Source organism: Mobula birostris, chromosome 3, assembly GCF_030028105.1.
Source record: "Mobula birostris isolate sMobBir1 chromosome 3, sMobBir1.hap1, whole genome shotgun sequence".
Lineage (NCBI taxonomy): Eukaryota > Metazoa > Chordata > Chondrichthyes > Myliobatiformes > Myliobatidae > Mobula > Mobula birostris.
This window is the reverse complement of record NC_092372.1, coordinates 36,846,984-37,135,341: the sequence shown is the minus strand read 5'-3', so window position 1 is coordinate 37,135,341 and position 288,358 is coordinate 36,846,984. Positions and strand designations below refer to the sequence as shown.

Here is a 288,358-nt window from a genome sequence, read left to right as displayed (position 1 = left end):
TCATTAAGCCCATCATTGAACTGACAATGCTCAGACAGTCTCTTCAATTCAGTCAAGTTCACTGAAATGGATTCCCGTTCCTTTTGATTCCACTTATGAAGCCTAAAATGTTCTGCAATCAACAGTGGTTTTGGTTCTAAATGTTCCTGCATTAATTTTATAACATGAACAAAGCACATTCTGGTTGGTTTGGTTGGAGCAATTTGCACGTCTTTAAATCCAATGCACTCAGCAAACCTGTTACTTGCTTCTCATTTGTTATTTCATTTGCTTCAAAATACTGCTCAATTTACTCAGTATACATGAGCCAGTTGTGTGTTATGCAATCAAATATGTCTACCTTTCCAATGTAGCCAACCATTTCTGCTCTCTTATTTTATTTATGATTATTATCAGCCATTACTTACTGCTTATGAACCCATTAACTCGATCATCTTTCCTTTTGATGATCAAATTAAAAAACAGAAGAATTCATGGGCTCTATGAAAACATGCTGCTCCGTAGAGAAAAAAAAATACTGTGATTCTTTTTGAGCTTTCTCTAAAACCGGAACATCTCAGGGTACTTCAACAGGTAGGTAGTGGTCCTGGGTTTGTTTAAAACTTCCTTGTCGCCTCTTTTTTTTAAAACACCAAAACATAAAAACTAATTGAAAGGATGTCCAGGGAACTGGGAGATCACTGATGTCTACTATAAGCCTACTGACTCTCACAGCTATCTGGACTATTCCTCTTCTCACCCTGTCTCTTGCAAAAATGCCATCCCCTTCTCGCAATTCCTCCGTCTCCGCCGCAACTGCTCTCAGGATGAGGCTTTTCATTCCAGAACGAGGGAGATGTCTTCCTTTTTTAAAGAAAGGGGCTTCCCTTCCTCCACCATCAACTCTGCTCTCAAATGCATCTCCCCCACTTCACACACATCTGCTCTCATTCCATCCTCCCACCACCCCACTAGGAATACGGTTCCCCTGGTCCTCACCTACCACCCCACCAGCCTCCGGGTACAACGTATTATTCTCCGTAACTTCCGCCACCTCCAAAAGGATCCCACCACTAAGCACATCTTTCCCTCACCCCCTCTCTTTGCTTTCAGCAAGGATCGCTCCCTACGCAACTCCCTTGTCCATTCGTCCCCCCCATCCCTCCCCACTGATCTCCCTCCCGGCACTTATCCTTGTAAGCGGAACAAGTGCTACACATGCCCTTACACTTCCACCCTTACCACCATTCAGGGCCCCAGACAGTCCTTCCAGGTGAGGCAACACTTCACCTCTGAGTCGGCTGGGGTGATACACTGCATCCGGTGCTCCCGATGTGGCCTTCTATATATTGGCGAGACCCAACGCAGACTGGGAGATCGCTTTGCTGAACACCTACACTCTGTCCGCCAGAGAAAGCAGGATCTCCCAGTGGCCACACATTTTAATTCCACATCCCATTTCCACTCTGACATGTCTATCCACGGCCTCCTCTACTGTAAAGATGAAGCCACACTCAGGTTGAAGGAACAACACCTTATATCCCGTCTGGGTAGCCTCCAACCTGATGGCATGAACATCGATTTCTCTAACTTCCGCTAATGCCCCACCTCCCCCTCGTACCCCATCCGTTATTTATTTTTATACACACATTCTTTCTCTCACTCTCCTTTTTCTCCCTTTGTCCCTCTGACTATACCCCTTGCCTATCCTCTGGTTCACCCCCACCCCCGTCTTTCTCCCCGGACCTCCTGTCCCATGATCCTCTCATATCCCTTTTGCCTATCACCTGTCCAGCTCTTGGCTCCATCCCTCCCCCTCCTGTCTTCTCCTATCATTTTGGATCTCCCCTCCCCCTCCCACTTTCAATCTCTTACTAACTCTTCCTTCAGTTAGTCCTGACGAAGGGTCTCGACCTGAAACGTCAACTGTACCTCTTCCTAGAGATGCTGCCTGGCCTGCTGCGTTCACCAGCAACTTTGATGTGTGTTGCTTGAATTTCCAGCATCTGCAGAATTCCTGTTGATTACTCATGTATGATTGTTTAAAAAAAGTGAAGCACACACATATGACGTGGTGGAGTTATGATGTCTGTCATTCATGTACTTTGTATATATAACCATAACAAATTATTAAACAAGGAAGAATCTTTAAGCAAACAATATTATCACAATATTACTCAAATATTACTAATATATTAAATGCACAACAGAGAGGAACACCACAATCAAGCCTGAAGATGACAATTCACTTGTAACAATACTGACTAATGAATGATTTTCATTTTCTTAGCTGATGGTTATGTAAACCATTGCCACCTGAGTTGTAAAGGAACCAGTCAACATAAGAGTAAATCTGAGACTTTTTGACCTTCATAACTTAAAGTATTTTTACCAACTGAAATCAAAGTCAAATCAGAGAGATAAGAATAGCAAACAATCAAAGAGTCAAATTATCCATGATAGCTACAGAAAGGTTAATAAATTTCCAGGAGGAATGGTTTGTGTGAAAATAACATACCTCCTTGCCTAAAACCCATTTTAAAATATCTTTTATTATGTTACTGGATTTAAAACACCTCAACAGGACATGCAATCTAGAAAGAAAAGCATTTTATACAGTACATCACCATGTCTTGAGGATGTTCAATGTACGTATATTCAATAAAAAAATTTAAGCGGGTACAGTTTACCATATCCTGACAAAACCAAATCAAGGGAATTTCTTCCAAAATACCTGTTCCAACTTTAACACAAAGGGACCTATTCATTAAATCACATTGTAATGCCTCAAAATCACTTGTGAAAACAGAAGTGTGGTTGTTCACTTTCAACAAGCCTGATTAACTAGTGTTTTATCTTCCCATGATATGGACATTACTGGAAAGCCCAGCATTTAATGTCTATCACTAAATGAAGTTGAGTTGCCATCTTAAACTACAGCAATTCATGTGTTGATCAGACTCCCACATGTTGTTATTTTGGAAGTTCCAGGGTTTTGACCCAACAGTTATGAAGGTTTACTGATATTCTTACAGGTCTGAATGGTGTCTGATTTACAGGTGAACTTCCAGGTGATGATGCTCACGTTCTGCTTTTCTAGGTGATAAAGGTCAAGTGCTGTTAAATAATCTGTGGTAACTTGTTGCAATTTATTTTCTAGGTGGTACACATTGCAATCATGATGAATTAATGGTGGAGGAAGAGATCGTCTAATATGATGAATGAAGTTCCAGTTGAAGGTCTGCTTTCTCCTATTAATCTTTGTGATGTTTTGAAGGTATACGCAACAATTTGAAGTTTCCTTCACACAACATGCCCTCTTCCCTTTACTACCGTCAGGAAGAAGGTAGCGGAATCTGAAGACCCACATTCAACATTTTAAGAACAGGTTCTTCTCCCCTGTCATCAGAATTCTGAACGGTCCATGAACTCATGAACATCACCTCATTATTCCCCTTTCACACTATTTATTTATTCTATTTCAATTGAAACTTACAGCATGTTAATATTTTATGCTTAGCACACATAAAACATTTCAGGTCAGGTCAGGGCCTTGTCTTGCTACTGGTACCACGTAGCCCAGCACTACCTGTCTCTGGTCGGGTTGTCGGCGACTCATCCGGCACACCCCCTGGTGCACTCCGGTTAACTAGGGAGGAGGGTGTGTAGGCACCCAGCAGGACTAAAAGCAAAACCTGTCAAAGCGTGGATTAACTCTTTGTGAGTCAACGGCCACTTACTGTCTGTGTGAGGAGTGGTGTGCCACACAGTCTTCGTTTCGCGCCTTGTAAGGCATTATGATGACAGACAACCCAACAAACCCTATACTTCCAGAGCCAGGAGTGCTCAGGAACTCTGTGGAATGCGAGCAAACTGCGCCTCTTTTGCACTGTAAGGTAAAAACGATCATCTCAACCTTCAACACAAACACCATCCACCTCTTGCCTTGATGCACAGAGTTGGCATCACAGGCAAGCAGCGATGAGATCTCCATCCTGGGGATCCAAGAACACCATCATGTACACCCTGACGAAGAGATAAGGTTCACAGAGGTAGAGGGGATGCACCTCATCACCTCGTCCGCATGGAGAGAGCCGACGATGATGTCAACACAAGGTGGAGTAGGCACTGAGGTGTAGTCTCAGTCAGTGACAGAATCCTTACTGCGGAATTCGATGGAAACCCGGCGACCTCTGTCATCATCTGTTACTCCCCGCACAACTGCAGCGAGGAGAAGGAAGTGGAGGCCTTCTACAGTAAACTTCACGAAGCTGTCACTTCAATACTGGCACATAACTTCCTGGCTGTGCTCAGCGATTTTAATGCCCAGGTCGGACTGGAAGATGTTCCATACTCATACCAAGACTTTACCAACAGAAATGGACAATATCTAGTTGATTTCATCTAGGAACACAATCTCACTGCCGCCCACACACAATTCAAGAAGCAAGCTGGTAAACTGTGGACATATGAAAACAGAGCCTCCATCTATAGGAAACAGCTCTATAACATCCTCATAAGAACAAAATGGCATAATTATGTGATCAACACAGAAGCCTACAGCACATTTAACTTGGTCAGTTCTGACCACAGAGTAGTGTCAAAGCAAGTGAGACTGAGCCTGTGGCAACCCAAAGCCACAGGTCCCGAGGAGAAGGTAGACTGGAAGGCATTCTCCTCACAACCTATTCTTCAAGCCCAGTACACAGTGGAGGTGAGAAATCGCTTCGGCCCACTGGAAAGGGAGGAGGAAGAGACTGCCACCGACAGCTATCAGTGGCTCAATGACGTACACACAGTTGCAACAAAGAGTTTGCCTACTGTGAAGCGAATCAAGAAGAGCAGGATCTCGAAACATCCTGACGTCATTGCAGCAAGAAGTGTGGTCAATGCTTCTCATGCCAAACTGAGAAAGAGCGAAACAGAAGAGCTAAGAGACAAGTTCAAGACAGCAAAGAAGAATCTCTTTACCACCTACGACCGACTGAAGGAAGAGGTACTAGCTGAGAGGATTAGAGAGGTAGAGGCTGCTAATGAAGACAAGCAGCATGGAGAAGCATGACGCCTAGTCAACGAGATCAGTAGACGGAAGAAGTCCCCATCAGGTCAAATAAGTGGTAAAACAGCAGAAGACCGTGTCCAGACATGGTTTACCCACTTTAAGAACCTGCTGGAGAGCCATCCAATGATTACAGAAGAAGAAGAGGACCATGATACTAACGCAAGTCGACATCGATGACGGCCCATTCACCATCGAGGAATTGAAGAAGGACAAATATGCACTCAAACAGGGCAAGAGCACTGGACCAGATGGGATACCACCAGATGTCCTGAAGAACTGAGACCTGGACAACATCTTGCTGGACATATGTAATACGGTACTGATGAAAGGCGACAAACCAGAACAGTGGTCACTTTCAAACATAATCCCAGTCCCCAAGTCTGGATCCCTCAACAAAGACAGATAACTACCGCAGTATCAGCTTGACCTGCATCTTAGCAAAGCTGTACAATCGAATGATCAGGATTCGCACTGCTATTGACACTAAGCTAAGATTCAATCAGGATGGTTTTCGGCAGAAGTTCACAACAGTAATGCAAATACTCGCTCTCCGTCGAATCATCGAGGAAGTCAAGAAAAAAAACCTACCAGCCGTGCTTACTTACATTGATCTTCGCAAAGCTTTTGACTCCGTTCACCAAGGTAAAATGCTGAAGATCCTGAAAGCTTACGGAGTGCTTACTGAGCTTACTGAGAGCAATAGAGTCCAGCTATACCAAATCCATGGCGAAAGTTGTATCACCAGACAGAGAAACTGCAGTGTTCGAGCTCCTAGCTGGTGTGCTGCAAGGAGACACTCTGGCATCCTACATCTTTATAATTGTCCTTGATTATGCTCTGCGTCAAGCTACCAAAGATCATGACAAGCTTAGTTTTACCATAAAACCAGGGCGAACCAAAAGGGTCAGACCAGTTACGGTCACAGATCTCGATTTTGCAGATGATATAGTCCTGCTCTCTGACCAGATGGAGGAAGCACAGCAGCTACTGACAAAAGTAGCATCTGGAGTGCTATAAAGTTGGACTTCACCTAGATGCTAAAAAGACAGAGTACATGGCGTTTAACTGTGACGAAGGTACTCTCAAGACCGTAAGGAATGATACCATTAAGACAGTCTTTGACTACAAGTACCTCTGGTCAAGAATGATGAGTTTGGAGAAGGACATAAAGATATGGAAGGTGCTGGCGTGGAGGGCTATGAACGGCATGAAGGAAATCTGGAAGTCGAACCTGACCAGGGGGCTTAAAAAGAGGATTTTCATAGCAGTCATAGAGTCCATTCTCACGCACGGATGCGAGATGTGGACACTCACCAAGACTGTGCAAAAGTCTCTAGATGGTTGCTATACACTAATGCTCCGGGTGGCTCTTGACGTGAGTTGGCAACAGCACATGACGAACGTCGAGCTCTATGACAACCTACCGATGCTCTCCACTAAAATCGAGGCGAGAAGACTGAAACTAGTGGGGCACTGTCTACGCCACCCTGAGCTACCTGTCAGCCTAGTCATCATATGGGAGCCCAAGCACGGGAGGATGAACCCTGGGAGCCCTCCCCAGACCATGGTCAACACGCTTCCAGAAGACAGCGGCGCAGCTAATGTAGATGAACTGAACACACTGATGAGGGAGAGGGAGAAGTGGAGAGTCCGTCATCGTGCCCGACGCTGGCCCCCTAGGCCTGAGTCGACGTAGTAGTAGTACGCATAAAACAATAAATTTCACAACATATGTCAGTGATAATAAATCTGGTTCTGACTCGGACTTGTTTGGCCTTATTGAGGCATCAGGATATCATTTGCTGCAGTCCCCCAGACCTACCATGCCCTTGGCGACACAGTAGTGATATAGCATAAATAGAACACAGAAACAGATATTTAACCCACTCAATTCATTTGTACTCCACTTGAGCTTCCTCTCATCTTTCCTTATCTAAGTCAATCAGCATTATTCTGTTCTCCTACATTGCTTGTTCTGCCTCCCTTTATATGCTTTTATATTACAACTCCTCCCCATGCCTGCAGTGTGAGTTCCATATTTTCACTATACATTTGGTGAAATAAATCTTTTAAATTCCCTATGTGATTATCTAGTTCAAGTTCTGGGAGATCTCCCAAGATAATAGATGATAATGCCATTGAATGGAACAGGAAAGTTGGACACTCCCGTTCCTGGCACTCGGGTGTGATTGATATTAGTATGTATTAAGCAACTCAAGTCAGAATCATCTCAAATATAAGCATTAAAACACTGGTAATATTCATCAGGTTTGGCAGTATCTAAGGAGAGAGGGCAGAGTTAACATTTCAGGCCAATGGCCTTTCATTGGAACTAAAATACTTAGCAATAAATAAGTTTTATGACATCGTTCAAATAGTTAAGAGAGGAAAGAGCAGAAGAGAAAACATGATGAAAGGCTGGAGAGAAATAATGACCAAAGCCAAGGCAAAGATGAATGATAACATGAAAATAAAGAAACAAAACATGGATCAAAAGGCGTAGCTGAATTCTTATCTGAAGTTTTTGAACATTGTTGAGTGAATATATGATTTCTTTTTTGAACTTACTTTCAGCTGTATTGGAATGGTACGGAAAACAGAGGACTGAGTGATCAGAATGAGGGTGTGACAAAGAATTAAATTGTGCTGGTGAGTAAATGTTCAGAGGTCATGTATGCAAATTAGACAGCTTTCTGCAAAGATTAATGTGTTAATATTATGCAGGCACACACCATGCATAGAATTCCATCCGGGTTATCATCAGTAGCAGAGAAACAATTGGTTGCATGGCCTCTTCATTGCAAATTTTCACAAATGCCACGAGGAAAACCGTACTTCCATTGTGTAATACAGTTTATTACCGCCACAGCTAATGTTTACAGCAACATGCAACTCAAATCACGAACTTGTTAAAGAGCAGTTTTATGCTGTAGTCCATTTTTCTTGATTGTACAGATACTGAGATGATCATGGTTACTTATTTTCATGTGTTGTAGGTTTTATCCTTCTATCTGGTTCCAGTTACTGACAAGAAAAATAAACATCCCTGTTCTTTTTCTTACAGTACCCAAGTTAGTGTGCTGAAATTTTTGTCTCCTTCATTTGTAGCAGTTTGTCAGAATGAGTGGTAATGCCACATTAATCCATTTGATAAGAGGAAGGTGAAGTGCTAGTCTGTGCTCTTTAATCTGCCAAAGTTTATTTGCTTTCCCTTTTGACACTTTCCAGTATCACAGAGTAAGCTGTTCTTGGATCTCAGCCTGGATGTCCAAATGAAAATAATTATGCCTCATCCCAAATATAAGGTATGAAGCACAGTAAATGGTACATTAGAGCAAATTATTTTATCTTGAGATCAATCATCAGATCTGGTCTTAGAGGTATGATTTACCCTAAGTATTACTGTTGAGATTCCTGTGCTAATCTCTGATTCTAGGAATTTGACAGGTTACGTTTTACCTCTGATGAAGCCAACATAATGTAATATTTAATGTGGCATATCACTAGGAAAATTATTTACTGGTTTTGGCATTATTGGATGAGCATTAGCTAGTCAGTAAATCTTAATGCTTAAGTTGACATATGATGCAAAACCATGTCCTTGCTTTTGTCCACCAGCCTTTCGGAAGCAAAAACAATTCAGATATTCCACGATCACTTAGGGAGGAATAAAATCTGGAGAATTCCTTTCAATCCATGAAATGAATCATATAAACTGTCAGTGCACCATCTACTTTTACACTGTTTTGTCAGCTACAACAAGAAATTGCACTGTCTCCTTTCAAGAGCTCACAGTAACTTCATATGTGAGCCGGCAACTTGTCCCACCAGTGAAAGTGAAAATTTCCTAACGTCCAAGCTGCGGATTTGTTAACAGTGCCCTGAATGTATATTTCCTGCCGCTTTTTAACTGAGCACTTTGTTGTCATCTCTTCTGCTGTTTCCCCCCACCACTCATGTTTTAGTGGTAGGGTTAATGACTTCTGTTGCCTTCTGATGTCTTTTTTTAAAAAAAAGTATCAACTGCTTAATAACACCAATAATAACAAGTTGTTGAGTAAGATTTTATGTTACTGACCGGTAAGTTTTACCATTTAGTGCCATAAATTCTCATTCTCATACACTGTTCCTGAACGTATACTTTACTTCAGTTACCAGTATCTTAAGTATTCTGATGAAGGGTTTCAGCACAAAATGTTGACGGTTTATTCCTCTCCATTGATGCTGCCTGACCTGCTGAGTTCCTCCAGCATTCTGTGTGAGTTGTTCTTATATGCAGATAACCCTGGGCCACCAGAGAAAACCACACCAGAGTTGCTTTTGAGTGCAGCTATGAGGAAAGCTTACTGTAGCCAGTAGATTGATTTCACTAAGAGATCATGGCATCAAACTTTTCCAAGCTCCAGAATTTCACAACTACATATGAACAATGCCAATAGGCTATAGAAAAGCTGGTAGGTTACAGTATTCCAGTGCATAGTAACAAGGTACAAAATTGATCTACGAGGGGTGATTGATAAGTTCGTGGCCTAAGGTAGAAGGAGTCAATTTTAGAAAATCTAGCACATTTATTTTTCAACTTAGTCCCCTCCTACATTTATGCACTTAGTCCAGCGATTGTGGAGCATACGGATCTTGGACCTCCAGAAAGTGCCCACAGCATGGGTGAGTGATAAGTTCGTAGCCTAAGGTAGAAGGAGATGAGTTATTAACTTCTGCCTTCTACCTTAGGCCACAAACTTATCAATCATTACTAAGTGTGTAAATGTAGGAGGGGACTATGTTGAAAAATAAATGTGCTAGGTTTTCTAAAATTGACTCCTTCTACCTTAGGCCACGAACTTATCAATCACCCCTCGTATTTGAATGAATCAGTAGTTATTTTTGAATCTGTTGAGAGCTCATCCAGAAATTTCCCTTTGATTCCTATTGGTTACAGGCTTACCAGAACTCCTTCGTGCCACATTTGGTCAAATGTCATGGGCACTCAGTCTCACCTTATTTCAGAAATTTGGTCTGAGGGTGTACTGAAATGATCCAAGTGGAACCCAGGATGAGAACTAGAAATCTTGTGTTGATGAGCAACAGCCGGCTGGTAGTGTTTGAAGCGTTGGAACCACTTGCACACACAAACAGATTAAGGCAGGAGATATTCTTAAACACAAGACAATCTGCAGATGCTGGAAATCCAAAGCAATACACACAAAATGTAGAGGAACCCAGCAGATCATGCAGCATCTATGGAAAAAAAGTAAACAAGAGATGTTTCCAGTCAACACCCTTCTTCACAAATATTCTTCCCAAAGAACATCAATGATCAGAACCTAGTCTTGGTGGGGAAATTCAACCATTAAGAGCGACCTGATAGCTTGAACTGTGTAATCCTCCAGATCAAAGAAGTGAGCAAAATTCTGCAGGAAGGATCTGCATGAATTATGTATATAATGCACATTATTTCTTTCAGCTGGGTCTAGTTTTAGCATACCCTGTGCCCAATGGAGGAATTACAATGGGATGTTCTTCTGCAAATGCCATTTAATACTAGCAGTGAATCTCAATCCTATAAAAGTTTTTCCTAACTCCAACAGTGAAAATTAATATTACAGTATCTATTTGTTTATTTATCAGTGTTTCTTGGTCAAGTTTAATTTCCTATATGTCTTCTTCAAGTTTTGAAATATGCTTGAAATACCCAAAGGCCTTTTATTGGATGAGGGTGAATTGGAAAAATAGGTGGTAGCTAGCAGAATTGTCACCTCCCATCAACTAAATAACATCTTGTTAATTAAGTCTTGATAACCCAGGGGTTAATATAACGAACCCAATGTAACGAGTAGATTTAATTCACTCTTCTGCCAAATCAGGAAAGCTAGTTCAACTTTCTATTTTGAGGTCAGTTGCATGAACCGCCAGTTGTTTATTTATTTATTTTTCCAAACTTTTAAATGGGACAAATTTACAAATGCATCTGATGTTATCAGTATCCTAAAAAATGTAAGAAAATTGTTCACAACAACAATTATTTACAAAGGAATATAATTAACTTACCCCGGAGAAATGGTAGTCCAAACTGCTTTCTCACCACTGAATTTTACATCGTCCATTAGACTGTAATTTATGCACTTTTCCAATATTAATCTGCCAACATAACTTAATTATGATGTAAAACTGAAGGAGATACTATATGTAACTAAAGATAATCCAGAAGTCCAAATTGCAACAAGTATTTTGGAAGTTGTTCTAAGATATGGAATTCTATCAGGTTAAAGAGCAAGGGTCCAAAGATAAGCGCAATAAAGAGTTGGTCATTGGAGGCAGAGGAGTGGTTATGGGATTGCTTCAAATTGGTGGACTGGGTCCTGTTCAAGGACTCATCAGAGAATCTGAATGAGCACAGCACAGTTATCACAGACTTTAGAAAAACAATCGTAGACTAATATGTCCCACAAAACCATTCAGAGTCTTCCCCAACCAGAAGCCTTCGATGAACCATAAGATCATAATCTGCCGAGGGCCAGATCAGTTGCATTCAACTCGGGGGACCAAATAAGTTCCAAGGGGGTTCCATGGTGGTACAACGGTTAATGCAATGCTATTACAACTTGTGCGTCAGAGTTCAGAGTTCAAATGCAGCATTGCCTGTAAGGAATCTCTGTACATCATCCCTGTGGAATGTGCAGGTTTCCTCCGGGTGCTCTAGTTTCTTCCCACAGCCTAAAGATGTACTGGATAGGCTAACTGGTCATTGTAAGTTGTTCCATGATTAGGTTAGGGTTAAATCGGGATTGTTGTGGGTTGCTAAGGCTGTACGACTCAAAGAGACCGAAGTGCTTAGTCTGCATTGTATCACTAATTAATTAATTAATTAATTAATAGGCCCAAGAAAGCCATCTCACATGCGAATGGCAAACTTGAATCACTGAAGGATGCTTGTCAGCTGTGGAAGGGCTCGGGTGCTATTACCATAATACTCATACAAAGTGAAACCAAGTGACATTGGTAAGAACAAGGCTTCACTCCCAGATGAGTTCAATGCCTTTTATACTCACTTCAATCACTAAAACATGGAGTAACCTTTACGAACATTCACAGCCCCCAATGACCACATGATTTCAGTCTCTGAGATCGACATGAGAATTTATTTCAGGAGGGTGAACCCACAGAAAGCATCTGGCCCATATGGGGTACCTGACTGAGTACTAAAGACCTGTGCTAATCGTCTGGCTGGAGTGCTCATCAATATCTTTAGCCTCTTGCTTCGGCAGTCTGAGGTGTCCATCTGCTTCAAGCAGGTTTTAATTATATCGACGCTCAAGAAGAATGTGGTACCTGCCACAATGACTATTGTCCAGTAACACTCATATCTACTGTGATGAAGTGCTTTGAGGCTGGTGATGAAACACACATCTAAGTGGACTTAGATCCACTCCAATTTGCCTACTGGTACAACAGGTCCACAGCAGATTTGCCATTTCACTGGCACTTCACTCAACCGTGGAACACTAAACTCTGGACTGCAATGATGCATACATTAGGATGCTCTTTATTGACTACAGCTCAACACTCAATATGATCATCCCCTCAAAGCTAATCAATAAGCTTCAAGCCCTTGGCCTCAATAGCTCCTTGTGCAATTGGATCCTTGATTTCCTCACTTGCAGACCCAGTCAGTTTGGATAGGCAACAACATCTCTTCCATGATATCCATCAGCATAGGTGCACCTGTAGGCTGTGTGCTTAGCCCTCTGCTCTACTTGCTTTATACTTATGGCAGTGAGTCTAAGTGCAGCTCAAGTGCCATACAGGTTTGCTGACAACACCACTGTCATTGGCCAAATCAAAGGTGATGATGAATCAATATATAGGAGGGAGATTGAAAATCTGGCTGAGTGGTGCCACAGCAATAACCTTTCACGCAATGTCAGCAAGACCAAGGAGCTGATTATTGACTTCAACAGGGGATCACAGTGGAGAAAGTTCACAACTTCAAAGTCTCTGGCATTATCATTTCAGAGGATTCATCCTTAACCCAGCGTGTAAGTACCATTATGAAGAAAGCATGGCAGTTATTCTACTTCCCTTAGAAGTTTGTGAAGATTTGGCATGACATCTGAAACTTTGACAAACTTCTATAGATATGTGGTGAAGAGTATATTGACTAGTTGCATCACAGCCCTGGTATGGAAACACCAATGCCCTTGAGCAGAAAATGCTACAGAAAGACGACCACCACCGAGGTCACGCTCTCTTCTCGCTGCTGGCATCAGAGAGAAGGTACAGGAGCCTCAGGACTCACCCCACATTGTCTAGGAACCATTATTACGCCTCAACCAGCTGTGATAGCTTCACTCAACTTCAGTTGCCCCATCATTGAACTGTTCCCACAACGTATGGACGCACTTTCAAGGACTCCTCATCTCATGTTCTTAATATTTAATGCTTATTTATTTGTTATTATTATTTCCTTTTTTTCTTTTGTATTTGCAGTTTGTTGTCTTTTCTATATTAGTTGTCTGTTCTGTGTGTGCAGTCTTTCATTGATTATATTGTTTCTCGGACTGACTGTGTATGCCCACAAGAAAACTAATCACATGATGACATATATGTAATTTGATAAAACATTTACTTAGAACTTTAATAAGTAATGCCTGCCTAACAAAATAATTAAACACAACTGTTGCAACAATTTGTAGCAAGTATATTCTAGGAAGCCTGCATGTGTGGTCCTTTTCTGATAAACATACAATGTTAAGAAATTCCTAAATGAATTTATAGCCCATGTTACTACATGCTTTTTATTTGCACATTGTTTCCTGCATGCTGTAACATTACTGAGAGTGAAGCCAACAATTTGAGGAAATTTTTTACCAAGTTAATGAGGACAAAGCACACCTTATGAGATAATAACTCACAATTTTGGGTAGATAACAAGCTTTAAAGTAAATTACACCATCATGAAACTTGCATTGAAAGTGATAGAAGGTCTGAAAATCAGAAACTTTGTCAGACTTTGAGAACCAGACATTGATGGAAATGGGAGTTACAAGTATGGACGCTAAAGGAGGCACCAATCCTCCTGGCCAGCAGGAGAATGAGGCCTAGGATATTTCAACACTTGCAAGGCCATCAGTGGTTCCCATTCTAGGCCAGAGATGAATTAGCTGTGTATCAGGATTCCACTGGCGCTCACTGAAACAGTCTCAGGGAAAGTAAGCAACACACATCAAAGTTGCTGGTGAATGCAACAGGCCAGGCAGCATCTGTAGGAAGAGGTGCAGTCGACGTTTCAGGCCGAGACCCTTCAAGGTTAAGACTGTTAAGATTATTAAACTGATATAATACAATTGAGTGGTGCCTTCAATAAGGGAATTCATAAGTGCTCAGTGCTCTTCTTGTCAATTAGGAGCAATGAAAAATATTGGATTCTGTACCACTCCAAAGCAAGTAGCAAGATGACATCCACAGTATTATGGTCTTATAATAAATAAACAATTATTATGAAAGATCATAACTAATTTCTAAAATGGTTTCTGATAGCATATACATCTTATGAATGCTAGATTAGATTTATTCTTTCTGACTACTGGTTGTTTTACTATAATGTATTTCCATAATGCAAATTGGTTATAATATGATTGTTAGATTAAGAAACACTACTTGCATTATCTAGACTGCATCAGATAAAGTGGAATTCTGATTATGATAATTGTTTAAATCTGTACTTTGAAGACAACTACAATGTGTTCTGCGATAGTACAAATTCCTATAATGCAAGGTTTCTTAGGAATAGAACTATCATGTTACAGTAGAACTACCTGTTCATATTAATTTTTTAACAATACAGAGGTCTGTAATATACATCTCTGGTGCAGACAGAAAATATTCTCCACAATAACTGTGTAATTTGCTGCATTACTTTCAGCATTTTCAGATTATTTGGAAAGAGAAAGTCATTTCCCAGAAAGAAGAGCTAGAAAATTGACCTGTATAACAGCGCACAGAAGCACAGTCAGTAGATCTGCCGTCTCATAGCTCCAGTGACCTAGGTTTGATCCCGACCTCTGCAGTTTTCTGTGAGAGCAAGGCCTTTATATTTATGTTCCACTTCTTTTCCACATCTCAACGACAAACAGGTTGATAGGTCAATACTCCTCGTGTGTAGGTGTGTGATAGAATCTGAGGCATATGAGACTATAAGATACAGGAGCAAAACTAGGCCATTTGGCCCATCGTGTCTGCTCCTCTATTTCATCATGGCTGATCCAATTTTCCTCTCAGCTCCAAGCTTCTGCCATCTCTCCATATCCCTCCATGCCCTGACTATTCAAGAATCTATCAACTTCTGTCTTAAATATACATGAAGACTTGGCCTCCACAGCTGCCTGTGGCAAAGGATTCCACAGATTCACCACTCTCTGGCTAAAGAATTTCCTTCTCATCTCTGTTCTAAAAGTTGCCCCTCTATTCTGAGGCTATGTCCTCTGTTCTTAGACTCTCCCACCGTATGAAACATCCTCTCCACATCCACTCTATCAAGGCTTTTCACCATTCGATTGGTTTCAATGAGGTCACCCCTCATACTCCTGAATTCTAGTGAATACAGGCCCAGAGCTCTTCATATGACAAGACATTCAATCCTAGAATATTTTTTTCATGAACTTCCTTTGAACCCTCTCCAATTTCAACACATCCTTACTGAGATAAGGGGCCCAGAATTGCTCAAAATACTCAAAGTGAGGCCTCACCAGTACTTTATAAAGCCTCAACATTACATCCTTATTTTTATATTCTAGTGCTCTTGAAGTGAATGTAACATTGCGTTTGCCTTCCTCACCACTGATTCAATGTGCAAATTAACCTTTAGGGAATTCTGCACAAGGACTCCCAACTGCAATTCAGTTTTTTTGTATTTTCTCTTCATTTAGAAAATAGTCAACCTTTTCATTTCTTCTACCAAAGTGCATGGCCATACACTTCCTACACCGTATTTCACCTGCTATTTCTTTGCCCATTCTCCTAATCCGTCTTAAGTCCTTCTGTAGCCTCTCTACTTCCTCTAAACGATGTGTCCCTCCTCCTATCTTCATATTATCTGCAAACATCGCAACAAAGCCATCAATTTCATCATTCAAATCATTGACATATAACATAAATGAATTGGTCCCAACACAGACTCTAGCGGAACACCACTAGTCACTGGCAGCCAACCAGAGAAGACTCCCTTTATTCCCATTCTTTGTCTCCTGCCAATCAGCCACTGCTTTATCCATGTTAGAATCTTTCCTGTAATACCATGGAATGAGAGCTTGTTAAGCAGCTTCGTGTGTTGCACCTTGTCAAAAGCCTTCTGAAAATCCAAGTACACATCAACTACACATCTATCCTGTTTGCTATTTCTTCAAAGAATTCTAACAGATTTGTCAAGCAAGATTTCCCCCGAGGAAACCATGCTGACTGCAGCCTATTTTATCATGTGCCTCCGAGGACCCTGAGACCTCATCATTAAAAATCCACTCCAACATTTTCTCAACCAATGAGGTCAGACTAACTGGTCTATAGTTTCCTTTCTTCTGTCTCTCTCCCTTCTTGAAGAGTGGAACAACATTTGCAATATTCCAGTCTTCCGGAACCATTCCAGAATCTAGTGATTCTTGGAAGATCATTACTAATGCCTCCACAATCTCTTCAGCCACCTCATTCAGGACACTGGGGTATATACCATCTGCTCCAAGTGAATTATTTATCTTCATCTGTTTCAGTTTCCCAAGAACCTTCTGTCTGGTTATGGTAACTTCACACATTTCATACCCACTGACATCTGTAACTTATCACATATTGCTTGTGTCAATCACAGTGAGGACTGTGGCAAAATACTTATTCAGTTCATCCGCCATTTTTCTCTCTCTAGCATCATTTTCCAGCAGTCCGAAATCTACTCTCTCCTCTCTTTTACACTTTGTGTATACGAAGAAACTTTTGGTATCCTTATTAATATTAATGGATAGCTTAGTTTCATATTCCATCTTTACCTTCTTAATAAATTTTTTAGTTGCCATCTGTTGGTTTTTAAAAGCTTCCCAATCCTCTAATTTCCCACTAATTTTTGCTCTATTATATTTCCACTCTTTGGCTTTTAAGTTGGTATTGACTTCTCTTATTAGCCATGTTTATGTCATCTTTCCTTTGGGTGTACAAATCTTGTGTTTATATTCTTGCTTCCATAAATTCCAGTCATTGCTGCTCTGATGTCATCCCTACCAGTCTTCTTTTCCAATCAGTTCTGGCCAACTCCTCTCTCATGCTTCTGTAATTCCCTTTACTCCACTGTATTGCTAATACATCTGATGTTAGCTTCTCCTTCTCAAGTTTCAAAGTGAATTTGATCATATTATGATCACTTGCTCATAACGGTTCTTCTACCTTAACCTCTCTAATCAATTCTGGTTCGCAGCACAACATCCAATCCAAAATAGCTGATCTTCTGGTGGGCTCAATGACGAGTTGCTCTAAAAAGACAATTCATAGGACTCTAGAAATTCCCCCTCCTGCAATCCAGCACCAACCTGATTTTCCCAATCTACCTGCAAATTGAAGCCCCTCCCCATGAATACTGTAACATTGCCCTTTTTGCACGTATTTTCTATCTCCTATTGTAAATTGCAGGCCGCATCCTTACTTTATACAACTCCCATCAGAGTCCTAACATCTACCTAACATCTACCTCCACTAACTATTCTGGCACTCTGGTTCCCATCTCCCTGCAACTCTAGTTTAAATCCCACCATGCATCATTAATAAACCTTCCGCTAGGATTTTAGTTCCCCTCCAGTTTAAATGCAAAGTATCCCTTCTGTACAAGTCCTACCTTCCCTGGAAGAGAGCCTAATGATCCAAAAATCTTATGCTCTCCCTCCTATACCAACTCATCAACCATGTATTAATCTATATAATCTTCCTAGTTCTAGCCTCACTAGCACATGGCACAAGTAGCAATTTTGAGACCACAACCCTGGAAGTCCTGTCCTTTAAACCTACCATCTAAATCCCTGAACTCCCTATGCAGAACATCGTCACTCGTCCAACCCACGTACATGGGCCACGACTTCTGGCTGTACACCCTCCCACTTAAGAATGCTGAGGACACGATCCAAGATATTGTGAACCCTGGCACTCTGGACAGAGTATAAGATCCAGGAAACTCGTTCGCACCCAGAGAAACTCCTGTCCATTCCCCTAACTAATGAATCCCCGGCCACCTATTCCTTCTTTCCTTCTGAGTCACAGAGGCAGACGCAGTGCCAAAGACCCAACCACTGTGACTTTCCTCTTTAAGGTCATTCCACCCGCACCCCCCCAACAGTATCCAAAGTGATATACCTGATTTTGAGAGGGATGGCCACTAGGGTAATCTGCAGTGTCTCCTTGACCCCTTTCCTCCTCCTGACTGACACCCAGTTTCCTGTGTCCTGCACCTTGGGTGTAACTATCTCTATATGTCCTATCTATCACCCCTCAGACAGTAACCCATTTTCCTGTGTCCTGCATTTTGGGTGTAACTACCTCTCTATATGTCCTATCTATCAACCCTCAGACAGTCACCCAGTTTCCTGTGTCCTGCACCTTGGGTGTAACTATCTCTCTATGTCCTATCTATCACCCCTCAGACAGTCACCCAGTTTTCTGTGTCCTGCACCTTGGGTGTAACTACTTCTCTATATGTCCTATCTATCAACCCTCAGACAGTCACCCAGTTTCCTGTGTCCTGCACCTTTGGTGTAACTATCTCTATATGTCCTATCTATCACCCCTCAGACAGTCACCCAGTTTCCTGTGTCCTGCATTTTGGGTGTAACTACCTCTCTATATGTCCTATCTATCACCCCTCAGACAGTCACCCAGTTTCCTGTGTCCTGCACCTTGGGTGTAACTACTTCTCTATAAGTCCTATCTATCACCCCTCAGACAGTCACCCAGTTTTCTGTGTCCTGCACCTTGGGTGTAACTACCTCTCTATATGTCCTATCTATCAACCCTCAGCCTCCCAAATCACCTGGAGTTCATCCAGTTCCAGCTCCAAATTCTTAACACAGTTTGTTAGAAGCTGCAGGTATACTGGAGGTCTCCCTGCCTTCCCACATCTTGCAAGAGGAGCATTGCACTATCCTGCCTGCTATCTCTACTGTCCTAGCTGAGCAGCTATAAAGAGAAGGAAAAAGCTTTAAAACATGAGCCTTCCTTCCCTTTGCATTCTCTAAGGGAAGTGTCACTTCACTGAAGCTTTAATGAGCTGAGGCCTTAAGATCACCACTCCAACTATATCCACTCAGACGATGGCCACTGTGTTTATCCCTGCCTTCCTTTAATATAGTCCTACTAATTAATCCTGAACACTGATTGGCCACTATTATGCTGCCACGAGCTACTGCTGCCTTTTATCCTCAAGCTGTGGACCTGATTGAGTCCCCTCCACTCCAAACTTCTGACGTCTGGATTGGCTACTGGTCAATGCCTATTACACTGCCGCGACCTGCTGCTACCTCTTACCCTCGGGCAGTGGACCTGATTGAAGTCCCCTCCTCTCCAAACTTCCGATGTCCTGATTGGCTACTGGTCAAAGCTCTATTGATGGGAATATGGGGAAAAGAAAGTGCTATTCATCTAGAATTAGTAACATTGCATATTTTAAAGGTTAGTGTAAACTCGGTGAGCTGTAGCACTTGTTTCCATGCTGAATGATTTTATGAATCTTTCACTCTAATTTTAAGGTCAAACATGAAAGTTGTGCTTATTGAGTATTCTGCAGTGTTTCCACTTGGTCCAATATCTCCTGTTCTTTATTTACATAAATAGAAGTTATACATGTCTATAAGAAGTTAAGGTTCCTTAAGGTTGTTAAGCAGAGTTTGGTAGTGGGGATAACCTTCCACTGCCTATTAAATGCTCCTATTAGGATGCATCTCAGATAGCTTCTGACAAACAAGTCCAGCTCTGAGCTTTCACTTGTGCCTTAGGTACTAAGCAGGTGGGGAGGAGAAGGTGGCGACGCGACGCTGCGCGCGCAGCCACTCTGAAATGATATCGTATTTGTTAAGTAGCTACTGTGCACAGTCCTGATTTGATGGAGACAAACATGAGAAGCACGGAGGAACACCTGGAGAAACTTCTGAAATGCCCGCTTTGCTGCCGCTGCTACTGTGCAATCGAGAATCTCCGGAGGGGAAGGCCCCAGATCCTTGGCTTTGCCTATTGCCTGTTGCCGGGGGCGGGGTCGAAGCGCTCGACAGAGATGGTGCTTGGAGCTCGATGTCGGAGGGCTGGTTGGAGGCTCGGAGTTTTGGGACGGACTCAAGTGTCGGCTGTGGTCGGGTGCTTCCAGGGTGCTGCATCGGCAAGTTTGCGGCACAGGAAGCTCATGGCAGGGAGAGATTTCTTCCTTCTACCATCTGCGTGAGATGATGGGACATTCGAGAGACTTTGAGACTTTTTTTTTTACCATGCCCATGGTCTGTTCTTTATCAAATTATGGTATTGCTTTGCACTGTTGTAACTATATGTTATAATTATGTGCTTTTTGTCAGTTTTTTTTATTCTTGGTTTGTCTTGTGTTTCTGTGATATTATTCTGGAGGAACATTGTATCATTTCTTAATGCATGCATTACTAAATGACAATAAAAGAGGACTGTGTGTCCTCATGATCTAATCTAATCTAAGCCCGAAAGAACTGTTTCTACTGACAGGAGACAGGGCAGAGAGGGGTTACAAGTGCCTTTAAAACAGTTGCTTCGGGCAGATTGGGCTCGTCAGCCGTGGTTGGCAGCTCATCTAGGAGAAGGAAAACTTGCACTGCCTTGCAGTTATACTCACTCATCGGGGAGGCTTCAGGAATAAACTCCGAGGAAAACTCCAGAGCTGGAGTTACTGAGGCATTCCAATGTTGAGCTCAATGCTGACTGGCAACTCCTGCAAAGCTGCTAGTGTCAAACTGTATCGGTCAAGCAGAGTGGAGAAGCGGGTCCTGCTACATGGGCAACAGCTTGCTCTCCATACTGTACTGCCCTGGCTGGGACGCAACATCCATGGTTGATCCTGACCAAGGAGGGCCTCAGAAGCTATATCAGCATTTACACAGTCTTGTACGCTGATTTAACTGGTGCCAACATATGCTCAAATCTCCATAGATGAAATAGATCACAACCTGTAAACAAATAACTCAACAATCATATCTGATACAAGCTTTCATTGCCGAGAATTGAAATTAAACAATGGTCTCCTGTAAACTGTACTGGGTGTGTGGAGTTTGAGTTGGTGAGAATGCGAAATAATAGCACAGCAGAAAGCAAGTGTAATTTGGGACCAGGACACATCCTGGCAATTCAGCATTAAACTCGTGTAAATCAATCTCATCCAAGATTTCTCAGAGAAAATGTAACTATGGCAAAATGTTTAATGTAATCATGGGTTTTTACTTCATTAGGAAACATAGTTAGTGAGAAGATTGGGATGGTCTAAGGTAGTAGTCAGCAACTACAGAAGCAAACAAACTTTTATCAATGCCAGTATTTATTGATCTTTGGAAGCACTTTAGTTGAGACTGCAACTTCAAATGATTTTATTTGAAGAAGTCACAAATGAGGATACTGACTGATTTTTTGTGAATGTTTATTGAAGAACAACAGATTACAAATTCACTTGATCATTCTGTGGTGATTCATAGGGCTTCAAACCAAAGTCCTCTGCTTTAACAAAGTAGTTAAAAACAGTCTGATCAATAATCTCAGCAGACCTTGGAAACCTCTGAGTTGATTAAAGCAGATTTATGTCACATGATCCCATTAATGCCTAATTTACCATAGCATTAAGAAAAGCAAGAATGTCAATTACAGCTGATGGTAACCATGATGTAACAAAACTATAAAGCAATTTCATACAAAGTATACAAAGGAGCAAAATTAACTGATTTTCTTAAATGAGCAAAAGCTGCTGATTATAATTTTTGCTGTTTTATTTTCCGAGGCATTTTTTAATATCTTTGTAATCAAAGTATTGTTTTCACGTTTGATCCAAAGAATATACAAGTCAGAGATTGTACAATATGTTTAGTTTTGAAATTTTTACTGATGGCCAAAGGATCCCTTATTACAGACTACCATTTTCTGGCTTAAATTTCTATTAGAACACAAGAGTAATTCAGTCATTTTGATGAAAACTTACATCACTGCCAATACCATATGATTTAGCCAGGTTAATAGTCATTTGGAATAAGGAAGTCACACATAAATGACTTTAAGAAGATTTGTTCTTCCATATAAGTCACCCATTAATATGAGGTTAAGAGATATGAACTAGGGTGAACGGAATAAAATTAAGTGTAACAATAACCAACTGCAGAGAAGATGATACGAGCCTGGTGAATATGTTTTAGCAGTTCATTACATCTGTCTTGTTCAGTGCCAGAGATGAAACCGTCTGTTTCTTGTCAACCAACAATAGGAAGTGAAGTAGGATTTAGGGGCTGCTGATTTAGGGGGTAAAGGAAAAGGCCATATCACTGACAATTCTTGTCAAGTCTGTTATGTGATCTAGGCTACCTTATCCCTGGGATCTGGTAAATAAACACGCTTGGTGCTCTTTTGTATCAGATGGTGCCTGGTGGCTCAGGGGACTTAAGCATAACATTTTTAGTGACTATAAGATATAGGAAATGTCCATTCTTCTCTGTACATTGACCTTTCTAGCTGTCAGGTAACTCACTAAAGGTTAATGATAATGATACATGATCTCTTTGTTCGCACATGTGCGTTATTACGGCTGATATGGCCCTGGCAACAGTAAATTACTTTACTATTCATACTCAGTGCAAAAATTACATGTTTATATAAAGATATCACACAAATACCACATCCTTGGCTGATTTTGGCTTACTTTGACTTGACACCTATTGTTGTGGAAAATACTATAAAAAGATATTTAGTTCTCCATTGGAAGTAATCATTTACAAAAAAATAAATAGAATGCTTTTTTCTACAAGTTTCAACAAAGTATTATGATATCACTGTTAACATTGTAGTACATTTAAATTAATCGAATATTCCAAATAGCAAATTGATTATTTCACTGAGGATATGCATTCTGTATTTTTGCCAGGATATGTTTTATTCTTTTTTTATTCTTTTTACCTCAACACAGTGCTTTATTTTGAAAACTATCCTTGAAATAGTTTTCATGCACTGAATAACTTGGAGGTGGTGTGGGAGAGTACAGTGGCATGGAGGGTGCACTGTAATCTGTGCTGGGCTGAGTGTAGATCCTTGCAGGTTGGCTTTCTGTCAGTGCTGTTCTCTAGCGTTTGCTCCCCAGAACACAAGCCTGATTGAGTTAATCTGGAGGAGACAAGGAACCGTTGTACGCTTGTTCTTGCAGAAACGTACATCCAGAACAACACCCCATGACCCATCAATCTTCAGGCCATGCCAATCAGGGCCATGTGCTGAATTATTTTTTTGCAACTGTATGTACTACTAAAACTCTATGTACTATGTGCCTTGTCTGTCCATATGTTCTACGTTTTGTGACTTGGCCCCAGAGAAATGCTGTTTCCTTTAGCTGTATACATGTGTATAATTGAATGCCAATTAAACTTGAACTTTTACATATGTAACTGATGAAAAGAGAAGGGGACTTGCAATCATATAGTGCTTTTTGTGTTCCATTATCAACAATAGTGATACAATAAAGATGGAATAATTGGTCAAAAATCTCAGCCTGAATCCTTGGTTTTCCCACTGCCCATACTGACCTCCAGGTGATCCATTCACCTGGAGCTTCCTGAATCTAGAATCAGGTTGTGGGATGGATTGCTAAGACTCCTCCCCCTCCCCCCAACTACCCTCGAAATGGCTTGGCAGCCTTTGGCAAGAGCAGTGGCTGGGAGCTGAGCCTCACCTAATGTCAACTATGAAATAAATGGGAATCCTAATCCTGCACCATGTTTGACTCCACATGGGAGCCTGCAACATGTCAGAGAGACAAATACACCAGCAGGCAATTTCCTGTGGAATTGCCAGCCACGGTCAGTCTGATTCAGCCCAATCTGTTTTGTTAATAATGTGGAATAAAGGATAAATATTGTCCAGAACAGAAATACAAGGCTTGCAAGATGATGCTTCCCATAAAAATTACAAACTATGTTGTGTGCCGATTGGCATATTAATTTGGATCTTTCCAATGTTAACATTTCAAACTGCTCGAATATCACAGGCATCTCACTGGTTGAATTTCAATCATACTTTAGATTTTAGACCAGGAAAATTGGTAAATTTTATCTGTAGTATCTTCTATTCATATGATGGAATGATCAGCCTACACAAAAGCAACCACAGGTTGAATTCTGGCACAATAATATCTTATTTATTGTAGCCTCAATTGATGGAAATAGCGAACAAGTGTTACTGCCTTCATTGATGGCAAAAATTATATCCAATGATATTTTTATGGTATAAGAAATAATAAAGAATCAGATATTTTCAAGAAGAAAAATCACAGTTAAAATATCAGAAAGACCAGCAAGGCTATTTTTTAATGTTCATTCCTAGGTGCCTTCGAAAGGGCAGCATTGTCTCCACCTCATGTCTACTTGCTTCCAAGCTACTTTAAAATTGAACAATTACACATAAAGATAATGATACAGATAAAGATTAGTCTTATTTGTCATATGTACATTGAAACATATGTTGAATTGCGTTGTTTGTATCAAATCAAATCAACAGGGAATGTGTTGGGCAGCGCACAAGTGTCGCCACACTTCTGACAGCACCATAGCACGCCCACAACTCACTAATCCTAACTCCTTGGAGTGTGGTAGGAAACTGGAGCACCCAGAGGAAACCCACGTATCCTGAGGAGAATGTACAAACTCCTTATAGGCAGCAGTGGTTTGTGGTTAAAAAATTCATTTTAGCATTTTGGTGATATATTTCCAAATCAAATAGCGTGTGAGTTGGAAGGGAACTTGGAAGTGATGATGCTCCCATCACCTACTTACCTGCTGCCTTGGTCCCTTAAGGTGGTGGTGCCATCAAGAAAGCTTTGGCCTGTTGTCCAACACTTCTTGTAGACACTGTGTTATGCAGCCAAAGGAAACTATTGGTGATGTTGTCTGATGGTCACAAATGGTTGACTACTTGAGTATTCCTGGAGCTCCACCCATTTTAGATGTGAAGAATATTGACTATTAAATATTGGCTTGTTGCTTGTAGAATGTGAAAAGGCTACAGGGGTTAGTACTTGAGATATTTACTGCAGAATATCTAACTAGAAGACATGATTAAGGTCTAAGCATGCAAACCCAGGGGACCAGTAGCATGATCAATTGCAAGCTGCCCAAAAAACAGAAATTTGAAAATAGGTATTGAAAATCTGAATTATAAGTAAAAGCTTTTGGAAATGCTTGTCAGGTCTGTGGAGAGAAAAGTAGAATGCACATATTTGGGTCAATTACTTTCATCACAACTGTTTAATGATGTCAACACATTATGAATGGGTTTCATTACAAATGGCAGCTAAACACACACTGTAGTACCGCGAATTCTTGGAATTCCTGGGAGTTCACATCACAGATAACCTCACCTTGACCCTTAGTATCACCTCCATGAAGATGAAGGCAGAGCAGAGCCTCCACTTCCTGAGGAGATTGAGGTAAGCAAGGCTCCAACTCCCCATCTTAAGTGAATTTTATGCGAGCACCATAGAGAGTATCCTGACAAATTGCATCTCAGTCTGGTATGGGAGCAGCCAAGCATCAGACTGGAAGTCCCTACAAAGGACTGTGAGAATGGCTGAGAGGATCTTAGGGGTCTCCCTACTATCCATCTGGGACATTTATCAGAAGGGCTGTGTATGCACGGCCCTTAGTATTATCAGGGATCCCACCCACCCATCCGGCATCTTCTTTGACTTTCTGCCATCAGGCAGGAGACTCTGATACATAAAAACAAGATCAGTCAGGAAGGGAAACAATTTCTACCCTCAGGCCATTAGACTTTTGAACTTCATGTCACATTGCATTCGAAGTGTTACCGGTTAATCTGTCCTGTACCTTAAAAATATTTTATTTATGCACTTTACTTTGTTTATTTATGCATAATTCATCTTAGCTTTTATTCATTTTATCCAAAATGACTGTGTTTTATGTGTAATACTGTGCTTTACACCCTGGTTCGGAGAAACAAGGTCTTGTTTAACGGTATGCATGTACGTACATAGTTAAATGACGATAAACTTGACTTGACTTGACTTGTACATATTGGTAGCTTCACTGACCTTGCATCTGGGGTAACTTCATCTCGTACCTTCTCTGCTGCTAAACAGCTCTTGGGGCCTATGTAATTCAAACATACTTTGCTTTCTCTAACCCAGCAACACATCAATGATTGCAAACAGATCCTTGGAGTTAGTTGCCTGTTACCTAATTTGTTGCAAATGCATTTTGGTTGGATGTTCAGTTCTTTAAACTATGAACAATTTATAAATCCTACCTCTTGATCTGAACAGAAAAAAATTCCAACCAGTGCCTTTCCTGATAGCTGAGGGCTCAAGTTGATTTTTAATGCAGGCCAGTTTTAACATGGAATAACCAATTGGTAATTAGGTTAATGGTCACTGAGTAGCATAGTGGTGGAGCTGGTAAAGTTCTGCAGACTGGATTGATCCTGACCTCAGCTGCTGTCTGTATTGAGTCTGCATGTTCTCACTATGACTTCTTGGGTTTGCTCTGTGGGCTCCTGTTTCTCCCCACATTCTAAAGGCATGCAGCATGTTAGGTTATTTGGCCATTGTATACTGGCCTTGGTTTTCCATGTAGGTAGTATAATTGAAGGGAGCTTATGGAAATATACTGTAAGACAACAGGCTGAATGGAAAATTGCTTTGCAATTCAGTATGAATTTACGAAATCTTCAAAGTTCAAAGTAAATTTATTATCAAAGTGGTACGTGTCACCGTATACTACCCTGATATTCATTTTCTTGTTGACTTTACGGTAGGACAATGAAATACAATAAAATCAATGAAATACTACATTCAAGTAAAGATGGATTAAAAACTATGTGCAAGTAATAAAAAATAAATCAGTAAATAAATGATGAGTTGGGCATCAGAAAGACATGATCTATCCACTGGAGTTGGTGTTGCTTTATCGTGGTGGAAACACTGCTCATGTTGGCCTCCTCCAGTATGCTAGTCTTAGTGTGTCTGTTTTTTCAGCTGCTCCTCAGAATCTCTCACAAGGTTCTTTGGTGGTATTGTTCCAGGGCTTTCAGGTGTCTACTGTAGGTGGTCCATGATTCAGCTTCATACAGTAATGTAGGAAGGAGGACTGCTCTATAGACCAAATGATTTGTTTGAACCTGTATGTTGCAGTCTTCAAAGACACTTTTCCTCTACTATCCCTACTCAAGTGTTGGTTGATCACCATCTGCTTTTGAGGACAGAATGCTGCCAAGGTAGGGAAAGTGGTCCACATTTTCAAGGGCAATATCACCATCTTTTATAGAGGTCTGATTAAGTGTTCATTGATATAGGACCTGTGTCTTTTTTATATTCAAAACATGTCTCAGGGCTCTATCATTCAGGGTACCCTGGAGGTTTTCTTCTGAGTGTGGTGCGATGGCATTGTCATCTGTATACTGAAGCTCCTTGATAGTGGTGTTGCTGCTCATATTCTTCACTTCAACTTAGTGAGGTTGAAAAGCCAATTGTCTACTGTAACAAATGCCTTTGTCAAATCTATGAAAACCAAGTATAAGAGTTGCCTTTGTTCACAGGATTTTTTTCTGTAATTGATGTGGTGTGAAGATCATGTCTGCAGTACCTCTAGATGGCGGAAACCACACAGTGATTCGGGACGTACTTCTTCAGATAGTGGAAGGAGTTTGTTGACAAGGATACGTACAAGCACTTTGCTTGTTGTTGACAGGAGGGAGATGTCTCTGTAATTGTCACAATCTGCCTTGTCTGACTTCTTGAATATAGTCCCTATAAAGAGTATCCCTGAACTCTGAGGGTCGTTTTTCCGTTCCCCAGATCTTCAGGAGAAAGGCATGTACTACATTTTGTTAAGGATCTCTGCTGGAACTCCATCAGGACTACTAGCTTTGATTATTTTCAGGCTCCTAATGGCATCATGGGCCTCTTTCATACTGGGAGGTTCCCCCAAATCTTTTCTCACAAGTCTCTTGAGGATTTAGTTAGTAACCTCTGGGTCAGCAGTGCTGTTGCAGTTAAGAAATTCTTGAAAGTGCTCCCTATATCAATCATTGATATCCTTCCAGACCTATAGCAAGATTTCTCATCCTTTGAGGGCAGGGTGGCGGGGGGGCAAGGGAGGAATCCAAAGTAACTTGGACCATAGACACATTCATTCCATAGGTTGTGGAATCAGTTCAGAGTTGAGGTGAGTGAAGTTATCCATGCTGATTCAGGAGCCGAATGATTGAAGGGTAATAATTATTCATGAACATGAGAAAATCTACAGATGCTGGAAATCCAAAGCACCGCACACAAAATGCTGAAGGGACTCAGCAGGCCAGGCAGCTTCTATGGAAAAGTGTAAATAGCCAATGTTTTGGGCTAAGACCCTTCATCAGGACTGCTCCTGAACTTGGTGATGTGGGACCTAAAGCTCTATACATCATAAGTAAATATGAATTTTGCAGCCTAGGGAAAAGTATGCACTCAGAACAACAAATACTTTTTCAAGTTTTAATTCCTTTATCTGTTTTAGATGTTTAAGTACCAGAAGAGGGTCGCAAAACCGGTTGTTACCATTACAATCTCAGTTTAACTTTCGATCCACACCCTCGTGTATGGACAGAATTGCATATGCATTATAAAAAATACCAGAACTAATACGGTAGTAGCAATTCTGAAGGAAAACAATACAAAAAACATTAGAATCACACCCACCCTGCAGCTTATACATAATAGTGAAAAATGTAAGTGAATACATCTAATCTAAGATGTACACACGTGTTGAACTTCCGAACAGAGACTAAACATTCACGTTATGTGGTTACATGCACAATCAGTCCTGATACAATAAAGTTAGCCGAAAGGTACACTTTGGCACAACTTTTACAAGGTATTGCCTGGTAGTTAAATTACAGGAAGATTGACCTACTTGGAGGGTGAGGAACTTTGCATAAGCCACACAATCCAGCGTAGGTGCCTTCACTCGTGAAAATCTAAAGCATCCACATGTAAAATATGTCAAATTACCGATATTCTCGATTCGCCAACAAGCATAAATTAATTCACATGGATGTCGTCAATTAATGCTCACCTTTCCTCTCCATGCCCAATCTCGGGGAGGAACTCAATTCCCACGCCCCTCCAGCGTCTTCAGCAGAAAACAAAATGGTCCCCCTACTATCCCGCGCATGCGTAATGACATCACCGTCTCCCTTAAAGGCACAGACAACTATTCTAGCATTACCCGGCTGGATGCCTAAGTACACTTTTAATGATACTGAATAAGATCCGACGGTCACCCAGTTACATGAATATAAATCCCATCCTGCATTCGACAAAGATGAAACTGATATAGTATATTCTACTTAATCTTGGATTTCAGTTAAATTGAAGTCTTGAATTATCTATATCAATTAAAGTCCTTTCCCAAGATTGTTCCCAATTGCACCTGCATGTTCAAAGCACTTTATTGAGCATTCACAAATAAAAAGCTAAAGTTAGAAATACAGAAACAATGGAACAAATGGTATGATCTTTGACATTTGTAATTCTGCTGCTCATAATACATACATTTTTGGGACTGATTATTAAAACTACTGATAAATCTTTAATTCTACTCATTTTAATTCCACAACCAATAAGCAATTGTGATGTTTCTGCTTCTGCAGTTTTCTTAAGCTGTTTAAGTTTTGAACAACAAAGCTACAACCTGTTCTGTATGCTTATAAAATTACTCAAGATGCCAAAAGCCAATTCTATTTCACTGATTTCTGTACAATTATTTATGATTATCTAGTTTGTTGCTAATTATATTGGAGCATTACCAAGAGACCATTTAAGCTGCACCACATCTGTTATCTGTGACCTTTATCCCTTGGAAACAGGACATCAAGCTCCTTTCAGAAATCATTCTGCATTGCTGGTTTTAAAGAAGGAAGTGCAAAATCAAAGGAGACATGCCATCATCAGCGAGGACATGTCCTTTCATCTGCCACATTTACAAACTCCAGGTGTTCCAATTGGGATATGTGGAATGAAATCTGAATGATGAAACTACTATTCTCCAGGGATACTATCAATAAACTTGACACATTCTCAAAGTCAAACAGTGCAAGTTAGTTCAATGATTGAGACAACTCCAATGGCTGCAGACAAAAGGAACACAGACTTTATTCTGTGGTATACATTTTCTTCTCAGTTATCTCTCAAGTCGCTGTTTGCATTGAAAAGAGTGCATCATGAAGTCACAGATACTTTGTCTTTCAATTCATCAGCTTCCCTGTGGAAAACAAATACTGACATGAGTGACTACAATGCTTCCATCATCTGGAAGCATAGTGGTCACTCATTGCAACCTGGCTGGAATTCCAAATATTGCTGGCATTCCTGAGGCCATACAGGCCCTTATTCTCAATGCCACCAATTTTATGACTAATAAAGATGTCATCAAATGTACCAAAGAGCATATATTGTCACTTACTAGCTTAATGGTTGACATTATTTATTTTATAGCAATCCTTGATCCCACTATTACTTAAAAAGCCAAGAAAATTGGATTTCACAACAGTGAGGTATGCATTGCTTTTATCCCTTTGAAGGAACTATGGACACTATAATCTCTACAGTGGGATTAATTAGATAAATTGCCAGAGTTGAAGTCACTAAACTGATAGATTGTACTAACAGTGCAAAAAGAGATGCTAGTGCCACTTACTTATTCAGCTCCATACAAAAATCAGTCACACCATCCACTCATGTCTACTTATGCTAGAACATAGTGCACAGTTAATACACTTTGCCTCTGAAGGTTGTGGGCTCCAGTCCCACTCAGATACAAAAAAAATAGACTGCCACTTTAATGGATCAATGAGAGAGTGCGGCATTGTAGGAGATGCTGCCTTTCAGGTGTGAGTTGAACCTGACGCTCCAGCTGTTCAATCAGGCAGACATGAAAGATGTCAGAATGGTGTTATTCTGAACAGGAATGGGGATGTTCATGAACAGGTTTGGTGGAAGGTCCTGGTCCCACACTGTATATTGTTCAGTGTACCTATAGTGTTCAGACCATCATTTATCCCTCATTCTGCATTAATAGGTTTTCAGTTGATCATTAACATAGTCATTTGGCATGCTTCCTGTACAAATTGTCATCACATTTCCTACATTAAATCAGTGCCTACGCTCCAAAATCTTTCAGTAAACCGTTGTCCGTGCGGTACTTCTTAATTTTATCATGAAACAAGGTTAGGCAAATAATCTAATTCTAGAATTACTAAACCTTATTTGTTTGCTTGTATTATAAAGTTCTCAATTTTCTGTTCTGATGATATTACAGTGACATATTACAGCTAATCTTAAGTCAGCACACATACTGTATAAGCAGTAAATCTACTTCTTTCTCCACATGGATGTTGCTTGACTCATTGAGTTCTTGCAGCAAATTTGTTGTTGCACCAGATTCCTGCAACTGCAGTCTGTTGTCTCAAATAGATGTCCAATACTTCTCTATGAGTCTCCAGTCTCAACAGAATCTGAAGAAGCAAAGCATTGCACATCAATTGAAAAACAGGTCAATAAAACAAGGAACAGAGCAAAGTGAACTCATTTCTCATACAAATGCACAACTATCTTTTGCGATCCCGTCTTGTGTGCCTTCAGGCTTCTGTACCTCCTACCTGATGGTAACAGTAAGAAGAGGGCATGCCCTAGGTGCTGGAGGTCCTTAATAATGGACACTGCCTTTCTGAGGCACCACTCCTTAAAGATGTCCTGTCCTGTGTACTTTGTAGACCTGTATTCAAGATGGAACTGACTAAATTTACAACCCTCTGCAGCTTCTTTTGGTCCTGTGTAGTAGCCACCCCATACCAGACAGTGATGCAGCCAGTCAGAATGCCCTTCACGGTACATCTATAGAAGTTTTTAAGTGTTTTGTTGACATGCCAAATCTCTTCAAACTTCAAAATCAAATTTGGTTTATTACACAACAACTAATCCAGAATTATCTTTCCGCTGGTGGGCTCAACCACAATCTGCTCTAAAAAGCCATCTCGTAGGTATTCCACAAATTCCCTCTCCTGGGTTCCAGCAACAACCTGTTCTTTCTAAACTATCTGCATATTGAAATCCCACGTGACTATAGTAACATTGGCATTATTACATGACTTTTCTATCCCCATTGTAATCTATATCTCATATCCTGGCTATTGTTTGGAGGCTTGTATATAACTCCCATCAGGGTCTTTTTACCCTTGCAGCTTATTAACTGCACAAGGATTCTACACCTTCTGATCCTATGTCACCTCTTTCTAAGGATTTAATGTGTATCCTTGGATGTTAAGCTCCCAACTATCTTTTTTCAACCATGACTCAGAGATGCCAAGAACATCCTACCAACCATTCTCAACCGTGCTACAAGATCATCTACCTTATTCCATATATTGCATACATTCAAAATATACCACATTCAGTCCTGTATTCACCTCTTTTTTTGGTTTTGCCACCATGTTACACTTCAGCTCAACCCACTAACTGCAATTTTGTCCTAGCATCTGCCTGTCCTTCCCCACAGTCTCACAACACGATGCATCAACTTATATATCAACTGCCTCATCCTCAGCCCTATCACTCTAGTTCTCATCTGCTTTCCAAATTAGTCTAAACCCTCCCCAATAACTCTAGCAAACTTGCCCACTGGATATTGGTTTACCTCTATTTCAGGTGTAAGCCAACCTTTTTATACAGGTTATACCTTCCCCAGAAGAGATCAGATTGATCAAGAAATCTGAAATCCTGCCCCTTAAGCTCATTCATCTGTACCATCATCCTATTACTGCCCAGACTAGCACATGATATTGGGAGTAATATATGAGATCACTGCTCATTAACTTCTTTCCTATCTCCCTAAATTCAGTAAACCGGACCTCTTCCCCCTTTCTACATATGTCAAGAGCAATGTGCACTATGACCTCTGGCTTCTCACCCTTCCTCTTGAGCATCTTCTGCTGCCGCTCTAAAACATCCTGGTCCCTAGCACCTGGGAGGCAACACAGAATCTCCTGTTGTCTCTTTTGCGGCCACTGAATCTCTTTATACTTCGGAAGTAGGAACCCAAGGACCAGCAACCCAGGAATTATATCTAATAAACCAGGTCCTTTCAATCATCTGGGACTGAACTCAAATCCACATTGTTCTGGAGTTCATGTGTGTTACTGGATAGGAGCAGGTGGGGACACAGGTCTCTCACTGACACTGTGCACAATTTCAAAGAGTTCTTTTTAAAACCTGCTCCAGGCACAATTTTTTTGTAAAATTCCTTGAATATCTATCACAGCCTTGGACAAACATGCATACCTGAACTTAAACTACAGTGGTGTTGAGAGTGCACGGAGATTAAGTGTATCGAACTTCCTGAACTATTGGAGTGGGAGCCGTTTGTAGTCAAGTGTGAATAGCTGAATTCATTTTTAAAAGGCAGAGCTAACTTTTATGTACTTTCTGAATGGCTGGAACAAAATATAATTCCTGTGAGTGGCTTTCAGACATGGTCTGGATTAGAATTTTGTTAGGATTTTGACACCACAGAAGCCTTCCATACTGCTGCATTGTAACCAGGTCAATTTCTCCTGTCCAGGGTGGGACAAGGTTCCTCCAGCCGGGCCCCTGTAGTGGTAGTAGCTCCTCATGTTGCTAGTTTGCATCTTATCGCATCACACTAAATTTTCAGATCTATTGTCTGCAAACTTCTTTAAAAATTCAAAATCAATCTTTCAACTAATATCTTTCCAAAGAAAGCCACTGGACAGTAAAAGTTCTATCAAATAATACAGTGGGGTGTGGGTCAGTTACAGATATGGGCAGAGAAGAGGCAGATGGACTGTTATCAAGGGAAGTGTAAGATGTTGAACTTTAGGAGATCAAATGAATGGGAGAAAGCATAGAGTTAATGGTAAACTCTGAGCACTGAAGTACAGAAAGATCTTGAGCTTCATGTCCATAGTTCACTCAAAGTGGCGATACAAGTGGATAAGCTGGTAAAGAAGGTGGCATGTTTGCCTTCATTGGTAGGGCTATTAAGTGTAAGAGTAAGGAAACCATGCTGCATGTATAATAAAAATTTCTGTTGAACCATATTTGGAGTATTACAGGTTCTGGTCACACTATTATAGAAAGTGAAGACGATGCAGAAGAGGTTTAGAAGGATGCTGCCTGGATGTGAGGGTATGAACAATAAGTAAAGGCTGCACACACTAGGGCTGTTCTCCTGAGAGTGCCAGAGGCTAAGGTGAGACCTGATAGGGATTTTATCAAAGTTCTGATAAAAGGTTCTGGCCTGAAATGCTAACTGTTCATTTTCCTCCATTGATGCTGCCTGACTGCTGAGTGCCTCCACGGGATTGGGGAATGGGAGATGTATAAAGGCGACATGAGGGGCAACTGTTTTTCCGCAGAGTGGCAGGTGCCTGGAACACGTCACTGCGGGTATTAATGGAATCAAGCAGATTAGCGGAGTTTAAGAGGTTTTTAGATAGACACGTGAATATGAAGGGAGTGGAGGGAGATGGGTGCTGTACAGGAGGATGAATTTAGTATAAATTGTCATCAAGATCAGCACAGCATTTGGGGCTGAATGGTTTGTCCAGCGCTGTATCATCATTATATAAAAGAGAGGCTAGAGAAAAAGAAAGCATTGGATAAACAAAAACAACTAGGCAGGTAGAGGTAATGTGCTCAAAATAACACTTTCAGTCCCAATTCAGTCTCCGTTTCACAGAAGTTTTCCTGAAATAAAACATAGCATGGAAATGGATTTTAAGACTCTCCCTGGTTTGAGCAGGAAAGTCTATGCTTCACTTGCGTTGTGTACTCCCTGACAATTCTGCTCCGCCAGCCCTTGCCCCTTGCTCACCTAATACACACAGGACAGCCCAGCCCAACAGGACTTTTCTGGTTACAAGGTGGCCGTCAGAAATATCAGTTTCCTGCTCTTCCTAGACATAATGCTGAGAAGTCTGCTGGCGGCATTCATTTGAAGCTCAGGAGCAAATCGTCTGGGCATCGTATTTTTGTTGACACTAAATTTATCTGCTGAAACCAACCTTATAGTAAATTCAAAGTTGTTATTTTTAAAATAATAATTTGCCAGTTGTGTATGTTCTGCATTCTGGGAATGGTTTTAATTATTTCTAGAAGTATACTAGAAAAAAAATAAAACCAGTTCAAGTAATTTGATTGAGATTTATCCCTGACCCATCAATAAAATTGATGGGTCAGGGATAAATTAGAATTAGTTATGCTTTAAAAAAGAACATTTGCTTCTCTGGAAATCCGAAAAGAAAGCAAAATGTACACAACTGCCAAATTATTATTTTTAATTGCTTCTCTTGCTCATTTTAAAATGTGTTTCATGAGATTTTCAGTTGTAAACTAGAGTTGAATACTAAACTGGCATGACTTCCTCCAGGTGCACTTTAAAAGAGTCAAACAATTGTTTTGAAGTACTTACTTTCTTGGGGCTGGTAAATCAAACCTACTATTGTGGTCTTCATAGAGAACCGTGATTGTTTCAGCTGCTCAGCCCCTCTGCATTGTCTGAAAAGGCAGAGCGCCTTTAACTTCTGGTGACTAGCCAATACATGTTCAGATTGCTGTTCACCATTTCTGATGATATCAGCTGTCTCTGACAGTACAAGCACTGCTTTGATTGAATCCCTTCTGATTTTGGAATTGCAATTAGCAGTATACCAGCTATGCGGTAATATCAGTCATATCACCTTGCAGAGTATCTTAACCACATTAATGCATGGGTAAAAACTTGCTCACATCTTCAATTGTACAAGCTCTGTGACAGGCTATGTTGTGGTGCATTAGAAGAATATACTAGTCAATATTAGAGAGCGAGGAGGTCTGTGTGGGAGATGAAGGAAGTAATTAAAATTCCCATGCATTTTCCAGAAAGCCATTCAGACATAAAATGAGACACGACTGGGAGAACATAGAACAGTGCAGCACAGGAACAGACACTTTGGTCTATGGCTGTGCCAAGGATGATGTCAAATTGAACCAATCTCTTCTGCCTGCACATGATCCATACCTCTCCATCGCTGCACATTCATATGCCCGTCTAAAAGCCGCCCAAACGCTATTCTTATATCTGCTTCTACTACCATCCCTGCCAGTGTGTTCCTGGCACTACTTCCTGTGCAAAATAACTTGCCCCATACATCTGCTTTATATTTTTCCCCTCTACCCTTCATATTATTACCCTGCAAAAAATGCTTCTGACTCTTTACCCATATCTATTTCTCACATAAACATCTATCAAGTCTTTCCTTAGCTTCCAAAGCTCCTGAGAAAGCAATCCAATTTGTCCAACTTCCTCTTGAAGTAAATTCCCTCAAATTCAGGCAGAATCCTGGTAAACCCCTTCTGCATCCATTCCAAATCCTCCACATATTTCCTATAATGGAAAGGCTGCATACAATACTCCATTTGCAGTCTAAGTTTTATATAAATGTGTCATGAACTGCCTGCATTTGATACCTCACCTTGGTCACCTCCTCAAAGAACTTGTCAAGGTTGTAAGACATAAACAAAAGTCCAAACAAAGTCAATACTGATAGGGAAATCCCAAGGACAATGGTCAGTTTTGCATCACACTTAATATTCCTTAAGTACATTTGTGTCACAACCACAGACTCTGCTGTGGAGGTGGAGCTGAAAAGGTTGGGTAATCACCCTCATGAAAGTATGCATTCCATCCAATTAGGGTTTCTCGGTTGCTGGATTTAATTCTCTTCCTTTATTTTCAGTTTTGTTGAGGCTAGACTGAAGTAAAGTGACAGCAATGATCTCTGCTTATCTTAGTCCATGTTCTGGGAAAGAAGATTACAATTTAGATTGACACTGTAAAGGAGTGGTATTCATTTAGTATTAAGTTACTGGTTCTGAGCTGCAGTGACAGTTTTGGATCTTTTGTTAGAGAGTTTTAGTTGGCAGCCCTGTTGGACAACTGTTCATTATTTTCCTCTTGTTCAGCACAGTTCGTCTTTAAACTTAGTGAACTGTTCATTCTGCTTCTGTGTCTCTCCCTCTGCACTTGGACCTTCACCGAATGTCGTGTCAGCAAGACTCAACCATCAAAATGAACCCAGCGGAAAGAAAACAGCAGACCTTGGCCCTGGGTTCTGTTAGGAGAGAAGTCAAGATCAGTGGAGGCTGGGTTGGCTGAAGTGGCTCATGCAGTGCGACAACTGTTCTCAGAGCCCAAACCGAAGTTTGTTAGTCAGACGGAGGAGAGATTAAAGTAAATGGAGACTGGGTCGCCAGAAATGGTTCACACAACTACTTTCAGCGTGGCAGCTCGTAACAGACAGTCAAATTCAGGTGGTAGCTATTACCGCTCTCGCTGCCACTATTCTGTAACCTTCTGCCAGGACAGTCCCACTCCCAGCATCAGCATCTCCCACATCCTCTTCAGCCTTGGCCTCAGCCTCTAGTGCAACAACTCTCTTGAAAACGTTCAGATCTGAACTGAGCTCCCCTCCTCCAGACAGAAACTCCAGTCACCCCATTGACTGCTGGAACTTTATTACCCAGTGTGAGCTGACTTTCCAAGCCTAGCCAGGTCGGTTCAGCGATGAAACACAAAAACTGGCCTCCATCGTGAAACTGTCAGCCAGACCCCCACTCAGCCTGCTCAAGGCCCCAGGAGAACAAGATTCCCCTGCAGCCTAGTCTTTCCGGCAATTTGTAGTCAAGCTCAAGAGTGTGTTTGATCTTCCAGCACAGGGTCAGATTGCTGCCCGCCAACTCTTGGACCTATGCAAAGGGAAAAGGATAGTGAGGGACTACACAGCAAAGCTCTGCTCACTTGCAGTTGAGACAGTGTGGAACACGGGATCACAGTGCGTAATGAAAGGACAGCCTGGTTGACCTGATAAATCCGGCCATTTCAATAAACGGGAGGGCAGCTGAGTGGTGCAGAGAGAGAATGTCTGAGTCTCCTGTCTTTAGATCATTCTCTGTCTTCAATCTCTCTCTCTCACCACCCAGAACACAGACTGCAGAGGAGCCTATGCAGACTGGAGACACGCATCTACCTCAGGAGGAATAAGATCAGAGCCCCTCCTTCCTCATGCATAGCTGCCTCTTCAACTTTAACCTTGGCCTCTAATGCCCCAATTCCCTTGAGGATTCCTGTGCCTGAACTGAGCATTACTCCACCAGACAGATACTCCAGTGACCCAAATGGCTGCTGGAATGTAATTATCCTATGTGAACCGACTTTCCAAGCCTAGCCAGGTCAATTCAGTGATGATGCACAAAAGCTGGTTTCTGTGGTGAATCTATTAGATTCCCCACTCAGCCTGTTCGATGCCCTACGAGATAAATGTTCCCCTGCTGTCCACTCTCTAAAGAGTGATTTGGGGAATACGAACTGAAATGAAGGCCGTCCAAAGTCAGATCCAAGCCCAGGTGGGGGGCCTCCTGACTGAAAGTTTGTCCCCGTCACTGTGAACCACGGAGTGTTGGAGTGGGGTCACTCTTCCTGTCCGCATGGCCATGCATAAATTCAACAGACTCTGGAATTTATAAAGAGACAATTTTGGTGGTTGTCTATGTCCCAAGAGATCCACAACTTCATCTCTGCGTGTTCCACTTGTGCCGAGAATAAGACAACAGGTCAGAACCCTGTCCACTGCCTGCACCTCACCGCTCCTGGTCCCACCAAGTGGTGGCTTCATCACTGGGTTGCCTCCATCGGAGGGGAACCCTGTCATTCTGGTAGTTGTGGACCGTTTCTCCAATGCAACCCATTTGATTGTTCTCCTGAGTCTCCACTCAGCTTGCAAAACTGCCGCCCTCACGGCTCAGCACGTGCTCAGGCTGCGTGGCTTCCCTCAGGACATAGTGTCTGATTGAGGACCAGAGTTCATGAAAGACTTTCTGTCCTCTCTCAGGAGCCACAGCCAGCCTCTCATCAGGCTTTCATCCCAAATCTAACAGCCAGACTGAGAGAGTGGATCAGGAGCTGGAGACAGCCCTGTGCTGCCTTGTCTCTTCCAACCCCACAAGCTGGAGCTCCCAGCTGATTTGGGCAGAGATTGCTCACACTAACCTCCTGTGATCCTCCAATGGCATGTCCCCCTTTAAATGCCAAGAGAGATTCCAGCCAGCCCTCTTCCCTAACCAAGAGAACAACGTGGGAGCTCTTGCTGTTGAACACTACATGGAGATGAACTAGGGCTTCCCTGCTGTGCACTCCGAAACAGTATGCCCAGCAAATTGATTAGCTCCACTGACAGGTCAGACCTCACAAAGCAGGTCGGAAAGTTCTTCCTTTGAGAGTAGAGAGCCAAAACTTGGTCCCATGCTATGTGGGACAACTCGTAGTGGAGAAGGCTATTAACAGGCCCTTCTGTAGACAGTGCCTTCCATCATCTATGAAGTTTCACCCTGTGCTTCCCAGCTCAAGTCAATGACTTCCTTTCCCCTTTCTCCGGTCACACCCTTTCCCCACACACCACCCCTCACCCCTCGTTTGGTAGATGGGATCCTGGTCTATTCTGTGTAGTGTTTCCTGGCCTTTTTCCAGATGCAGGCAGGGGTATGGCCCAGAGGAACATTCTTGAGTTCCAGTTCACGACATCCTGGACGTCTCTCATCCAGGACTTCCAGTGAGCTTAGTTCCCTAGCACTTCAGGAGCTGTGCTTGGGGGGGGGGGCGGTACCTGTCACAAACACGGACTCCGTGCCCTTGTATACAGACAGCCAAAAGGAGTCAGAAATCACACTCAAGGAAGGACACATTCCAGCCATTTAGGATTTCTTGATGCTTGTATCTAACTCCTTTCCTTTCATTTCAGTCTTATCAAATCTTGACCGAAGCTTGGTGAAAGCAATGCTCTTTAGTCACATTCCGGGAAAGAAGATTACAATTGAGATTGATACTGTAAAGCAGTGGTATTAATTTAGTAACAAACAGGAGAAAATCTGCAGGTGCTAGAAATTCAAACACACACAAAATGCTGGAGGAACTCAGCAGGCCAGGAAGCATCTATGGAAAAAAAATACAATCGATGTTTTGGGCCAAAACCCTTTGGCTGGACTGGAGAAAAAAGGCTGAGGAGTAGATTTGAAAGATGGGGAGGCGAGAGAGAAACACAAGGTGATCAGTCAAACCTGAAGGGGGATGGGTGAAGTAAAGAGCTGGGAAGCTGATTGCTGAAAGATGCAGAAGGCCATGGAAGAAAGAAAAAGGGGGAAAAGCAAGGGGGAGGTGATGACCGGGCAAGGAGATAAGGTGAGGGAGGGAAAAGGGGATGGGAAATGGTGAAGGAGTGCAAGGTGGGGGCATTACTAGAAGATTGAGAAATCGATCTTTGTGCCATTAGGCTGGAGGCTACCCAAATGGAATATAAGGTGTTGTTCCTCCAACCTAAGCGTGGCCTCAGCACGACAGTGGAGGAGGCCAGGGATGGACATATTGAAATAGGAATGGGAAGTGGAATTAAAATGGGTGGCAACTGGGAGATCCTGCTTGTCCGGGCAGGTGAAGCATAGATGCTCAGCGAAGCAGTCTCTCAATCTAGGTCGGGTCTCACTGATATACAGGAGGCCACGCCAGGAGCACCGATCACAGGAAGTGACCCCAACAGACTCACAGGTGAAGTGTTACCCCACCTGGACTGAATGGCAGTGAGGGAGGAGGTGTAGCACTTGTTCTGCTTGCAAGGTTAAGTGCCAGGAGGGAGATCAGTGTGGAGGGACAAACGGACAAGGGAGTAGCGTAGGGAGCGATCCTTGTGAAAAACAGAAAGTCAGGAGGAGGGAAAGATGTGCTTTGTGGTGGGATCCCGTTAGAGGTGGCAGGAGTTTCAGAGAATTATGTGCTGGATGCAGAGGCTGGTGGGTTGATAGGTGAGGACGAGGAACCCTATCCCTGGTAGGGTGGTGGGAGATGGGGTAAGAGCAGATGTGCGCAAAATGGAAGAGGTGCAATTGAGGGCAGCAGTTAACTTAGTGTTAATTTACCGTTCTGAGCCATAGTAACAGCGTTAGATTTTAATTTGAGAGAGTTAGTTAGCAGATCTGCTTGCCTTGCATTTATTTTCCTTTTGTTCTGTACAGTTCTTATTAAAGCTCAGTGTGTTGTTCATTTTGCTTCTGTGTCTCTCCCGCTGCACTTGGGCCATCGTTGAACATCATGTCAATACGTATGTTTGATATCATAAATTCCTCTCTCCCATCAGCATCACACACTGCTCCATGCAATATTCTCCCAGTACCCACTAAACTTCCTATAGTTGTGACTTGTCTCCAATAAAGATCTACTTAATTATTTTGTGGTTGGTAACATCACTAGGAGAGATCTGTTCATGCTCGAGGAACTAACAGTAGAAACCGGATCCAAGGGCTGAAGGTAACTTTGTCTGAAACTGGCTCCAGGTGACTCAAATATATAAGGACATGCCATCTCCCAAAGTTTGACCATTAGAACTTAGAAACATAGAAACTGAGAAAACCAACAGCGCAATACAGGCCATTCGGCCCACAAAGCTGTGCCGAACATGTCCTTACCCTAGAAATTACCTAGAGTTACCCATAGCCCTCTATTTTTCTAAGCTCCATGTACCTATCCAGGAGTCTCTTAAAAGACCCTAAGTATCCTCCTCCACCACCGTCACCGGCAGCCCATTCCACACACTCACCACTCTGTGTAAAAAACTTACCCCTGACATCTCCTCTGTATCTACCTCCAAGCACCTTAAAACTGTGCCCTCTCATGCTAGACGTTTCAGCCCTGGGAAAAAGCCTCTGACTATCAACACGATCAATGCCTCTCTTCATCTTGTACACTTCTATCAGGTCTCCTCTCATCCTCCGTCACTCAAGGTCGAGTTCACTCAACCTATTCTCATAACTTCATGTGTCTTTTCTCAGATCAGTTTAACATAGAGGGGTTGGAGTAGAAATCTGCTTTAAATGGAGGCAATATAAGGTAGAGCCAACCGACACCTCATCAACAAAGCCTGCAGTTCGCCAAGACTCATAAAAATTCTGCATAATATGATCTAACATTGTTATTGGCCCATTTAAGTAGTTCTGGCATCATATCATAGGGGCTCAAGTTTGCTGGCACTAATTACTTATTTTGCATCTTTTCATTATGACACACACATTAAAATGCTGACCTTGGTGAATACCTTAATTGGCATTAAAATGTACAGGAATGACTTGCACATGAGATCAGAAGCAAATAACTCTTGCGACTATGATATAACAGCTTCAGGATCAGAAGTCAAACTATTTGTTTTGTAGTATTATTTATTTATTTAACAGAATCGAAATTCCCAAACAGCCACAATGAAATCTGAACTTGAATTCTTAATTTATTAGCAATACCACTGCAGAAATTGGGAAGAAGTTAAGGAAAGATACAGAGAAGTGCCATTATTGGAAAAGAAAGACTGCTGCTCTTTTGTGAGGAATGAATAGTTTGTCTTACAGGAGTAAAACCATAGCCTGAGGAATAATAATTCTGTTGACCAAAGAAAGAAAATGGAGAAACATATTACACTGTAGGTTTAAAATGATGAATCACAAGTGAAATAGAAATTTGATCACCCAGCCACTTCTTTCAGTATCATGCAACCAAAAATGATTTTTTCTCAGGATGAAATTTGATAATGATTATTTCCAAGTTATTTTGTGTCATTCTGAAATTTTGGCATGGTAGTTCAGGAGGAGAGTCATCCTTCTATCCCTCTCATGATGTTCATATCAGTCACATGTGCGTGATCATCCTAATGCTCATACAGGGAAGTTGTTGCCAATACCTTCCTTCCCAATTGTGCCTTTCCAGGAGTCACTGTCCCTGCCAACTCTAGCACTGAAGTCCCCAAGAAGAAGGACCTTATCTTCCTTGGGAATATTTGATAGTATGCGGTCTAGGCCGGCATGGAATGTCTCTTTAACATCGTCTGGTGAGTCTAAGGTTGGAGCGTAGACACTCACACTATAGCCATTTGGTTGTCAGCGAGCTTAAGGTGCATGGTCATGAGGCATTCATTGATGCCATCTGGCAATTTGGAGAGGTGACTGATGATGCTGTTCTTAATGGTGAATCCAGCTCCGTAGATTCTGTATTCGTCTGTTGGTTTCCCCTTCCAGTAAAAGGTGCATCCACCCTTCTCCTCCTTCAATTGTCCTTCCTCAGCCAATCACGTTTCAGAGAATGCGGCAAGGTCAATTTGGAGTCTTCTCAGCTCTCTTGAGATGATGGCAGGACATCTTTCAGGATGATTGTTGGTTTCACTGTCCATAAGTGTCTGCACATTTCAGGCTCCAAAATTCATATGCTTTTGTTTCAGACCACAGTTTGATGATCCCACTGGATGCGGTAATCCAGTTGACAGTGAAGAAGCAGCCCCTTTCCTCACCCCTTCCCCATATGGGGTGAGCAGAGCAGATCCTGAATAGGGCTGCTCAGTCATGGGTGCAGCTGCCGATGAGCTCTATCTACCTCAGTCCCAGAGAAAGATGACTGTATTTAACACCCACTGCTTATGTGCCAGGTTGTGGCTGGGAGCTCCCAGACTTCATTGTCCTGGTCCTGTCACCACTTCCCGATTGCCACATGGCTTTGTTCAAGTTGGCCGATCGGATTACCGAACTAGGAGAAATGTCTGTGCTTGAGGTTTTTTAACGTGGGGAGGCTGATGCACAAGCAGCTGTCACACAGTCCTGGACAGAGAACTGGCCAGAATTCAAAGGCATGGGGACCAAGATGGTTGGGGGCCCTCTTCTGCTGCAGACGTCCTCCACCTTCACAGTTGTTGTGGTGATCCTCATAGTTCTGAGATTCCGGAGACTATAATTTACTACCATCTTCTGCATGCTCCGCCATTGACGTCTTGGTTGCTAACAAGCTTAAACAACTCTTGTAAATTCAACGCAAGGATACAAAGTGCACTCCTGGGGGGCAGAAAAAGCAGTTCAAGGACAAAATCAAGATCCACCTGAAGAAGAACTGCATCAACCTGAATGGACGGGAGGAATTAGCACAGGATAGGAAAAGCTGGAGAAGGACTGTCAATGAGGGGACTGCACAGTTTGAAGAATATCTCCACCATGTCACTTCGACTAAATGGCTTCAACGTAAAGAGAGACTGGGAAAGGCACAACCAGCTATATCCACCACCACTTCAATTACCTACACCTGCCAACACTGCAATAGGACTTGTGACTCATGGATCAGCCTCTCAAGACCCACAAGTGACCAGATCAACCACGAGGAGAAGAACCATACTTGACTACAAATGATCACTGATGATGATGATGATGACAGGGAAGAACTTAGCAGAAATGTTAGAGAATCAAGCCTCTAGCAAGAATGAGGAACTGAGGAATCTAAATGTTGCAAAAAGAAGAATACTAGGGAAGTTGATGAGCTTGAAAGCTAATACACTCCAAGGACCTGATGATCATCATACCAGAGTGTTGAAAGAGATATCTGTAGAGATTGTGAATGTTCTAGTTATCATTTTCCACATTTCAATGGATTGATGGATTGTCAGGTAGCAAATGTGACCCAATTATTTAAGAGAAGGAGAGATAAAAAAGAGTACTGCTGAACTGAAAGCCTAATATCAATAATCGGATAATGCTGGGCTAGTAATGAAAGAACACCTTGAAGAGACAAATAGGATTGATAGAGTCATCATATGTTTATGAAACAAAAATTATGCTTGACAAATCTGCCGGAATTCTTTGAGAATGTGACTCATACAAAGGGGGGAACCAGTGGATGTGGTGTTTTTTGATATTTGAAAGTGTTCACTGAGGTCCCAAACAGGAGGTAATTCAGCAAGATTCAAACATATGAAATGGAAAAGAGGAGAAATAGATCTGTAGAGCTACTAGGACTTGATGTTTCAATCCCTATGGTAAGTTGGCACTCTCGATGTTGGCAGTGGGTTTGGAGTAGTGACAAGGAGGGAGGGTAGGTACGTCATCGGGGTCATCAGGTGGGCATGCTCCTTCTTTGACATTTCGTTGATAAGCTCACAAAGTCTCCAGAGGGCTCAACGGTGCTACCTGGCGTCCCAGATACTCCCCACGCTCCTGTCATCATCTTGCAGCCCAGTTGTTGTCTTTCCTTTTAATCCAAATCCAATTGCTGCTCTCTTCTGCTGCACTTGACAAGGACTTGATTTCTTGTTGGAGGGAGTGACCCTTCACCCCCATCCTCTTCAATAGACTGGTCATAGATGTAGCAACGAATCCCCTGCATCCCACTTCTACAGGGAGTATCTTGGTCTTCCGGCCATTCTGGGCAGCTTCAGTTGCCAGTTCAGAGTACTTGGTCTTTTTCCTCTCATAAGCTTCTTCGACACCATCTTCCCATGGTACTGTCAATTCCACAACATATGCCAGCTTGGCTGTTGTTGTCCACAGGACCATGTCTGGCCAGAGTGTTGTAGCCGCAATGTCTGGGGGAAACACAAGCTTTTTTTCTAAGTCCACGTCCATTTTTCAATCCCGAGCAACCTGTAGAATGCTTACATCTTTTGATGTTATATGGTGTTCTGGAGGTTGGCCTGCTGGTACAAATCGTGTGATGTGGACATTTCCTGCTGATGTTTGTGGGACAGCATTTGTGGTGATTTGCCTCTGTTCCAAGATTGATGCCAGCTGTCTGAGAACTTGGTTATGCCGCCAAGTGTACCGCCCCTGGGTGAGGCTCGCAGTGTATCCTGATAAAATGTGTCTTAAGATCCAGGTGCTTGGCGAAGAAAGCAAACGGGGTCTTCTCCCCACCACTGGTTCGGGTTCTGGGCTGTGGGTAGGAGGTCATAAGTGGTTCCGTGGTAATATAGTGACATTTAACTGAGAGTTTGTTATGGAACAGAAAACACAATGGGAATAAGTGGATCACTATGACTAGTGGGGATTACTTTTTGGGTTTCAGCTTTTCAAAAGCTATGCCAATTATGTGGCAGAGTTGACAACCACATTTCCAGGTTTTCTTATAATACTAAAATAGGTGAGATTGTGAGTTCAGAGAAAGATTTATATCTTTCTCTTATAAATATAAAGATTTAGATGAATCAACTCTTCTCGGGCTCCCAGCTGGGTACAGGTATTGACTTTAACTGAGGTTTCGATGACAAACTCTGCCATGTTCATCAGGGATGATGCCTGAGCATATCTAGCCCGGTGGTATTTATACCCCCATCATCCATCCCTCCTGATAGGTTAGTCCTCATCCAATCAGGTTTCCACTGTCCCCCACCTTGTTTACAACCAAATTCCAGTTCTTACTTAGACCAAGACCTTTGTCTTTGTTAAAATTCTTTTCTTCTAGATTTATTTCAATGGTTTCCTTCACCAGCTAGTCCCAAAACATATTGGCGTGGCACAGTAGTTCTGTGTCATCAAAGTCATTCCTCTGGTTGCATCAAGGAGCACAGGAGGTGGAAAAATCGGCGGTTGCTAAACATTGCATTTGCAATGGCCATATAATTGACTTTGACGGCACAAAACTACTGTGCCACACTAGTGGGTTTTGGGACCATTTGGTGAAGGAAGCCATTGAAATAAAATGAGAGGAAAGTAATTTTAACAAGACTAAGGTCTCATTTTAAGTAAGAACTGGTTCAATTGTAAACAAGGTGAGATAGCAGAAACCTAATCGGATGAGGACTAACCAATCAGGAGAGACAAAAGGCAGGGTATAAATACCACTGGACTAGACATGCCCAGGCATCATCCCTGATGAAAATGGCAGAGTTTGTCATCAAAACATCAATTAAAATCGGTACCTGCACCCGTCTGGAAGCCCAAGAAGAGATTTTTTGTCATATACGCTGGGAAAGCACCAGATCCTTTTTTAAAGATTTAAATCTTTAGAGGTTGTCAGGGTATTTTATTTTATAGAAATGTACATTCATAATGTATACAGTGAAAAGAATCAGAACAAATTTTTCACTTCATTTATTGTGCTATTAACTCAATATATTCTCTTACAATGGGTGAACATAACTCATATTTCCTTTTCAAAAAATGTATCCGCAATGTTTTTGGGAGACTGTTACACAGGACCTCGTCCCATGGAGGAGGGACCAAATTTCACTGCTTCCCTCAGCATGTGCTGCAGTAATACTCACTTACACACATCTCTTTATGGTGGAAGACCTTCAAGTGTTGGACAGACCAAAGTGCATCTTTCACCAAGTTGATGATGATCTTTCAGCCATAATGGACATTTGTCTTGCTATACATCCTTGGTTCCTTAAGATTGTTGTAGCCGGGGGTGGTAATGGAGACAAGCTCCCACTACCTATTAAATGCTCCCAATGGTGTGCGCTTCAAGTAGCCTCTGACAACCAAGTCCAGATCCTGGCCTACACGTGTGGCTTGGCTACTAAGCATGGCAGAACCGTTTCTACTGACAGGAGAAGACGCAAAGGCAGCTTACTGGCACCCAAAAAACAGTTGCTTTGGGCAGATGGGGCTCATCAGCCGTGGTTGGCAGCTCATCTAGGAGAAGAAAAACTCTGATCTCAAACCTTTGCTGACTTGCGACTATATCCACTCATGGGAAAGGCTTCAGGAGTAAACCCCAAGGAAAAAATCTGGAGCGGGAGTCCCTACATATTGTGTCAAGAAATCTTCCTGAACACACCTGAACACACCTCACAAACTCCACCCCATCTAAACCCCTCACTCTAGGGAGATGCCAATCAATATTTGGGAAATTAAAATCTCCCACCACGACAACCCTGTTATTATTACACCTTTTCAGAATCTGTTTCCCTATTTGCTCCTCGATGTCCCTGTTACTATTGGGTGGTCTATAAAAAACACCCAGTAGATTTATTGATCCCTTCCTATTCCTAACTTCCACCCACAGAGACTCCGTAGACAATCCCTCCATGACTTCCTCCTTATCTGCAGCCGTGATACTATCTCTGATCTACAGTGCCACGCTCCCACCTCTTTTGCCTCCCTCCCTGTCTTTTCTGAAACACCTAAAGCCTGGCAGTTGAAGTAGCCATTCCTGCCCCTGAGCCATCCAAGTCTCTGTAATGGCCACGACATCATAGGTTCAAGTGCTGATCCACACTCTAAGCTCATCCGCTTTATTCATAATACTCCTCGTATTAAAATAGACACATCTCAAACTATCGGTCTGAACGTGTCCCTTCTCTATCACCTGCCTATCCTCCGTTCCGCACTGCCTCCAAGCTTTCTCCACTTGTGAGCCAACCTCCCTTTCCTCTGTCACTGCAGTTCGGTTCCCACCCCCAGCAATTCTCATTTAAACTCTCCCCAATAGCCTTAGCAAACCTTCCCGCCTTTAAGGCATCTTTGTAATGTTGGCAACTAGCATTATCAGTGAACACAACAAATGGGACATAATTGAAACCTCCCTCCAGTGTACTTGAACTAAGAATAGCTGCTGAGACATTTTCCCAGCTTCAACTGTCGCCATTGTTCAGCCTTTCAGTCATTAATCCAGACAGCCTGGGACGAATTCAGACCAGAGCCGAAAATGTTACTGTCTGTATGGTCAAGAGGTTTATAGACTGGATCAGATTCTAACTCACACTCCAAAGCTAAAAGTAAAGTTGCATTAATCTTGTGGCTAACATTCTTATTTTTGTTTTGTCTTCTTGTTTGTATATTTAAATAGTTCCTGTTTCTTATTCTTGAAAATATCTGTGGTACAGAATCATAAACCATTGGAATTAATCATTGGCTGGGCATGAATTAGTGAACTATATTTAGACAATATATACTGTATATCTGCACACATATATACAGACTGTTGCAAGAAACATTGTTATTATAGTAGGTGATTTTAGCTTTCCACACATCGACTGGGTCAATACTGCAAAAGGACTAGGTGGGATAGAGTTTGTCAAATGTGTTCAGGAGAGTTTTCTTTATCAGTACATAGGAGTCCCAATGAGAGAGCATGCAATACTGGATCTGCTATTGAGAATTGAGACAAGGCAGGGGACAGAAGTTTGTGTCGGGGAGCGCTTTGTAAATGTCGGCCCAGGTCAGAGTTGGGCCGACATTTACATGCCGGGCAGCACCTAATTAATTAGCTTGTTTACTTCGGCTTTTTTCTTAAAGATGTGCTGGGTGCGTTCTGACTACCGCTGCACCCCTGCATTCTTCGCGGCAATGTATCGGTCCGCGGCCCAGAGGTTGGGGACCACTGCTCTGGAAGACAAAAATGATAATTCACGTGTGGAGCCAAAACAGATGGGGGAGCTCTTAAATGAATTCTTTGCATCTGTAATTAATCAGGAGACGGACAGAGTCTATAGAACTGAGGCAAATCGGCAACAACTTCATGGACCCTGTACAGATTACAGAGGAGGAGTTGTTTGCTACCCTGAGGCATATCAGGGTGGATAAATCTCCAGGGTGTGACCAGGTGTTCCCCCAGTCCCTATGGAGGCGAGTGCAGAAATGGTCAGGACCCTAGCTGAGATAGTTAAATCATCCTTAGCATGAGGGGATGTACCAGAGGATTGGATGATAGCCAATGTTGTTCCATTGTTTAAAAAAAGCTCTAAACATAAACCAGGAAATTATGGACCACTGAGTCTGACATCAGTTGTGGGAAAGTTATTGAAGGTATTTTTAGGGACCGGATAGATAAGCATTTGGATAGACATGACTGATTAAGGATAGTCAGCATTGCTTTGTGAGTGATAGGTCATGTCTACCAATATTGTAGAGTTTTTTGAGGAAATTACCAGGAAAGTGGATGCAGGCAGGGCTCTAGATGTTGTCCATATTGACGTTAGTAAGGCATTGACAAGGTCCCACATGGGAAGATTGTAAAGAAAGTTTAGTTGCTCAACATTTAGGATGCAGTAGTAAAATATATTAGACATTAACTTTGTGGGAGAAGCCTAAGAGTGGTAGCAGATGGTTGCCTCTCTGACTGAAGACAACCTGTGCAACAGGGATTGGTGCTGGGTCTTTTGTTGTTTGTCAACTATATCAATAATCTGGATGATAATGTGGTTAACTGGATCAGCAAATATGCAGATGACACCAAGTTTGGAGTGTTGTGGACTGTGAGGAAGGCTTGCAGTGGGATCTGGATGAGCTGGAGAAATGGGCTGAAAAATGACAGATGGAATTTAATGCAGACAAGTGTGAGGTTTTGCACTTTGGTAGGACCAACAAGTGTAGGTCTAATACAGTGAATGGTAGGGCACTGAGGAGTGTGGTAGAACAGAGGGGGTGGTGTCACAGGTAGATAGGGCCGTAAAGAAAGATTTTGGCACATTGGCCTTCATAAATCAAAATATTGAGCACAGGAGATGGGATTTTATTTTGTGGTTGTATAAGACTCTGGTGAGGCCTAATTTGGAGTATTGTGTGCAGTTTTGGTCACCTACCTTCAGGAAAGATATAAATAAGCTAGAAAAAGTACAGAGAAAATTTACAAGGATGTTGCAGGGACTGAAGGTCCTGAGTTATAAGGAAAGATCAAATTGGTTTGGACCGTATGCTTTAGAACATAAAAGGTTGATTTGATAGAGGTATACAGACAGCGTAAATCCAAGCAGGATTTTTCCACTGAGGTTGTGTGGAAATACAACCAGAGGTCATGGGTTAAGGATGAAAGTTGAGAAGTTTAACAGGAAGCTGAGGGGAAATTTCTTACGTCAGAGGGTCGTGAGAGTGTGGAATGAGTTGCCAGTTCAAGTGGTAAATGAAAGCTTGATTTCAACAGAGAAGTTTGGATAGGTATATGGATAGTAGGGGTATAGAGGACTATGGTCCCGGTGCAGGTCAATGAGAGTAGCCAGTGTAAGTAGTTTTGACATGGACTAAATGCTACTTTGCTATAACTTTATAAACATATATATAGCCCTCCCACTTTCATTGCCCTCCAAACTATGCAGAAAATTTCACTTTATCAGTTATAATATATTCCAAAACTGTTGAAGCAGCTATATTTGTGACCTTTATGCCAATTTTGTTGTATGGTTTGATCATATTTCAGTGGCCTATGCATCAAATTTCCAAAACTTTGAAGAATAAACTCAAAACACAATTGTACATGGAAGGTGACTATTTGGCTGAATTTGGACCTTCCTGTTTGTTGGTTTAGCCTGTGGATGCAGGTTACTGTTGGAATTCAGAATTGAAACTGAGAATCTATCAGCCAGACTTTACAGGCATAATCTCGCATCACCATCAGAACCCTTTCTGGAGTCTGCTGCTCACTTCATTATAATTACAGTGCGGACAGGGCTCAGGTTTTTGATTTATTGAGAAGACCTCAGAAATGTTCTGGGTTCATGTGATGTTGGGGTGTGATGTAGGTAGAGAGACTTAGAGTCATGACGAGATGTTTATGAACCCATCAAAACTACCCATTATTTTTGCACGCTTTTTGCACTACATTAAATCTCAAAACTCATTAAATTTAAAATGTGCACATCTTTATTAAAAAATCATTAAACCTTTTCCAACAACATTCTGCAAATAACAATCATGTACACTTAGTGGCCACTTTAATAGGTGCACCTGTACACCTGCTCACTAATGCAAATATCCGATCAGCCAATCATGTAGCAGCAACTCAATGTATAAGAGCACGCAGACATGGTCAAGAGGTTCAGTTGCTGTTCAGACCAAACATCAGAATCGGGAAGAAACATGAGCTAAGCGCATCTTACCATGAAATAATTGTTTGCGCCAGGCATGGTGTTTTGAGTTTCTCAGAAACTGCTGATCTCCTAGGATTTTTATGCATAACATTCTCTAGAGTTTAGTAAGAATGGTGCATGAAAAAATCCAGTGAGTCACAGTTCTATGGGAGAAAACGCCTCATTAATGAGAGAGGTCAGAGAAGAATGGTCAGACTGGTTCAAGCTAACAGGAAGGTGGCAGTAACTCAAATAACCAAATGTTATAACAGTGGTGAGCAGGGACACAAATTAAGTCTCCTACGTAACTTTTACAATATCATTTCATTTTTATTGACTTATTTTTCTACAATATAATTCTATTTTTAACATGTTTGCAAACATTTTTGGCCAGATTAACCAGGAATAGCTCACTACCTAGAATCACTGATTTTGGTCTCTGTGTACCTACACCTACTTGGGCCAAGTGTCTGACAACACAGTCTCTCCTCGTGTGTGCTGGTCTGAGAATTACTTCAGTTTGACTGGCTGAACACTGAACATTCTGTTCACAGCCACAGGCACAGCCCTTATGATCTCGATTTTGATATCCTTTGCCACATTTTTTTTTAACCAAATGCTCTCCATCCACCCAACTAAGGAGACCATTACTCATCCTTACATATCTCTTTTTTCAATTCTTTCAGAAGAGATCACTGAAAACCTAAGTATTCCTGGTAGTAGGTGGCAACTTGTTTGAGGTTTTCAATATATTAGTATTAAATAGAAATTGATAGAAATATGGCCAGTGAAATGGGAATCTACAATCAAGCACCATGCTCTAAAAACTAGAAAGGGACTTTCAGGAATGAAATTAGGCAACTTTTCTGTTCATGGGTGGAGAGGTTTGGAATTCTGTTTCTCAAATACTATTTTGATTTAAGATTAATTGTTAAATTTACTACATATTTTACATCACCAAGGACATGCTCTGTTCTCATTGCTGCTATCAGGAAGGAGGTAGAGAAACCTGAAGGGACACACTCAACAATTCAGGAACAGCTTTTTCCCCTTCCGCCCTCCAATTTCTCAATGGACATTGAACCCATGAACACTACCTCACTACTCTTAGCAATTTTTCACTGCTTATTTAATTTAACTACTTAATAGACATATACCTACTGTAATTCACATTTTTTCTCTATTATTGTGTATTGCATTGTATTACTGCTGCAAAGACAACAAATTTCACAACATATGCTGGCAATATTGAATCAGGTGCTGATTCTGATTCTGATTTTGCTCTTTATGGTGATTTTAACTTTGTGGTTGATAAATTTCTGTAAACCAAATGAATTAATGGCAATGGGACAAATGTTCAAACGTTTATGTCATGTAGACATTAAATCGGCCATGATCTCGTCAATGGCTGGGTAAACTCATGGACCAAATGACTAAGTACTATTCCCATGTTCGTATGCCAGGAAAAGCTTCAGAGTGCTGGCAATTAGATAACTTGTTGGCTGGCAATAAGAGGCAATTAAGATAAAATCCTGTTTATTTTAACAAATATAAAATTCATCTGCTCAGTGTAATTCTACCTTAAAACAAGTTTTATTGAAATTAGTCTGTAATTTATGTCTAGCATTCTGTAGAAGCAGCTTACTCACTACCATTAATGAAGGTTGATCACAAACTACAAGTCTTGATCCAGTCATTTATCAGTCAACCCTAACAGCTCAATTTCGTCTCGAATTTGTAAAGATTAATCCCTTCAGAATTTAGCTCCAGGGTCATTTGCAATGTGGCCTGGTTTTCATTTACAGTAAAAGATCAGAATTACTTACAGTATAAACCGGCCTTACAGAGAAAGCAAACTATGTACAGATACTCATTTATTAAGTAAGCGAGGGACTTAATAGATGCTTCCGACCTGCTGATTTCTTCCAGTGTTTTATATGTGGGTGATATAAATCCTTGACCAGGTTTCATTATTTTGTCAAACCTTATCCCCTTCATCCAAGTAAATCATGTAAAATTATGAGGCAATCTCCTTGATTATAATTCATAACCAGGTCAAAATAAAGAAATGGTAAGTAATCAGCATAAAGGCAATATTGCAGTTCCACAAAATTAAAAACATTAATGTCTGCCAAGATATTGGTAAAAATGCCAATAGCTGACTTTGCATTTCTCCATATCCTTTCAGTATCTCTGGTGCCAAATGTTATTGGCACCAGTCAACTTTAAAATCACTATTTTCTCTGCCAAACTTTGCATTACTAATTACATATATAGCAATTCTAAAAAAGAAATGAAGAAAGAGCTTAAAATTAAGAATTAAGAATTATAAAGCAAAGCTTTAATAACGTGTTTATTTTACTTATTTTCAGATGCTATATTTTCAAGTCACCTCTTTTTTATATTCCTCAGATACCAAAATAAAAATAATTCAAATGAAAAAAAAAGACAATGTTATTTTGAGAGAAGCTTAATTAGTAATGCATATAAAGCACAACCTAAGCAGAGAATAGTTTGTTTTGTTTTTTTTTCCCTCCATCTACACACCTTTATCTTTAATAAATATACCACTTCAAAAAGCATTGTGTATTTCCAGGCATTTTTTAGACCCTAATATTACATACTGTATGTTTACAGTTTAATTCTTTATTGCCATACAGAGGAGATGATCTGTGATTTCGTAACATATATTGCTGAGGGACTGCGTTGTTCAATAAACTGCAATTTGCATCTATTCTCAATATACCCTCGGGTTCACTATTCCTGTAACAAGTTGAATTTGAATTTCGACAAATTAGTATGATTCTGATGCTGTTCCAACACTTTAACATCTTGTATTACACTACACCATGCCAAAAAAATAAACATACATTGAGTGAGCTTGGCACATGTGTGTGCAGTAATGAACGTGATCAAAAACAGATGCCTTATGCTACCTCTTTGTTGGTGGAAGAGATATCATGCTTCTCATTTATTTTGCATTGACATGTATTAAACGTATTAAATGTGAAATTCAGAATGTGATGTTTGACCTTTTCCCATCCATTACAGCGGGAAACAGCTGTAATTTTATTCCCCAGCGTAGCCACAGGTTGTTTCCAGTACTGAAGATTGTTTTATTTGCTAAGCTTATGGCACACAATTTCAAAATTCTTCACAAGATCTGCTTCTTATTTGTTTTTGTTTTTGTTAAAATTGTCAATATGAAGAATTCCATTCCTGGAATGATTGTTAAACTGGATATTTGAAGAACTGTTCTGAATGAAATGTTAGCACGAATTGTGACTGCAGTAAATTGAAGGATTATCGTCAAGCAAGGTAAGAAAGCAAACCATTCTGAAAAATATGAAGCAATTGTCTTCAATTAACTAACTGCTGTTTATGGATAGTTATCTTATTGAAATACATTTATTCACTCACCTCATTAGGTACATCTGTACGCTTGCTTGTTAATGCAAATATCTAATCGGTCGATCACATGGCAGCACCTTAATGCATAAAAGCATGCAGACATGGTCAAGAGATTCAGTTGTTATTCAGACCAAACATCAGAATGGGGCAGAAAGGTAATCTAAGTGTATTTGCCCGTAGAATGATTGTTAGTGCCAGTTGGGGTAGTTTGAGAATCTCAGACCCTGCTGATCTCCTTGTGGTCTCGAGTGTTTACAGACAATGGTGCAAAAAAAAAATCCAGTGAGCGGCAGTTCTGTGAGGGAAAATGCCTTGTTAATGAAAGAGGTCAGAGTAAGTTGCCCAGACTGGTTCAAAGTACAATGCATAACAAGCCTTTCCAGTCCAATCAGCCACACTAACCAGCAACCCAGCACCAATTAACCTATTAACTAGTACGCCATTGGACTCTGGTAGGAAACCGGAGCACCTGACAGAAACCCACATGGTTGACGGGAGAATATACAAACAATGCCCGAATTGAACTTCGAACATCGGAAAGCCCCGAGCTCTGATAGCATTGCCGTAAACACTGTGCTACCATGACGACAAGTTATTTTCATTAACTCAAAATGAGCAAAGTTTTGTGACATGCTTAGATGCCATTTTCATTACTTCAGGAATGTTATCTTAAGTCCAAATGTAGGATTTGTGCTTGAGGGTGGTGTATCTTTGGAAGTTTGTACTATGGAGGGCTGTGGAAGTTTACTCAGTAAGTTAGAAACATAGAAGATAGAAAACCTGCAGCACAATACAGTTTGTTCAGCCCACAATGCTGTGCCGAACACGTCCTTACCTGCTCTTATTAATTATCATTACCCATAGCCCTCTATTTTCCTAAGCTTCGTGTGCCTATCCAGGAGTCTCTTAAAAGACCCTATAGTATCCGCCTCCACCACTGTCACCAGCAGCCCATTCCATGCACTCACCACTTTCTGCATAAAAAAATTACCCCTGACAGTTCCTCTGTACCTACTTCTAAGCACCTTAAAACTGTGCCCTCTCGTGCTAGCCATTTCAGCCCTGAGAAAAAGCCTCTGACTATCCAATGCCCCTCAATGCCTCTCATCATCTTATACACCTCTATCAGGTCACCTGTCATCCTCCGTCGCTCCAAGGAAAAAAGGCCGAGTTCATTTAACCTATTCTCATAAGGAATGCTCCCCAATCCAGGCAACATCCTTGTAAATCTCCTCTGCTCCCTTTCTATGCTTTCCACATCCTTCCTGTAGTGAGATGACCAGAATTGAGCACAGTACTCCACGTGGAGTCTGACCAGGGTCTTGTATAGCTGCAACATTACCTCTCGGCTCCTAACTCAATACCACGATTGATGAAGGCCAATACACCGTATGCTTTCTTAACCACTGGGTCAACCTGCGCAGCAGCTTTGAGTGTCCTATGGACTCAAACCCCAAGATCCCTCTGATCCTCCATACTGCCAAGAGTCTTTCCATTAATACTATATTCTGCCATCATATTTGACCTACCAAAATGAACAACTTCACACTTATCTGGGTTGAACTCCACCTGCCACTTCTCAGCCCAGTTTTGTATCCTATCAATGTTCCGCTGTAACCTCTGAAAGCCCATCCACACTATCCACAATACCCCCAACCTTTGTGTCATCAGCAAATCTACTAACCCATCCCTCTACTTCCTCGTCCACGTCATTTATAAAAATCACAAAGAGTAGGGGTCCCAGAACAGTTCCCTGAGGCCCACCACTGGTCACCAACCTCCAGGCAGAATATGACCCATCTACAACCACTCTTTGCCTTCTGTGGGCAAGCCAGTTCGGGATCCACAAAGCAATGTTGCCTTGGATCCCATGCTTTCTCAATAAGTCTTGCATGGGGTACTTTGTCAAATGCCTTGCTGAAATCTGCATACATTACTAAATTAATTTTTTCCCTTATTATTAAGATCAAGAAAAATGGGAACCATACAGGAAAATTGCATTGAATAGTCCAGCTGTGATCTTGTGAGTGTTAAATCAGGCTCAGAGGGGTGAAATATCTTATCTTGTTTCTAAATTTCATGTTCTTATTTTTCTATGGTATGTTAGGACCATTGACAGCAAGATTCCATTCCAACGGTCAAAGAAAAGCACCACAACGTATCAGTAATACTTCAGCTTTGTCTAATGCTTATCAATTGAGAATCAGTGACCTACAGTTTTTCTGAAGAGTGACCCGAGATCGCATCCTCATTGCTAATTTCCATTACTGCGCATTATCAAAAGAGATTATTATTTATCTGCAAGTCAGGAATTCTAAAGGATGACTCCTTACACTCCTGCTACAGACTGTGCTTTCCAGCCAGTATCATTGCTACAAAACAGGCACAACATATGTCACTTTAACAGTCATAATATATTCAGAGTTTTTTTTACCAACATATATACATATATAGTACTAGGTTCATAATGATAAAGATATTTATTAATCTCTTTTTAACCAAGGAGACACAAGAAACTGCAGTTTCTAGAATCTGGAGCAATAGTCTTCTTCTTCAATCTCTGCCCTTGTGAAAATAGATGTAGTACCAAAACTTAAACCTGAAATTAGTCTTAAGGTCATGGAGTCAGAACAGCTCACTCTTTCCCATTGAGTTTCTCCCACAAAACAAGAGATTCTGGATTCTGAAGCAAGAGACGAACTACTGGAGAAACTCAGTGGGTTGAGCAGCACCAGTGAAGCCAAAAGGATGGCCGTAAGATATCTATATTGTTTGATGAAGCATTCTGGTTCATGTAAATAATCCATCGCTGGTTATATGTAAAAATACGTTAATTGCATATGTCATGGTGCTACCGCGTGATATGTGAGTGAGTACCTTGCTTAAAGTAAACTTGAAGTTAAACCTGCCTTTCCAGACTCCCGTGTTTTCTCTGAATTTGAATGAATCTTGAAGAAAGGTCTCGGCCCAAAAATCACCTGTTTACTCTTGTCCATTGATGCGGCCTGACCCGCTGATTTCCTCCAGTTTTTTGGATTTCCAATATCTGCAGACTCTCTCATGTTTGTGAATTAGCTTAATGTTTTGAAGTTACAAAGCAGCAGAGTGCGTGGTTAGGTGTTAGTTTAGGTCTTAGGGTAAGGGATGAGGCAGAAGTCAGAGACCGTAAATGAAGAGTCAGGGCAGGAGCCTGTGTTCAGAATCCAAGTCAGAACGCTCCATGTTTGAAGGTCAGTGATCCCAGAGTTTGGGTTGGTAGGCACTGAGAGGACTAGTGATCCTCAGGTAGATGACTCCTGGGCTGCAGCACCATATGGGTGGGAGCGATGAGGGCTGATGACCCCAAAGGTCAAGAGGGCTGGAGGTCCATGCAAGTCTGGAGGTCAAGGACCAAAGGTCAAATCCTTGATCATGAGGTTGAGGGCCAAAGGTCAAACCCATAATTGGTGAGATCTGGGGTCGATAACCAGAGGTCTGTGAAGTCTGGAGAGCAAAGCTGAAGAGTGAAGCCCAGCACTCAGTAAGACCAAAGGCCTAAGCTGCTGAGTCAGCTTCATGAAGGTCAGAAGCCTGATATCCGTCAGACCGGGAGAGGAACGAAGTTGGAGGCCTGATATCTGAGATCCAAGGACTGGAGGTCTGGAAGCAGGCTATCTTGTGGTTTGAGGTGTGCGTGTGTGCGTGTGTGTGTGTGTGTGTGTGTGTGTGTGTGTGTGTGTGTGTGTGAGAGAGAGAGAGAGAGAGAGAGAGAACGCGAGAGAGGGAGAGAGAGAGAAAGCGAGAGAGGGAGAGAGAGAGAAAGTTTGAAAGTGTGAGGTGGGAAAGGCCTTGCTTTGCTTTTGTTGTTGCTGCTGAACATTGTGGGCCTGCTACATTGATGCCAGAATGTGTGGCAACACTTATGGTGTGGCCCCAGCACATCCTTTGAAGTGCTGGCTGTTAATGTAAATGATTCATTTCACTGTCTGTTTTGATGTACGTGAATCTGAATCTGTTGTGACCCACTCAGTTTTGGAAGTTTAAATAAAGCCAACATTTTGTTTTCACCTATTCAGTTCCTTCTCAACTTATCTTTTCAAAATTGTGACTCCACCTTCCAAAAATGTAACATCCCCAGACCCAGCAGATAGACGACCACACCGCCCTACCTCAGTGACCTCAATTTACGAAGCTACATTGGTAACAGGCTTGGCACACAGCTTGGTACACAGCTTGGCACACAGCTTGGTACACTGCAGCTTGCCAGTGCAGTCTCAGCCAAACCACTCCATTTCACCACTGAATCCCCTGCCATTCTGAGTTCGTTTCCATCCTGTCTGAGGTACATGCCTGTTTGCAAAGTTCAAAATTCTGTTACTCTAGATTTCCAATTCATAACCGCAGTTGATAGAAACTAGGTCTCTAATTTGTGCTTACATAGCCTTCAGTGTTTTCCTATTGCACAATCTCCAAGTTCTTGCTTTCCTTACAAAATATATTACCACATACTCAATCGCCTGAAGTTTTTAAGTTTTCACAAGTGAGCTGATTCCAAAAACATGTCGACATCTCCCTGAAGCCTTTCCACTAACTAATTGGCACAAGTACACAATAAAGGCAGTCGTGGTTTCAAAAATGATTGTTAGTGTATACCACAATCATCTCCAGCCTGAACAACAGCTGTTCGCCAAGTCTTTGTTTTCTGTTTATTTGCCAATGTTTCTCCCATTTCCTCCTTTGTCTTAGGCAGTCTCTTAGCTCAAGGGGTGACTTGCATCCTCTCAGCTCTCTGGGTTCTCTGGTGACTGGTTAGGCTGGAATGGAACTGACAACTTCTATGACAAATGGGTCAGGAGATGCCTGAGGTCACGGGTAGGTAGGTGGAGCACGTCAGGGCTTTTTGTGTTCCTGATGCTGTGATTCACATATTCAATACCATCCTGGAATTTCCCTTCTTCACTTTGAGTGATCAGTAACCACGTGTGTAAAAGTTGCACCTCGGGATTATTTTAAATTTTTTCCCTTCTCGCCATAAATCTACACCTTTTTGTTTTAGATTCCCCTATCCCAGGAATAAAGATGGTGTCCATCTCTCTTATTATGTGTGTCCATAATAAAGAACTGCAGTTCCCAGTGTGCAATGCGGATGGTTCATCCGGAACTGGAAGTGATGTTGATGACACGCTCCTGGCAGGCTGAAGTTCCCGAGTAAAGAGGCTATAAGATACAGGAGCAGAGTCAGGCCATTTGGCCCATTGAGTCTGCACCACCATTTCTCATGGCTGATACATCCCCAATCTCCTGCCTGCTCTCCATATCCCTTCATGCCCTAACTAATCAAGAACCTATCAACCTCTGCCTTAAACATACCCAATGACTTGGCCTCCACAGCCACCTGTGGCAAAAAGATTCCACAGATTCACCACTCGCTGGCAAAAGAAATTCCTCCTCATCTCTATTCTAAAAGGATATCCCTCTATTCTGAGGCTATGTTGTCAGGTTTTAGATTCCGCCACCATAGGAAACAACCTCTCCATATCCACTCTGTTGAGGCCTTTTAATATTCAATAGGTTTCAATGAGATCACACTTCACTCTTCAGAATTCAATCATTCTTCATATGAGAAGATACACCTCCTGTACCTAATCCTAGTCGAGCAGAAGCCATTCTCTAAATCTATAAACATCCATGCAAGTTTTTCCTTTATCAAGAACAAACATAACACCATTCAATTTAATTATTTCCCTCATGAGTTTGCAAACATCCATAAGGTCACCCCTCAACCTCCTAAGCTCTAGGGAAAATAAAGTCCCAATCCACTGAGTCTCTCCGAGCAGTCCGGGCAACATTCTTGTGAATCTTTTTCATACCTTCTCTACTTAACGACATCCGTCCTATAGCTGAGCAACCAGGACTGCACACAAATCTGGCCTCATCTGGGATTAAATTCTTAGATAATCTTTCAAAGATTCTAGCCATGGATTTCAGTTAATCAAAGCTCTGCGAATACAGCACCACTGAACTCTTAGACAAAATCACATTTAATTCGCCAGCAGCAGAGTTAAAAGCGGCTCTCAACAGTCTAAGGAATCTATGGACACCAGGCCCAGTGACAGCAACCTGGCCTGGACAGCTCAGCCGAGGAAGCCGCAGAGACAGGTGGTGCAAGAGGAAGCAGAGATGCGGCAAGATCCAGGGCTGTGGCTAGGAGGAGAGTTCATCCAACCAAGCCAGTGGTACCATCATTTTTCCTGGCAAATGTCTGCTCGCTAGAAAATAAAATATGCTCACTGAGCATGAGAATGAACATACAAAAAGAAATAAGAAACTGCTGCATTCTGGTTGTCACCAAAACATGGCTAAACAACAACGTGCCCGACTCACCATTTTAACTTGATGGGATGACTCTATACTGCGTGGATAGGAACTTCCTACTGGGGAACTCCAAAAGAGGTGGACTCTGTGTGTACATTAATAAAGGTCGGTGCACAAACTCACTTGTAGTTGTCAGTCACTGTTCTGTAGCAATTGAACATCTGACAATTAAATGTTGGCCACATTACCTGCTCAGGGAGTTTACAGTTGTGTTCACCACTGTTGCTACACCACCCCTCCCCCCAGCACAAGCACAGCACAAATGCCAAGGACACACTGAAAGAGATTTACAGAATCATCAGACATAAATTTGCTGAAGACATGACTATTGCTTGCAGAATTTCAAATGGACATGTGGAGGAGTACGAGAGTGAGATAAATCAGCTAGTTGAGTGGTGTTGCAACAGCAAACTTGCACTCAGTGTCAGTAAGACCAAGGAATTGATTGTGGACTTCAGGAAGGGGAAGTTGAGGGAACAGTCACCAGTCCTTGTCGAGGAATCAGTGGTGGAAAGGGTGAGCAGTTTCAAGTTCCTGGTTGTCAACATTTCTGAAGATTTATCCTGGGACAAAAGTACTGATGCAATTACAGCGTGGTTATATTTCATTAGGAGTTTCAGGAGACTTGGCACGTCATGCATGATACTCACAAATTTCTACAGATATACCATGGAGAGCATTCTAACTGGTTACATTACCACCTAGTGTGGAGGGGCCACTGCACAGGATCAGGAAAAGCTGCAGAAGGTTCTAAGCTCAGCTAGCTCAATCACCAGCCTCCCCAGCACCGAGGACACCTTCAAAAGGCAATGCTTCAAAAATAGGCGCCATCCATCACTAAGGATGTTAATGACCTGTGGCATGTCTTTTTCTCTTTGCTACCATAAAGGAGAAGGTACAGGAGCATGAAGACACACTTTCGGGAACAGCTTCTTCCCCTCCAGCATCAGATTTCAGAATGGACAATGAACCCCATGAACAGAACAGCAAATTTCACGACATACGCCAGTGATATTAAACCTGATTCTGATTCTGAGATCAGAACCGGAATCAGAATCAGAATCAGAATCCGATTTATTACCACCGTAATGTGTTATAAAATTTGTTAACTTAGTAGCAGCAGTTCAATGCAATACTTAACACAGAAGAAGAAAAAAACCTACAATAAATAAATAATTACAGTATACATATATTGTATAGATCAAAAATTGCACAAAAACATAAATAATATATTTTATAAAAGTGAGTTAGTGTTCATGAGTTCAACGTCTATTTAGGAATTGAATGACAGAGGGGAAGAATGTTCTTGAATCGCTGAGTGTGTGTCTTCAGGCTCTTTACCTCCTACCTGATGGTAACAGTGAGAAAGGGGCATGCCCTTCGTGCTGGGTGTCCTTAATAATTGACACTGCTGTTCTGAGACACAGCTCCTTGAAGATGTCCTAGGTGTTTTGTAGGCTAGTATCCAAGATGGAGCTGACTAGACTTACGACCCTCTGCAGCTTCTTTCGGTCCTGTGTAGCAATCCCTCCATACCAGACTGTGATGTAGTCTGCCAGGACACTCTCCACTACACATCTTTAGAAGTTTGAGTGTATTTGTTGATATGCCAAATCTCTTCAAACTCCTAGTGAAGAATAGACACTGTCTTGCCTTTTACATAGCTGCATTGATATGTTGGGACCAGGTTTGATCCTCAGAGATCTTGACACCCAGGAACTTTAAACTACTCACTTTCTCCACTTCTGATCCCTCTATGAGGATTGGTATGTGTTCCTTCGTCTTACCCTTCCTGAAGTCCACAATCAGCTCTTTCGTCTTACTGACATAGAGTATCAGGTTGTTGCTGCAGCACCACTCCACTAGTTGGCATATCTCACTCCTGTACGCTCTCTCATCACCATCTGAGATTCTACCAACAATGGTAGTATCATCAGCAAGTTTATAGATGGTATTTGACCTATACATAACCACACAGTCATGGGTAGAGAGAGAGTAGAGCAATGGGCTAAGCACACACCCCTGAGGTCGTCAGTGAGGAGGAGATGTTATCACCAATTTGCACAGATCTGTACAAAACAAGCATGTGATGGTCTCTTCATAATTGCAAAAGTCTTTAATCATATTAACCTGCAGGACATTTTATCCAAATTTCACCAATTCATCACCATGACCACTAGGGGTACAAAACAGACTGAACCATGTTTATACAGTTAGACATGGTACTTACAAATCTACGCCGTGTCCTTATCTTGGCTCTTGGGCCACATTTCTATAATGTTAATCCCAGTATACAGACCACAGCTGAAAATGGTGAAACCATTTTAGAGGACCATCACTGTGAGGCAATCTCAGGATTGCTTTGAATATACTAACCGGCAGATGTTCAAGGAGGCTGCCACAAACGGAGAAGGCATAGACTTCAAGGAATATACCTCGTCCGTCACCAGCTACATAAGTAAGTGTGTAGATAATGTCAGTATCTCAAGAACTATCATTTAATGGCCTAACGAGGTGCCCTGGTTGAATGCAGAGGTGCACTCCTACCAATAGCCCAGCACACCTACTTCGAGTCTGGAGGCTGAACAGTTCTCAGAACAGTCAGGAGAAGCTTTACCTTAGGTATCAAGGGGGCAAAGATCGCCAACGCCAAAAAATTCAGGTACACCCATCCAATAATGTTCTTAGCGTTTGTAGCTGGGCATCAAGGGCAATACTGCCTACGCAAGGGAAAACAGCACAAGGAAGAACAACAGTGATTCCTCCCTCACTATCACCCTAAACGACTATTATGCACACTTTGAACCATTCAACAGAACACCTGCCGCAAAAGCTACCCCAGTTCCAGGTGAGCAGCCATTGTCTGCAACATCAACTGATGTGAGAAAGTGAGAAAGACTCAGCAGAGAGTCATCACCCATAAGGATGCTGGGTCAGACAACATCCAAGAATGAGCACTCAGGGTGTGTGCACACCTGTTCACCGATGTCTTCACGGACACCTTCAACACGCTACTCATCCAGGCTGCTCTCCCCACATGCTTCAAATCAGCCACCATCACCCCTGCACCAAGGAGCTCTAAACCTTCAGAACTAAACAACTACTGCGCGGTGGAACTGATGCCAAACATCATGAAGTGCTTTGAATGACTGTTAATGGCACATATCAAAAATTCCATTCCTGCCTTACTAGACACTCACTAAGATGCTTACCACAGAACCACTCTACGTCAGATGCCATTGCATCTGTCATGGACCTGACCCCGTGACACACCAAGAAAGTGACATTTATGTGAGAATGCAAACACGAGGAATTCTGCAGATGCTGGAAATTCAAGCAACACACATCAAAGTTGCTGGTGAACGCAGCAGGCCAGGCAGCATCTCTAGGAAGAGGTACAGTCGACGTTTCAGGTTGAGACCCTTCTTCAGGACTAACTGAAGGAAGAGCTAGTAAGAGATTTGAAAGTGGGAGGGGGAGGGGGAGATCCGAAATGATAGGAGAAGACAGGAGGGGGAGGGATGGAGCCAAGAGCTGGACAGGTGATTGGCAAAAGGGATATGAGAGGATCATGGGATAGGAGGCCCAGGGAGAAGGAAAAGGGGGAGGGGGGAGAAAACCCAGAGGATGGGCAAGGGGTATAGTCAGAGGGACAGAGGGAGAAAAAGGAGAGAGAGAGAAAGAATGTGTGTATATAAATAAATAACGGATGGGGTACGAGGGGGAGGTGGGGCATTAGCGATTAGGCCACACATTTTAATTCCACATCCCATTCCCATTCTGATATGTCTATCTACGGCCTCCTCTACTGTAAAGATGAGGCCACATTCAGGTTGGAGGAACAACACCTTATATTCCGTCTGGGTAGCCTCCAACCTGATGGCATGAACATTGACTTCTCTAACTTCCGCTAATGCCCCACCTCCCCCTCATGCCCCATCCATTATTTATTTATATACACACATTCTTCCTCTCTCTCTCCTTTTTCTCCCTCTGTCCCTCTGACTATACCCCTTGCCCATCCTCTGGGTTTTTCCCCCCCTCCCCCTTTTCCTTCTCCTTGGGCCTCCTGTCCCATGATCCTCTCATATCCCTTTTGCCAATCACCTGTCCAGCTCTTGGCTCCATCCCTCCCCCTCCTGTCTTCTCCTATCATTTTGGATCTCAAACCTCCCCCTCCTACTTTCAGATCTCTTACTAGCTCTTCCTTCAGTTAGTCCTGATGAAGGGTCTCGGCCTGAAACGTCGACTGTACCTCTTCCCAGAGATGCTGCCTGACTTTATGTGAGAATATTGTTGCCAGATTTCAGTTTTGCATTCAACTCTATTGTCTCACAGACCTTAGTGATCAAACTCCTACTCCCCAGTCTAAATACATCACCATGCAAATGTGTTCGACTTTCTAATAAACAGATCTCGGATAGTCAGGATGCACAATCACTTCTCCCCTCCCATCAGCCTTTACACAGGTGCTCCCTAGGGCTGTGTGCTGGGCCCACTGCTGTTCGCTCTGCTCACACATGACCGCATGGCCAAACCCCCGAGTAATCACATTGTTGCTTGCCAATGACATGACAGAGGTGGGGCTCATCACCATAAACAACGAGACGACCTACAGGAGGAAGTGGAAGAGTTTGAGACTTGGTGCCAGGCAAAAAACCTTCTTCCTCAGTGTCAACAGGACCAAAGATATACGTATCAACTTCCAGGAGAACTCTCACCACTCACATCCCTCCTTCAAACTCCTGAGAGCGCGCATTTCGAACAAATTTTCATAGTCACAGAACACATCCTACATAAACAAGAAAGTTCACCAACAACTCCACCTTCTGAGGAGGCTGAAGAGAGCTGGACTATGCACATCAGCACTCAGCACCTTTTAAAGATACGCAGCAGAGTGCATCCTAACAAGCTGCATCACCGTATGCACAGTGGCAGAACAGGAAGCTCTACAATAGATAGTTAAAACTGCCCAAAGCATTACTAGCACCAGGCTGCCCACCAACAACATCATTTATACCATACAGAAAGACACTGGACAAAGGCTAGCAATATCATGAAGGATCCCACCCACCCTGCTCATGGATATCAGTGAGGAGGCTACAGAGCATCCACACCAGAACCACCAGACTTTAAAACAGTTACTTTTCTCAAATAATAAAGTTGATCAACACCCTCACCCTCTAACCCACCTCACCACCACTACTTTATCAGTTCCTGTCAGAGTCACCTTACATACTGACACTCCCGTACCTAGCATCACTTTATGGATATGCAATTAATCTATGTATATAAGCAATCTTATGTATTTATATTTATTGTCTTTGTTTTTTCATTATGTTCACTTTTATCTTATTCTGTATTTTTCTGTGCTGCATCAGATCCAGAGTAACAATTATTTGTTCTCCTTTACACATGTGTACAGGAAATGACATTTAAACAATCTTGAATCAACAATTTGTCCAGTTGTAACTTGATATTCCAACTCCTGTATTCAATGCTTTGATCGTTGACACCAAGAGCACCACCAGCCTTCTTTTTCAACCTGTGTGCTTATGTAACATGCACAAAATGCTGGAGGAACTCAGCAGGCCAGGCAGCACCTACGGAAAAATGTACCGTCCACGTTTCGGGTGGAAACCCTTTGGCAGGACTGAAGAAGTGGGCCAGTCCTGCCAAAGGGCTTTGGCCCAAAACGTTGACTGTACTTTCTTCCATAGATGCTGCCTGGCTTGCTGAGTTCCTTTGGCATTTTCTGTGCGTTGCTCGGAATTTCAGCATCTGCAGACTTTTTTCTTGTTTGTGTGTCTATGTCTTCATTTTCAGAGAAGTATGTACCCATACCCCTACATCTCACTATCTTGTAACATTCTCCAGCATCTTACCATTTATGCACAAGTCCAGCCCTGTTTCAATGGAACAAAATATGGCACCTCACACTTGTCTAAGTTAAATTACATCTGCTGTTCCTTGGCCTACTTCCTCAGTTCATCTCATTCTTGTTGTAATCTTAGATAATCTTCTTTACGGTTCACTGCACCACCAACTTTGGTGTCCTCTGCAAACTTACTAACCATGCAAACAACATTTCCATCCAAATAATTAATATAGATGACAAACAGCAGTGGACTCAACACTGGAGTTTGTGGCACACCAGTGGTACAGGTCTCCAATCTGATTAACAACCGTCCACTACCACTGTGTTCTTCCAAAAAGGCAATTTTATATCCAATTGGCAGTAGGAGTGCTCTATTTCTTGAAGGAGATCCTTGAGAACATCCATGAATCTTTTCCACTCTCTGGTAATTTCTTCCAAAAACAGAGTTCGGTATAAGGTGTCTGTTTCAGGACATTAGTGTAGTGATGCAGACTGCCCAAAATAAACCATGAGAAGAATTTGATTTTGCAAAACTGGAGATGTGATATTATTAAATTTACATTGTGTGGATATGTGGGATAAAGAAAAACACCAAGGATAGTAATGATAGCAGTTTCATGGAAAATTTAATAAATTCAACAATTTTCTTAACTTCATTAAAGTAGCAGAGGAACCTCATGAAAACTTCTAAGGCTACACATAACAACACCTTACCTAATTGATCGGCACATCACCGCCCCTCCTGGCACCTTCCAGTGCATTAGAACCTACTATTGCAGACAGTAGATCAATCTTCCGGAAAGTGAACCCATGAGGGCATCTGGCCCGGATGGTATCTCTTCCCTGTACTGTCCTCAAATCTACACAGATCAGCTGGTGAGGTATTTCCAGATATTTTTAGCATCTCCCTGCTTCAATCTGATATTCCCACCTGCTTTAAGTAGACCACTACCATCCGGTACCAAAGGAAAACAAAATAACATGCGTTATTGACTACCATCCAACAGACCATAATCAGTATGGGTAAGCAGCAGAACCTCTGCCATGATTATCCTCAACATTGGTGCCCCACAGGGTTGTGCCCTCTGCCCTCTACTGTACTTCCTGTACATTCAAAGCCATGTGACCATGTTCTGCTCTGGTTCCAGTTACATTGCAGATGATACCACGGAGTAGGCCACCTCTCAAATAATATGAGAGGGCATAATTTTAGGGTGATTAGAGGAAAGTACAGGGGAATGCCAGAGGAGGCCATGGACTGACATGCCAGAATGGGAATGGGAAGTAGAATTGAAATGGGTGGCCACCAGGAGATCCCGCTTTTTCTGGCAGTCCGAGCGTAGGTGCTCAGCAAAGCGGTCTTTCAATCTGCGTTGGGTCTCACCGATATACAGGAGGCCACACCGGGAGCACTGGATACAGTAGATGACCCCAACAGACTCATAGGTGAAGTGTCACCTCACCTGGAAGGGCTGTTTCGGGCCCTGAATGGTAGGAGGGAGGAGGTGTAGGGACAGGCATGGCACTTGTTCTGCCTGCAAGGATGAGTGCCAGGAGGGAGATCGGTGGGGAGGGATGAGTGAACAAGAGAGTCACATAGGGTGCAGTCCCTGTGGAAAATGGAAAGTGGGTGGGGGGAGAGGGAAAGGTGTGCTTGCTGGTTGGATCCTGTTGGAGATGGCAGAAGTTATGGAGAATTATGTGCTGGAGTAGTGGGGGTGTAGGTGAGGACAAAGGGAACCCTGTCCTGGGTGGGGTGGCAGAAGGATGGAGTGAGGCAGATATGCGGAAAATGGAAGAGATATGGTTGAGGACAGCGTTGATGAGGGAGGAAGGAAAGCCCCTTTCTTTGAAGAAGGAGGATGTCTCATTAGTTCTGGAATGAAAAGCCTCATCCTGAGAGCACATGCAGAGGAGACAGGGGAACTGAGAGGATAGGATGGTATAGTCCAGGTAGCTGTGAGAATCAGTGGGTTTATAAAAGCTATCAGTAGATAACCTGCCTCTAGAGATAGAGACAGAAAGATCAAGAAAGGGGAGTGGGTTTCAGAAATGGTCCAGAGATAGAGACGGAGATTCTCCATAGTTATCCGTAACTTCCGACTTCTCCATGACTCCCCTGTCCATTCGTCCCTCTCCACCTATTTCCCTCCTGGTACTTATCCTTGCAAATGTAACAAGTGCCACACCCACCCTTACATTTCTTTCATCACTACCTTTCAGGGCCCCAGACAGTCCTTCCAGGTGAGGTGACACTTCACCTGTGAGTCCTTTGGGGTCATCTACCATACCTGGTGCTCCCAGTGTAGCCTCCTGTACATTGGTGAGACCCAACATAGATTGGGAGACCATTTCGCTGAGCACCTACACTCCTTCTGTCAGAAAAAGCATGATCTCCCAGTGACCACCAATTTCAATTCCACTTCCCATTCTGACATGTCAGTCCATGTTCTCCTCTGCTGCGATGAAGCCACTCTCAGGTTGGAGGATGAACACCTTATATTCTGTCTGGGTAGCCTCTAATCTAATGGCATAAACATCGATTTCTCGAACTTCCGGTAATTGCCTCTACCCCACTTCACCATTCTCCCATTCCCATTTCCTTTTCTCAACTTATCTTCTTACCTTCCCATCACCTCCCTCTGGTGCTCCTCCCCCTCTCCTTTCTTCCATGGTCTTCTACCTTCCCCTGTCAGATTCCCCCTTCTCTAGCCCTTCTTTCACCAATCAACTTTCCAGCTCTTTACATCACCCCTCCCCCTCTTTCAGTTTCACCAATCACCTGCCACCTTGTACTTTTTCCTCCCCTCCCCCTTCTTCATGCTTTTTTTCCAGTCCTGTTGAAGGGTCTGGATCTAAAACTGTTTACTCTTTTCCATAGATGCTGCTAGGTCTGCTGAGTTCCTTCAACATATTTTTTCTGACTGCTGCTGGTAATGTAAAGGGATGACTACTACAAGAGTTCTTTATCGTGCTTCAGTGGCAATGATGTATTTCTATAATGGAAACCCTATCAACATGTATATACCATTTTTTGGACTCAACATCGGCAGGAATTGTCAGAGGGGAGTAGAGAACAACAGTAGAAATTAGCCCCAAAGCATATTTCTGATGTGAACTTCCTTCAAGCCTATGACTTTGCATGTAGACATGATAAAAATTAATCTGTCAATTAATTTAACACTGACGTTTCAAATTATAAATAAACTTCACCACATTGTAAATCTTCACACGTTTAAAAACAAAGCTGAAGAATGAAATTTTAATAGTTTCCTAATGCATCTAAGTTACTACTATCTGAAAAGAGATTAAGGATATAATCTGAAATTAGGATGGCTGGTATATTGCCAAAACAATGTAAAATGTTTCTTTGTGTTTGTTTAAGGTTATATTTTGCCTAATAGGGTAGATTATTTTCTGGTTTGCACCATTGATGAAAAAGATATTGACAGAAGAAACCTGCTACATCATTAATTAGATCTGAAATCAGCTTTACATTAGCTTGCTTAGACCATGCTTTGTGAGACATTACAACTGCCGTTCCATTCAGTAGTTCTAATTTCAGACTTATATTATGGTAAATAACAAGTAGATGTGATGAAATGATGTGATATTTCCTGAATACGGTACTTTATAAAGACAGTCAGTTGAGGTCAGTTGAGGTGCACAATTAAGGAAATCATTGTGGGTGCAATGCAAGTTCATAAAAGTCATTGCTGGACACCACAGAGAACATTGCAAAGCACTAAACAAAAACAAAACTGGAAACATCTGTATTTAAAATGTTTAGGTTCGGTTGGGAGGAGGGTTAAGTTACAATAAAACACATAATAAATATTGAACTCCTACTCTGGATAGATAAAAACCATCTATAAATTTGCAAACGATACAACCATTGTTGGTAGAATCTCAGGTGGTGACGAGAGGGCGTACAGGAGTGAGATATGCCAACTAGTGGAATGCTGCCGCAGCAACAACCTGGCACTCAACGTCAGTAAGAGAAAAGTGCTGATTGTGGAGTTCAGGAAGGATAAGACGAAGGAACACGTACCAATCCTCATAGAGGGATCAGAAGTTGAGAGAGTGAGCAGTTTCAAGTTCCTGGGTGTCAAGATCTCTGAGGATTAAACTTGGTCCCAACATGTCGATGTGAATATATAAAAGGCAAGACAGCAGCTATACTTCATTAGGAGTTTGAAGAGATTTGGCATATCAACAAATACACTCAAAAGCTTCTAAAGATGTATCGTGGAGAGTATCCTGACAGACTACATCACTGTCTGGAATGGAAAGGCTACTGCACAGGACCAAAAGAAGCTGCAGAAGGTTGTAAATCTAGTCAGCTCCATCTTGGGCACTAGCCTACAAAGTACCCAGGACATCATTAGGGAGCGGTGTCTCAGAAAGGCAGCATCCATTATTAAGGATCCCCAGCACCCAGGACATACCCTTTTCTCACTGTTACCATCAGGTAGGAGATACAGAAGCCTGAAGGCACACACTCAGCGATTCAGGAACAGCTTCTTCCCCTCTGCCATCCGATTCTTGAATGGACTTTGAAGCTTTGGACACTACCACACTTTTTTAAAAAAATATACAGTATTTCTGTTTTTGCACTTTTTTTAATCTATTCAATATATGTAATTTATTTATTTATATATTTTTTCTCTTTCTCTGCTAGATTATATATTGCATTGAACTGCTGCTGCTAAGTTAGAAAATTTCATGTCACATGCCAGTGATAATAAACCTGATTCTGATTCTCTGATGTCTACTTGCAAATGTAATCATCGTTCACAGTGCAATCCAACCCTGGAAGGCAGAAGGAGATGTACCAACTATCAAGTGAACACACAATTGGAGAGTTCCCTTTACACTTTGACTCTTCAAAACAGGGGAAAAAAGCTTCGCTACAAAGAATTTGTCAGTGAGCTCATATTAATTTGCTAATCCCATTGAAATGATAAACCCTGAAAAGAATCATACAGGTGAATCAAGTCAAATATAAATGTGCTCTTTGATGCTGGTATTTGGTTACCCATTCAGCTTTTTCTAAAGCACTTGAAGTACACTAGATTTTCAAGTGAGCTGCCACCCTATGAAAATGGAGATTCAATGTGAATGCAGGATTAGCAAGAGCTCTAGAATTTTTGTTTTTATCATTTTCTATACCTGTTGTCTAGGGCTAATGAATAAATCTACCTGCAGGATAAATTCTATCTTGTACAAAATGTAACAAAATAAAGGAGAACATGATAGAAAGTCATTTTAACTATTGGTTGCTTTTAAGAGGTTCAGTGACATTAATAGTTGAGGGATTAAATGGAAAATAAAACGTAAAAATGTGCATTTGTTAACGACTCACGCTTGGAAAGTATTTTCAATTACATGTAGAGAAACGTGTTTTCACTAGATAATCAGAAACACAAAATTTAAAATATAATTAATAATACCAATAAGGATTCTGTAAGGATAATATACCAGGAACTTATGAACATACTAAGCAAAAAATTTGCTGGAGGAATTCAAAGTGTCAGACAGTATCTGTGGAGGGAAATAGACAACTAACGTTTCAGGTCAAAACCCTTCATTTGGACTGTTTGCTTTTGCTCCAGATTCCAGCATCGAGCAGATGGGGCTCGTCAGCCATGTTTGACAGCTCATCTAGGGGAATGAAAATTCTGATCTCAAATTTCCACTGCCTTGCAGCTATACACACTCATGAGGAAGGCTTTGGCAGTAAAGCCTGAGAAAGTATCTGGAGCAGCAGACCTACATTCAACACTGACTGGCAACTTCTGTGATGTCGCTGGTGCCGAACTATATCAGTCCCTACTGATCCTTAAGATCCATCAGCTGTGTGGAGAGAAGAGTCCTGCTACAGGCCTGTTATGATCAGAGATTAAGGGAGCTAGGGCTTTACTCTTTGGAGAGAAGGAGAATGAGAGGAGACATGATAGAGGTGTACAAGATAGTAAGAGGAATAGATAGAGTGGATAGCCAGCACCTCTTCCCCAGGGCACCTTTGCTCAATACAAGAGGACATGGCTTTAAGGTAAAGGGTGGGAAGTTCAAGGGGGATATTAGAGGAAGGTTGTTCACTCAGAGAGTGGTTGGTGCGTGGAATGCACTGCCTGAGTCAGTGGTGGAGGCAGATACACTAGTGAAGTTTAAGAGACTAATAGACAGGTATATGGAGGAACTTAAGGTGGGGGCTTATTTGGGAGGCAGGGTTTGAGTGTCAGCACAACATTGTGGGCTGAAGGGCCTGTACTGTGCTGTACTATTCTATGTTCTACGTTCAGTGTACATGGGCAACAGCTTGCTCCCCATATCATACTGCCCTGGCTTGTGTGTCCCGTAGACAGCCAGAACACAAGATCCAAGGTGGACGATAGTGACCTGTATTCCAAGTGGATATCGAGGAAGGAAACAAATTGGATACAATTAAAAAGCTGTTTCAAACAAACTGATTTTAGAGGTATAAAAAGGCATGGAAATTATAAAATCTGCAAACATTTAGGAATGAGAAGATACAGAAGACAAAATGATTCATTTTAACATGTAAATTGAATTTATTTCCAAAGTGCCAGAGAATGTAAAAAATAAGATCTGTTTGACTCAATAGCAATATTATGAAGAGGAGTAGGGAGTGAGAGTAATATTTTTTGCTAATGTTCATGAAAGGAAGAAAATAAGTAGATCTCTAAAGCTAGGGTTGACGATCGCCAAGTCACTATTAAAAGCTGTAAAGAAGGATCAGGAAGCAAGCACCTGAAAACTTCAGTGATGCTTTTTTCAAGTATGCCAAAGATATATAACAGCTGCAGAGAAGAATTCTCCCACACACAATAAAAAACAAGAATTGGAAACTAAAATCTTTTTAGGAGTGTTCATAAGGAAAATAATCAGAGAAATGTCAGCCCTGGGGTTATATAATGAGGTGAGTGTAGACTGGAAATATTAAAGTTGCAGAAAAAACATTTGCAGAGGAGTTGAAGCTTAGTAACTTTTTTTTCTGGCTTCACTTTTCCAAAAGGATTGGCACAAACATTTGTGAGTCTTGCGAGTATTCTTCCATGTTTCTGGCCAGCTCTCATGGATTACCAAATATTACTTATTTTGCAGTTCAGATGTGATGTTTCTCTCAGGTTAGGTAACGTCACCCTGTGGCAGCTAAGTTTGTGTGGTGTCTGTTTGCATCCCATGTTGCCAAATAATGTGGAAATTTGTGCCCATAAATGCCTAACTAATATTATTTAGGCAGTGTAAAGGAGGTAAAAATAAACACAAATATTGCTCAAGTATCTGTTTGACGTAAATTGAATTTACTCCAAAATAATTGTTCTTTGGATTTATTTTTGATAAAGGTCCTTTTCCATAATGTCATTTGGTGTTAGGAAAATAAACAAATGAGAGTATCCTAGTAAATATACAGAATCAACTGTGTGATAGTTACCATACTTCATATATTTACACAATGTTGCCCATCTATTGCAAACGGTTCTAAATGATTATAATCAGCTTTTAGGTGCTTTGCCAACCAAATAGAGTTTTGGTCTCATTTAACTTAATTCCAGTTCCTGTAAATCTTGTGCAGAACAGATCTTGCCTTTTCCTATAACTTTCGGTGGAAAGGGAGATCATGACAGGATCTTGGCCTTCACCAGGAACTGTTTTATTTTATTAACTTCGTGATCAGAAGCCACCGCTCCCCAACCTATGCTGTGCATCATCAGAGAAGGTTAATTTATGGTGGCAGGTTGTTACCTGACTGTACAAGGTTAAGATGAAGCCTTAGATCCCAGCAGAATACTGAAATTTTGTTATCAAGTATATTCTAAGTTATCTTCTTACCAAGGAAGACAAGGGTGTAGATTCAAGTTTATTTGTCATATGTGCATTGAAATATACCATGAAATGCGTAGTTTGCATGAAAAACCAACACACCCAAGTGTGTGCTTGGGGCAGTCCACAAGTATTGCCACACATTCCAGTGTCAATGTAGTATGGCCACATTGCTCAGCAGAACATCAGAGAACACACAAAGCAATAAAATCACAACAGTAAAACAAGCCCCATTCCTCCCTCCCACACACACATACGCGTACACAAACCTTTAACACCAGAACAGTCTTCCAGCCCCAGCCTGAGAAGACTCAGACCTGGGCCTGCAGGCATTAGGCCTTGACCTCCCCAGTGGACTTCCAGAGATCTGCAGCCTCAGTTCTAGCCAGCTGCAACATACCCTGAGCGAAGGGAAGTACTGACATCCTGTACACTTTACACTTTCAAGACTTTCAACAAGGTAGGTTAGTGTCATAATTTCAGTAGTAAATTATCAAGAGAAGATGAATAAAAGATTGAAGATAAGATGCATTCAATACCTATTTCTCTTTTGCTGTGGAACAATACAGTTTGGGATGGAGGAGTTGTGAATATCAGATCAGGGTGGATCTAGTCCTGCTCCTGTTTTGTAAGCTCTTAGGTCATGTCAATCAACAAACTGCATCTTTAAGACCACAGGATATAGGGGCAGTATTAGGCCATTTGATCCATCGAGCCTGCACACCATTTCATCATGGCTGATCTATTTTCCTCCTCAGACCCAATTTCCTGCCCTGACCAATCATGAATCTATCAACCTATGCCTTAACTATACATAAAGATTTGGCCTGCACAACCACCTGTGGCAATGAATTCCACAGATTCACCACTCTCTGGCTCAAGAAATTCTTCCTCATCTCCATTCCAAAAAGGATGCCCCTCTATTCTGAAGCTGTGTCCTCCAGTCCTAGACTCTTCACATCCAGTTTAACAAGGCCTTCAACATTTGATAAGTTTCAATGAGGTCACCCCTCATTCTTCTGAATTCTAGTGAATACTGGCCCAGATCCATCAAATGCTCTTCATATGACAAGCTATTTAATCCTGGAATCATTTTCTTGAACCTCCTTTGAACCCCACTCCAGTGACAGCACACTGTTTCTAAGATAAGGGGCTCAAAACTGCTCACAATACTCCAAGTAAGGCTTCACTAGTGCTTTTTAAAGTCTCAACATTATGTTCTTGATTTTACATTCTAGTCCTCTTGAAATGAATGCTAACATCACATTTGCCTTCCTCACCGCAGACTCAACCTGCAAATTAACATTTACGAAATCATGCACCTGGACTTCAAAGTCCATTTCTGCCTCAGATTTTTTAATTATCTCTCCATTTAGAAAGTATTCTCCTCTTTCATTTATCTTCCAAAGTGCATAACCTTACACTTCCCAACTATATAAATTCTAAGACCATAAGACATAGGAGCAGAATTAGGCCATGTCTCATGGTCTTACAGCATAATACAGTGCTGGGAAGTGTATGGTCATGAACTTTAGTAGAGTTTGGGGGATTCTATCTACCATTTTCATACCCATTCTCCTAATCTGTCAAAGTCCTTCTGTAGCTTCTCTACTTCATGAAAACTGCCAGCCCCTCCACCTCTCTTCGTATCGTCCCCAAACTTTGCAACAAAGCCACCAACTTCATCAACCAAGACATTGACATATAACGTAAAAAGAAGTGGCCCCAAAACAGAAACCTGTGGAACACCACTAGTCACAAGAAACCCACCAGAAAAGGCTCTTTTTATTCACACTCTGCTTCCTGCCAATCAGCCACTGCTTTATCCTGTAATACCACGTGCTTGTAACTTGTTAAGACCATAAGACATAGGAGTAGAATTAGGCCATTTGGCCCATCAATTCTGCTCTGTCATTCCATTATGGCTGATTCAATTTTCTTTTCAGCCCCAATCTCCTGCCTTCTACCCATATCCATTCATACCCTGAACGATCAAAAATATATGAATCTGTACCTTAAATATACTGTACATAAAGATTGACCTCCACAGTAGATCGTCTTTACAAAACGGTCGTTTTGCTGAACATCTATGCTCTGTCCGCCAGAGAAAGCAGGATCTCCCAGTGGCCACACATTTTAATTCCACATCCCATTCCCATTCTGATATGTCTCTCTACGGTCTCCTCTACTGCAAAGATGAAGCCACACTCAGGTTGGAGGAACAACACCTTATGTTCCGTCTGGTTAGCCTCCAACCTGATGGCATGAACATTGACTTCTCTAACTTCCACTAATGCCCCACCTCCCCCTTGTACCCCATCCGTTATTTATTTATATACACACATTCTTTCTCTCTCTCTCCTTTTTCTCCCTCTGTCCCTCTGACTATACCCCTTGCCCAACCTCTGGGTTCCCCCCCCCTTTTCCTTTTCCCTAGGCCTCCTGTCCCATGATCCTGTCATATCCCTTTTGCCAATCACCTGTCCAGCTCTTGGCTCCATCCCTCCCACTCCTGTCTTCTCCCATCATTTTGGATCTCCCCCTCCCCCTCCCACTTTCTAATCTCTCAATAGCTCTTCCTTCAGTTAGTCCTGACGAAGGGTCTCTGCCGGAAACGTTGACTGTACCTCTTCCTAGAGATGCTGCCTGGCCTGCTGCGTTCACCAGCAACTTTGATGTGTGTGGCCTATAATTTTCTTTCTTCTGCCTCCCTCCCTTCTTGTAGAGTGGAGTGGCATTTGCAACCTTCCACTCTTCGAGAACCATTGCAGAATCTAGTGATTCTTTAAAGATCATTACGAATACCCCCATGATCTCATCACCCACCCCTTTCAGAACCCTGGGGTGTACAGCATCTGGTACAAGTGATTTAATTCCTTCAGACTTTTTAGGTTCCCAAGAATGTTCTGCTTGTAATGATACATTTCATGGCCCCTGACACCAGGATATTCCACCATATTTCTAGTGTCTCCCACAGTGAAGACTGACGCAAAATATTTATTCAGTTTATCTGCCATTTCCTTGTCCCCCATTATTATCTCTCCAGCATCGTTTTCCAGTGGTCTGATCTCCACTCTCACTTCTCATTTACACTTCATGTATCTGAAGAAACTTTTGGTATTGTCTTTAATATTATTGGCTAGCTTACATTTGTTTTCCATCTTTACCTTCTTAATGACTTTTTTAGATGCTTTCTGGTGGCTTTTCAAAGCTTTCCAAACCTCTAATTTCCCACTAATTTTTGCTGTATTACATGCCCTCTCTTTGACTTTTATATTACTATTTAACTATTTATTCTATTACTATTTATTATTTCTATGACTATTACTATTTACTAATAGTAATATTACTATTACTATTTCTATTACTATTTATTATTTATGGTGCAACTGTAACGAAAACCAATTTTCCCGGGGATCAATAAAGTATGACTATGACTATGACTATGATATTGGCTTTGACTTCTTTTGCGAGCTACAGTTGTGTCATCTTTCCTTTAGAATACTTCTTCCTCTTTAGGATGTATATTTTCTGTGCCTTCAGAATTGACTCCGGAAATTCCAGCCATTGCTACTGTGCCGTCATCCCTGCCAGTGTTCTTTTCCAATCAATTCCGGCCAACTCTTCTGTCATGCCTCTGTAATTTTCTTTATTCTACTTTAATACTGATACACATGACTTTAACTTTTCCCTCTCAAATTTTAGTGTGAATTCAATTATATTATGATTACTTGCCCCCTAGTCATCATTTACCTTAAGCTGTCTAATCAATTCTGGTTCATTGCACAACTCCCAATCCAGAATATGTGATCCTCCTAGTGCGCTCAACCATGAGCTCCTCTAAAATATCATCTCATAAGTACTCTAGAAATTCACCCTCCTGGAATCCAACACTAACCTGATTATCCCAATCTACCTGTATATTGAAGTCCCCCATTACTATTGTATCATTGCCCTTTTGGTGTGAATTTTTTATTTCTCTTTGTAAATTGTTGGCCACATTCTTACTGCTGTTTGGGGATCTGTTTCCAACTCCCATTAGGATTTATTTCCGTAGTCTTATGCAGTTAAGCAGATTCATATGTGGCACTTCTTCGAAGACCTTCTGAAAAACCAAGTTCACAACATCCACCAATTCTCCTTTGTCCATCCTGCTTGGTATGTATGTATGTACGTATGCATTTATATTTATGTATGTGTGTATTTATTTTTTATTTATTTATTGAATTACAGAACAGTATAGGCCTTTCCGGCCCTTCAAGCTACAACACACCAATTTAATCCTAGCCTAATCATGGAGCATGATTACAATGACCAATTAAACCACCAAGCAGTACATTTTTGGACTGTGGGAGAACACCAGAGCACCCGAAGGAAACCCACGAGGTCACATTTGTCAGGCAAGATTTTCCCTTGAGGGAATTATTCTGACTACAGCCTATTTCACCTTGTGCCTCCAAGTACCCCAATAGTATGTCCTCAACAATCGAGGTCAAACTAACTGGCCAAAATTTTCTTTCTCCTGCCTCTCTCCCTTCTTGAAGAGTGGAGTGACATTCGCAATTTTCCACTCTTCCAGAACTACTCCAGAATCTAGTGATTCCTGAAAGATCATTACTAGTACCTCCATAATCTCAGAACCTTGGTGTGCACACTGACTGGTCCAGGTGACTTATCTACCTTCAGACCTTTCAGGGAGACTAGGGAGAACCATCTCCCTCGTAATCTATCTTCTGATTTTCATGTACCAAAACGAGTTGTAATGTAGCATGAAATACTATTCTACTTAAGGATTTAGTTGATAGTCCCTTGTAAATCTTTGCAATTTTGCCTATCTAAACTAGACAATAGCTGTTATTATACAGTGCTATTGTTTTGGTCACTTTTACCCAGTGTGTTCTCACAATATATCGTCTCTCAAGGCGATATTCATGTTCCAGATAGTCAACTCTCCAGGATAGTACCCAATAAATGTATCAGAAATAAGAGTTGATTTTTTAAACAAAAAGATATACTGCTAGTAGCTCCTCAAAACATTTTATAAAATGGACAATTATACTTGCTTACTCGCTGTGACCCATTTTTGGAACCCAGTAAAATCAATCTTTTCATTGCTCAAGCACTTACTTTATCTTGTCATCTCATGTAACTCAGGACATTATGAAGGCACTAGTCTCTTGGTGAAATGCCATCGTGAGTCTCCAACACAATGCAGAGTGATATCTGGTCGCCAATCAAGGGTGTGTTTTTTTAAGCTATTAAATATTCAAGACTTAAATTGCCCCAATTGAAAGTTAGTAGTTAAAGAGAATGCTGATTCATTATAGATCTCTTAAATTTGATTATACTGAAAGTTACCAATCTCAAAAATTACATCTTCAGAAAACTGTAAGGAGAAGACTTCATAAAATTGATTTCAACTGTACTACTTGTCTGTTGGACTGATGGTTTATACACAGTGATCCCATTGTTTTGGGCACCTCTACACTCTATGATGCCATGTAACTTAATATTATACTGTTCCTCTCTACCTTTATTAGCCTTTGATATTAGTATGCTTGCTACTTGATCTTAAGAAATGTCCTTATTAAAGTTGTGATGGATCTTGCTAATTATTGGCAGTGATTTCAATTGAAGGTATTGGTATTTAGTCTCTCAAGCTGAAATAAATCCCAGACTTCCATGATTGAACTGTTAAATATAGAGACCCACATCTTGCTGACAAATATGCAAGGACAAATCTGTCAGGATATAATCATGTCAACTCACATGGGGGTTAGCTCTTACATCCTGCAGCAGCTCAGACTTAATGCAGTATTTGAAGATTCAAAGTACATTTATTATCAAACGGGCAAGAACCTGGTCATCAGGTGTGAGGTGCTCTCAGGGCTGCTGTACTTGGCGCAGGTCTGGCCCGTCCCCCGCTCCTACAGCTCGGAAATCACCCGGGCTGTCTTCAGATTCGTCTGGGGATCCAAGATGGAGCGGGGGAGACGGACCGCCATGCACAAGTCCCTGGACAATGGGGGCAAGAACGTCCCCAATGTCGCCCTCACCCTGATGGCCAGCTTCGTGTGTGGCTGCATCAGGTTGTGCGTGGATCCCAGATACGTGGGCACAAAGTACTACTATGTGCCCAGGTTCTACCTGTCGCCCTGGCTACGAAGGATGGGTCTGGCCCCACTCCCACGCAACGCCCCCGTCAGCTGGTCGTTGCCCCCTTACCTGTCCTTCGTAGAAAAATTCTTCAAGACCAACGCATTTGACCACAGGGCCATCAGGCAGTGGTCGGCACGTAGTGTCCTGCAGGCACTGCAGGAGAAGGACGTGATGGACACAGTGGCGTGGTTCCCTGAGCAGACCGTCCAGTTCATCTGGCAAAATACCTCATCGCCAGATCTCACCAACAGGCACAAAGACCTCGCCTGGCTGGCGGTGAGAGGGGCCCTCCCAGTCAGATCCCTCCTGTACGCCCGGAACAGTTCCTCCACACCCCACTGCCCACGGGAGGACTGTAATGGGGTGGAGTCGGTGGCTCACCTCTTTGCACACTGTGGGTTCGCAAAGAAGGTGTGGAAGAGAATGGAAGGGACAGTACTAAGATTCATGCCCAGCAGCTGCGTTACCGAGGACTCTGTGATCTATGGGCTGTTCCCGGGGACGCACACGGAGACCAACATCCGGTGCTGCTGGCAGATCATCAATTCGGTGAAAGACGCTCTTTGGTCGGCCCGAAACTTGATGGTCTGCCAGCTGACGGAGATGTCCGTGACTGAATGCTGCCGACTGGCACACTCTCGTCTGCAGGAGTACGTTCTGAGGGATGCACTCAAACTTGGTGCAGCCACCGCGAAGGCCCGGTGGGGAAGGACCACAGTTTAACGTTCATCACCCGTCGGAGGGGGAGAGGTTGGGTGGGGAGGAGACCTACCCTCATCAGCGGTGTGGACAGATAATCAACATGGTGCCCAAGGAGTGGGTGCAATTGTTAATTTGGGAAAGAATTAGAGCCATTGCCTGCCTTTATTGTTGAAAATTTTGATTGTTAATAAGTCTTAACACTTGACCAAGAGTTGAGAGTAAACGAATGATTTGCTGTAAACATCTTTCATTTGTAAATGAACAGAGTCAACACAAAATTTTATTGTTAATAACTGTATTGAATAAGGACTCACAGTCAACGAATGGTTTTCTTTTTCTGTATGTAATTATTTTTATTTTGTAATATTTCTGAATAAAGTATTTTTGGAAAAAAAAAAATGTATGGAGAATACAACTCTGAGATTTGTCCTTCCACAGGCAGCCATGAAACATCATGGAACCTGTTCAGGAAAACATCAAATGCCCAATGCGCGAGAAAAGGACAGCACATAGAGTATCAAACTAGAAGTGCAGTAGTATTGAGTGTAGTTCAGTTCAATGCTGCACCGCTAGCCCACTGCAGGCTGAAGCACTCCAGTCCACATTGATCAAACCATTCAAAAACAGCAAGAAAAGAGGAATCAGAATCCGGAAACACGTGCAACGTGAACTTCAAATCCCCCCAAAATGAGTCCACAGCCTCTCCAATCAATCCTTGCAACATGGAATCCAAAACCTCTGCACTTTCCTCAGAAAGCAGCTAGCAACAGGGAGAGGAAGACAGGTCAAACTCATTGATTCGAGTTATCATTAATTTTAGTGGAATGGATTAAGAGACAAAGAACATTCAAGTTTCTTTCTTTAACTAATTTGTTTAATAGTAAATGCTGGGGAATCTCAGCATGAATCAGATCCATCACTCGACTCTATGAGGAGTCTTATGGCAGAACCAAAGTGTTCACCAGCAAGAACTTGGCCTTAAGGTTTCAGTTTGATGCGTTATGAATGTCATTCAATGTCATTCTACAAACATCACTAAACAAGTGGCAATTATCCAATGAAGGTGCAGCCTCCTGGGGGATGAACTGATGCATTATTCAGTGGTGTCTTTCATTTCATTGTGATAATCCTTCAGTTACTTGGGTAAGACTGAAAGCATAAACAACATTGAGACACAGTTACTATTGTTTCTATTGCCCATCATAAAGAGAAAAATAGTGCCCCTGTTTTGAACTTAGAACAAACATAAAACAGTACAGTATACGAGCAGGCTCTTTGGCCCATAATGTCTGCACCAAACATAATGCAATATTAAACAAAATATTTTCTTCCTGTGCATGCTTTCATATCCTTTTATTCCCTGAATATTCATGTGTTCACATATCTATCTAACTATTTAACAGCTTCATAAATGCTTCTATCATATCTGCTCCCACCACCATCAATCAAGGCACCTACCACTCCTGTAAAAATAAACTTGCTTACATATTTCTGTTAATCTCAGCATTCCCCGTCACCTTAAGTGCATGTCCTCAACACTGGGGGGGGGGAACAAAGAATCAATTGTCTACTTGTATCGCTTAGAATTTCGTAAACTTCTATCTGTCCTCCCCTCGCATCCAACATTCCAGAGAAAGCAACCAAAGTTTTCAAACCTGTCCTTATTGCACCTACTTTTTAATCCAAGCAGCATATTGGAAAACCACTTCTTCACTTTTCAAATCCCTTACATCCTTCCTGTAGTGGGGTGATCAGAAATACATTCTAAGTCTTGCCTCACCAAAGCTTTTTATATAACTGCAATATGACATCCTTACTCTTATATTCAATGTTGTGACTAATGAAGACAAGCATGCCATACACTTTATTTACCACCCTATCATGTTCTCAACATTTATTGCTTATTTATCGATTATTATTATTGTTTATTCTTTTTGTATTTGTGCAGCTTGTTGCCTTCTGCACCCTGGGTGAACATTCTCGTTGGACAGCCTTTCATTGATTCTGTTATAGTTATTATTCTGTAGATTTGTTGAGTATACCCAGATGAAAATGAACCTCAGGGCTGTATATGGTGACACATAAGTACTTTAATCATAAATTTACTTTGAACTATCTATCTTTTTGGCCAATTTTTGTAGTGTTATGGACTTGAATCCCAAGATCTTTTTGTGCATCAACGCTGTTAAGATTCCTGCCATTTACTGCATACCTTACCATTACATTTGACCTCGCACAGTGCAACACCTCACACTTGCTCATATTGAACCCCATTTGCCATTTCTCCTCCCACAAACCACGTGAGGCAACTCGTCAAGAGGAAGAAGGAAGCATATGTTAGATATAAGAAGCAGGAAGCAGGAGGGACTCATGAGAAATATAGGGTAGCCAGGAAGGAGCTTAAGAAAGGACTTAAGAGAGCTCGGAGGGGGCATGAGAAGGCCCTGGCATATAGGATTAAGGAGAACCCCAAGGCTCTGTATGCATATGTGAAGAACAGAAGGATGAAAAGAATGAAGGTGGGGCTGCTAAAGGTTAAAGAAGGTAACATGTGCCTGGAGGCGGAGGAGGTTGGGGAGGTCCTAAATGAATACTTTGCTTCAGTATTCACAAGTGAAAAGGACCTCAATCAGGGTGAGGTCGAAATAGAACAGGCCTGTGTGCTGGACGATGTGGAGATTAAAGAAGAAGAAGTGTTGGATGATCTTAAAAACATCAAGATTGATAAGTCTCCAGGGCCGGACGTGATACACCCTAGGTTGCTGTGGGAAGTGAGAGAAGAGATCGCTGGAGCAGTAGCTATGATCTTTGAATCCTCTTTGGCTGCAGGGGAGGTGCCAGAGGACTGGAGAACGGCAAATGTAGTTCCCTTGTTTAAAAAAGGTAATAGGGGGAATCCTGGGAACTATAGACCAGTGAGTCTTACGTCGATGGTCTGCAAATTATTGGAAAGGATTCTTAAGGATAGGATCTATGAGCATTTGGAGAAGTACAGTCCACTCAAGGATAGTCAACATGGCTTTGTGAAGGGAAGGTCGTGCCTCAAGAGCCTAACTGAGTTTCTTGAAGAGGTAACAAAAGAAATTAATGAGGTAGATGTGATCTACATGGATTTTAGCAAGGCACTTGACAAGGTCCCCCACGAGAGACTCATCCAGAAATTCACGAGGCATGGGATCAGTGGTACCTTGGCTGTTTGGATAAAAAATTGGCTTACAGGAAGAAAGCAGAGGGTAGTAGTGGAAGGAAAGTATTCTGCCTGGAGGTTAGTGACCAGTGGAGTGCCACAAGGATCTTTCCTGGGACCCCTGCTCTTTGTGATTTTTATAAACGACCTGGATGAAGAGGCGGAAGGATGGGTGAGTAAATTTGTGGATGACACGAAGATTGGAGGACTTATGGATGGAGCTGTAGGTTGTTGAAGGTTACAAGAGGATATAGACAGGATGCAGAGTTGGGCAGAAAAGTGGCAGTTGGAGTTCAATCCAGATAAGTGTGAGATGGTGCATTTTGGAAGGACAAACCAGAAGGCTGAGTACTGGGTTAATGGTTGGTTACTTAAGAGTGTGGATGAACAGAGGGACATTGGGGTTCAAATCTATATATCCCTCAAGGTTACTGCACAGGTTGATAGGATAGTTAAAAAGGCCTATGGGATGCTAGGCTTCATTAATAAGGGGATTGAGTTCAAGAGTAGAGAGGTCATGTTGCAACTCTATAAATTTCTGATGAGACCACACTTAGAGTATTGTTCTGGTTCTGGTCACCTCATTATAGGAGGGATGTGGAAGCTATGGAGACGGTGTACCTCTCATCCTCCTTTGCTCCAGTGAAAAAAGCACATTTCCATTTAACCTTCCCTCATGAAGCATGCTGTCTAATGTGGGCAGCATCCTTTCCTCCCATAGAGGCTGCTTGACCCACTCTGTTCCTCCATCAGAGTGTTTCAGACTCCAGTACCTGATGTCTCTTCAGCCTACATCCTACATCCCCCCGCTGCTTCCCTGACTGTACAGCAGCTGCAGGCATCTGTTGCGGGGAAGCAGATACGCGGATTCGGTAAGTGGGATACGGTAAGTGGGATAGAAGACACCAATTGCAAGTAAGCACATTAACTATTTATTTACAACACAAAGAGTGAAACACTTAACCAAGCATTTAAGTTAAGCAAGCACTTATCTAAGCCCCCTGAGTTGCAAGGCTACAATACTAAACGCTCAATAACCCTTCAAGCTAAATTCGGATACAGATACTTATCCAAACTGAGTGCCCAAAGTATCAGATCAAAACAGACACCGATCATACACACAGCAGCAATGACATACCTAAAGTGTGCTTCTCCAATTCCCAGATCTTGCTTCACGTAACTTCTCCCACATACTCCAATCCTTTGAACAATTGAATCACTGCATTTACAGTGCCCCCAAATGCCCATGGATCAGAGGAACCACAGGCCAAAGACACCCCCCCACCCCCCATGCCAGGTATGGGACTCTGTAGTAATCATTCTGACCTGTACTATCTCAAGTGGATGGGAGATGGACGATCACCTTGAGAAAGTACCATAAGAGTCTGCTCTACTTTCTCTTCCTTCATCCTCATCATCCAGCCAGTTATCCCCATTCCCATCCAAACGTTGGGATCATCTTCTCGCAGCATCAAGCTTTGAACTTTAATGAGATCCTGTTGCCAATTAATCCGTCAGGCAGCGTCTAAGCACTGCACCTTCTCTGGTCAACAGGCTATATCTGTACCATAGCTCTTTGGCCCAGGTCTGTGCTGACTGAGCAGCACCTCCACCTCATTCTCAAACCTTATTACCTCATGCTTTCTCTGTGCAATTGTCTTGTACTGATACTTTACAATGGCTGCCAGCAGACAGAAATCATCTTTCCGACAAGATATTCCCTAGGACCTTGAGAGAAGTTAGTGTAGAAATAGCAGGGGCTCTGACAGAAATATTTCAAATGTCATTAGAAACGGGGATGGTGCCAGAGGATTGGCGTATTGCTCATGTGGTTCCATTGTTTAAAAAGGGTTCTAAGAGTAAACCTGGCAATTATCGGCCTGGCAGTTTGACATCAGTAGTGGGTAAATTGATGGAAAGTATTTTCAGAGATGGTATACATAATTATCTGGATAGACAGGGTCTGATTAGGAACAGTCAACATGGATTTGTGCGTGGAAGGTCATGTTTGACAAACCTTATTGAATTTTTTGATGAGGTTACTAAGAAAGTTGATGAGGGTAAAGCGGTGGATGTTGTCTATGTGGACTTCAGTAAGGCCTTTGACAAGGTTCCACACGGAAGGTTAGTTAGGAAGGTTCAATTGTTAGGCATTAATATGGAAGTAGTAAAATGGATTCAGCAGTGGCTAGATGGGAGATGCCAGAGAGTAGTGGTAGATAACTGTGTGTCAGATTGGAGGACGGTGTGTAGTGCTGTGCCTCAGGGATCTGTACTGGGTCCAATGTTGCTTGTCATATATATTAATGATCTGGATGATGGGGTGGTAAATTGGATTAGTAAATATGCAGATGATACTAAGATAGGTGGTTTGTGGATGATGAGATAGGTTTTCAAAGCTTGCAGAGAGATTTAGGACGGTTAGAAGAGTGGGCTGAAAGATGGCAGATGGAGTTTAATGCTGAAAAATGTGAGGAGCTACATTTTGGTAGGACTACTCAAAATAGGACATACATGGTAAATGGTAGGGCATTGAAGAATGCAGTAGAACAAAGGGATCTAGGAATAACGGTGCATAGTTCCCTGAAGGTGGAGCCTCATGTGGGTAGGTTGGTGAAGAAAGCTTTTGGTGTGCTGGCCTTTATTAATCAGAGCATTGAGTATAGGAATTGTGATGTAATGTTGAAATTGTATAAGGCATTGGTAAGGCCAAATTTGGAGTATTGTGTACAGTTCTGGTCACCGAATTATAGGAAAGATATCAATAAAATTGAGAGAGTACAGAGGAGTTTTACTAAAATGTTGCCTGGGTTTCATCTCCTAATTACAGAGAAAGGTTGAACTAGTTAGGTCTTTATTCTTTGGAGCGTAGAAGGTTGAGGGGGAATTTGATAGAGGTGTTTAAAATTATGAGGGGGATTGATAGAGTTGACATGGATAGGCTTTTTCCATTGAGAGTGGGGAAGATTCAAACAAGAGGACATGAGTTGAGAGTTAAAAGACAAAAGTTTAGGGGTAACATGAGAGGGAACTTCTTTACTCAGAGAGTGGTAGCTGTGTGGAATGAACTTCCAGCAGAAGTGGTTGAGGCAGGTACGATGTTGTCGTTTAAAGTTAAATTGGATAGATATATGGACAGGAAAGGAATGGAGGGTTATGGGCTGAGTGCAGGTCGGTGGGACTAGGTGAGAGTAAGAGTTTGGCACCGACTAGAAGGGTCGAGATGGCCTGTTTCCATGCTGTAATTGTTATATGGTTATCTCCCTTTTCACCTGGGAGATCCTGCCTTATTAAGTATGGACACAATGTGGAGTCCAATTTTTCACCCCGCAGGAGTCTAATTTGTCTGACCAATCTACGGGCATCCTATGGACCACCAGTAGGTTGGTGAGGCTCCCAAATCATGCATTGTTGTTGATCTACACAGGGACACAACACTAGTCATACAGGGAGGTTCTGTCTCATATTTTACCTTCTAAAGATACTCATCTTCTGTTCAATCGCTGAATCCTGCTGACTACACCAAATCTTACGGAGAAGCAGATTCATGGATTCGGTACATGGAACAGAAGACACTGATTACAAGTATGGATGTTAACTATATCTTTTCAAGACAAACAGTGAAACACTGAATCAAACATCTAACCAAACAAGTACTTATCCTAGCCCCCTAAATTACAAGACTATGTCACTACATCAGAATAAACTCAGCTAAAGATACTTAACCAAACTGAGCACCTGGTGGCAAGACAAAACAGACACTAAACATACAGACAGTGAGTACTTACCTCAAGTGTGTGCATGGGTCTTCTGCGCTACAGCATAACCCCACTGTTTACCATTTCCACAACACCCTTGTCTACCTGGTCCACAGCAGGGCGAATGGAAAAGAGACTGCATGGTTTCCTGTGGGTTAGGTATAAACACTACTAGCGCCATGACATCATCAGCTGAATGGAAGCAAGTGAGAAGCTAACACTCCTTCCATGGGCTATTCCCACTTCCCACAGGTGAATGGCTTTGGATGTGCAGATAAGTTAAGATACTTAATGCAACAGCGCCTCCACTTCAAGCTGCTGCTACTCGTGTGCAGCTCTTGGCTCAAAGACTCAACACCACCAGTACAAAAACAATCTCTTGCCATATTTAAACTGATCTAAATCACGGGCACCACAGTAGCATAATAGTCAGCGCAATGCTATTACAGCTCGGAGCGTTGGACTTCAGAGTTCAGTTCCAATGTCCTCTGTAAGCAAGTTTGTACATTCCTTCCTGTGAGCACCTGTGATTCCTCCGGGTGCTCCAAAGACATAACAGTTAGTAGGTTGTTTGGTCATTAATGTAAATTGTCTCATGATTTGACTATGTTTAAATTGATGAGTTACCAGGAGGCGCAGTTCGAAGGGCCAGAAGGGTCAGTTTGTATCTCTGAATAAATAAATAAATTAACCAGTTAATGAAACAAAATCAGTAAACATGCAGGAAGATTTGCCATTGAACTATATTTCCCTTGGTTAGAATCAAGTCTTATTCATCATATGATGAAGTCGCATTTTACGTACTATGGGTAGATTTGGTACCCATACCTAAGCAAGAATATACTGTATCTTATATACCTTGGAGTCAATGCAGTCAAAATTCATGAGATGTATTATTACGATGAAAGATTTACCTTTTGAAAAGAGATTGAAGGACATTAGTTGAGACACAATGGAATTTAGATACATAGATAATCTATTTTAAATATCCATATTATCAGAGGAATTTACAGGTACATTTTAAGAGACCTTGTAATCTTAGAATTAAGGTGTCTGAAAAAGAGGCCAACCATTTACAGCTGAGATGAAGAGACATTTCTATATTCAGAGTACTGTAAATGTTTGGACATCCCTGTTGTGTTGAATGCTAGATTTATTGAATATAACCAAGAAAAATCAGTATTTATTTACCACTGAGGGATGCAAGAGTTATGGGTCTGGAGTTTGAGTGGAGTACACCTTGTCTCAGCAATGTGGCTGTGTGACATACACCTCTTTCTATTTTTTTTTCCTTTTTAAGCTCTTTCAGTGGTAAAAAAAAACAGCTGTCAGTACCAGATTTTGAATAATCTTTAATGCTGTTCAGTTCTTACCTTGGTTTCAATGGAAAACTGCAGGAAAACAGGGATCTGACATCAAACATGAATGCTGATTATATCAATCACAGAAATTTACTGGAACAGGTTTTATACATACAGCAAAGTTTAGTCTGAGAATCAAGCATAAAAATTAATTATCACCAACTTTAATCCTCTGTGCATACCTTCATTTGGGTTAACATTTACCCTTAAAACTGACATACCAATGCATATAACCCACACAGGAAACATGGACAATATCTGGAATAAAAACAAAAAAAGTTATGAAGGATTAAAAAACACAAGAAGATGGAGTATTAGAAAATTACTTGTTTCATAATTTAAAGCATTGCAACTAAATGGTTATAACTTTGTAAAATTCCTTTTTAACCAAACTTTTTCTATATTCAGCAGAAGATAGGGAGAATATAAAGCTTCCATTATAGTAAATAACTTTTACTTATATATTTAAGCAGAGGAGTTGACACAGTATCACAGTGGGTAGGCTTATCCAGATAAGCTTGTTAAAGTTACAAACGTGAACAAAAAACATTAGTGGCCTACTTCTGAAACAGTGGTATAATTCTGTTTCATTCGTCATATTTTGTATTCTCCAAATTTAAAATAGCAAATTTGGATTACATTTTCCAAACTAAGATGATTTCTGTTGAAAATTATAAATGTCTTGAAAATTATGCCTAAGGTTTGTTTCCAGAGTGATAGGGAGGATATCAGGAATACAGTGGACAGTGGGCTGACCGATGGGAAAGTACATTGGGTCCTCCTCACCAGGTTGTTTCACAACGGGGTCAGGGTGGAGCGGTCTTGGGTTTCTAGCATTTGGAGCTGGGTGAGAGGGTCCTTCAGGGGATGGCAGACATGTCATATTGTACACTCATAAAATAATAGAATGGTTGGCAACTCTCACTTCTACACCGAGCAGTTTCCCTGCCATCTTGCATATTTTTCTCTTCCATACCAGACCATAACATGATAACAGTATAAGATATAGAAGCAGAATTAGGCCATTTGGCCCACTGAGTCTGCTCTGCATTTCATCATGGCTGATCCAATTTTCCTCTCTGCCCCAATCTCCTGCCTTCTCCCCATATCCATTCATGCCCTGACCAATCATGAACCTATCAAACTCTGCCTTAAATATACATAAATACTTGGCCTCCACAGTTGCCTGTGGCAAAGAATTCCACAGATTCACCACTCTCTGGCTAAAGTAATTCTTCCTCATTCCATTCTAAAAATATACACCACTATTCTGAGGCTGTGGCCTCTGGACTTTGGAAACAAACTCTCCACATCCACTCTATCAAGGCTTTTCACAAGTTGATAGGTTTCAAACAGGTCATCCCTCATTCTACTGAGTTCTATGGAATATAAGCCTGGAGGCATCAAGCAATCTTCATATAACAAGCCATTCATTCCTGGAATCATTTTCGTGAACCTCCAGTTTCAGTACATCCTTTCTAATATAAGGGGCCCAAAACTGCTCACAATACTCCAAGTGAGGCCTCACCAGTGCTTTATAAAATCTCAACATTACATAATTGCCTCTATATTCTAGTCCACTTGAAATGAATGATAACACTGCATTTGTCTTCCTCACCACAGACTCAGCATTCAAACTAACCTATAGGAAATCCTGCACAAGGACTCCCAAGTTGCCTTGCACCTCAGTTTTTTGAATTTTCTCTCCATTTTGAAAATAGTCAACCCTTTCATTCCTTCTACTAAAGTACAAGACCACAGACTTCCTGAGTGTATACCATCTGCCACTCCTTTGTCCATTCTCCTAATCTGTCTAATTCCTTCTGTAGCCTCTCTACTTCCCAGAAACTACCTACCCCTCCACCTATCTTTATATCGCCTGCAAATGTTTCAACAAAGTCATCAATTCCATCATCCAAATTTTGACATGTAACGTAAAAAGAATCGGCCCCAACACAGACCCCTGTGGAACACCATTAGTTACCTGCAGCCAAATAGAAAAGGCTCCTTTTATTCCCAATCTTTGCTTCCTGCCAATTAACAACAGCTTTATTCATGCTAGAACCTTTCCTGTAATATAATGGGCTCATAGCTTGTTAAGGAGCCTCATGTGCGACACTTTGTCAAAGGCTTTCTGAAAATCCAAGACCACAACATCAACTGATTCTCCTTTGTCTACCCTGCTTGTTATTTCTTCAAAGAGTTCCAGATGATTTGTCAGGCAAGGTTTCCCTTGAGGAAACCATGCTGACTACAGCCTATTTTATCATGTGTCTCCAAGTACCCTGAGACGTCATCCTTAATAATCGATTCCAACATCTTCCCAAACACTGAGGTCAGACTAACTGGCCTATAGTTTCCTTTCTTCTGGCTTTCTTGAAAAGTGGAATGACATTTTCAAATTTCCAGTCTTCTGGAACCATCCAGAATCACGCGATTCTTGAAAAATCATTAATAATACCCCCACCATGTCTTGAACTACCTCTTTCAGAACACTGGGGTGTATGCCATCTGATCCAGGTGACAGACCTTTCAATTTCTCAAAAACCTTCTTTCTAGTAATAGTAGTTTCACGCACTTCATGATACCTGGAACTTCCACCATACTGCTCATGCTTTCCACAGTGAGGACTGATGCAAAATAATTATTCAGTTCGTCCACTATTTCATTGCTCCCCACCCCCCATGACTAGCTCTCCAGCATCATTTTTCAGCGGTCCGATGTCCTCTGTCGCCTCTCTTACACTTCATGTATCTGAAGAATTTTCAGGTATCCTCTTTAATATTATGGCCAACTTACTTTTGTGTTCCATCTTTACCTTCTTAATTTTTTTTTTTGTTGCCTTCTGGTGGCTTTTAAAAGTTTCCTAATGCTCTACCTTCCTATTAATTTTTGCTCTATGATATGCCCACTCTTTGTCTTTTATGTTGGCTTTGACTTCTCTTCTTAGCCACAGTTGTGTCATCTTGCCTGTAGAATACTTCTTCCTCTTTGGGATGTGCCTTCCGAGTTGCTCCCAGAAATTCCAGCCATTGCTGCTCTACCATCCTCCCTGCCAGTGTTCTTTTCAAATCAATTCTGGTCAACTCCTCTCTCATGCCTCTGTAATTCCCTTTCCTCTACTGTAATACTGATAAATCTGACTTTAGCTTCTCCTTCCCAAATTTCAGGGTGAATTTGAGCATATTATAATCACTCATGTCTGTGTGTTATTTTACTTTTAGATCTCTAATCAATTCCTGTTCATTGCACAGCACCCAATCCAGAACAGCTGATCCCCTGGTGGGCTCAAATGTGAGATTTATGCAAAGCCATCTCACAGGTATTCTAGAAACTCCCTTCTCGGAATCTAGCACCAAACTGATCTTCCAAATATACCTGCATATTGAAATCCCCCACGACTATTGTAACATCGTCCTTCTGCAAGCATTTTCTATCTTCTATTGTAATTTGTAGACCACCTCCTTACTACAGTTTGAGGGTCTGTATATAGCTCCCATCAGGGTCTTTTTAACCTTGCAGTTCCTTAGCTCTATCCACATCGATTCAACACTTTCCAACCCTATGTCACCTCTTTCTAATGATTTGATTTCAATTTTTTAACCAACAGATCTACAGCACCCCCTCTGCCTACCTGCCTGTCCTTTCGATACAATGTGTAACCTTAGACTTTAAGCTCCCAGATATAATCCTCTTTCAGCTATGATTCAGTGATGCCTGCAACATCATACCTGTCAATCTGCAACCATGCTGCAAGTTCATCTACCTTATTCCACATACTGCGCGCATTCAAATATAACACCTTCAGTCTTGTATTCACCCTATTTCGATTTTGTCTGCCTTTTGCACTGCACCTCATTCTGTTGACTGCAATTTTGTCCTGTCAACAGCTTCTCCTCACTAAACATTTCCTTTCTTTGGAAACTAGCTACCCCATCTTCATCCGCCTTTCCTACGATACTTCTTGCATTGAAATATATGCAGCTCGGGAAACTTGTTGCACTGTGCTCAACCTTTTGATTCCTGACTTTGTCTGAGGTCTTACTAACATATGCCTCGCAATCACTCCACTAACTGTTCTGGCACTCTGGTTCCTATCCCCCTGCAATTCAAGTTTAAACCTCAGTGTGCAGCATTAACAAAATCCGCAGTCTGTTCCTTTAACTAACAAATTTTCTATCACTAGAGTGTGCCTCTTCACTCTCCTTTTCTTCTGAGTCACAGAGCCAGGCTCAGTGCCAGAAGCCTGACCACTATTAGGTTAATCACCCCCCTCAACAGTATCGAAAGTGATACACTGTACCTGTTGTGAGGAGGATAGCCACAGGGGTACTCTGCACTGGCTCCTTAACTCTTTTCCCCTTCCTGACTGTCAACCAGTTTCCTGTGTTCTGCGTCTTAGCGCAACTATCTCTCGATATACCCTATTACCCTTTCAGCCTCTCAAATAATCTGGAGTTCATCCAGTTCCAGGTTGAATTCCTCAATGTGTATTGTTAGAAGCTGCAGCTGGATGCACTTCTCACAGTTGTAGTCATCAGGAGCACTAGCCATCTCCCTGCCTTCCCACAGCCCACAAGAAGAGCATTCTACTATCATGCCTGGCATCTCGACTGTCCAAGTTGAACAGATATAAAGAAGGGAAGCAGATAAAAAATTAACTTTGAGGTTTTCTTTCTTTGCTTTCTCTGACTGAAGCTTCCCTTCACTGAAGCCTCAACGAGCTAAAGCCTTATCACCATTCTGACTCCATCCACTCAGATGATGGCAACTATTTATCTAATTCCCTCTTGAAGTCACAGTGGACCCACCTCCGCTATATCTGCAGGCAGTGCATTCCAGTCTCCAAGCATATGCTGCATTATAAAGCTTCTCCTCACATCACCCTGAATTCTCCTGCTGTATATTGCTTCCATAACCTCTAATCCTCAATCGCCCCCACCAAAGCAAACAGTCTCCCACTAACCACTCCATCCATACCCTTCATATTTCATATAGACTATTAAATCACCTCTCAAATTTCTCTGAGGAAAATAATCCCAGCCACTGCGATCCGTACTTGTAACTGTATATCTTCATCTCAGGAAACATTCTCATAGACCTTTCATGAACCCCCTTGAATGTCTTCGCACTCTTTATATAATATGGCAATTAGACTTAATCACAATACTTAAGCAGAGGCCAAAACAGATGTTCAGCAAATTTCCTTGCTTTTATACTCTACATTATGCCTTTCTGGATAAAGCCAATTTTTCTGGATGTTTATTCACTACTTAATCCATCTGCCTTACCTCTTGAATTAATGCACAGATATATTCAGCATTCTCTGTCCTCTACACCTTTCAGATGCATATATTTTGTTCTATATTAACCCTTTTCACCAAACTGCATCACATTGTATTTCTGCATAGTAAACCAGCCTGTTTATATCTTGCTGCAATATATCACTATCCTTTTCTCAGTTTACAAAACTCCCAAATTTTATGTCATTTACAGAATTAGTTGTGGCCTGTACGACCCTAACTCCCACAGCTCCTGTCCACATCATTCATTAATAAAATAAAGTAATGGCCCTGAAACTCTGATCATTGGAAAACAGCTACCCTCAAATTAAATTTTTAAAAACACTTCTTTCCTGAAATTAAACCACTTACCACTTCTAATTCAGCTAGTTAGCCTAATTTAATGTCTATTCTGCTAAGTGTTTCAACTTTGCTGATGTCATCTGAAAGTGCAAACAAAAGAGCTGGTCATCAACTTCAAGAAGCAGTATGGAGCATGTTCCTGTATGTATCAATGGTGCTGAGGTGGAGAAGGTTGAGACCTTCAGATTCTGGAGGTGTAAACATCATCGTACCACCTAGATAGCATGGCCAAGAAAGCACACCAGTGCCACTACTTCCTCTTAAAGCTAAGGAAATTTGGCACATCCCCATTGACCCTCACCATTAAAAGCATCGTAACTAGACAATAGACAATAGGTGCAGGAGTAGGCCATTCAGCCCTTCGAGCCAGCACCACCATTCACTGTGATCATGGCTGATCATCTGCAATCAGTGCCCTTTTCCTTTCTCCTCCCCACATCCCTTCACTCCGCTATCTTTAAGAGCTTTATCTAACTCTTTTTTGAAAGAATCCAGAGAATTGGCCTCCATTGCCTTCTGAGGCAGAGCATTCCACAGAACCACAACCCTCTGTGTGAAAAAGATGCATCATAGTTTGGCAATTGTTTTACTCAACACAACAAGAAATTGAAGAGATTTGTTGTCACAGCTTAGTCCATCATGAAAATCAGCCAGCTCTGTCTACAATTCTCGCTGCCTCAGAAAAGCATCATCTATCATCCGGGTATTCTCTATCCTGCCTCTTTCTGTCATTCGGAGATACAAAAGCTTCAAATCAAGCACCACAAGGCTCAAGAACAGCTTCTAACATGCTGTTATAAGACTCCAGTTAAAGATGAGCTCAACCTCACAATCTTCCTCAGTATGGCCCTTCCACTCATTGTCTACCTGCACTGCACTTCTGCTGTAACTATAATTGTGAACCTATCTTCTGCATTGTTTCTCTTTTTGTACTACTTTGATGTACTTATGTTTTGAAATTATATGTATGGATGGAGTACAAAACTATGTTTTTTTTACTGTATCTGAGTACATGTTGTAAGTATGAACTATTTCCATTTTTCATTCTCAACCATACAATCTGAAGTAGCCCCTCAACCTCACCTGTTAACTCATCAAAAAATTCTATCAAATCTGAAGCAACATGCATAAAAGTTGCTGGTGAACGCAGCAGACCAGGCAGCAACGTCGACTGTACCTCTTCCTAGAGACTTCCCTTCATGAACCCATTTGCGTCATCAATGTTTCTAAGAATTTTCCCACCACTATGATTAAACTGAATGATTTGAAGTTGCTGGTCTTATCCTTATTCCCTTTTTGAATAATGGAGTAACATTACCTGCCCTCCAAGCCTCTGGCAGCACATACATATCTGAAGAGCTGTGGAAGATTTTGGTCAGTGCCTCTGAGATTTTCTCCCATACTTCCCTTAAAATTTTGGAATGCAACTCATCCAGTCCTCATAAGCTAACTACTTTGAGTACAAAATCTTTTTTTTTAAATGTACTTCCTTGTTATTAATTTTTGATGTAGCCTGTGTCTCAACTATCCCCTCCTTTATGTTGGGAGCACTCACTTCCTGGAGAAGACAGATGCAAACTATTCATTTCATAACTTCAACACTGACCACAGCACCCACAAATGTTCTAATTTTTATGCTGACTGGGCCCCACTCCTGCATGAGATTGCTCCTTTCCAATTTACATGCCTATGCAAAACTTCTGGATACCCATTTATGTTTGGAGATAAACTTTTCTCACACGTTGTCTTTCTTATTTTAATTTTCACTTAACCTTTGATGCTTCTGTTACCAGCCTGATTCTGCTATTCACATCATTTGTCATTAGCAGCCTTTTTTTGGTCAACTTTTTCTGTTTTTTTCTGTCAAGGAGCTATGATTTGCTTATTCTTCTCTTGACCCACATGAGAAAGTGGCTGAATTGCAGCCGAACCATCCCATCTTTGAAAGGTAGAACATTCCTACATATCAGTTTTCATTGTCAAATATTAGCTCTAGTTTACTTGGCCAGACCACTCTCATTCCACAGAAATTGGTTTTACTCAAATTAATTATTTTTGTCTTGGATTGATCCTTCTATATTTCTTAGCTAATACTGTTTCTTCTACATTGGCAAGAGCAAGTATAGACTAGGTGACCATTTTGCTGAGCACCTGTGCTCTGGCCACACTCGCAAAAACTGAGAAACGCTAAGGAAGTGGCAAAAATTGCCACCCTTTGCGCCATAAGGTGCAAAAAGGAACAACGACAACAGCTCCATTGTGTAACATTCTGAAGAATGGAGTGAGTCTCGAAGAAGGATCTCAGCCCAAAACGTCAACTGTTTACTCTTCCACTGCCTGACTTACTGAGCTCCTCCAGCATTTTCTGTGTGCTGCTCTGGATTTCCAGCATCTGCAGATTTTCTTGTGTTTGTAACTTTTTCTTCACTGTTTTGTAACTCCAGTCTATAAGACCAAAAAACAATTTCTGTCTTTAACTGCTCTATAACCTCCTCACTTTCTAGCACTATTAATTAATAATGCTACTCACCTCTCCTATCTTTCCTGTGGTAGCCAGGTGTGTTAAGTGCAGTCCTGTACACGCCGAGCTAAGTTTCTGTTATTGACAACACACCCTATTTCCACATGCCAATCTGTAGCTGTAAATAATCAGTATTTATCACACTCCACACATTCACATTCATGCAGAGTTAACCAAATTTTGTTTTATTTTGTTTCCTTTTTCCCTGATGTCAGTAAAATACTTGAACTGACCTTATCTAGCCTGAACTCACTTTACCACTTCTCTAACATGAGAAAATCTGCAGATGCTGGAAATCCAAAGTCCTGATGAAGGGTCTCGGTCCAAAAAGTTGACTGCTTACTCTTTCCCATAGATGCTGCCTGGCCTGTTGAGTTCCTCCAGCATTTTGTATGTGTATGTGTGTTGCTCACCACCTCCCTGACCAGGTCTTCCTTCAATTTTGTTTCAGCATTTTTTCCTTTTATGTGACTGCCTACTGGTTACTCTTTTGAGTCTAGTCCTGTCTCAATACACTCCAATCGACAACTTCAAAGACTGCAGATAGGTTCGGGAGAATGAGGAAGGATAAATTCTATTGATCCAATGTCACAGGATGCTTTCAGAGTGCCACATCATGAAGAGGCGGCTGGTAAAGGTAGCAGTGAGACACACTGCTGCAGCTAATCTCAGTTAAATGAAGCTTCTGCTAACAAGTAAAATCTGAAGGAATTGTAATATCAGAATTGTGATGGTAATGGGACAACCGGCAATCAGTAACATTTATATCATCACTTTAAGTGTATTTAGACTGAAAGGACAATACCCAACTTACTGTGATGAGTATAGTTCCTAATTACCCTGTAGCAATTTCACAGCATTCAGCACATTTCAATCATAGGCCAATCAACAAATTAATGCTCGCATGAAGTTAAAAGTGGAGTGGTGCACAGCAGAATGTATGAGTTCAACTGAGAGTCTGTCCCAACTCAAAAATTGCCATTCATAATTATCAGTATGCACTGCTGGTCATACTGCTATTTTCATAGCAAGCTATTATAATCTCCATATCTGCAATAGTTGTCAGGCAGTGCAGGTAATTAAAATGGTTGCAACTAAAAAAGAAACCTCCTAAGTTTCCAAAATTCTGAACTGAATAATAGGAATTTGCTTGCTCAATTTAATAGGTATCAACTTTATACCATCTGTCAGCATTATAATTTATTTGAAGATTAATTTCATTTTTTTAGCCTACCTGTAAAGTAACATCACAGCACAGTTCAAAGGACTGCATTTTGCCCTACGGCAATTGCATTTGGCTCTCATATTAGGATTTCTTCTGCTCCCTCAGCTGATTATGTAATGGGTGTAGAGCTCCAGTGCTAAGACAGTCAAATATGGTTCAAATACCAAGAGAAAATAAAGGCAGGAGCTAAACTGCAGCAACAGCAGCAGAATGTCTCATCTCTGTACTGAGCTGACAAGTTGACATATCTTATGCTTCAGTTAAGAGGGCAGGTTGGAAAGTCTTGGAGGAGGAGCATCAATTTCACCCGCACCCCGCCCCCACCTTCCACCACAAATGAAATACTGTAATACTAGAGTCAATTTAAAGACTTCAGCTGAACAATGGTTGCTGTACTAACACCGATCTTTTTATTACAATTTCTGCAGTAAGGCACTCTCAAGCTATGGTCCGATTACTTAACTGTAGCAAGCTGGTGGGGCGCAGTTCACTGAGGTTGTTAACTGTGGAGACACCAACCTGCTGCCAAGAAGGATTTGCTGTTCTGTGATACTAATGAGTTCCAGATTGAGAGGCTCGACTGCTGTGATATCCCTTAACTACTACACTGCAGGGTGAGTATGTATCTGCTTTTATCTTAAAACGATTTCGAAAATATTTAAAAATGTCAAGATATTAACAGACTTATTCCAAGATTAGTTAAATCTTATGACATATATAAATTATATCTTGGAAAAATTTAGCTAGATTTTTCTTTCTGCTTTGCATCAAAAATAGTTGTGATGATTAAGTATAACTGGATGAAGTTATCGAAAGTAATTAAAGTGCAAGATTACATAGAAAGCAGCTAACAATAAAATTGACACTCATTCCAGATTAGTTAATCTCCTGACAGATCTGTTAAATCTTTTGCAGTATTTAAGAGTGTCTTCAAAGAATCTGCGTAGATTCTGCCAAGTTGATGACAGCCACTTTTCTTGGGCAAGCTTAGAAAAGAAACGTGGAATAAAAAGTTTGAAACCATTTGCTGTATTACATGATACATGTGGCATTTCCTAAATTGATACATTTTACTTTTTAGAAGAAATTGCTTTGTTTTTTCAAGATACCACTTCATATTAAATAACATAGATTAACTGTGTGAAAGGTTCATTTGCACACCTGACAGTAATGGTATTAAAGGAGTTCTTAGCCCATATTGCCTCACGTATTATCCTCAATTGTATTTTTTTTTGTGCTGTCTATGGGTACGCAAACCACATGAGACATAGTAAAGCCCTTTGGAATTCCATTCATTATTGTCACAAGGCATAGCTTTCATCTGATTTAATGTTCCATCAAACATGATTGTTCAATAAGTGAACACTTTCAATGGAAGAGAAAGTTAATGGTTTTATGGTTTCAGAGAGCTCTTCTGTTAGTTGGAAAGAAAATAAAATGCTACTAATTGAAGTACCAGATTAGAGTTATTATTACTGTCCATTCCTCTAGGCAAGTAGAATAGCATTTGCAATCTTCAGACTTGCATTCACCATATTAACAGCAAATGGATTTTGCTGAATATACCAAGCTGTTTAATGCATATTCATGCTTCAGTGTTATGAAAGGGAAAATTGCTGCATGAATAAAATACAACCAAAATTTCCAATCCTTTAAATTCTTTCCAAATGGCTTTAGATCTGTGAAGCATGGCAAATTACTTACTTCACTTTCGAAGCATTGACTCAAAATAAGTCAGTACTTTAGCTCATGTACCTGCTTTCCAAAAGATTTGGATCATTGTTTTTGGTGAAGTGACATTATTAATAATTGAAAGTATTTTGCTTTGCAGTGTATGGACATTGACATTAAATTGTTTAAAGCTATGCCAATTTAGAAATCATTTCAAACTACAGCTGGTTAAACTGACGCATGGTAACTTAGCACCTCTGTTATTATTATATGGGAAAAGGGAGTGAGATAGAAGGGGTGTGTGTGTGTGTGTGTGTGTGTCTGTTGTCTGTGTGTGTGTGTGTGTGTGTGTGTGTGTCTGTGAGTGGGGGGGGGGGCTTTAATTATCCATGCATGGCATCCGTTTATTTAATTCTACTGTTTGGCTGTTAAATAGTTACTTGGTGCAGGCAAAAGAAAAGGTAGTCATGCACTAAATACCTTTCCGTCAATCTATATTAAAATACCTTTGATGTAATACAAGTAAAATTGATTTAATTGATAAATGTTTTGCACCATGATCATTCTTTCTAACAAGTATTAAAACTTGAGTCAAACATTCATATTAAATAACACTATATAATGATAGGTCTTGATTATAAATTATCCCCATGCTTTATTTGATCACGTTTGTTTTCCACAAAGTACAGGTATCAGCAAACACCTTCAGAATTTTTAAATTTTTGTTTAGTATCAATAAGTAATTAGATAAGATGATCTGATAAAATAAACTCTTTGACTTGAGTTTCTCCCTTTTGTTTATAATCATCACATAATAGATCTTCAATAAAGAACTAAATGAACTATTAAAAACAGATTTGGCATTTTGTGGCATATGCATAGATTTATAAACCTTTAATAATGTTATCCAGTTATAATGAAGGTTCATGTGCATGGCACAGTCCACATTATCTCCAATAATGTGAAATGTCAGAATTAATTGTTGGTTCAATAATTTTACTAGTTGAATCCATGATGTTGAGATTACAGGGAATTTATTCAATTCTCAGGCAAATTGTTGAAGCTTTATTCAGAAATGAAATACTTGTCAGCAGTTATGTGCACTGCCTAACTAGATCGCTGAGTCAAACACCCAAAGAGATCACAATTTTGATCCCTGTTCTAAATTGGCTGATACTACTATCCTAGTACTTGCAAATGCAGCCATGGCTCCCACATCTTTTCATTGTCCAGTGACATTTGTTGTAAAAATTGTATATATGAACTTTTGTTAAGAACAGTGAAGAGCTTAGCTGCGTCTCATTGTGATATCACTTTTTTTTCAATAGTTAATGGCCACAAGAATCAATTTGGACACAGATATAGAAACATTTTTTCCTGTTGGTCAAGAATCATACTAATGTCACAGGTAACTATGTCTCAGGTTGATCTATTCCACCAAGTTTGAAGTTGAAGTGAGAAGAAATATACAAAGACAAATAAGATTTTCACATTCCTCAACAGGAAGAGCATATTAAATGTGAGCTAAATATAGGTTTCTTTTTCTGACTTAATTTTTTTCAAATATTAACATATAGGAACTTCACCCATTTAATGTTTAGGGCATTGGCTTTCACTGCAAACATTTCTTCACTGAAGCTCAGGCAACATTAAATATTCTCTGAAAATTTACTAATTCTGTTATAAATTGAAAGGAAAGACAATTCTATTTTATTCCTAAATATTGAACTTGAACACTGGTTTGCAAAATCACGCTTTGGTTTGAACAGCAGAGCTGTCTTGCTTGAGGTAGGATTGTGTCTAGTGGGGACTGTATGTATATCAGAACAAGCAGCAAACCCAATATATATATATACATATAGGAGCCAAATTAGGCCATCTGGCCCATCGAGTCTGCTCCGCCATTTCATCATGGCTGATCCATTTTTCCTCTCAGCCCCAATCTCCTGCCTTCTCCCTGCATGCCCTGACTAATCAAGAATCTGTCAGCCTCTGCCTTAAATACACGTAAAGACTTGTGGCAATGGATTCCACAGATTCACCACAAAATTCGCCACAAGCGCCAAGACAGGCCCTTTGGCGCTTCGACACCATCAAACACTCCTTTATCTCACTCTATTCTTTCCAACTTCCCATCAAGTGACCCCCACCACCGCCACCCGCAGTTTCTATCACTCACCAACACACCAGGAGCAACTTATCAACTGACGGGGGAGTGGGGAAACAGCATCGGAGATCGGGATGGAACCCCGGTCCCTATACTCATGAGGCAGCACCATCCGTAGGACAGTTCAACACAGGGAACAGGCCGGCCCTTCAATCAGTCATCAAATGGTACACTCAACTGATCCATTCTGCCAGCCACCATGTCCATATCCTCCCATTTCCCTCCCATTCATGAGCCGACCTAAACGTCCCTTAGAAGTCCCTCATGTATCTGCACCCTAGACAGCACCTCCCCCACCCACCCACCGCTCTTTGTGTAAAAAAAACTTGCCCCTCACACCGCCTTTGAATTTACCACCTCCACCTTAAATGGTATTATACGTTACTGTCTGTCTACTCTATCAGTCCCTCTCACAATCTTATAAACCTCTACCAGCTCTCCCCCCAGACTCTGAGCAGAGAGAACATCCCATGTTTGTCCACCCTCTCCTTATAGCACAAGCCCTCTAAACCCCAGTAAACCGCTTCCGCACCCCCTCCAAAGCCTCATCTTCCCTCCTGTAATGGAGATACCACAATTGCATTCTGATCTCCTTCGTACTGCCTCAGCGTGCGGAATGATCAGCCTGGACGGCAAGCAGACGAAGGCTAATCACTGTGACAAGTGACAAACCCATTCCAAAACGGATGGTGGCCAGAATGAATTGGGTACTGAAAGGGTCAATTGACACCAAGGGCAGCCTGACTGGTTGAGGGATGATGGAAAGGGCAGAGAGGACAGAGTAGAGGACGCATTTCCACTATTCAACAGGCTTTCAGCTGCTGCAGTATCTCCTAGTAAGATAGGAGGAGGCCATTTGGCCCACCTAACACTTGCTGTCCCAGAGATTAGATTATGAGAACACTCAGTCCTCTTTTATTGTCATTTAGAAATGCATACATGCATTAAGAACTGATACAATGTTTCTCCGGAGTGATATCACAGAAAACAGGACAAACCAAAGACTAACACTGACAGAACCACATAATTATAACATATAGTTACAGCAGTGCAAAACAACACCGTAATTTGATGAAGAACAAACCATGGGCACGGTAAAAAAAGTCTCAAAACCCCCGAGTCCCCGGATAGCAGGCAGCAAAAGGGAGAAACCCCCTGCCATAAACCTCCAGGCACCGTCAACTTGCCGATGCCTTGGAAGCACCCGACCACAGCCGACACTGAGTCCATCCATCCATGAAGACCTTTCAATCCTTCAATTTGATATAAGATACCAATTATATCCTACCTTTATAGCCCTTAATGATTCTTTCATAACAAGCTGTTTAGCTACCTTTTGAATTTTCTGACTCTAACCACCTTCTCTATCTTCAGGGATAGCTAGATTGATATAGTAACGATCTGTTTAAAATAGTTATTTCTGAATTCTTTTTTACTTCCACTTACCTGAAATTAAAGAACGGTGTAAGTTAAAGCAACACACATAAAAATTGCTGGTGAACACAACAAGCCAGGCAGCATCTATAGGAAGAGGTACAGTTGACGTTACCAGCCGAGATCCTTCGTCAGGACTAAGGGTCTCGGCCCAAAAACATCGACTGTACCTCTTCCTATAGATGCTGCCTGGACTGTTGTATTCAGCAGCAATTTTTACATGTGTTGCTTGAAATTCCAGCACCTGCAGACTTCCTCGTGATGGTGCAAGTTAATTCAATTTGTCGTCCCTGCTTCTTGCATAATTAATGAAGACCAACATTACATTAGGTGACTCAGTTTTTGAAAGGGAATAGCAGGGTAATGTTTCTGAAGTTCTAGCATCTAAAATATAATTCCTCAACCAAAAGGTTAGCTTGTTTTTTTTCCCTTTTCAGGTGCTGATTAACTAGTATATATTTCCAGGATTTTTCAGAAGGTATTTCACTTTGTAATTCTACCCTTCAATTTTACACCTGTGTTGTGAGCTTTAAGGACATCTCTAATTAATCAATCATTGAACTTTGAATTTGTTAAACAAAGACACTTTACATCATCAGGAGTTTCTGTACTTCACCCCTCAACCCAGTGCTGGTTTTCAATGTTATTGCACCCAGCTCTTCATCTACCTTCAAAGTCTGTTTACCAGCACCTCCCAAAGTCTGAGTTGTATTACATATATTAGATCTTTAATCAGGGAGAAGTACTTTGAGGCTCATATCATGTAATGAAAGCATGCTTGAGAATGTGCAGACCATGTGTCTGGCCAACCCTCTGGAACAGTGCTACTAATTGGATGTTGTGGAACAGGAGTGAGGCAGCAAACAATCGTGACTCTTACTTTAGATCTTACAAAGAATATTCTGATGTTGAAATGCATCGATTAAAATATGTGTCTTTAATAAAATGGACAGCAGGGAATGGACTGGGGTTCATTCATTTTCTGACAGTAGAGTGGTTTAAATTATGGAGGAAAATAGGGTCTTGATTTATATTTGATTTCGAGCTTCAAATATTATATTTGCCTTCAAGGAAAGAAGCAGATGGCAATTGTATATTGCAAGAAGGTTGCAACAAGGTAGCATATTTTTAAATTACATGTTGTGTAAGAATCTTGAGAACCAATTGGGCTCTTAAAATTTAATAATTATGAGGAGGAAGCTACAAAATAAGGAAAAACAAAAATGGAGTATAGTCAGAATCTTTTCCCAGGATAAAATGTTGCACACTAGAGGACACTAGAGGAAATTTAAAGATGATATGAGGGAGAAGGTTTTATGTACAGAATTATATATACTTGAATTGGGTACCAGGAGTCGTAGTAGAAGCAAGTAAGTTGGTGGGGTTTAAGAGGCAGTTAGACATATGAATATGAATGGAATGGAGGGATATGGATGATAGAGAAGAATATAAATTGGCATCAAGATTGGTTCAATATAATGGGCCAAATGACTTGTCCAGGTTTGTATTCTTCAGTATTGCATGTTATAGCCCCCCAAAATGCATTGAAATACATGCAACTAAGCACCATAAGCCCAAACACTAGTTTGCTCTAAGCCAAAAAGAACTTAAATTATAAAGTTAGATACGCACAACAATCACATTTTCAAGTATTGTGTCCTGCTCTAAGATCTCTGAGCTTTATATCTGCACCCAAAGGAATGATGATACCACCATAAGACCAATCTCTAGATTTGTCGATCTTTTTTTCTTTCCTAGAAATGTAATGCCAGTATTTGGACTTTAACCAAACTAAAATACTTGAGGTTCATAAACATCAATTAAAAGTATGTCCAATAATATGCAAAGTGTATGTTCTTGCCACCCTCTGAAACAAAACTATCAAAGATTGTGGAGCATGACATCCATCCCTGCTGGTGCCTTTGATCTTTCCTTGTGTTTCTTCTTCCTCCCTTTTCTATTTTCTTCTCAGACACCTCATTTTGATCATAGTTCTGTGACTCTACAGTGACACAGTTCAGAGGCCTATAGTCCCAACCTGATGTCTACAATAAATTCCTGACTATTTAACTGAAAACTAGCACAAGCTAAACTCAGAGTAGTTTTAAAAGAATATTTCACTCTCATTTGTGCTATTCTTCAGATTAATTAAACCAAATTCATATTTGCCCTCTCAATTGGGGAAAACTCCTCAGAGCTTTGTCCAATATTTCTCCCTCAGTAAATCTATTTCTATTTTCTAGCTCCAACATAATGAATGATTTCACCTGATATTAAACCTTTATTGTAACTTTGTAGTCCTTGTCAAGATACCATTAGAGAGTAGTCATTCCATTTCTTAAATAATAAACTCTGTATTCTGATCATGATCATATCATATATAGTGCTGATTAAAAAATGATTCAATAACATGTTGCACACTTCAGTTTGAATTTAGATAGGGCATTAAACAGAGCAAGTGGCAGAGTTTTTAAGAGATTGAATAAGTTTGATGTTTCAAGAGCATAAAATATAATTTAATAGCAAAAATATGTCACAACCTTACAAGAAAATCAGAAATTTTTGTTCAAGTCAGGCTAAATCTGCAGAGAAACTATTAGAATTAATATTTCAGGTCAATGGCATTTCATTAGAATTTTGAGATGATAGAGGGTAATCATTCTTAATTATAATAAGGGTGATATCATCTACAGTCAGGAATGGTAATCTCAATTTATCAGGAAACTTCCAATGAATATTGTGAAATTGCTGGTGTTTAAACAGTTCATGCACAAGTAAGTTAATCTGGTGAACTGATAACCAAAATGAATGAGTATTTGATTCTCAAAAATAGGAAAGCAGTTGGGCCTCTGTTGGTTACCTTGTTTGGTGATTTTCATCAACCACAATTTTGCAGAAACAGTGTGTTCCGTCTCAAAGAAACGAACTTCTGCTCTCGACGTTTTGCTGCTCTTGATTTACACTTCTGCTGCTGGCTGTTTTTGCAAAGGCATTAATGGAAAATTGTGGACATATTTTCATATGAAGTACAATGTTCCATCATTCTGTCAAAGGAAACAAAAATTAAAACTGCAGTTATTGGAAAACTGAAAATCTTGGAAAATCTTAGTAAGTCAGGCAATTTCTGTGGAAAGAGAAAATATATAATGCTTCTGGTCCAGGATCCTTCATCAAAACTGATTTATGTTATCTGTTTCTCTTTCCACAGAAGAGTAATAATTGGAGATTCCGTAGTTAGAGGAGCAGACTGGAGATTCTCTGGGCGTGAAAAAGACACCCAGAGAGTATGTTGCTTACCAGGTGCTGGGGTCAGAGATGGCTCAGAGTGAGTTCGCAGCATTCCGAAAGAGGGAGAGTGAGTCGCTGGAAGTCGTGGTACATATGGGTACCAACGGCATAGGTTAAGAAAACAGAAGAGGTTCTGAAGACAGAATATAGGAAGTTAGGTAGAAAGCTGAAAATTTGGACCTCCAGGGTAGTAATCTCTGGATTGCTGCCTGATTGTACAAGTAACTGTGAGAATAAGATGACCTTGTAAATGAATAGAGTATGTGGGCCGAGAAATTGGTGCGGGGGCCAGGGTGTCAGATCTCTGCATCATTGGGCTCTCTTCTGGGGTAGATATGACCTGCACAAAAAGGATGAGCTACAATTGAACCCAAAGGGAACCAATTGTGGGCAGATATGCTAGAGCTGTTGTGAATGGTTGAAATTAATTTGGCAGGGGCATGGGAATGGGATTGATAGGACTGAGGATGTGACATTGGTATACAAGTAGATGTAGTCTGTAGTGAGACTGTGAGGAAGGACAGGTACATAATAGGGGAAAATTACAGCCAGTGGGATGAGTTGAAGTATAACATGGGGGCAAAATCAAAAACTGTAATGAATACAGGACTGAAGGTGTTATATTTGAATGTATGTAGTATATGAAGTAAGGTAGATTATTTTATAGTGCAGTTATTGGAAGGTGTGAGGTCATGGTGAAAGTCAAAGTAAAATTTATTATCAGAGTACATACATGTCATCACATACAACCCTGAGATTCTTTTTCCTGCTGGCATACTTAGCAAACCTATAAAACAGTAACTGACTGAAAGAATATTATAGCAATGGGCTAAACGTCCAATGATATATATTGTATCGACAGGGTAGGCAGGTAAGCAAAGGGGACAGGCGGATCTGTTGGTTAAAAATTGAAATCGAATTCTTAGAAAGAGGTGACATAGAATCAGGTGGTGTAGAATCCTTGTGGGTAGAGTTAAGAAACTGCAAGAGTAAAAAGAGTGTGATGGGAGTTATATACAGGCCTCCAAATAGGAGCCAAGATATGGGATACGAATTACAATGGGAAATTTTAAAAATACATGTAAAAATGGCAATATGCCAGAAATTCTAGAGTGTCAAGGGGCAGAAGTGAGTGTAGTTCCTATTACTAAAGAGAAAGTGCTTAGAAGCTGAACAATATGAAGTCACTGGGACCAGATGGACTAGACCCCAGGGTTCTGAACAAGGTATCTGAAGACATTGTGGTGACATTAGTAATGATCTTTCAAGAATCAATAGATTCTGGAGTGGTTCGGGAGGACTGGAAAATTGCAAATATCACTCCATTTTTTAAGGAGGGAAGGAAGCAGAAGAAAGGAGATTATAGGTCAGTTAGACTGACTTCTGTGGTTGGGGAAATGTTGGAGTCCACTATTAAGATGCGGTTTCAGGGTACCTGAAGGCATGCAATAAAACAGGCCAAAGTCAGCATATTTTCCTTAAGGGGAAATCTTTGCAGACAAATCTGTTGGAATATTTTTAAGGAAATAACAGGCACAATAGATAAAGGAGAGTCAGTGGATGTTGTTTACTTGGATTTTCAGAAGGCCTTTGATAAAGTGTCATCTATAAAATATGAGCCTATGGTATTACAAGAAAGATACTAGCATTGATAGAGCATTGGCTGATTGGCAGGAGGCAAAGAATGGGAATAAAAGGTCCTTTTCTGTTTAGCTGCCAGTGACTGGTGGTTATCCACAGGCAATGTTGTTTGAACCACTTCTTTTCACGTTATATGTCAATGATTTGGATGACAGAATTGATGGCTTTGTGGCTAAATTTGCAGATAATACAAAGATATGTGGAGGGGCAGGTAGTGTTGAGGAAGTAACGAGTCGGCAGAAGGACAGACAGATTGGATGAAGAAGTGGCAGATGGAATATAGTGTAGGGAAGTGTATAGTCATGCACATTGGTAGAAGGAATAAAGGTGTGGACTATTTTCTAAACAGGGAGAAGTTTCAAATATCAGAGGTGCAAAGGTACTTGAGAGTCCCCATGCTGGATTCCCTAAAGGTTACCTACTGGAGGCAAATGCAATGTTAGCATTCATTCTGAGAGGGCTAGAATGTAAAAGCAAGGATTTAATGCTGAGGAAGGATGTACTGACATTGGAGTGAGTCCAGAGGAAGTTCATGAGAATGATTATTGGAATGAAAGGGTTAATGTCTGAGGCGTGTTTGATGACTCTGGGACCGTACTACCTGGAAGTTAGAAGAATAAGGGGAGAAGCTCATTAAAGCTGATTGAATATTGATTTTTCCTTTTGTGAAGGAGTCTATCATCTGAGGACACAGCCTCAGAATAGAGAGGACCATTTAGAACAGAGATGAGGAGAATTTCTCTTGCCAGAGGGTAGAACATCTGTAGAATTCATTGCCATAGGTAACTGGGTCTCAAGTCATTGGGTATATTTAAAGTGGAGTATGTAGGTTGTTGATTAGTGAAGGTGTCAAAGGTTATGGGGAGAAGGTGGGAGAATGGGTTTGAGATGGATAATAAATCATCCATGATGGTATGATGGAGCAGACTCAATGGAGCGAATTATCGGACTCTGCTCCTGAATCTTATGGTCTAATTAATGAATTAATTGTAAGTAGAGTAATAACAAAAAGTAAGCAACAATCATAAAGTTCCCAGATCATAGAAAAGATTGAATTAATTTTAGTTTTCTTGTTCTGATAGATATGAAAATAGGCCTGATAATTTAAATAGGCGCATGAAGATTTCAGGGATGCTGTATGTTGCCTTACAGTTCGGAATACTGCCTTAAACATGCATTTGAAAGGGCTTTTGGGGTAAAACTAGGAGAGATTAAAACCAGAATATGCTGGTGCCAGTTAACATATGTTTGCCTTCATGAGATTGAATGCAAATTTTTAGTAATTTTATTTTAATACAGTTTTAATTTCCTCTTCTTTTCTCCTTTGCCTGGTATATTTCATTTTTGGTTATAATGTTCTGAGAGGAATAGCAATAAGTGAGACGGTAAATGTTCAAACAAAAGTAAAATTCTAATTAGCAATAAAGAACTATGAACCTCAGTTGAAAAATGGTAGTTAATAGGAAACCACAGGGCAATCATAGGAAAACATTACTTCCATTCATTGATTGTTGTTTTCCAGAGGTTTATGTCTGGTTGCTGTTTTGTTATTAAAATTGCAACATTTCCCAGCATTGTTGAAATGCAAATTAACTATCTGGTGATTCATTTCCAGACCTTAGGGACTGTGGTTGTGGATGTCTCAGCATCTCTTTTATGCATTACATGAGCTATTATAAATCATTGGTCATTTAACTATCAACTTTATTCATAACATATTTCATTGATCCAGTTGTCATCTTTGCAGTTGCTTTCTTTATATGGCCACCCTTAGCAACTCCCTGTACACAAATGCTTTTGAAATAGTATAAGCTTAGTTATATAAAGCAATCTTTAAGAGAGTGACAACACTACACAAGCCTTTTTGTCCAAGTATCAAAATCAAACATGTTACATTTTCAAATAATGAATCCAGAAAGAGATAGAAACAAAATATCTAAATAAACTCTGTAGTCTTTTTGTGCATTATTTTAGCACAGGATCCCCAAGATACCTGTATTGATAGACTGCCCTTCCTGATCTGGTCCTAACTGATTGAAGCTCTCCAATAAGCTGTGAGGCAATGGTGCTTTTATTTGGGAAGGTTACTGGTGAATCCTCCACATCTCCATTTCTGCTTCAGTCAAACAAAACTCATGAGTGTTCTTTTCACGACAGTGCCTATTTCTCTAATATAGGATATCTTTCTCCCCATGGCTTCACTATCTGGAGTAATTTGAGTCATCAGCCCCCATGTGGCACTGTTCTGAAATGAACTTCATCCTCACTGTTCCTCTGGTCTTTTTCAGTGACAGATCATTTCTATCTGTGTATGGTGGTGTGCCTGTCTTCTTTTGCTGGCTTCAATTGTTCCAAATTAACTTTCTTTAGCCTATTCAATTATGGTTCTACCAGGTGTTCTGTTGCTGGGAGTGGACTTCCAGTTCACTATTTATAAATCTCTGCCCAGGTCTGCTCACCATCGCTTGAACTGAAGGATTGCATCAGAAGTCTAACTCTGATGATTTAAACTTTTGTTATAAGTCTCTTGGCAAGCTACATAGTGTTCTTTGCCTTTCTGTTACCCAGTAGATTAAGAAACACAATAAAACAAAAAATTCGACTTCTTTCTATGATCAAATTACCTGCCTGGAAATCCAAAGCCTTGAGCTGCCTTATTTATTCCACCAAATATTTTCTTATTACATCACACAGCTCATTTGGTACATATCTTCATGTTATCTCAAATGGAATAAACCTGAGGATTTAATGTTCTCAATCTACAATAACACCTAAATTTCAATATTTTGCCAATTGGACTTCTGGAGTCACGTTTCAACTTGAGAGGTTGGCTGTGGCATGGATGGCAACTCAGAAACATACAGCACACTTTGCCATGATCTACCGTTTAAAGAAAAAAGTGAAAGAGTTGTTCCTTCTCGTACTGCACAGCAGTGTTACACAGAGCAACACACATCAAATGCGGGAGGAAACCAGTTGCTCAGGCATCCTCTATGGAAATGAACAAACAATTGACATTTTGGACTGAAACCCTTCATCACGGACTGAAAAAGAAGGAGGAAGATGCCAGAATAAATCCTGGCTTCTCTCCCTTTCCTTCCCAGTCCTGAAGAAGGGTCTCAGCCGGAAACATCAACTGTTTATTCATTTCCACTGATGTTACATGGCATGATGAATTCCTCCAGCATTCTGTGTGTGTTGCTCAGGATTTTCAGCATCAGCAAAGTCTCTTGAGTTAATGTTACACAGAGAATGACTTGTACCTTCAGTCCTGTATCACAGTGTTATGCAGTGAGAAACTTGTACCACCAGTACTATCCACAATGGTTTACAGTGAGCAACCTCTGACTTCTAATACGTTATTGATATTAGATCTAATGCAAAGTTTGCAGTGACTATGAAGCAGACCTCAAATAACTCCTCACTGTATTGCAACAGAGGGAGTTGAAAATGACTGTATATCATTTTAATACCTGTTATCAGTTTTCTTTCACATTTATATTTACTTCAGTGGTGTGAAGTGGACTGTGATGTTTAGCCAAAAGTCCTTTTCTAGTTTTCTAATTCCTGTTTATTGACTGCACTAGTGTTAAAAGTGTCAGTTCAAAATCCTTAAGGCAAAGCACCAGTTCAGTCCAAAAAGGCATACAATATGCATCAATGTTAAAGCTTTACCACTTTCTAACTAGATAGTTGACTGTCAAAATTTGGGACTTCCTAGTGGCATTTTCAGTTTCGTGGAAAAATTTCTATAAAAAGTAAAACTGATGAAACCTTGAATACATTTTATAAGACTAAATTCATGCTTTTTCTGAAGTTAGGAAGGCAACTCTTTCAACTACTTACAAAGTTTCTTACACTTTTCAACAAAAGATATTGTTCATGTCCTCTTTATAAATACCAGTTTCTCATTATTCTGGTAATTTCCTCTGTATGTTCTTGTAAGTAAAACAGCATTAAAGCCAGAATAATAATTAAAATTTAAATTGTAAAAACTTTTTTTGTCATACTATTTCATGCTTCAATAAAGTTTTCACCAGCAAAGGCAATTTGTTTGCAAGCTTGCTCCTTCTGGAAGGGCAGGTATTTGTTTGAAAACATGCAATGCCCCACAATATGAACAAATCATTATAGCCCGTAGCCTCGTGATCTCAGATCATAACAGGAACGTTTCACAATACCAAAGGGGAGAAACCTATACACCAAATGGGGATAACTCATGAAATTCAATATCTAACTTCTAAACGGGTACTGTATAGCTCCGTGCAGGAGGCAGCATGATAGCAGAGCAGTTAACACGTCATTCTGCAGCGATCACAGATTGGGGTTCAGTTCCCACCACTGTCTGTAATAATATGTTCTCCCCAGAATTGTATGGGTATCCTCCAGGTACTCAGGTTTCCTCCCACATTCCAAAGACAAACAAGTTAGGGTTAGTGAGTTGTGGGCATGCTATGTTGCTACTGGAAACGTGGCAGCACTCGTGGGCTGCCCAGCACAATCCCCACTTATTTGAATTGAAGCAAACAATGCATTTCACTGTATATTTTGATGTTTTGATATCCTGCACATGAGACAAATAAAGCTAATCTTTTTTACACTGTCACAGTAGCAGAATGAGTTCACAACGGTCTTATTCTTGGTTTCCACAATGCCACTAATTATTAATTTGACATCTAGGCACAGCTAATGAACTTTGATTTTCTTCTAGCACCTAATAGCTTCCAAACTCCCATCATAGATTGAAAAAATAATGGAGTCAGTTTCCTCATTAGCACACTGAATTTCCTCATCTTCCATGGCAACATTGAACCTTTGTCTTCTAGAACATCTGATAAGGTTAACAGTATCTGATGAATTCATACTTAAAGAAAGCCATAATTGATTAGTGTTTAGCTCTCAGAAAGAGAGTAAAATACAGTCAGACTTCCGTAGTTTTATATGAGACATCAGAAGGAGCTAAAGCCTTAGTAAGAGAGCTGCTATGGTTTTCATTATTGCTTAAAGTTAATCAAAAACACTTTCACCTCCGGCTGCCAACCAAACACCACAAGACACCTTGTACACTAAGCTTCATGTATTCAGTGACTCAGAGAGGTCGGCATCCCCAACTCGAATACTGCTTTACAACCGGATGTCTGTTGGATTGAACACGGATTGCATATCTATTTCTTCTGCTTGCTATGTCCAGAATAAGGTTAGTCCTGACAGCTTTAAGTCTGTCTCCACAAAATGCTATCGGTTTATTGGAGAACTGACATCCTGGAATAGGTCTCGTACATCTTCATTTCACAAACTTGTTGATCTGTTGATAGGGAGCTCACAGCAAATTTATTTTAAGGAATAAAATGTCCCTGAAAGTAACTATCAGGGTAGAATAAATTCAATTTTGAAAAAAGAGACAGCAGTTGCCCTTCACTGGGTGGGTAACACTTGACAAGATGACTTGTGGAGTGTTATCTTTCTTTCTTTTTCCAATATTTTTATTAAGTTTCATATACATAAATACATAATTCATAAGGATACTTTTTATAAATCAAGATAAGGTAGCACAAAATGCACTATATATAAATCACACTGATACAATCACAGTGTCCATATTCATGATCAATCAAATAAAATAAATTGAATTATGAAATAAAATAATATGGTTAATTATATTATTTTTAAAAATCTACACCCACTACCAAGACAAAGCTAGGTGGTAAAAAAATCAAAAGTAAAAAAAAAAGAGTACTTTACCATATAGTGTTTTATAATAATAGCCCAGATCTATATTTTAATAACAATAACAATTCAAAGATTTTCAAAATAGTTCAGAAAGGGTCCCCATAACATTTGAAAATCTTGCTTAGAATCAGAAATCAAACAACGAATCTTCTCTAAATTTAAACATGACATAACATCGCATAACCATTGAGCATGTGTGTGGGAGGGGGCAACCTCCCTCCATTTAAGTAAGATCACCCTCCTAGCCATAGGAAAAATAAAAGCCCGTACCCGCAAATAAGGTGGGTCCAAAATTCTAGCTCTTTCCTCAACAATACCAAATAAGGCAGTCAAAGGATTGGGCTTAAAATTAACTTTAAGAAGTACAGAAAAAGTTTGGAATACATCTTTCCAATATTTTTCAAGTCTTGAACATGACCAAAACGTATGAATTAATGAAGCCTCTCCATTATTACATCTGCCACAATAAGGAGATATATCTGCAAAAAAACGAGAGAGCTTATCTTTAGACATATGAGCCCTATGTACCACTTTAAATTGTAGGAGGGAATGATGAACACAGTGATGAAGAATAAACCATTTTGAAAATAGTCCTCCAGGGCTCATCAGATAATGAAGTCTGTAAATCCCTTTCCCAATCTTTTTTAATTTTGTCTAAAGGAGCCATTCTCAGTCCCAACCACAGACCATAAATTTAAGATATTGAGCCATTATCAAAAGGCTTCAAATTAAAAATTACATCTATTATGTTCTTATCCAGGCTGGTAGGAAATATATGTAGTTTGGATCTTAAAAAATCTCTAATCTGTAGATATCGAGAAAAGTGGGTATTTGATAAGTTATGTTTCACTGAGAGCTGCTCAAAAGAAGAAAGAAACCCTCCAACAAACATATCCTGAAATCGTTTAATGCCTAATCTATCCCATTCTCTATAAAAACAGATCGGTCGTAGATGGTTTAAAAAAATTAGAAAAAATAGGACTAGAAAGAGAAAATCTCAATAAACTGAAATGTTTTCTAAACGGTAGCCAGATCCTCAAAGTGTGTTTAACCACCAAACTGTCAGTTAATTTATTTAAAGATAAAGGAAGAGAGGATCCGAGAAGAGAAATAATAGAAAATTTCGTAACAGAGTTGACTTCCAAAAAGACCCATATTGGACAATCCTCATGATTAATATAATATAACCAGAACATAAGATTTCGTATGTTAATTGCCCAATAATATAACCTAAAATTGGGTAGAGCAAGGCCTCCATGCTTTTCAATTTTTTGAAGGTGGTCTTTATTTTATCAGGGTTTTCTGTTCTTCCATATATAGGAAGAAAGAATCGAATCGAAAGAATCAAAAAAAGACTTAGGAATAAAAACAGGTACGCCTTGAAAAAGGTATATAAATTTAGGTAAAATATTCATTTTACTAGAATTAATTTGACCAATCAATGATAAAGAGAGAGGCAACCAATTAGAAAGTGTCTTTTTCACACAATTCATTAAGGTTAGAAAATTTTATTTGAATAGATTTTTATAATTCTTAGTGATTGTTACTCCTACATATGTAAATTGTTTTCTTACAATTTTAAAAGGAAGGTTAATATCGGATGGTATCAAATTATTTAAAAGAAACAATTCACTTTTATGTAAATTCAATTTATATCCCGAAAACTGACTAAAATTAGTCAGTAAAAGAAACGTAGAAGGTAAAGAATTTGTAACATTACATACAAAAAGCAATAGGTCATCAGCATCACTGTTTAGTATGGTGGGGGGGGCTACTGCACAGGACTGATAGAGGCTGCAGAGGCTCCATCTTGGGTACAAGCCTACAAAGTACCCAGGACATTCTCAGCCCAGTTTTGCTTCCTATCAATGTCCCGCTGTAACCTCTGACAGCCCTCCACACTATCTACAACACCCCCAACCTTTGTGTCATCAGCAAATTTACTAACTCATCCCCCCACTTCCTCATCCAGGTCATTTATAAAAATCACTAAGAGAAGGGGTCCCAGAACAGAACCCTGAGGCACACCACTGGTGACTGACCTCCATGCAGAATATGACCTGTCTACAGCCACTTTTTGCCTTGTGTGTAAGCCAGTTTTGGATCCACAGAGCAATGTCCCCTGGGATCCCATGCCTTCTTACTTTCTCAATAAGCCTTGCATGTGGTACTTTATGAAATACTTAGCTGAAATCCATATACACTGCAACTACTGCTCTACCTTCATCAATGTGTTTAGTCACATCCTCAAACATCAAAATGTTTAATCACATCCTCAAAAAATTCAGTCAGGTTAGTAAGGCACGACCTGCCTTTGACAAAGCCATACTGACTATTCCTAATCATATTATACCTCTCCAAATGTTCATAAATCCTGCTTCTCAGGATCTTCTCCATCAACTTACCAACCACTGCAGTAAGACTCACTGATCTATAATTTCCTGGGCTATCTTTACCCTGCTTCTTGAACAAGGGAACAACATCTGCCATGCTCACATCCTCCAGAACCTCTCCTGTCCCCATTGTGTCATAAGGGGGGTGTTGGAGGCAGACCTAAATGCAAGACACAGACACTGAAGTATTAGGAATAGGACTAGGTGTGTCAAGCAAGCAAGGGAAGTGGGGAAGAAACACCACTGGACAAGACACAGGCCCTGAACGAGGCTAGGATACAGGGCCTGGGCTAGGACTAGACTAGGAAAGCAGGACCTGGATGAGGAACTAGGAACTTGGAACCTGGACAAGGACTCCAAGCCAGAGACTGGACAGGGACCCGGAACCTGGGAATTGACTCAGGCTCAGACCCCGGATCTAGGTTAGGACAAGACATGGCTGCAGGACAAGGAGTGGCAACAGGACTGGACGTGAGACTCCTGGGCAGGACGAGGGAACCCCAACACAGGATGAGGGAACCCCAGCACCGGGTTGGGCGAGGCACATTAATAGGACGAGAACACAAAGCCTTAACTTGGTTGTGAGAGAACAGGATCGCAGAGCCTTGGTTGTGAGAGAACAGGAACGCAGAGCCTTGGTCATGAGAGAACAGGAACATGGAACACAGTGGAGCAGGATGTAGGGCCAGGACTCATACACAGAACACTGAGAGCCAGATCTCCACTCAAGGTAGCGGCAAACGGCTGGACCCACCCAGCGGAGGCGAAGGCACAAAGAGACGGTTCCTAATACAAGGTAGTGGCAAATGGCCAGACCTACCTAGCGAAGACGTGGACACAGAGACAGATCTCAATTCAAGGTACCGGCAAACGGCCAGACCTACCTCGCGAAGGCATGGACACAGAGACAGTTCCCAACTCATGGTAGCGGCAAATGGCCAGACATACATAGCGAAGGCGAGGACACAAAGAGACAGTTCCAAACAAAGAAAGAGAGTTCCTTATCTAGACACAGCAAGGACCCGATCTTGCCCAGGTGGTTGAAACTGACGGCGTTACAGGCGAGGCCGCAGGTGAAGGTAGCAGGCGAGGCTTCGAAAGGAAGGGGAAAGGGAAGGAACAGTCCAGAAACTGAAGCTGAACCCAGGAGCTGTTTACGTAGCCAGCCCAAAATGAGAATCACGTGCCTCAATTCAGGCACACAACAGGACAAGGGAAAACCAGAAAACCTGGAATACGGATCGATGGACTGTACTGTAAACTGGAATGCGGACTTCACGGACCAGACCATGACACATTGATGAAGCAAAGATCATTGCCAGAGGCTCAGCAATCTCCTCCCTCACCTCCCACAGTAGCCTGGGTTATATCTCTTCCGGTCCTGGTGACTTATCCAACTTGGATCTTTCCAAAAGCTCCAGCACGTCCTCTTTCTTAATGTCTATATGCTCATGCTTTTCAGTCCACTGTAAGTCATCCCTACAATCACCAAAATCCTTTTCTGTAGTGAATACTGAAGCAAAGTATTCATTAAGTACCTCCACTACCTCCTCGTGTTCCATACACACTTTTCTACTGTCACACTTGATTGGTCCTATTCTCTCACGTCTTATATTCTTGCTCTTCACATACTTGTAGAATGCCTTGGGGTTTTCCTTAATCCTGTTCACCAGGGCCTTCTCATGGCCCCTTCTGGCTCTCCTAATTTCATTCTTAAGCTCCTTCCTGCCAGCCTTATAATTTTCTGGATCTCTATCATTACCTAGTTTTTGAACTTTTCATAAGTATTTATTTTCTCCTTGCCTAGATTTTCAAAAGCCTTTGTACACCACAGTTCCTGTACCCTACCATCCTTTCCCTGTTTCATTGGAACATACCTGTGCAGAATGCCATGCAAATATCCCCTGAACATTTGCCACATTTCTGCCGTACATTTCCCTGAGAACATCTGTTCCCAATTTATGCTTCCAAGTTCCTGCCTGATAGTTTCATATTTCCCCTTACTCCAATTAAACGCATCCCTAATTTGTCTGTTCCTATACCTCTCCAATGCTATGGTAAAGGAGATAGAATTATGATCACTATCTCCAAAATGCTCTCCCACTGAGAGACCTGACACCTGACCAGGTTCATTTCCCAATACCAGATCAAGTACAGCCTTTCCTCTTGTAAGCTTATCTACATACTGTGTCAGGAAACCTTCCTGAATGCACCTAACAAACTCCACCCCATCTAAACCCCTTGCACTAGGGGGATGCCAATTAATATTGGGGAAATTAAAATCCCCCATCTTGACAACCCTGTTATTACTGCACCGTTCCAGAATCTGTCTCCCTTTCTGCTCCTTGATGTTCCTGTTACTATTGGGTGGTCTATAAAAAACACCCAGTAGAGTTATTGACCCCTTCTTGTTTCGAGCTTCCACCCACAGAGACTCAGTAGACATTCCCTCCATGATTTACTCATTTTCTGCAGCAATGACACTATCTCTGACCCGCAGTGCCACACCCCCACCTCCTTTGCCTCCTTCCCTGTCCTTTCTGAAACATCTAAAGCCTGGCATTCTAAGCAGCCATTCCTGCCCCTGAGCCATCCAAGTCTCTGTAATGGCCACAACATTATAGCTCCAAGTACTGATCCATGCTTTAAGCTCATCCGCTTTGTTCATGATGCTTCTTACATTAAAATAGAGACATCTCAAACCATCGGTCTGAGTGCATCCCTTCTCTATCACCTGTCTATCCTCCCTCTCACACTGCCTACAAGCTTTCTCTATTTGTGAGCCAACTGCCCCTTCCTCCATCTCTTCAGTTCGGTTCCCAACCCCAGCGATTCTAGTTTAACTCTCCCCAATAGCCTTAGCAAACCTCCCTGCCAGAATTTTGGTTTCCTTTGGATTCAAGTGCAACCCATCCTTTCTGTACAGGTCATGCCTGCCCAAAAGAGGTCCCAGTGTTCCAGAAATCTGAATCCCTGCCCCCTGCTCCAATCCCTCAGTGACACATTTATCCTCCACCTCATTCAAGCCTGAAGGCACATTCTCAGAAATTCAGGAACATCTTCTTCCTCTCTGCCATCTGATTCCTAAATGAACATTGAACCCGTGAGCACTACCTTACTTCTTTAATATATATCATTGCTGTTTTTTGCATGATTTTTAATCTATTCAATACACGTATACTGTAATTTATTTATTTGTTTATTTATTTATTTTTCTTCTTCTTCTTCTTCTTCTATATTATGCATTGCATTGAGCTGCTGCTGCTAAGTTAACAAATTTCACGACACCTGCCGGTGATAATAAACTTGATTCCGATTCTGATTTTGAATAGTAAAATTAAAAATAGTGCATAAACAAAAATAATAAAACTGAGGTGGTGTTCACGGGTTCAATGACCATGTAGGAATCGGATGTCAGCGGGGAAGATGCTTGGGTAAATAAGATCCAAGGCGATCATGGCCTGTTTTCTAACTGTATGACTATAGACAATCGTGCTACACAAGGATCAGTATTGGAACCATTGTTATTTTTACCATATATGTAAATAATGTGAATGAGAATATAAGTAGTTTGCTTATTAAATTTGCTGATGACACAATAATTGTTAGAGTTGTAGACAGCGAAGAAGGCTGTGAAAAAATACCAAGGTGCATAGATCAGTTGGAATGCTGGGTGGAACAGTGGTATTTAATCCAGCAAGAGTGAGGTCATGCATTTTGAAACATCACACTCTAACAGGATGTCTACAGTAAATGGCAGGAACCTCAGGAATGTTGATATATAGAGGGACTTTGGGATGCAAATTCATAACTCCCTGAAAAGGGCAACATAGCTGGATAATATAGTGGAAAAAAGGCATTAAGTACTGTATTAAGTACTTCATAGACTGAGACATTGAGTTTAGTAATTAGCAAATAAGAACATAGTATAAGGAATAGGAGTAGGAGTAGGCAAGCTGGCCCGTCAAGCCTGCTTCTCCATTCAACAAGATCATGGCTGATCTGGCTGTGAACTCAGATGCACCTACCTGCCTTTTCCCCATGACCTTTAATTCTCCTACAATGTAAAATTTTATGTAACTGTATCTTAAGTATATTTAACTACTTCCCTGACCAGAGAATTCCACAGATTCACCACCTCTGGGTAAAGCAGTTTCTCCTCATCTCTGTGCTAAATCTTTCCCCCCAAATCTTGAGGCTATGTCCCTTAATTCTAGCCTCACACACCAATACGAATAACTTCCCTGCCTCTATTTTATCTATCCCTTTCATAATTTTATGTGTTTTTATAAGATCACTTTTTGCTCTTCTGAATTCCAGCAAGGAAAGTTCCAGACAACTCTCCTCATAGGCTAATCCCCTCATTTCCGGAATCAACCTGGTGAACCTTCCCTGCACCACCTCCAAAGCCAGTATATCCTTCCTCAAGTAAGGAGATACAAACTGTATGCAGTAGTCCAGGTGCAGCCTCATGAGTACCCTGTACAGTTGTAGGATAACCTCCCTGTTCTTAAATTCAGTACCCCCAGAATTGAAGGCCAATATTCCATTTGCCTTCTTGATATTCTGTAATATCTGAAAATCAACCTTCTGTGATTCATGCGCAACTATTTCTGAGTCCCTCTACACAACATCATGCTGCAGTCTTTCATCATTTAAATAAAAATCTTATCTAATTTTCCCTTACAAAGTGAATGATCTTGCATTTACCAATGTGGTACTCCGCCTGCCAGACCCTTGCCCATTCACTTAACCTATCTATATCTCTCTGCAAACTCTCTGCATCCTATGCACAATTTGCTTTTCTTCTCAATTTAGTGTAATCAGAAACTTACATATGCTACACCTGGTCCCCTCTTCCACATTATTAATGTACAATAATTATATTATGATATAATTATCATAAACAATTGTAGGCTCGGTACTGATCCCTATGGCACTCTGCTGACCATTAACTGCCAACTCATTTATATCAACTGTCTGCCTTTTATTGGTTAACATCCTCTCTCCGTGCTATTATATTATCCCCAACTCTATGCATCCTTATCTTAGGGATAAGCCTTTTTTATGCCACACTATCAAACATCTTTTGGAAATCCAAGTTATACAATATACACCTGATTTCCTCTATTCAATGAGCTCATTACATTCTCAAATAATTCCAGTAAGTTTGTCAAACAGGACCTGCCCTTTATGAACCTATGCTGTGTCTGCCTGATGAACCACTTCCAACCAAATGTTTTGCTGTTTCATCCTTAATCATAGCTTCATGCATTTTCCCCATCTACAGATGCTAAGCTAAGTGACCTATAATTACCTATCTTTTACCTACATCCATTTTTAAACAGTGGCATGACATTTGCTGTCTTCCAATCACTAGGTCCAGCCTAGATTCCAGGGAATTTTGGTAAATTATCACAAATCCGTTTACAATAACTGAACAACAGGAATTCTGCGGATGCTGGAAATTCAAGCAACACACATCAAAGTTGCTGGTGAACGCAGCAGGCCGGGCAGCATCTCTAGGAAGAGGTACAGTCGACGTTTCAGGCCTGCTGCGTTCAGCAGCAACTTTGATGTGTGTTGCTACAATAACTGAAGCCATTTTCTTTCAGTACTCTGGGATGAAACCAATCAGGATCAAGGGACTTGTCTCCCTTTCGGCCTAGTAGCTTGCATATCACTAACCTTTTAGGGACGGCAATTGTGTTGAGGTCCTTGCCACCCGTCACATCCATAACACTCTCTTTGGCATGTTGCATGTTGCAGAAAAGATTCACTAGGATAATGCCCAGAATGGAGTGTTTTCCTTTCAAAGAGACATTGGATGGGGTGGGTTTATACTCATTGGAAATGTAAGGGACTGAGAGGCACCCCAGTCAGTACAGATGAAACAAACTGTGCTTTGCAACTCTGCGATTCTATGACTCCATCAGAAAGCTGAAAAACACCGACCCTACAATACCAACTGAGCTCAGGAATCCTACCTAACATGTCTCCAAGCAGGAGACCAATACCACGTTCACACAGCTACATGGGGAAGAGAATTTTTAAGCATTTGACTCCCATTGCATTATTTGTATATCGAAGATCCTGCACATTTACAATGATATGCACGAACCAAAACTCAAAAAACAAATCTTCAGATGCTGGAAATCTAAAATAAGAATGGAAAATTCTGGAAATACTCAGCATGACTGACTGCATCTGAGTGAAGAAAACAGAGTCAATATTTCATGTCAAAGACCCTTCATAAGAAATGCAAAGGAGACAAAAGAAGTTTGTTAAGCTGGAGGGAGCGACAAACAATCTCAATGAGTCAAAGAGCATCTGTGGGAGGAGAGGAATTTTCAATGTTTCGGATCAAATCTTTGCATCAGAAGTTTAGATGTCTGAGAGTCACAAGGAGAGGGCAATGTCTGTAATAGGATAAAACTGGGGTGACCATACACTGTAAAGTGGGGATACGCTGTAAACAAGGTTATCTGGTCAATGAGTAAATCGGAGAAAATGTCAAGTCAAGTCAAGTCAAGTCAAATTTATTTATAAAGCACATTTAGAAACAACCCATGTTGACCAAAATGCTGTACAAACCATAACAGGTAGCTAAAATCACAATACAAAAAACACAGATATAAACAACAAGGCACACACCTTATAGGCACAAAATAAACAACACATGAACCTAGGCACATGCCAAAAACCAGCCACATCGGGAAGATTCAAACGCTAGTGAATAAAGGTAAGTTTTGAGCCTGGAATTAAAAGGGTCAATGGATGGGGCAGATCTGATAGGGAGGGGAATGCTGTTCCACAGTCTAGGGGCTACAACAGCAAAGGCATGGTCACCCCCGAACTTAAATTTAGATCGCGGGACAGCCAGGAGCCTCAAGTCAGCCAAGCTGAGGACAAAAGAACATAGACAGAAGAATGTGACAGTTGCGAATGACATACTGGGTGTGCCTTACTGGGTGAGAGGGGTGGGATCTCATTGAAACATGGTGAATATTGAAAGGTTTAAATAGAAGTGATGTGGAGCACATGTTTCCATTAGCGGAGAGTCTAAGAACAAAGGGCGAAGCATCATAAAGGAAGGATATCCTTTTAAAATTGAGATGAGAATTTTTTTTCAGTCAGAGGATCTGTGAATCTGTGGAATTCATTGACACAGATGTCTGTAGAGGCCATGACATTTGATATATCAAAGCAGAAGTTGATATGTTCTTGATTAATAAAGGCACAAAAGATTACTGGGAGAAAGTAGAAGAATGGGGTTGTGTGGAAAAATAAATCAGCCATGATCAAATGATGGAGAAGACTAGATGGGCTGAATACCCTAATTCTACTTATATATTTTATTGCCTTAAGGTCTGTACAACTGATGAAGTAATTAAACTACAGTTTTAATAAGTAAGAATATAAGGCTGATAAGATCTTTGGTTTCAATTTCATTTTCCTGCAAAATCCTCAAATACTTAGATTCATCTGTGGTCCAAAAATCTATCCGTTGCAACTTTGCATATGCATAAATCAGCAGCCATTGCACTCTAGGCAGAGGATTCCATAGCTTGCTAAGAGAAGAAATGCCTTCCATCACCATTACTAGCCTGAGCATTAATCCCCCACCAAGAGAATTATCATCCCAGCAAATAATCTAGCAAAACAGCTCAGATTTTTATATATATTTGAAGAGATTACTTCTCATTCTTTTCAGTTCCTGAGAGCGTAGGTACATCAAGCTCAAAGCTTTTTCAGAGAACAAGTCCTCTCTCCTGGGAATAAATAGGCGTACACTGGCTCTGATGGAAGTGTGTATATCCTTCCTTAAATAAGGAGACTCAAACAACACTCCATTCTCCACATATGGTCTCAAAAATGCTGTGTCTAGCTATAGCAAACCTTCCTGGCCTTGTACTGTATCTCCCTTGCAATACTGACCAACATTCCATTTACCCTTACTGCTTGCATCTGCCTCATGCTAACTTTCGATGTTTCAGACCTCTCGGAATATCAGCATAGAATATTCTAACAGCATTCAACTAATACCAAACACTTCTTTACTTTCTTTGCTTCTTTACTTCTTATATTTTTGCACTAGGGTAATTAAGAGTTATGGGGAAAAAGCAGGTTGGTGGAGATGAGTCCGTGGCCAGATCAGCCATGATCTTATTGAGTGGCAGAACAGGGTTGATGGCCTACTCCCACTTCTATTTCTCATGTTCTTCCAAAATACACAATCTCACATTTTCCTCTTTATTTTATTCCGTCAGCTAATATTTGCCCACTCACTTAACCTGTAGAACTTTTGTATCCTTTAGCCTATTACTGTAGTAGCAGCAGAGTTGCCAAACCATTCCTGGCCCCTTTATCTGTCATTAATAAAGATTGTAAAAAAAAAATTGTCAACACCTCAATGGTCCCTGAGGCCTCCCACATGGTATTGTTTCATTGAACTGGTTTATCCCTCCTTCTCGCTATTAAACTTGCTTATATTTTCCATAGCCCCATAAGCCCTTACTTAAACTCTATAAAATCCATAGAATACAGGAATCAAGAAAAACATTTGAATACAAAAACAGAAAACAATCTTACTTTAGTTGAGGTTTAATTCCGAAGATGATATATTGCATTATTTATTTGAATACTGGTAATTAATCTATCTAATATTAATTGATCTGTGTAAATATAATCCCACCAGGGTGTCTGAATTTCATAGCTTCTGTCTTAAGTTAGCCAATGTCACCAAAGACTGAGGATCTAGGCATGGCCTCGGCCAGAGTTTACACTCATGATCGTATGATTGATGTTGAGAGAAAAGTGGGCTGAGATAAGCCATGATGTTCCCACAGACAGGTGTTACACCAGTGCTCATTGTTCACGCTAAAGCATGGTTACAGTAGCAAAGGGCCAGAGAGTAAACAGCATACAAGCATTCTCTTTAGGAAGTGGAAGGGGGAAATGAAGTAATCTCATCAAATGTTCAGTATAATTTCAGCTAGCAATAATAATTGATAGCTTCAATTAATGTTTATTAATGTTTTAATTTTTTAATAATAAGTGCAACAGCAGTAATTTAAGTTTTATACATCATCATCGCTCTCTGGTCTTCTTGCCACTTCCAAGGGTTATTCATTCCTGTCTTGATTTTGGGAGGAAATTATTGCTTATAAGTGATGCAGATTCTTGCTTCCATCAATCTACCATTTCCCCCACCCTTTCAGATGTACCTGCGTACGTTTCATGAAAATTTTGTACTCATTGCTCCCTTCCCTTTACACGAGGTAGCTGCAGGCAGACAGATATAGAGGACAAGCCTTTTATTTGGGCAATGAAACTAAGTTACCTTTTTGTTTCTCATTCAGACATCTGCTATGTCAGCTGTTTTGATCACTGAAGCAGATGAAAGCACCTAGCTAGAATTTTAAAACCCAAGAAGTGAGTCATTCTTCACAGGATGAAATCCAAATCCTGTTTTATTATGTTGTCAATACACTGCAGAGATTCACTTCAGCCTGTTAACATGATAGCAGACAGATGAGGTGAAATAAAAAGTACTAGCCTGTGAAAGCAGTGAAGGGAAATTGAACAGAACTCTCAAGTTACTCAGATAAGTCTCAAACCACAACTGGAGAACCAACCAATGGCTAAAGTGATGCAAGTTCCATTTGGCTTAACCGAACACTTTGACATGGTATCCAACTGTCTGCACAAAAGGGTAGATTTGCAGTTTCTTTTGTGAGCTCTCAATACAATGAACAAAGACTGCTTAAAAAGAGAGGGAGAGAGCAAAGGTGCACTGCAAAAAATGAAGAAAGTATTCAGCAGTTAAAGCATAAAGCCTTTAGAAGGCATAAATCATTCTATCAGAAATCCTTCAGGTTTCTGAACAGACAATGAACCAGTCCATGAACACTACCTCGTTATTTTTGCTCTTTTTTGCACTACTCATTTAATTTAATTATACTGTGAATATATAATTGCAGCTGTAGTATTTAATATTAATTACACTGTACTACTGCTGAAAACAACAAATTTCATAACATATGTCAGTGATATTAAACCCTGACTCTGATTCTGAACTGTAGTACTTGTCATCATCTAGTACTCATACTCCTCTAGTAGCTGTAAATAGATGACAAGTACTATGGTTTAGGATTAAATTAAATACCAGACAGGCATTCTTAGACATTTCTGGTTTTCTGATACGTAGCTTCTTTTTATTATATTTAGTCATGAGCACTTGAGTCTTCAATTCAACTTGTCAAACGGGCTATGCTCCCTGGAGTTTCGTATGCAGAGGAAAATTTCATTCTGTGATTAGTTTCAGTAGAGCACTAGGAAATCTCATTTTATGTTCCATCAGAAAATTTCAATATTTTTTGAAGTCATGTGTTTTGCATGTTGGTGACAGAACTATTTAACCTAAGAAAGTCACAAAAGGCAGAATTTGAATAAGAACGGATTTAACCCTTTATCATCCTCCCTCATTCAACACCTACTGATAAAGCAATCACTCTCCTCTCTTAGTTAAGGCCCAAGATATTTTGTGAAACTGTATGACAGATGCATAAAATATTTTTTCTATTTAATTTTAAATAAATGGACAGTTTTCTGCATGGAATTGGTCACTTTATGCAGCTATATTTTATCATTTCACATGAAATAGAATGGATAAGAGATTCATATTTAAAGTTTTTGAATAAAAACAGTTTCTAAGAATTAAAAATTATTCTGTTGGCAGAATTTTTCAACAATTAAAATATTCATAAATATCCCGATACTTGATGCATCTGTATATCAATTGTGCACTTTCCAGATATGGAAGCTTTGAAGAGAGAGCACAATAACACATCAAACACAAGGAAATAGGAGTAGTGGCCCATCTGGTCCCTCAAGCCATTCAATACATTCATAGCTGATCTTCCGGAGGACTTAACTTTTCTCCTGTGCCAGTTCCACACAGCCCTCAATTCCCTGAAAAGCTTGAGTTTGGAAGTCCTCACTTCTGGATTTGCCTTCTCTAACCTTCAAGACATTTGGTGGCTCTAACTCAACCAGTCTATACACTGAAGGCAGAGACATGCAGCATCACATTAGTATAGTGCAGATCATGAATATTCTCTTAAAATCCACATTAACTTGCTTTGAATTTTGTCACAGTTTGAGCTCCATTTGGATTATTTATAGTCCTTTCATTGACTGGAACCCTGCATCCACCATGATACATCGACCCTCACGTTCATCAAGAGAACAAGTATCATAGAAACACCTTGCAGAAATAAACTTGCAATTAAATACTGCAAATAAAAGTTAATCCTTTACCGATGTGACCTCAGATTAAGGGCCATAAATATACACTAATCACCAATAAGGTCAGTAAAATTTTTATAAGAATTATTTTCAGTCAGAGAGTGTGAGAACGAGTAATTCATTGCCACATTAAGTTTTTAAGGGGGATCTGTACTAATTATTGAGAGACAAAGAATTAAACAGATATGTCGAATAAACTGAAATGAAGTAGACAGAATGTGGATATAGGGTGACAGATGGTATTCCATCAAATGGCCTCTACCATATATTCTACCTGCCCTAAATCATATACAATTCGCTTTCCTTTTATTATTCTATATATAGTTGGAATTGTCTGAAGAATTACTACTCTGAAAGCTGGTGAAAATAATTAAATTATCAGCAGTGAAAGGTAAAAACTAAGTTCAAAGTTCAATATAAATTTATTATCAAAGAATGTAAATGTTACTATATACATACTTAATTTTCTTGCAGTTATTTGTAGGAAAAAATAAATACAGTAAAATTTATGGAAAAACTATACATAAAGAAAAAAGACTGATAATCAATTAATGAGCAGAAGAAAATGCATTGTGCAAATGGAAAAGAAACTGAGACGATGAGTTGCAAAGAGTTTGTGAAAGTGAATCTGTAGGTCAAAGGCTCAGTGATGATTTAAGTTATCCACACCAGTACAAGACCCTGAAGGTTGTAGGATAATAACTGTTCCTGAACCTGATGGCGTGGGACCGAAAGCTTCATTTCTAGGCCCCACATCTAAGTGAGGATGGGAAGCTATTTTTCATGGAGCTGAGAGGTCCAGATGCTTAACTTCTGTCAGAGTTAAAAATGAAAGAAATATTCAAGTCAAAAACACAATAATAAATGCCAGAATTGATGTAATTTTTTTCCTTCATTTTTGAGTACAATTTTGTACAGTGTTTTTCATGGCTTTACCTGTGAACAGAATAAATGAGAATTTGATAGGTGGAACACTTTCATTTTTCCATATTCTTCTTGATAAATCCTTGAAGACAGAGGAAACTGCAGAATTTTCCACAATGGGGCAAGAGATGTTCGATGGTCAGTTTTTCAAGAATGCACCCCTTATGCCATTTATTCGGAGATTCTGTGTGCTCTTGATTCAAAAATCATATCATCCCAAATGCTCTTTCTCCATTTCAGCTGTCATGGACAACGGATTCCTGGGAGTCAGAGGAGAGATTTCAATTTTTTTCTGATGGGCTTTTTTCTTCTGTTGGCCTGGAAATCCCAGTGACAGGGTGACCGAGTTCAGAATGGAATGTCTACTCCCAGTGTGTTTGGTGTGTATGTGTGTGACTTGTCACGCAGGGTGGAGTAGACAGAGTGTAATTCAGCCTTCAGTGCTTTGAGATGCCAGGCTGAGAGAGGACACTGTTATTGGTTCACTTATCCATCCAATGAATTTTCAGAATTTTGTTGTGATAGCATTGCTGATATGTTTCTAATACCCTAAGGTGCCTACTGTAGGTGGTCCATGTCTCAAGAGTCAGAGTCATACAGACCTCTGGCCCACTGTAAGAGAGCAGGGATCACTATTGCCCAAAAATAATCACGTATTTTCATCCAAGTCTTTGACCTCAAGGCTGTGCTGTTGCATTGAAGGAGATCAAGAGGAGCATACAAGCTCATATTCATTTTACTGGCTCTATGTTATGACAAACAGAATCACTACTTTATCCTAACTTAATCTATTTGCCATTGAAGAAGGGACAAAATACTGTTGTTACTGGTTTCCTATTTCAGTGTTTAGCTATAAAGCCTGACACGGATAGAGTCTGTAAGAAAGAGGGTCTGATTTTACATCTTGTTCTTTCTGGCACTGCAAGTTAAGTGAAATTAAAATTTAAGACAGCTCTTCTGTTTTTCCTTTAAATATACATCTGTGACCTTACTTTCAGTGGGCTCCCAAATTCTTTATCCACCACTGCTCAGCAATGAAGTTTATTCAAATGATAAAAATACTGTATAAGCATTCATTATTGTTGCTCACACAGGATGAATCAGGTGCACAGCCTACAATCAAACCACAAGTTTATCTTCAGCTCCATATCTGTCTGACTCCTCAAATCACTTGCTTCACTCCAGGAACACTAAATCACCTGACAAAGCCTTCAACCATACCATTACTTGCCATTGCTATCCCCAACTCTGAATCAGCTCATTTCCAGTACAAATACTTATATCCTTTCCAAAACAATATCCCACAGTCTATTTTTCCTTACTGAAGTCTATATATTTTTTGTCAGCATGTACATCAGTGTTAAAATGTTCATCGTGTAGTGCAGTTGGAGATTGGTAGGTATGAGGTTGTGGGCATCAGAGTCATGGCTGAAAGAAGATCATAGTTGGGAACTTAACATCCAAGGATACATATTAAAAGGGCAGGAAGGTTGGCAGAGAGGGTGGGGTGGCTCTGTTGGTAAAAAATAAAATGAAATCAAATCCTTACAACGAGGTGGCAGGATTGGAAGATGTTGAATCCTTGTGGCGCAGGTAAGAAACTGCAAGGGTGAAAATATTCTAATGGGAGTTATATATTGGCCTCTGAACAGCAGCCAGGATGTAGGATGCAAATTACAATGGGAGATAGAAAAGGCATGTAAAAAGAGCAATGTTACGATAGTCATCAGGGGTTTAAGTATGCAGGTAGACAGGGAAAATCAGGTTTTTCTGAATCCCAAGAGAGGGAATTTGTAGAATGTCTGTGAGATGACTTTTTAGAGCAACTTGTGATTTAGCCCATAAGGGAAAAGGCAATTCTGGGTTGGGTGTTGAGTAATTTACCTTAAAGTGCTTAAGGTAAAGGAACTTTTAGGAAACAGTGATCATATTACAATAAAATTTACCCTGTAGTTTGAGAGGGAGAAGCTAAAGTCAGATGTATCAGAAAACTACAGATCACTACAGTGGAGTAAAGGGAATTACAGAGAGATGAGAATGGAGTTGGCTAAAGTTGATTGGAAAGGGACACTAGCAGAGATGACAGCAGAAGAGCAACTAAGAATGCCATAAGGAGAGAAAATAATGAAATATGAAACTAAGCTAGCCATTAATATAAAAGAGGATACCAAACGTTTTTTTTTGGATCTATAAAGAGTAAAAGTGAGACGTGAGTGGATATTGGACCACTGGAAAATTATGCTGGAGAGGTAAAGACAGGGGACAAAGAAATGGCAGACAATAAATAGTTTGCATCATTTTTCACTGTGGAAGACACCAGCAGTATGACAGAAATTCGAGTGTCATGGAACAGAAGTAAGTATAGTTGCTATTATTAAAGGGGAGGTGCTTGGGAAGCTGAAAAGTCTGAGGGCAGATAAGTCATCTGAAACAGATGGACTACACCCTAGGGTTCTGAAGGAGGTAGCTGAAGAGATTGTGGAGGCATTAGTAATGATCTTACAAGAATCAATAGATTCTGGAATGGTTCCAGAAGACTGCAAAATTACAGATGTCACTCTACTCTTGAAGAGAGGAGGGAGGCAGAAGAAAGGAAATTATAGGCCAGTTAGCTTGACTTCAGTAGTTGGAGTCCATTTTCAAGGATAAATTTTTGGGGTACTTGGAGACACATGATAAAATAAGCCAAAGTCAGCTTGTTTTTTTAAGGGGAAATCTTGCGTGACAAAGCCGTTGTAATTCATTGAGGAAATAACAAGCAGGATAGACAAAAAAGAGTCAGTGGATGTTGCCTACTTGGTTTTTCAGAAGGCCTGACTAGGTGCCATATATAAGGCTGTTTAACAAGATAAGAGCCCATGGTATTACAATGGCCAAGTTTATGGATGATATGAAGATAGGTGGAGGGGCAGGTAGTGTTGATGAAGCAAGGAGTTTGCAGAAGGACTTAAACAGATTAGCAGAAATGGTAAAGAAGTGACAGATAGAATACAGTGTCGGGAAGTGTATAGTCATACACTTTGGTAGAAGAAATAAAGGGTAGACTATTTTCTAAACAGGAGAAAATACAGAAATCAGAGGTGCAGAGGAACTTGGGAGTCACTGTGGAGGATTCCCTTAAAGTTAACTTGCAGATTGAGTCGGTGGTAAGGAAGGTAAATGCAATGTTAGCATTCATTTTGAGCAGGGTAGAATATAAAAGCAAGGATGTAGTGCTGAGGATTTATGGAGCATTAGTCAGACTGCACTTGGAGTAGTGTGAGCAGTTTTGGGCCCCATATCTAAGAAAAGGTGTGCTGACATTGGAGAAGTTCCAGAGGATGTGCATAAGAATGATCCCAGGAATGAAAGGGTTAACATATGGGTAGCTTTTGATGGTTCTGGGCCTATATTGACTGGAGTTTAGAAGAATGAGGGGGAATCATATTGAAACCTATCATATGTTGAAAGGCCTAGAGAGAGTGGATACGGAGAGGATATTTACTATAGTGGGTGAGTCAAGGATGTGAGGTCACAACCTTAGAACTGAGGGGCATCCATTTAGAATAGAGATGAGGAAAAATTTCTTTAGCTAGAGGGAGGAAAAGAGGTGCTGCCATTGGAGAAGGTCCAGAGGAAGATGAAAAAATTATTCCAGGAAAGAAAGAATTAGCTTTGGAGGAGTGTTAGATGGCTCGAGCCCTGAATTCACTGGAGTTAGAAGAATGAGAGTAGATTTCATTGAAGCCTATCAAATATTGAAAGCCCTATGTAAAAGTGGATGTGGAGTGAACGTTTCCTATAGTGGAGAAGACTAGGATCAGAGGGCACAGAATAGAATAGAGGGACGTTCATTTAGAACAGAGATGAGGAGGAATTTCTTTAGCCAAAGGTAGTGACTCTGTGGAGGCCAAGTCATTGGATATATTTGAAATGGTGGATGATGGATTCTTGATTTAGTCAGGGAATAACAAGATTTGAGGAGATGGCAGGAGAATAGGTTTGAGAGGGATAATAAATCAGCCATAATGAAATGGTGGAACAAACTCAATGGGCCAAATGGCCCAATTCTGCTCCAGTGTCGGATGGTCTTAAAAGCTCTCCATGTCCTACGTACAACACAGTAGAGGAGGGTATTTATCTCAGGTCCACTGCCGGAGTGGAAGAGCCAGCGGTGGGCCACTACAATGAAAAAGAGCTTTGACCTGTGACCAGTTGGCACTTGGGATTGATTAGCAAGAGCAAATTAAAGGAAGGCAGGGGCAAGCGGAGCAGCCATTGCCACAGCGGCAATTGTAGGTGTGGACAGAGTCAGAGCAGTGATCAAGCCACAGAAAGCAAAGGAAAGAAAAACTCAAGGGTAAGTTTTTTTCCCCTTCCCTTCTTTATATCTGTTCAGCTAGGACAGTAGAAATGCCAGGCAGGAGAATGGAATACTCCTCTAGAGGGATGTGGGAAGGCAGGGAGACCTCCAGTGTCCCTGATAGCGACAAATGAGAGAAGTGCATCCAGCTGCAGCTTTAGCAATCCGCTTGAAGGAGTTGGAGCTGGAAGTGGGTGAACTCTGGATCATTTTGGAGGCTGAGGGCGTGATAGATAGGACATTTTGGAGGAGGAGGGAGAGCAGCTAGATATATTGGTACCAATGACATAGGAAGGAAAAGCAAAGAGAGAATTTAGAGAGTAAAGTAGAAAGCTGAGAAGCAGGAACTCCAGGGTACTAACTTATGGATTGCTACCTGTGTCACACACTAGAGATGGTAGAAACAGGATGATTTGGCAGATTAATGTGTGGCTGAGAAGGTGGTGCAGGGGGCAGGGCTTCAGGTTCTTGGATCATTGGGTCTCTTCTGGGGGAGGTATGACCTGCCAAAAAGGGATGGGTTGCACTTGAACCTGAGGGGGACCAATATTCTCATGGAAAAGTTTGTTAGAGCTGTTGGGGAGGGATTAAACTAATTTGGCACAGGGATGGGAACTGAAGTGAAGGGGATCAGGATATGATGGATGGTAAAAAAGCAAAGACAGCGTGCAGTCAGAGTGGCAGGAAGAGCAAAAGTTAATAGGACAAAATTGCAGCCAGCTGGATAAGGATCAGTGCATTAGGGATGCGGAATCAAAAAGCATAGCAAATACAGTACTCATAGTGTTATATCTCAGTGCATGGAGTATAACAAGTAAGGTGGATGATCTTGTTGCACTTTTACAGATTGTTGAGTATGATGTTGCGGGCATCACTGAATTGTGGCTGAAGGATGGTTCTAGTGGGCACTGAATATCCAAGATTACACATTATATCATAGGGATAGGAAGGTAGACAGAAGGGGTGGCATGGCTCTGGTGGTTAAGGATGGCATCAAATCAGTAGAAAGTTGTGACATAGGATCAGAAGATGTTGAATCCTTGTGAGTTGAGTTAAGAAACTGCAAGGGTAAAAGGAGCCTGTTGGCAATTATATACAGGCCTCCAAACAGTAACTAGGATAAGGACCACAGATTACAACGGAAAATAGAAAAGGTGAGTCAAAACGGCAATGTTATGGTAGCTATGGGAGATAAATGCAGGTAGATTGGGAAAATCAGGTTGGTAATAGATCTTGAGAGAGTGAATTTATTGAATGCCTACGAGATGGTTTATTAGAGCAGATTGTCATTGAGCCTGCTAGGGGATCAGCTATACTGGATTGGGTGTTATGTAATGAACCAGAGGAGATTAAGGAGCTTAAGGTAAAGGAACCCTTAGGAGGCAGTGATCACAATATGATCGAGTTCACTTGAAATTTTAATAATAAAGTCTGATGTAGCAGTATCTCAGTGGAGTAAAGGAAATTAACAATGGTTTGAGAAAGACATTGGCCAAAGTAATTTGGAAGGAGACGCTGGTGGGGATAACATCAGAGCAGCAATAGTTTGAGTTTCTGGTAAAATGTGGAAGGTGCAGGACAGATGCGTTCCAAAAAACAAATAAATACTCAAATGGCAAAATAGTACAACCATGGCTGACAAGAGAAGTCAAAGCCAACTTAAAAACAAAAGAGAGGGCATACAACAAAGCAAAAACTAGTGGGAAGACAGAGTGTTGTGAAGCTTTTGGAGCAACTAAAATAATCATGAGGAGGGAAAAATTGAAATATGAAAGCAAGCTAGCAAACAATACCAACGTGGATAGAAAAAGCTCTTTCAAGTATATAAAAAATAAACCAGAGATGAGAATGGATATAGGGCCATTAGAAAATGAGGCTGGAGAAATAATACTGGGGGACAAGGAGATAGCAGATGAACTAAATGAGTATTTTGCATTAGTCTTCACCATGGAAGACACTTGCAATGTTACCAGCTGTTGAAAGGTGTGAGGGATGAGATGTGAGTGCAGTTACAATTACAAGGGAGAAGGTGCTCAAAAAACTGAAAGACCTAAAGGTGCATAAGTCACCTGAACCAAATCAACTGCACACTGGGGTTCTGAAAGAGATAGCGGTAAGAAATTGTGGAGGCATTAGGAATGATCTTCCAAGAATCATTGGACTCTGGTATGGTTTGAAAATGTCAATCCACTCTTTAAGAAAGGAGGGAGACAGCAGAAAGAAATTTCTGGACTAGCTAGCCTGACCTCAATGGTTGGGAAGATGTTAGAGTCAATTGTTAAGGTTAAGGAGTACTTGGTGACTCAGGACAAGATAGGGCAAAGTCAGCATGCCTTCCTTAAAGAAAACTCTTTCTTGAGGAATCTGTTGGAATTCTTTGAGGCGATTACAAGTGGAATAGATAAAGGTGATGCAGTGGATGTTGTATATTTCGACTTTCAGAAGGCCTTTGACAAGGTGACACACATGAGGCTGCTTACCAAGTTTAGAGTCCACAGTATTACAGGAAAATTACTAGCATGGTTAGAGCATTGGCTGATTGGTAGGAGACAGCAAATGGGAATAAAAGGATCTGTTTCTTGTTGGCTGCCAGTGACTAGTGGTGCTCCACTAGGGGTCGGTATTGAGACCACTTCTTTTTATGTTGTATATCAATGATTTTTATGATGGAATAAATGGCTTTTTGCCAAATTCACAGGTGATACAAAGACTAGAGGAGGGGCAGGTAGTGTTGTGGAAACAAGAAGGCTGCAGAAGGATCTAGACAGATTTAGAGAATGGGTAAGAAAGTGGCAAGTGAAATACAATCTTAGAAAATGCATGCAACACACATCAAAGTTGCTGGTGAATGCAGCAGGCCAGGCAGCATCTCTAGGAAGAAAATGCATGGTCATGCACTTTGGTAGAAGAAATAAATGTGCAGACTATTTTCTAACTGGGGAGAAAATCCAAAAATTTGAGATGCAGAGGGACTTGGGAGTCCTTGTGCAGACCACCCTAAAGGTTAACTTGCAGGTTGACTCAGTGGTAAGGAAGGCAAAGGCAATGTTAGCAGTCATTTCAAGAGGTCTAGAATACAAGAGCAAGGATGTGATGCTGAGGCTTTATAAGGCACTGGTGAAACCTCACCTTGAGTATTGTGAACAGTTTTAAGCTCCTCATCTAAGAAAAGATGAGCTGACATTGGAGAGGGTTCAGAGGAGGTTCACAAGAATGATTTTGGGAATGAAAGGGTTATCATATGAGGAACGCTTGATAGCTCTGGGCCTGTACTTGCTGGAATTTATAATGATGAGGGGGGGATCTCTTTGAAACCTTTTGAATGTTGAAAGGCCTAGACAGAGTACATATGGAAAGGATGTTTCCCATGATGGGGGAGTCTGGGACAAGAGGGCACAGGCTAGACAGAGTAGATGTGGAAAGATTGTGGTTGGAGGGTCATCCATTTAAAAGAGAGATGTAGAGAAATTTCTTTAGCTAGAGTATGATGAATTTATGGAATTTGTTACCACAGACATCTCTGGAGGCCAGGTCATTGGGTTTATTTAAGGCAGAGATTAATAGGTTCTTGACTGTCCATGGCATCAAAGGTTATGGGGGGAATGTTGGGGAGTGGGGTATAGGAGGGGAAGAAATGATCAGCCATGATTGACTGGTGCAGACTCTGTGTTACAAATGGCCTAATTCTGCTCCAATGTCTTACGCTCTTCTGTAGGGAGATAGTTATACCTAAGATGCAGGATACAGGGCAATGGATGACAGTCAGAAATGGGAAACAAGTTAAGGAGCCAGTGCCCAGTACCCCTGTGGCCATTCCCCTCAACAACAGGCATATCATTTTAGATACTGTCAGGGGTATGACCTAGAGAGAAAAGTCACAGAGGTTAGGTCTCTGGCACTGAATCTGACTCTGCAACTTAAAAGGGAAGGGGGAAGAAGAGGCACGCTGTGGTGACAAGGGATTCATTAGCTAGGAGGGCAGACAGGAGGTTTTGCGGGTGAGAATAAGATTCCTGGATGGTACGTTGCCTTCCGGCTGCTAGGCTGCAGAATATCTTGGATCGAGTCCACAGCATTCTTAAGTTGCAGGGTGAATAACCAGAAGTCATGGTCCATGTAGGTACCCATGACATGAGTAGGTTCTGCATAGGGAGTTCACGAAGTTAGGTGTTAAGTTAAAGGGCAGGACCTCCAGGGCTGTGATCTCAGGATTGTTACCTGTGTCATGTACTAGTGATGCCAGAATGAGGAAGATTATACAGTTTAATAAGTGGCTAAGGAATTGATGTAGGAGGAAGGGCAGAAGATATTGAGATCATTGGGCTCTCTTCCAGGAAAGGTGGGATCTGTACAGAAGGGATTGTTTGCTCCTGAACTGGAGGGGGGGTGGGGGGTGGCTAATACCTGAGTAGGAAAGTTTGTTAATGCTGCACGGTGGGGAGTAAGCTAGAATTGCAGGGGGATGAGAACCAGAGTACCAGAACAGTTAATAGAAAGGTTGTGGAGGCAGATTTTGGTAAAACCTCAGACAAAGTTATATTCAGCAGGTTGATTGTGGTGTGACTAGTCTACTGAGTTGCGTATATTTCATTGCAAGTAGTATCATAGGAAATGCAAATGATAATGCTGAAGATGAGGTAGCTGGTTTACAAACAGAGACAATGTGTAGTGAGGAGAGGCTGTTGATAGGGCCAAATCACAGTCAACAGCATGAGTTAAAATGTAAAAGGTGGACAAAATCGAAAAGGGTGACTAGAGGACTGAAACTTATATTTGAATGTGCGCTGTAGCAGGAGAGGTACCTCTCTAGTATTCTAAAGGCAAGATGACAGACACATAGCTAACAAGAGAAGTCACAACCAACATAAAAGCCAAAGAGAGGGCATATAATAGAGCAAACATTAGTGGGAAGTTAGAAGATTGGGAACCAACAAAAGAAAATTAAAGAAGTCATTAAGAAGGTGAAGATGGAATACAAAAGTAAGCTAGTCAGTAATAATAAAAAGAATACCGAAAGTTTCTTCAGATACATCAAGTGGAAAAGAACGGCAAGAGTGAGATGCTGGAAAATGATGCTGGGGAGGTAGTAATGGGGAGAAAGGAAATGGCGGACAACCTGAATAAGTATTATGCATCAGTCTTCACTGTGAAAGACACTAGCAGTATGATGGAAGTTACAAGTATCAGCGGTGTCAAGTGTCACCATTAATAAAGAGGATGTTCTTGGGAAACTGAAAGGTCTGAAGGTAGATAAGTCACCTGGACCAGATGGTGTACATCTTAGTGTTCTGAAAGAGGTGGCTGAAGAGCTCGTGGAGGCATTAGTAATAATCTTTCAAGAATCACTAGGTTCTAGGATGGTTCTTAAAGACTGGAAAATTGTAAATTCCCACCACTCTTTAAGAAGGGAGAGAGGCCAAAGGAAGGAAACTATAGGCCAGTTAGTCTGACCTCAGAGGTTGGGAAGATGTTGGAGTTGATTATCAAGGATGAGAGGATGAGGTCTCATGGTATTGGAGGCACATAATAACACAGGCTGTAGTCAGCATGGTTTCCTCAAGGGAAATTCTTGCATCACAAATCTGTTGGAATTCTTTGAAGAAATAACAAGTAGGTTAGACAAAGGAGAATTAGTTGATTCTGAGTTGTTGAACTTTCAGAATGCCTTTGACAAAGTGCCACAAATGAGGCTGCTAAACAAACATCGATCGGTGGTATTTCAGGAAAGATTCTTGCATAGATAAAGCAGTGACTGATTAGCAGGAGGAAAAGAATGGAAATAAAGGGAACCTTTTCTGGTTGGATGCCAGTGACTAATGGTATTCCTCTGGGATCTGTGTCAGTACTTGTCAATGATTTTGATGATGAAATTGAAGTTGGGTGGAGGGGCAGGTAAGTTTGAGGAAATAGAGAGGATGCAGAAAGATTAGACAAAATAGGAGAATGGGCAAAGAAATGACAGATGGTATACAATGTCGGGAAGTGTATGCTTATGCACTTTGGTAGAAGAAATGAAAAGATTGACTATTTTCTAAGTGGAGAGAAAATACTAAAAACTGAGGTACAACATGACATGGGAGTCCTTGTGCAGGATTCCCTAAAGGTTAATTTGCAGGTTGAGTCTGTGGTGAGGAGGGCAAATCTGATTCATTTTAAGAGCACTAGAATATTAAAGCAAGGATAAAATGTTGAGACTTTAGAAAGCACTGGTGAGGCCTCCCTTGGAGTGTTGTAAGCAACTTTGGGCCCTTTGTCTTAGTAAGGATGTGCTGAAACTGTAAGGAAATCGAAGGAATTTCACGAAAATGATTCCAGGATTGAAAGGCTTGTCATATGGAGAGCGTCTGATGACTCTGGGCCTGTACTCAGTAGAATTCAGAAGAATGAGGAGTGACCTCATTGAAATCTATAGAATGGTGAAAGGAGTTGATAGAGTGGATGTGCAGAGGATATTACCTGTGCTGGGAGTATCTAAGACCAGAGGAAAGCCCCTCAGAATAGAGGGGCATCCTTTTAGAACAGAGATGGGGAGAAATTTCTTTAGCAAGAGAGTAGTGAGTCTGTGAGATTCATTGCCACAGGCTGCTGTGGAGGCCAAGTATTTATGTATATTTAAGACAGAGGTTGATAGACTCTTAATTGGTCAGGGCGTGAAGGGATATGGGGAGAAGGCAGGATATTGGGGTTGAGAGGAAAATTGGATCAGCCATGATGAAATAGAGGAGCAGACTAGATGGGTAAAATGGCCTCTTTCTGTTCCTATATCTTATGCTCTTTTGGTCTTATAGCTCTCTAGTAAAGTATTACGGTACTTCCTTAATGAATGAATTTTGTGCAAGGAGTAACCAGAAGCTGAAATCCTCATTTTTATTTGTCTACTTAACACAACTGCCAACAAGAAATAAGAAACATACATTATCCAATCACAAATTATTTTCTTCCCTGAAGAAGGAATGATTTTTTTTAATATAACAAGCCAACGGCTTCAAAGGACTGCATCTTGCTGGAGGAAGCCAGTGCGAAGCATGGCAATCAGTGAGATTTAACATTAATAATAAAATAAATGTTTTAAAGTCTATTAATATTTTAACAATTAAAGAAAAAAAGTAAATTAGAAACATAAAAATGTGAAGGAATGATTAAAATCATTAAACTCAGACAAAATAATTTTAAAGATCATCTCGTGTCCAAAACCCACCCTCAAAAAATTTCACTGAAATCATTGGGATTTTGGATCCTCTGTGAAATTTTATTTGATAATATCAGTGATTCCTCAGTATATTGATTTTTAGACTCAGCACGACTAGGCCTTGTCACTTCTCTCATTAGGAAATCTAGCAGTAAGCCAGACTGATGGATTTGGTTTTCCAAATCTGTATTAAGTCTTGGACTACTGTGTTTGACAGGACAGAAATCTTGGACTGTCCCCAGTTAAATGGCTGAATGTAGGAAATAATATGAAACACTAACAACAGCCACCAATGTACTGCCCATCAATACCATTATTGCTCTTGAGCCTTTTAGAGATATACATAATAGTCATTTAAATTCTCTATCATCAAGGTGGGATTTGGCACATGTCTCTAAGTCAATAATCTAGCTCACATGATTTAAAGACTTGTCACTGTATGGATTTGTAAGGATGTACTGTACATGTAAATGTTCAAGTAGAAGTTCAAATTTATTGTCATTTGACTGCACAACCAAATATACCTGTAGATCACTGTGCACCCACAAACCATATCTCACACACCAGTTCATAAAATAAAAGATTACCATAACTAAGCTAATAAATATAATTCAAAGTGCATGTAGTGTACAACACAGGTAAACAGTAAACGGCTTGCTGACCTCGTGATGGGACCTCGGTGGTGGCAGGGTATCCATTAATATCACAGCCTGGCAGTCCTAGTCCTGATGCTTCTGTACGTTCTTCCTGATGGTAGTGGGTCAAAGTGATTGTGGGATGGGTGGTAGGGATCCTCAACAATGATTTGGGCCCTTACATCTCCAACACTCCTAGTAAGTCTCACAAATATAGAGAAGGAAAATCTCAGTGATCCTCTTGGTGATTTTTACCATCCTCTGTAGGGTCTTGTGGTCCAATGCCTTGACTTGCATACCACACAATGACGCAACCAGGCAGGACAGTCCCAATGGTGGTCCTGAAGAAAGTAGTTAGCTCAAACACCATCTATAAATATGCTGATGATACAACCATTGTCGGTAGAATCTCAGATGGAGATGAAAGGGCGTACAAGAGCAAGATATACCAGCTAGTTGAGTGGTGTTGCAACAACAACCATGCACACAATGTCAGTAAGACCAAAGAGCTGACTGTGGACTTCAGGAAGGGTAAGATGAGGGAACACAAACTATTCCTCATAGAGAGATCAGAAGTGGAGAGGGTGAGTAATTTCATTTCCTAGGTGTCAAAATCTCTGAAGATCCAATGCAGCTATAAGGAAGACAAGATAGTGGTTATATTTCATTAGGAGTTTGAAGGGATTTGATTTATCAACTAAAACACTCTAAAACTTCTATAGATGTACTGTGGAGAGCATTCTAACACTGTTGGGATTTTCTAGTGCCATTGTTTAGAAACGTTCTGTTACTTTACTGATGCTGAGAGTATTTGTATACCAAAAATGTGTAATCAATTTGCCATGAAATTCAATCAAAACATCTGGGCTTCTATACAGCTAAAGTGTTGTAGAATGCCATAATATGACTTTATGTTTGGATTCGGGTTTTGCTGAGATAAGATATTCTTGACCCAAACTCAAAATTGTAGAAACTCTATCACTTTCATTGTGAACTATAATTAATTACAGGGCGTGCATTGTGCAACATCTGCATCTGATGAATTTCAACCCAAAGAACTTGATTCATGCTTTTTATGCAATTGCTTCAGTACCAGTATCAAATGCACAGTGGATCAGCCAACACAGCAACCTTTAATTTTACATTTTGGGACAGTTTGGAATTGAGGAACAATGTTTAAATCTAATTTTCAAATGTGTCCATTTTCATTATTTACTGAGTTCAAAATCAGCATTTGGTCTTTATCATACAAAATTATAATTCTTAATTAGTTGAGCTAATTAGGAATTCCAAATTAGTAAGAGATGATTCACAATTCCCCAAGTATTTAAGAATTTTGGTTTTGAAAAAGTCTCCACATGAAGCACTGTCTAAGTGTTTTTTTTCTTTTGATCAGTGACATCAGGCTAATTTTGATGCCAGTCCCAAAGTGAAGCAAATATTTGACATTGAGGTACCATTTATACCTTTGAAAGGAAAAGTGCAAGGTTTCGGTGAAAGATCTGCAAAGTTTCCTAAAATTTCAAGTGTTTACTCTGAATACAAATAGCATTGGTAATTGGTTTAAGTTTGTAGCTGCTAAAAAAAAAACAAGATTTGCTATTATCCAGTTTTTTCAGTCTCCATTCAAAACTTCCCTCCGATATGGAACCATTAGCACCAGTTAGAACAACCTTTAGAATTATGCTCTTTTCACATTCATGGAACAATAATTACAAATCCAGAATAATATGCAACATTTTGAATGGTGGTCATGTGGAAAATGAGAAATGGATGAAAAAAATCTAGGGTATATCATCACAAACAAGAGAAGATCTGCCGATGCTGAAAATCCACGGAACACACACAAGATGCTGGAGGAACTCAGCAGGCCAGGACTCCTGACAAAGGGTCTCAGCTCAAAATGTCAACTTTATTTTTTCCATAGATGCTACCTGGCCTGCTGAGTTCCTCCAGCATTCTGCGTTTGTTGCAAGGGTATATCATGCTTTCGCTAGTAACCAGTATAACTGCTAATGTACTGTAGCTTCTTCTGGATGTTTCTGAATAAAATCTAATATATAAACTCTTAGTATTTTTGCACATCAGAATAGTAATGCACATGCAGATATGCAGATGCCCGGCCACTTAAAGTACAAACTTTATTATATTTCAATAGGATAAGTTATACACTACAAGAAAAGCAGCAAGTATTCCACTGGTGTGGAACTCATGACCAGAAGGGAGAGTTGTTGTACCATTGTCAATGAAAAATGCTTACAGCATAAGCTTCACAATTTGACTTCCTTTCAAGTGTATTGCAGGGCAAGTCTTAGACAGTACTGAAAGCAGGATTCCTGCCCATCTTACCTCTGTGAACTATGGGCTGTACATAGGTTACATTTATTTCAATATTGGTAATAAAAACTGAAAAGAAGAACTTATACATATGGTCAAAAAGAACAGCCAAGGTGTACCTTTGCTGTATGGAACATAGAGCTCTGCACTTACTACTTGTTTATTTGGAGACACAGCACAGGCTCTTCTGGCTCAATAAGCTTGCATCGTACGATTATATCCATGTGACCAATTAACCTACTAACACATACGTCTTGCAATGTGGGAACAAGCCAGAGCACCCAGAGGAAACATACGTGGTCTCGGGGGAGAATGCACAAATTCCTTACAGACGGCAGTAGAGTTGAAGCCAGGTCACTGGTATTTTGATACCATTACACTAACCGCCACGCTACTGTTCCACCACAGAGTTTGGCATTATTATATATGTACTTAGGTCAAAACTGAGCATTAACGAAGGCCTGGAAAACCATTGAAAGGACCGTACAGGCAAGGAATTCTCAGTAATGTCACCGCAAAGCTGAGTGGTTTAGTGTCTGGCTTAGTGGTCAAGGTGGGATGCGTCTGTTAGTTCACAGAGAGTTAATTCTTTCGTGAAGAACGTTATTGTCTGAACTTAGATAGCAGAGTGACAGAGTCCACGGCCTCTCTGCTGGAGTTTTTGGGCTCCTTTTCTGTCTCCTATGACTCTTTCACAAAAGAGACTGCGGCTACCTCTGCCCTGAATTGCAACAACCTTCCCTATTTAATCAGAACACTTAAAAGCAATAGCAGATCTGGGGCTCACTAATCAGATCATACTATAGGTATGTATTTTATATGTACACTTACACACATACACATTATAAAAGGCTGAGAAATAAATTAATTAAGTCTTAATCATTACCTGACTAAATGCACTAACGTTTGTTATAATGACTTTCAACAATAAAAAGGTGTGGTATCTTAAGGAAAAATAATAAAAGTTAAATGCAACCCTTAACTTTGAAACCTTATATTGAGGACAAATCTTTTTTCAAAGAGGGCAGTAAAACAATTAATAATGGAGTCTATTAAGATCTGATTGTTGCCACTAAGAGGGAGGTAGAATTTCAGGCCTTTGAAGTAACTGAGCCTGAATCAGGCCTCATTACAGAGATATAATCTGCATTCATACATTTATGTTAGGAGCTGAATCTATTGGGTAAGATTGAATTCTGTTACATAGTGTATCTTTGCTCTGGAACCTTTCTCAGGCTTTCTCAATTTAATCCTGAGGTGACTCAGTAATACAATGCACTAGGACACTGAGGGATGCTTCACTAATGGTGAAAGACAGGGAGATGTCTACAACTTTTGAATGACTCATAATGTGTACTATAGGCAACATAATAAAGTGATTAGGAACATATTTTTCTATGTGTTCTGGCGCATGCTGTTTAAATACAGATTCATATTTTTAAGATCAAAACATTTCTAATGCTACAAAGTGCATGAGCTTGAAGGGAGAATGTATTCAATGTATGACTCATGTTAACAGTTACAATCTGTTCATTAAGGTTTATATAATCCTGTAAATATAAAGAAGCTCTAAGTTAGAATACCTTATATGATTTAAAAAAGGGATTAAAAGGCAGTGAATAGAAGTGTGAATGTTTCATTTATGGAAGTTAAGTACAAATGATTTATAAAATTAGGGCTTCCTTCAAAGTTAGCAGAGGTTAAAATAGAAATTAATAGTATCTGTCTGTTCTTCCTGACCAGTATATAATCTGGTTTGCAGGACTCTGCGACTGGTCTCCCTTTCAGGAACAGTCAGAAAGCAGCAAGCTCCAGGTGGCTCTCAAGTATTTTGCTGCCAAAAAAGCCCACGCTGGAAAGTCCAAAGGGGCTCCCTAGAGGGAGTTGGGTTTAGCCCGGAAGAGAGTGAGATTAGTAAAGCATGATTATACAACCCATGCTGGTGGCCGGCTGTCAGAGGGAAGAGGAACAGTAACGGCAATTAGCAAGACTGAAAGCTCCAGAAGGCTTACAATCAGTGATCTGCATAGTTCCCTCAGAAGAATTTTCTTCCAGTACATGGTTTCAGATGTCCACTGCTGCCTGACCAATAACTGGCTGACGCACCACTGTGGTAAGCACATCCCAGTTCAGTGTGGTAATCACTAACATTTTTCACTGGTTTTTGACCTGTTTAACCATAAGGAAAAACACTTCTGTCTTATTCAAAGCTACCAGCTTCCCTTGATCTGTCCGGTATCCTCAACAGATCTGAACTAACTTTGTGTGTCGTTGTCAGAGGAAAGCGAAGTTATTTCAGGACTCAATTCATCTTTCTGGAGTTACTTTATCAACTAATATTCAGAAAAGGACATTCACAGAAATTATCCTTACATGACTAATGAAATAATAATAAAAGCACCAAAGGGATATTTGAGGAGCACAGTAATTCTGCAAAGCGTGGAAAGAAGTACAGGAAATCCAACATTGGATATGATTTATCACCTGAAGTATGGATATTGATGAGTTTCATTCAAAGGATAACAGGGGTCAAACAGAGAAGACCAGTAACAAACTATCAACCTGCAGCTTAAGTGTCCTTGGTATTCCAGCATGTTTCTTTTTATGAGACTATTTCTAGCGCCGAGAGCTTCAGTACAATGTGGAAATGGATACTGACAAAGAGTGCCTCAGCCTTTACACACCTGGCTTATGTCTTTCTCCTCTTCCTGCTCTGTTCTTCGTCTGTTGCCTGCAATGACATCAGCAGAGATATGCCGTCTCCGAATATCACAAGCTCTTCGTACAGCCTGGGAAGGCATGTGCGCAGCTACAAGTACCTGGAAGGAGATGTGCGGTGGAGGAAGCTGTTCTCTTTCACCAAATACTTTCTCAAGATCGATAGGAATGGCAAAGTTGGCGGAACAAAGAAGGAAAATTCTCCCTTCAGTGAGTATGGAAATGTTTATTCATTTTCTTTCAGAAAGTTATAATATTTACTTCTGTTTGGTTTCTTTTAAAATACTGGAACAGTTGATTTTTACTTTTCCAGCAATAATGCTGTTTTATAAATATCAGCTCATTCCATGCACCCAGAGAAGCTGTAAAATACAAGTGGATGTCTGTTATTGTCAGTTATTGTCAGTTTTTGCATAATTGTTGCATAATGAGTTTCTTTTATGCCTGTTAATATTATCCAAGGGACCTCTAAATTGAAACCCAAGCCTCAAAATAATCACTGAGTGCCATTGAAGCCATTTTATATAACCTTAAGAACATTACATCTTTTATAAGTTTTAACAACAGTGCCTGGTTCTGTTTTTGATTTCTTTTTCCGCATGTTGCTTTGAGTGATTGCAGTTAAAGAGGCAAAGTTAAGGCACCACTACAGCTATTCGTCTTCTCAGATGCCTTCTTGTTGGTAACTTGATACTATTCCATGCCTGTATTGTCAGTAACATATGTGGCAATTTATGGCTCTTAGTGGTATTCTGTAATTTTATAAGTCATTGTCATAGTCCTCTGTCACATTTTAAACTTCTGAACATTATAACCAGTAAATTACATCTCAATACAAAATTATTTTGAAAATAAATTCCCTCAAAATGGTTAAGTATGGAAGATTTCATTTAAGTTCTACTGGAGTAGAATGAGGCTTTCAACCAGTTAATGGAAGTCTTTTTTTATTTCAGCACAACATCTGACATTATGATTGTCAATATTTTGGGATCTTGCCTCTGCGTTGCAATAGTTACCTTGAATGTGAGACTAGAATAGATTAATTATAGTCTCCCTGGGCCTGCCTGTCCATATGTTTTTTTTCCAAGAGTGTGCACGTCTTGATGCTGTGTTCTGAAATTTATTACGTGTGCGATATTGTATTAGATATAAAGCAGGGTCAAGAAAAACCTACTAATGAAACTGAGCAATGAGTAAAATATATAGAAAAAGAAAATGCACATTAGATTGACAACAGCTTTCACTCATAAATGAACTGATACTTTAAGCATCAGTAAATAATACTAAATGGATGAAGTGTTATTCTTTTGTAACCAATAAAAAAGAGCAGATTTCAAGGTCATTAAATATTTCTTCAGTTACTATTCATTGGCAGAAGATATTAAATCTGGAGAATGTGAACAATCCATTTAGTTTATCCAGCTCATTTTGCTGTTTGCCAACATTTTGCACTTGTGACCCTTACAAGCAATTTTATTTATTTCCTGCAGCAACATAACTTTGTGTCCTTCCAGTCACTAATCAAAAACGTGTCTACATCTTTCATCAGTGATTCACGCACCACATTTAGTGGCAACGTGCTCTATTAAACTGTGACTCTTGACTTTGAATAAACCACCTCTTCAATCATGTTTAGTGGTTTCCTACGTCTGAAATTTTACGCTAATAATCATTTATGAAGCAATGGCTATTGGGGCATAAATGAAATATTAGAATTTGAATTCATATCCATATACCATTAAAGGCATTTTTTATTGTAGAATAAATAGTAATAACATCTGAATGTACTTGTGATGATCATAATCTGCTGTACCTCGTATTGTTCATTTTTCATGAATGCAGAAGAATTCTGTCAAGTATTTCTAAGGTGTTTAAAATATATACTTCAAACCCCAGAAGGCTGAAAGAATTGCATAAAATTGTCAGATAAGTGAATTGGGAATTGATTGATTGATGTCATCTTTGCTTTCAGAATGTTAAATTGTTTGACATAACCTGAAGAAGTTCTCACTTTCTGTGTTCTCATCTCTGTGAACAACATATAGCAAGCAAAGTGCTGGGCAAACGAATAACATATGACCATATGACACTTACAGCACTGAAATGACTATTGACTAGAACATTAATCTTATGTCATTGTGATGTTATCATAATGCTCTGTAATTACAAGAGAACAAAGCCTTGTCACTGCTAGGACGACTCTTCTACCTGTTGCCATGTTATGGTTTCCAATATGTCCTATGTTGAATAGTATGTCATTTAGTTGTGATATTATATTCCTTTTTGAACAAAGGTGCAATGGGGGTTTTTTAATCTTAACTGTGTTAGGACCATTTCGAAGTTAGACAGATATTACTCTATTTTAATTGAATATAGATCATATATACATATATATATATAAAACAACTATTAGCATATTTGTTATTTGACTCAATTATAGGTGCAATGTTTATGTATGGTATAGGACAACCTAAATTCAGAAAGCCTTGCACATTGGAAGAGATATCTAGTGGTGATTTGTCACAAGTTAAGCACTGTAACATCATTTATTTTTAAAACTGACTGTCATACTAAAAGAATGAAGCTACCATGAAGCAATACATCCAAATGTTTGGCTCAGCTGATGAAAAATGGTTTAAAGGATATTGTAGAATTAGCAACAGAAATTTAACTCTTCGAGTAGTGGACTTCGCTTGTCTCAAGACGTATGGAGTATGGGTCTGTTGCAGGGACTGGAACTTTCCTCAACGTCAAAGGTAAGAAAAGCTGAAAGAACACTTCTGTCTGACCTATCTCAGTTACCTCCTACTGAATAATCAAGGCAACAATACTTCACTAAATGCTGAACATCAAGTTAGGTGTTTAATTCTGGACTGCTGTAAGAATAATTACCTCTGTATTAAATCCATTTTTAAAGTCAAATCTGGAGAGTCAAGCACAGGCCATTGTCAACTCACTGGCTTTATTGTAGTTAATAGATGAATTATGATATGTTTCAACATATCATGTCTTTGGCATAAACTACTATAAAAGGACAGAAATAAAAATTAATAAGGAGTAGACAGTCAAGATATGAGTAAAACAGAAACATGAGATATGGTAAAATATTAGAAAAAGCAGAGCAAAGCTCTTTACGAAATAGTTCCAGATCTATTCTAGTCAAGTAGCGATGAAATAATCACTGATGTAAACGCCTCTTCTACATCAAAAGGAAGATTCCTCATGAAGTGGAGTTAAGAGTAAAATTAATAATGGATCAAAATAAAACAAAATGACAGTGAGACATGTGAAGACACAAAAAAAATCGTTCTGGCAGAAATGCAGTCATTGTTTGAATTTCTTGAACTCGTTGAATGAGAAAGATGAGGTGCTATTCCATGAGTTTACATTGGGCTTTGTGATAATAGCCCAAGAGGCCAAGATGAAAAAGTCAGGGTGGGAGTGGACCAGAGAATTAAAGTGACAGGTGCCCAGCAGCTCAGGCTTATGTTTTCATTCAGAAAGAAGGAGCTCTGCAAAGGATCCGTGCAACCTCCTTTTGATCTCCCTAATTTTAGAGGAGACTGCAAAAATAATAGTAAATACAGAACACTAAATTGAGAAATGAAACCAGTAAATGGGTATTTCAGCTGGCAGGAGTGTTTGAGACCCTGGAAGAATCCTTCCATATGATTACTGAATCATACCAACAATCTCTCACCTTCACGTAGTATAGTTTTTGCCTCCTTCCTACGACCTCAAGGCAAGTAAGGTCCATTAATAATACTACTGTTCATTCTGTCACGTCTTTACGGGACATGTACTACTGACCAGTACTATACAGATGTGTCAAAACTGCTACTAGCATTGGCAATTAGGTGGACAGAGGAACAGGGCAGTAAAACCAACTTGAACCTCTTCCGTCTTAATAATTCCTGACTGACCTGCTGAGTTATGATAGCCAAAGCTTTCTTTACATTTTGTATTAAAGGCGCTCTGAATGTGAAGTCACCACCATCATTTCAGGCAATTAAAACTCACACTAAAGCAATGCAACATGGACTCGGACCCTTTGGTCCTATGAGTCTGTGCCTATCAAGGTGCAACGGGCTAGTCACAATACTTTGTGTTCAGGCCATATCTCCCTGAGACCATATACCTATAAGTTCTGTTATGTCTTACCTGATTAGGAGTGCTATTTTATTTCTAATTACTGGGTTCGTTGTTTAATTGTAAGTTCACAGCTGTTGTTGATTACTCATTACGGTGTTGTTAGCAATTAGCTTTCATCACCAGGTTGGCCATTGCTTGTATATTCATTAGTTTCTCAGAAGCACTTGTTGGAAGTCGAAGGAATTTCAATCAATATTTGAATCTGCCTTTCATTCGAACGCCGAGAAGTATTGTCTCTCTATTTTTACTATTCTATCCTGGCTCAAGAGTTTTCCCTGTTTTCTTAAGCTAGATAGATAGATAACTCCAGTCCTGGTGTAGCTGTAGTTGAAGGCAGCTTTGCAGCTTAACCACACTTCGACAACATGGTGATGAGAAAGGTTTTACCCTGCGGTAAACTTTGGTCACCAAATCATTATAGCATACAAGGAGCAGGTGTGAAAATTCAATATTTCTCAGCATTCTAACAGAAGGCAGATTCAAATATTGATTGAAATTCCTTCAACTTCTACAAGTGCTTCTGATGAATTAATGAATATACAAGTGATTATATAATGGCCGACCTGATGATGAAAGCTAATTGCTTAACAACGCCATAAAGAGGAACCAACAACAGCTGTGAACTTACAATTAGGTAATGAGATTTAGTAATCAGAAATAAAATAATGATCCAAATCATGAAAACAGAACAAGTACAAATACTATGTACCTCTCCAGTTGCTTCTTAAATGATAGTATTCTACCCATCTCAGCCATTGGCTCTGGCAGCTCATTCCATTTTAAATCTTTCCCTTTCACCCTAACTCTATACCTCCCATAATTTTAAATGGATCTGTAAGGCCATCCCTCATTCCCCTATTTCCAAGGAATAAAGACTGGCCATCCTCTCCCTATAATTTGGGTCATCTAATCCTCAAAATATCTTTGTAAATCTTTTCTGTACTATTGCAGTTCAATCACACTTCTCCTATAATAGGTGATGAAACAGGTTTTACCTTCTGGTAAACTTTGGGTTTGCAAAAAGACAGAACTCTCTCTAAATACGTCATTTTAATTTGAACTGAAGTTATCTCTGCAAAGCCAAGACACTTTGACACAGTTCCTTCTTCTCCTCATGCTTCCGTAAACACCGTTAAGAATTATTTTCTCTGTTAAAAGTTGAATAAGTGACACGTCATTAAGAGATTATATGTAATTATGTTACATCTTCCTCTGCTGTTGCATGATATTCTTTCAGGTTTAGTGGGGATGGCCTTTAACATTTTGATCATGCACTTCTTACTCAATCTTACAGATTTCCAGCCGGCTTTGCATTTAGGGTTGATGGAGATACATATGTAACAATTTCTTAGTTGTATTTCTTATGTTAACTAGAGGAAAGGGATGTTTCAACAGCTGATGCATTCTGCAGTGCAATATTATAAATCCAGCTCTGAAATAGCAATTAAGTTGTTTCTGAAAAGTAAATAATTCTTGAAACTGACTATCAGAGCAATTTCTAGAAAAAAATGCAACTTAAATATAATGCAATTTTTTAATACAAAACAATATGACTGGATTTGGTGGTTTAAGATTACTAGGACAATGCGTATCATGATATAATCTGAACTGACGGTAAATGATTAGTAACCAGCTGCAGATGATCAATAAACCTTCAGTGATCATTTTCTTTTCAATAAGGATGTCAAAATACATCAGCTACAAAGAGTTGTGCTGGCCAATCAAAACTCAGGAAGCCTCAGGCAACCAAAGTGAAAATGAAATAAAGCGGCCCTTGCCTCTCCTGTATGTCAATTATAATAAAGAACAGATAAACAGGAGTGATTTCCAAGCAACAACCTGAATTGGAGCTTTTGATATTTTGACAGACCTGATTAAGACTGTGCTCAGTACTCATTCCTGATATACTTTCATACCGTGTATGATATCAGAATTGTAACAAATATGTTTATAGAACATAGAGTTTGTGTTAATTAAAATAATTATGTGTTTTATATATTTATATGTATGCTATCTGACTATCTGACAAAGAAATTTATAAAAGTACTTTCCCTCCCATCTGTAATCATGTGCTATGTTAAATATATTTTTGAACATAACCATTCAAAATCTAAAATTAGCTCACATGTCCATTCCAGCCTTGTTGCCCATCCACACTACTTGCCAACACCTGGTCTATATTCTTCCATGCACTGTCTTTTTATGCACTGATATTAAATGTAGAGATTGTATCTGATTCCATCATCTCTACTGGCAGTGATTTCCAGATCTCAGTCTGTGTGTCACCTTTTCCAGCAAATCCCCTTAAATCTTCCTCTCACCTTAAACCTAGGCCCTCTTGTTTTTTACAGCCCTGCAATGGGGAAGATTCTGATTATCTACCCTATCAATGCCTCTTATAACATTATGTCCTTCCATCATTATGTACTTTAATCCCTTTGCCTCCCACAGTCCAGAAAAAGAAAGCCCAACCTGTCCAATCTTTCCCCATAATTAAAGTCCTCCAAATCAGACAATTAAAAGTTAAAATTTTATTTTGAACTTTTTGAATGTTGACTATCCCAGTAAATCATCTCTGCACTCGCTCTGCATCCAGAACTGCACACAATACGCCAAATCAGTCTCACTTAGTGTTTTGTGAAGTTGTAACATTAATCCTAACTTCTATATTTTCTGTGCTCCGATCTATGGAAGCAAGTATGCTATATGCTATCTTTAGCAATCTATCAACCAGTGTAGCCATTTTTAAGGAACTATAGACATGAACCTCAAAGACCTGCCATTCATTAACATAATGCCCTAATGTGACTTCCCAAAATCCACCTATCAGGATTAAATTCTATCTGCCCAACTTTCCATCTGAATTATTTCCTGCTACAGCCATAGACAACCTTCTTCACTATCCACGATACCACTAACATTTGTGCCAACTGCAAACTTAACACTCATACTGCCTATATTCACATCCAAGTTGTTAACAATGAGTGCAGCAGCACTTCTCCCTGGGGCATACCACTGGTCCAAAACATTATAATCAGAAAGACATCCTTCCACCATTATCCTCTGCATCTTGTCTATTTTGATCAAATTAGCTAGCCTGCCTTAGATCCCAAGTGCTTTAACCCTCCGGACCAGCCCACCAAATGTGGCACCCTGTCAAATGCTTACTTAAGTTAATATCTACCCCTGCCTTCATCAGTCTTCATAATTACCTCCTCAAAAAACACAATCAAGTAGTGACGCTAGTTTTCTCCCATAGAAAGCAATACTGAGTATTCCTGATCAGCTCCTGCCTTTCCAAATATGTGTCAATTTTATCCATTAGCACTCCTCCAACAATTTCCTTAGCACTGATGTAAAACTTACCAGTCTGTCATTACCTGGTAAATTCCTACTGCCCTTCCTAAATAATGGAACAACATAACTCTCCTCTGGTCTTCTGGTATCTTACTGTGGCCAATGAAGATGCACAAATCTACATCAGAGCCTTAGCGATCTTCTCCATTGCAACCTGCGATAGATCTCCCCAAGCCCAGGGACTTACCAAACCTAATGCATCCCGTGACAGCTAACAGCTCCTTCTTCTTAATATTGACCTACTGATTTCCTCATCTGATTATCTTCCACATCCTTCTCCCTGGTGCACACAGATAAGCGGCTTTCAAAGTTCAAAACTCAAAGTAAATTTATTATCAAAGTACATGTATGTCACCTTGAGATACATCACCTTGCAGGCATTCACTCACTGACCTTAGCTAGCTCTACACATAGAGTACTCTTACAGTAATTAAAAGCACCTACACTTTCCCTTGCTACCCTCTCATTCCTGATATATTTATAGACTGTCCAACCAATTTCTTTTTTTAAGCTCTCTCCTTCACAAATTCAGACTCTACTGCAATAACATTTTCTAATCAATGTGATTCTTAACTATAGAGGGATTTACGTTAGATTAAGATTTAGATTCAGATTTATTTATCACTGGTACATTGAATCATACAGTGAAATGTGCCATTTGCAACTAAGTATATGTGGGGGGGGGGAGTGGCCCACAAGTATTGCCATGTGTTCCCATGGCAACGTAGCATACCCATAATGCTTAGTGAAACAACACAGAACACAACAAACATAAAAATAACAAAAGCAAAACAAGCTCCTTTCATCCTCCTCACCATGTGCGCGTGCACACGCATACACACACACACACACCTCTAAGTTTATTCCTAGCATCCTAGCATGAAGGGGTATGAAGTATGAAGAAAATGTTAAACACCTCTGGTGTTTTGCTCATTGGATGACAGACCCCTTGGCCTCTAGCCTCCGGTAGACTATGGGAAGAGAAATTTCAGAGTTATATATTTTGATAATAAATGAACCGTTGAACCTTTGAACAAAGGGAATAACTTCACTTAACTTCACTTGTTCCATCATTGAACTGTTCCCACAACCAATGGACTCACTTTGAAGGACTGTTCACCTCATTTTCTATATATTTATTGTTATTTATTTATTATTTTTGTTTATTTCTTTTGCACTTTGGTTGAATGCCCAAGTTGGACGGTCTGTTATGGTTCTGTTATGGTTGTTATTCTATAGATTTATTGAGTATGCCCACAAGAAAACAAATCTCAAGGTTGTATATGGTGATAAATTTAATTTGAACTTTGAACTTTGGAAAGAAAGTCATTAAATCACTGAAAATATATTAGTAACTAAAATTATCATACTAAAATAATTTTAACAAGTTAGTTACCTTCTCCTTTGCCTCCTAATTTGAAGTGCTCTAATCTCTATTGAAGTCAATGAATTATATGTCAGATCTGGCACAGGATCTGAGGGGCATTTCCTCTAATGTAAATTTTGATTAATCTTCTCAAGGTCGGCTGCACTGCTTCAATAATGCAAGCCCAGATGGGAAGAGTTAACAGATTCAGCTTTTCATATGTTTAGCAAGGCCTGGATTTCAGCATTTGACAGTGAACGCGCAGAAATTTGGGACCTGCGGGTTTCGAATTGAAGGGTTCTGAATAGGCAGCAAAATCCAACTATTTGCTTTGTGCTTGCAGTGACACAACACTTAAATTGCTTTACAAAGTTGCAGTCATGTCTATTAAAGGGCTCTGATCGTATAATTGCAGGGTAAATGAGATCAGAAGTACATATTACACTATAATCTTTCAACTTTCTCAGCCATTTGCTATTAAAAATAATCTATTATGATGATTACTTAAAGCCATTCACGTTTTTGTTACTATAGTAAGAAGAATGGTAATGTTGTTCTGAAAGCAGTAATGTCATAAATCAGCAAATGAGCTACAAAAATATTCTTTTCTACAGGTTACTAGGATATTAATATTACATATCAAAATATCTTTCTCAATCATATTTGTTAAATTGTGATGGTGTTTGTACAATATTTCTGCTTATTTTCTACATTACATTCTGTGTTACCAAATTACACGATGGTATAGACATTAATGAAATTCAAATTTACTATTGCCCTTCACTTTTATTTGACGTATATGGCCAGTTTTATAACAATATCTCCTACTGCTTGTACACATTCTGATCAATAGCAGTTACTGTACTAGTTAAAATCTACCCAGTAGATCGCAATGCTTTTGGGTCTCATGCATAAAGATAATGTATCTTTGATATATTTACTTGAATGGTAATTTCCATAACATAATTAGATATAAAGAATAAATTGAGCCAAAAATTATGCCTTGAATTTATATTATGTTCTGTTTCCAGAATTGTGATTCACAAATATCATTAGATTTATCAATGTATTTTTACATGCCTTAAGCATTCTCTTCCACCATATACCTGAGAAGCAAATGTATGCTGGATATTTGCCTGTACTGTGTGTCAACTACTGTAATAGCGAGGTTTTCTGCTGGGTTTAGCTCATGTACTGCATTTACTTGCATTATTTTCACCATATCTCAATCACAAATTCATTTAATCAAATATCCTGTGATGTAATGATAAACACTTGAGACAACATTAAACCTGGAAAATTGACCAATATTTGGTAAACTATTTTTAAAGAATTTTTCAATATTAAGAGTATATACTTTCCAGATTAATTTCACCAGATCCAACCAGCTAAGGTCACAGTCTGGCAAACTGTTCATTCCCTAGGCAATTTTCATTGAATTTTGTCAGCAGTTACCAACATTTTTTACACGGTGCATTGAGCTAGAATAAGGTAAACCAATAATATTGTAGAATAAAGTATAAAACAACCAAAAAAGTGCAATGCAGGTACGCGATAAAGTGCAAAATCATAATGAGGTAGAGTTTGAGGCCAAGATTCCATCTTTTATACAAGAGGTGTTTTCCTGAGTCTGATAGCAGTGGGATAAAAGCTGAACTTGAGCCTGGTGGTACATGCTTTCAGGCTTATGAATGTTCTGCCCAGTGGGAGAGGGGAGAAGAGGGAATATCCAGGGTGGATTGGTTACGCTAGCTGCTTTACTAAGGCAATGCAAAGTGTAGACAGAGTCCACAAAGGAAAGGCAGGTTCCTGTGACGTGTTGACATGTTTCCACACCTCTCTGAGCTTCTTGCATTCATGTGCAGAGCAGTTGCCATGCCAAGCCGTTATGCATCTAGACAGAATATTTTCTATGGTGCATCAATAAAAATAGTGAGAGTTGATGTGTACATGCCAAATTTCTTTAGCCTTCTGAGGAAATAAAGGTGTTGGTAAGCATTGTTGACCATGGCGTCAATGTGTTTGGCCCAGGACATACCATTGGTGATGCTTACATCTAGGAACTTGAAGTTCTCCACCCTCTCAGCTTAACGTTGTTGGTTAGACAGGAGGAGGTGCACTCACTCCTTTCTGAAGCCAATGATCTGCTCTTTTCATTTGTTGACATTGATGGAAAGACTGTTGACATGACACCATGTCACTAAGCTCTATCTCCTGCCTGTATTCCCACTCACCATTATGTTACATACAGCCCACTATTGTGGTATCATCTGCAAACTTGTAATGGAGTTACAGCAGAATCTGGCCACGCAGCCAGAAGTGTACAGGGAGCAGAGTAATGGGCTGAGGACTCAACCTTGTGGAGAATCCGTTCTTAGCATTTTTGTGGCTGGAGATGTTGCTGCCTATCCTTACTAATTGTGGTCTGTTGGTCCGTTAGTCAAGGATCCAGTGGCAGAGGGAAGCATTAACTCCCAGGGTCTGGAGTTTGCTGATGAGTTTGCTTGGAATTGTAGTATTGACACCAAAATTATAGTCAATAAACAATAGGCTGAAATTGGTTTTTCACTGTCCAAATTACTCCAGTGTAAGGGCCAGGGAGACAGAGTACACTGTAGGCAAAAAGCAGTGGGTTGAAGTTATCTGGAAGCTGGAATTGACGTGTGCCTCTCAAAACATTTCATAATGGTAGATATTAGAACCACTAGGTGGTAGTCATTATAACAGTCCTCTCAAAGCACTTCTTAATGCTAGATATTAGAACCACTGGTCAGTAGTCATTAAGGCAAACAACAGGAATTCTGCAGATGCTGGGAATTCAAGCAACACACACAAAAGTTGCTGGTGAACGCAGCAGGCCAGACAGCATCTCTAGGAAGAGGTGCAGTCGGCGTTTCAGGCTGAGACCCTTCGTTAGGCCTCCAACTTTCAAATCCCTTACTCACTCTTCCTTCAGTTAGTCCTGATGAAGGGTCTCGGCCTGAAATGTCGACTGCACCTCTTCCTAGAGATGCTGCCTGACCTGCTGCGTTCACCAGCAACTTTTGTGTGTGTTGCTAGTCATTAAGGCATACTATTTTGTTTTACTTGGGTACTAGGGTGATTGTGGACGTTTTAGAGCAGGAGGGAACAACAGCCTGGAGCAGGGAAGGGTTAAAAATGTCTGCATTACTTCTGCCAGATGATCCACATAGAACCTAAGGATGCAGGAAGCCACCTTCGGGGCTCAATGATTTCCATAGGTTGACCCTCTGGAATATTGATCTTATGTCCACGATGGTGACTGTAGATTCGGGCACACTAGAGACTTTTAGGGTGGGTGGTGGTGTACCCATTCTCTTCTGTCAAAAACATGCATGATATGTGTAAAGCTCATTGGGAAGGGATGTGCTGCTGTCAGCAATGCTGCCCAATTTTGTTTTGTAACCTGTTGTAGTATGTAAGCCTATAAGTTCATATGAATATCTCTAATTACAGAGGTCCAAGCCTTTTTAAAATTACAATCTTCTGCAAATATTTGCCTTAGCTAATTGTTGCATTTATAGATAAATTAATATTTAACCCAAGGTCAGTGAAAAATAATTTATCACATGATAATTCTGTAGTAGTTCAGATTGCAATTACTTATGTAGGAGAATAGATCAGAGTTATACTGATAGTCATAGCGAATTCTGAAAAAATATAAGATCATAATGGACAGAATTTAGCAGGAGAAAAATGACACAACAGTACTCTGACAACAGTTTCCTCATGGTGTTAGAATGCATAGATTTGCAGAGATAAATTGAATTTCTGTCAGGATCTCTGCTGAAGCTACCTGAGCTTCATGTTCATGAGAAACATTAATTTATTGAACTTTCAGTAAATGCCCCCCTCCCTCACCTTTCCCCATTCCTGTTTCCATCTCTCACCTTATCATGTTACCTGCCCACCACCTCCCTTTGGTGCTCCTCCTCCTTCCCTTGCTTCCATGGTCTTCTACCCTCTCCTATCAGATGCCCCCTTCTTCAGCCCTTTATCTCTTTCACCCATCAATTTCCCAGATCATTACTTCACCCCCTCCCCTCTCCTGGTTTCAACTATCATCTACCACCTTGTACTTCTTCCTCCCCTCCCCCACCATCTAAGCCCAAAACGTCGACTGTTCAGTCTTTTTCATAGATGCTGCCTGACCTGCTGAGTTCCTTCAGCATAGTCTCATGTTGATGAACTGCTTAGACATAGCTTTTCTATTCATTTCTACAGAAGAGAATAGTTTTGATGGATTAAGATGAAATTAATTATTAGTTTTGAACATTTTTATTTATTTCTGCACACCAGAAAAAAAATTAAGAATATTCAACTATTCAGGTTGCCAGAGGAGGTGGTGGAGGCAGGAACTGTGTGTTGTTCTGTCTAAGAACACTGCAAGTTTACATGAAGACACTCCAAGCTATCAGCAAGGCCAATGGTGTGTTGGTTTTGTATTGGAGCAGGATCAAAGTAAGAAATCTTGTCATATTTGTACAAGGGCAGTTTTGATCATATAGCTAATGAATGATAAACTAGCTTTAGAGATGTGGTAACGATGGCTCAGTAGGCTGTAACTTGACGAAAGAGGCTGATGTGTTCAGGGTCAGCTCATGGAAGGAAGGGTGATCTCTATGAAGCATGAGAGGTGTCAAGAGGCTCATATCACTGACAGACTGATGATTAGTTGATCAACCACTTGGAACTGAGCAGCGATTTCTTAAAATTAAGGAGTTTTGATTCTTGAATGCTCAGCTCTGAATGTGGTCACCTGACTAGTATCCCTACTCAAGGCTGTGACTGATAAAATTTGAGACCCTAAAGGTATCAAGGGATGATGAGGTTCAGCAAGATAAGATGTTTCTCCGCAAGCTATAAGGTGGCCTCAATGCAACAATGATGAGACCACAAGCACTGATTCCAATACAAGTATAGCCTTCCTCAACAAAATTGTACACAGAACTCCTGCCCGGTCTCATTTATGTCCCATGCACTCGTATCAGATCTTCCCTCCTTTTATGTACCATACATCTTGCGCTGAAGGCCAGCGTTCCATTAGTATTCCTGACCATTTCCTTTAACCCCAGATCCTTTTGTGCCACATTTTTTCTCATTTATTTAAATAATAATTTAGTTTCTCATTCGTCCTTCCAAAACCAATAACATCACATCGTCCCTCATTATATTCCATCTACCAACTTCACCCACACTCAGGTAATCTGTTTTTGAGATATCCTCACAAGTTGCTCACCTGCTTATGTTTACATCATCAGAAAATCTGTTTACAATACACTCACATCCTTACATCCAAGTACTGGATTGTAATTCAAAAATCAGAGGTACAAAGATTTGGGTGTCCTTGCATAGAATTCCCTATAAGGTAATTTGCATATTGAGTCAGTGGTAAGTCAGGCAAGACAATGTTAACCTTCATCTTGAAAATATAAGACTGTAAAAAACAAAGAAGTAATGCTAAAGTTTTGTAAGGCATTGGGCAGTCCGTATATGGAGTATTGTGAGCAGTTTTAGGCACCTTATCTAAGAAAAGATGTGCTGGCATTAGAGAGCGTACGGAGGACATTCATAAGAATGAACGCAGGAATGAAAGGGTTAATGTATGAGGAATGTTTGATGGCTCTTGCCCGGTACTCATTGGAGTTTAGAAGAATGGGGGTGGGGGGGAATGTCATTGAAACCTGTTGAATATTGAAAGGCCTTGATTCAGTGGATGTGGAGAAGATATTTCCTATGATGGGGGAGTCTAGGACAAGAGGGCACATCATCAGAATACAGAATTATCCATTTAGAACAGAGGTGAGGAAAATTTTCTTTATCTAAAGTCTGGTGAATTTGTGGAATTCATTGCTACAGATGGCTGTGCAAGCCATGTCATTGGGTATATATAAAGCTGAGGTTGGTAGGTGCTTGATGAATCAGGGTGTCAAAGGTTATGGGGAGAAGGCAGGGGAAAGGGGGTGAGAGGGTTAATAAATAAACTAAGGTGGAATGATGGAGCAGACTCAATAGGCTAAATGGCCTAATTCTGCTCCTATGTTTGATGGTCTGATGTCTTATTCTCATTTTCCCTATTTCTTCTGATTGCTGATGGGACAAAGCAGAGATTTTTCATTTCTTCTTCCATGCACACAGACATTACTGACAATGCCAGTACCTGTTGCTCATCCTAATTATCCCTGAAATATGGTAGGTCTGGAGTCATGCACAAACTATACTTGTTAAGGTCAGCAGATTTTCTCCTTAAGTTCACTGATGAAGCAGGTGAGTTTTTAACAGCAGTTCAATAGCTTTGTGATTGTTGATGCTAGCATTTTAAAAAAAAAGGAAAATTAGATTCACTCAATTACCTTAATTTAAATTCACCACCTGTGATGGTGGGAATCAAACTTGCATCTCCAGATCGCAGAACACTACAATAACTATAATGCTCAGCTATGCTGCAATCCCCTCATCAATCAATGATGTGTGTCAAGCCTCTAATATTAGAGAAGTACTGACATAATGTTCTTTTCTCTCACCGGGCACTAAAAGGCAATTTGTAAAAGAAAATATTCACTTTACAGCTGTTGAAGATATAACACAGGCAAAGTGGAAAATACCCAGCTGATTCCAGTTCAGCTCCAGGTCATCTAGCATAACAGAAATGTGGCAATTGAAGTAACACAGAATATGCAGTTTTTAGTCACAGCTATATAGCATTGCAGCTACATTTTTACTTAACCCTTTAAACTTCATCAAATTGTAATATTCTTTCCACCAGTTTCTCAAAGGTTTTAATTAAAGCCCATTAGATCGGTTTTGAAACCTGAGATGCAGCACATTTCACTCTTTTCATGTTCCCACCAGTGCTCATTTCAGTCTCACTGAGTCGTATTAAGTCCCTTCACATCACACTAGTGTACTTAGTAAGAGGAGGATTTTCCCACAGTAGGTTGTTGTGTATTAAATATTTCAGTAATATTGAGTAATATTGTTTGATTAAGCATTCTTGTTCTTTTGAATAATTCATTATAGGTTATATGTAAGAGTATGTGAATGGCATACGTCATTATGGTACCACATTATACGTGCATGCCTCACTGAAGTAAAGAACAACTCTAGGCATGTTACCTCTGGGCCCCTTTCATTTTCTTTCAAATAGTTTTTATGTTTTGGAGTTACAAAACGTAACAATCGTGATGAGGAAGTTTCAATTAAACGTGAGACGACTACTTACCTGTTGAAGCGCAGAGACCTTCAAGTTAAAAAAAAGCACAGCAAGGCATTTGAATTTTTAAAAAACAGCATTGCAAGAAATGATTGAGTTTTAAAAAAGGCAGAAAATGTACAAATTCACGGGTTCATAAACAATGAGTCCCAGGTGATAATTATCATAACTTTTTTAAAAAGCGGAAATGGCTGGCTTCATCAGAAAGATAGATATGTTCAACTGCATAAAATATAACTGGACATTGTATACTGAGTGAATTGAGCAGTTTTTCAAGGAAATAAAATAGCCAATGAGAAGCAAGTGCCAGTTTTGTTGAGTGCATTGAGTTTAAGGGCATGCAGTTTGCTTAAAAGTTTAACCAAAACAGCCAAAATGAGTTTGCTGATTTTGTTAAAGTAATGCAAACCATTGTTGATTGCAGAACGTATAAGTGGAATCAAAAGGAAGGGGAGTCCATTTTAGCATACATGACTGAATTGAAGAAGTTGTCCATGCATTGTCAGTGCAGTGATGGGCTTAATGATGCACTGACAGATTGATTAGTTTGGGGAATCTTACAAGAAAGGATTTAAAAACAGCTCCTAACTGAAGGACACCTTGCATTTAAAAGAGCAGTTGAAATTGCAGTATCGATGGAAAGAGCAGACAGAGGCACACATTAACTGCAGTCAGGAATGAAAGTGAGCATGAACAAAATTGCAATATCTAAACAGAAACCAGCCTGGCCAAACAAGTTGTGTTACTGTTGTGATACGGGCTCACATACACCAGACCAAAGCAGATTTAAAGACGATACTCGCAGACAATGCGAGAAAGTAAGACACATACAAAGAGAATGTCAGGCAGATAAAAATACATGAACTGCACAAGGAAGAGAAAAAGATAAAAGGTAAAGTTGCAGTTTCAAAAAGGCACTAATCTGCGTGCTGCTGATGAAAAATCTGATATTGATGAGAGTGACACAGATTGGATAGCCTTGAGATTTATAATGTTAAAAACTAACAATAGACAAACAACATGTCTTATACCAAAAGTTAAGAGCAAACTAATAAAAATGCAATTGGACTGTTTCAGTCATTCCACAAAAAGAGTTTGAACAGCATTTCAAAGATATTGAACCAAAGCCTGCAGATATCCAACTAAGAACTTATACTGGAGAAAAAAAGTAAGTCCTATAGGAATGACAATACTGAAATGCAATAACCAACAAGCCACATTCGGCTTGTATGTGGTAGAAGAACAGGAGGGGCAGCTTTGTAGGGACTTGTTTGACAGAGACAACTACAACTTCATTGAAGATTCATCCAATATTTGCACGCTACATTCCCTACAATGAAGACAACTGAAAACGAATTAAGAAAGATACTGGGGATAATGCCACAGCAAGGTTCAAACATGACATTGGAAAACTCAAACATATCAAAGGTAAAGTAGTGTTATATGCCACACCCAAGTTTTACAAGGTCTGTCCAGTTCCATATATCATCTATGATAAAGTAGCCAGTGAGCTAGATCGCATGGAGGCTGATTGAATACTTTCCAAGGTTGAGTGGAGCCCGGCAGTAATGCTGGTGCCCCCAGTGGCCAATAAGAATGGATCTGTCAGGATCTGTTGTGATTTTAAGGTCATAATCAACCCAGTACTGCAAGTAGATCAATACCCTTTTCCCAATATAGAGGATATCTTTGCAAACTTTCCTGAGAGGGAAACACTTCAGCAAAGTGGACTTAGCTGATGCCTACCTACAGACGGGAATGGAAGAAGAGTCCAAACTGTTTCTCACAATAAAGGAATATCTACAAAATATCAAAAGACAGTGTTAAAAAGATTATGGGCTCAGAGCACAGCACAAATCTGAATTCTTCAAATCAAGCAACACTTACTGCGGCAACACCATTGAGTCACAAAGATTACACAAGTGTGGTGAGAAAATTCAGGCAGAGATGGATGCCCCAAGGCCAAAAGATGTGTCACAGTTGTGGTCCTTTTTATGATTTGCCAAAACTGGCTACTGTTCTCCACCCCTTGAACTCATTACTGCACATTGGAAAGAAATGACAATGGACAAAGCAGTTTTGGTGGCTACCAAAAAGGTAAAAGAAATGGTTTTGTCCGGTACTGTACTCACACCTTATGGTCTACATCTCTAGTGAAGCCTGCCCGTGATGCTTTGCCTTAAGATATAGGTATGGTCATGTGACATGAGTGATGGAAGTGAACACCCCTTTAGTCTTTGCATCGCAATCCATTATTGCTGCAGACAAAAACTATACACAGATTGAGAAAGAGGCCTTAACCCTGGGGTTTGGAGTATAGAAATTTTCAACCAGTACTTGTATGGGAGAGAGTTTACTCTCATTACTGATCATCAACCATTAGTGTCCATTTTCAACACACAGAACGGTGTTCCACGAACAGCAGCAACACAACTGCAGAGATGGACTCGGTTTCTTGGAGGACGCAATTACAAGATAGAATTCAAAATGATGACTAATCATGGAAGTGCTGAGGGAGCATCTTGGAGAAGGGAGAAGCAAGGTGTCTAGTTCTGTCAGAACCACTTCCTGAAGTCCCAGCATCAACAGCCAACATGGAGGAGGCCACAGAAACTGAGATTGCTTCACAGGCATGTCTTACCAGTCGAGCAGAGAACTTCCTCTTGTCAGGAAAGACATTCCACAAGAGTAAGAAAGCCTCCACAGAGATTAAATCCTTGGGCCTGAATGGGACAATTTAAAAGTTACCATGTTGTGGATGTCTATATAGTAGTTATATATATATATCTGTGAGTGTGTGTGTATATAAGCTGGTATTCATTCTATAATGATTTGGACTGTATACAGTGTACATATATAAGTTGAGATGCATTCTGTACTGAGTTGGAGTTTATAGCTAAGCAGGGAAGAGTGCAGTTTATTTAATATTTTAGTAATATTTGAGTTATACTGTAATTATATTGTTTGGTTAAGCATTCTTATTCATTTAAATAATTCATTACAGGCTATGTGTACCTAAATGGCATATGTCAACACATCATCATGTCATATGTGCACACCTCTCTAAAGTAAAGAAAGAAACTAGACATATTATCTGTGGGTTCCTGTCTTTTCCCTTCCATTAGTTTTTATGTTTTGGACTTACAAAACATAACATAGTTGCTAAGTTAAGAAATTTCACGTCACGTGCCGATGATAATAAACCTGATTCTGATTCTGAGATGACTAAAACCAGTGTGTATTGGTTCATGGGATGGTATAGAAGATTTAGACAGCATCTGAGCAAAATATTTTTCACCCTGAAAATGGTTGCAAACTGGAATGTATTTCCTTGGAAGGTGCTGGAAGATTCAAGTATCTAGTCAAGCATATGAATCGGGAAGGCATAGATGTCTGTGGACTAAGTGCTCAGATGAGTACTTAAAGGTCAGAATGCACAAGGTGGGTCAAAGAGCCTCTTTCAGTGCCAAATGCTTCGATGACTCTGCAACCTTGTGACGCTGTTTTTTTTTTATTTATCAAATTTGTTAATTCCTGAGTATTTTGAAATTCTCATTACCATTGCCATTTTCTTGAGAATTAATTAGTTTAAAGGCACAACTATTGTTAGTGTATTACAACCTATGTTTAATTTTAAATTAGTTTTTGAAGTCATTGTAATACCTCAGAAAAACACAAGTTAGTGTAGCTCTAACTTGAAAATGCAACATAAATAATCTCCCCATGAGCCAAGACACAAAGCTAGACTATTACTGTGGGTATAGAACTGGCGAGCTTTACTTGCTGTTTTATTTTCAGCTTTTATATTTATTTGGGATTGCAATATTTTTGATAAATATGCGGTACTCAAAAGCATTACTTTTTAAAGAAATGATTAGTCAGTGATGCTTGCATCTGTTTACATAAGTCCTTGTTCCTTTTGCTGTGTTCTATTCATTTCAAGTAGAGGTTAATACTGCCAGGTCAATGTGTGAAACTGTAGCTCCTCATAGTTTTTGACATTCCACATATTGACCTGGCTTTTCTTTTTGAAGAAGGTCCAGTCTTCACAGATCATATGTCACAAGGCACTAAAATTGTCAGAATCCCACTGCAGGCTTGTAGTGGCATGTTGCTTTCCCTTGTCTATAAAAAGCATTGGCAGACCCACTCAAATCTAATGAGGGCCAGACAACAGCCAATAACACTAGCTCCAGCTGAGAGAAGTGGCCCTTAAAAAAATGCATTGTATTTTAGATTATGTTTTGTAAAATGTAAAGTGAATACTTAGTCCCATTACTCAGATATTAAAATCATATTAAAAATTAAATCCAAGGTGATTGTTATCAAATGTGGCCTCTCCATCTGGGTATTTGCAAATTCTCACTAGTGCCTTTCAACAGAAGGATCTGCTTAAGGTGCTCAGTTCATAGATGGAGAAATTATCATTGTTTGAGTTGCCAGATTTGAATGATTCAGTTAAGAAGCAGTATTGACAGAGGAGTTTTTTTGGTTATAAACATAAGAGATTCTGCAGATGCTGAAAATATTGAGCAACACACAATATGCTTCAGGAACACAGCAAGCCAGGCAGCATTTACAAAGCGGAATAAACAGCCGACATTTCAAGCTGGGACACTTCAGCAGGACATGGAAGAACGGGAGCAGAAGCCAGAATAAGAAGGCGGGTGAAGGGGATGGAGTACAAGCTGGCAGTTGATAGGCAAGAGCAAGTGAGGGAGAAGGTGGTGGGGCAGTGATGAAGGAAACAGCTGGGGAGCTAAAGGTGCAGGAGGTAAAGATCTGAAGAAGGATCTCATAGCAGAAGACATTAGACCAATGAAGCAAGAGAAGGAGGAGGGGAACCAAAGGAAATTGATGAGCAGGTGGAGAAGAGAAGAGATAAGAGGGTATTTAGAATGGGAAAAAGAGAGAAGGGAAAGGGAGAGTAATTACCAGAAGTTTAGCTTTATCTGTCACATGCACTTTAAACATTGAAATATGCTGTAAAATGTGTCATCTTGCATTAATGACAAACACAGTCCAAGGGTATGCTGGGGATAACCAGCAAATATTGTCGTAATTCCAGTGCCAACGTAGCATACCCACAACTTACTAACCCTAACCTATATGTCTTTAGAATGCAAGAGGAAACGGGAGTAACCAAAGCAAACCCACGCGGTCACGGGGAGAATGTACAAATCCTTTCAGACAACAGCAGGAATTGAACTTCAATCTTCCATCACTGGTGCAGTAAAGTGTTACACTCACCTCTGAGCTCTGGTGCTGCCTATGCTGGAGGCTACCTAGATGGCAAACGAGCTGTTGCTTCTCCAACCTGACTATGACCTCATCATGTCAGTTGATGAGGCCATGGATTGACAAGTCAGAATGGAAGTGGGAAGGCAAACTGGAATTGATAGCTGCCAGGAGATCCTGCTTTTTGCAATGGAGTTAATGGCTTTCTGTTCCTTTAGCTAAAAGAAGGTGCATGCCATTTTGCCTATGACTTACAAACAGGTGAAATATCAGATTTTTAAAAGTCAAAAATATTAAATTAAAAAAGAGATTTATAAAATCAAGGTGCCCCAATGTTTCTCTTGAATATAAAAAAAGTTTGAATTTCAGCCATTAAGAAATTCCACATCTCTATATTAAATATTATCATGGATGTCAGAGGTCTGTGGATGTTTATGAGAAATAGTAGGGAGTATTGCGTAAGGATATGAACTACAAGTTCTGAAGTGTCTCTAAACAAACTTTATGGATGCTCTGAAGCTGAGTGATGAATTCTTTGCTTTGTACTTTGGAATCTGCATGTAGTTTGCAGTTGTGTGTAAAAATTGCTACCACAATATATATAGCTGCAAGCTGGGTCTTGATGACAGAACACATTTGTTGTACTTAATTTAAGGAATTATTGTAATGATATTTTACACATTATAGCTTAATAACGATTTCACATATCAAGTTGCATTTACATGGTTAGATCATGAATCACTCAACTTATCAAATCATTTAAGTTAATGTTTTAGGCATGGAAATAATCCTTAAAGTAATTTCAATATTTTAGAGCAAACATAAATGAAAGAATAACAAGCATGAATGAAACATTTGAAAATGAAGTAGTAAAATATTTCAAGCTTATAAAAAGATGGAATTTAATTGTGCTGTGCAAAATTCACAACATGGATCATAACAGATTCATTCAAAAATTGTGATTCACTTTTCTAATAAAGAATACTTTTAAATATGTTGGAATATTCTTTAAGGTATGGATAACAGATTTACATATGAGTGTGTTAATGATTTCATATTTAACAAGCTTTAACAGTACAAGTACAGTGACTATTATTGTAAAGATGAATTTTTCAAAGGAAAAACAATAGATAATTCCTGACAACACACATCAAAGTTGCTGGTGAACGCAGCAGGCCAGGCAGCATCTCTAGGAAGAGGTGCAGTCGACGTTTCAGGCCGAGACCCTTCGTCAGGACTAACTGAAGGAAGAGTGAGTAAGGGATTTGAAAGTTGGAGGGGGAGGGGGAGATCCAAAATGATAGGAGAAGACAGGAGGGGGAGGGATGGAGCCAAGAGCTGGACAGGTGATAGGCAAAAGGGGATACGAGAGGATCATGGGACAGGAGGTCCGGGAAGAAAGACAAGGGGGGGGGGGACCCAGAGGATGGGCAAGAGGTATATTCAGAGGGACAGAGGGAGAAAAAGGAGAGTGAGAGAAAGAATGTGTGCATAAAAATAAGTAACAGATAATTCTTGATGCTAACCATTGGTAGAAAATTAATGCATGTGCCAAACGTTACAGCATTAATGAAGCATTTTATCAGATTACAATTTCTCAAATTGCCTCCATGCAAATAATTATTTTAAGGTTACTGAGGCTCCTTACTGTATGTGGAAAGCTCATTTGAGACAATAAGCTAGAGGTTTAACATTAAAACAGACAGCAACTGACCCTTTCAATAAATGTTGGTAGTATTTAGCATCAAGTTATGCAAGTTATCTTTCACAATGATGGAAAGAAAACGTGACAGAAATTTCCACCCAAAATTTATATAAAAAATTACATTTATCTATCCGCAATTTCAGAATTTAAATATCATCGGGAGTTGTTTCAGTGTACACTGGCATGGGCATATTTGAATTTTAGCGAAACCCTAAACAATTGCATGACCTTAAGAGAACTTAAAGCACAAACAACAGGAATTCTGCAGATGCTGGAAATTCAAGCAACACACATCAAAGTTGCAAATTTGGGTCTTGGTTTAGGCCTTTGCGAGCCTGGTACATCTTGAATTATTCATATAGTATAGGCAAAGTGGCTTTCAAGTTGCAAATTTCTTCTGAAATCATTATTAGCATTGAATTATGCAGTTCAATCTCAGAATGCTTTAAATAATTTGGAATACTGTACCAGTTGACCATTTCTAAAGATAAAGACATAAAAGATTAGGTTCATATGCATCAAAACATTGCAACATACAGTGAAATGCAGCATTTGCATCAATGAACAACACAGCATGAATGTGTGCTAGGGACAACCTATTACCACGCTTCCAGTGCCAACATAGAATGCCCACAACTCAATGACCCTTACAAATACGTTTGCCTTTAAAATGTCGAAAGGAACTGGAGCACCTGGAGGAAGCTCACGTGGTCACAGGGAGAACTTACAAACACCTTACAGAGGTTGAAAATAAATCCCAATTCTTGACCATGTAGAGTATTATGCGAGCTGCTATCCAACTGTACCGTCCATGGAATTTCTCCATTCCATTGAAGAACTATCTCTGTTATAGACAATAGACAATAGACAATAGGTGCAGAAGTAGACCATTCGGCCCTTCGAGCCTGCACCGCCATTCTGAGATCATGGCTGATCATCTACTATCAATACCTGGTTCCTGCCTTGTCCCCATAACCCTTGATTCCCTTATCCATAAGATACCTATCTAGCTCCTTCTTGAAAGCATCCAGAGAATTGGCCTCCACTGGCTTCTGAGGCAGCGCATTCCACACCTCCACAGCTCTCTGGGAGAAGAAGTTCCTCCTTAACTCTGTCCTAAATGACCTACCCCTTATTCTTAAACCATGCCCTCTGGTACTGGACTCTCCCAGCATCTGGAACATATTTCCTGCCTCTATCTTGTCCAATCCCTTAATAATCTTATATGTCTCAATCAGATCCCCCCTCAATCGCCTTAATTCCAGCGTGTACAAGCCCAGTCTCTCTAACCTCTCTGCGTAAGACAGTCCGGACATCCCAGGAGTTAACCTAGTGAACCTATGCTGCACCTCTTCCACAGCCAGGATGTCCTTCCTTAACCCTGGAGACCAAAACTGCACACAATACTCCAGGTGTGGTCTCACCAGGGCCCTGTACAAATGCAAAAGGATTTCCTTGCTCTTGTACTCAATTCCCTTTGTAATAAAGGCCAACATTCCATTAGCCTTCTTCACTGCCTGCTGCACTTGCTCATTCACCTTCAGAGACTGATGAACAAGTACTCCTAGATCTCTTTGTATTTCTCCCTTACCTAACTCCACACCGTTCAGATAATAATCTGCCTTCCTGTTCTTGCTCCCAAAGTGAATAACCTCACACTTATTCACATTAAACGCCATCTGCCAAGTTTCTGCCCACTCACCCATCCTATCCAAGTCACCTTGAATTCTCCTAACATCCTCATCACATGTCACACTGCCACCCAGCTTCGTATCATCAGCAAACTTGCTGATGTTATTCACAATGCCTTCCTCTAAATCATTGACGTGACTTCTCCACTATTATCAATATTAATGATTACAGCATTCAATTAAATGTATACATCAGTTTCAGAGTGAATAAAAATAAATGCAGAATTGAGATCAGACATCAGTTCCTTCCACTTCACAAACAGTAAACTTCGGAAATAATTTGCAAAGAATAACTTGCATTTATATAAAATACTTTATAATTTTAGGAATTTAGAAACATAGAAAACCTACAGCACAATACAGACCCTTTGGCCCACAATGTTGTGCTGAACATGTACTTACTTTAGAAATTACTTCGGGTTACCCATAGCCCTCTATTTTTCTAAGCTCCATGTACCTATCCAGAAGTCTCTTAAAAGATCCTATCATAGCCACCTCCACCACCATCACGGGAAGCCCATTCCCTGCACTCCCTTAACCCTGACATCTCTTCTGTACCTACTTTCAAGCACTTTAAAACTGTGTCCTCTTGTGATAGCCTTTTCAGCCCTGGGAAAACATCACTGACTATCCACATGATCAATACCTCTTATCATCTTATACACCTCTATCAGGTCACTTCTCATCCTCTGTTGCTCCAAGGAGAAAAGGCCAAGTTCACTCAACCTATTCTTGTAAGACAGGCTCCCCAATCCAGGCAACAGCCTTGTAAATCTTCTCTGCACCCTTTCTATAGTTTCTACATCCTTCCTGTAGTGAGGTGACCAGAACTGAGCACAGTACTCCAAGTGGGGTCTGACCGGGGTCCTATACAGCTGTAGCATTATCTCTCAGCTCTTAAACTCAATCCCATGGTTGATTAAAGCCAATGCACCATATGTTTTCTTGACCACACAGTCAACCTGCTCAGCAGCTTTGAATGTCCTATGGACTCAGACCCCAAGATCCCACTGATCCTCCACACTGCCAAGAGTCTTACCATTAATACCATGTTCTGCCATCATATTTGACCTACCAAAATGAACCACCTCACACTTTTATTGCTAATGATTTTGACATTTGAAATAGGCAAACTACAAGGATAAGTGGCAACCAGGATGTTCACAAAAACATTCAAGAAAATCAATGAGCTTAACAGTCAGGTGACATGCTTTTTGGTAATACTGTTTGAGGTTGCTTGCTCTTCTTCAAATAATGCCATTGAATATTTTCATTTTGATTGAGCAAACAGAGTGAGGCAATGCTTAACTCTTCATCTGAAAGAAACACTTCCATCATTTCATTGAAAAGCAAATACTTGATTATGCTGGAAACCAGGAATCTGTAGATGTGAACTTCCCACTATTCAAGACATTTATAAAGACATGTGTGTAAAAGGGGCGCGAAGATCATTGGGGACCCGAGTCACCCCAACCACAAACTGTTCCAGCTGCTACCATCCAGGAAATGGTACCACAGCATTAAAGCCAGGACCAACAGGCTCTGGGACAGCTTCTTCCACCAGGACATCAGACTGATTAACTCACGCTGACACAACTGTATTTCTATGTTATATTGACTATCCTGTTGTACATACTAGTTATTATAAATATCTATAAATTGCACATTACACATTTAGAGAGAGACGTAACGTAAAGATTTTTACTCCTCATGTATATGAAGGACACAAATAATAAAGTCAATTTAATTTAATATTGCCCATCCTCCTGGATGTGACTTCCAGTTGCAAGATGGATGCAAGAGAACCTGCTAGCTTCAAAGCTATTCACTTTGAAAGACCATTATTTTCCTCTGGTTTCTGGCTCCACTTGAGCCTTGCACCTCATCACCATGTTACACGTGCAACCTTCTACAGAGTAAGTGAACATCCTTATGAGAACAGGATGCTGTCCACTGCTGCCTAGGAGTGTGCAGTTGAAAGAATTATTACCTGTTTGCAAATCTTATGCAGCTTTTGAACACAATTCACATGGATCAATAGGAGTGGCTTATTCTCTACCGGTTCAATAATGATGTGCCACTTTCATTTATTTTTAGTGGGTCAGAGTATAATTAATAACATTTTACTTCCTTCCTCCTGCTGATCTTGTGATACGTCTGCTCTTTGCCTTAGGCTACCAAGTGCCACAATCCCTGTGGGACAGGCACAGTGATTCAACATGTGCAAGAGAAGGTGACCTGCCCAGAAACTGTGCTCCTTTTCCTTAATGATTTTGGGCCAGGTTCATTTGTAGAGCTGGGTTCTTAAAAATCATCCTATCTGTGAAAATGATGGATAAAGAATTGAACAATAAATTTGAAGGAATAATACCCTGCTAAACCGTAAATATTAGAGAAATAAATCCTATGGTAATTTCTAATTCATATTCCTAGTAAATAATAGGAAATCTTTCATAATAAGCGCCATACATAACTAATTACAAATGAAGTCATAGATCAAGATGGTGAACATGATGACTCAAAATGTCTTCTCTCCTTTGATCTTTTTTCAGCTAAATAACTGAAGAGATTCAAAATGTTTGTTTCTGAGTTTGGTCAATTGTCAGTGAAATGACATAGTATTAAAGACAAAAAGACCAATTCATGACCTTTGCTACATCAGATCACTTCATCTGGTTTCCATCAGGAACAGCTTAATTAAATACTTCAATCTTGTTTTTGTCTGCCTTGGTAATGGGTCTCTTATGTTGTGTGGAAAATATGGCTTGTTGACAAACTCACACTAAAAAGACTTAAAGTTTAATTGTGCTTGAATGGCACCAATTTTATCTGCCTCAAATAGAATGCAAGCTTAACAATCTGAGGAAAATAATCAAATGTTTTAGTCAACACTATTTTTTGTAGTGATCAAATCCACTAGGGCTGATAGGCAGAGGGGCTCTGATGGCACAAAGATATATTTCCATAAAATTATTTACAAAATGATAGAAGATGCTGGAAATACATGAGAGATACAGGAGGAAAAAAGAAACATTTTAAATCCATTTTATACAGTTCCTGATTTCATCTGTGTTGATACAAAGAAATAAAAAAAATTAATGGATCAGAATTGAAGTCAAGCATGTCCTTAGACAGGAGGAATTAGAAAACAAAATAAAAATACACTGGACACGCTCAACACATCAGCCAGAATCTGTGGCAATACGAACAGTTAAAGGTTCAGGTCCAGCATCTGTCAATGTATTGGAAAAGAGAGAAACAAATTGGTTTAGGGAGCAGAGAAAGTGAAAGAGGAGGCTAGGTGGACCAAAGACAATGGATCTAATGCTATGAGATCACGTAGAAATCAAGCTTATTTTCTGTGGAATGTTTTGCTAATGTTTGGGTCATGGGACATGTTCAGTGGGTCAGATTATATATAAGGAACAACTGAGGCAAAATGATAACAAGCAAAAATGGGTGGTCTTGATACAAAAAGAGAGAAAGAGTGAGATATTGAAAGTCAGACAATTCAATACTGAGTCCTTCAGATCACTATGTGCCCAGACAGAAGAGGAAGTTTACACTAAGCCTCATTGATACAGTATGGGAGACTACAGACTGAAACATCAAAATCACAGTGGGATGAGAAGGATTAAATGTGGTCAGGTGAGAGCCCTCCATAATGTGTTTCAGGATATCATTGCCAAGAGCTTACAGTATACTATTTTTTTTATTTTATGGACCTACTGTATACTGTGCAATTGCAGGATTAATATTACTCAGTGAAAATCATGAAAGGAATTTGTTTCATTTCTAAACCCGAAAATGAAGGGTGTATGTAAATAATACAACAAAAATCTAGAAATTATTCCATTATAGATACCAAGGTCACTTTAGTAAGCAGAATGGCAATGAAATCTAAATATTTTGAAAATATCAAACAAAAGAGAATTATTGGTTGTAAGTTATTCAAAATGACTGGATTCAATTCAACCACAGAAGTTATGAAAAAAAGCTGTGGTAATGTGGATAATCTCCAGAGAAACTATAGCAATGGATTACTTACTAGGTGGCTGCTCTGTTTCCAAGTTGCATGTCAAAGGTTACCAGAATTAGACAAGTCATTAGGCTACAAAGGGATTATTAGTGCAGCAATCCAAGAGAAATATGCATTTCTTTGTGTGAAGCAACCAATGTAATGTTGGCAGCTGTACCTGAAGCAGTATGAAGCCCAAGCAGGGTTGCAGTGAGCAAATTTTGACTTAAAATGTAAATTGAAATGTCTTATTATCAGAAAAGCAGTTTTATGAGTTCTGTTGATGTGCTTGGGTTGAGAATGCCCACAAGGACATTAGGTATAAACTTACTGAGCTACAGGTACGGCTTTATCAGGAATGGCCATCATTTTTTTTTTTCGTTGGTCACTTCACTTCCACTTCAGTTGGATAGAGTTATCCCACTTATTGATTGGGGTTGCTACTTTGACTAGGAATATATAGATAGAATAGTACAACACAGTACAGGCCCTTTGGCCCACAATGCTGTGCCGACCCTCAAACCCTGCCTCCCATATAAGCCCCCACCTTAAATTCCTCCATATACCTGTCTAGTAGTGTCTTAAACTTCACTAGTGTATCTGCCTCCACCACTGACTCAGGCAGTGCATTCCACGCACCAACCACTCTCTGAGTAAAAAACCTTCCTCTAATATCCCCCTTGAACTTCCCACCCCTTACCTTAAAGCCATGTCCTCTTGTATTGAGCAGTGGTGCCCTGGGGAAGAGGCGCTGGCTATCCACTCTATCTATTCCTCTTATTATCTTGTACACCTCTATCAAGTCTCCTCTCATCCTCCTTCTCTCCAAAGAGTAAAGCCCTAGCTCCCTTAATCTCTGATCATAATGCATACTCTCTAAACCAGGCAGCATCCTGGTAAATCTCTTTTGCACTCTTTCCAATGCTTCCACTCCTTACAGAATGAAAGAGCAAGTTCATGATTTGTTTATGTTTAATTTTGTAGCTTGAATTAATTTACAGCACTTAAAAGTGTTCATTTGCAAATTTACATATTTTGCTTTAGTTTAATCAGAGACATTGGAAAATAGACAACCCCCCTTAAAATCAAGATAAAGGTTAGCTTTAGTTGTCAAATGTATGTCAAAACATACAGTGAAATGTGACTTTCTATCAATAACCAGCACAATCCAAGGATGTGTCCAGGGCAGACTACAAACGTTGCCGTGCTTCTGGTGCCAACATTGCATGCCCATAAATTACTAACCCTGATCCATACATCCTTGGAACATGAGAGGAAACTGAAACACCCAGAGGAAACTCACACAGTCATGGGTAGCACATACAAACTCCTTACAGGCAGTGGAGGGAATTGAACCTCAAAGGCCATCAAAACATTCTAGGTACTAGGCCTAAGGATTTATGCCATTACTCATGGTATGATCTGCATTTCATCATACTTTGCACCATGGACAGTTTAAGATTACCAGAGCTCTTGTATAGGTCAGGTTTAAATACAGTCCCTCTCTTATGGGGCTTGTTGTGCTGTTGTTGTTCTGTTGCTTGTTGCATTCTGGTTAGCTGTGTTGTTCTGATGAGGTTGTATAAGGCATTGGTGAGGCCGAATCTGGAGTATTGTGTTCAGTTTTGGTCACCAAATTACAGGAAGAATATAAATAAGGTTGAAAGAGTGCAGAGAAGGTTTACAAGGATGTTGCCGGGACTTGAGAAACTCAGTTACAGAGAAAGGTTAAATAGGTTAGGACTTCATTCCCTGGAGCGTAGAAGAATGAAGGGAGATTTGATAGAGGTATATAAAATTATGATGGGTATAGATAGAGTGAATGCAAGCAGGCTTTTTCCACTGAGGCAAGGGGAGAAAAAAACCAGAGGACATGGGTTAAGGGTGAGGGGGGAAAAGTTTAAAGGGAACATTGGGGGGGCGGGGCTTCTTCACACAGAGAGTGGTGGGAGTATGGAATGAGCTGCCAGACAAGGTGGTAAATGCGGGTTCTTTTTTAACATTTAAGAATAAATTAGACAGATACATGGATGGGAGGTGTATGGAGGGATATGGTCCGTGTGCAGGTCAGTGGGACTAGGCAGAAAATAGTTCGGCACAGCCAAGAAGGGCCAAAAGGTCTGTTTCTGTGCTGTAGTTTTTCTATGGTTTCTAAGATTGGTGGGCAAATTATTTTGGCACCAGGACATGTGATGACTCCTGCGGGCTACCCACAGCACACCATCAGGTGTTGTTTGTTAAAGCAAATGTCACATTTTACTGCATGTTTTGATGTTCAGTTGATAAATAAACTTGAATCTTGAATCTTGAATCCTTCCTCTGATGGGTTCTTCTGGTAGATCACCCCTCTTCTGCTCCTGGTCACTCTGGAGCCCCAAACAGACCACAACAAAAACTGTTCAGTTATTCATTGTGGTTACTTTTGTTTCTATACATGTGTGCAAGGAGTTCTCAGCTTTTAGTTTGCATTCCAAAATTGCACCAATTTCTCAATTATCCCATGAGTCCCATGACTTAGTGGCCAATTAATTCACAAATGATGAATTAGTCTCTTCATATGAAATTTTTCAAGGTGACAGGTTCAATGACATCTTTCCCCAAAGGTACAATTTATTTGTTAGCTTATGTGTTGCTGGAAGATCCTTCCAACCTTATTGGCTTATGGATTACAACAGCTAAGACATTCATATACTTTGGATCTGTTCTTAAGATCATTAATTATTTTTGCAATTATTCTTCCACCATAAAGTCACGAGATGGGTTTAAATAATCCATCAGCCCAAGCATGTGTTTCTAACGTTTTGTACAAGTAAATATATAATACAGACAGTGAAATAGCCAAGATTTCTTTTGTTTATCATATCTCTATGGTTATTACATCCACAAATAATTTTAAAACAAGCAAGGAACTTGTGTAGTAAAAAGTAACACAGTTTCCTTTTTTGGCTTAATTTTAAGGTCAATGCCAATAAAATAAGAACAGATGTTAATCCCAGGCTAATATGTCACCTAGTTTAGACTTCTGCCCAATGTCAAAAATAGTCATTGTCACAGTAAATAACAAAAGGATACACTGTATTTCCATCTTATAGAGAACTCGAAAAATAAGAGGAGAGAGACTCTCTCTCTTTGATTGTGAAATGCAAAGAACAGAGACGAATTTCTTTACATTTGGTTATTTTGTTAAGGTTTAGACAGATCCCAGAACTAGAGGACAATTTCCTTCTAGTCTGGTTCTGCAGGTTACAATCATGCTCTCAGTGAGGTGTGCCAACTTTTCACCGCATGATTTGCACCAGACAGGAACCATTGTAGCTTTGTTGCCAAAGCCAAGGACCAAAATTGGGCATTGCATGCAGCCAGGCTCAGGAGCTGGTGAGCATGCATGTGTGGTGTTTCTCTGCGAGAAAGTGTGCCAGATGGAGCCTGTGCATGTGTTCATCTTTATATGCGAGCATTAATGCATTGACGTCCATGCAGCAGAGTCTGGTCTCCAGATGTCTCCATCCCCTGGATGCTCAATGAAAACCTTGCTCTCTGAAGCTAGTGCACAACACCTACCCTGCATTATAAGAAACCACATGTAGGCAACTGCCACTCCTCCTTCTACTCAAATCATCCTTAATATTGACAGATTGAAGAAGGAAGGAGAAAGAGCTTGATGGGGTGGGTGGGTGTATGGGTAGTTAGGGAAATAGTAAGTTCCTTCGGCAACAAACAACCTGCTGGTGGAACTCAACAGGTCAAGCAGCTTCTGTAGGAGGAAAGGAATTGTCAATGTTTCAGGTTGAAATGTGTATCGGGAAAGGATCACCTTACTTCAGACTCCAGCATCTGCAGCCTCTAGTCTCTCTGCAGCATGCTGCTTCTTCTGATTATCCAAGGCTTCCTCATTCTCCTGTTGTGACACTTGTGGTTCTCACAGTTTTCCCAGATGTACCTTTCCTTTTCCGAGCATTTATAGGGCAACAGTTCCCATTATCTACTGGAGATGTGATATCTTTCATAGGAGATTTTTGAGATTGCCCATGAAGTACTTTTTTATGCTGCTGGGAATCCCAAAATTTGAGTCTGGTGTCAGACATGTAGATTAAATGATCCACACACTTGGAATAGTTATGTAAATACTTAATTTTTAGGATGTTGACCTGAGGAAAACTATTGATTTTCCTACTCTGCCAATAGATTTAGAGAATTTACCAAAGACAGCCATGATGATACCTCTCCAGCTCATTAAAGCCTACTGCAGGTTGAGGATTTCTCCAAGTATTACCAGAGAGTTTCATATCCTGTTAGAAGTGATAGCCTTGAATCTTTGCTTCCTCAGTCAGCTAAAGTCCATGCTAGTGTATTGGGAATAAGGTAAATATTAGTATCGATATCTGTCTTCACTGAAGGGCGACTCTATATATAGAAAGAGATCCATGTTTTCCAGATTCTTGCTGTAGATCCTGATTGGTATAGGTTATTGTTATATAGCAGCAGCAGAATGGTAAAGAACCTTTGCCACCCAAATATTCCATGTGAGGCTCTTCCTTTCATTCCTTTCAGTGAGGGTGGCAATGAATGATAACTTGGAACTAACACAAAGTGCTGTGGAATCTCAGCAGGTCATACAGTATCCATGGAAATGAATAAATAGTCGATGTTTTGGGCCCAGACCCTTCTTCAAGGCACATCTGGTAAGACTTTAAGAACCACAGAAGTCTACAATACGGAGGCCTAGTGTAACTTGGAGCTCATTCTCTGAATCCGCAGATATACAGACATTGTCAGAAATCATGGATTTGATGTGGAGAAGGTTGAACTGTCTTGAACCAGCCAATTAGTGCAGAGAAGATGATTGAGAGAAGAGTTTGGGACTTGTTTGATTCCAGTCTAGATCCAAATAGCATCCAAGGTGGATGTGCTGATTAGGATCATGACTTGTAAGACATAGTATAGCACAGAAAGAATGGTTGTGAATTTCTAAGGATATCCACATTTGTGAGGGATTCTCTAATATTCTTTCTTGGTTATGAAATCAAAGACTTTTGATACTACTGGTGCTGCTCCCAATATTTTTCTTGGATTCTTCATGAGTAAAGACCATGCACATTGTCTCTACAAGATGACTGAATCTGTATTGCAATTCCAGGAGGAGCTCTTTAGCCAGTGGGAGGAAACAATGAGGGGGATCTCCACAATGAATTTACCTGAAGCTGATAGCACAGCCAGACGTTCCTTTCTTTTGAAAATAGTCACAGTATGCCATTTGTGAGATCCTGATATGTGATTATCTTCTCAGATAAAGGAGATGTAATTATGGTATTAAGCCAAAAGTATTTGTCTGACATGGGTACCTCAGGAAGCCGAAAGGAAGGAGGGAAGCTCTCTGCTTCTTATTTCTATCTGTTTCTTCACAACAAGGTTTCATTTTCAGCTGAGGGATGGTCTCACCATATTGTTACATTGGTTAGCTGTGGAATGAAGTCAAGAATACTCATGTCAAGCACAATGTCTTGTCTGAGGACATTTTTGGTGTATATTCCAGCAGTTATTGATTGTATCTCTGTCCTGTCATAAATTTATGCTAATCAAAGAAGCACAGTCTGAAATAAGTTTAAAAATAATACGTAGACATTTTATCCCCAGAATAAAGGGTACATTCTGTCCAACAGTGGTTAAGTGCTTACCACACTGTCGATGGCTTCATGCACCTTTACAGGTTTTATTTACCCTTGTTTGCAGGATGCCATGGTAGCTGAGCAGTTAGTGTGACACTATCACAGGTTGGGGTGTTCTGGAGTTTGAAGTTCAATTCTGGCGTGGTTCAGAATCCCTGTGGAACGCATGCATTTTCCTCGGGTGCTTTGTTTTCCTCCCACAGTCCAAAGACATACCAGGTAGGTTAATTGGTCATTGTAAGTTGTCCCGTGATTAAGTTAGGGAGCCAACCCAGTGCCGTACTGCTAAAATTAAATAAATAGAACTGAGGCACTTACTAAAGAGACTTGAGTTACATGAAAGTGCAATGGTTACACATTTTTAGAAGGATAGAGAAGAGCCAAATATCATTTTTGTCTTCAAACCGAAGCGAAAATAAAAACACGCAATGCTGAGAACTTTTTGGCAGACTAACTAACATCAGTGGAGAATAAAAAGCACCGAGCCTAGGGAAGGAACTTGAACCCCATGCACTTATTTACACTGCTAGGACAACATAGATGGATAAGAACCACGGAAAAAGCCTTAAATCAATTGTACGGCTTATATTATTAGAATTTTCAAATCGTCCAATAAAAAAGGGAGTGTTCAATTATCTTGTTACATTACCTAAATGTGGGATGCATCCCATATAATCTATATTCCATTATCTGGAACTCCGTCCTATCATGAATTTATGCTAACCAAAGAAGGTAGGATCTGAAATACGTTTAAAAATAATACATAGACATTTTATCCCCAGACTGAAAAGGTACATTCTGTCCACAAGCTTATGATGCCGTTGATTTCTTCATACACAAAGTGACGTTCATGCATCCACGGCTATTAATGTTTTTGGAAAAGTGCTGAATTTAAACTCAGGGCATTTCAACTTTCACAACTTCTGCACTTCTGGAGGCAGGAGCTCAGAGCCTCTTTCTGCTACAGCAAGGCACCACAAGAGATTCTGGCCACCAGCAACAGCCAACTGAACTTTCATTACTGTGAACAAATGTCCTTCCAATAAAATAGAACAAGGCAAGGTAAACAAGTTGTGAATATGTAGAAGTCTCACTTGACCAAGCGGGTAGCTACAGGGGTGCACTGAGATTTCTTAATCCTGATAGGTTGATTTGCTAATTTATTTCTGACAAACCTATTTTCAGCACCATGCATCAATCTTCAATACACTTAAATATATCAGAATCAGAATCAGGTGTAATATGTGGTGAAATCTGATGTTTTGTACCAGCAGTACCTTGAAAAATAGTGAAATAGTGTACATGGGTTCGTTGTCATTTCAGAAATTTGATGGCTGACAGGAAGGAGCTGTTCCTGAAGTGCTGAGTGTGTGTCTTCACTCTCCTGCACTTCCTCCTTAATGGTAGCAATAAGAAGAGAGCATGTCCTCGGTGATGGGGTACCTTATTAATGGATGCCACAATTCTGAGGCATCACCTTTTGAAGATGTCCTCGATGTTGGGGAGGTTAGTGCCCACGATGGTGTTTTCTTCACTTTTTCCAATCCTGTGCAGTGGCCCCTTCATACCAGATGGTGAATCAACCAGTCAGAATTCTCTCCACGGTACATCTGTAGAAATTTGTGAGTGTCTTTGGTGACATACCAAATCTCCTAAAACTCCTAACAAAATATAGCCATTGTTGTACCTCCTTTGCAATTGCATCAATATGTTGGGCAATATCAATGGAGTATCAGAGATGTTGACACCAAGGAATCTGAAACTGCTTATTCTTTCCAGTGCTGATCACTATACAAGGACTGTGTATGTTCCCTTGCCTTCCCCTACCTGAAGTACACAATCAATTCCCTGGTCTTACTGATGCTGAGTACAAGGTTGTTGTTATAACACCACTCAATCAGCTGATCTATCTCTCCCCGACATGCCTCCTTATCACCATCTGAAATTCTGCCAGCAATGGTTGTGTTATCGGCAAATTTATAGATGGCATTTGAGCTGTGCCTAGATACACATCGTAGACGTACAGAGTGTAGAGCAGTGGGCTAAGCAGGCATTTTTTTTGGTGTGCAGGCATTGATTGTCAGTGAGGAGGAGCTGCTATACAGAATAATGCAGAATAATTCTTATGCCGAACTATTTATTTAAAACCATTTTTCAAATACTGCTAAATTGCAACAGTTTGGGCAAGAGCTTATGCTTCATCAAACAGGCATAAATATAAATTTGGAGGAGAAAAGCAAGTATGACCTGGAGAATAATTTGCAGTTAGCTCACCAATAGGAAGTATAATTTATGTAATAATAAGTAGAATGTTCTGCTTGCATCCTTCCTCAGCTGACACAATGAAGAACTACGCGGTGCCTTTTTATGATTTCAGGATACTCAAAGAGCATTACAGCTTTATTAAATTGAGATGTTTTCTCAACTCAATCCATTGAAAGGTTAATAAATATGCTCGACCACCATTACCTATATTAATGTGCCTATGATTTTCCACTCTGCTTTTCTGACTTCCAATAAATTATGGCTAGAACTTCCCTCCAATTACATCAAGGAATACAAGTTTCAATTGTCTTCATTTCCTTCCTACCTGACACTGAACCAAGTTTCTAACAACATATCCTCTCCATGTCCTAACCTTATCTATATACTTCCATCTCCATTATTCTGCTAGCTCACCTGCTAGAAAATACCTCTTTTGTTAAATGTAGACCTGATCATAATCATTTTTTTGATCTGCCTTTTATCTTGTGGGGTTTCCAGGCCCACTCATGTCATGAGGCCAGAAGGTCAAACCTGCGATTAGCGAGTCCTGGTGTCAAGGGTAGATACCCAGAAACTGCAGTCTGAGGACCAAAGCTGAAGATAGAACTTCATGAGTCTGGAGGTAGAAAGCCCAAAGGATCAAAGGAAAAAGTTACGAAGACCGGAAGTAGAGAGTGAGCCTGAGCCAAAGTCTGTAGTTTGGAGGCCCGATGTTTGAAATTCCAGCAGTCTAGGCCAAAGGCTGAATTCTAGGAGTCCAATGTCTGAGAGATTGAGAGAGCATGGCCCAGAAGTGGCCTGTAATGGGGTTGGAGATCTGTGTGTGTAAGGAGGTGGAAGAGTGGGAAAGGGGATTGCTTTGCTGTTGTTATCTTGTTTTATTCTATTGTTGTTGCTGCCTGTGTTGTTCTATGTTGTGTTGTTATTGTGTTGAACATTGTGGACACGCTATGTTGGCACCAGAATTGGACACATACTTGGTTGTTAACACAAACAACACATTTCACTGTACTTTTCAATGTACATACGATAAATAAAAATGAATCTGAATCAGGATTAAATTTATGAAAACCCTGCTCTCTATTTCCTAACTTTCCTACATCCCACTCATGCCTAATTTTTTCAGAAATTCATTCTTTTATTCCATGTGCCTGGAATAATCGGTCTTCCTAAAATTTCCTACCTTACAGTTCTGAGCTTTTGAACTACTTCAAATGAGTATTATGATTTTTCTGCATTGCATTACTGATTGCCATAATTTCAGCTGAATTGGACCTTTTCAGTACAAGCCCTCCATGAAGTTCTGTGGACCCTGCAGTGGAATCTTCAGAGGTTTCAAAGGTACATTTAATGTCAGAGAAATGTATACAATATACATCCTGAAATTCTTTTCCCTCGCAACCATCCACAAAAACAGAGGAGTGCCCCAAAGAATGAATGACAGTTAAATGTTAGAACCCCAAAGTCCCCCGCAGCTCCCCTCCCTCCCTCCCTTCCACGTGTAAGCGGCAGCAAGCAACTATCCCCCCCCCCCACCCCACGAGCAGAAAAAAAAGCATCGGCGTTCAACATATCACAGGCTCTCGGGAAAAGAGGTGCCTCTGTTTTCACTGTGTAAACAGAGTGGGTGAGTAGAGGATGATCTAGAGAATTAAAACAGAGCTTTAACGAGGTGAATCGATCCAGAGGGAATGACCCAGGAAGGAATCTCCCAGCTCTGGAATTTTGTCACCCTCAGCATCAGTTTCTGCTGGGTAGCTGGAACGTCAGGAGAGCAGGGTAGTGGTGGATCTGAGACCTTCCTGAGATAGGAACAGTAACGTACACTATTACTTCCACACACAACATCCGGCCAATTCTACCTACACAAATATTACAATTCCTTCAGCCCCCTGGGATACCCTGGTGGAGTCATTGGTGGAAATGTCTGGCATGGGCATCATACTGCTTATACCATAATGGTGATAACAATGTATTTAGCCCCGGGATATCACTTACTTGTAAGAGATGCTTATTTAGAAAACAGCTTATCGTAGAGATACCAGTAATATTTATTCCTGTCCTTAAAGCCACCCACAAGAAAAAAGAGTCCTGTTTGCTTTTTAGTTGCTTTGAAGAATAAATCCTATTGTATGTGTATAGTGGTTTAATGCTACCATATTCAGACAAGCCCAGTGTGATCTCATTTTACAACACAAAATCATCTTGTGAAAATAAAATAGTCCTGTAGGATTTTGTCTACAACAAAGTCACATGTGGCCGTGAAGTGATTAACCTTCATTTAGTACTGGAGCCTTGAATCCAGGGCCAAGGTGGTACAAATGATCAGGTTAATGTTATTATTATCAAGCCTATGATTTCTGCTTCCTTCATGTAAACATTAAAATATGACTTGCACATTAAGTTTAGCAATTGTGCCTTACAATTAGATCAAATGACTCTGTGATCCCTTTTTCACAATTTGTGTGCTTTAGTATTAAAAGATAACAGTGGTAGGAAAATTTCTTTGGTGTCATTATTCCACAATGATATGAGTTGATTCTCATTTTGAAACTAAGTTATAAGGAGATGTTAATATGATATGGCAAGTGATAGTTTATGAAGATGAAGTTCAAATAATATACACTCAGTGGGAACTTTATTAGATATACCTGTATAGCTGTTCATTAATGCAAATATCTAATCAGCTAACCAAGTAGCAGCAACTCAGTACATAAAAACATGCAGACATGTTTAAGAGGTTCCATAGTTGTTGAGATCAAAGATTAATTTGGAATTATTGTTGGTGCCAGACAGGGTGGTTTGAGTATTTCAAAAATTGCTGATGTGGGATTTTCATACACAACAGTCTCTAGAGTTTACAGAGAATAGTGCAAAAAAACAAAAAAAAAAATCCAGTGACAGTTCAATGTGTGAAAACACCCTGCCAATGAGAGCGGTCAGAGGAGAATGGCCAGGCAGGTTCAAGCTGACAGGAAGGCAACTGTAACTCAAATAAAATCACATTACAAGAGTATTGTGCAGAACAGCATCTCTGAATTCATAACATTTCAAACCTTTAAGTGGATGGGCGAAAGCAGCAGAAGACCACTTCGAGTTCCACTCCTGTACCTAATGAAGTGGCCACTGTGTGAAGATCAAACAGACAAGTGGATTAGGTTTAATGAATGTTGTCATAGATGGATTTTTCTCAGTATGGTCCAACTTACACATGGTAAATATTAAAGGTAATGTGCTGTAGAGCCAGTTTTTAAAAAGTGGTGAAATAACTGAAGGGCAAATGGCTTAATTTCAAAACCCAGAACAAGAAACAAAACGTAATGCCTTTCATCTGATCTGTGTTTGGTCATTTATTTTCTTCCAAGACTTCATTCAATGATTTGTGTCTCAAGCAGAAGGTACATGCAGCCGGCAATTCAGATCGCTTCGCAGCAATCACAAACAGGTCTACAAAATACTTCACATACATCACTGAAGGGCACTACATTCAGCAGGAAAGGTTGCCTTTACACAAAAAAGTGACAGAATGGATTGGTAATTTTTCACATCTCCTTTTTCCCGAATCCTGCTTACTTAGTTTAATGTCTTGCACTGTACTGCTGCCACAAAACAAAAGATTTCAGTGTAAATAAACCTGATCTGATACTGATAGTGATGTTGCAGCAATGGTTTGACACAGTGGGTGTTTTACTGTATGCCGTTGCCAATGTGCATTACCCCTAGTCCTAACAGACAACAGAAACTGAGCAGAACTGTTTCTATTCTAATCCCAACATTTACATTTTTTAAATCTGGTTCCAAATTTGCCTACCCAAAAATTAAGTGTGGGACCTGTTGGCTTCTCCTATAAGTCAGATTCCAACAACATTACCAGAGCCAAATAGTTATTTTAAGTCTGGTCGATGAGACCAAGTGATTGCAATGTAGGTAAAAAAGACATTCTGGCTTCTGTCCTCTTCCTTTCCAGTCCTAATGAAGGAACTTGGCCTGAAACGTCAACTGTTTTTTTCACTTCCATAGATGCTTCCTGGGGTGGCATGGTGGAGATACGTCTCTACCAAAGGAGGAGTAAGGAGCTCCTTCTCTCCACTGGCCTGCAGGTCACCCTTGGGCAAGGTGCAGCACCTGCTTATCCCCTCAATCAGGGTCACGTGAAGCCATGGAAGCAGGTGGTGAATGTTCTTATGAGCAGCTGGTGCATATCACAAGTCCTGGTTATGTGACCCCTGATGCTAGGCGGACGATCTCTGAAGTGTATCGATAATGGCTGGGGTCACATGTCTTGAAAAAAACATTGCCCAGAGGAAGGCAATAGCAAGCCACTTCTGTAGAAAAGTTTTCCAAGAATAATCATGATCAAAGAAAGACCATGATCGCCCACGTCATACGACATGGCACATAATGACCAAGTGAGATGCTTCCTGACCTGCTGAATTCCTCCTGCACTTTGCGTATATTGCAATAATTTGAGAAGCATCAGCAGTGTGGTAATCCACTTTCTCTCCTTCTAAGTGCCTTCACTGCATTTCCCAAGCACAAGTATGACAAATCCACACTTAATTCTTCATCTCCTTAATTACCTGGTTATCTCCAAGCTGTCTAACTTTAACAAGTATTTCTGAATGACTCCTTGGCCAGGAACAGTACCATGGAATGTCACTGCATCCCCAGTCCACCTTAAAAGATGCCCTTGGCTCAGTGATAGCAGTTATTCCCCTGACAAGAAGGTGTGGGTTCAATTTCCACTGAAGATTATTTGGCTAGAGTTGTCTCATAAGTTTAAGACTAAAGGAGTATGGCATGTTTAGAGGTGCCATCTTTTAGTTAAGATATTACCCAAGGGCCCATATGATGTTAATTATCGGATGCCTCCCCTGGGTGGAATGAAAGATCCCACAGCATTTTGAAGAAGAATTCCCTTCCCATAATATAATTCAACAAAGCTAGCTGGTCATAATTACACCCAGTGGCTGTTCTATTAGGTACAGAAGTGAAAACCAAAGTAATCTACCACTGCTGTTAGCCCATCCACTTTGAGGTTTGAAATGTTGCACATTCAGAACCACTGTTGTAATGTGTGGTTACTCGAGTTACTCTCACCTTCCTGTCAGCTTGATCCAGTCTGCCCATTCTCTAACCTCTTTCATCAACAAAACATTTTTGCCCACAGAACTGCCATTCACAGGATTTTTTTTAAATTTTTAGCACCATTCTCTGTCCACTCTGTCACTGTCATTGGCTAAATCAAAGATGTTGACTCATCAGCATATGGGAGTGAAATAGAAAATCTGGCTGAGTGATACAACAACAACTTCTTACTTAATGTCAGCAAGACCATGGGGATGATTATTGACTTAACCAGGAGCAAATCAGAGGTCCATGAGTCAAGTCAAGTTTATTGTCATTTCGACCATAAGTTGCTGGTACAGTACACAGTAAAAACGAAACAACGTTCCTCCAGGTCCCTGCTGCTACATGAAACAACACAAAACTACACTAGACTATGTGAGACAGCACAAGGCTACACTAGACTACGTAAAACAACATAAAAACTGCACTAGACTACAGACCGGCACAGGACTACATAAAATGCACAAAACAGTGCAGGGCAGTACAATAATTAATAAGACAATAGGCACAGAAGAAGACAAATTACAATATAATAATAAATGATGTAGATGTCAGTCTAAACTGTGAGTATTGAGGAGTCTGATGGCTTGGAGGAAGAAACTGTTACATAGTCTGGTTGTGAGAGCCCGAATGCTTCGGTACCTTTTGCCAGATGGCAGGAGGGAAAAGAGTTTGTGTGAGGAGTGCGTGGGGTCCTTCACAATACTGTTAGCTTTGAGGGTACAACGTGTGGTGTAAATGTCTGTAATAGTGGGAAGAGAGACCCCAATGATCTTCTCAGCTGACCTCACTATCTGCTGCAGGGTCTTGCGATCCGAGATGGTGTAGTTCCCGAACCAGGCAGTGATGCAGCTGCTCAGGATGCTCTCAATACAACCTCTGTAGAATGTGGTGAGGATGGTGAGGGGGGGGGGGCGGTGGGAGATGGACTTCTGTCAGCCTTCGCAGAAAGTAGGGACGCTGCTGGGCTTTCTTTGCTACTGAACTGGTGTTAGGGACCAGGTGAAATTCTCTGCCAGGTGAACACCAAGAAATTTGGTGCCCTTAACGATCTCAACGGAGGAGCTATCAATGTGCAGCGGAGAGTGGTCGTTCTGTGCTCTCCTGAAGTCAACAACCATCTCTTTTGTTTTGTTCACATTCAGAGACAGGTTGTTGGCTCTGCACCAATCTGTTAGCTGCTGCACCTCCTCTGTGTATGCTGACTCGTCGTTCTTGCTGATGAGAGCCACCACGGTCGTGTCATCGACGAACTTGATGATGTGGTTCAAGTTGTGTGTTGCAGCACAGTCGTGGGTCAGCAGAGTGAACAGCAGTGGACTGAGCACACAGACCTGGGGGGCCCCCGTGCTCAGTGTGATGGTGTTGGAGATGCTGCTTCCAACCCGGACTGCCTGAGGTCTCCCAGTCAGGAAGTCTAGGATCCAGTTGCAGAGGGAGGTGTTCAGAACCAGCAGTTTCAGCTTTCCAATCAGGTGTTATTGTGGTGAATGCTGAACTGAAGACTATGAACAGCATTTGAATGTATGTGACTTTTTTGTCCAGGTGGGTGAGGGCCAGGTGGAGGGAGTTGGCGATGGTGTCGTCTGTTGAGCGGTTGGGACGATGCGCGAACTGCAGGGGATCCGGTGAGGGGGGCAGCAGGGTCTTAATGTACCTCATGATAAGCCTCTCAAAACACTTCATGACGATGGATGTGAGAGCAACAGGACGGTAGTCGTTGAGGCAGGACACTGAAGTCTTCTTCGGTACGGGGACGATGATGGTGGCCTTGAAGCACGTTGGAACGAAGGCGCTGCTCAGGGAGATGTTAAAGATGTCAGTGAGAACATCTGCCAGCTGGTCTGCACATCCTCTGAGCACTCTACCAGGAATATTGTCTGGTCCAGCCGCCTTCCGTGGGTTGATCCTGCATAGAGTTTTCCTCACATCGGCCACAGTAAGACACAGCACCTGGTCATTGGGAGGAGGAGTGGTCTTCCTCGTCACCACGTCAGTTTCCGCCTCAAAACGAGCATAGAAGTTGTTCAATGCATCTGGGAGGGAGGCATCACCAGCATAGGCAGGTGATGTTGTCCTGTAATTGGTGATGTCCTGAATGCCCTTCCATATGCGCTGTGTGTCGCCGCTGTCCTGGACGTGGATTCGCTGGGCATGTGCATACTTTGCCTCTCTGATGGGCCGGGACAGTTTGGGCCTCGCTGTTGTTAGGGCTGCCTGGTCGCCTGCTCTGAAGGCGGAGTCACGGGTCCTCGGCAGCACACGCACCCCCACTGTCATCCATGGTCATTCATGAGCCAGTACTCATCAGGGGATCAGAGGTGGAGAGGATCAGCAACTTTAAATTCCTTGGTGATATCTTTTCGGGGGACCTGTCCGGGCCTTAGCAGGTATGTGCTGTTATGAAGAAAGCACAACACTGCCTTCTACTTCCTTAGAAGTTTGCAAAATCCAACATGACATTAAAACTCTGACAAACTTCTATAGATGTGTGGTGGAGAGTATATTCACTGGCTGCATCACTACCTGGTACGGAAACACTAATGCCCTTTGACATAAGATCCTAAAAAAAGTAATGGATATGGCCCAGACCATCATGGATAAAGCACTCCCACTTCTGAGCCCATCGACACTGAGCGTTATCACAAGAACGCAACAACCGCCATCAAGGACCACCACCATCCAGCCATGCTCACTTCTCGCTGCTGCCATCAGGAAGAGAGTATAAGATTCACAGCACTCACACCACCAGGTTCAGGAACGATTATTACCCCCCAATCATCAGGCTCTTGAACCAGTAGGGATAATTCCACTCAACTTCACTCACCTCATCACTGAACTATTCACACAATTTATGGACTCACCTTTCAAGGACTCTTCATCTCATGTTTTTGATATTTATTGCTTATTTATTATTTTTTTTTCTTTTATATTTGCACAGTCTTTTGCCTTTTGCACATTGGTGTTTGTTCATCGGATGCAGTCATTCACTAATTCTATTATTAGTGGAGAGAGTACATTCGGATTGGAGGGTTGTGACTAGTGGTGTCCCACAAGGATCTGTTCTGGGACCTCTACATTTCGTGATTTTTATTAACGACCTGGATGTGGGGGTAGAAGGGTGGGTTGGCAAGTTTGCAGACGACACAAAGGTCGGTGGTGTTGTAGATAGTGTAGAGGATTGTCGAAGATTGCAGAGAGACATTTATAGGATGCAGAAGTGGGCTGAGAAGTGGCAGATGGAGTTCAGCCTGGAGAAGTGTGAGGTGGTACACTTTGGAAGGACAAACTCCAAGGCAGAGTACAACGTAAATGGCAGGATACTTGGTAGTGTGGAGGAGCAGAGGGATCTGGGGGTACATGTCCACAGATCCCTGAAAGTTGCCTCACAGGTGGATAGGGTAGTTAAGAAAGCTTATGGGGTGTTAGCTTTCATAAGTCGAGGGATAGAGTTTAAGAGTCGCGAGGTAATGATGCAGCTCTATGAAACTCTGGTTAGGCCACACTTGGAGTACCGTGTCCAGTTCTGGTCACCTCACTATAGGAAGGATGTGGAAGCATTGGAAAGGGTACAGAGGAGATTTACCAGGACGCTGCCTGGTTTAGAGAGTATGCATTATGATCAGAGATTAAGGGAGCTAGGGCTTTACTTTTTGGAGAGGAGGAGGATGAGAGGAGACATGATAGAGGTGTACAAGATAATAAGAGGAATAGATAGAGTGGATAGCCAGCGCCTCTTCCCCAGGGCACCACTGCTCAATACAAGAGGACATGGCTTTAAGGTAAAGGGTGGGAAGTTCAAGGGAGATATTAGAGGAAGGTTTTTTACTCAGAGAGTGGTTGGTGTGTGGAATGCACTGCCTGAGTCAGTGGTGGAGGCAGATACACTAGTAAAGTTTAAGAGACTACTAGACAGATATATGGAGGAATTTAAGGTGGGGGGTTATATGGGAGGCAGGGTTTGAGGGTCGGCACAACATTGTGGGCCGAAGGGCCTGTACTGTGCTGTACTATTCTATGTTCTATGTTCTATTATGGTATGTGGATTTTCTGAAAATTCTTGCAAGCAAACAAATCTCAGGGTTGCATTAAGTGACATATATATACTCAGATAACAAATTTAGTTTGACTTGGAACTTTGAACTCTAGAGACTGTTGTGAATGAAAATCCCAGGAGATCCACAGTTTCTAACACTCTCAAACCACCCCATCTGGCACCAACAATCATCCCATGGTTAAAGTCATTTAGATCACATTGCTTCCACATTCTGATGTTTGGTCTGAACAACAACCGAACCTCTTGACCATGTCTGCATGCTTTTATGCATTGAGTTGCTGCCATGTGGTTGGCTGATTAGATATCTGCTTTAATGAGTAGGTATACAGGTATATCTTAAAAGATGTGGCCACTGTACTTGTTGTCTGTGAGTACATATTGTGTGCAAAGTGGATGCCAGGTTTCTACATTACAACTGTGATTGTACTTATAAAATTATAAGCTTCTGATGGCCTCTATTATTACAAGAGCTCCGTTCATCAGTAGATCCATTCTGATCCACTAAGTTTTTCATATATATTGCTCTTCTATAATCTACTAACAAAATTTGACAGAATTTCACAGGAAAAGTGTAGGTATGGTTAGAATGGTGTATGTTAAGGAGGATTTTAATGTTAAAGAGAGCATTTGGAAGGCATCCTGAAACTTGATCTGTTCATATCTTCAACTAGGATATCAAGATCACTCTCTGTAAAATGGATTTCAAAATACCAAGTCCTTGCTGCTATTCTTATCCATAATTCTTATTAGGTTGCACAATGTTTTCCATCAGGGCTCAGAGTCAGCGCTTACCTCCCCTTCAAGAAATCCAGTTGTAACATTAACAAGCATCGGGTCATATCATTTGTTGAGTGGGATTGTCAAAGTGTAAACATTGTTAGGGTTGCCTTTTAAGCAACTGAATCCAAGTTTACTCAGAAATTCTGTGCAAGTGGGATCAAAACAAAATAGTACAAGTCTACAAACCAATCACATTGTAGCACACATTTTCATGCTCAATTACATTTCTAAGTTGGGCGTTTTAAATGCAGAGCATGAAGAGGAAGCGTGCATAAACGTTCAGAGAAATATAGAGACAGGCCAAGGTCTGAATTATTTTAAAAAAGGGCAAAAACACTGCCAAAGTGGGAGACAAAGGAAGCGCTGGTTTGAAAACATCAAGCAGTCAGTTGGAACCACACTATCTGAGCCACTCTGGAGGTCCCAAGACCACACATGTTGGGAGCAATTAGCTACAGTTCCAACCCAAATGACCATATGAACATTTTTACGGCAAACAGAAAAGTTTAATTAAGCAGAGTTATTATCACAAATAATAATAGAAAATGCTAAAAATGTTCAGTAGATCACACAGCATCAGTGAAGAGACTAACCAAGTTCACTAAGGCAGAAAAAAGGAACTGTTTCTCACCTCAGATACCACCTGACTTTTCAGTATTCATTGTTCTCATTGGACATTAGCAGTTTCTAGACCATTTATATTTACATAATATCTCAGCTGTGCCGGTGTGAGTGGTTCAGGAGATCATTCTTGGTAAGTTTGTAATAGCTGATACTTCTTTCTTCTGGAGTGAGAGGGAAGGTGAAAGCCATATTAGTTTTAGAGTCCAACACTGGGATGAGATCTGGGAGCAGCAGGAGGTAGAAAAGGTCAGCCTTTGGCAAACACACAGGGGAGAAAAGGCAGAGGGAATATTGCTATGCACAAATAGTGATTTTGATCACTATTCTGACCTTTCTTCTTCTCATATTTCCCACTGCTGATTGAATGTTTGTCTCTGGTTCATTTATACCAAATATCATTAAGGTTGCTTTTCTTAAATCCAGAGTGCTTGTCTTCCTTTTCCCATCTTGCATTCAATCTATTAATATTTCAGTCACAATGCATATGGATTATATATTCCAATGGTCCAATCAGCAGCAGGAGCAGGCCATAGTGATGAGGTTTCTCACAGGTTGGCAATGCTTGTTTAAAAGTACAGAAGGAACAAGCATTGTTTAGAGCAGGCCAGTGGAGAGAGTAGGAGTGTCCATCTTTGGCTCAAATGAGACTTTGGCTTAAAAGAGGCATTGTCTCTGGGAACACACATCAAAGTTGTTGATGAACGCAGCAGGCCAGGCAGCATCTCTAGGAAGAGGTACAGTCAACGTTTTGGGCCGAGACCCTTCGTCAGGACCCTGACGAAGGGTCTCGGCCCGAAACGTTGACTGTACCTCTTCCTAGAGATGCTGCCTGGCCTGCTGCGTTCACCAGCAACTTTGATGTGTGTGGCTTGAATTTCCAGCATCTGCAGAATTCCTAGTGTTTGCATTGTCTCTGGGTAAGTTTCTGTTAAGGTTCCCCTTTGTTTTTCTCTCTTACTGTACCCAGCGTAGTAAATGGCTGTTGTGTGTCGTTCATATTGGATACTGGAGACCTGGGAGATCCAGAGTCTCCCAGGGAACTGCATCTGCGTGAAGTGCATCTAGCTGCAGCTCCTTGAACACCATATTAGGGATGTGGATGACCTGTGGCTTGTACAGTAGAATAAGGAGATAATCAGAGTTACAGGGAAGTAGTCACTCCTAAGTTGCAGGAGGCGAGTAGTTGGGTGACTCTCAGAAGAAATGGAAATGTGAATAAGCAGTTAGCAGAGCTTCCCTGTGGTCATTCCCCTCAAAAATAAGTATACCACTTTGAATTCTGTAGTTGGGGATGATCTCCCAGGGGAATGCCATGGAGACCAGGTTACTGGCACTGAGCAAAGGTCTGTGGTGCAGAAGGGAAAGAGGGAGAAGAGGGGACTGGTAGTGATAGGGGGCTTAATAGTCAGGGGAACAGACAGGAAATTCTGTGGATGTGAATAGGGCACCCAGATGGTATGTTACCTCCCAGTGACAGGGTCAGGGATGTCTCAGATCGCGTCCACAACATTTTGGAGAGGGAGGGGGAGCAGCCAGATGTCCTGGTACATATTGGTACCAATGACATAGGAAGGAAAAGCAAAGAGGCCCTGAAAAGAGAATTGAGAGAGCCAGGTAGAAAGCTGAAAAGCAGGACATACTGGGTAGTAATTCCTGGATTGCCGCCTGTACCATGCGCCAGTGAGTGTAGAAACAGGATGATTTGGCAAATCAATGTGTGGCTGAGAAGCTGGTGCAGGGAATAGGGCTTCAGGTTCTTGGATCATTGGAATATCTTCTGGCGGAGATATGACCTGTTCAAAAATGACTGGTTGCACCTGAACCCGAGGGGAACCAATATTCTCATGGGCAGGTTTGTTAAGGTAGTTGGGGAGGGTTTAAACTAATTTGGCAGGGTGGTGGGAACCGGAGTGAAGGGACTCACGATAGGAAAAAAAAATCAAAGTTGGCGCAGTTAGACTGTCAGGGAGGACAGGCAGACGATAGGAGATAACTGCAGCCAGCAGGGTGAGTATCATTGCATTAGGGATGCAGAATCAAAAAGGGTAGCAAATACAGTACTCAAAATATTATATCTCAGTGCAAGCAGTATAAGAAATAAGGTTGATGATCTTGTTGCACTATTATAAATCGTCAAGGATGATGTTGTGGCCATCACTGAATTGTGGCTGAAGGATGGTTGTATTTGGAGCCAAATATCCAAGGTTACAAATTGTATTAGAGGGATAGGAAGGTAGGCAGAGGAAGTGGCAGGGCTCTGCTTGTAAAGAATGGCATCAAAACAGTAGAAAGATGTGACATAGGATTGGAAGATATTGAATCCTTGTTGGTTGAGTTAAGAAACTACAAGGGTAAAGGGACCCTGATGGCAGTTATAGACAGGCCTCCCAACAGTAGCTGGGATGTGGACCACAGATTACAACAGAAGTAGAAAAGGCTTATCAAAAGGGTGATGTTATGACAGTCATACGAGATTTCAACATGCAGGTTGATTGAGAAAATTAAGTGGAAATGGATCTCAAGAGAGTAAGTTTGTTGAATGACTATGAGATGGCATTTTAGAGTGGTTTGTCATTGAGCCTACCAGGGGATCAGCTACACTGGATTGGGTGTTTTGAAAGGAACCGTAGGTGATTAGGGAGCTTAAGGTAAAAGAACCCTTAGGAATCAGTGATTACAATATGATTGAGTTCAACCTGGAATTTGATAGGGAGAAAGTAAAGTCTGACATAGCATTATTTCAGTGGAGCAAAGAAAATTGCAATGATATGAGAGAGGAGATAGCCAAAGTAAATTGGAAGGAGATGCTGGCAAGAATGACAACAGAGCAGCAACAGAGAGAGTTCCTGGGAAAAATGACAAAGATGCAGCCTGATTGAATTTTTTGAGGTTGTGACTAGACACATTGATGAAGGTAGAGCTGTAGCTGTAGTGTATATGGATTTTAACAACCATTAGATAAGGTAACCCATGCAAGACTTAATGAGAAAGTAATGAGGCATGGGATCCAAGGGGAAATTGCTTTGCGGATCCAGAACTGGGTTTCCCAAAGAAGGCAAAGAGTAGTTGTAGACAGGTCATATTCTGCATGGATGTTGGTGACCAGTGGTGTGCCTCAGGGATCTGTTCTGGGACCCCTACTCTTCGTGATTTTTATAAATGACCTGGATGAGGAAGTGGAAGGATGGGTTAGTAAATTTGCTGATGACACAAAGGTGGAGGTGTTGCGGATAGTGTGGGGGGCTGTCAGAGGTTACAGCGGGACATCAATAGGATGCAAAACTGGGCTGAGAAGTGGCAGATAGAGTTTAACCCTGATAAGTGTGACGTGATTCATTTTGGTAGGACAAATATGATGGCAGAATATAGTATTAATGGTAAGACACTTGGCAGTGTGGAGGATCAGAGGGATCTTGGGGTCTGAGTCCATAGGAGACTCAAAACTGCTACGCAGTTTGACTCTGTGCTCAAGAAGGCATACAGTGCATTGGACTTCATCAATCGTGGGATTGAGTTTAAGAGCAGAGAGGTAATGTTGCAGCTATATAGGACCCTGGTCAGACCCCACTTGGAGTACTGTGCACAGTTCTGGTTGCCTCACTACAGAAAAGACGTGGAAACCATAGAAAGAGTGCAGAGGAGATTTACAAGGCTGTTGCCTGGATTGGGGAGCATGCCTTATGAGAATAGGTTGAGTGAACTCGGCCTTTTCTTCTTGGAGCGATGGAGGATGAGAGGTGACTTGATAGAGGTGTATAAGATGATGAGAGGCATTGATTGTGTGGATAGTCAGAGGCTTTTTCCCATGGCTGAAGTGGCTGGCACGAGAGGGCACAGTTTTAAGGTGCTTGGAAGTAGACACAGAAGAGAAGTCAGGAGTAAGTATTTTATGCAGAGAGTGGTGAGTACGTGGAATGGGCTGCCAGTGGAGGTGGTGGAGGTGGAAATGATAGGGTCTTTTAAAAGACTCCTGGATAGGTACATGGAGATTAGAAAAATAGAGGGCTATGGGTAAGCCTAGGTAGTTCTAAGGTAAGGACATGTTCGGCACAGCTTTGTGGGCCAAAGGGCCTGTATTGTGCTATAGGTTTTCTATGTTTTCTACAGACCAGTTAACCTAACCTCAGTGGCTGGGAAGATGTTAAAGTCAATTGTTAAGGATGAGGTTATGTAATACTTGGAGACACAGGACAAGATAGGACAAATTCAGTAATGTTTCCTCAAGGGAAAATATTTCCAACCAAACCCATTGGAAATCTTTGAGGAGATTACAGATAGGATAGATAAAGGGGATGTAGTGGATGTTGTATATTTGGACTTTCAGAAGGCCACTGGCAGGTGCCACACATGAGGGTGTTTACCAACTTAAGAGCCCATGGGTTTATATGAAAGCATGGTTAGAGCTTTGGCTGACTGGTAGGAGGCAGCGAGTGGGAATAAAAGGATTCTTTTCTGGTTGGCTGCCGGTGACTAGTGGTGTTCCGCAAGGGTTTGTGTTGGGACTGCTTCTATATATGCTGTAAATAAATGATATAGTTAATGGAATAAGTTGCTTACTGGGTGTATCTAAGGCAAATCTTGATAGGTTCTAGATTGGACATGGCATCAAAGGTTACGGAGAGAAAGCTGGGAGTGGGGTTGAAGAGGGGAAAAAGGATCAACCATGATTGAATGGCATAGCAGAATGGCCTAATTCAGCTCCTATGTCTTATGGTCCTATATGTTTATTGGAACTTTGGAATAGAAGGAAAGGCGGCTGCTTTTCTTTACTAGTTGATGCATAGGATAGAAGAACAAGGTGATAATGCTGGAACTATATTCAGTCCTAGTTAGACTATAGTTCTGGTGTCCAAACTAAAGGAGAAATGAAATTGGACTGAGGAGGGGGATTACAAGGAAGTTGTGAAAACTGGGACATTTTAGCAAAGAGGAACAATTGCATAGGCTGGGATTGTCTTTGGAACAGATATGGCTTAAGGAACACTTTATTGAGACGTGAGAAATCATAAGAGTTAAAAAATAGAGGAAATAGGAATGACCCAATTCCGTTAGCTGAGTGGTGAAAACCGGAGAACTTTGATGTGAAGTAATTATTAAAAGATAACAGGGAAAATGGTGATAAAATGCTTTCACTCAGATGATGTTAAGGGCTCTAGAACTCCCTACCTGAAAGAATACTGACGGCAAGACATGTCATCATATTTAAAATATTCTTGATAATTTGCTTGAAGTTTCTGGGTTACAGACCAAATTCTAGACAGTGTATTTATAATGAATGGTTCTCTTTCAATAGCATAGGTGCAGTGGCATGCAAAAGTTTGGGCACCCCTGGTCAAAATTTCTGTTACTGAGACTAGTTAAGTGAGTAGAAGATTAACTGATCTCCAAAAGTCATAAAGTTAAAGATGAAACATTCTTTTCAACATTTTAAGCAAGATTAGTGTATTATTTTTATTTTGTACAATTTTGCAGTGGAAAAAAAAGGAAAGGAGCACCATGCAAAAGTTTGGGTACCCCAAGAGATTTGAGCTCTCAGATAACTTTTACCAAGATCTCAGACCTTAATTAACTTGTTAGGGCTATGGCTTGTTCACAGTCATCGTTAGGAAAGGCAAGGTGATGCAATTTTTTTAAAATTACAAGAACACTCAGTCCTCTTTTATTGTCATTTAGAAATGCATACATGCGTTAAGAAATGATACAATGTTTCTCCAGAGTGATATCATAGAAAACAGGACAAACCAAAGACTAACACTGACAGAACCACATAATTATAACATATAGTTACAGCAGTGCAAAGCAATACCATAACTTGATGAAGAACAAACCATGGGCACGGTAAAAAAAAAGTCTCAAAGTCCCCGAGTCGATCGACTCCCGAGTCCCCGATAGCAGGCGGCAAAAGGGAGAAACTCCCTGCCATAAACCTCCAGGCACCGTCAACTTGTCGATGCCTTGGAAGCAGCTGACCACAGCCGTCACTGAGTCCGTCCATGGGAAAACTTCGAGCCTCCAGCCAGCCCCTCCAATACAACCTCCTGAGTGCCATCCTCTGCCGAGTGCATTTGACCTCACCCCAGCCACTGAAACAAGCAAAGCTGAGGATTCGGGCCCCCTGCTCCGGAGATTACAGTTATCACACAGTAGCAGCGGCAGTGAAGCGGGCATTTCAGAAGTTTCTCCAGATGTTCCTCCGCACTCTCATGTCTGTCTCCATCAAATCAGAATTGTGCACGGTCTCCTACTTGACAGATTACAGATATCAATCACTGGAGAGGCCGCGTGCGCTGCCGTCGCACCGCCATCTTCTCCTCCTCAAAGCTTTACAAATACCTTGACCCCTCAAACCTTATCCCAACAACCAGCAACCATGGGCTCATCTAAGCAGCTGCCTAGCACTTGAAAATTAAAATAAATGATGCCCACAAAGCAGGAGAAGGCTATAGGAAGATAGCAAAGCATTTTCAGGTGGCCATTTCCTCAGTTCGTAATGTAAGTAAGAAATGGCAGTTAACAGGAATGGTGGAAGTCAAGTTGAGATCTGGAAGACCAAGAAAACTTTCTGAGAGAACTGCTCGTAGAATTGCTAGAAAGGCAAATCAAAAGCCCCATTTGACTGCAAAACACCTTCAGGAAGATTTAGCAGACTCTGGAGTGGTGGTGCACTGTTCTACTGTGCAGTGACACCTGCACAAATATGACCTTCATGGAAGAGTCATCAGAAGAAAACCTTTACGGTATCCTCACCACAAAATTCAGCGTCAGAAGTTTGCAAAGGAACATCTAAACAAGCCTGATGCATTTTGGAAACAAGTCCTGTGGACTGATGAAGTTAAAATAGAACTTTCTGGCCACAATGAGCAAAGGTATGTTTGGAGAAAAAGGGGTGCAGAATTTCATGAAAAGAACACCTTTCCAACTATTAAGCACGGGGGTGGATCGATCATGCTTTGGGCTTGTGCTGCAGCCAGTGGCACGGGGAACATTTCACTGGTAGAGAGAAGAATGAATTCAATTAAATACCAGCAAATTCTGGAAGCAAACATCACACCGTCTGTAAAAATACTGAATATGAAAAGAGGACGGCTTCTACAACAGGATAATGATCCTAAACACACCTCAAAATCCACAATGGACTACCTCAAGAGGCACAAGCTGAAGGTTTTGCCATGGCCCTCACAGTCCCCTGACCTAAACATCATCGAGAATCTGTGGTTAGACCTCAAAAGAGCAGTGCATGCAAGACGGCCCAAGAACCTCACAGAACTAGAATCCTTCCACAAGGAAGAATGGGCGAAAATCCCCCAAACAAGAATTGAAAGACTCTTAGCTGGCTACAGAAAGCACTTACAAGCTGTGATACTTGCCAAAGGAGGTGTTACTAAGTACTGACCATGCAGTGTGCTCAAACTTTTGTTTCGGGCCCTTTTCCGTTTTTGTTATTTTGAAACTGTAAAAGATGGAAATAAAAAAGTAATCTTGCCTAAAATATTAAAGAAATGTGTCATCTTTAACCTTATGCCTTTTGGAAATCAGGTCATCTTTTACTTGCTTAGCTAATCACAGTAACAGAAATTTTGACCGGGATGCCCAGACTTTTGCATGCCACTGTATATTGGACTGGATATCATCCTTCACTATTTTATTACAAGTTCTCTGTCTCTCATTGCTATTTATCCAGTTCATTTCCAAGAATTGAGTCAGTAATGTTTCAATGTTTGTATGGCTACAAACACAGAAAAATAGCAGAAGCTTCCCTCAAACAAATAAGCATGATTAGATACAGCAGGAGAGGAAAAATCACCTGGAATTGTCGTGATTTGTAGCCGTGTAGTGAACAGAAACAGATCAACATAAGAAAGAACAGTGATTTATCAAAGGTAGTAAAGACAGGGTCAAACCATCTGTGGGTAAACTTTTATGTAGCATGCAAAAATGTATACTAATGGTTTGTATTGTTAATGTATTGCATGTGTTGTAGTTGCAGGAAGATGGTGTGACTGAAAGCAGGCAGTAGCTTAGCCAGTAGCACTGGAATGTCTCCATTATAGATCCTACATGAGATCTCCAGCTGCTTTACAGCTTTCTAATACAGTAGCGTGCCATGAAATACCTGTTAGGAGGTTTCACTGTACAATCATCCATTCGATTCAGGTGGTAAATACCTTTTAATATCTCCTTTATCAGTTAAATAGCTCTGGCTACACATACTTGTTATTAACCCTTTGGAAGCTGGAGATCCAATTTATTTTTTCCTACACCCAGTCCTCATTAACGGCACTACAATAATGTAGAATGGTTTTCCATGAGCATTGATTATTCATACTTCTTTGGTTAAAGTAGCACAGGAGGAAAAGCTCCAAATATGAATAATGTTCACAAACAAAGAGGAAAATGTGCATTCCTGGAAATACACTTTAAATTACCTCATTAGCTGGTGACAGAATTTAATGTCTCAAGTGTGTATCAGTTACTCAGCTTCTACAACATCTGGTTTTCCCATCAAACTAATGCTTTCTTTATATACAGTAATGTCGCTAAGGCTTAGTATCCACTACAAAGGCAAATGACCAGAATAATGCACATGAACAATTTCAACTTCAAATAAAGTAGACCTTGAAACTAAGTTTTATTTTCTTGGGTGACAAAGCTATTTCATTGAGATTTCCGTTCACTAGAAACTTATATTATGCAAAACCTTTTAAAGTTCATCCTTGAAAGTTTCCACCTAACGTTCTGCTTAGTAAAGCTTGAATGTTGATACAGACATTGGTTTACTTACAAATTTTGCACCCACCTTCCATGGATTCCTGACCTACCTAGATCCTGCTTTTCCCCAGCAAAAGGTAGAATTAATGTCAGAGAAATGTGTACAATATACATCCTGAAATTCTATTTCTTCGCAAACATAAACAAAAATAGGAGTGCCCCAAAGAATGAAAGAGAGTTAAATGCCCCCCCAAAAGCCTCCCCAAAGCTCTCCCCTCCTATGCACATGCAGCAGCAAAGCGACGACTCACCACCTCCCCCCACCACAAAGACTACTCATTCACCCGGTAATTCAACATACCGCAGGCTCTCTCTCTCCCTAATAAGGGAAAAAGAGATGTCCCCGTTTCACAGCGAGAGAGGAGACATAGAAAACAACTCACCAATTTATGCTGTTAAAGTCTGTCATGTCACTTTTTCTGAGCTCTGTGCTCTAAGATCTTGGGTCTCTGAGTAAACAGCCAGCAGCCAGCTCACTGCTTTCGATCTACCGTGTTCTCACAAGATGTAGGACCAGGAGTAGGCCATCCAGCCATCAAGCCTGCCCGACCATTCAATAAGGTCATGGCTGGTCTGTCCATAAACTCAGCTCCATCTACCTGCGTTTTCCCCGTAACCCTTAATTCCCTTACTATGTAAAAATCTATCTAACTGTTTCTTAAATATATTTAGTGAAAAAGCCTGAACTGCTTCCCTGGGCAGAGAATTCCACAGATTCACCACTCTCTGGGAAAAACAGTTTCTCCTCATCTCCATCCTAAATCTTCTCCCCTGAATCTTGAGGCAATATCCCCTAGTTTGAGTCTCACCTACTAATGGAAACAACTTTCCTACTTCTATCTTATCTATTCCTTTCAAAATTTTGTACGTTTCTATAAGATCCCCTCTCATTCTTCTGAACTTCAGAGAGTATAGTCCCAGGTGACTCAATCTCTCCTCATAGTTTAACCCCTTCATCCCTGGAATCAACCTGGTGAACCTCCTCTGCACTGCCTCCAAAGCCAGTATATCCTTCCTCAAGTATGGAGACCAGAACTGCACACAGTACTCCAGGTGCGGCCTCACCGGTACCCTGTATAGTTGCTGCATGATCTCCCTGCTCTTGAATTCAAACCCTCTAGCAATGAAGCCAACATTCTGTTTGCCTTCTTAATAACCTGTTGTACCTGCAAGCCAACTTTTTGCAATTCATGCACAAGCACTCCCAAGTCCCTCTGCACAACAGCATGCTGCAATCTTTCACCTTTTAAATAATAATCTGCTCTTCTTTTATTCCTTCCAAAGTGCATGATCTCGCATTTACCAATGTTGTATTCCATCTGCCAGACCTTGGCCCACTCACTTAACCTATCTATATCCCTCTGCAGACTCTCCACATCCTCTGTACAATTTTCTTTTCCACTCACTTTAGTGCCATCAGCAAATTTTGCTACGTTACACTCAGTCCCCTCTTCCAAATCATCAACGTAAATGGTAAACAGCTGTGGCCCAGCACCGACCCCTGCGGCACCCCACTCACCACAGACTGCCAACAGAACTACCAGTCACTGGGTGTCTCTTTTTTGTTTTTCACACTGTTATCTGTAAACTCTAGAAAGCTTGTAGTAATCCCAGAAGATCAGTTGTTTACTGAGATACTTCAACCATCTCGTCAGGCACTAACCTTCATTCCACAGTCAAAGACATTTAGATCACATTTCTTCTCCATTCTGCTGCTTGGTCTGAATAACAACTGAACCTTTTGACTATGTGTGCATCCTTTTATGCATGGAGTTGCTGCCACGTGGTTGTCTGATTAGATATTTTCATTAACGAGCAGGGGTACAGGTGTATCTAATAAAGTGACCACTGATTGTATGTCGTGAAATTTGTTGCGTTATGGGAGCAGTACAGTGTGATTGTATAGAAATTACTTTGAGTTACAATAAGAAAATTATAAAAAGATAAATAAATGGTGCAAAAAAGACAACAAGATATTGAGGTAGTGCTATAGGTTCATGAACAGGTCAGAACATTGATGATGGAGGGAAAGCAGCTGGTCCTAAAATATTAAGTGTGGGCCTTATGGTTCTTGTATCTCCTCCCTGATGGGACAGATCTCCTCCCAAGAGGTCATGTCTCAGATAGTGACGTTCCCCAGCAATGGATACACCTTCATGAAGCACTGCCTTTTGAAGATATCCTTGATGTTGGGGAGGCTAGTAGCCTCAATGGAGTTGGCTGAGTTCTACAACCCTGCATTGGAGCCTCCGTAGTAGACCCTCATACAACCAGTCAGAATGCTCTCCACAGTACAATTGTAAAAATTTGCTGCAGTACTCCATTTGGTTACATACCAAACCCTGCAAACTCCTAATGAAGTATGGCTGCTGGTGGGCCTCTTCAAGCTGGCATCAACATGTTGGGCCTGGGATAGATCCTCCGAGATGTTGGTGTCCAGGAACCTGTTCTACTGCTGACCCCTTGGTAGGGACTGGTGTGTATTCAACCAACTTCCTGACTTATTGCCAACAGGAATCATAATAGGCATTAAATATACCTCTTCATTTTCAGTGGGGTTACATATTCTTGTAGGTCACAATACCAGTATTATGCCACCTTAGTATCCACAAATCAGAGAAGTTTTCTTTAATATGAAACCCAAGCTCAGGTGGTGAGTTTCCATGATACTTTCATATATTATTATACACTGGCATAGTGAGCTTCACCAGCTTTACAGCTCAAAGTAATTTATTCCAGATGTTGTCATGGTCTATTTATTTGAAGAAAGAGCCTTCAATAGGTTTTTATATCATTTAAGAAAAACGGGAAGTCTTTGAATCTTTGACTTGTTCAGTAATCAGTCAATGGCTCAATTTAACATCTCATCAAAAAGTTAGTGCTGCTGATAATACAAAATTGCTTGAGTATTGCACTGAAGTGTTAGTCTGAATCACTCACCCAAGAACTTCTCAGGCTGTAATAACCACAACCTCATTTGCCTTCATGTAGAATGTTGAAAAGTTTTTTTCCAAGTCCAGAAACTTAATTGAAAACTGTTTGCCCTATAAATTTTTGCATAGTTCTTCACTGTGGTACTGTGATTAGGTATGGTGTGTCCTTCAGATATAACTAAGCCAATTGTCATCCAAGTAAAGTTTTAGATTTAGTTTAACTTTCCCTCTCAAGGTTCAGACCAACTCTGCTCTGCCATTCAAAGAATGGATTGTTGACTTCAGAAAGGGAAAGTGAGGGAAAACACACCAATCCTCATCAAAGGCTCAGCATAGGAAAGGGAGAGCAGTTTCAAGTTCCTGGGTGTCAATGCCTCTGAAGATCTATCCTGGGCCTGACATATTGATGCAATTATGGAGAAGGTACGTCATCAGCTATATTTCATTAGGAGTTTGAGGAGATTTGGCACACTACCAAGGACTCTAGCAAATTTCTACAGATGCATCTGGAGAATATTCTGACTGGTTGCATCACCATCTGGTATGGAGGGGCCACTGCACAGGATCAGACAAAGTTGCAGAAAGTTGTAAACTCAGCCAGCTCCATCATGAGAGCTAGTCTCCCCTCCATTGAAGACATCTTCGAAAGGTGATGACTTAAAAAGGTGCCATGCATCATCAGGGATTCCCATCACTCAGGACATGGTCTCTTCTCATTACTACCATCAGAGAGGAGGCACAGGAGCCTGGAGACACACACTCAATGTTTTAGGAACAGCTTCTTGCCCACTGCCATCAGATTGCTAAACAGACAGTGAAGCAACCCATGTAACTTATAGTATTAATAAGTTTTGCACTGTACTGCCTCTGCAAAATAACAAATTTCATGACATATGCCAATGATATTAAACCTGATTCTGATTCTGGAAATTATTGCAGATCAACTTTCCCCAGGTCCTTTTTCCTCAAGCTATAACAACAAATTTTGATTATCTTACTGAATAAAAATCTATCCTTCTCATCTTTGAACAAATTCAAGGACTCAACCTTCGACTTCCATGACGTTTTGGGGCAAGAATTTCCAAAGACTTACGCCATTTTGAGTGAAGAAATTCCCCCTCTTCTTATTCTTGAGTGCCTCCTTTCTGAAACTATACTGTCTGACCCACAACTTACTCCAGAGTGCAAACAACTCCCAGTACTTACTCTGTCAATCCCCTCAATAACCTTACATGACCAATGAAACCATCTTCCATCTTTCGCAACTCCATTGAGAACACAACCAACTCACTCAACCTTTCCACATAAGACTGTCCCTCCATATGTAGAGGCATAATATACCATACCTGATCTTTCTCCAATAGTTTCTTTAAATTTATTATTTACAGGATGTGGGTGTCGCCAGCTAAGCCAGCATTTATTACCCATCCCTAGTAGTGATGTATTTGTCCTTTAATGTAGGCCTAAACTAGATACAGTACTCTAGTATCTTGTACATTTGTGATAAGACTTGCAACTAGTTGCCACACCAATATGATAGCTTTCTGGGTCTGTGTATGTTGATCCACAAATTCCTTTGTGCTGTAACTTTCTGTTCTTTATCCATATAAATATCTTTTTATTATACTTCATTCTAAAGTGAGCAAACTACATTTTCACACAGAGCTGATGGGTCAACTTTTTTACCAGTCACTCAGCCAATCATAAGACCATTAAAAAAAGGAGCAGAATTAGGCCAATATCTCTTGGTAAAATATTTGACTCCCCAAGTATGTATTTGTTTTCCTCCTCTCTACGTTTTTATATCATCTGAAAATTGGTCTACAGTATTCTTGCTTCTTAAACCGCTTCAGTTGCAGTACTGAATCCCGTGAAACCCTATTAGTCACAAATTACCAACCAGAAACTTATGCCATTATCCCTCTTCAACACGAGTGATGCCGACAGGCTCAATAAACTGATTAGAAAGGCTGGCTGTCTTATGGAAGTCCAACTGGACACACTGGAGGCTGTGGTAGAACAAGGGACCCTATAGAAACTCCTGACAATTCTGGACAGTGTTTCTCACCCTCTGCATGCCACCTTGGCTGAACAAAGGAATACTGTTAGTAACAAAATAAGATAACTACGCTGCTCCAAAGAGCGCTACATTCTTACCCTTGGCCGTTAGGCTCTATAATGAGTCAACCTACAGCAAGGGAAATAATGTCCCCTTCCTGTTAGACTGTTCGTGGTAACTTAATTTTTATTTTATCTTCTCTTCTAATATTTGTATATTAGTATATCTGTGCAGTTGTAATGCTTGGGTAATACTATAATCTCCTTTGGAATCAATAAAGCCTCTAACTCTATCTCTATCTCTATCTATTCATTGTTCACTCCTGTTAGTTTTCTATCATGCAAGGATATTATCTCCAAAACCATGAGTTCTTAAATTGCAAAGTAAAGTTTTGTGTGATGCTTTGTGATTGCCCTTTTGAAATCCAAATGCATTATATCTACTAGCTCTGCTCTATCCACTTTGAACAATGAGTCATCAAAAAAAAATCTACTACTAACTTGATCAGGCACATTGTTCTTTTCATGGAGCCATGAAAGTAGGATGACTTGGCACGTGAATGTGTGGCGGAGTAACTACCGCAGGGGACAGGGGTCCAGATGTATGGATGATTGGGATCTCCTCTGATGTGACCTGTACAGAAGGGATTGGTTGCACCTGAACCCAAGGGGTCTAATATTCTTGAGGGTAGATTGGCTAGAGATGTTGGGGTGAGTTTAATCTAATTTGGCAGTGGGGTGAGAACCAGAGTGATGAAGCTGAGACAGTTGGTTTACAAGCAGAGGTAGACTGTAGCGAGACTCCGAGCAAGGAGGGGCTGATGGTGGGGCAGGGTTGCAGGCAGCAGGATGGGTTGCTGCAAGCAGGGCAGACAAAATCAAAAACGGGGAATACAGGACAAAAGGTGTTATATTTGAATGTGCACAGAATACGGTATAAGGTTGACAAACTTGTTGCACAGTTACAGATTGGCAAGTATGATGTTATAGGCACCACTGAATCATGGCTGAAAAAAGATTATAGCTGGGAGCTTAATGTACACACTGTATTGAAAGGATAGGCAGGAAGGCAAAATGAGTGGCATGGCTCTGTTGGTAAAAAATGAAATTAAATCATAAGAAAGAGTTGACACAGGGCTGGAAGGGGTAAAACTAAAAAACTAAGGAACTGCAAGAGTAAAAAGATCCTGATGGGAGTTAAATACTGACAGACCCCCAAACACTGGTAAGGATGTGCTCTACAAATCAATGTACAATGGAAGATAGAAAATGCATGCTAACAGGGCAATGTTACAATGATCATGGAGGATTTCAATATGCAGATAGATTGGGAAAATCAGGTTGGTGTGTGTTTCCAGGAGGGGGGGTTTCTAGCATGCCGACGAGATGGCTTTTTAGAGAAGCTCATGGTTGCACCCACTAGAGGATCAGCTATTCTGGATTGGATGTTGTGCGATGAACTGGAATTGATTAGAGAGATTAAGGTAAAAGAACTCTTAAGGGAAAGTGATAACAATATGATTGAATTCACCCTGAAATTTCTGAAGGAGAAGCTAAAGTCAGATGTATCAGTATCACAGTGAAGTAAAAGAAATTCCAGAGGCATGAGAGAGGAGTTGGCAGGAATTGATTGGAAAAGAACCCTGGCAGGGATGATGGCAGAGCAGCAATGGCTGGAATTTCTGGAAGCAATTTGGAAGGCACAGGGTATATACATTCCAAAGAGGAAGAAGTATTCTAAAAGCAAGATAACACAACTGTGGCTAACAAGGGAAGTCAAAGCCAACATAAATGCCAAAGAGAGGGCATAGAATAGAGAAAAAAATGAATGGGCAGTTGGATGATTGAGAAGCTTTTAAATACCTTCAGAAAGCAACAAAAATGTCATTAGAAAGGTAAGGGTAGAATATGAAAGTATGCCAGCCAATAATATTAGAGGATACCAAAAGTTCCTTCAGGTACATAGAGTGTAAAAGAGAGGTAGAGTGGATTAACCAATTTCCCCCGGGATCAATAAATTATGACTATGACTATGACTATGACTATCAGAATGCTGTAAAATGATGCTGGAGAGGTAGTAATGGGGGACAACGAAATGGCGAATGAACTGAATAAGTATTTTGCATCAGTCTTCACTGTGGAATACACCAGCAGTATGATGGAAGTTCCAGTGGTTATGGGTTATGAAATGTGTGAAGTTACCATAACTAGAGAGAAGGTTCTTGGGAAACTGAAAGATTTTAAGGTAGATAAGACACCTGGACAAGGTGATGTACACCCCAGGGTTCTGAAAGAAGTGGCTGAAGAAATTGTGGAGGAATTAATAATGATTTTTCAAGGATCACTAGATTCTTGTATGGTTCTGGAATACTGGAAAATTGTCACTCCATTCTTCAAGAAGAAGAGAGGCACAGAAAGAAAATTGTTATCCAGTTAGTCGGACCTTAGTGGTTAAGAAGATGTTTGAGTCAATTGTTAAGGATGTGGTTTCAGGGTACTTGGAGGTACATGATATAAATAGTCTGTAGTCAGCATGGTTTCCACATGGGAAAATCTTGCTTGACAAATCTGTCAGAATTCTTTGAAGAAATAAGAAGTATGATAGACGAAAGAGAATTGCTTGCTGTTGCATATTTGGATTTTCAGAATGCCGTTGACAAGGTGCGACACATGAGGCTGCTTAACAATCTATGAGGCCATGGTATTACAGGAAAGATTCTAAAATGAATAAGGCAGTGGCTGATTGGCAAGAGGCAAAAAGTTGGAATAAAGGGAGCCTTTTCTTGTTGGCTGCTGATGACTAGTGGTGTTCCACAGAGGTCAGTTTTGGAACCGATTCTTTTTACACTATATGTGAATGATTTGGATGATGGAATTGATGGCTTTATTGCAAAATTTGCAGACAATATGAAGATAGGTGGAGAGGCAGGGGAATTTAAGGAAATAGGGAAGCTACAGAAGGACAAGCAGATTAGGAGAGTGGGTAAAGAAGTGGCAGATGGAATACAGTGTCAGGATATGTATGGTTATGCACTTCGGTAAAAGAAATGAAATGGTTGACCATTTTCTAAACGGAGAGAAAGTACAAAAATCTGAGGTGCAATGGGATTTGCGAGTCCTTGTGTAAGATTGCCTAAGGATTAAGTTGCAGGTTAAGTCTGTGGGGAGGAAGGCAAATGCGGTGTTAGCATTCATTTCAAGAGGATTAGAATAAAAAAGCAAGGGTATAATGTTGACACTTTATAAAGCACTGGTGAAGCCTCACTTAGAGTATAGTGAGCGGTTTTGGGCCCCCTAGCTTAAAAAGGTTGTGCTGAAATTGGAGAGGGTTCAAAGAAGGTTCACGAGAATAACACCAGGTTTAAATAGCGTGTCATGTGAAGAGTGTTTGATGGCTCTGGGTCTGTATTCATGGGAATTTAGGATAATAAGGGATGACCCAATTGAAATCTATCAAATGGTGAAAGGCCTTAGTAGGGTGTATGTGGAAAAGGTGTTTCCTATGGTGGGAGTGTCTAAGACCAGAGGACACATCCTCAGAATAGAGGGATGTCTTTTAGAATGGAGATGAGGAGGAATTTCTTTAACCAGAGATGGTAAATCTGTGGTATTCGTTGCCACAGGCAGTTGTGAAGAAGTATTTATGCATATCTAAGGCAAAGGTTGATAGATTCTTGACTGGTCAGGGCATGAAGGAATACGGGGTGGGGGGTGGGGGGGAAGGAGGACATTTGGACTCAGAGGGAAAACGGATCAGCCATGATGAAATGGCCGAGCAGACTCACTAAACCAAATGGCCTAATTTTACTCTTACATCTTATGGTCTTATGATGATTCTGCTTGATCACATTATGACTTTCCAAATGTTCTTCTATAAGCTTCTTAATAATGAATTCTAACACGTTTCCAATAATGTACTTTAGACGGATCTGCCTGTGGTTTCTAGCTTCCTTGGCTAAGGATTGTTGATTCATCATGCTCTTAAAAGCCCTGCTCAATTTATTTGATGTCACTGTTTTTTGCCTCCCACCCATTTCTTGGTAACCAGATGATCATAATCAAGGCATTCCAGTTCTAATGAAGGGTCTTGACCTGAAACATTGACTGTTTACTCCAATCCAAAGATGCTGCCTGACTTGCTAAGCTCTTCCAGCACATTATGTGTATTACTCTAGATTTCCAGCATCTGCAGTACTTCTTGTGTCTATTCATTAGCCTTGTAACCGTCAGTTTTAGGATCTTAAGGTGATTACCATTCAGCACGGAGACTTATTAGCCCTATTAATTTGCCTAATATAAATTATTTTGTGATGTTGTTGTCATTTAATTCTGAACTGCATTTTTAATATTAATAGGACAAAAGTTTAGGGGTAACATGAGGAGGAACTTCTTTACTCAGAGTGGTGGCTGTGTGGAACGAGCTTCCAGCAGAAGTGGTTGAGGTAGGTTCAATGTTGTCGTTTAAAGTTAAATTGGATAGATATATGGACAGGAAGGGAATAGAGGGTTATGGGCTGAGTGCAGGTCAGTGGGACTAGGTGAGAGTAAGAATTCGGCATGGACTAGAAGGGCCGAAATAGCCTGTTTCCGTGCTGTAATTGTTATATGATTATATGGTTAATAGAATATTTGTAGTATCTTTTAAGGAAATGAATGATGCAAAATATTCATTTAAACACTCTGCCACTTCCTTGTTCTCCATACCTAGTTTCTACTATTGGAGTATGTTTATCCTATATAACCTTGAGATACATCTTCTTGTAACTTGGTTTTGTGGCTGCCTGTTCGAAGGTGAATCTCAAGGTTGCAAATGTTATACATACTTTGATGATAAATGTACTTTGATCTTCACCTCCCTGGCCATGTTCTCTCAGGGCCCAATATTCTCTTTCACCTCTCTTCCTTTTCATGTAAAAGAGCTCTTATTAGTAGTGTTTTTTATATTTCTCGATGGTTTTACCTTGTAGTTTATATACTAATTCTAGATCATTTTTGTTAGTCATTCTTTTCTGAATTAATGGAAATTTGTGCCTACCACTAACTTTAGAACCCGATGGATTTTCTCCTTCAACTAATGTTCTCCTTAATTTGCCTGGTTAGCTATGGTCAAAGAGGTACATTCTAGCTGGTACACACAAAATATCCACTTAAGTATCTTCTACAATTTATCTATTTTTGTACCCAACTTATTTACCCAATATACTTCAGTTGTTTCTTTCCTTACTTCTTTCTAATTCCCCTTACTTAAGAATCAGAATCAAATTTATTATCACTGCCTTATAAAATTAAATTTGTTTTGTAACAGCAGTATGGTGCAAACACATAAAACTACTATAAGTTCCAAATTGAGAGTTTCCTGATCAGTCAGGGCATCAAAGGATATGGCGAGAAGGCAGATGTATAGGGTTGAGTGGGATCTGATGGAATGGCGGTGCAGACTCAATGGGCTGAATGGCCTAATTCTGCCCCTATGCCTTGTGGTCTAAATTAAATAGTGCAAAACAGAAGTAATGAGGCAGTGTTTATGGATTCATGGATTGTTCAGAAATCTGATTGGCAGAAGGGAAGGAATTGCTGTTGAATTATTGAGTGTGGTCCTTCTGGCTCCTGCTCTTCTCTGATGGCAATAATGAGAACAGGAATGTCCTGGATGATGAGGGTCCTTTGTGATGGATGTAGCCTTCTTGAGGCACTGCCTTTTGAAGGTGCCCTCAATGGTGGGGCGTGTTGTGCCCATGATGGACCTGACAGATGGACTATGAAGTTCTTTCGATCATGTGCATCGGAGCCTCCATGCCAGATGGTGATGCAACCAGTCACAATATTTTCCACTGTACACCCAGACTGTAGAAACTTGTTAGAGTCTTTGATGACGTACCAAATCTTCTCAAACTCCGAATGAAGTAGAGCCCCTAACATGCCTTTGTGATTCCACCAATGAACTGGGCCCGGGACAGACAGGTTATCTATGGTATTGACATCCAGGAACTACCCATGTTATTTGGTCAGAAATAAAAATAATGAAAGATATGTACCTAACCAAGAATAATCTCAACCTGCACATTAAAGAAGATCAGATAAATAATATAAACTTTAGAATCACAGAAAAGGTTTTGTATAAATAGTTATCTTAAATTAAAACTTGGGGTCAAGATACATTGCTTAGTATTTGGGATGAGATCACCAGTAAACACCAATAATTCAGTTTGCCAGTAATGCAGAGATGATCAACATATATTGATGACAGGGGCATGATGCTTCCTCAAAAGCATAAAACTACGAAAAGCACAGACTACTTTTAATTTTGATAATGTCTTAGGATAAATTAAAATTTTGGCAAAGAGCTCGTATAACTTAAGTAGGTCTGTTGAAGTAGCTTAAGTTTTATTTCAATATGAAGACAAGAGAACATTATGTCATCAAAACCATGAGAGGAAACATGATAGGAAATGAGCTTTTATGGTGCAATGAGTTTTAAGAATCTAATTTTTAATGAGATTCTATTTGATAACACTGTTACAAAATAAAGTTAAATCTTCCTTTCACACTCATTAAAAACTACTTGTGGTCCTGATTTTTAGAAAATGAAAAGCATCCTGTGTGTTTTTGAACACGTTTGCCATTTCTCTCACTCTGAGTATTTTGTGGGAAAAACCAATGCGGCCTCAAAAGTCATTAATGAAAAACAAGAACAAATGGGTTAAATATTTGGCTTCTTGTCAGAATTAGACATGTGCCAATGAAAGCAAATTACACCTTGAAATATTGTAAGGGGGTGACTCACATAACTTTAAATAATATTTACATAATGTAAAATGTAAAGTGAAAAATATGTACTGTGTGGTAACAGCATATGCATCAACTAACCACTAGGAATATCAATGTGAAATCTATGTCTGAGGCACCCATCTGAGCACTGAGCTGCGCCTTTCAAAATATCTTGTGGCCCAGGAAGAGCAAGAATGTATGTCTCAGGGAGCTGGAACACCCAGAGGAAACCCATACAGTCACAGGGAGAACGTACAAACTCCTTGCAGGCAGCAGAGGAGAATTGAACCCAGGTCACCCTCAGAGTAAAGCATTGTGCTAACCACTATGCTACGCTACCATGCAGGCAAACTGCAGGAAAAATGAGGGAATTATTCACAAAATTAATTGCTACTATTCTAAACCAGCTCACACTCCTAAACAGGAAGCACTGCACTTGAACAGTTGAACAACCTCAGCCAACAAATAAGGTTTAAAGGTGATAGCCAAAGTGATTCGTACATGATGAAATTCAACAGGTTGGCAGTTATAAGAATGAAGGGAAGGGATATAATGAAACAAAAGCAAATAGACTACAAGCTTACAAGAAAGCAAGCCTTTCTTTCTCTTAAAATCAGTGAAAGCTTAAAAGTAAAGGGAACGTGGGATCTTTTAAAGACAGTTACAGGTGAAACTAGGGATAAACATATTTGTTATAAACATAAGAAATTCTGCAGATGTTGAAAATCATAAACAACCCACACAAAATGCTGGCAGAACTCAGCAGATCTGGCAGTATCTATGGAAATGATTAAACAGTTGACATTTCAGGCCGAGACCCTTCTTCAGGTCTGGAAATGACAGGGGAACACACCAGAATAAAAAGATGGGGAGAGGGGAAGGAGGATAGTTAGGAGGTCGATTTCACGTGGAAATTTGAGAAGGATAAGCTAGTCCGATATATCATGTTATAGTGGAGAAAAGGGAATTACAGAGGTATGAGAGAGGAAAATGTCTAGTGTTGATTTGAAAAGAACACTGACGGGGCTGACAGCAAAGCAGCAATGGCTGGAATTTCTGAAAGTAGTTCAGAAATATACATCCCAGAAAGGAAGAAGTATTCTAAAGGCAAGAAGACACAACCATGGTTGACAAGGGAAGTCAAAGCAACGTAAAAACTAAAGAGAGGGCATATAATAGAGCAAAAATTAGTAGCAAGTTAGAGAATTAGGAAGCTTTTAAAAATCGTCAGAAGGCAATTTAAAAGTCTTTAAGAAGGTAAAGAAGGAATACGAAAATAAGCTAGCCATTTATATTAAAAAGGATACTAAAAGTTTCTTCCAATACATAAAGTGTAAAAGAGAGGTGAGGGTAGATATCAGACTGCTGGAAAATGATGCTGGAGAGGTAGTAATGGGGGACAAGGAAATGATGGACTGACTAAATAAGTATTTTGCATCAGTTTTCACTGCAGAAGACAGTAGCAGTAGGGTGGAAGTTCCAGATGTCAGGGGTCATGAACTGTGTGAAGTTTTTGGAAAACTGAAGGGTCTTAAGGTAAGTAAGTCACCTGGACCAGATGGTCTACACCCAGAATTCTGAAAGAAATGGCTGAAGAGATTGTGGAGACATTAGTAGTGATCTTTCAAGAATCACTGGATTCTGGAATGGTCCCAGAAAACTGGAAAGTTGTCACTTCACTCTTTAAGAAGGGAGAGAGACAGAAGGAAGGAAATTATATGCCAGTTAGTCTGACATCAGTGGTTGGGAAGATGTTAGAATCGATTGTTAAGGATGTGATTTTGGGGCACTTTGAGACACATGGTAAATAGGCTGTAGTCAACATGTTTTCCTCAATTATAAAATTTTTGGCTACCTGGGATCCATTTCTTGCCTACCTAGATGAGGCCGGGAGTAGATGAACAATTTCCCCCCAGCTAATCTCTCACGGCCCTCATTCAAGACTTAGAGTTTAGCACTTTTGAGCACTTTGTACAGCAGGCATCCCTCCTATGTTGTCACAAGGAAATCTGTAGATGCTGGAATTTCAAGCAACACACATAAAAATTGCTGGTGAACGCAGCAGGCCAGGCAGCAAGGAAGAGGTACAGTCGACGTTTCAGGCCAAGACCCTTCGTCAGAGACCTTTCGTCCTGACAAAGGGCCTCGGCCCGAAACGTCGACTGTACCTCTTCCTAGAGAATCTGCCTGGCCTGCTGTGTTCACCAGCAACTTTGATGTGTGTTGCCTCTAACGTCACGTCACTTTTTTTTCTTTTTTTTTTTGCTTATTTTATTTTTACACGTCTGAGCTTATATGTTCTTGTTGATTTTATTGCTTTTTGAAAATTTTGAAAATAAAGTATTTTAAAAATAACTTTCCATTGCTGATAAACAAATAACTGAATTAATAAATACTGCAAATATAAAAAAATGTTTCCTCAAGGGAAAATCTTGCCTGACAAATGTGTTGGAATTCTTTGAAGAAATAATAAGAGGAATAGAGAAAGGAGAATCAGTTGATGTTGTGTACTTGGATTTTCAGAAGGCCTTTGACAAAGTGCAACACAAGAGACTGCTAAACAAGCTACAAACCCATGGTAATACAGGAAAAATTCCAGCACGGATAAGGCAGTGACTGATTGGCAGGAGGCAAAGGATAGGAACAAAGGAAGTATTTTCTGATTGGCTGCTGTGTCCCACAGGGGTCTGTGTGGGGATTGATAATATTTATGTTATATGTCAATGATTCGGATGATGGAACTGATAGCTTTGTTGCCAAGTTTGCAGACAAAGCAACAATAGGTGAAGAGGCACGTAGTTTAGATGAAGTAGAGAGGCTACAGAAGAATTTAGACAGATTAGGAGAATGGGCAAAGATGTGGCAGATGGAATAAAGTATGGGGAAGTGTATGGTTTTGCACTTTGGCAGAAGAAATGAAAGGGTTGACTATTTTATAAATGGAGGAAAAATACAAAAAACTGAGGAGCAAAGGGACTTGAGAGTTTGTGTGCATGATTCTCTGAAGGTTAGTGTGCAGGTTGAGTCTGTGGTAAGGAAGGCAAATGCGATGTTAGCATTCATTTCAAGAAGACTAGAATATAAAAGCAAGGTTGTGATGTTGAGACTTTATAAAGCACTGGTGAGGCCGCACTAAAATTCAGAAGAATGAGGGGTGTCCTAATCGAAACCTATCGAAAGGTGAAAGGCCTTGATAGAGTGGATGTGGAGAGTCGTCTAAGACCGAAGGACACAGACTCCGAAGAGAGGGGCATCCTTTTAGAAGGATGAGGGAATTCCTTTAGCCAGAGAGTGGTGAATCTGTGGAATTTGTTGCCACAGGCAGCTATGGAGGCCAAATCATTATGTTTATTTAAGGCACAGGTTGATAGGGCATAAAGAGATACAGGGGAAGGCAAGAGATTGAGGCTGAGAGGGAAAATGGATCAGCCATGATGAAACGGTGATGCAGAATGGCCTAATTCTGCTCCTATATCTTATTGTCTCACGGTCTAAGGCGAAGCCATGTAGGTGGGAAAGGTAATGGACTTAAGAGGAAAGAATCTAATAGGAGAGGAAGAATGGACCGTCAGAGAAAGGGATGGAGGAATGGACCCAGGAGCAGCTGAGAAGAGGTAAGATGTCAGAATGGGGAATAGAAGAACAGGAGAAGGGTAGGGAAACTTATTTTTTTACCAGAAAGAGATATCAATATTCATGCCATCAGGTTGGAGGCTAGCCAGTCAGAATATAAGCTGTTGCTCCTCCACACTGACAGTGACCTTTTCGTGGCACAAGAGGAAGCCGTGGACTGATATTTCAGGACAGGAAAGAGAATTAAAACTTTTAGATGCTGGGAAGTTCTGCTTTTGGCGGATAGAGTGGAGGTGCTTGACGAAGCAGTCCCACAATTTGTGACAGGTCTCACCAATGTAGAAGATGCTGCATCAGGAGTACTGGACACCAGCAGATTCGCAGGTGAAGTGTTGCCTCACTTATTTGTTATGTGTGTTTTCACGATGGAGGAAGATGGACAAACAAAGTTAAAAATAACTGAATATGTTTAAAAGATAATTAATGAAGATAACATTGAGAGTTAAGCCAGAAAACAGTCCAGATGGATTCCATCCCAGAAGATTAAAAACCTAAGTCTGCAAGTACAAGATCCATAAGTTTCCAATGATCTCTTGTGGCTTTTAATCAGAAAATTATAAATGTCTTCATCATTTAAGAATGAAGGAAGAATCAAGTAATTCCAGCACATGTTGTACAGTCATCTCCATTTTTGTTCATTTCAGTACTATGTTTAATCTCTTGCACAGAACCGTTTCAAAAAAAAGCAGGAAGTCTTTATAAACTTTGTGGTAGCAATCTCCTCAAAAATTATAAAGGTTATTTGTGTAGAAGTCACTCGAGTCTCTTGTCAGAAAGATGGACTGTGCACTTAAAATACAAGCTGTCAAATCAAATTTCTATGCATCAATCAGCGTGAGGAACAGATCATGTCTGACTGAAACAGCCCCATGTAATTAGATTTTAATACTCTTAAGTCAATGCAAAATGCATAATAAATGTTTTCTTGCCAAGATGGCTACATCACAGCATCAATAAGAGAGATCAAATATTAAGATGTTTAAAATGGATTCAGATATCATATAGTATAACTGGAGATTATACCAATAGAAGATTTTATCAGTAGACCCATTGTATTTTTTCCTTTCTTTCTGAGTTTTTCTTATATTACTTAAGTATATATAATAAACAGATTTTTTTCCTGGTTTCAACAAAAGTTGTAAAGTTAAAAAGAAGATATAAATGAAAGACTAATAAAAACAGTAAAGATAAAATTAACTTCCAGCTTCTAATCAACGTAGAAAAATACGTATTTCTCTTTGAAACACACGCAAAATTTTGGAGGAACTCAGCAGACCAGGCAGCATCTATGGAAAAAAAGTACAGTTGATGTTTCAGACTGAGACGTTGACTGTACCTTTTTCCATCGATGCTACCTGGCATGTTGTGTTACTCCAGTACTTTGTGTGTGTTCCTTGGATTTCCAGCATCTTCATATTTTCTCTTGTTCGTATTTCTCTTTGAACCAGATTTTGCAGTTAAAAATTATATTATCTTTATTATTCATTCTATGAGTAACATTCTATTGGAAGGTTTTTGTAGTGTTTGTACTCAAATGTTGTGTCAGCACCCTCTCTCTCGCTCTCTCTCTCACTGATGAAATGGACATATTAAAATGGCACAAAGTCAGGATACTGCAGAATTTCTGGAGATGATGGTACATACTACCAACAGGCCTTAAAGATGAGATGGGGGAGAAAAGAAGAAACTGGAAGATAACAATATGATACCAGGCAGGCTGTATCTTTGAACTGTACTCCCATATTACCTCCAGGAAAGAATGTATTCTGCTACAAGGATAGACAACACTCCACATAGAGGGTGCAATGAAAGACAAAGAAATAGGAGAAGTGTGGAAAATTATGATAGCATCTATTCTCTTTGGTTCTATTTGGCACTGGAGGGTTAATTAAATCTCATGTTGACACATGAAAGTGTGATACAGCAGCCACCATAGGGTACAGTTCATTGAACAAAAGTCAGACCACCCCCACCATTCATAACAAAAGGCCAGTGTAGAGACCAGCTGAGACAAGATCAAAGGTGCTAGTTACCATCATTCCCAGTCAATGCAAAGTCAACATAAATACCACTTTAAAAAGAAGCTCTTTCCTTTATTCTTGAGCAAACTGTGAAGCAATTTAAAAGGCACGTCAGTCAGAAGCTAAAATCGGAGAACCATACTGAGGCTATGACTGAGTTCCCAGCAACTGAATGCTACATCCACGGGCGAGGAGAACCTATTGAATGTGGCTGAACTTACTTCATATTGATGACGGTTTTGAAAACTCTGCATAGTTTAACCCTTCTCTGTATATCTTTCTAATGTTCTTCAACCTTACAAACCTGCAGGGTATCAGGACCTTTCTAATTCTGATCATTCCCACACTTAATTGATTCACCCTTAGTCTTCAACTTTCAAGACCCAAATTATGACCCAAACTCTCCGATTGCCTGTTGTCTTTCCCCCATTCAAGAAGCTGCTTAAAATCTACAGCTCTAACAAGATCTTGGTCAGCTGCCCCATATTGTCTCATGTGCCTTAACAATAATTTTTGGTTAATAAGAATCCTGTGAAGTACCTTGAGGTGTTTTGCTACTTTAAGTTATGGATGTTTTCCTATTCCTTCCCTGGGGGAAAATTTATTGAAATTCAAACACCTAATTTTCACTAATTTTATTGCTGTAGTACATAAATTGGCATAAACATTTAACAAAATGAACAGGCAACACAAAAGACTTTAGATGCTGGAGTCCAGAGCAACACCCAAAGAGTGCCGGAGGAACTCAGCGGATCAGACAGCTTCTACAGTGGGAAATGAAGGGTCTCAACCTGAAACATCTGCAGTCCATTTCCCTCTATTGATGCTGCCTGCATCCATTAGGCACCCCCAGCTTTTTATGTGTTACTGACAAATAGACCGTTGATCATTAAATGTCTTGCAAATTAATCGAACACTATATACATTTTGCTTCTAATTCAATTCATTTAAAGTGTTTGTGGCAACAACCTTTGCTCACATACAATAATTTACCATTTAAAATTTGCTTGTAATCATAACAATGTTTGCATTTAAATAAACATTTACATGTGTGAAGTTCGAGGGAGGTGGAGTGTTTAAATTCAGATTTGCTTTAATATATGGAGAGAAATTGTTCCCATTAGGAAATGGATCAAAAATCAAAAGGCACTGATTTTTAATTATTGTGAAACACACAGAAGGTTAGGCAGTATAAAAAAATTGTACTTTCATAAATTTTGGCAACACGCACAAAATGCTGGAGGAACTCAGAAGGCCAAGCAGCATCTAGAGAAAAAAATACAGTCAACATTTCAGCCCGAGCCCCATTGGCAGGATTGGAGGATATTTTACCTATTTTCATAAATTCTACTTTCATGATTTAACGGTTTTGCTTTCCATAGGTGTTTATGACCTGCTGAGAATTCCCAGAATTTTGTTTTTATTTCCTCTATAATGTAAAAGTTATTGACTCAAAGGAAACATTCTGAAGCAGTAAACAACAGGAATTCTGCAGATGCTGGAAATTCAAGCAACGCACATCAAAGTTGCTGGTGAACGCAGCAGGCCAGGTAGCATCTCCAGGAAGAGGTACAGTCGACCATTTGGGCCGAGACCCTTCGTCAGGGCCTTCGTCCTGACAAAAGGTCTCAGCCCGAAACGTCGACTGTACCGCTTCCTAGAGATGCTGCCTGGCCTGCTGCGTTCACCAGCAACTTTGATGTGTGATTCTGAAGCAGTAAGTACTTGTGATATACAGTAGATACAATGCCTTGAAGTGAAAAATTCAATTGTGGCTTCAGAAAGAGAATTAATTGAATATTTAAAGGTAAAAACATTACAGGGTGATGGGGAAAGAGCAAAGAATGTTGCTGACTGCATTGCTTTACACAGAACAGACTGCACAGCTCAAAACAAAGGTCCCAAAGGTCATTGAGCCCAGAGAATCGATCAGTGAAGTGACCTCTTCTGTATCAATTCAATGATTCCACTAGCTTAACCAATCTCTCTCAGTGAGCACAGCTGTTAAATTTCATTATTCTCATTTTCAGTTATGTAGTCAGACAACAATGATTTTGCAAAATGGAATGCTTAGAGATTCTAGAAAACGTTTGTTTTGGAAGACTTCTTTCGTGCCAAACAGAATTAGTCTGGAGTTGTAGGAAATGTACCACAATTTCCTGATTTATGGTCCCTGCAGGGTATGCACTAGGAGTCAGTGATCATCAAATTTTTGATACCTTTGATAGGATATGGTACAGTGGGGGTAAAGTAGTGCTGGTTGTCTAGACATAATATTTTTCTGTTGACCTATAATAGAACCAATGAGTCGTAGAGTCAGAGCCTTTTCCCACCATGTCTTGTGCCAACCTGTTCACACTAATCCTCCATTAGTCCATTTTTTTGTTATCCTCACATTTTCATCAACTACCCAATCACGCACTCTCCCCCCCCCCCACCAATTCTACAGATCCACACACCGCGGCCAATTTACTGCGACGTGGGAGAGAGGAGATGTCACACTGAAATCATTGTGGCAGAAGTATAGTCAATGCTTCGTAGGCATTCACAGCAACTAGATTGCAATCAGTATTTTGGAGGTATTTGCACTTAACCTGTTCTGATAGTGTTGACTGAAAATGAATGTAAGCAAGATATAGGGAGTGTTCCCTATTTTCTGTTTCAGATAGAGCCCTGGTATCTTCAGTTCACTTGAATAAGCAGGACGGGCATCATTTTAACATATTAAATAAAAGACACCACTTTCTAATATGCAGAACTCCTTTAGAATTGTACCCAGGGGTGTCATTGTCCAGGGATGGACTTAGAGCTGCTGCTTTTGATTCAGAAGACACAGCGTTTGCAGTGAGTGAAGAGGGCATTGATCAATTTTCATCTAAATCTGTGCTACCACTTTATGTAGCTGTAGAAACCTAAGAGTTCAGCAGCTGTACAGAGATTGTTCCAACAAAGGGGTTAATACTACAGCATCTCTCAAGTACACAAGGAATACCATTTGGAAAGGGAAAGGGAGAAGGTACGTGGTAACACATAAGACCATAAGACATAGGAGCAGAATTAGGCCATTTGGTCCATCAAGTCTGCTCCGCTATTCCATCATGGCTGATTTATTATCTCTCTCAACTCCATACTTCTGCCTATTCCCTTTAATATTTGATGCCTTTACTAATCAAGAAAATATCAACTTCCACTTTAAATATACCCAATGCCTTGGCCTCCACAGCTGTCTGTGGAATGAATTTTACAGATTCACCACCCTCTGGCCAAAGAAATTCTTTCTCATCTCTGTTCTAAAGGGACATCCTTCTATTCTGAGGCTGTGCCCTCTAGTCCTAGACTTTCCTACTATAGGAAACATCACCTCTATCTAGGCCTTTCAATATTCGATGAAACCTCCCTCCCCGTTTTTCTAAACTCCAGCAAGTACAGACCCAGAGCCATCAAACACTCCTCCTACATTAACACTTCCGTTCCCAGTGTCAATGTCATGAACCTCCTCTGCACCCTCTCTCCAATGCAAGCATATAATTTCATAGATAAGTGGTCCAAAACTGCTCACAATACTCCAAGTAAAGTCAAACCAATGCCTTATAAAACCTCCACATTACGTCCTTGCTTCTATACTCTAGTCCTCTTGAAATGGATGCAAACATCATCTCTACTAAACATATACTAAAAGTTCTTTCACAGATGCTGGTCAAAATCCAACAACTCTTTATGCAACAGTGCTGTACCTCAAAAAAGCAGTTCTTTACTATACCAGCAAAGGGATCTATGTGTTAACTTTGCCAGTAACACTCCATAGTCCAAAGACGAATTTTAAAAATATATTAGAGGAAGGAAAAACACCTGCAGCTATCTCTGGTGACATGACTTTGTTGCTCTCCTCACTTGCATACTTCTACCGGCACAATACAGTCACCTAAACTTTCCAGAAATGATAAGTGCTCAAATTCGTGGAGTATGTGGGGGATAGGTGGGTCAAATAACTGTTGTCAAGAGCTCCAAGGACTTCTAAAATCATAGGAGTGGTTCAGATTGTCAGTCAGGCACTTCTCATAAAGCAATTCTAAATCATTGTTGTTTGAATCAAGGGTTATAAATCATGGAAATGGAAGGGGGAAGGAGAGATGGGGGGGGAGAAGGGAACGTCGACTCAGACCATGAGAGGCCTGCGTCAGGCATTTTCATGCCTTACAAGGCGCAGATTGGAAGTCTGTGTGGGGCGCCACTCTTCGCACAGACACTAGAGCAATGTATGGTTAAGTGCCTTGCTCAAGGACACAAACACGCTGCCACAGCTGAGGCTCGAACTAGCAACCTTCAGATCACTAGACGAACGTCTTAACCACTTGGCCACGTGCCCAACACAAATGGAAATGGAAACTTGAGCCCAACCTGTCCCTGCCACACCAGTGATTACTCATCTGCCATTATTAGCCCTTATCCCTCTAAATCTTTCCTATCCATATACCTGCCAAAATGTCAGTTGAGTATTATAATTCTGCCCACCTCTACCATTTCCTCTAGCCGTTCATTTCATGCACCCACAACCCTCTGTGGGAAAAATTTGTCACTCAAGTCCCCTATAAATATTTCCCCTCTCACCTCAAATCTATGCCTTCCAGTTTTAGACTTCTCCACCCTGGGAAAAAGCTTGTGACCATCCACCTTACCTCTGTCCTTCATGATTTTTATAAACTTCTGTAAGATCACACTTCGTCCTCCTCGCTCCAGAGAAAACAACCCCAGGCTATCCAGTCTCTCTTATAACTCGAGATCCCCAGTCCTGACAACACCCTTGTGAATTTTCTCTGAACCCTTTCTAGTTTAATCACATTCTTCTTATACACAGCAAACAAAACTGCACACAATGCTCCAAGTGCAGTCTCGACAATACCCTGTACAGATGTAATATAATGCCCCAAGTCTGCTGTAAGGACATAAGAACTAGAAGCGAGACTGTCCATCTGGCCCTCTGGTCCATCGCCTCACTGTGTCTTGGCTGTTCTTCCAGCTTAGCTCCACATTCCTGCACTTTGCCTAATGTTGCTTGATACCTACAGAAATCTGAATAAATTCAGTGTCTAGTCCACACTGCCTTCTGAGGTTAAAGAATTTCAAAGGTTCAACGTTCTACGAGTGAAGAAATTTCTCCTCATTTAAGTCTTTTCCCTTTCCCAAGGTTCAACAATTTCACGGGACAGCCTGAATGGGCCAAAGGATCTTCACCTTCCTGTGGTTGTTAGTTTGTTAGTAGAGTATATTACATACCTTATAAACTTAAACTCTTCCATTTAAGGTGTAAATATTAGGAAAATCATATGCATTTTCAAATGTAATATAGTCAATTACAATTCTGCGTAATACTCTCTGCAAGCTCTATTCATACAACCCTAGGGCAGTGGAAGGCAGAATTATTTAATCAGACCCTTGCATCTTAACAGGAAAATTCTGAAGTTTGTACTCTATTCAACAATGTGAACATATATGAAAATGTTTTTCTTCACTCCCTCTATTTTCCTCAGTGTTGACCTCCATAAGTTATCATTCTGTCTATTTTCAAAAGGATTAGTTTCCACTAAGGACAGCAACCAATAGGTTAGAATAATATTGTTTTCTCTGAGGGTTTGAAATTCCTCTCTTTTCTACCCTTTATTGCCTCCCTGCTTTCCTCGCTCAGATGTTCCTCTATAGCCTGCCAGGAAAAGATAAATGGTAAAAGGTGATATTAGCCCAGCTGATAATGTCAAATGAAAAGAACAGGGAAACCAGAGCACACTCAGTTCACTTAGTGCCACAACTTCTGTCACGCTGCTCCACTGATCTGCACTAGAATGTGCCAAGTATTGACTTACAGCACTTAGGCCTCAGTTATGTTTACTAGTAGCTCACACCATGCATAGAAAGCCGGAATTAAGGAGCCGAGGTAAGGAAACAATCAACATTCATTTACAGCCCTTGCTTGCTTCACTTGTGGGTGAAGAGTTTAATGATAAATTGCCCTTATCTCTGCCGGCATTTTCACAAATGGAAATTTGGCACAATGGCTGAAAACTTCACATATCCACCTCACATTGCACTTTTACAAAATTTGTTTTAGCTGCTGGAAACCATTATTCTCTCTCATCAGTCAGCTCTGCTAACAATATTTTCTGATATGATCCACATGTTTAAAAAGATGTGCAAGTATCTTAAAGATATGTATTACAAAATTCTGAATGTAACTGTTCTCAATCTTTATATTTATTGATATAAAATAATTATTCATACATTTTAAAAAATTAGCATACTCTTCGCCAGAGTACTCTAGGTCTGTGTGCTGAGCCCACTGTTGTAGACTCTGCTCACACATGACTACATGGCCAGACACCCAATTAATCACATTGTCAAGTTTGCCGGTGACACGACAGTGGTGGGGCTCAACACCAACAATGATGAGAAGGCCTACAGAGAGGAGTTAGAAGAGTTCAAGGCCTGATGCCAGGCAAATAACCTCTTCCTCAATGTCAGCAAGACAAAAGAGACAGTTATCGACTTACGGCGCCACTCACACCCCTCTTAACATCGGCGAGCAATTTCAAACCCCTTGAAGTGCATGTCTTCCACAACCTCTCATGGTCCCAGAACACATGCTACACAGTCAAGGAAGCTCATCGATGACTCTACTTTCTGAGGAGGCAGAAGAGGGCCGGACGATGCATATCAATACTCAAGACCTTCTACGGATACGCAGTAGAGAGCATCCTAACATGCAGAATCACTGCATGGTACGGAAACTGCACTGCACCGGACAGGAAAGCTCCACAATGGATGGGCAGTCAAAACTGCCCAACGCCTCATCGGCACCAGCCTACGCGCCATCAAGGACACATATACAGAAAGCTGCCAGGGAAAGGCCAGCAATAAATCGAAGGATCCTTATCACCCTGCTCATAGATTGTTTGTCCCACTCCCATCCGTGAGGAGATATCAATGCCAGGACCACCAGACTCAAAAACAGCTACTTTCCCCAAGGAATAAGGCTGATCAGCACTTCCACACACTAACCAACCCCTCCACACCCTCAACCACCACTATTTTATCATTTCCCGTACAGACCTTCTGTACAGACACTCCTGTACCTAGTGTCACTTTGTCAACACACAATCAATCCATGTATCTAAGATCTTATGTATTGATATTTGTTGTGTTTTTTTTTAACCATTGCACTCTTCATTCTATTGTGGTTTTTTGTGCTGCATAGAACCTGGAGCAACAATTATTTCATTCTCCTTTACACTCGTGTACTAGAAATGGCATTAAACAATCTTGAATCTTTTAGTCTACTTTTAGCATATTTGTTAAAACCTACCTCTTTGCGCCATATCTATTTATCTTAATACTCTTGATAAATAGTGCAAATGTGGTCTGGTAGGGCTTCTGTTAAGCACCTTGCTTTGCCACATTAAAATGCCATTCAATTTTTGTAGTATATCATATATGAGATCTTGTAAGTACAACAAAATAACACCTAACTCATTCTCCAAAGAAAATGCTAAATTCTACCTCTTCAAACAGTTAATGTTATAATTGACAAACCTTTTCATATCATTTTTGAACCTATATATTTGTAAATTAACTTATTTTTGATCTAACTATATCTTGCCTTTAGGAAATGTCGTATTCTTTTTTCTCCCATATAACCGCAAGCAGGTGGTTATAGAACTTCTTTCAAACTCTACCTTCATCTGTTCTTCAAAGTAGTAACAAAATCCCCGTCATTTTTGTTGTGTGGAAGAATCATATGAAAAGGGAACAATGCAGTTGCTGAACCATTGATAAAAATGAGGTACTTCGGTCACCTGTGTATGCTCCCTGCTAAATATGACCGCAGAGGTAAATAGCAAAGCTTTGTGTTCAATTTCAAAAGGTATTTGGATCTGTGTCACAGTGCAATTGCCTTATGTATTTTTCTGTTCTGAGTGCAGTCAAATAAAATGGGAGAATGGGAGGAAATTTGACAGTTTAAAAACCACTTCAAAGTTTTGCAACAAAGCACCCTGTACAAATGCTTCAAAATGCTCTGAATTGCATCTGATTTTCCAGTCTGAGGTATCAGAAATAGTGTATTACTCCCTGAGAGGTCAGGAGAAAAGTTTTTTTCTCTCTCAAATGTGAGATGAGTTCGCATTCTCAGGAATTACTTGGCACTGAGGACTTTTCATGCTGCCTCTTTGTTTCCCGAAGACTGCTTACCTTTGATCGCAAAGGATTTAAAAATCTCTCAGCATCTTTAGTCATCTCATTTCATCTTCCTTCTCTTCTGTGCTTGAGTTCTTGAACCTGAGGGTTGGGAGGGGGAAGCTATTAACTTACATCTCCAAAGATAGTGGGGAACCTGATACATTTGGAAAGGCAGAAGCCCTGCAAAATAACTCTTTACTCTCTCTTAACCATTTCTAATATTGTTACACCACATTAATGAATAAATTATTAAGCAGCTACTACATATTACCATATCATGTATAATTAGATTTAATCATCTTTGTTTTTATATTGAGTACTACCTGACGCTGATGTCTATCAGGGATGTCAAGTATGTAAATATTCTATCAAATGCAAAAGGGCGATGACTTCAAAGCATTATACCACATGTTTCTTTACTAATGTTGTATAGGTACCTAAAAAGAATTGTTTTATTTTTTATATCATAAAAACTCTTATAAATTGGCATTGGTTAATTCCAGGTGTTTATTACACTGTTTTCCTTGCATTCCCTAACACTTCTAAAAGAAGATAGAAATACGATCCTTAAAGATGCTGAGATAATAGTTGATGAACGCTAGCCAATTAATTTGAATAGAGAGATAAGCTATTGAACTCCTGATTACCCTGTAACTATTGGATGTACAGATTACCTCAGAATTCATATGAATATGACAAAAGGAGTAACACAACATTTGCCTTATATAACATTCCCAGTGATGATAATTACTGTGAGACAATACAGTCAATATGCATTTCATAAAGTCATAAGATATCAATAGAAACAGAAATGAATGCAGCAGCATGGGCATATGTGGATTGTAAATATTGCAGGTATTCATTCTGCAAGTTGTGTTCTCATATAATTAGAAAAAAAATCTACTTCTGAGATATGGTTAGGAAAGGCAGAGTATGATTAAAATGACACCTGGTAGATGAAAAGTTACAAATGTCTATCGAGTTTGCCATCTGCCATCTTGGTTGTCACGTGATCCAACAAGAAAGATCTTTTTCTCTGATTATAGCAATCTAATCCAGACTAAATAACAAGGCAAGGAATACTCACTACAGTGATGAAATCTTTAGGAGCCACAGTTCTTATATTTATATATGTATACATATAGGTAAATGGCACTTTTTGCATGTATATCTACTTACAGACACTTTTGACAACAGGAGGTCTGACTGGAGATTTCCGATTTAGTATAAGAGCAAAAGCAGCAGCTACCACATAAATGACTATCTCTGTACTAATAAATACCTCATTGGCATTAAATGTGATAAGGAAAAATAAAAATATACAAATCATGCTCTAAAAAAAGCACTCTAGCCTATTCCTAATTCAAAGCAACATAGTATGTGGGTCTCACATGAAGGGTCTTGGGCCAAAACATCAACTTCTTATTCTTTTTTATAGATGCTGCCTGACCTGCTGAATCCTTACAGAATTCTGTATGTGGTGTGTTGGATTTCCAGCATCTGCAGAGTCTCTTTTGTTTATTGTATGCGGCTCTTTTTGCCGTAGCAACGTGCTGCAATGTCGCTTGTGTGGCTGCAATCCTTTTCTTTTCATGGGTCAGGCAGCATGTGGGAAGAGAAAGGTATAAGTCAATGCCTTGATTTGAAAAGCCACATCAGGACCCCACCCACACAGGGTCTCGACCTGAAACGTCAACTTCCACCTTTTCGCTTCCATGGATGTTGCTTTATGCACTGAGCTCTCAAAGCACCTATTTAGAACTTAGAACAGTACAGCAGGCTACAGGCCCTCTGGCTCACAATGTTGGACTCCAAGATCAATCTAACCCTTCCCTCCCACATAAACCTCCACGTTTCTTTCTGCAGTCTCTTTGGTCCCCTTTCGCATGGACATTTTTAATGATCTGCAAGGAGATCCTGTCTCAGATGGGATGAGTTAATGCCACTGCCTGGGCCAACAAGAGGAGCCATCTGTGATTGCTGCCTGTGAGTGTGCTATGCGAGAGGCATGACAGTTCTCAAGTGGCAGGGGCACAGGGTTTTTACAACCCATTGAAATGAATACTGAGTTTTTCAAGTTTATGTAACTCCCCTACTTTTTCTTTTTTTTACCCTTTTCATTCCTCTACCCCCTTTCACCTTCTTATCCTCCTGTCCTGCAATTTTTGTCCCTTTTCCCATAGTCCTGAACACTCCTTCACCCATCTTCACACTTGCTTCTCTTGCTGTATCCATGCAGTGCAGTTACAGAAGCTTCCTCCCATGTGGCTCCATTTGTCATTCACCTCCCCTTTACCAACAGTCATCTCACCTCCTTTACTTATCCCAACCTAGCTCTGACAGTGCGTTGTATCCCTGTTTATCCCACTTCAGCAGCTGTCTCTTATCTTCACGGTCCCCTCTCACCATCTTTTATTTCCTTTTTTCTCTCTCTCTATTTCTCACACCAACGTCATGCAAGTGTCATAGACTTCCAACTCCACCCTGCTCATCTCTCCTACCTGACATTATCAACCTGTCATCTCACACCCCCTTCAGTCCATTTATTGCTTTGAAATCCTTTCTCACCACTTCTCCACTTCTCCCCTCCGCTCACCTCCCCTACTTTCAGTCCTGATGCAGGATTTTTACCCAAAATGTTGACAATTTCTTTCTGCCCACCGATGCTGCTCAACCCTCTGAGTTCCTCCGGCAGAGTGCTTCTTCTCTTTCATGTGTTTCTGCATCCTCTGTCTTCTTAGTGATGTGATATGTAGCAATATTGCTTACTGTGCTAAGTGCTTGAGGTCTCATTGGCTGTACTGGTCCTCTGTCACTCTTGGAGTCCATGTGAAAAACACCACAGCCATGCCTCTAAAGTAAGGACTTCTCCAATATTTCCCAAATATTTGTAGGTTAAACAGTTTGGTGTTAGTGCTTTGCCCAGCACATGTTTAGTTAACTAAAATAAGGGAGTTGTACAAATTTTGGTCACAAGTATCTTACCCATCCATGATACCTCCTATTCCACCAAGAAGGGGTCTTTGGCCAAAGTTGTTGCAGCTGGGATGTTGACCTTTGAGGTTTAAATCAGCAGAACTTCAACCCAGGTAAAAATTAACTTGCCACAGTAGTTTCATACTGGAAATCTATTGGCAACTAGCATTCAGGCCAGAATCCCAAGGTACTTCAAAGGGGCGTGGGGCAGGGGGCGGATGAGCTGATTTTAATAACCGGCTGATGACAATTGGGCGACAAGCGATGGGTAGAGAAGTATGAGCGCCTGGAGATAGTCACGAGTTGGTGGGTGTGGTAAAAGGTGTTAGAAAGGGATGATGAAGAGCAGGGCACAGATGGCAGCAGACACTCCCGCCCCTAACACCAACAAGTTCAGCCGCAGCCCCCACTTTCATTCCACCGACAACTAGCTGGATCATGTGGCAAGCTGACCAAATCTCAGAGCCTGGATAGGAGTTAATGCCAGTGCCAGCTGGGGCCTCAGTTAAACCAGCCATGTCTCTTCTCATGAGCTCAGCAGGGTCCTTCCTGCTCCTCCTAGGTCCCTAACTAAGTCATTAGTACTTCCTATGCCATTTTGCAAGCCGTTTTCAGAGGTCACAAGACCAGTTAAAATTGTCCTTGTGAGTACCCAGCAGGAAATGAAAAATTAATATTGAGGCCATATGTTTCAGGCATATGTTTTTGGAGGTTTTTGAAGGAAGGGAAAGGCATAGATTTTATATAGCATAACCCACTGAGCTAACATACACATGATTTCATCTGGTGGTTTTAATTAGAAATGTTACAGTGTCACAGAAATCAGGGTCCTATCAGGAACAGTCACTTTGTAGACGTGGTCACTGCAAGTTGTGATAAAACATACATGTAGACAAGAGAGGGATCCAGAATGAATAAATAAATAAATAAATAAAGTAGAAGATCTTTCATCAAACCTACAAATATTCTATAATGTCTCAGAGGATGTGAAGTACAAAATACAGAAGTAACGTAGTAGCACCATCACCTCAAATGTTTCATGGAAGTCTAATGAGTTATTACTGTTCTTGACCTGACCATCTGCTTGGATAAGTTTTATTGCATTATTTTTCAGTCCAAGGGTATGAAGGGAGGATGCAAGCAAGTAATAATATATGAAGGTAATTAAGGGCAGTGTAATCTTTTTTATTGCCTTTTCCCATTAAATCCACCTAATTTTGCTCTCACCAAACATTATCATCATCTGCCCTAGTGTATGTCTTTAGTTTGCTCAGTTCATTATTGCAATGGATAGTGAGGTGAAAGGAGCAATCACTCATAGTAACTAGCTTGCTGTCTGAACTTAGTGAGCGTAAAGTCGAGTTTAATTATATCATAGGGTCTAAAGCCTTGACCCCATCTCCCTCTTGAGTTTAAGGTAGATGACTTGTGGGGAGTAACACAATGCACATGTTGTGACAGGAAGCAGCTGCCTCAGCTCTAGCCGCTCTGCTGTACGAGCTTTATAAGAAACTGCAAAACACCTTGTAAGGAAGTTCTGTGGAGAAGTATGTCTGTAAAGGTGTCCATTTAGAGAGCATCTAACTGTGCGGAGATAGAAACGCTAAATCTACAAATGCAATAAAACATGCATTTCAACTGACAAGAGAATTTTCAGTTGTTTGAGATGTTGACAAAGAGATCTTCTGCAGCAAATTGAGTCTTTGCCATACTCAGCCAGAAAATGTTCTCTTAGACAATCTGTAAGTGGAAGCAGATGGTAAGATCAGTAAGGTAATCACAGTGACCAAGTTACATTGTGAAACAGACAGTTGGTAACACATTTAATCATTAGTAGGTGCCAGTATACTGTGAATGACAGACATCCCCAAGGTTCCTACATCTTGCATAGTTTGCCATTAATTCAACCAGCTTTCTCACAAAATGCCAAACAGTGAATTGGGTCTTGATGATTTAATCTCCTTCCTTAGACACAGGGAGCTTGATGTTCCCACAAGCACGCCACATTTATCCCACAGGCAAACAAAAAGAGCACCTTACCCCTATTTTGTAACTAGATACAAAAGTTGAAAATGGACTCTGAGACCTAATAGAACAGGTGTCACAATACTCTTAGAACACATATGTTTCATTGTAACGTGAGATTTCTGAAAATGATACATTCCCTGTGGATTCCCCGATTTCCTTTATTACAGAGAATAATGATGACCAAGTGGTTTGAGGTCAAAACATATACCTTAACTATCCAGTCACAACACAGCACAGTTCTTACTCTTACCTAACTTTAAAATGGAAAATCAAAGTCCTTTGCATCCATTAGAAAGATGAGCATTTTGCTTCAAAGGACACTTCATTGTACTTGGGTCTGGCTCTGATCTCAAGCATGCAGAAAACAATATATTGCCCTTTATCCTCCTTTTACTATTTTTAAGTTATAGATATTTTCCTTCCCTAGTTGCTGAAAGACCTACAATGCTGTGAAAAAGTCTTAGGCACATGTTTAAAAAATTCTGTAAAACAAAGATGATTTCAAAATTATTTGAAATGAAAAATTTACTATAAAGAGCAGCAAACAGTTAAAAAGAAACTGAATCAAGTTAATATTTGGTGTGACTATCCTTTGCCTTTAAAACTGCATCTGTTCTCTTAGGTACACAGTCATGAAGTTTTATAAGAAAGTCAACTGGGAGGTTGTTCCAAGCATCTTGGAGAACTTGCCATAGTTCTTCTGCGACTTTGGCTGTCTCACTTGTCTCTGTCTCTCCAGGTCATCCCAGACAGCCCCAATAATGTTGAGATCAGGGCTCTGTGGAGGCCATAACATCTAAAACTATATTAAAAACCTTGAGTGCCTAAGAATTTTGCACAGTACTGCAGGTTTATGAATATTGGGTAGGAAGAACAATTGATATGGTAGTAACGCTTACTTGGTCAAATAGCCTATTAATCCTCATTCTTTAGATTTCTATATAAGTACCTGCAGGCTGGCAGAGGTACTGGGAGCAGTCACAGAGGGCCTCTTATAAGTAGCACATTGTACTCATATCAGAACAGAACGATTCCTATAAGGAATCTTTAATTGGTATGGAAATCATGATCTGGATTAAAAACGCAAACACGAGGAAATCTGCAGATGCTGGAATTTCAAGCAACACACATCAAAGTTGCTGGTGAACACAGCAGGCCAGGCAGCATCTATAGGAAGAGGTACAGTTGACGTTTCAGGCCGAGGCACTCCGTCAGGACTAACTGAAAGAAGAGCTAGTAAGGGATTTGAAAGTGGAAGGGGGAGGGGGAGATCCAAAATGATAGGAGGAGGGGGAGTGATGGAGCCAAAAGCTGGACAGTTGATTGGCAAAAGGGATATGAGAGGATCTTGGGACAGGAGGCCTAGGGAGAAAGAAAGGGGGAAGGGGGAAGCCCAGAGGATGGCAATAACGGAGTACGAGGGGGAGGTGGGCCATTATTGCCCATCCTCATGTAATTAATATATGAAAGTCAGTTTGATTCACACAGGACCATCTTTTGAGATATATGTAATTAACATATCAGGTTCAGGTAAATTCACACAGGCTTTGTCCAGATGAATGCGTCATCAGAATCCGACCGATGAAAGGCATCATGTTCTAATGATAGTGCTGTTTAAATATCAGACTTGGTGGTCATACTGGACTTTATATTAAGTGTTGTGCGATTTACATATGAGTTTCACAGTAATTCACAAGCGAACTACTTTGAGTTGTACTTAATAACAATACAGGTTCAGAGCTTCTAATGTGAGAAATAACCGATTTTTGTATCATTCACAAATGGTGTGTAATGGTGACAGAGCAGCTCTGTCACAAGTAATTTTTCCTCTCGCCCGCCTCTCCCAATAGACTGGTAATTCCACCTATCCCTGTCTGGCAGTGCTGACATTGCACAAGCTAGGCTAATGCAGAGCATGGACACTTCTGTTTGTACTTGCACACTCCAGGACAGTGGCATTCTATGACGCGTCCCGTTTGTTGTTGCTTCCAGTTTCAGGGAGGGAACCTGACAGATGGGTGGGGTGTCCAAAAAAAAAAGGTGCCTGTTTGTGGAGGCTCAGTGGAAGAGGTTCATTTTGGAGGGTGGGGAGAGTGCTAGCCCCTGGAGAATGGTTAGTTGTCGATAGATTTTGATGCGCGGTGAGGTAACTTACATATCAGAATCAGGCCAAATAACGGAGATGATCTGAGTTGTGTATGGCTCATGTGTCCGAATCTGACAAGTTCATATTGTGCAGCTTAAGGTCATTATGTAAATCATGTGTCCGGAGCAGACTGACTTATGACTAATTTTCTAGATCAGAAATCTTTGCCTAGGGAACTGATTAGTGCATCAAGAATATGACACATAATGTGGTATGTTTGCATTGCTTGATTTGAGTGTTCTACATGTATCGAGATCATACTGATTCGCACTGAACTAGTTTAAGCAGAGTGGAGTTTATGTAAGAGAGCAGATAAAGGGAAGAGTGAACAATTCTGAATGGTGTTCGGTTTATAAATCTGATTGCTGATTCACGTGGGAAATGACCTGTTACTTTTTCATATATGTGGGTTGGTCTCTTACACTCGGATTTCACCAGACGGAAATCAGGTTTTCATCTGGCTTGGTATTATTAATGTTTCAGAATCAGATGGATTCAGGTTTGTTCTGATTAATGACCAAATCATGCGTCACGGTGTCACAAGCTCAAGAGAAGTTTCCAGTTGAAGTATAGATCAGATCACACTGATTAACTCTGCTGATATGCACTAACTTGTTTTATGTCTTCACTAAAGCAGGAGATGCTGACCATTTTCAGCATTTTTTTGTTTTGATTTACAAAGGTTTTGTTTAAATTGGTATGTAATTAATAAAAGGGGATCATGTTGATTCTCAAGTAAAATGTTCTGGTTCGTGTATAATTCAAATCTCAGCATCAGAGGCATGAGAGGGGAACTGGTCAAAGTGATTCATTGAAGGTAGCATCACAGGTAGATGGGTTCATAAAGAAGGCATTTGGCACATTGGCCTTCAGAGATCAAAGCACTGAGTACAGGAGTTGGGATATTATGGTGAAGTTGTATAAGATCTTGGTGAGACCCAATTTGGAATATTGTGTGCAGATTTTGTCACCTGCCTACAGGAAAGATGTAAACAACATTGAAAGAGTACACAGAAAATTTACAAGGATGTTGCTGGGACTGGAGGACCTGAGTTATAAGGAAAGATTGGATAGGTTAGGACTTTATTCTTTGGAACGTAGAAGATTGAGGGGAGATTTAACAGAGGTTCTGTATACAAAATTATGATGACTATAGATTGGGTACATGCAAGCAGGCTTTTTCCACAGAGGTTGGGTGGGACTACAACTAGAGATTATGGGTTAAGAGTGAAAGGTGAAAAGTTTTGTGGGAACATGAAAGGAAACTTCTTCACTCAGAGGGTCGTGAGAGTGTGGAATGAAATGCTAGCACAAGTGGTGCATGTGAGCTCAGTGTTTAAGAGAAGTTTGGATAGGCACATGGATGGTAGGGGTAGGGAGGGCTATGATCCCAATGCAGGTCGATGGGAGTCGGCAGATCAAATGATTCAGCATGGACTAGATGAGCTGAAGGGCCCGTTTCTGTGCTGTACTACTCCATGACTCTATGATTGAAAGGGGACACTGGCATGGATGATGGTAGAGCAGCAATGGCTGTTTTTTCTGGAAGCAATTCAGAAGGCATGGGATTTTCAGACCACTGGAAAATGACATTGGAGAGATAGTAATGGGGATAAAAATAGCAGATGAACAGAATAACTATTTTGTGTCAGTCTTCACTATGAACAACACCAGCAACATATCAGAAACTCAAGAGAGTCTGGGGGCAGAAGTGAGTTTATTGACTGTTACAACAGGGAAGGAACTTGGGAGACTGAAAGGACTGAAGGCATGGTCACCAGGACCAGATGGACTACACCCCATGATGTTAACAGCAAATTTTACAATGTAATCCAGTGATATTAGATGTGATTCTGATTCTGAGGCAAAGCAAAGAAAATTACAGCCTGAGTCAGGATGAACAACTGCTCCTCTCTCCTCATTAACCACAGCAAGGCTGTGCGCTGAGCCTACTGCTGTACGCTCTGCTCACACTCAGCTGCATGGCCTAGCACCTGAGCAATTACGTTGTCAAGTTTGCTGATGACACGACAGCGGTGGGGCTCATCACCAACATCAATGTGGTGGTCATTACAGAGGAGATGAAAGAACTCGACATATAAACCCTTCCTCAATGTCAACAAGACAAAGGAGATGGTTACCGACTTCAGGAGAACTCACACCACTCACAGCTCTCTTTTCACATTACATCAGCGGTACAGCAGTGAAAACAGTGATCGGTTTGAAACTCCTGGGAGCGCACATCTCGTACAGACTCCTATGGTCTCAGAACACATCCTATACAGTCAAGAAAGCTCACCAATGCCTCTGCTTTCTGAGGAGGCTGAACAGAGCTGGACTTTGCACATCCATACTCACAACCTTCTATAGGTATGCAGTGGAGAGCATCCTAACAAACTGCATCAGTGCATGGGATGGAAACTGTACTGCAGCAGACAGGAAGTCTCTACAACGGGTAGTCAATATTGCCCAGCGTGTCACCAACACTAGCCTACCTACCGTCAAGGACGTCTATACAGAACGGTGCCAGAAAAAGTCCAGCAATATCATGAAGGATCCATCCACCCTGCTCCTAGACTGTTTGTCCCACTCCCATTAGGGAGGAGACTATGTAGCATCCACACCAGGACCACAAGACACAAAAGCAAAAGCAGTAAGGCTGATTAACACCTCCACCACTAACCCACCACTAATTTATCATTTCCTGTCAGTCACCTTATGTACAGATAATCCTGCACCGGGTCACGTTATATACATGCAATCAATCTTGTGTATTTATATTCATTATGTTTTTTCATTATTGTGTTAGAAATATAGAAACATAGAAAACCTACAGCACAATACAGGCCCTTCAGCCCACAAAGCTGTGCCGAACATGTCCTTACATTAGAAATTACCTAGGGTTACCCACGTACCTGTCAAGGAGTCTCTTAAAAGACCCTATTGTATCCGCCTCCACCACTGTCACCGACAGCCCATTCCACACACTCACCACTCTCTGCGTAAAATACCTACCCCTGACATCTCCTCTATACCTACTTCCCAGCACCTCAAACCTGTGTCCTCTTGTGGCAGCCATTTCAGCCCTGGGAAAAAGCCTCTGACTATCCACATGATCAATGCCTCTCATCATCTTATACACCTCTATCAGGTCTGCTCTCATCCTCCGTTGCTCCAAGGAAAAAAGGCTGAGTTCACTCAACCTATTCTCATAAGGCATGCTCCCCAATCCAGGCAACATCCTTGTAAATCTCCTCTGCACCCTTTCTATGACTTCCACATCCTCCCTGTAGTGAGGCGACAAGAACTGAGCTCAGTACTCCAAGTGGGGGCTGACCAATGTCCTATATAGCTGCAACATTACCCCTCGGCTCCTAAACTCAATCCCGCATTTGATGAAGGCCAATGTATTGTATGCTTTCTTAACTTATTGTGTTCTTTTGTGCTGTGTCAGATCTGGATTAGCAATCATTTCATTCTTCTTTACACCTGTGTACCAAAAGTGACATTAAACAATCTTGAAATCTTGAAATCTTAAAATCTTGACTTCAGTGGTTGGCAAGATTTTAACATCCATTATTAAGGATGAGGTTTTCAGGTACATGGAGTCATAGAATAAAATAGGCTGAAGTCAGCATGGTTTTCTTCAGACGAAACCTTGCATGACAAATCTGTTGGAATTCTTTAAGGAAATAACAGGCAGGAAAGACAAAAGGGAGTCAGCAGATTTTGTCTATTTGGATTTTCAGATAGTCTTTGATAAGGTACCGCATATGAGGTTGCTAAGAAAGTTAAGGTTCGATGGTATTACAGGGAAGTTACTAGAATTGAAGAAGACAGCCTGACTAGGAGGAGGTAAAGGGTGGGAATAAAAAGGCCTATTCTATTTGGCTGCCGGTGACTGTAATTATTCAACAGGGGTCAGTGATGCATCTGCCTCTTTTCACATTATATAATCAGAGGTGGAGAGGGTCAGCAACTTTAAATTCCTCAATGTTATTAGTTTGGAGGACCTGCCCTGGGCCCAGCCTTTAAATGCAATTATGAAGAAAATACAGCAGGGCCTCTGCTTCTTTAAGAATTTGTGAAGATTGGGACATCTAAAACTTTGACAAACTTCTATAGGTGTATAATAAAGAGAGTATTGACTAGCTGCATCACCTCCTGATATGGAAACACCAATGCCCTTGAATGGAAAATCCTACAAAAGGTACTGGACATGTCCCAATTCATCACAGATAAAGCCCTCCCCACCGTTGAGCACATTTACATGAAGCATTGTTGCAGGAAGGTCCATCATCAGGGACCCCCACCATCCAGGACCATCTCTTCTTGCTGCTGCCATCAGGAGGAAGGTACAAGAGCCTCAGGACTCACACCATCAGGTTCAAAAACAGTTATTACCCCTCAACCATCAGGCTCATGAACCAAAAGAGATAACTTCACTCGCCCCATCATTGGAAAGTACCCACAACCTATGGACTCACTTTCAAGGACACTAAGTCTCGATATTTATTGCTTATTTATTTATTATTACTATATTTTTCTTTTTATGTATTTGCACAGCTTGTTGTCTTTTGCTCACTGGTTGAACGTCCAGGTTGTTGTGGTCTTTTATTGACTCTGATATTTTTATTATTCTATGGATTTATTGAGTATGCCCATAACAAAGTGAATCTCAGGATTGTATATGATGACATAAGATCATAAGATATTGGAGCAGAATTAGGCCATTTGCTTTGCCATTTCATCATGGCTGATCCAATTTTCCTCTCAGCTCCTATCTCCAGCCTTCTCCCCATGTCCCTTGATGCCCTGACCAATCAAGAATCTATCAACCTCTGCTTTAAATATACATAAAGACATGGCTTCCACAGCTACCCGTGGCAAAGAATTCCACAGTCTCACCATTCTCTGGCTGAATAAATTCCTTTTCATCTCCGTTCTAAAAGAACGCCCTTCTATTTTGAAGCTGTGTCTTCTGGTCTTTGGAAACATCTTCTCCACATCCGTTGTATCTATCAAGGACTTTCACCATTTGATAGGTTTCAATGAGGTCACCCCTCATTCTTCTGAATTCTAGTGAATGCAGCCCCAGAGCCATCAAAAGCTTTTCATATGACAAGCCATTCAATTGTGGAATTATTTTCCTGAACATCCTTTGAACCCTCTCCAGTTTCAGAGCATCCTTTCTAAGATAAGGGACTGGAAATTTCTCATGATAGTCCAAGTGAGACCTCACCAGTGCTTTATAAAGTCTCAACATTACATCCTTGCTTTTATATTCTAATCCTCTTGAAATGAATGCTAACATTGCATTTGCCTTCTTCATCACAGTCTCAACCTGCAAATTAACCTTTAGCAAATCCTGTATAAGGACTCCCAAGTCTCTTTGTGCCTCAGTGTTTTGTATATCCTCTCCATTTAGAAAATAGTCAACCCTTTCATTTCTTCAACCATATATGTTCTTTGATAATAAATTTACTTTGAACTTTGATCTGGATGACAGAGTTGATTAGCTTTCTGGCCAAGTTTGCAGATGATACCCCGATAGGTAGAGGGGCAAATAGTGTTGAGAATGCATGAAGTCTGCAGAAGGACTGGGACAGATTAGGGTGATGGGCAAAAAAGTGGCAGATGGAATACATTGTTGGGAAGTGTATGGTCATACACTTTAGTAGAAGGAATAAATGTGTAAACTGTTTTCTAAATGGGGAGCAAATTCAGAAACCAGTTTCAAAGAAACTTGGGATTCCTAAAGGTTATATTGCAGGCTGCCTCGATGATGGCAAGTACAATGTTAGCATTACGGGGAACCAGAGAATAAGGGGTAGGCCATTTAGAACGGAGTTGCGGAAAAACTTTTTTCACCCAGAGAGTTGTGGATCTGTGGAATGCTCTGCCTCAGAAGGAAGTGGAGGCCAATTCTCTGGATGCTTTCAAGAAAGATTAGATAGAGCTCTTAATGGTAGCAGAGTCAAGCGATATGGGGAGAAGGCAAGAAAAGGGTACTGATTGTGGATGATCACCCATGATCACAGTGAATGGCAGTGCTGGCTCGAAGGGCCGAATGGCCTACTCCTGCACCTATTGTCTATTGTCTATGGTCTATTGTCAGTCATTCGAGAGACCTAGCATATAAAAACAAGGATTGATGCAGAGGCTTTATAATCAGAACCAAGGTTATTATCAATGTCACATGTCATGAAATTTATTGTTGCCATTGGTTAGAACATATTTGGAGTAATATGAGCAGTTTTGGGGACCATGCCTAAGAAAGGGTGTGCTGGCATTGAAGAGGATCTAAAGGAAGTTTAGGAGAACGGTCCCAGAAATGAAATAATGTTTGATAGCTCTGGCCGTGTTCTCACTGGAGTTTAGAAGAATGAGGGGGAATCTCATTGAAACTTGCCAAAATATTGAAAGGCCTGCTAGGGTGAACGTGAGGAGGATGTTTCAAATAATGGTAGAGTCTAGAACCAGACAGCAGAACTTCAGAATAGAAGGATGTCCTTCTACAGCCGAGATAAGAAGAAATGCCTTTAGCTAGTAGGTGGTGAATCAGTTGAATTCATTGCCACAGATGTCTGTGGGGAAGTCATTATATTTAAAATGCAGGTTGATAAGTTCTCTATTAGTAAGGGCATCAAAGTTTACGGGGAGAAGTTAAAAGAATGGGGGTTGAGAGGGAAAATAAATCAGCCATGATAGAATGGAGGAACAGACCCGATGGGCCAAATGGCCTAATTCTCCTCCTATGTCTTATGGTCTTACAAGGCTGAAGTATGCAGGAAATCATTCTGTATAGCATGTAACTCATGTTTCAAACTCACTTAAATTCACAGGGGGAGGTCTGACTATTGTAATCCATGTATCAGGATCAAATTAAATCCCAAGAAGTGTTGACCTGCATATTATATCACTCGTGTTTCAAGATCAGAATAATTTACATGAATGATCTTCTGAAGGCTTTGTCAATCTTCCACCTAGATCAAAATGAGATACACAGGGGATGTTTTAATTAGTGTGTGATTCCTGTGACAGAATCAGATTGATTAATGGAGGTTACGTTCTGATTCCTGAATGATGCATTCGTCACAGACGGATGGATTCAAGAGAAAATTAGATGCTTAGTGCGTGAATCATGTATTAGCGTTAGACCTGCTCACTTCGGAATATTTCAGATAATGTGCATTTCAGGTATGAGGTCTATACGTATTCTCACAGAGTTGTTTCAATAAGTCTGCCGCTCATAAAGCAGATCTAACCTGCCTCACAAGCTTCTGCAAAAGTTCCTTGACCTGAATGGATAACTGTCATTCAACAGAAACTGCCTTCTGTGCTGACTACTTCTACGATTGCCTGTTTCGATTCAGATAGTGTTTCAGTGTGTAATTCACAGAGTGTTTCAGGCTGATGCATGATGTTCTCCTTCACATATGAGGATCAGAAAGATTCACAGATGAATATTCTGATTGGTTTATATTTCATGTTTGAGAATCAGACTGAGTCATATCCTTCGGCAGATAGAACTGAAACGTTAACTCTGTTTTTCTTTCCACAGATGCGTCCTGGCCCGCTGAGTATTTCCATTATCTGTTTTGATTCACACGGGTTTTTGTTCAGATTAGTGTGTAATTCATGTATCAGGATCAGACTGATTCCAAAGGTAAGTACTGATTAGTGTGAACTTTATGTATCAGGATAAATTTTGTTCCTAAGTATCTTTTCCCCCATTAGTATCTGATGCATTTGTAAGGATACTGCATATTCACGGCAGGAATGTTCTAATTAGATTGCAAGTTTCAGGATCAGTCTGTTTCACGCGGAGGATATCCTGACTGAAATATAATTGAAGCATCAGGAATCCACCTGATTCTACACTTAAACGTCACCATTCTTCATGTCCACTGCCCGCTCATGATCATCAACTTTCTCCTCCCCACTGATTCGATCTCCACAACCACATTAGGATTAACTCACTCCATGGACCTAATCGAACCTGAAGTCTTATCCCACAATATGAAGTAACCCATACTGTCAAAGGTGCTCAAATTAATAGAGATATTTAAGGAAAGTCAAAATAAATATAAATAACAAAGAAAATAAATTATTGAAAATACAATAAATGTATATAAACACATTTAACAGATGTAATTTAGAAACATTCATATTAATTGAATTGAAAGCAAAATCAGTATATCATTATAGATCATACCCAGTCTCTGCAGGGAGTCCAAAACTAGAGGGGATAGGTTTAAGGTGAGAAAGAGGAGGCTTAAAGGGTAAATGAATCACAGAATGATTTGTATCTGGAATGAGTGGCCAGTGGAGGTGGTAGAGGCAGGAGTAGTAATTAGATTTAAAAGGCATCTTGACAGGTACTTGAATGAACAAGACATGGATAGATATGGAATTAATGCAGACAAGTGTAACTATGAATAAGCATAATGGTAGGTATATACATGATGGGCCAAAGGGCCTGTTTCTGTGCTGTACAGTTCTATGACTGTGAAGGCCAGATATGAAGTTTATCTAGCTGAGATTAGCAGTGGAGCAGAAAGTTCATTGTATCGATGTCTCATATCCAGCACGTTCTGTACTTCCCTGTTGCACTGAAATATACGAAGTCTTGCCGGATTTAACAGGTTGGATGTGAGATGATATTTTGTCTCACCTGAGTTTTCAAGAACTAGGGACATTAGACTAAAAGTAGGTCATTCCGAACAGAGGTGAGAAGAGATTACTTCATCTTCCAGACAATGAATCTTTGGAATTTTATTCCCCCAAAAATGTTCAGTTACTGAGTATATTTGAAAACGAGATCAACGAGCCTTTGGGTATTAAGAGGTTCAAGGGAGATGGATTTAGTGCATGAAGAAAGCTATAACATTAATGAAGGCGGAGGAGGCATGAGAAGCTGAATGGCCTATCCCAGCTTCATTTCTTATGTTTGTAGTGCTGCACAAATGTGGAAGTCAAAGACGCACAGAACAATGGAAGATGACTGGACAGCAGCTTCATAGGCAATACTGTATTAGAACTTCATCTCACCCATTAACTTTGTTTCTTTCAGTATGTAATTCAACAATGAAGTAGAGAATGAGGAGTAATGCTCTGACTAGTGTGTAAATGATGTATTGAAATCCGATATATTCACATGCTGAATACTCCAAAAAATGCTATGTTCAAAATTCAGACTGATTCACACAAAGACTTTTCTGATTAATGTATAACTGGTGTTCACGATCTGACAGGTTCACATGGGCAATGCACGCATTAATGAGTAATTCATAAATCAAGACTGGATTTAGTTTGATTCAGATTTCAGGTCCAGGCTGACTCATATATGCTTCTAAAGATGGATGACAGACCTAAAGCATTACTTCTATTTTCTTTTGACAGACTGACACCTATTAGCATTTTCTGATTTTATACACTGTTTGAATCGATGTGTAATGGATGTATCAAGATCATACTGATTAACATAGAGAATATGCTGATTAGTTCAGATTCATTTATCAAAAACTTAATGATATTCAGAGGGAATTTTCTGATTAGCGAATAAACCACACATCAGAATCAGACTATTTCAGTGACGATTTCGATGTGCGTGAGATTCACATATAGGCATCTCACAGTTTTACTGGGCATTCTCTTTTACATATCAAGATCAGAGTACTGTGTACTCGTCCACTGATCTGAAATGTTATGTTTTTCTGCCCAGGGATGCTGTTTGTCTTCTTATCTATTTCTAGTATTTTCTGTTTTAATTCAGACAAACTTTATTTCTGATCAGTGTATAATTAATTTATCAAGATCAAAAAGCATCATATGATGATTAGTATATATTTCAGAAGGGAATACAGATTCACAAAGAGTTGCGTTCTGATTCATATATCGTTGATGTATTAGGATTGAACAATCTGAATAGTGTCTAGTTTATATGCCAAGATCAGACTGATTCAAAGAGGAAATACTCCAACTGGTATGAAATCTATAAATGATTCACAAAGGCTTACGTTCTGGTTGCACTGTAAGTATTTTTCAAGATCAGTCTAATTCACACCAGGACTTTATAATTCACATCTCAAATGAGAACTAACTACTCAGGGTTACATTGTAACTAGTGTGAAATTCATTAATTAGTTCTGATTCACATGTAGAAAGACCCCAATTCTTGTACCAACAGTTTTGATTTGTCTATCAAGAGATTCAAATGAAGAATATCCTGATTTGTGTATAATTCCTCTAGCAGAATCAGGTTCACAGGCGGAATAATTTGATTAGTTGTAAATCATGTATCAGATCAGTCTGATTCACACAGGTATTGTATTGATTATTCTGAATCTTCAAGACCAAGAGCAAATATACTAGTGTATTCTGACAAGTATGTGGTTCGTATACAGAAATAATTTTGACTCATTTTGCATATATTCTGATAAGTGCATAATTCATATATCAAAAACAGAATGGTTCACATGACAAACGATTGGTGTTTAGATTTTATATTAGCATCAAACTGATTGGATGTTTTGATAGATGTCTAATTCCTGTATTGAGTCACCTCAGTTATGCACACTTTGTATGTCTGATCAATCTCAACCACAAGAGGAGTGTTCTGATCAGTGTGTAATATCTGTCTCGGGATCAAATGGAAGCTCAGTAGAAATATTATGTTTCGTGTGTCAACCATATAAGAAGAGCAGACTAAATCACAAACAATTTTGCACTGATTAGTGTGCAGATCACACAGGAGATGGTCTAGCTTTTGTCTAATTCTGACATTGGATCAGACTGATTCACAAGGGGTTGTTATGATTTATGTTTGAATTATGTGTTAATAACAGAGAGGTCTACATAAACAATGATTTGATTGAGATTGGAAGGTACCTTGGGCAGCATAATTTGATCACTATGTAAATCATTTATCATCATCAGATTGACTCTCATAGGAAAGTATAAGTGGTGTACCTGGATAAGATACACTCGTGTATCCTAACAGAAATTATCTGAATCATTCAGCCTTTACTTTTTCCACCTATCACCTCCCAATTTCTTACTTCATCACTCTTCCCCCACCCACCTGGCTTCACCTATGACCTTTTAGCTTGTACTCCTTCCCCTCCACCCACCTTATTCTGGTATCTTCCCCCTTCCTTTCCAGTCCTGATAAAGTGTCTCAGCACAAAAAGTCGACTGTTTATTCATTTTCGTAGCTGCTGCCTGGCCTGCTGAGTTCCTACAACATTTTGTGTGTGTTGCTCTGGATTTCCAGCAGCTGAAAAATCTCTTGTCGTTAGTATCTGAATAATGTGGATTCCTGTATCAAGAACAGTCTAGTTCACACCAGATTATGTACTGCTTTAAGTGTATAATTCACGGATAAGGTTCTGATTTAATCACAGGAGTGATGCTAAGTGTGTTGTCCGTGTATTGGGATTAATCTCAGTCAAGTGCTTTTTTCACGTGGCAAGTGTTCTGATTACTGAGTAACCCCCCATATCATGACAGGCTCATTAATGCACGGTTTTGATCTGAAATATCAACACTTACTTCGCTCTCCCCACCACCACCTGCCGCCACACAGATGCTGCTTAGCTCTCAGAGTCCTGTCAGTAAAGTCGGCCCTCCTTATCCGTGAGGGATTAGTTCCGAGACCCCCTGCGGATACCAAAAAACACGGATGCTCAAGTCCCTTATCTAACCTGGCCTAGTGAGGGTGGACTTTAGGACCCAGGGCAGCACAGGACCTGCCACCCTCAGTGTTTCCATTCCGTTGACTTATAATATCAAATACAATGTAAATGCTATGTAAATAGTTGTTATACTATTCAGTTATACCATACATGTTCAGTACAGATGCAACCATCGTAGCTCTTCTGGGAACGCCGATGCCGATTCTCCCGTGATCTTTAAGTTCTTGAGGCTGTAATGCTTTACACAGCCAGTCAGCCATCCATAGCACTAACACTTCCACGAATTTCAGCTTCTTTCTGCTTTATTGTACGAATACTCGAATCGTTCTTACCGACCTGACGGCTCACTTTGGAATGCTAAATGCCACTTTTCAAAAGATCTAATATTTCCAATTTCTCGGCGAGAGATAGCACTCTTTAGCCTTTGAGGAATTGCTTTGACCACGTAATTGCTTTTTAGGAGCCATTTTTTCCAGAAAAAAAGTAGCGAACAAATGAGATGTGAGGTGAACAATGCTCGAACAACGAATGCTGGAGTGAAAACTCCCAGGTTTTCACAATTCGCGGTTGGTTGAATTCGTGCATGCGGAACTTGCAGATAAGGAGGGCCGACTGTAAATTGTTTGTTACAGATTCCAGATTCTGCTTCTCCTGTCTCCAACTCACAGAGTGCTATGTTCAGATTAGTGAGAACATCTCATAACAAGGTCAGTCTCATTGCTTGTTTCGTTTGTAATTCATAATGCAGGTCAGACTGATTCTCATGGGACATGGTATAAATAATGTGTGATATATCCAACAGAACAGAAAGATTCACATCAAACTTCAAAGTTCAAAGTAAAATTTATTATCCGAATGCATATATGTCACCACGTCCAACCCTGAGATTCTCCTTCTGCGGGCATACTTAGCAAATCTATAGAATAGTAACTGTAAACAGGATCAATAGATAACAAACTATGCAAATGCAAAGATAAGTAAATAGCAATAAATAACGAGCATGAAATAACAGGAGAAAGATTCCTTAAAGTGAGAACGTTGACTGTGGGAACACCAGAAGTAGAATGAGTGTAGTTTTCCCCTTTTGTTCAAGAGCCTGATGGTTGAGGGGTAGTAACTGTTCTTGAACATGATGGTGTGAGTCCTGAGGCCCTTGTAACTTCTACCTGATGGCAACAGTGAGAAAAGAGAGGGAAAAGAGGCCTGGGAATATTCGCTTAGGGAATGATGTGTCAATTGCAAAATCCTTATATCGAAATCAGAGTGAGCTACAGATTAAATAAGCAGTTTAGTTTATAAGTGATAGATTACATGAATCTGATCCATATAGACATTGTCCAAACTGGTAAATAAATCCTGCTTCAGAATTGGATGCATTCATGTGGAATGATCTGACTAATGTATAGTCCAATTATTTGGGATCAGACTGATTTCACAGGAGGATTATTCTGATTAGCATGGAGCTCCATATCAAAAACAGACTAATTTAATAAAACAGGCTATCCTGCTGACTCACTTTCGCGCTATTTATTTACTCACTCCATCGATCGGTGATGTTTATCAGGAGCGCTGCGTACGCAGGGCACTTAGTGTTATCAAGGGTCCCGCCCATCCATCCAGCAGCCTCTTTGGCAGGACACTAAAATGCATAAAAACAAGGATGGTCAGGGTGAGAAACTGTTTCTTCCCTCAGGCCATTAAGCTTTTGAACTCCCTGTCACATCCTGTTCAAAGTGTCACCAGTTAATCTGTTCTGTATCTTACAATGTTTAAGTTATGCACTTTACTTTGCTTATTTACCTGTAATTCATCTGTAGATTTTATCTTTACTTTCATAAGTTGTTGTGTGTTACACCTGTGCCACATGTACTATTGTGCTTTACTGCCAGGTTTGGAGAAATTTATCTCATTTGATGGTATACATGTATCTAGTTAAATGACAATAAACTTGACTTGACGTATTATTTTTTGTAACTTAGAGTAATTTTTATGCATTGTACTGTACTATTGTCACAAAACAACAAATTTCACAACTTCTATCAGTGATAATACACCTGACTCTGACTCGGATTTGCAAGGAATTATGTTCATATAAGAATTTGTTTCCTGTATTGTCAGTTTTACATTGGAGCTGCTCAGGTTAGTGTGTGAATTATGTATGAGAATCAGACTGAATCACACACGGTGCGATCTGAGTGGTGAGTAATTTAGTGTATCACGAATAGATGGTTTCACATGATAAATGATCAGATTAGTATGTCATTCATATCCCAACATCAGACATGTGTGGAACATCTTAATCAGTGTATGAATCAGATATCAAGTTCACATTAATTCACTTGAGGGATGTTCTGATTATTGTATTGGTCATGAATAGTAATTGGAGTCAGCCTGATTCTCAAAGGAATCAGTCAGGATAGTGAGTAATTCATGAATCAGTGTCAGATTGATTTTAATGGGGAGTATTCTGATTATTGTATGATTTGCCTATAAGAATTAGAGAAATCCATTGCAACATAATTTGATTAGTGTTAAATCACATATCACCAAAAGACTGATTCACAGAAGGGATTACTCTGATCAGAATATAAATTATATAACTGAATCATATGCATTCACATGTAATTAGCATGAATGTTCTAGCATTCTAGTATGAAAAACAGATGGATTCACAAAATGTTATATTCTAGTTAAGTAACTGACGATAAGTGTATTATATGGAGCAAATAGATTTACACGTTATAATGCTCTAATAAGCATGTAATTTCTGTATCATGAACTATCCATCTCATGTAGGAAATGTTCTTATCAGGGTGCACTTTATGCATCAGGTTTAAATAGATTCAGACATCCCATTAGTGAGTAAATCATATACTTGGATCAGACAGATTCACTGGCGGAATATTCTGATTAATGGCTGTTCATGTACTGTAATTAAACTGACCTGCATAAGAATTATTCTGATTAGTGTGTGATTCATAAATCAAGATTGGACCGATTCATATGCAGGGTAGCTTGATTTGTGAATAAATCAATTGAATACCAGGATCTGATTAAATCAAATCAACAAGGATTTGATTAATAACGCAGACACAAGGAAATCTGCAGATGCTGGAAATTCAAGCAACACACACACAAAATGCTGGTGAATGCAGCAGGCCAGGCAGCATCAATAGGAAGAGGTACAGTCAACGTTTCGGGCCAGGGCCCTTCATCAGGACTGGAGGAGGGTTGAAGATGGTAGAAGAGGTCATCGGTAGGGGTGGGAGTGTCCTTGCCGATGGAGGAGGGTTGAAGATGGGAGAAGGGGTCATTGGTAGGGGTGAGAGAGTCCTTGCCGATAGGTCCTGATGAAGGGTCCTGGCCCGAAATGTCGACTATACCTCTTCCTATAGATGCTGCCTGGCCTGCTGCATTCACCAGCATTTTTTGTGTGTAAGACTTGACTAATGACTGATTTACTTGAGGAATGTCATGATTATCTTGTGTATAAGAACTGGCCTCATTTGTATGGGAACTATCCCGTTTATTACATAACTGAATTATGACGATCAGATTCTCATTGGTGCATAATTCTTTTATCAGGATGGGACTGATTCAGCTGATTGCTTAATTTATTCTGTAAAAGACATCAGCATCAGACTGATTAATTATTCTAATTAGTGTGTAAATCACCTATCAAGAACACACTAATTCAAATGAGGATTGTTGTGAAATAGGCATCCATTAGTCTCGTGAGACCATGGATTTGCGCCTTGGAAGGTTTCCAGGGTGCAGGCCTGGGCAAGGTTGTATGGAAGACCAGCAGTTGCCCATGCTGCAAGTCTCCCCTCTCCACACCACCGATGTTTTCCAAGGGAAGGGCATTAGGACCCATACAGCTTGGCACCAGTGTCACCGCAGAGCAATGTGTGGTTAAGTGCCTTGCTCAAGGACAGACACGATGCCTCAGACAAGGCTCGAACTAGCGACCTTCAGATCACTAGGCCGACGCCTTAACCACTTGGGCACTGTGATATATACAGTATATATAATAGATATACCGTACATATATAATTATATACTATGTGCATTGGAATCAGGTTGATTCATACCACAGGGGAAGAAAAATTTTGAACTGAACTCAAAATACTTCTGCTCTCACAATAGGATTTGTATTCTCATTCTCTGGATTATTAGTGCAGACATATAAAAGGTCTATCTAGTAGCCTCCTTCTCCTTTGGCAATACCTCCTGGTCACAACTAATTAGCTATTCATTTGTAAAATTTCCGCAGCCATTCAAATGGTAAGATTTGAGATAAGTATACAATTCATGTATCAAAATTAATTTTGGTCACAAGGGGAATGTTCCAATTAATGTATAATTCATACAAGAACAAATAGATTCTCTCTCATGTGGAATGTCTAGATTAGCATGTAATTTATGTCTCAGACTTTATTCTAATTTGTGTGTAATTCAGTAGAGGGAGAGGGAGGTTTAATGTACTTGGAGAAGGAAACCATTTTTATTTAGTTTCTCTCCTGGTATCAGTGTTCACTCTGAAATTATAACCGTGTTAATTCAGTGATATCATCTGCATGGTCACAAATGTTTGGAGTTTTCTCCCCCAGCCCAGTGAGCTGAAGAGGTTGAATATGTACATCCAAGGTAGAGAGATTTTTAGTCTGTGGGGGTTGTCAAAGCCCATTTTCTGTTTTACTGATATCAGCTTTTTATTGTGAGGATTTAATTGAAATCAACTCAAAATTCTTCCACTGCCACAATGTGATTTGCACTCTCATCCTCTGGATTATTAGTGCAGACACCTGAACTGTCTATCCAGTAGCCTCCACTCCATAGTCAATACCTAATGATCGCGAGTGTTTACATCCCGTCTAGTTCTTTGGATTCTGAGGTGGCTGCTAAGACCAATGTCAATATCTATAGGGCATGTTGAGTGCCTCTTCCACCATTTCAACCAGGTTTCCATGTGCTCCAATATAGATACTTGAGGTTCTTAATGCCATCCCAAATCTTCCCTTGTCATTTTGAGTGATAATGGGGCTCAGATTCTCATAAGTTGGATGGGGCCTTACACTTTTTAAAAGAGGCTTTGAAAGCATCCTTGGATCATTTACTCTGTACTTCTGACAACCCTTTACTGTGACGGGCTCAGAACAAAATACCTGTTCCAAGGCTTCGGTGTTGGGAATATCGATGACATAGCATGTCGATCAAGAGCAGGCTGAGTGAAATTAGAGTCTCAGACCCGGGGTGATGGCCTGGAAGAAATAACTGACATCAGATTGTTACCGTGCTTTTGTAATTTGCAGAAAGGATGTTCGTAATACCTCTCAAATGACTTGAAATGCCTGCCCTAAGTGATCCGACCTACAGCAGCATTCAGAAGGGTAAAGATAACCACTGCCCAGCAGATTATGTTTTGTTCAAGCTTGTGGTCTTTATCTTCAAACACTCTTACCCAGGGATCTAAAGGCTGTGCTGGTCTTGTGCAGTGGTGAATCGTGTCATGAATGCCTGCCCAAGCTTTTGAAAATAAACCATCTTTTCCATGTTCTTCTTGCAGATTTGCAAGGAATGATGTCGTGTGTTGAGGAATGGAATTTGTGGAGAGACTTTGTCTTTTTGTTTTATGTGAAGTCTATTTTCTCGTACTTCAAGAAATATATCAGTGACAGTTGGAGCTCATCTTTCAAATATCTGCATAAACAAGTGTCATTGCAGTGACATAATTGCTTCATTTATTGCTCGACAGGAAATCCATTGAGCGAATAGAAATGACAATATACAGTATTTCTATAATTCTTCATCAGTTAAAAACCCATTCTTAGAATCAAAGCGCCAGAGATAGTGTTTTTCGTAACATAATTGATTTATTCATTGTTCAATAGGAATTCTATTGAGCAATAGGAATATCAATACATTTTGACGATTTTACATGATAAAAGGCCACTCCCAAAGTCAAAACATTAGAGATAGTGATTTTTATTGCCTGTTCCTATTTGTTTTAATCTTGGGAATGAATTTACAAAACTAACCTTTTCAAAATCATTCTAACTAAAACTCAGCACATCACTTTACTGGTTCCTCTTTCTCTCTCCCCAGTAAGAAAAGGTTTGCCAAGGATATTTTCACAAAAAATTTTTGTGCTAGGTTCCGAGTGGTAAGTGAAAGATGCAATATGTGGAAATTTTTTCGCAAAGGTTGACCTCACAACCTACCTAATAATGAAGCACACTTGTAGGTGGGTGAAATATCTATTGTGGACACCTGTCACATATAATGCAATATTTATAAAGCACATGAAATTGAACAGGGTAAAAAATTTAATTGAGAAATTACTTTTTAAAATCATAGTAGAAGTAATCCATCAACATACAGTTAACTGACAAACTTGTTAAAGCATTAAATCTACATTGTATAAATGAATTATTATTCAACAAGAATCAGGTGTTACAGGAGTTAAAGTTGAAGTGGCCCTTACTCCTACAGTTCTGCTTCACAGCAGCATTAGAATCAAGTGCCTGCTCAGACGATTCCATTGTGTGGATGGAAGCTCAAGCCCTCTTCATTCAGGAAAGTGTCTGCGGCAGAACCTACATTCAGTCGAAGCTGAAGGAGCAGAAACAGAGGCTATCCAAAGTGAAAAAAAAAATTGCAATTGTCTTGAAATTAGTCTGATTTTGCACCAATGCAGCCTGGCAAAATGCCTTTCGATCAGACAAAGCAAACACTATTTCTATAGGGCCAGCTATGAATTTGGGCTAGCACTTGTTAGTCAATCTAGCCATTTATTCGGCCATCTGACCATTAAAATAGCAATTTAGATTTCTATTCCATTGTTGTTTATTGTACTTTAACTTTTGTTATCTTCTGAATACAATGAAATATGATGCGCCTGCTTTCTCTGTATGTGAATAACTGCTCCTACTCCCTTTTTTCTTGTGTTCTTGCATTTTGTCAACTTCTGGAATGCACTTGACTGTTATAGAACATCGAACAGATCAGAGTCTCTATCTTTGGCAATGATGTCTGTACTGAGTGTGATCTTAAAATGACAATGATGACCAGTTATGATAAGAAAGTAATATCTTCCTCCTCCACAGTAACAAAATAGATGGTTAAAATTATAATAATTAACTTGATACCCTGCTTAATTAAAAAATGTGCAATTGTTATGTTGAAGTTAAATATAATTATTAATATCTCAAATATAACAGCTTAAAACAAGCCCACAGTAGTTCTTGCACACAAAAGTGGAGCGTGCGACATTTATATCTCTTTAAGCCCCATGGAGTCCCAGGATAATCTGAGAAATCGTTAGCTAAAATTGCTACCAACTACCACTTGTCGTTTCCCATGACTTATGCTGAACTTTACCATTTGCCTGCAGTTGGTTGAAGTTGTTGTGAAATATGAATGCATCAACAAAGAAAATTACTTTGTCACTGCAGAATTCAGTTTCTTAGCAGTCTGCATTCAATGTGTCAACAAATACACAAGACCACAAATTAAGTTCATTAATCAATAATCCAAAACAAAGCAAAACAATATGCAAGCAGGTTTGGAGGCTCTGAAAATTGGGTCCTTCTTCCGTATTGACTTTACTTGATAATGTCTCTGAAAGATTATTTCATCACGACACAAAGTGGACATGTATGTAAGTCAGATGACAAACAGTATGTTTGCTTTAATGCAAGCAGACACAAGTAAGAAAGCAAGAAGTTGATGCAGTAGCACAGGGCTAAAATGTTTGAAAAAATGTGAAAAACAGTTTTATTTTTAATTCACACTTTTGATGCATGCACAGATGATGTCGCTTTACGCTACAGAAAATCGTACTTGGTTACCATTTTTATTTTCTAGGAGGTCACATGAGGGTGCCTGCTTTGAAACAATGTAAAGAACAAGCAGTCTGTAGCAAAAGATTGAAAACTAACCACACTTATCTGCCTTGTAAATAAATTATTGCCAGATATAAAATAAAAGCAAAAATTGCTGAAACACTCAGCATGTCACAAGTTTCTGTGGAAGAACAAATTAAGTTGATATTTCAGGTCAAAATTCCTTCATCAGAGTGGTCATTATCTCTCCCAGTCCTGACGAAGAATCCAGCTTGAAGCCTCAACTCAACTTCTCTTTCTACAGATGCTGCCTGACATACTGAGTGTTTCCAGCATTTCTGTTTTTTTCAGATTTCTGTATTTGTTTTTTTTTATTCTTTTACTTCTTTTATGTACACTTAAATTGTCTTAATTGACCTACGAAAATCTTAAAAATCGGTGACAAGGAGAGCAACAGACTTAATATATCACTAGAATGGCGCATGCCCCAGGATATTACCATTGAATAGGAAAGGATGAATCTGGTTGCCCGAATGAATAATGCTGGGAGCCTCAACTTGTGTGACCAAGCTAAAAATCATTCAGCTCACATTCCAAACTATGCATGTGTCGTAAATATCATGGAGATTGAAGGAGAAGATGAGATTGTTAGAACTCATATTGTGAAGGATCGCAAGCATAAAAGAATAGTTTGGTGTAGACTGGATCAAAAGCAAAGCGAACTAAGTTGTGCATTATCTGGAGGATTAATCCAAAGTTTCTAAAAATAACTGAAATTTTTAATTTTGAGACAAAACCCAGTAGTGGGATGAGATAATTAGTGAGTTATTTTTTATTTCAATTGTCATTTTAAATTGATAGATAATTTTGCAAAAACTAGATCATTGATTCCTGAGAAGGGTCTCGGCCTGAAACGTCGACTGCACCTCTTCCTACAGATGCTGCCTGGCCTGCTGCGTTCACCAGCAACTTTGATGTGTGTTCATTGATTGTGTAATTACAATAAACTGTTAATTGTCAAGAGCAAAGAAAATCATCTAGCTTTGGATGATGAGTTCAGGAAATTGCATGAAGCATCTTCATTTGTAACGAAAAGTAAAATATCTTAAAGGTTATTGATATTGAAAACATTAAGAGCCTTCACCAATGCATAAAAAGAGTGAAAGAAAATATAACACAACTAACTTTATAGCTAGGTGTTGGTTCAGTGTTCCACATGATTCCAGATCTTATAATCTTGCTCAGAACACTGCAACAACTGTTGAAGAAATATAAAAAATGGATATAGAGCAAAGAGCCACAAAATGCATATGTTGAAGGCTGAGAAATTGAAGACAGTCTTACTTGATAATATAGGAGACATGAATTGAAGTTGATGAGTGATGCTGTATTGTGTTGTAGATACAGTAATATACCACAGGATGGATAACGGGCAAGAGAAAAGAACATAATTTTTGCTCCTCACGCCATCAGAAAGAGCAAGAGCACTTTGCAGCTTTGAGAAGGAAGCATGGGATATGCTCCATCAGTTGTTTTACCCAAGAAATTTACCAATGAGCCCCGTACATCACAGTTGCATTTTGGATGCAACGAGGTGCATCAAACAAGCAGAAAAAAGAAAATTTGGCCAACTTCATTTGGAATACACAGGAATAGTCATTATGGCACTGAGCCTGGCTCTGTGGCTCAGAATGGAAGTGGGTAGAAGAGACAAGCTGTAGTGATGGGAGATTTGTCAGATAGGGGAACAGAAAGGAGGTTCTGTGGATGAGAATGAGATTCATGGATGGTTTGCTGCCTCCCGGATTCCAGGATCAGAGACTTTTTGGATCGAGTCCTCAGCATTCTTAAGTGGGAGGGTAAGCAGCCAGAGGTCATGGTCCACACTGCTACTGATGACATAGGTAGGATGTGTGACAAGGTTCTGCAAAGCGAGTTCAGGGATTTAGGTGCCAAGTTAAAGAACAGAACCTCCAAGGTTGTGATCTCATGATTGCTACACATGCCATAAGGCCAAAAATTGGAGTATCATACTGTTTAACACATGGCTAAAGAATTGGTGTAGGAGGAAGGGTTTCAGATTTTTGGATCATTGGGCTCTCTTCCTTGGAAGGTACGACCTATACAGCAGGGACAGCTTGCACCTGAACTGGAGGGGAACTAATATCCTAGCAAGAAGTTTTGCTAGTGCCACGCAGGGGAGGGGGGGAGGGTGAAGGGTTAAATTATAGCTACAGGAGGTAGGAACTAGAGCACTAGAACAGATAGAGGAGTGTTTGTAAAGAAAGATGTTCTTAAGCCTATATACAAAGTCAGGAATCAAAAGGTTGAGCAAGATGGGACTAATATTCTGAGCTGAGTAGATTTAAATGCACGGAATATTTTAACACATGGAATTATGGCATTGTTACCGTTAGTGAGACTTGGTTACAGGAGCAGGACTGGCAGCTCAATGTCCCATGGTTCCATTGTTTTCGATGCGATACGACGGGAGGGATTACAGGGGGAGGCGTGGCAATACTAGTCAGTGCTCAGTCAGGACAGACTGGAAAGCTCGTCTAGTGAGGCTTCATGGGTACAACTGAGGAATAAGAAAAGTATGACCACATTAATATTATAGACTATCGACAGTCTGTGGGATTTAGAGGAGCACATTTGTAGAGAGATTGCAGACTGTTGCAAGAAACATAAGGCTGTGATAGTAGGTGATTTTATCTTTGCACATATTGACTGGAGCATCCATACTGTTAAAGGGCTGGATAGAAAAGAGTTCGTCAGATGGATTCAGGGAAGTTTCCTGTGGTGGTACATAGAGGTCCCAATGAAGGTGTGCAATACTGGATCTCCTGTGAAGGAATGAGACAGAGCAGGTCCTTGGGTTGAGATTCTAAATTGGAGAAAGGCCAATTTTGATGGTATCAGAAAGGATCTGGTAAGTGTGGCTTGGGACAAGTTGATTTCTGGCAAAGGTAAGTGGAATTTTGAGAGTACAGAGTTTGCAGGCTTCTATCAAAATAAAAGGCAAAGGTGATAGGTTTAGGGACCTGAGTTTTCAAGAGATACTGAGGCCCTGGTCAACAAAAAGAAGGAGGTGCATAGAAGGTATAGGAAGGCAGAAACAAATGAAACACTCTGGTTCCGTCAGCTGCGTAAGTCTAGGGAAGATAATATCTGGCCCTGCCAAACGTGTGAGATTGAGGTGTGAGCCCAGCCCAAAATCCCCTGAGTGTGTGGAGGCTGCGTGACTCGCTTCCCTGTTACAAATCAGTACCACAAGATAACGGACAGTACACCACATACAATTAGATGATTTAGCGTTATAATTCTTAATTCAACTAAGGCGATAAGAAAAGAGCCCATTTTAATGAAACTGTCTAATGTGCACAAGTTGGAGCTCATGGTTTCACCCTTGCCAATCCTCTTTCGATCTCCTCGGGCTTCGTTGGATCATGGCCCCGCTCTGGGTCGAGTCCTACAACCTCTTCTCACCAGCAATTTCTCCCTTCATCTCCCACCGAACAAAAGACCTGGCTCACCTCGGTGCCAGGCACACAACACAAAAACACACTCCCTTCATTGGACGGCTCATATTCCAAAGCACCCGTTATCTCTGACCATAACCCAAACACTGCTTCTACAGAAAAACCATTACATTAGCAGTGAAACCTTTCCCAGGGTGTCACACAAATGTCGTACTTGAAAAATATAACAAATGCATGTGAACACTTAAGGAGGAAATCAGGAGGGCTAAAAGATGACATGAGGTTGCCCTAGCAGACAGGGGAAGGCGAATCCTAAGGGCTACGACAGATATATTAAGGGCAAAAATAGCAAGGGACAAAATTGGTCCTCTGGAAGATCAGGGTTGTCATCTATGTGTGCAGCTGAAAGAGATGGGGGAGATCTTAAATAGATTGTTTGTATCTGAATTTGCTTGGGAGATGGACACAGTGTCTATGGATGTGAGGCAATGCAGCAGCAAGGTTATGAACCCTATAAAGATTACAGAAGAGGAGATATTTGCTATCTAGAGGCAAATTAGGATGGATAAATCCGCAGGGCCTGACAATGTGCTCCCTCAGACCTTGTGGGAGCTTAGTGTAAGAATTAAAGGGGCCCTAGCATAGATATTTAAAACACTCCTAGCTACTGGCGAGCTATCAGCTAATGTTGTTCTATTGTTCAAGAAAGGCTCTAAGAATAAGCCAGGAATTTATAGACCAGTAAGCCTGATATCAATAGTTGGAAAGTTATTCTAAGGGAATGGATTTGGATAGACAGGGACTAATTAACGATTGTCAACATGGCTTTGTGCATGGTAACCAATCTTATAGAGTTTTTTGAGTAAGTTTCCAGGAATGTTGATGAAGGCAAGGCAGTGGATGTTGTCTACATGGACTTTAGCAAGGCCCTTGAGAAGGTCCTGCATGGGAGGTTAGTAAAGAAGGTTCTGTTGCTTGGCATGCAAGACAAGGTAGTAAATTGGATTAGACTTTGGCTTCGTGGAAGAAGCCAGGGAATGGCTGTAGATCACCGGCTTTCTGACTGGAGGCCTGTGACTTGTGGAGTGCCGCAGGGATCGATGCTGGGTTCATTGTTGTTTGTCGTCTATATCAACAATCTGGATGATAATGTGGTAAACAAGATTAGCAAATTTGCAGATGACACTAAGATTAGGGTTGTAGTGGGCAGCAAGGAAGCGCCTCAAAGCTTGCAGCAGGATCTGAACCAACTGGAGTAAAGGGCTGAAAAATGGCAGATGGAATTTAATGCAGACAAGAGCAAGACATTTCACTTTGGGAGGACCAATCAGGGTAGGTCTTACATGATGACCGGTGAAACAAAGGGATCTGGGAAAACAGATCCATAATGCTTTGAAAGTGGTGTGAATGGTAGACAGGGTTGTAAAGAAAGCTTTTGGCACATTGGCCTTCATAAATCAATGTATTGAGTACAGGAGTTGGGATGTTATGCTGAAATTGTATGAGGCACTGGTGAGCCCTAATTTAGTATATCGTGTGCAGTTTTTGTCACCTACCTACAGGAAAGATGGAAATAAGATCGAAAGATTGCAGAGAATATTTAGAAGGATTTTGCTGGGTCTTGAGGACCTGAGTTATAAGGAGAAATTGAATATGTTAGGACTTCATTCCCTGGAACTAGAAGATTGTTGGGAGATATGATCGATGGATACAAAATATACAAAATATAAAAGGTATACAAGATATTAAGAGGAATAATAGAGTGGATAGCCAGCGCCTCTTCCCCAAGGCACCACTGCTCAGTACAAGAGGACATGGCTTTAAAGTAAGGGGTGGGAAGTTCAAGGGGGATATTAGAGGAAGGTTTTTTACTGAGAGAGTGGTTGGTGCGTGGAATGTACTGCCTGAGTCAGTGGTGGAGGCAGATACATTAGTGAAGTCTAAGAGACTACTAGACAGGTATATGGAAAAATTTAATGTGGAGGGTTATATGGGAGGCAGGGTTTGAGGGTCGGCATAACATTGTGGACCAAAGGGCCTGTACTGTGTTGTATTATTCTATGTTCTATGTCAAATTATGAGGGGTATTGATAGGGTAAATTCAAGCAGGCTTTTTCTACTGAGGTTGGGTGAGACTACAACTAGAACCTATAGGTTCAAGTGGGGTGAGAATACGGAATGAGCTGACAGCACAAGTGACTGATGTGGGGTTGATTTCAAGCTCTAAAAGAAATTTTCATAGCTAGATGGATGGAAGGAGTATGAAGGTCAGTGTGCAGGCCATTTGGACTTGGCAGATTAACGGTTTGGCGCAGACTAGATGGGTTGAATGGCCTGTTTCTGTGCTCTAGTATTCTACGACTCTGTGATAGCAATCACGATAAGCCTTTTTTACTGGCCTTATAGCGATCAAATCATTGTTCAACAATTGAAGTATTAAGAACATATAGTAATCAGAATAATCCTTCATAAGTGGTTTTGCAATCACGGACTATACATTTTCAGAAAGCAGATGTACTGTAGACTTCTCTGCAAAATTAAATTTTATCAACTAGCCAATGATCTGTCGAGGTAAAATGAAAATGGATTCCTGAACCACTGCTGAACAGACTATATTTAGTCCATATCAGTCCAAACTATATTGAGTCCAAATTTGCTCTTAAGGACTTAACTAAGGAGTTTTTCTTGTTAATGACCCATATTTGCCCTTTGAGAAACTTTCTGGAATAAAATTGTATCAAATATAATTCCTTGATACTATCTGACTTCAAGTGAATCAGCTGAAGTTTCAGTCAAATTGTGAAGGAAATTGCCTAGAGGCGCGTGTTACAAGAGCACTTAAAACATTTGGAGAATTCTTGTATTTAATAAATATCACTTGGCCTATTTCTTGTGAAAGTACAGAACAACCCTGAACATCATCACAAGTTCACACTAGTAGAACTCATAATGAGATTGTGAATAAGCAATGTTTTGAAACTCTAACTTAAGAGTTAAGCAACTTTGTCTTTGCAGTATCCAAGAAAGAACACATTTTCAAGTAAAATGAGTGTTCATGTTCTTAGTCCATTTACTAAGGTGAGCTCATTTGTAGAACCAAGCGATATTTGTTGAAATTAATAATAAAAATCTGAAAATTTAATTCAGATCAAATGCTCTCTGCTAGAGATGAACCAAGTCTGAATTTTGAAACATTTGATAAAGAAATTGTTTGTGAGTTAGATCTAGTGGAGGTTTGAGGCAGTGAGTAACAGATCAAATCAGGTCCCAAAAAGAACTTTTGAGTTCGAAACTCCAAAGTTGATTCAACACCAAAACTTGTAAGGAGATCAGGAAAATAATGAAAACGTGTTACTAGATGAAATTTATAGTTGTTTTTCATTAAATATACATTTTCATTGCTTTTTAGCTCTGCTTTTTTAAAACAAGGGAAACAGAGTGTATTTCACGCAAGCAACATGCTATATTTTCCTAAATTTGTATGTATAATTTGATCGTCATCCTATTGGACCGTATAGACATAAGACATTCCTGCTTCTCAAACAATGCAACAGATTGGCAGACATTTCTCTTTATCCAAGCGCTGAAAAACTAAATGATGAGGCCTCTCTCAGGTTGGAGGAGCAACATCTCATATTGTTTGGGTAGCTTCCAACCTGCGCCATGAACATTGATTTCTCCAACTTCTGGGAACCTCTCCTCCTCCCTCCCCCTTACCTCCTTTTCTATTTCCTATTCTGAATCCCCTCATATCCCTTCTCCTCCTTACCTGCACATCATCTCCCTCTGTTGTCCCTTCTCCTCCCCTTTCTCCCGTAGGCCACTCTCCTCTCCTATTAGGTTCCTTCTTCATCATCCCTTTATCTTTTCCACCTGTCATTTCCTAGCTTCTCACTTCATTCCACCACCCCCCCCACCCACCTACCTTCCCCATCATCTGGTTTCACCTGAAATGTTGACTGTTTATTCCCTTCCATAGATGCTGCCTGACCTGCTTCATTTTGTGTTTGTTACTCTGGATTTCTAGCATCTGCGGAATTTTTTCTGTTTAAAACTGAATATGTCTTTGTTTAGTATGATAACTTGAAAGAAAACTTCTACATCTCTGGACACTTATTTAATCTGCTTCAGTATATTTTAAGGATTTTACAACTACGAATGAAATAATGCCAACCAAAATTGATTTCCAGGACATCCTGAACTGCCATTGTTATTTCAATGGAGAACATATGCCTCAGGTGCAAAGTGATATTGTTACAGTTCTTTTTCAGATAATTTTCCATATTTGAATAAGTAATTAATAAACTACTTGCTCTGAAATATCGCTCCTCCACTGTAGTCAGTATGGTAACAAATCATTTGTGTTTTGTTTCAGGTATACTGAAAATTACTTCTGTGGAAGTTGGGGTTGTGGCTATTAAAGCAATTAACAGCAATTATTATTTGGCTATGGACAAGAAAGGAAAGATCTATGGCTCAGTAAGTATTCTTTAAAAGTATTTCAATTATAAAGTATTTAAGAGAGATTACTGTGATTAATGGCTTCATTATCCACAGATTATAATGAGGTCAATAATTGACTTAGTTTTTAAATAAGACAAAACCTAAATCACAGAACATATCAACTGTCGGATTACTGCTGGTTTGGTTGGATTGATTAGATTAGGTTTAATTGAACTAATTGCTTGAAAAATTACTGTGTTAACTTTAGCCCTCTTGTGGCTTCAGGGGTACTCTATGATCTAAACAAGCCTTTCCTCTGTTCAATGCATTGAATTTTTTTTTAAACTATTCAGTTTTTATTCCCTATTTATCCTGAAAATTCCAACTCATACTCAGTTATAGATCCAGTGAGTGGGTGATCCCATCTGGAACAGCCTCCTTCTCCAAGTGGACACACTTCATATTTGACTTTAGAACTTTTGAAATGCACCCCAAACTAATTGAATTTGCCTTCAGAACAACAGTTTGGAGTAGGAATCGTACTTGATTCACCCCCCTCCTTCTAGGCCAGATGATAGAAAGTCAATTGTAGAGTGTAGAACAATTGAAGCAGAATGGTAGTTATCGTATTTCTTAATTTGAAAATAATGCAAAATTATAAACTGAATATGCAAGCAGAATAAAGATGACTAAAATAATACTTCAGTACTGTGGATGCTGCAGTTGTAACCAGAAGTATGTGTGTTTGATGAATTAAATTATCAAGTCAATTTTAACCACCATTATCGTAGGATTAGGTGTTGAGCTGTTACATGCTCACTTATCTTGAGATGATTCTTTGCAAGAGATTTCATGCCCATTTGATATCTATCTAAGAACCACAGTACAGCCCAGGACCCGTTCAATATAATTCTACTCATACAGCAACACCAAAGCTATGAACAAATTTAACAACTGGCTCCGTGTGCCCCCTTGCTTAGCCAGTTGTCAAAGCTATCAAAAATTTTGAAACTTTCTTAATGGAAAAACCTAAAACTATAAAACATTTTTCATACAGTAAAAAATATCTTTTCCCTTTTGAAATAAGCACTAAAACAATTAAAATGCTTAAGTAGACTCATTTATTGAAACATATGAATGACCCAGTACACACATTGTTCCCTTGCATCAGTTCCTTTCGATTGAAATAAAATGCTCTGATCCTGTGTTGGTTCCAAACTGGCTCAAGTTCAGAAGGAAAATTCCTTAGCACAAGGGCTGAGGAATTTATGTAGTTTGCAAAGCCACACCAAACACTCATCAAGAACTTAATTATTTCTGTATTGTCATGGTGTCTCAAACCTTCTGAAACTAATATGGAGAAATGCAAGGTTGTCCACATGAAAATTCTGGCATTTTGAAGAAAACCAGAGCCAATTTCTTTTGTCTGTAGGATGTGGCTGGGCTTGAGATTTTTTGCTTAAAACAACTATAACTGTCAAACATGAGCAAAGTAATCCAGACTCTGTAAATATGAGCATTGTGAAAAGATTCAACAGGTCAGGCTACAACTTGTGAGAAAGAAAAACAGATTGATCTTTTCAGGCCTGTGCATTTCACAACCTGAAATTTTAACTCTGTTTCTCTCTCCACAGATATTGTCTGACTTGCTAAAAATTTTAAGCATTTTCTATTTTCATAATTAAAATTATGTGTGATTGAAAACACTTAAATCCATTAAAAAACTTAAGAAGTGGCAATTCAAAGAGGAGATCTAGAGAATTATATTTAAAAGGCTTTTCAAATCTATTTAACTTAAAGGGAGTCCTGGAGTCAGTAGTGCTAATTTACATTCTAGAGGACCGTGTGATCAAGTGATCACTCCAATTCATCAAATGTAATGTTACTTAAACCAAAATGTTTGTTCTTATTGGACCGCTGCTGAGCAACCTCAGAGGGGTTAGGGCAGAATACTGAGCTTCCAGTCCTGCCCCTCCTGCAACCAAGTCTCACTAATGTCTACAACGTCGTAATCCCAGGCATTGATCCATCTCCTGAGCTCATCCACCTTTCCTAATATAGTCCTTGCATTGAAACATACGCAGCTCAGGACACTAGTCTCACCATGCTCAACCTTTTGACTCCTGACTTTGTCTGAAGTCTTACGAACATCTACCTCCACTAACTGTTCTGGCTCTCTGGTTCACATCCCTGTGCAACTCTACACCAAACCTTATAGATGATGAACGACAACGGACCCAGCACCAATCCTTACTGCACTCCACTAGTCGCAGGCCTCCATTCTGAGAGGCATCCATCTACTACCACTTTCTGGTTTCTCCCACAAAGCCAATGTCTAATCCAATTTACTACCTCATCTTGAATGCCAGGAGATTGAACCTTCTTAACCAACCTCCCATGCGGGACCTTGTCAAAGGCCTTACTAAAGTCCATTTGAACAGCGTCCACTGCTTTGTCTTCATCAGCTTTCCTCGTAACTTCCTTGAAAAGCTCTATAAGATTGGTTAGACATGACCTATTATGCAGGCACATTTATCAGGGACACTGGAGGTCTCCCTACCTTCCCACATCCCACAAGAGGAGCAGTCTACTATCTATGTAATGGTTTTAACACTGTTAAAAAGCTATGATGAAAATAGTTTAATTATTACCTGTATAGCTGAAATAAATGCCATGTATTTGTATTCATTCATGCAGCTCACTCTCCAAGTCTTGGCAATACATCTGTAATAGCTGAATTATTCTATCTAATACATGTACTCTGATTCCTATTCCCATTAAATGATTTGTCAGATCATGACCCCAGTCACACTCTATTTAACATGATTAACCCTCCCTGTGGAGTAGAACTTGAAAGACCACCTCTGGCAATGAATTTGCGGTCAGAGAGCAATTTATCTGCAAGATAATTCTGAAGAAAATAATGTCATATGAGTCTTCAAGAGCCAAATTAATTTTATTTCATTTTCTTTTCATTTAACTTTATATCTTATGTTATTTTATTAATATCTTAATCCATTTTTATGAGCAAGAGTAGTCATCAAGAAATAATGTATTTCAACTTGACTTTTTAAGATGGTTAAAATGATCAAGCCATCCTAAAGTTAGTCATTGCTTTATGAGACATGTAGACATGATGTAATGCAAAGGCATTTGCTTCTGTGCATATACTATTTGTTAGAGATGATTCACAGTGGGAAGCATTGCCAAAAATGAAAAGGAACAGGAGATAAAAATTAGCTTACACACATCAAAGTTGCTGGTGAACGCAGTAGGCCAGGCAGCATCTCTAGGAAGAGGTACAGTCAACGTTTCGGGCTGAGACCCTTCGTCAGGACTTCGTTAGTCCTGACGAAGGGTCTCAGCCCGAAACATCGACTGTACCTCTTCCTAGAGATGCTGCCTGGCCTGCTGCGTTCACCAGCAACTTTGATGTGTGTGGCTTGAATTTCCAGCATCTGCAGATTTCCTCGTGTTTGCGTATAAAAATTAGGTTATAGGGCCATGTTCAAACTTTGTCAAGTTTGAATGAGATGTTACAATGTTTCAGGACCTGGTAAGAAAACAAGAGGTGCATATATATCAACTGATGGATCCTGACTGAAAGACTGGAAAAACACAAGAAGTTAACTTGTATGTTATTAGTCACTGGAGAAAGAGAGGAAGTTCAAACAAGTAACTTAGGATGGGAATTTCCCCACATATCTCCATCAAAAATCTCATCTCCATTCAATTTAGTAGATATCCGGTAAAACTACAGCAAGTCAAAGTAGGTAGAGTCTAATCACAGAGCATAAGATATGATTTCCTGATCCTCTGGCCCTAAATAATTTTACCTGAAATAAATCACATGAGCAATTATTTTGAGTGAAACCATCCATTTGCAAATCAGTCTGCACACTTCTAGTCAAGGTAATTGGTTTATTGTTGTCACCTGCCAAGATACAGTGAAGATCTTTTGTTTGTATTCCATCCAGATCATTCCATACATAAATACATCAGAGTAGTACAAAAGGAAAAAAATGAATACAGAATATTGTGTTATAGGTACAGAGAAAGTACAATACAGGTGGATAAATAGAGTAAAAGGGCCACAGTGAGTTACATTGAGAGATTAAAGGCTTATTTTTATTGTTTAGACCTCAATTCTGTCATCTTTCAAAAAATTACCTGCTGCTTCTTTAAACTCCAGTGTAGAGAATTCTAGAGGTTCATCACCCTCTGTGAAAAGAATTCCACTTGCACCTTAGTTTTAACTATGTCCCATCATTTGACATTCTCCCACTAGAGGAAATATCTCGATCCCTATCCTCTCTTGCCCCAGCAGGATATTATATCTTTCAAAATCTCTCACTTCCATGAACTCCAAAGAATATCAATCTTAGTTCTTTTACTATTCCTGATAGAATAGCCCCCTTATCCAAGGAATTGGCCTGGTGTCAAGTCAAATCAAGTCAAGTTTACTGGCATATGTGAAAGTACGGTAAGCTACAGGTACAGTGAAAAATGTGCTTGTATCTCAGGCACATAGATTCAGACAAAACACAGAAACTAGCATATACTCAGTCGTCACTTTATTAGGTACACCTGTACACCTCATTAATACAAATATCTAATCAGCCAATCATGTGTCAGCAACTCAATTCATAAAAGCACACAAACATGGTCAAGAGGTTGACTTGTTGTTCCAGCCAAGCTTCAACATGAGGAAGAAATGTGATATATGTGGAATGATTGTTGGTGCTAGATGGGGTGGTTAGAGTATCTCAAACTGCTGATCTCCTGGAATTCTCATTTAAAACGGTCTGTAGAGTTTACCAAGTATGGTGCAAGAAACAAAACACATCCAGTGAGCAGCAGTTCTGTGGGTGAAAACACTTTATTAATGAGAGGGGTCCGAGGCAAATGTCCAGACTGCTTCAAGCTGACAGGAAGGTAACATTAACTCAAATAACCATGCATTGCAACAGTAGTGTGCAGAAGGGCATATTTGAATGCACAGCATGTTAAAACTTTAAATGCATGGGTTACAGCAGCAGAAAACCACAAACGTATACTCAGGGGCCATTTTACTAGGTGCCTCCTGTGACTAATAAAGTGGCCTCTGAGTGTAAATTATACAAGACATAAAAGGAAAAAAAGACTGTAATAATTCTTCAGTGCAAAATTAAAACATGAGACAAGTCCATGGTAGTGCAAGAAGTGGCATAATGTGTTCTGCTGTAGAGGTAGGATTAGGGTTGTGCATGTCATTTCAAGAATCTGATGGTTGTCAGAAAGTAACTGTTCCTGTATCTTGTGGTATGGGACTTCTCTCTTCTGTACCTCCTGCCCAATGGTAGCAGCAAGAAGACAGGATAATATGGTTGGTGGGGTCCCCTGATGATCAAAACTCTCCAACCTAGCACTGTCATCAGCCTACCCACCATCAAGGACATATAAAGAAATATGCCAGAAAAGGCCAGCTGTATCGTGAAGGATCCCACCCACCCTGCTTATGGACCGTTTGTCCCACTACCATCAGGAAGCTACGTAGCATCCATGCTAGGGTGAATAGGCACAAAAACAGTTACTTCCCCAATCAGGAAGGCTGATCAAGATCTCCACACCCCAACCACCACTACTTTATCATTTCCTGTGAGTGTCGACTTATGTACAGACTATACCGTATCTAGTGCCATTTTATATACATAGTCAATCTGTAAGTTATCTAATGAGTTAATTTATTGTGGTTTTTTTGTGCTCCATTGGACCTGGAGTGGCAATTACTATATTTCATTCCGTTTTGCACTTGTCTACTGAAAATCTTGAATCTTGAGGTAGCACTTCAGTGGAGATGAGAGTTCTGTCTGTGTTGGCTGCTGCTGCATGGACTTGCTATCCCAGGCCATGATGTAACCAGTCCGGATACCTTGAAGAGAGCATTTTCACAAATTTGTTAGAGTCTGCCGTAACAATCTCTTCAACATAGAACATAGAACAGTACAGTACAGGCCCTTGGCCCATGATGTTGTATTGACACTTTAACATACTCTAAGTTCAATTTAACCCTTCCCTCCCATGTAGCCTTCTATTTTTTTTTCAATCAACCATATGCCTATCTAAGAGTTTCTTAAATGTCCCTAATGTATCTGCCCCATCACCATCCCTGACAGTGCATTCCATGTGTCTACCACTCTCTGTTAAAAAAGCTACCTCTGACATCCTCTCCTACACTTCGCTCCAGACACCTTAAAGTTATGTCTCCTCATATTTGCCGTTTATGCCCTGAGAAAACGTCTCTATCTATGCCTCATCACCATCATTATGTGCCATGTCATATGACGTGGGCAATCATGATTGTTCTTGGCAAATTTTTCTACAGAAGTGATTTGCCATTGCCTTCTTCTGGGCAGTGTCTTTACAAGACAGGAGACCACAGCCATTATTAATATTCTTCAGAAATTGCCTGGGGTCAGTGGTTGCATAACCAGGACTCGTGATATGCACCAGTTGCTCATATGACCATCCACCACCTGTTCCCATGGTTTCACGTGACCCTGATGAGGGGGCACCAAGCAGGTGTTACACCTTGCCCAAGGGTGATCTTCAGGCTAATGGTGGAAAGGAGCACCTTACATCTCCTTCGATAGCGACATATCTCCACCCTGCCACCTTTGTCATCTTGTACACCTTCTAAAAATAATCTACATTCGATTTCTCCATTGACTTTATATCATTTCTTCAACAAGACGACCAAAACTATGCACAGTATTCTGGGTGTAACCTTCTGTACTTCCCACAGCAGCAGTCTTTCTCCATTTAGATAGCAGATGGATAATGGTGTTTGAACAACCAAGCTGTAAAGTTAATTTATTACAATACCATGAACCTCTTAAGACTTTTAATTGATACAGGTATATATTTATTTATCTGTAAATTGCTTTACAAACATTGATAAATATGATCCAGATCTTAATATGAAAAAGCATTCTGATGAATTGCAAATTCCTCATCACTAAAACACAGATACTAAAGGAGTATAGTTTAATGTTGGAAGATTTATGTTTGCAATTGCTTGTTTTTTGTTTTGCAGAAAGATTTTAACATTGACTGCAAACTTAAAGAAAGGATAGAAGAGAATGGTTACAACACCTATGCTTCCATGAAATGGAAACACAATGAACAGCAAATGTTTGTGGCTTTGAATGGAAAAGGGGCTCCACGAAGAGGGCGCAAGACAAGACGGAAACACCCATCAGCCCATTTCCTGCCAATAGTGGTGAGGCAGGAAGTCTCTATAATATCAGACTAGAATCGGCGAAGATTTGCAGCCAGCACCACATTAACGAGTCCTGGTCTTAATTCAACACTGCATTTCTTTCCTTGCATCGCATGACTCTATTAAAGTGTTGAAGTCTTAATGAAGAACATTATTAGTGCTCAGGCAGTAAACTCACAGACATCTGCTTGTAAAACTTGCAACAAGCTTTTGATATTCAAATGATTGTTACTGGCACAAGGGGTTTCCATGCCAGTAAAGAATGAAGCAAATTGATGAGAACTTATTTCATTGGCAGCCAATGTCAAAATGCCTTGTGATGTAACCTGAGGCACAAGAGACAATGCAGTTGTACAATGTCGAATGATCTTCGTGAAAAGATGTTATTTATGGAGTCCTAACCCATATCAAAGACATATGCTCATCCAAGCATGATTATCCATTGAATGGTTGAACACGCATTTATCTGGAAGCACTTTGGATCAGATGTGAGAAGAACTGTTTTTGTACTACAATTCAGTGCAACAGACAGGACCCAACAAATACAGGAGATATTAATCAGCTCTAACAAAATGAGTCTTGATTTGCGCTTCAGTTTATCAATTCTAAGCTCAATGTGTAAACTGTTTCTTTACAAAGCCTGTAAAACTTCATGAAATATATTGTTGTAAGACTAAACTTGGTAATGAACCTTGATTGAAAATAATCTCTAGAAAACAAATACAGTACATTATAATTAAATTAGTATTAAGATTAGGGCACAATATATGAATCTTAAAATGTCCTCAACTGTTTTGTTCAAAACTAGATTCATTTTGATGGAGCAACCTAAAGAAAAATGCCAGTATACATCCATTTTTCATTGTAACACACTGAGTTGCATTAAGCTCCTATTGCAGTGTGAGTAGAAAAACACTAGTAGTTAAATTGTATTTTGTTCTAAATACTTTTAAAGATATTTCTATTAAGATTAATATTGATGCTGCATTCTCTTCATACTTGGTTGTTGTAAAATAGTTTTTTTATTTTGTTGTTTGGGAATAGTATTTTTGGTATGAAGAAAAGTTTTTGGCAAGATGGACTGTAGATTTCTTCCCAAATTTAACCCCTTTATTGCTGGTATTTCATTATTATTTAACTTGTACCATTCCTGGCATTTCTGTCCAACACATTAGACATCTAAACCGTTACTTGATCACTAACTGTACAAAAGATGTTTTCTATGTTGCATAGCGAAAACCATTTGTCCACTTTACTGTTTTTTTTTAATAAAGCTGATTGTCTCCAACATATGGGTCAGTGTATCTAAGTTATGGACTCAGGGTCATGCAGTACAGTAGCAGACCCTTCAGCCTAACTCATTTCTGTCTGCCATTCCTCAGCTAGTCCCATTTGCCTGCATTTGGCCTACTTTCTCCCGAAATCTTTACTATCACTGTAGCAATGCAAATGTAAATGTTATAATTTTACCTGCCTCTACCACTTGCTTTGACAGTTTGTTCAATATACTCACCCCTGTGTTAAAACCTTTCCACTCATGTCCCTTCAAACCCTTTCTGTCTCACCTTAAAACTATGTCTTCTACTTTTAGACCAGATAAAAAGACTGTGAAAATCTATTGCATCTAACTTATTCGTGATTTTATAAACATTATAATGTCACCTCTCAGCCTTTTTCACTTCAAGGTAAATAATCACAGGCTATCTAACTTTTTCTTATAACTCAAGCCACCTACTCCGGCAATATCCTCGTGAGTTGTTTCTGCACCCTTTCAGTAGCTTAATCAGAATCAGGTTTATTATCACCAGCATGTGACGTGAAATTTGTTAACTTAGCAGCAGCAGTTCAATGTAATACATAATCTAGCAGAGAGAAAAAAAATAATAATAAATAAAATAAAAAATAGTAATAATAATAAATAAACAAGTAAATCGATTACATATATTGAATAGATCTTTAAAAAAACATGCAAAAACAGAAATACTGTATATTTTTAAAAAAGTGAGGTAGTGTCCAAAGATTCAATGTCCATTTAGGAATCGGATGGCAGAGGGGAAGAAGCTGTTCCTGAATTGCTGAGTGTGTGCCTTCAGGCTTCTGTACCTCCTACCTGATGGTAACAGTGAGAAAAGAGTATGCCCTGGGTCCTGGAGGTCCTTAATAATGGATGCTGCCTATCTGAGACACCGCTCCTTAAAGATGTCCTGGGTACTTAGTAGGCTGGTACCCAAGATGGAGCTGATTAGATTTACAAACTTTTGCAGCTCCTTTTGGTCCTGTGCAGTAGCCCCTCCATACCAGACAGTGATGCAGCCTGTCAGAATGCTCTCCACGGTAAGACTACAGAAGTTTTTGAGTGTATTTGTTGACATGCCAAATCTCTTCAAACTCCTAATAAAATATAGCCACTGTCTTGCCTTCTTTATAACTGCATTGATATGTTGGAACCAGGTTAGATCCTCAGAGATCTTGACACTCAGGAACTTGATCTATCCACTTCTGATCCCTCTATGAGGATTGGTATGTGTTCCTTCGTCTTACCCTTCCTGAAGTCCACAATCAGCTCTTTTGTCTTACTGACATAGAGTATCAGGTTGTTGCTGCAGCACCACTCCACTAGTTGGCATATCTCACTCCTGTACGCCCTCTCGTCACCACCTGAGATTCTACCAAGAATGCTTGTATCGTCAGCAAATGTATAGATGGTATTTGAGCTATGCCTTTATAGCAGGGCAACCAGGACAGCACACAGTGCTCCAAATGCATTCGTACCCACATCACATACAACTGTTATATGTCCCAGCTCTGGTACTTGTTTTCCGGTTAGATGACGGCAGGTATGCCAGATGCTTTCATCACTGCTGTCGACTTTTGTAACTCCAAATTCTAATCGCGAGGGAAACACAGGAGCCGGGAAACTTATCTACTTTCTTTTTCTTTAGTGAGACGCGTGCAAATGACGTGGTAGCATAATGATGTAGTGACATAATGACGTATACCATTCATGTACTTCTACATATAACTCATAATGAATTATGTAAATAATTATATAAACAAAAAGTGCTTAATCAAACGATATTACTCAGATGTAACGGAAATGTTAAATACACTATTCTCCTACCTGCTTAGGTATAAGCTCCAAATCAATATAGAATGCATCTCAACTCAAATACATAATGTATTGCTCTCTACATAACACTACTACAATATACAGACATCCATAGCATGGTAAATTTTAAATTGTCACGTTCAGGACAAAAGATTTAATCACTGTAGAGGATCTCTTACCCTTGTGGGATAACATTTTTTCGAACAAGGTGTGGGTCACACTGTTTGACAGGTGAGACTTGTGGCAGTGAAACAGGTTCTGGGTCTTCTCCGTGCTGGTTGTTGGAATTGACTCTGGGACTGCAGGAAGTGGCTCTGACAGCTCTGGACACCTTTCTTCTCTAACATTTGAATCTGCTCTCCTCAACTGATTGATGTGTCACCTCCAGATGACATTGGACACAATCTCCACTGTGTAAGAAAGTGGTCCAGTTCTGTCCTTAATTTTTCCAAGTACCCACTTTTGATCACCTGTGTAGTCCCTCGCCGGGACTGCTTGTCCAGGAGCGAAACATCAAACCTCTTTGTTTGAGGAGCCTTCAGTTTGTCTCAGCTGTTGTCCTGAATACTCCTCCTGAGATTAGGTTTGAGGAGATCCAACCGTGAGCACAAGGGACGAGTCAGGAACAGCATAGCTGGTGAACTGTTGGTTGTGGAGTGTGCTGCACTGCAAAATGCAAGAAGAAAATTGCCGAGCTTCTGATTCAGTGTTAGTGTGCTGTGTTTTGTTGACATTGTTCACAGTGCATTCTTTAAACTCAGGACAAACCTTTCCATCAAGCCATTTGTAGCTAGGTAGTACAGTGCAGACATAATATGTCTTCTTCTATTCATTTTCAGGAATGACTGAAGCTGTTCCACAGCAAACTGTGGTCCATTGTCACTGATTAAGTGTTCTGGAACGCTATTTCTTGAGAAGGGGCGTCTCAACATACGAACAGTATGTGAGGCTGTAGCAGAGGCTATTGGGAGCACTTCTGGCCACTTTGTAGCTGGTAAAAATGGGCAAATTAGAATTTGTGCTGCACATTCCAGCTGTTTTGGGTTATCATGTAGACCTGAGACAGTGTGGTGTCTTTTAGTTACCCATTGCATCATCTCTGCTATAAGAGATCTCCGCTATCTTCGCAAAACAAAGGAGCTGGTTGTGGACAATAGAAGGAATGGAGACAGGCTAACCCCTATTGACATCAATGAATCTGGGGTTGAGAGGGTAAACAGCAGGTTCCTCGGCATACATATCACTGAGAATCTCACGTGGTCTGTACATACTGGCTGTGTGGTGAAAAAAGCACAGTATCACCTTTTTCACCTCAGACGGTTGAAAAAGTTTGGTATGGGCCCCAGTGACTGGCTGTATCACTGTCTGGTATGGGAACTGTACTCCCCTCAATTGCAGGACTCTGCAGAGAGTGGTATGGACAGCCCAGGACCCAAGTCACCCCATCTACAAACTGTTCCAGCTGCTACCATCCGGGAAACGGTACCGCAGCATAAAAGCCAGGACCAACAGGCTCCAGGCCAGCTTTATCTACCAGGCCACCAGACTGATTAATTCATGCTGATAGACTGCATTTCAGTGTTATATTAACTGTCCTGTTGCACATACTATTTATTATAAGTTACTGTAAATTGCACATTGCACATTTAGACAGAGATGTAACGTAAAGACTTTTACTCCACGTGTATATGCATGATGTAAGTAATAAAGTCAATTCAATTCAACTCAATTCAGTTGTGCTGCTGCTGTTTGTGGAACACCCTTCTATTGATGGAAAATGGACACTCATGGTTGATGATCAGTAATGAGGGTAAATTAACTCCCATACAAGTACTGATTGAAACATTTTATACCCCAAATCAGACCCAAGGCCTCTCTGTCAATCTCTGTGTAGTTTTTCTCTGGAGTGGTAAATGAATATAATGTAAAGACTATGGGGTGTTTACTTCCTTCACTCAGAACATGTGGCATGTCACAGGAAAGCTTCATCGGACAATGTAGATCATACGGTATGAAAAACATTTGCAGTTACCATTTCCTTTACCTTTTGGGAGCCACCTCACACTGCTTTATCCATTGCCATTTCTTCCCAACCGGTAGTAATGAGTTCTGGGGAGGAGCACTGTAGCCAAGCTTAGCAAGAACCTGTTATAGTAATCGACAAATCTTAAACTTAAAAAAGACCGCAACTGTGACACATTCATTATCCCTGGGGGAACCAGCACTGCTAGAATTTTCTCAGCACACTTGCGTAATCCTTATGCATCAGTAGTGTGACCACAGAAAGTGATGCTTGGTTTGAAGAATTCACACTTGAGCCTGTTATCTTCCAATCCCTTTAACACTGTCTAGGGATTTTGGAGACGCTCCTCGTCATCCTCTCTGATAACAATGATGTCATCCAGGTAACACTGAGTGGCTGGGAAGCCTTGCATCTCCTTTCTGCTACAGTGCAGATGCAGATGCTATGCCAAAAATAAGCCTATTGTAGCAATAAAGCCCTTTGTGAGTGTTTATGGTGAGAAACACTTTGGGCTCTTTTTCCATTTCCATCTGTAGGTAGGCCTCAGCTAAGTCCACTTTGCTGAATTGTTCCCCTTTAGAAAGTTTTGCAAAGATATCCTCTATCCTGGACAGAGGATATTGATCTATTTTCAGTATAGGGTTGATAGTGACCTTGAAATCACTACATATCACCACAGACGCATCCGTCATGGCTATTGGGACCACTGGCATTGTCCATGGGTTCCACTTAAACTTGGAAAGATTTCCTTCAGCCTCCATGCAAATAAGCACACTGACTACTTTATCAAGGATGGTATAAGGAACATATGTTAGTTTTCAGATTGTAAATCTCAAGCCTACCAAATCCTGTGTTACTCTCATCATTATCAGAGTTTTCATCAACAGCACGCAAATTTGTGTTTTTTTGAAACTGCAAATTTACTTTTTATCTTTTTCTCTTCCCTGCGCAGTTTTTTGTCTGCCCAACATGCTCTTTGTATGTGTCCTACTTCGTTGTATTTTCTGCAAGTTTCGCCTTTAAACCTGCATTGGTCTGACGTATGTGAGGCCCTGGAACAACACCAAGACAATTTATTTGGCTATGCAGGTTTCTGTTTAGATGTGGCAATTTTGTTCACATTCACTTTCATTCCTGAGTGTAACTCAGTTGCATCTCTGACTGCTGTTTCCATTGATACAGCAATTTTAACTGTTCTTTTAACTGTGAGTTCTGCTTCAGTTAGGAGCCATTTTTGAAAGCTTTCTTGTAAAATTTTAGAAACTAAATGATCTCCCAGTGCATCATTAAGTTCCTCACTAAACTAAAAATGCTCAGACAATTTCTTCAATTCACGTAAGATGAAATGGATTCTCCTTCCTTTTGATTCCACTTATGAAACCTAATGCACTCTCCAATCAATAATGTTTTCAGTTCTAATTGTTCTTGCAATACATTCACAATATCAGCAAAGTTTATTTTGGCTGGTTTGTTTTTCCACCAATTACACTCAGCCATACTAGCACTTGTTTCATATTGGCTATTCCATTTGCTTTAAAATACTGCTCAATTTGTTCAGTATAGATCATCCAGTTATCTGTTGAATGCATCTATCTTTCTGATGATTTCTGCATTTTTTATTTATTATTATTACCACCTGATACACACTTTTTATGAACCCATGAATTTCATCCTTTTTAAAACTCAAATGTCTTTCTTTCCTCTTGATGAAAAGAAACGTGTGGTACTTTTACTTTTACTCGAACGTCTTGCTGCACTTCATCAGGTAGGTAGTTGTCTCAGGTTCATTTAAAAACTTATTCATCACCACAGTTATAATTTGTAACTCCAAAAATAAATCAAAATAAAAACACAGAAGCCAGGAAGCCTCTCTACTTTGTTTTACTTTCCTTTTCTTCAGTGAGGCGTGCACAGATGACGTGGCAGAGTAATGACATTCAAGTAGCTTTACATATAACATATGGAATTATGTAAACAAAGAATGTTTAATCAAGCAATGTATTTACAATATTACCCAAATAACACTGTAATATTGCATATACTACAGCTACCCAAATAAGCTGTGTCACCACATTCAGGAAACTGTACGTAGATTTTATATTGAAATTGAAAACAAGAGAACTCACAAGAGCTGCTATTGTCTTGTTCTCAGTCTTCTCTTCTAACGTTCTAAAATGCCAGCAAAGACCTGTTTTACAGATAAGTTCCACAAACACTGACAATGCTTCAGTTTCTTACCTGAGTAACATGGGGATCTGGATAGCAAGTGGCCGATTACTCATCAGTGGGGTATCGATCATATTTGAAAATAACCATCTATTTTTTTCTACTGTCTGATACCAGACCGTTAACCATTGTGGTTGTTAGTCTAAACATATAATATTTTTAGCCACAGGTATCACAATGTAATTGCTATTAATTGCCACTGGTCAGTCTGAACTCTGAGAAGCAGCTATTAAAAAAATGCTGGGTATGTGCTTACCTGCCAAAAAGCCAATTAAAGTGATTTTATTAAATATTACATCAACATTTATTAGATTCAACCTATGAGGATATTTTCATTCAGCATTATGTTGATGATCCAATCTCTAAATGTTTTATTTTTGTAAAGTGGTTGGCTTATTTTTGTTAGAAGTATAGATTTGTCGTGATCGGGAAGGAGTCCGTTTGGCGGTTACAGACGGTAGTGACTACCCTTGCTTCCTCACAGTCCAGAGACATAGGGTGCTGTCTATCTGAAATTTTCCCCAGGTACTCCAGTTCCTTCCTATGTGTGAAATTGTACTAGGTGGTAGGTTAAAAGTTTATTGTAAATTGCCCCTAATACAGGTGCATACCATGAGATTCAGGAAGGGGATGAGTAAGAGGCAAAGTAATGGGAATACAAGTGGAAAAGGAGGATTGGTGTAGATGAGTGCTTCATGATTAGTGTGGATGCAGTCAACCAAAGACTCTGTTTCCATGCTGTATGACCTTAAAATTCTAGGAAATGCAATCTAGAGAGTGTCACTGTCCCGACCGTTAATTCCCCATTTTCTTGTAATTCCCTTTGATTGTGCCACGGTTCCGACCATTAATTCCCCATTTTCTCCTAATTCCCTTTGATGACAGCACACCTGGTTTTCATCAAGACCTGCAGTATAAGTACCCTGGCTTTGCACCCACTAGCTGCCTGATCATTAGTTTTGCCAGTGCAGTAATTAATGCTTCCTGTCTGCTTAGGATTGTGAGTCCTAAATTTTGCTTCAGTACTGAGATTTATCTGTGAAACTCAGTCTCTCCGTGTCAAGATCAGTTTTCTAAGTTCTACTCCAGTTCCGAGGTTTACCTGTGAAACCTAGTCTCTCTGTGTCAAGATAAATTCTGCCTGTCTCCTGCCTTCCTGCTCTCCCTCCTGTTTGCCGTTCCACGCTCACACCCACATCTACATCCTAATTAAATCTCTGTGCCTGTGTTCTGTGCTTGGGTTTGCCTCATTCGTTGCAACAGAACAATCTGGCCACTATGGACCCAGCGGACACGAATACCCTTCAACAAGCCCTCGCCAGCCAGGGTTCCTTACTGCACCTGCACGACCAACTCCTCTGGGAGGTCATGGAAAACCTCCATTCCCTGTCTGCTGACGTACCGAAGATTGATGACCAAGTGTATCCACTCATTTTACCCCATCTCCTAACCAGCCCAGACAGCCTGTAGTGGCAACCCCCTACGTGTCAGCAACTCCCCCGCCAAGAGAGCCGCACATACCTGAACCTGAACACTATGCTGAGGATTTGGGGAAGTGCCAGGCCTTCCTTCTTTAGTGCCCCTTGGTGCTTGAACAGCAGTTGTCCACGTACTCCACAGATAAGTCAAAGATTGCTTACATCATGGGGTTGTTGCGAGGAAGTGCCTTAGCGTGGGCCACAGCTGTTTGGGATAACCAACCGGATATCTGCTCTTCTTTCCCCACCTTTATCGCGAAATGAGGAAGATCTTTGACCATCCTGTCCATGGTAAATATGCCACCAAGCATCTACTCATTCTCAGTCAGGGCTCACGCAGTGTTGCCGAGTATTCCGTGGAGTTCCAGACGTTAGCTGCTGACTTGGGGTGGAACAATGAGGCACTCTAAGGGGTATTTCGGAATGGTCTCAGCGATATGGTGAAAGACGAGTTGGCGGCAAGAGACGGCACTGACAGCCTGGATTCCTTGATCTCCCTAGCTACCAGGTTGGACAATCGTCTCTGAGAACGCCATAGGGAAAGACTTGGTTGTCCACCACCTGTGGCTACTCCGCGGCACTCATTTCCACCTCCCGCCAGAACAAGCCTGTCTCCTCCTCCTGCTCCTAGAATAGTTCCCAGCCTGGTCGTTTCCACCGCCCTGGGAGAGGAACCCATGCAGCTGGGACGGAACTGCCTTTTCCCCCACAGAACGACTACGGAGATTGAGAGTGGGTGAGTGTCTCTATTGCAGCCAGTCTGGCCACTTCCATGCTACCTGTCCCCTTTGGCCAAAAAGGGAAGGCTCACCAGTAGAGAGGGGGACCCTGGTGAGCCAGACAACATTCCCTTCCGTTCCCCGAACCCGGACGCAGCTTCAAGCTACTTTACGTTACAACCAACAGTCCCTGCATCTGTCAGCTCTAGTGGACTCCAGTGCTGAGGGAAGCCTTTTAGATGAACACTTAGCTTTCCGGGCCGGAATTCATCATGAGTCATTGAGTGCCCCCCAGAAGCCCAGACACTGGACGGTAGACTACTGGCCCGAGTCACGCTCTGCACACCACCCTTGTCTCTCCTTCTCTCCGGGAACCAGCAGGAACAGGTACGATTCAATTTAATTTCCTCTCCTCAAGCTCCTATAGTTCTTGGGTACTCCTAGTTAAGCCGTCATAACCCCCACATTGACTGGTCCACCGGGAGGATAGTCAGCTGGAGTTCGTTCTGTCACTCCACTTGTCTACAATCGGCCCTTTCCCCAGTGGAAATCATCGGACCTCGTCTGCCTCTGAACCCCCGACTTATCCAAGGTTCCAGCAGAGTATCATGATCTGGGATAAGTGTTTAGCAAACAACGGGATCTTTCCCTGCCTCCACACCGCCCTCACGATTGCGCAATTGACCTCCCCGGAGTCCCCCTACCCACCAGTCGGCTGTATAACCTGTTCCGACCAGGAAGGAAAAGCCTCCCATTGACCACCTGCTGAGTTGCTTCGTCCCCTACCTGTCCCTGGCCGCTCTTGGTCCCACATTGCTCTGGATTTCATTACGGGACTATCCCCTTCACATGGGAACACTGCTGTACTCACTGTGGTGGACTGCTTCTCCAAAGCCGTGCACTTCGTAGCCCTTCCCAAACTCCCTGCAGCCCGTGAAACAGCCGAACTCCTTGTCTATCACATCTTCCGCCTTCATGGAATTCCCTCTGACATTATTTCTGACCGGGTCCCCAATTCATCTCTCAAGTCTGGATATCCTTTTGTCAAGCCCTTGGAGCCTCAGTAAGTCTGTCTTCTGGCTTCCATCCACAGACTAACGATCAAGCAGAACAAGCAAACCAGGATTTGGAAGCAGCAATGCGCTGCATAACCACCAACAACCCATCATCCTGGAGCACCCATCTCACTTGGTTAGAGTGCGCCCACAACCCCCTGGTCAGCACCACCACTGGACTGTCTCCCTTTGAATGCTCCCTCGGTTACCAACCCCCTCTGTTTCCTGCACATGAAGATGATATTGCTGTACCTTCAGTTCAGTCCCATCTCCGCCAGTGCTGCAAAGTCTGGAAGGATGCACGCGCGGCCCTGCTCCGCTCAGCCAACCGCAACCGGAGGTTTGCCGATCGCCATTGAATTCCTGCACCCAATTATCTGCCAGGTCAGAAGGTTTGGCTTTCTTCTAAAAACACCCTCCTCAAGAATGAATCCAAGAAACTCGCCCCTCACTACCTGGGACCATTCGAGATTGAGACCATTATCAACCCCTTGGTGGTCAGACTCAAACTGCCCAGATTCATGCACATTCATCCCACATTCCACGTCTCCCAAATGAAACCTGTGTCTGTCAGCCCTTTGTGCCCATCTACTTGTGTCCACCCGCCTGGATCATTGACGACTACCCAACGTACACCATCTGGCGAATACTGGATGTGAGCCGTTGAGGCAGGGGTCTCCAGTACCTGGTCGATTGGGAGGGATACGGCCCTGAGGAGGGCACCTGGATTCCCCACTCCTTCATCCTGGACCCTTCCCTCATCCGCAATTTCCATTGAGACAACCCGGACAAACCTGGTGGCTTGCCTGGAGGCTCCTGTTGAGGGATGATACGGTCACAGTCCCGACCGTTAATTCCCCATTTTCTCCTAATTCCCTTTGATGATGGTACACCTGGTTTTCATCAAGACCCGCAGCATAAGAACCTGGCTTTGCACCCACAAGTTGCCAGATTGTTGGTTTTGCCAGTGTGGTAATTAACGCTTCCCGGCCGCTTAGGATTGTGTGTCCTAAGTTTTGCTTCAGTACCGAGATTTATCTGTGAAACCCAGTCTCTCCGCATCAAGATAAATTCTGCCTGTCTCCTGCCTTCCTGCTCTCCCTCCTGTTTGCCGTTCAACGCTCATGCTCGCGTCTGCATCCTAAATGCCACTCCAAATTGATATCGTATTTGTGAAGTAGGTACCGTGCACAATCCTGATTTGATGGAGACAGCTGTGAGAAGCATGGAGGAACATCTGGAGAAACTTCTGAAATGCCCACTTTGCTGCTGCTGCTACCGTGCAATCGAGAATCTCCAGAGGGGAAGGCCCCAAATCCTCAGCTTTGCCTATTGCTGGGGCCGGGGTTGAAGTGCTCGGCAGAGATGGTGCTTGGTGCTCAGTGTCAGAGGGCTGGTCGGAGGCTCGAAGTTCTCGGATGGACTCAAGAATCAGCTGTGGTCGGGTGCTTCCAGAATGCTGCATCGGCAAGTTTGCAGCGCTGGAAGCTCATGGTAGAGAGAGTTTTTCTTCCTTCTACCGTCTGCGTGAGATGATGGGACTTTCAAGAGACTTTGAGACTTTTTTTTACTGTGCCCATGGTCTGTTCTTTATCAAATTATTGTATTGCTTTGCACTGTTGTAACTATATGTTATAATCATGTGTCTTTTGTCAGTTTTTCAGTCTTGGTTTGTCTTGTGTTTCTGTGATATCATTCTGGAGGAACATTGTATCATTTCTTAATGCATGCATTATTAAATGACAATAAAAGTGGACTGCGTGTCCTCATAATCTAATCTAATCTAAAATATTATTTTTTTTTTTTCTCTTCTATATTATGTATTGCATTGAACTGCTGCTGCTAAATTAACAAATTTCACGTCATTGTCGGTGATAATAAACCTGAATCTGTTTCTGTTTCTGATTCTAAAGCTTTCTTGCACGCTCTCAGAGCTACAAAAGTTGTGTGACCAAAATGTGATGCAGCACTCCAGTTGCAGCCAATCCATTGTTTCACAGAAGTTCAACCTCACAGTCTTGACTTTGTAGTCAATGACTCAGGGAGTCTCTGTGTTTTTTTAATGGTCGTCTCAAGCTGTAGTGCCACTTTCTGGAGCAACAAACAGTCTGCTAGAAGGACCCAGTTGGTCTTTGTTTTTGGACAGGATTCATTAAACCCGGGTGTCATTTAGAATTTATGCTTTATATTTCGTTCCATCCTTCTCACTTAAGAAATGTTTCATTTTGCACTACATTGCACAAATTTGTTGATAAGCTAATTATGTGCCACTGTTTTAAATACATACACAAAAACAAGCGCATTACCTTCACCAACCACTTCTACTTCCTCATTGAAAAACCAACCAAATTAGCATGATGAAGACACAAAAATCAGCAGAAGCTGGAAATAGAGCAGACAGCAAACTATAGGAGAAACTCGGTGGGTCAAGCATTATCTGTGGAGACAAAGAGATACACAATGCTTTGGGTCATCAACTCTGAATCCTCTCAATACAGAACAACATTTGAACAGAATATCGTAAAATGAGATCAACTTCTTGGCAACAATTACCACATATACATTATTTGTTAACAATAAAGAATATCCTCTAATATCAAATTGCTTATTGAATATAAAGACTGGAGGATAAGTGAAGAATAATGTGTTTACAATATATATTAATGACTTGAACGAGGGAATTAAATGCAGCATCTCCAAGTTTGCGGATGACACGAAGCTGGGTGGCAGTGTTAGCTGTGAGGAGGATGCTAAGAGGATGCAGAGTGACTTGGATAGGTTGGGTGAGTGGGCAAATTCATGGCAGATGCAATTTAATGTGGATAAATGTGAAGTTATCCACTTTGGTGGCAAAAATAGGAAAACAGATTATTATCTGAATGGTGGCCGATTAGGAAAAGGAGAGGTGCAACGAGACCTGGGTGTCATTATACACCAGTCATTGAAAGTGGACATGCAGATACAGCAGGCGGTGAAAAAGGCGAATGGTATGCTGGCATTTATAGCGAGAGGATTCGAGTACAGGAGCAGGGAGGTACTACTGCAGTTGTACAAGGCCTTGTTGAGACCACACCTGGAGTATTGTGTGCAGTTTTGGTCCCCTAATCTGAGGAAAGACATCCTTGCCATAGAGGGAGTACAAAGAAGGTTCATCAGATTGATTCCTGGGATGGCAGGACTTTCATATGAAGAAAGACTGGATGAACTGGGCTTGTACTCGTAGGAATTTAGAAGATTGAGGGGGGGATCTGATTGAAACGTATAAAATCCTAAAGGGATTGGACAGGCTAGATGCAGGAAGATTGTTCCCGATGTTGGGGAAGTCCAGAACGAGGGGTCACAGTTTGAGGATAAAGGGGAAGCCTTTTAGGACCGAGATTAGGAAAAACTTCTTCACACAGAGAGTGGTGAATCTGTGGAATTCTCTGCCACAGGAAACAGTTGAGGCCAGTTCATTGGCTAGATTTAAGAGGGAGTTAGATATGGCCCTTGTGGCTACGGGGATCAGGGGGTATGGAGGGAAGGCTGGGGCGGGGTTCTGAGTTGGATGATCAGCCATGATCATAATAAATGGTGGTGCAGGCTCTAAGGGCCGAATGGCCTACTCCCACACCTATTTTTTATGTTTCTATATGTTTCTATGTTATTTTTCTTGTGGTTTAGCATTTTTATGCTTGTTTAGATTTTTATATAATCACCTGTTCATGTGTAATTGTTCAGCGAATACTCAGTAACTGTAGAATAGCTAATTCTGTATTTTCCAGAAGTTTCTCTGCAGCACATCATGCCATTGAACCTGATTATTTAATTGGTTACTTCCTATCTGTGGAACATCCTTCATCTGTTGGGTCTGAGCTAGTTTTTTTTTATATAAAGTATAAGATGACCACAAATTTTTTGTTCTTTTTCTTTCTTTATCAATTTTCTGTTCTCTCCCTTCCTCTCAGTACATTAGGTTGGTTTCTGTTATGTCTTTGTTATGAACACCTAATAAAATAGCTATAAAACACAAAATTTATGCCTCATGCTTGACTTCTGAAGAGCCTTCTGGATCACATCTCCAAATCCCACAACTGATTTTCGCCATGGAAGAAATTTTACTGATTAAAGTGGTGGTGGTGCCAAAACAATGATTACGTTTAAAAGAAACTTGGATAAGCATTGGTACCCCATAACATCAACTCTACAGATGGAAGCCTTCTGGTTTATTATTGGATTCAGTATGTCTCCACAACTCAAAACAACTATTAAGCTGGACTAGAATCTAGAATCATGCAGTCAGATTGGAAACAAGACTACTGGCCCAATTTATCTATGCTGACCAAGTTATCTAAGTGAGCTAGGCCCACTTGGTCTGTATCCCTGTAAACCTTTCCTATCCACCTACCTATCCAAATATCTTTTAAACATTGTAATTGTACCTAGCCTCTAACACTTCCCCCGGCATCTCATTCCATGTACTCACTAAATCCCTGTGTGAAAAAAATCTGTCCTAAAACTTATGCCCTCTAATTTCCTCTTCCCAGGGAAGAGACTGACTATTTACCTTAACTATGCTCCTTATGATTTTATGTACCTCTATAATTTAAAACCTCAGCCTCTTACATTCCAGGAAATAAAACTCCCAGCCTACCCATCCTCTTCTTATAAGTCTAACCTTGAATCCCAGTAACATCCTCATAGTACTTTAATGACAATCTTCCTTCAGCAAGGTGACCAGAACTGTACATTGTACTCCAAGGGTGGTCTTCCAACATTCTGTATAGCTATGACAGGGGTTCTCAATCTTCTTTATGCCATGGGCCCCTACCATTAACTGAGAGGTTCATAGACCCCAGGTTGGGAACCGTTGCGTTACAACATGATGTTCCAACTCCTATGCTCAGTATCCTGACTGATAAAGGGCCTTCTTCATTACCCTGTAAGATTTGTAATTGTAGTATGTCCTTCCTAAACTGCAGCACATCATACTTATCAGAATTTAAATCCATCTGCCATTCCTTAGCCCACTAGCCCAGTTGATCAAGATTCCATTCTAATCTTAGATAACTTTCTTCTTTTCCTACTGTACCTCGATTATAGTTGGTAAGATTGCAATCAACATCAATTTTAGTGTCATCTGCATCTCACTAACCAGGCCACATGCAAATTGCTAACATGAAAGACAAACAACCATAGACCCAGCAGCAATCCCTGCACCACTCTGCTGCTACAAGGCCTCCAATATGAGAAACAATCTTCTAGCACTACTCTCTGACTCCTATTGTCAAGCCAATTTTGTTCAAAGTTCAAAATTCAAAGTACATATATGCTACCATATAATACACCAGCATTCATTTTTTCTGGGCACTCAGAGTAAAACAGAAAAATACAATAGAATCAATACAAAGCTACACACAAATTGAATTGAATTGAACTGACTTTATTATTTACATCCTTCATATACATGAGGAGAAAAATCTTTATGTCTCCATTCAAATGTGCAATTATAGTAATTTATAATAAATATTATGTAAAATAGAATAGTCAATATAACATAGAAATACAGTTACTTCAGCATGAATTAAGCAGTCGGATAGCCTGGTGGAAAAAGCTGTCTGGAGCCTGTTAGTCCTGGCTTTTATGCTGCGGTACCGTTTCCCGGATAGTCGCAGCTGGAACAGTTTGTGGTTGGGGTGACTCGGGTTTCCAATAATCCTACAGGCTCGTTTTACACACCTGTTTTTGTAAATATCTTGAATCATGGGAAGTTCACATCTACAGATGCACTGTTCTGTCCACACCATTCGCTGCAGAGTCCTGCGATTGAGGGAAGTACAGTTCCCATACCAAGCAATGATGCATTCGGTCAGGATGCTCTCAATCGTGCCCCTATAGGAAGTTCTTAGAATTTGGGGGGACCATACCAAATTTCTTCAACCATCTGAGATGAAAGAGGCGCTGTTGTGATTTTTCAACACAGCTGGCATGTACAGGCCATGTAAGACTGACAAACAACCAAAGTGCAAAAGATGACAAACTGCAAATACAGAACAAATAATAAATAAATAAACAAACAAACAAACAAATGAATAAATGGAAGTCACAGGAGAGAGCATAAAAGGAGCAGATTTGGGTAAGGCTGGTATTTTTTTTGGCTGTGCAGGCAAAGTAAGTGTCAGTGTCAGAGGCCTAACTTAAAGGAAGTTAGGTTCAAGTGGAGCAGCCTTTGTTTGAGTGGGCCAGTGATAGAGTGGGAAGGCTTTGGCATCAATAGGCAAAGTCACAGTTAAGAGGAGCTAGGTCTTTTTCTTTTTAAATAGAGTAGTCAGGATGGAATGCTCCTCCTGTCAGATGTGGAAGTTCAGGATACCTGACTGTTT

The 288,358-nt window shown here is 40.5% G+C and overlaps 1 protein-coding gene across 1 annotated transcript; it reads left to right on the top strand.

Moving 5' to 3' along the window:
• Nucleotides 1-146,872: 146,872 nt before the first annotated feature.
• LOC140194977 (fibroblast growth factor 10-like) lies at nucleotides 146,873-272,674 on the top strand. The gene is made up of 3 exons (XM_072252488.1): nucleotides 146,873-148,023; nucleotides 264,058-264,161; nucleotides 271,201-272,674. Exons 1-3 carry the CDS (start codon nucleotides 147,735-147,737, stop codon nucleotides 271,417-271,419), a joined length of 612 nt encoding a protein of 203 aa, XP_072108589.1. The 5' UTR covers nucleotides 146,873-147,734; the 3' UTR covers nucleotides 271,420-272,674.
• Nucleotides 272,675-288,358: the final 15,684 nt, after the last annotated feature.

Excerpts from the sequence above, each read along its gene's own strand:
- LOC140194977 (XM_072252488.1), top strand. The coding sequence starts at position 147,735 with ATGTGGAAATGGATACTGACAAAGAGTGCCTCAGCCTTTACACACCTG. Across the intron at positions 148,024-264,057 it reads GAAGGAAAATTCTCCCTTCA|GTATACTGAAAATTACTTCT; the intron begins GTGAGTATGGAA and ends GTTTTGTTTCAG. Across the intron at positions 264,162-271,200 it reads AAGGAAAGATCTATGGCTCA|AAAGATTTTAACATTGACTG; the intron begins GTAAGTATTCTT and ends TTTGTTTTGCAG.